Here is a 282,554-nt window from a genome sequence, read left to right on the forward strand (position 1 = left end):
GGAAGCTCTGCAGCGATGGACGAGGGAGATGGGGCTGTCCCTGAGTGAGACCGCCTACATGGGTGAGAGGAGGAGGGGCTTCTGAAGGGGAGGAGTCCTTGTGATGGGGGAAGGTGTATGAAGAGAGAGGAGCTGTTGTAAAGGGGGAGGGGCTTCTGCATTTAGGAGGGACGAGTTCTCATCATGGGGAGGGGCTTCCACACCTTTTCATTTCATATTATAGCTTTTCATCTGGTAAGGGACTACAACCCCCAGCATGCTCTGACAGTCACAGGTGAATTTTATCCAGAGATTCTCTGAATCTTGGTGACAAAAAAAAGATGAATCCAAAATGTCATTACTGTAACGCTCTTTTTGGGCTTGTTCAGTTCAGGCTGGGAGTTGTAGTGTGACAGGCAGAGAACTTTCCCCACAGTGACGCTCGCCCATTTCCCTCTTTCCCATGTCCCTTGCCCTACAGTGACGCTCGTTTCTCCCCCTCCCCCCGCGATGATGCTCGCCCGTTTCCCTCTCCCCACAGTGACGCTCGCTTCTTTCCCCCCCCCACAGTGACCCTCGCCCGTGTCCTTCGGTCCTTACTAACTGTCGCCCATATCCTTTCCTTGCCCCGTAGTAATGGTCACCCTTTTCCCCTTCCCCACAGTAACGCTCGCCCATGTCCCTTGCTCCGCAGTCACGCTTCCTTCTTTCCCCAACAGTGACCCTAACCCGTGTGTCCTTTGCGTCGTAGTAACACTCGCCTTTTTCCCTGTCCCCGCAGCCACGCCTGCCTCTTTCCCCACTCAAGGAGGCTCGTCAGCCTCTATCCCCCGCAGTGACGCTCACTGCCCTCTTTACCCCACAGTAAAGCTCTCCAGTTTCCCTCTCCCCGCAGTGACGCCTGCCTTCCCCCCCCCCCCCGCAGTGACTCTCGCCTGCCTCTTTACCCCCGCAGTAACGCTCTCCCGTTTCCCTCCCCCCGCAGTGACACCTGCTTCTCCCCCCCACACAGTGACCCTCGCCTGCCTCTTTACCCCGCAGTAACGCTCTCCCGTTTCCCTCCCCCCGCAGTGACGCCTGCTTCTCCCCCCCCCCCACAGTGACCCTCGCCTGCCTCTTTACCCCGCAGTAAAGCTCTCCCGTTTCCCTTTCCCCGCAGTGATGCTGCTTCTTCCTCCCCCCCTCGCAGTGATCCTCGCCTGCCTCTTTACCCCACAGTAAAGCTTTCCCGTTTCCCTCTCCCCACAGTGACGCCTGCTTCCCCCCCGCAGTGACCCTCGCCTGCCTCTTTACCCCGCAGTAACGCTCTCCCGTTTCCCTCCCCCCGCAGTGATGCCTGCTTCTCCCCCCCCCACAGTGATCCTCGCCTGCCTCTTTACCCCACAGTAAAGCTCTCCCTTTTACCTCTACCCGCAGTGACGCCTGCTTCTTCCCCCCCCCCCCCTCGCTGCTATCCTCGCCTGCCTCTTTACCCCGCAGTAAAGCTCTCCTGTTTACCTCTCCCCGCAGTGACGCCTGCTTCTCCCCCCCCCCCCCCCCCCGCAGTGACCCTCGCCTGCCTCTTTCCCTCTCCCCGCAGTGACGCCTGCTTCTCCCCCCCCCGGAGTGATCCTCGCCTGCCTCTTTACCCCTCAGTAAAGCTCTCCCGTTTCCCTCTCCCCGCAGTGACGCCTGCTTCTTTCCCCCCCGCAGTGACCCTCGCCTGCCTCTTTACCCCGCGGTAAAGCTCTCCCGTTTCCCTCTCCCCGCAGTGACGCCTGCTTCTTTCCCCCCCGCAGTGACCCTTGCCCGTGTCCCTCACCCCGTAGTAACACTCGTCCGTTTCTGTCCCCTGCAGGATGGAGTGACTCTGATGTGGAGTGCCTCACACTCGCCGGCACTAGTGCAGTCCCAGCAGACGCATCGACCGCTGCCAAGATGACGGACAGCTTCTCCTGCACACAGGGCGGGGGGTCCGGCGCAGTCCAGGAGTTTGCTGAACACATCCTCACCCTGATGGAGAGCGGGTGATGACGCTGACCCGCTCTGACGGGGAGACATCGAGGAAGCTCTCGTCTCTCCAGCCTGCCTTGTTTACATTTTAGTGCTGCCTACAATCATGGACGCTTTCCTTGTGGTGGGTGCAGCTGCGGACAGAGCGTGATGGCGTCCCGGCTCACGGGGTCTATTTTATGAATCAGAAAGATGACCCTCTTTTTTCTTCTATGTAAATTTTATCTGATAGGAATGAAGGATCCTGAGGGTTGTAGTCGCTGATCCTGCAGCTCAGCCAGGAGTTGCTTACAGCCCTCGGGGGGCTTATGTTAATTTACTCTTTATGGTGCATAATTAATTTATATTAAAAAATACTATGGTGACATTGTTCTGTGTTACCATATGTAATATGTATAAAAAAAAAGAATAAAAAATATGTAATATGTGCGGAGCCCTGACCGCTACCCTCAACCGTGCAACCCATGGGTTACAAACCTGTCTCGGATCCGTGGTTTGCTAGACTGTCTTGTTCTCCAGTCCGGGCTTGTTATTCCGGAGTTTTGTCTGCTACCTGTCTGCGGTCTTGTTGACTCCAGTCTGCCTGCGGTCTTCAGCGTCTCTACAATCTGCCTGCGGTCTTCAGCGTCTCTACAATCTGCCTGCGGTCTTCAGCGTCTCTACAATCTGCCTGCGGTCTTCAGCGTCTCTACAATCTGCCTGCGGTCTTCAGCATCTCTACAATCTGCCTGCGGTCTTCAGCATCTCTACAATCTGCCTGCGGTCTTCAGCGTCTCTACAATCTGCCTGCGGTCTTCAGCGTCTCTACAATCTGCCTGCGGTCTTCAGCGTCTCTACAATCTGCCTGCGGTCTTCAGCGTCTCTACAATCTGCCTGCGGTCTTCAGCGTCTCTACAATCTGCTGTCTTCAGCGTCTCTACAATCTGCTGTCTTCAGCGTCTCTACAATCTGCCTGCGGTCTTCAGCATCTCTACAATCTGCTGTCTTCAGCGTCTCTACGATCTGCCTGCGGTCTTCAGCGTCTCTACGATCTGCCTGCGGTCTTCAGCGTCTCTACGATCTGCCTGCGGTCTTCAGCGTCTCTACGATCTGCCTGCGGTCTTCAGCGTCTCTACGATCTGCCTGCGGTCTTCAGCGCTTCACCTGTCTGTCTGCGGCTTCCCGTACCTCTGTAATGAAGGCATTGTGAGCCGGCACTATTTAACACCAAGCAAGCCAGAATCTGATAATCCATCTCCGGACTATTGGGAGGGGTTGGCACTGGTGATGTCCGGACGGTTATAGCTGCGTCTCTAGTTTCTGTGGCGTATTTAGTACATAGGATGCCGGAGTTTCAGAATTTTCTCCTTCCATGACAGCACCACCTGAGAGAGGCAATCCACCAATCAAGGACAGGAAACCTACTGAATAAAAGGCAGGACCTCTCCTCCGCATCAGTTGGTTTCCTGTCCTTCCTTCAGGGAACCAAATGGAGAGAGCAGTACGCGGTCTTACCAGGAAGGTGTTCAGGACGGGATGCCTTCTCTGCGAGGATTAAGATTCACCGACCAGGAGGTTGATGCAGTGCCATGCAGGCAGGGACCTCTTCAGGAAATGTCCTTGGCCGACAGGAGGTCCCGGGTCTGTGCCCACCGGGGCTGCAGTAGCACCCCAGGCGGTGTGTGCAGCTGGAACTTCCAGCGTATCTTGCTGATGAGCATGCCGGAAAGCATGGCCGCCGGGTCTGCGCACGCGCAGGATGACTGTGGAGATATCTGGCGCATCTTGTCGCAGCGCGCCATGGATTGATGGCCATGTGGGACTGTGCAGGGCTGGCCGAGGTTCCCTGCACACAGCGCTTCGGATTTGAAAGGATAAAGTGCCCCGAGGGGCATTACCAGAGGAGGTGTGGATGGACCCTCGCTTCTTAAAGGAGAGTAACCAAGACGGTGGCAAGCTTGCAGCAGTGGATCCTCTGGAGACACCGCAGCAGCAGACACCACCACGACAACATCAGCGGCAGCAGTGGCACCGCCAGGGACGCAGCACTAGCAGTCGGGCAAGTGTAAGCAAGACCAGCCAGAGGACCAAGGCAGGTCATGAGTCCACCACCTCCAGAGGAGAACATTCATGTGAACCGACCCGGCCTTCATCTCCGGTACCCTAGACTTCAGTACTTCAGAGTGGTGAGTGATCTCTGTGAATGTTCAGCATATTGAGTAGGTCCTTTTCGCTATGCCTCCTTACTAGGGAAGGCCCATGAAGTGCAGCGCCAAGCATAATAACCCAGAATGTGCGCGGTGCAGGAATACCTTATCCAGCACATACACAACGCAGCTGTGCTCCCATTGCATTCAGAGGACGATCTCGGAGGAAATCCCCGGGTTTGCTTCAGATTTGAAATCCGTAATAAGATCTGAGGTCCAGGACACGTTGAAACAGCTGATGGGGCAGAATAAGGGGAAGAGGAGACACCAGGCGTCAGATGAATCAGTGATAATGGAGGATAAGAACGACTCTGAATTCTCTGCCGGCTCCTCTTCTTCCTCCTCGGACAGTGACATTGGAGGTAGACCATATTTCCGGCGGAAGACACTGATAGGCTGGTGAAGGCCATTTGATCAACCATGGGCATTGCAGACTCTAAGACCCCCTAGGACGGTTCAGGACATCATGTTCGGGGGTTTAGTACAGAGGAGGAGGCGCTCATTCCCAATCAATGAGAAAAGTAAAGCGCTCATTGACAAGGAATCGGAAAGACCAGATGGGAAGGGCCCATTACCATCAGCGTCAAAGAGTAGGCACCCCTTTGACGAGGATGCGGGATTGTGGGAGAAGACCCCTAATATTGATGTGGCTGTGGCAAGTCCTCCGAAAGATCCAGGGACCCTTAACCCCTTCCTGACATGCATTGTACTGCTCTGCGGGAACTGCTTTCACACAAATGGCAGTACTAGTACGGCGCGGCATCACGCTAAGCGCTGCTGCAATCGCGTGCGGGTGTCAGCTGTATGTGACAGCTGCCACCCTTCAGCAACGCCCGCGATCGGTGCTAGCACTGATCGCGGGCATTTAACCCCGCTGGTGCCGCTGTCAGTAGTGACAGCGACATAGAGGGGCATCCCGCAGAGAGGGGGCTCCCTGCACGCTTCCATCAGGACAACGCGATGCGTTCTTCTATGGTGACCCATGGCCGCGGGGTCCTGCAGGGAAGGTGGCGTGTCAGTGTCTTCTCAGAGCAGCATGCCTCCTTCCCTGCCTGTCAGATCCTGATGTGATACTCTGCAGTGCGATCTGATGCTATACAGGAATGTCCCATCCTGGGACAATGTAAAAAAAAAAAAAAGAGTAAAAAAATTTTTTTTGAAAAATCCCTAAAGAAGAAAATAGATTTTTTTTCATGTAAATAAAAAATAAGCAATAAATGTACACATATTTGGTATCTCCTCATCCATAACAATCCGCTCTATAAAACTATCCTACTAGTTAACCCCTTCAGTGAACACCGTAAAAAAGGCAAAAAAACAATGCTTTATCATCATATCGCCAAACAAAAATTGCAGTAACACGCGATCAAAAAGACGGATGTATATAAAAATGGTACCGCTGAAAACGTCATCGTGTCCCGCAACTAACAAGCCACCAAACAGAGTCATCAGCAGAAAAATAAAAAAGTTATAGCTCATAATGAAGTGATGCAAAAATAATTAACTACAGAATATAAATGAGTTGTAAATCCAAACTCCTCCTCGGTAAACTGTAACCTCCACTATCGATAATAAACCATAAATCCCAGCAATAAACCATTCAGAAGGGATAAAGAGGCAGGAACAGTGAGAATATACATAATTTATTGCTTTAATATTGATTATGAATAAAATAAGATTCAAACAAGGATATTTCACTAAATAAATAGCAAGGGGCAGAATAATGTGCGGCTGGGATTCTCAGCACCATGGTGGTGTCAAAGAACCTATAGGAAGGAATCATGGTGCATAAAGTGTTACAATACAGTCAAGAACTAAAAAGAGACCAACCCAGAACTCCTAGATTTCCCAAAGTCAAAAAATTGACTATAGATCAGAGTATTGCAATCAATAATATAGATGTAAGAATTGTTCTGGTGAAACAAGTGCAATAGACGCCACATTTCTCATAAATCAGCATAATGCTCCATATGTGATTATGAGAGGAATAGACACCATGAATCGCTTCCATCAGAGGTTACTCCGGCACGAAGGTGCCCTTGTGATGCCCCGACAGCAATGTTTCGCCCACCAGGCTTCAATTAATTGCTGAGTGCTTACACCGGGGTTTCCGTGTAAATCTTTGATTCAGACAGAACCCCAGGCGGATGATTCCCTATAACGAGGCAGATGGAGGCACTGCGGCACTTTCCTAGCGTATCCTTTCCCCACTATAAACGTTCCTTTCGTAGGAGAGGGTACAATAGGAACAAGTCTCACAGAGGAAGTGGGAAGATAGGAAGGCAAGGAGCTGAGGTTTCACGTTTGGAGGCCCTTCCTCTGAGGCTAGGAGGCCTTCCAAGTGATGGGCTTTCCCAGGTCGTTGTCTAGGTCTAGACTGCCTGGGAGAGACTCTCGTCCAATCAGGGCTACAATTTAGAGTTCGGGTCCATTCAGAATATCGTCCCCGAGAAGTCCTGGGGAGCAATTACCCCTGGAGACAGAAGTACTAGGCTTAATACAAAAGCAGGTGATGATGGAGGTGTCGGTACATCAGCGGGGGGAAGGGTTTTATTCTCCCCTATTTGTAATAAGGAAACCAGATGGGAGCTTCAGGACTGTAATCAACCTGAAGGGTCTGAACAAATTTCTGATATCCAGGGCCTTCAAGATGGAGCCCATTATATCGACCATCAAGTTGCTGCTGTTGTTATATGAGCGTCCTGGACTTGAAGGACGTTTACTACCACGTTCTGATCCGGGGAGAAGATCAGCAGTGCTGGAGAGTGGCCGTGTGCATAGACCGGCAGATCAGGCACTGTCAATACAAGGCGTTACCCTTCGGGCTTTCCATGGCTCTGAGGGTATTCACGAAGGTCATGTTAGAGGTTACAGCGCATCTTCAAGGATGGAATTTCCTAATTATTCCATACTTGAATTTCCTGGTGGTAGGCAGATCAAGAGAAGACTGCAGTCACCGACTTATGTAAGTGGAATCCAGTCTGACCCAACAGGGATGGATGCTGAATCTGGAGACATCAAAGCTGCCTCCACAGAGAATTCAGACCTTCTCGGGGCTTATTCTGGACTCCGGGAAACAGATTGGTCATCTTCTCCTCCGGCAGATGACATAAGTTATAACCCTGGTATTAGCAGCAGTGACCAGGCCGGTTATGACTCTGAGGAAGGCAATGCCTGTGCTGGGGGCGACTGGAGTGACTATCCGCTCCATGGCCCGGTGGCTGAAGTCAGAGAATCTATCACAGGGAACTCTGTGGTCCTATCAGATCTCGGATGTAATTACAACAGAGGCAAGCTCGGAAGGTTGGGGAGCACATCTTCAAGACTGCATGGTCCAAGGGTCTGGTCAGAGGCAGAAGGGCATCATTCATCAAACATGGAAGATCTGCTAGCAGTAAAGAATGCTGTGATAAGGCTCCTTCCCCAGCTGGAGGGACGTCATGTGGGACAATTGGACAACGGTCGCTTACATCAACCATTAGGCTATGTGCACGCGCTGCGGATTGGTCTGTGGATTTGTATCTACGGAACCGCAGGTAAAATGACCTGCGGATTGGCCTGCGGTTTTCCCTGCGGTTTATCACCTCTACAATGGAGGAGATGGTAAACCGCAGCAGAATCCGTAGAAAAGAAGTGACATGTCATTTCTTTCTGTGGATTCAAAACCGCAGCTTGTCCGCAGTTAAAAATCTGCAGCATGTGCACAGCAGAATGTAAATCCCATAGGATAACATGCTACTGTACATTGTCTGCAGATCCGCAGCGGCCAAAACCGCAGCGTGTGCACATAGCCTTAGGGGGGCACAAGATTCCGCTCCTTGGTGTTGGCCGCGAAGGGATCCTGCAGCTCACGGAGTACCATCACCTAGCACTAACAGCGCTGCACATGAGAGGGGAAGAGAATGATGGGGAAGACAGACTGCCTCAGTCAAAAGACACTAAAGCAGGGGGAATGGGAGCTGAATCCAGGAGTATTCCAGAAAATAGTGGATCAATGGGGACGGCCGGAGATACATTTGTTCGCCAACAAGAAAACGAAGATTCTGTTCTCTAGATCTGCATTTACTGGCATGGATTTTGATAGGTTGTTGTTAATCCAGAGAGGATTTTCCCCGGCCTTAGTCTCTACTCTGCTTCAGAGAAGAAAGCCAGTGACGACTAAAATGTATTGTAGGACTCGGGCAACATTTTTGACTAACTTGCGAGAGGAGGCTGTTCCAATTAAAAGCCATACTAGAGTTTCTTCAGAAGGTGCTGGAAATGGGCCTGGCACAAGCACTAGCACTCTTAAAGTGCAGGTGTCGGCTCTAGGCACCTTATATAATTGTAACCTAGCTGCAGATAGGTGGATAATTAGATCTATTAAGGCATGTGATCGATCAAGGCCAAGTCCGTCCCTGAGAATAATACCCCCTTTAGATCTAAATTTAGTCCTGGAGGCATTAATAAACCTCCCTTTGAACCTCTGAGAGAAGCACTGGTTAAGATAGGCACTCTGTTGGTGGCAAAACATTGGCCCGTAGAGTCAGTGATTTGCAGGCCCTGTCAATCTACCACCCGTTTACCCAGATTTTGGAAGCTAGGGTTATAATGAGAGCAGACCCGGCATATCTTCTGAAGGTGCCGTCTAAATTTAATAGAAACCAAGAAATTGTTCTTCCCTTCTTTAACAACCCTAAAAATGTGGAAGAGCACAGACTGCATACACCAGACGTCAAACGGGTTCTGGTTCAGTATTTGACTGTATCCAAAAATTGGAGTAAGTCCTTATTTGTGTCATTTCAGAGGGTTAGGAAGGGCCTAAGGGTGACAAGGGGTACCATAGCTAGATGGATCAGGATTAGCTTGGCCTACTCCGCCAGTAAGGTCCCAGTTCCAGAGAACTTCGGGGCTCATTCCACCCTGGCCGTGGTGACTTCCTGGGCTGAGAAGGCGGAGGTGTTGATAAGGCAGTGACATGGTCCTCTCCATCTACTTTCTATAAACATTACCAACTTAATCTGTCTTCCTCTGATAATTATAATCTGTCCTTTGGGAGAACGGTGTTACAAGTGGTGATCCCTCCCTAAAATGTTTCCGGTCTATATAAATCTCTCTTCTGGCATGGGAGAAGGGGAAACCTCTTGGTTACTTACCGGTAACAGGATTTTACAGAGCCCAGGACGGCACCCTTATATTCCTCCCATCTTATCACTAGTGGTGTGCACTATAAGGGTGAAAATGTTTATGGTGATGGTAGTTACTGACTGTCTGGAGGTCTCTCATGCCCTGAAACCCACCTGATGCAGAGGAGCGGTGCCACCTTTTATTCCGTAGGTTTCCTGTCCTTGATGGGTGGATTCCCTCTCGTGGTGCCGTCTTGGGCTCTATAAAATCCTGTTACCGGTAAGTAACTAAGATCTTCCTGTCTATAATATTCTGTGACCTCCGGATACAACAGATGGACGAGACCAAAAGTGAATGGAAAAGATTTATTTACAGGAGGTATATACAGGAAAGTGCGAGGGGTGACTCAGCCAGGGGTCACAGCCGGTACGTGCGAGGATGGACAGCGCACGGTGCGATGCTCTGCAGGGGTCTGACCTATGGTTCTCTCTGGTGTAAATGTCGCACTCATACCGCGCTCTCCTCCATGGAGAATCGCCTCCAGTATTGGGAGGTTGTACCCCTGAAAGTAATCACATAGTAAACAGACTTATTGGAGGCATGGGGACAGCGGCCCCTGTGGCCCTGGCTCTGTTCGGGGCCCTGATTCCCACTAAGTGGCCGTTGTTAGTGACTGCAGCATCCCCAGTTCTGCTCCTCGTTGACCCCGTCGGGCCCATATGGGGGTCGCAGAGGGAGCAGTCGGTGCGTCGGACCTCAGTTCTCATAGCGGATGTGTTGGGCTAGGCTGCTGGCGTCCATCTTTGCCCTGTACATCTCCTCGAATAGCCGGTTCTGCTTGTTGGTGAAGTAGTCCTTCCAGTCCCCAACCGTCCCTGCAGCGAGAAGGAAGACCACAGTGTCACGGTCACATCGAGACCGCCCAACCCCCCAGGAATAGGTGACAGGTCACGGGTCTACTGCCCCATAAGGTAGTCAGGGGTCTACTGCCCCATAAGGTAGTTGGGGGTTTACTGCCCCATAAGGTAGTCAGGGGTCTACTGCCCCATAACGTGGTCGGGTCAGGGGTCTACTGCCCCATAAGGTGGTCAAGTTGGGGGGTTCTACTGTCTACTTGTAAGGCGGTCGGGCGTCTACTGTCCTGTAAGGTGGTCAGGGGGTCTACTGTCCCGTAAGGTGGTCGGGGGTCACATGGGGTAATTGTGTTGGTGGGCCTCACCTTTGCGGAATATCAGTCTCTTGTTGGAGGTGAGGGCGCACACCGTGGGGCTCGGGTCACTGATCTCATTCTCCGCTCCGATCTTCATCTCTGAGAACGACGTTTTCTTGCAGATTTCATGGATTTCGTTATCATTAATGTTGATCCCTAAGAAACTGCTGATCTTCCTGACCGACTGGAAGGGATCCTGCAGGACGACATCATAGATAACTACTACTCCCAGCGTGCACTGTGCACCTCCAGGAGGACATGGATAACTACTACTCCCAGCGTGCACTGTGCACCTCCAGGAGGACATGGATAACTACTACTCCCAGCGTGCACTGAGCACATGATGACTGGATGGGGGTTTACATGGAGGATTATGAGCGCCCCCTGGTGGCTGACCGTGTTTCCAGGCTGCTGTTGACTCCTATGGGCTTTCTTTTCTCACCTTCTTCATGGCCTCGTAGTAGAGGAAGAGTGTCCCCATCTCGTTCCTGTGCTGCTCCCAGCTCCAGATGTGATCGAACCAGGAGCCGCAGACCACTGTAAGGTGCGGGGGACAGGTGATTACACGGTGGCTGGAGCCAATTCACACATTAGAAAGGCGCAGATTTACTCTAGAATGTGACATTTAGGCTCTGAAGATCCCTGCAGCTCCGGATACACAGTAACGAGCCCTTCAGCTGTGAGCAGCACCAGACCCAACCAACCAATGCTGCACTGGATACAAAAGTGACACAGGAGCGATCGGAGATGTGTCTGCACCGATACACTGTAACAAGTCTTCAGCTGGGGAAGTCCGAACAATGCCATATACTGGCTACAAGCAAAGATATTACGCATGGGAACTCAGTCTGGCCCCGTCCTCCCCGGAGCTGCCGATTGTACTGTCCCGTCCTCCCAGGAGCTGCCGATTGTACTGCCCTGTCCTCCCCGGAGCTGCCGATTTGTACTGCCCCGTCCTCCCCGGAGCTGCCGATTTGTACTGCCCCGTCCTCCCCGGAGCTGCCGATTGTAGCTGCCCCGTCCTCCCCGGAGCTGCCCATTGTATCTGCCCCGTCCTCCCTGGAGCTGCTGATAGTGACTGCCCCGTCCTCCCCGGAGCAGCCGATAGTGACTGCCCCGTCCTCCCCGGAGCAGCCGATTGTGACTGCCCCGTCCTCCCCGGAGCTGCCCATTGTATCTGCCCCGTCCTCCCTGGAGCTGCTGATAGTGACTGCCCCGTCCTCCCCGGAGCAGCCGATAGTGACTGCCCCGTCCTCCCCGGAGCAGCCGATTGTGACTGCCCCGTCCTCCCCGGAGCTGCCCATTGTATCTGCCCCGTCCTCCCCGGAGCTGCCGATTGTATCTGCCCCGCCCTCCCCGGAGCTGCCCATTGTGACTGCCCCGGCAATATAAGAGAACGAGAGTCGACCTGCAAAGCCGCAGCCATATTCATAATCCTTCCATAAACTGAATATAAAACCACTCAGACATCGCTAACACCAAAATCACTTATATATGACTCCTGTATACCGGCATTATATATATGCTCCCCGTATACCAGCATTATATATACACACCCCATACCGGCGATATATACACCTCCCGTGTACCGGTGTTATATATACAGCCCCCATATGCCGGGGTAATGATTGTTGCAATGTATCGGCTGCAGTGGTTCTGTAACTGCAGCTTCATCACAAGGTGCAGAGTCTGATCCCGACCTCTGTACCTGCGATCACGGCCCGGATAAGTCGGTTCTGTCCTCTGTGCCAGCGATCGCAGCCTGGAGCAGCCGGTTCTGTCCTCTGTGCCAGCGATCGTGGCCCGGATCAGTCGGTTCTGTCCTCTGTGCCAGTGATCACGGCCCGGAGCAGCCGGTTCTGTCCTCCGTGCCAGCGATCACGGCCCGGAGCAGCCGGTTCTGTCCTCCGTGCCAGCGATCACGGCCCGGAGCAGCCGGTTCTGTCCTCCGTGCCAGCGATCACGGCCCGGAGCAGCCGGTTCTGTCCTCCGTGACAGCGATCGCAGCCTGGAGCAGCCGGTTCTGTCCTCTGTACCAGCGATCACGGCCCGGATCAGTCGGTTCTGTCCTCTGTGCCAGTGATCGCGGCCTGGATCAGTCGGTTCTGTCCTCTGTGCCAGTGATCGCGGCCCGGATCAGTCGGTTCTGTCCTCTGTGCCAGTGATCGCGGCCCGGAGCAGCCGGTTCTGTCCTCTGTACCAGCGATCACGGCCCGGAGCAGCCGGTTCTGTCCTCTGTGCCAGCGATCGCGGCCTCGAGCAGCCGGTTCTGTCCTCCGTACCAGCGATCGTGGCCCGGAGCAGCCGGTTCTGTCCTCCGTGCCAGCGATCGCGGCCCAAAGCAGCCGGTTCTGTCCTCCGTGCCAGCGATCGCGGCCCGAAGCAGCCGGTTCTGTCCTCCGTGCCAGCGATCACGGCCCGGAGCAGCCGGTTCTGTCCTCCGTGCCAGCGATCATGGGCCGGAGCAGCCGGTTCTGTCCTCCGTGCCAGCGATCGCGGGCCGGAGCAGCCGGTTCTGTCCTCCGTGCCAGCGATCGCGGGCCGGAGCAGCCGGTTCTGTCCTCCGTGCCAGCGATCGCGGGCCGGAGCAGCCGGTTCTGTCCTCTGTACCAGCGATCGCGGCCCGGAGCAGCCGGTTCTGTCCTCCGTGCCAGCGATCACGGGCCGGAGCAGCCGGTTCTGTCCTCTGTACCAGCGATCGCGGCCCGGAGCAGCCGGTTCTGTCCTCCGTGCCAGCGATCGCGGCCCGAAGCAGCCGGTTCTGTCCTCCGTGCCAGCGATCGCGGCCCGAAGCAGCTGGTTCTGTCCTCCGTGCCAGCGATCGCGGCCCGGAGCAGCCGGTTCTGTCCTCCTTGCCAGCGATCACGGGCCGGAGCAGCCGGTTCTGTCCTCCGTACCAGCGATCGTGGCCCGGAGCAGCCGGTTCTGTCCTGTGCCAGCGATCGCGGCCCGGAGCAGCCGGTTCTGTCCTCCGTGCCAGCGATCGCGGCCCGGAGCAGCCGGTTCTGTCCTCTGTACCAGCGATCGCGGCCTGAAGCAGCTGGTTCTGTCCTCCGTGCCAGCGATCGCGGCCCGGAGCAGCCGGTTCTGTCCTCTGTACCAGCGATCGCGGCCCGGAGCAGCCGGTTCTGTCCTCCGTGCCAGCGATCGCGGCCCGGAGCAGCCGGTTCTGTCCTCCGTACCAGCGATCGCGGCCTGAAGCAGCTGGTTCTGTCCTCCGTACCAGCGATCGTGGCCCGGAGCAGCCGGTTCTGTCCTGTGCCAGCGATCGCGGCCCGGAGCAGCCGGTTCTGTCCTCTGTACCAGCGATCGCGGCCCGGAGCAGCCGGTTCTGTCCTGTGCCAGCGATCGCGGCCCGGAGCAGCCGGTTCTGTCCTCTGTACCAGCGATCGCGGCCTGAAGCAGCTGGTTCTGTCCTCCGTGCCAGCGATCACGGCCCGGAGCAGCCGGTTCTGTCCTCCTTGCCAGCGATTACGGCCCGGAGCAGCCGGTTCTGTCACAGGACTCTTATCTGGACACGTACAAGGCCCCATACAATCTATTACTCCCTGTTGTCAGCCATTCCTGGTCGCTGCGGCGTTTTGGCAGCCCCATGTCAGGAGGCTGCCGCTACAGTCACCCATGAAATCACCAGTCAGTATTCCCAAATGATGGGAGTTACCTTCCCCATGCAGGAACATATCCAGGTAGGTGCTCCAGGACTCGATGGTCGGCAGGTCGGGGTTATCTCTGTAGTAGTGAAATAGCGACACAGCCGTGTCCTTAGGATTGCGGATGATGTAGATCGCCTGCAGGAAAGGTGCGACGTGTTATAGGTGGTCTCCAGCCCCCGCACACTCCTGCCCCACCTCCAGATCTCATCTTCATCTGATACTTGTCACAGCTGAGGGTTTGTTATAGATGCACCAGCCCCTTATCACCTATAAGTGCTAAGTACCAGATCTGTGGGGGTCCGAGAGTCGGGACCCACACTGATCGGCAGAACAGAAGACCCCCCGGCCATGGTCCGCTGCAGCTGAACATCCGAGGACAGGAAGGGATTGAGTGGAGGTCGTGATTGTGGGGTCTGTGTTCTGGCGATCTGCGCTGGTCCCGGTGATTGGACCCCTCTGCTCTCTGTATAGCTGATTAATGCCGCTGCCTGGACGTCTCCTTTCACACTGCGTCTGTTTCTGAAAATTGCTAGAAAAGCCGTGAAAAGAACGGATCCATTAATTCCTAAAGAAACAACTTGTTAAGATGTTCAGGAAAAGGCGCCAAGTAGTGAAAAAAGAGCGTCCGGCGCCGATCAGGCGATTCCTCCGGGAGGACGCACGAGACTTTACAAGACGAGTCAGTGGCACGACCAGAAAGAAGCGCACGACATTCTAACACGTTTTCTCACATCTCCTATACAAAGTGGTCTCTATATTTTATGGATATAAAAAAGTCCAATAAACGACTAAAAAAAGAAGCAAAAAACACCTGCGGGAGAAGTCGCCAGAAACCCGCACAGGACACGATCAGTGCAAAAAAACTGACCCCGAGGAAAGACACAGTGTGAACACCGGGGGGAAAATGACATGAAGGTCATCACACCTGGTACTGTATATAAGGCCATGTCTGCACAGGGTCTCCCACCCCTGTGGACCCTCACCTTGCACTTCTTGACTTTATACTGTACTAGCTGAAGAGCCCGGCGCTGCCCGGGCATAGTAACTAACTGTGGTTAGTTATAGCAAATTATAATTATCCTCCATCCCATAGTCCCGTGCCCATATACCCATCATACATATCCTCCATCCCATAGTCCCGTGCCCATATACCCATCATACATATCCTCCATCCCATAGTCCCGTGCCCATATACCCATCATACATATCCTCCATCCCATAGTCCCGTGCCCATATACCCATCATACATATCCTCCATCCCATAGTCCCGTGCCCATATACCCATCATACATATCCTCCATCCCATAGTCCTGTGCCCATATACCCATCATACATATTCTCCATCCCATAGTCCTGTGCCCATATACCCATCATACATATCCTCCCATATACCCATCATACATATCCTCCATCCCATAGGCCAGTGCCCATATACCCATCATACATATCCTCCATCCCATAGTCCAGTGCCCATATACTCATCATACATATCCTCCATCCCATAGTCCAGTGCCCATATACCCATCGTACATAACCTCCACCCCATAGTCCAGTGCCCATATACCCATCGTACATAACCTCCACCCCATAGTGCAGAGACCATATACCCATCATACATATCCTCCATTCCATAGTCCAGTGCCCATATACCCATCGTACATATCCTCCATCCCATAGTCCAATGCCCATATACCCATCATACATATCCACCATCCCATAGTCCAGTGCCCATATACCCATCATACATATCCACCATCCCATAGTCCAGTGCCCATATACCCATCATACATATCCACCATCCCATAGTCCCGTGCCCATATACCCATCATACATATCCACCATCCCATAGTCCCGTGCCCATATACCCATCATATATATCCTCCATTCCATAGTCCAGTGCCCATATACCCATCATACATATCCACCATCCCATAGTCCCGTGCCCATATACCCATCATACATATCCACCATCCCATAGTCCCGTGCCCATATACCCATCATACATATCCTCCATTCCATAGTCCAGTGCCCATATACCCATCGTACATAACCTCCACCCCATAGTCCAATGCCCATATACCCATCATACATATCCTCCATCCCATAGTCCAGTGCCCATATACCCATCATACATATCCACCATCCCATAGTCCAATGCCCATATACCCATCATACATATCCTCCATCCCATAGTCCAGTGCCCATATACCCATCATACATATCCTCCATCCCATAGTCCAGTGCCCATATACTCATCATACATATCCTCCATCCCATAGTCCAGTGCCCATATACCCATCGTACATAACCTCCACCCCATAGTCCAATGCCCATATACCCATCATACATATCCTCCATCCCATAGTCCAGTGCCCATATACCCATCATACATATCCTCCATCCCATAGTCCAGTGCCCATATACTCATCATACATATCCTCCATCCCATAGTCCAGTGCCCATATACCCATCATACATATCCTCCATTCCATAGTCCAGTGCCCATATACCCATCGTACATAACCTCCACCCCATAGTCCAATGCCCATATACCCATCGTACATATCCTCCATCCCATAGTCCAGTGCCCATATACCCATCGTACATATCCTCCACCCCATAGTCCAGTGCCCATATACCCATCGTACATATCCTCCACCCCATAGTCCAGTGCCCATATACCCATCATACATATCCTCCATCCCATAGTCCCGTGCCCATATACCCATCATACATATCCTCCATCCCATAGTCCCGTGCCCATATACCCATCATACATATCCTCCATCCCATAGTCCCGTGCCCATATACCCATCATACATATCCTCCATCCCATAGTCCAGTGCCCATATACCCATCATACATATTCTCCATCCCATAGTCCTGTGCCCATATACCCATCATACATATCCTCCCATATACCCATCATACATATCCTCCATCCCATAGTCCAGTGCCCATATACCCATCGTACATATCCTCCACCCCATAGTCCAGTGCCCATATACCCATCATACATATCCTCCATCCCATAGTCCCGTGCCCATATACCCATCATACATATCCTCCATCCCATAGTCCCGTGCCCATATACCCATCATACATATCCTCCATCCCATAGTCCAGTGCCCATATACCCATCATACATATTCTCCATCCCATAGTCCTGTGCCCATATACCCATCATACATATCCTCCCATATACCCATCATACATATCCTCCATCCCATAGGCCAGTGCCCATATACCCATCATACATATCCTCCATCCCATAGTCCAGTGCCCATATACTCATCATACATATCCTCCATCCCATAGTCCAGTGCCCATATACCCATCGTACATAACCTCCATCCCATAGTCCAGTGCCCATATACCCATCGTACATAACCTCCACCCCATAGTCCAGAGCCCATATACCCATCATACATATCCTCCATTCCATAGTCCAGTGCCCATATACCCATCGTACATAACCTCCACCCCATAGTCCAATGCCCATATACCCATCATACATATCCTCCATCCCATAGTCCAGTGCCCATATACCCATCGTACATATCCTCCACCCCATAGTCCAGTGCCCATATACCCATCATACATATCCTCCATCCCATAGTCCAGTGCCCATATACCCATCGTACATATCCTCCACCCCATAGTCCAGTGCCCATATACCCATCGTACATAACCTCCACCCCATAGTCCAGAGCCCATATACCCATCATACATATCCTCCATTCCATAGTCCAGTGCCCATATACCCATCACATATCCACCATCCCATAGTCCAGTGCCCATATACCCATCATACATATCCACCATCCCATAGTCCAGTGCCCATATACCCATCATACATACCCTCCATCCCATAGTCCAGTGCCCATATACCCATCATACATATCCTCCATCCCATAGTCCCGTGCCCATATACCCATCATACATATCCTCCATCCCATAGTCCAGTGCCCATATACCCATCATACATATCCTCCATCCCATAGTCCAGTGCCCATATACCCATCATACATATTCTCCATCCCATAGTCACATGCCCATATACCCATCATACATATCCTCCATCCCATAGTCCCGTGCCCATATACCCATCACACATATCCTCCATCCCATAGTCCCGTGCCCATATACCCATCATACCTATCCTCCATCCCATAGTCCAATGCCCATATACCCATCGTACATATCCTCCATCCCATAGTCCAGTGCCCATATACCCATCGTACATATCCTCCACCCCATAGTCCAGTGCCCATATACCCATCATACATATCCTCCATCCCATAGTCCAGTGCCCATATACCCATCATACATATCCTCCACCCCATAGTCCAGTGCCCATATACCCATCGTACATATCCTCCACCCCATAGTCCAATGCCCATATACCCATCATACATATCCTCCATCCCATAGTCCCGTGCCCATATACCCATCGTACATATCCTCCACCCCATAGTCCAGTGCCCATATACCCATCATACATATCCTCCATCCCATAGTCCAGTGCCCATATACCCATCATACATATCCTCCATCCCATAGTCCAGTGCCCATATACCCATCATACATATCCTCCATCCCATAGTCCCGTGCCCATATACCCATCGTACATATCCTCCATCCCATAGTCCAGTGCCCATATACCCATCGTACATAACCTCCACCCCATAGTCCAATGCCCATATACCCATCATACATATCCTCCATCCCATAGTCCAGTGCCCATATACCCATCGTACATATCCTCCATCCCATAGTCCAGTGCCCATATACTCATCATACATATCCTCCATCCCATAGTCCAGTGCCCATATACCCATCATACATATCCTCCATCCCATAGTCCCGTGCCCATATACCCATCATACATATCCTCCATCCCATAGTCCAGTGCCCATATACTCATCATACATATCCTCCATCCCATAGTCCAGTGCCCATATACCCATCATACATATCCTCCATCCCATAGTCCCGTGCCCATATACCCATCATACATATCCTCCATCCCATAGTCCAGTGCCCATATACTCATCATACATATCCTCCATCCCATAGTCCAGTGCCCATATACCCATCATACATACCCTCCATCCCATAGTCCAGTGCCCATATACCCATCATACATATCCTCCATCCCATAGTCCAGTGCCCATATACTCATCATACATATCCTCCATCCCATAGTCCAGTGCCCATATACCCATCATACATATCCTCCATCCCATAGTCCAGTGCCCATATACCCATCATACATACCCTCCATCCCATAGTCCCGTGCCCATATACCCATCATACATATCCTCCATCCCATAGTCCAGTGCCCATATACCCATCATACATATCCTCCATCCCATAGTCCCGTGCCCATATACCCATCATACATATCCTCCATCCCATAGTCCAGTGCCCATATACTCATCATACATATCCTCCATCCCATAGTCCAGTGCCCATATACCCATCATACATACCCTCCATCCCATAGTCCAGTGCCCATATACTCATCATACATATCCTCCATCCCATAGTCCAGTGCCCATATACCCATCATACATACCCTCCATCCCATAGTCCAGTGCCCATATACCCATCATACATATTCTCCATCCCATAGTCACATGCCCATATACCCATCATACATATCCTCCATCCCATAGTCCAGTGCCCATATACTCATCATACATATCCTCCATCCCATAGTCCAGTGCCCATATACCCATCATACATACCCTCCATCCCATAGTCCAGTGCCCATATACCCATCATACATATTCTCCATCCCATAGTCACATGCCCATATACCCATCATACATATCCTCCATCCCATAGTCCAGTGCCCATATACCCATCATACATATCCTCCATCCCATAGTCCAGTGCCCATATACTCATCATACATATCCTCCATCCCATAGTCCAGTGCCCATATACCCATCATACATATCCTCCATCCCATAGTCCAGTGCCCATATACCCATCATACATACCCTCCATCCCATAGTCCCGTGCCCATATACCCATCATACATATCCTCCATCCCATAGTCCAGTGCCCATATACCCATCATACATATCCTCCATCCCATAGTCCAGTGCCCATATACCCATCATACATACCCTCCATCCCATAGTCCCGTGCCCATATACCCATCATACATATCCTCCATCCCATAGTCCAGTGCCCATATACTCATCATACATATCCTCCATCCCATAGTCTAGTGCCCATATACCCATCATACATATCCTCCATCCCATAGTCCAGTGCCCATATACCCATCATACATACCCTCCATCCCATAGTCCAGTGCCCATATACCCATCATACATATTCTCCATCCCATAGTCACATGCCCATATACCCATCATACATATCCTCCATCCCATAGTCCCGTGCCCATATACCCATCATACATACCCTCCATCCCATAGTCCAGTGCCCATATACCCATCATACATATCCTCCATCCCATAGTCCAGTGCCCATATACCCATCATACATATCCTCCATCCCATAGTCCAGTGCCCATATACCCATCATACATATCCTCCATCCCATAGTCCAGTGCCCATATACCCATCATACATACCCTCCATCCCATAGTCCAGTGCCCATATACCCATCATACATATCCTCCATCCCATAGTCCCATGCCCATATACCCCTCATACATATCCTCCATCCCATAGTCCAGTGCCCATATACCCATCATACATATCCTACATCCCATAGTCCCGTGCCCATATACCCATCATACATATTCTCCATCCCATAGTCCAGTGCCCATATACCCATCATACATACCCTCCATCCCATAGTCCCGTGCCCATATACCCATCATACTTAACCTCCGTCCCATAGTCCAGTGCCCATATACCCATCATACTTAACCTCCGTCCCATAGTCCAGTGCCCATATACTCATCATATATATCCTCCATCCCATAGTCCAGTGCCCATATACCCATCATATATACCCTCCATCCCATAGTCCAGTGCCCATATACCCATCATACATATTCTCCATCCCATAGTCCCGTGCCCATATACCCATCATACATACCCTCCATCCCATAGTCCAGTGCCCATATACCCATCATACATACCCTCCATCCCATAGTCCAGTGCCCATATACCCATCATACATATCCTCCATCCCATAGTCCAGTGCCCATATACCCATCATACATACCCTCCATCCCATAGTCCCATGCCCATATACCCCTCATACATATCCTCCATCCCATAGTCCAGTGCCCATATACCCATCATACATACCCTCCATCCCATAGTCCAGTGCCCATATACCCATCATACATATCCTCCATCCCATAGTCCAGTGCCCATATACCCATCATACATACCCTCCATCCCATAGTCCCATGCCCATATACCCATCATACATATCCTCCATCCCATAGTCCAGTGCCCATATACCCATCATACATACCCTCCATCCCATAGTCCCATGCCCATATACCCCTCATACATATCCTCCATCCCATAGTCCAGTGCCCATATACCCATCATACATACCCTCCATCCCATAGTCCAGTGCCCATATACCCATCATACATATCCTCCATCCCATAGTCCAGTGCCCATATACCCCTCATACATATCCTCCATCCCATAGTCCAGTGCCCATATACCCATCATACATACCCTCCATCCCATAGTCCCATGCCCATATACCCCTCATACATATCCTCCATCCCATAGTCCAGTGCCCATATACCCATCATACATATCCTACATCCCATAGTCCCGTGCCCATATACCCATCATACATATTCTCCATTCCATAGTCCAGTGCCCATATACCCATCATACTTAACCTCCGTCCCATAGTCCAGTGCCCATATACCCATCATACATATCCTCCATCCCACAGAAACAGAACACAGTATGACAAACGTGCATAAATACTCTGCTGTAAAACATATGTAACTGTAAGTAGCAAGTGCTAGTAAAAGATGTTAACAAAACCAGGGTATTTTGTTGATACGTTTTTTTGCAAAAAAATGTACACTAAGCCACTCCGCCGCGTCAAGGCATACCCTTCTCGGAGCAGTCCTATCTAATATATTTAAAAACCTGAACATGTGAATAATACCTTCATGAGCAGGGTTCAGAAAGGTGCTGCCCGGTATGGGCTCACTGGGCAAAATGGCTTTTTATGCATGTCCCAAAGGAGAGAGGCGGGGATCTCCCAAAGCTTGATAAGCAAGAAATCAATGGATTCAGAACACATGACACATGCACAAAAACTGAACGGGTCATAAGACCCTGTTCACACCACCCAAGAACTAAGACACAAAAACAGAACACAGTATGACAAACGTGCATAAATACTCTGCTGCAAAAAAACGTATCAACAAAATACCCTGGTTTTGTTAACATCTTTTACTAGCACTTGCTACTTACAGTTACATATGTTTTACAGCAGAGTATTTATGCACGTTTGTCATACTGTGTTCTGTTTTTGTGTCTTGGGTGGTGTGAACAGGGTCTTATGACCCGTTCAGTTTTTGTGCATGTGTCATGTGTTCTATACCCTCCTTCCCATAGTCCAGTGCCCATATACTCATCATGCATATCCTCCATCCCATAGTCCCATGCCCATATACCCCTCATACATATCCTCCATCCCATAGTCCAGTGCCCATATATACCCATCATACATATCCTCCATCCCATAGTCCAGTGCCCATATACCCATCATACATATCCTCCATCCCATAGTCCCGTGCCCATATACCCATCATACATATCCTCCATCCCATAGTCCCATGCCCATATACCCGTCACACATCCTCCATCCCATAGTCCAGTGCCCATATACCCATCATACATATCCTCCATCCCATAGTCCAGTGCCCATATACCCATCATACATATCCTCCATCCCATAGTCCCATGCCCATATATACCCATCATACATATCCTCCATCCCATAGTCCCGTGCCCATATACCCATCATACAGTATATATCCTCCATCCCATAGTCCTGTACCCATATACCCATCACACATCCTCCATCCCATAGTCCCGTGCCCATATACCCATCATATATATCCTCCATCCCACAGTCCAATGCCCATATACCCATCATACATATCCTCCATACCATAGTCCCGTGCCCATATACCCATCATACATATCCTCCATCCCATAGTCCCGTGCCCATATACCCGTCACACATCCTCCATCCCATAGTCCCGTGCCCATATACCCATCATACATATCCTCCATACCATAGTCCCGTGCCCATATACCCATCATACATATCCTCCATCCCATAGTCCCGTGCCCATATACCCGTCACACATCCTCCATCCCATAGTCCCGTGCCCATATACCCATCATACACATCCTCCATCCCATAGTCCCGTGCCCATATACCCGTCACACATCCTCCATCCCATAGTCCCGTGCCCATATACCCATCATACATATCCTCCATCCCATAGTCCCGTGCCCATATACCCGTCACACATCCTCCATCCCATAGTCCCGTGCCCATATACCCATCATACATATCCTCCATACCATAGTCCCGTGCCCATATACCCATCATACATATCCTCCATCCCATAGTCCCGTGCCCATATACCCGTCACACATCCTCCATCCCATAGTCCCGTGCCCATATACCCATCATACACATCCTCCATCCCATAGTCCCGTGCCCATATACCCGTCACACATCCTCCATCCCATAGTCCCGTGCCCATATACCCATCATACATATCCTCCATCCCATAGTCCCGTGCCCATATACCCGTCACACATCCTCCATCCCATAGTCCCGTGCCCATATACCCATCATACATATCCACCATCCCATAGTTCAGTGCCCATATACCCATCATACATATCCTCCATCCCACAGTCCAATGCCCATATACCCATCATACATATCCTCCATACCATAGTCCCATGCCCATATACCCATCATACATATCCTCCATCCCATAGTCCCGTGCCCATATACCCATCATACATATCCTCCATCCCATAGTCCCGTGCCCATATACCCATCATACATATCCTCCATACCATAGTCCCGTGCCCATATACCCATCATACATATCCTCCATCCCATAGTCCAGTGCCCATATACCCATCATACATATCCTCCATCCCATAGTCCCGTGCCCATATACCCATCATACATATCCTCCATACCATAGTCCCGTGCCCATATACCCATCATACATATCCTCCATCCCATAGTCCAGTGCCCATATACCCATCATACATATCCTCCATACCATAGTCCCGTGCCCATATACCCATCATACATATCCTCCATCCCATAGTCCCGTGCCCATATACCCATCATACATATCCTCCATCCCATAGTCCCGTGCCCATATACCCATCATACATATCCTCCATCCCATAGTCCCGTGCCCATATACCCATCATACATAACCTCCATCCCATAGTCCCGTGCCCATATACCCATCATACATATCCTCCATCCCATAGTCCCGTGCCCATATACCCATCATACATAACCTCCATCCCATAGTCCCGTGCCCATATACCCATCATACATAACCTCCGTCCCATAGTCCAGTGCCCATATACCCATCATACACATCCTCCATCCCATAGTCCCGTGCCCATATACCCATCATACACATCCTCCGTCCCATAGTCCCGTGCCCATATACCCATCATACATAACCTCCGTCCCATAGTCCCGTGCCCATATACCCATCATACATATCCTCCATCCCATAGTCCCGTGCCCATATACCCATCATACATAACCTCCGTCCCATAGTCCAGTGCCCATATACCCATCATACACATCCTCCATCCCATAGTCCAGTGCCCATATACCCATCATACACATCCTCCATCCCATAGTCCCGTGCCCATATACCCATCATACATAACCTCTGTCCCACAGTCCCGTGCCCATATACCCATCATACATATCCTCCCTCCCATAGTCCCGTGCCCATATACCCATCATACATAACCTCCATCCCATAGTCCCGTGCCCATATACCCATCATACATATCCTCCATCCCATAGTCCCATGCCCATATACCCATCATACACATCCTCCATCCCATAGTCCAGTGCCCATATACCCATCATACATATCCTCCATCCCATAGTCCAGTGCCCATATACCCATCATACACATCCTCCATCCCATAGTCCACTGCCCATATACCCATCATACATATCCTCCATCCCATAGTCCACTGCCCATATACCCATCATACATATCCTCCATCCCATAGTCCCGTGCCCATATACCCATCATACATAACCTCCATCCCATAGTCCCGTGCCCATATACCCATCATACATATCCTCCGTCCCATAGTCCACTGCCCATATACCCATCATACACATCCTCCATCCCATAGTCCAGTGCCCATATACCCATCATACATATCCTCCATCCCATAGTCCAGTGCCCATATACCCATCATACATATCCTCCATCCCATAGTCCCATGCCCATATACCCATCATACATATTCTCCATCTCATAGTCCAGTGCCCATATACCCATCATACATATCCTCCATCCCATAGTCCTGTGCCCATATACCCATCACACATCCTCCATCCCATAGTCCCGTGCCCATATACCCATCATACATATTCTCCATCCCATAGTCCCGTGCCCATATACCCATCATACACATCCTCCTTCCCATAGTCCCGTGCCCATATACCCATCATACATATCCTCCATCCCATAGTCCCGTGCCCATATACCCGTCATACATATCCTCCATCCCATAGTCCCGTGCCCATATACCCATCATACATATCCTCCATCCCATAGTCCCGTGCCCATATACCCATCATACATATCCGCCATCCCATAGTCCCGTGCCCATATACCCGTCATACATATCCTCCATCCCATAGTCCCGTGCCCATATACCCATCATACATATCCTCCATCCCATAGTCCAGTGCCCATATACCCATCATACATATCCTCCATCCCATAGTCCAGTGCCCATATACCCATCATACATATCCGCCATCCCATAGTCCCGTGCCCATATACCCATCATACATATCCTCCATCCCATAGTCCCGTGCCCATATACCCATCATACATATCCGCCATCCCATAGTCCCGTGCCCATATACCCGTCATACATATCCTCCATCCCATAGTCCCGTGCCCATATACCCATCATACATATCCTCCATCCCATAGTCCAGTGCCCATATACCCATCATACATATCCTCCATCCCATAGTCCAGTGCCCATATACCCATCATACATATCCGCCATCCCATAGTCCCGTGCCCATATACCCATCATACATATCCGCCATCCCATAGTCCTGTGCCCATATACCCATTATGACATCACTGTCAGCATTGTAACCTATTATGACATCATAATGAGGGGCATGGCTTGATGCACACACACATACTCTCGTTTTTATATATATAGATATGGGGTCTCCCAACCCTACAGACGTTCACACCCCTATGGTGCCTCACCTTGCACTTCTTGGCTTTGAAGTCTTTGGGGAGCATGTCGTAGTTCAGGTGGGTCGGGATGATCCTCTTCGTTGTCACGTTGCTCAGCTCCTCCAGTTTTGAGATGTCTCCAAACTCAATGGGGGACGTCAGTGCGACTTTAGAGGAGTAAAGATGCTTCATGATCTCGGCCAACCAGTGAGTTCCTGGAGGAAGCGACAAGTCAGCGAGCGAAGGGCCCCGACCATAGGGCCACAATGTGACCGCCATCACCCCTTTATGACTTGTCGCTGCACACTGTAAGATGGCTTTGCTAAAATTACTACCTATAGTCACCCCTGCTTCTCTCCTCTAGCTGTGGGGTCTTATTGTCTCCCCTGCTTCTCTCCTCTAGCTGTGGTGTCTTATTGTCTCCCCTGCTTCTCTCCTCTAGCTGCGGGGTCTTATTGTCTCCCCTGCTTCTCTCCTCTAGCTGTGGGGTCTTATTGTCTTCCCTGCTTCTCTCCTGTAGCTGTGGGGTCTTATTGTCTCCCCTGCTTCTCTCCTCTAGCTGCGGGGTCTTATTGTCTCCCCTGCTTCTCTCCTCTAGCTGTGGGGTCTTATTGTCTTCCCTGCTTCTCTCCTCTAGCTGTGGGGTCTTATTGTCTTCCCTGCTTCTCTCCTCTAGCTGCGGGGTCTTATTGTCTTCCCTGCTTCTCTCCTCTAGCTGCGGGGTCTTATTGTCTCCCCTGCTTCTCTCCTCTAGCTGTGGGGTCTTATTGTCTTCCCTGCTTCTCTCCTCTAGCTGTGGGGTCTTATTGTCTTCCCTGCTTCTCTCCTCTAGCTGTGGGGTCTTATTGTCTTCCCTGCTTCTCTCCTCTAGCTGTGGGGTCTTATTGTCTTCCCTGCTTCTCTCCTCTAGCTGTGGGGTCTTATTGTCTTCCCTGCTTCTCTCCTCTAGCTGTGGGGTCTTATTGTCTTCCCTGCTTCTCTCCTCTAGCTGCGGGGTCTTATTGTCTTCCCTGCTTCTCTCCTCAAGCTGCGGGGTCTTATTGTCTTCCCTGCTTCTCTCCTCTAGCTGCGGGGTCTTATTGTCTTCCCTGCTTCTCTCCTCTAGCTGTGGGGTCTTATTGTCTCCCCTGCTTCTCTCCTCTAGCTGTGGGGTCTTATTGTCTCCCCTGCTTCTCTCCTCTAGCTGTGGGGTCTTATTGTCTCCCCTGCTTCTCTCCCCTAGCTGTGGGGTCTTATTGTCTTCCCTGCGTCTCTCCTCTAACTGTGGGGTCTTATTGTCTCCCCTGCTTCTCTCCCCTATCTGTGGGGTCTTATTGTCTTCCCTGCTTCTCTCCTCTAGCTGTGGGGTCTTATTGTCTTCCCTGCTTCTCTCCTCTAGCTGTGGGGTCTTATTGTCTTCCCTGCTTCTCTCCTCTAGCTGTGGGGTCTTATTGTCTCCCCTGCTTCTCTCCTCTAGCTGTGGGGTCTTATTGTCTCCCCTGCTTCTCTCCTCTAGCTGTGGGGTCTTATTGTCTCCCCTGCTTCTCTCCTCTAGCTGTGCGGTCTTATTGTCTTCCCTGCTTCTCTCCTCTAGCTGTGGGGTCTTATTGTCTCCCCTGCTTCTCTCCTCTAGCTGTGGGGTCTTATTGTCTCCCCTGCTTCTCTCCTCTAGCTGTGGGGTCTTATTGTCTTCCCTGCTTCTCTCCTCTAGCTGTGGGGTCTTATTGTCTTCCCTGCTTCTCTCCTCTAGCTGTGGGGTCTTATTGTCTCCCCTGCTTCCCTCCTCTAGCTGTGGGGTCTTAATGTCTTCCCTGCTTCTCTCCTCTAGCTGTGGGGTCTTATTGTCTCCCCTGCTTCCCTCCTCTAGCTGTGGGGTCTTATTGTCTTCCCTGCTTCCCTCCTCTAGCTGTGGGGTCTTATTGTCTCCCCTGCTTCTCTCCCCTATCTGTGGGGTCTTATTGTCTCCCCTGCTTCTCTCCTCTAGCTGTGGGGTCTTATTGTCTCCCCTGCTTCCCTCCTCTAGCTGCGGGGTCTTATTGTCTTCCCTGCTTCTCTCCTCTAGCTGCGGGGTCTTATTGTCTTCCCTGCTTCTCTCCTCTAGCTGCGGGGTCTTATTGTCTTCCCTGCTTCTCTCCTCTAGCTGCGGGGTCTTATTGTCTTCCCTGCTTCTCTCCTCTAGCTGCGGGGTCTTATTGTCTTCCCTGCTTCTCTCCTCTAGCTGTGGGGTCTTATTGTCTCCCCTGCTTCTCTCCTCTAGCTGTGGGGTCTTATTGTCTCCCCTGCTTCTCTCCTCTAGCTGTGGGGTCTTATTGTCTCCCCTGCTTCTCTCCCCTATCTGTGGGGTCTTATTGTCTTCCCTGCTTCTCTCCTCTAACTGTGGGGTCTTATTGTCTCCCCTGCTTCTCTCCCCTATCTGTGGCGTCTTATTGTCTTCCCTGCTTCTCTCCTCTAGCTGTGGGGTCTTATTGTCTTCCCTGCTTCTCTCCTCTAGCTGTGGGGTCTTATTGTCTCCCCTGCTTCTCTCCTCTAGCTGTGGGGTCTTATTGTCTCCCCTGCTTCTCTCCTCTAGCTGCGGGGTCTTATTGTCTTCCCTGCTTCTCTCCTCTAGCTGCGGGGTCTTATTGTCTCCCCTGCTTCTCTCCTCTAGCTGAGGGGTCTTATTGTCTTCCCTGCTTCTCTCCTCTAGCTGAGGGGTCTTATTGTCTTCCCTGCTTCTCTCCTCTAGCTGTGGGGTCTTATTGTCTCCCCTGCTTCTCTCCTCTAGCTGTGGGGTCTTATTGTCTTCCCTGCTTCTCTCCTCTAGCTGCGGGGTCTTATTGTCTTCCCTGCTTCTCTCCTCTAGCTGCGGGGTCTTATTGTCTTCCCTGCTTCTCTCCTCTAGCTGCGGGGTCTTATTGTCTTCCCTGCTTCTCTCCTCTAGCTGTGGGGTCTTATTGTCTCCCCTGCTTCTCTCCTCTAGCTGTGGGGTCTTATTGTCTCCCCTGCTTCTCTCCTCTAGCTGTGGGGTCTTATTGTCTCCCCTGCTTCTCTCCCCTAGCTGTGGGGTCTTATTGTCTTCCCTGCGTCTCTCCTCTAACTGTGGGGTCTTATTGTCTCCCCTGCTTCTCTCCCCTATCTGTGGGGTCTTATTGTCTTCCCTGCTTCTCTCCTCTAGCTGTGGGGTCTTATTGTCTTCCCTGCTTCTCTCCTCTAGCTGTGGGGTCTTATTGTCTTCCCTGCTTCTCTCCTCTAGCTGTGGGGTCTTATTGTCTCCCCTGCTTCTCTCCTCTAGCTGTGGGGTCTTATTGTCTCCCCTGCTTCTCTCCTCTAGCTGTGGGGTCTTATTGTCTCCCCTGCTTCTCTCCTCTAGCTGTGCGGTCTTATTGTCTTCCCTGCTTCTCTCCTCTAGCTGTGGGGTCTTATTGTCTCCCCTGCTTCTCTCCTCTAGCTGTGGGGTCTTATTGTCTCCCCTGCTTCTCTCCTCTAGCTGTGGGGTCTTATTGTCTTCCCTGCTTCTCTCCTCTAGCTGTGGGGTCTTATTGTCTTCCCTGCTTCTCTCCTCTAGCTGTGGGGTCTTATTGTCTCCCCTGCTTCCCTCCTCTAGCTGTGGGGTCTTAATGTCTTCCCTGCTTCTCTCCTCTAGCTGTGGGGTCTTATTGTCTCCCCTGCTTCCCTCCTCTAGCTGTGGGGTCTTATTGTCTTCCCTGCTTCCCTCCTCTAGCTGTGGGGTCTTATTGTCTCCCCTGCTTCTCTCCCCTATCTGTGGGGTCTTATTGTCTCCCCTGCTTCTCTCCTCTAGCTGTGGGGTCTTATTGTCTCCCCTGCTTCCCTCCTCTAGCTGCGGGGTCTTATTGTCTTCCCTGCTTCTCTCCTCTAGCTGCGGGGTCTTATTGTCTTCCCTGCTTCTCTCCTCTAGCTGCGGGGTCTTATTGTCTTCCCTGCTTCTCTCCTCTAGCTGCGGGGTCTCATTGTCTTCCCTGCTTCTCTCCTCTAGCTGCGGGGTCTTATTGTCTTCCCTGCTTCTCTCCTCTAGCTGTGGGGTCTTATTGTCTCCCCTGCTTCTCTCCTCTAGCTGTGGGGTCTTATTGTCTCCCCTGCTTCTCTCCTCTAGCTGTGGGGTCTTATTGTCTCCCCTGCTTCTCTCCCCTATCTGTGGGGTCTTATTGTCTTCCCTGCTTCTCTCCTCTAACTGTGGGGTCTTATTGTCTCCCCTGCTTCTCTCCCCTATCTGTGGCGTCTTATTGTCTTCCCTGCTTCTCTCCTCTAGCTGTGGGGTCTTATTGTCTTCCCTGCTTCTCTCCTCTAGCTGTGGGGTCTTATTGTCTCCCCTGCTTCTCTCCTCTAGCTGTGGGGTCTTATTGTCTCCCCTGCTTCTCTCCTCTAGCTGCGGGGTCTTATTGTCTTCCCTGCTTCTCTCCTCTAGCTGCGGGGTCTTATTGTCTCCCCTGCTTCTCTCCTCTAGCTGAGGGGTCTTATTGTCTTCCCTGCTTCTCTCCTCTAGCTGAGGGGTCTTATTGTCTTCCCTGCTTCTCTCCTCTAGCTGTGGGGTCTTATTGTCTCCCCTGCTTCTCTCCTCTAGCTGAGGGGTCTTATTGTCTCCCCTGCTTCTCTCCTCTAGGTGAGGGGTCTTTTTGTCTTCCCTGCTTCTCTCCTCTAGCTGCGGGGTCTTATTGTCTTCCCTGCTTCTCTCCTCTAGCTGCGGGGTCTTATTGTCTCCCCTGCTTCTCTCGTCTAGCTGTGGGGTCTTATTGTCTCCCCTGCTTCTCTCCCCTATCTGTGGGGTCTTATTGTCTCCCCTGCTTCTCTCCTGTAGCTGTGGGGTCTTATTGTCTCCCCCGCTTCTCTCCCCTATCTGTGGGGTCTTATTGTCTCCCCTGCTTCTCTCCTCTAGCTGTGGGGTCTTATTGTCTTCCCTGCTTCTCTCCTCTAGCTGCGGGGTCTTATTGTCTTCCCTGCTTCTCTCCTCTAGCTGCGGGGTCTTATTGTCTCCCCTGCTTCTCTCCTCTAGCTGAGGGGTCTTATTGTCTTCCCTGCTTCTCTCCTCTAGCTGAGGGGTCTTATTGTCTTCCCTGCTTCTCTCCTCTAGCTGTGGGGTCTTATTGTCTCCCCTGCTTCTCTCCTCTAGCTGAGGGGTCTTATTGTCTCCCCTGCTTCTCTCCTCTAGGTGAGGGGTCTTTTTGTCTTCCCTGCTTCTCTCCTCTAGCTGCGGGGTCTTATTGTCTTCCCTGCTTCTCTCCTCTAGCTGCGGGGTCTTATTGTCTCCCCTGCTTCTCTCGTCTAGCTGTGGGGTCTTATTGTCTCCCCTGCTTCTCTCCCCTATCTGTGGGGTCTTATTGTCTCCCCTGCTTCTCTCCTGTAGCTGTGGGGTCTTATTGTCTCCCCCGCTTCTCTCCCCTATCTGTGGGGTCTTATTGTCTCCCCTGCTTCTCTCCTCTAGCTGTGGGGTCTTATTGTCTTCCCTGCTTCTCTCCTCTAGCTGCGGGGTCTTATTGTCTCCCCTGCTTCTCTCCTCTAGCTGTGGGGTCTTATTGTCTTCCCTGCTTCTCTCCTCTAGCTGCGGGGTCTTATTGTCTCCCCTGCTTCACTCCTCTAGCTGTGGGGTCTTATTGTCTCCCCTGCTTCTCTCCCCTATCTGTGGGGTCTTATTGTCTCCCCTGCTTCTCTCCCCTATCTGCGGGGTCTTATTGTCTCCCCTGCTTCTCTCCCCTATCTGTGGGGTCTTATTGTCTCCCCTGCTTCTCTCCCCTAGCTGTGGGGTCTTGGTCTTGTTGTTACCTCTGATTTTGATGGTAATATGCCAATGAAAGTTTAGAAATTCCACATTAAGCTTCCCGCCCTCCCTTTCACAGTAACAAGCAGCTGAGATAGGGGGCGCTATCTGTGGGGTCCTTACATGATGGCGCTTTCCTTTCTCTGCCTGTAGAAACCTGGCCACTGTCTTCTCCATACCACAGGCCGCACCAACCTGGCTATCGAGGCTTAATGGTGTGAGGACACAAGCAAACAGCAGCCCGTATCTCAGCACCCCGTATCTCAGCCGCCCGTATCTCATCACTCCGTACCTCAGCACCCCGTATCTCATCACTCCGTACCTCAGCACCCCGTTTCTCAGCACCCCGTATCTCAGCACTCCGTACCTCAGCACCCCGTATCTCAGCAGCCCGTATCTCATCACTCCGTACCTCAGCACCCCGTACCTCAGCACCTCGTACCTCAGCACTCCGTATCTCAGCACCCCGTACCTCAGCACCCCGCATCTCAGCACCCGTATCTCCGCACTCCATACCTCCGCACCCCGTACCTCAGCACCCCGTACCTCCGCACTCTGTACCTCCGCACCCCGTACCTCCACACCCTGTACCTCAGCACCCCGTATCTCATCACTCTGTACCTCAGCACCCCGTACCTCAGCACCCCGCATCTCATCACTCGGTACCTCAGCACCCCGTACCTCAGCACCCCGTATCTCATCACTCGGTACCTCAGCACCCCGTACCTCAGCACTCCATACCTCCGCACCCCGTACCTCAGCACCCCGTACCTCCGCACTCTGTACCTCTGCACCCCGTACCTCCGCACCCCGTACCTCAGCACCCCGTACCTCCGCACTCTGTACCTCAGCACCCCGTACCTCAGCACCCCGTATCTCATCACTCGGTACCTCAGCACCCCGTACCTCAGCACCCCGTATCTCATCACTCGGTACCTCAGCACCCCGTACCTCAGCACTACATACCTCCGCACCCCGTACCTCAGCACCCCGTACCTCCGCACTCTGTACCTCCGCACCCCGTACCTCAGCACCCCGTACCTCCGCACTCTGTACCTCAGCACCCCGTACCTCAGCACCCCGTATCTCATCACTCGGTACCTCAGCACCCCGTATCTCAGCACCCCGTACCTCAGCACTCCATACCTCCGCACCCCGTACCTCAGCACCCCGTACCTCCGCACTCTGAACCTCCGCACCCCGTACCTCAGCACCCCGTACCTCCGCACTCTGTACCTCAGCACCCCGTACCTCAGCACCCCGTATCTCATCACTCGGTACCTCAGCACCCCGTACCTCAGCACCCCGTATCTCAGCACCCCGTATCTCATCACTCGGTACCTCAGCACCCCGTATCTCAGCACCCCGTACCTCAGCACTCCATACCTCCGCACCCCGTACCTCAGCACCCCGTACCTCCGCACTCTGAACCTCCGCACCCCGTACCTCAGCACCCCGTACCTCCGCACTCTGTACCTCAGCACCCCGTACCTCAGCACCCCGTATCTCATCACTCGGTACCTCAGCACCCCGTACCTCAGCACCCCGTATCTCAGCACCCCGTATCTCAGCACCTCGTACCTCAGCACTCCGTACCTCAGCACCCCGTACCTCAGCACCCCATACCTCAGCACCCCGTATCTCAGCACCCCGTACCTCAGCACCTCGTACCTCAGCACTCCGTATCTCAGCACCCCGTACCTCAGCACCCCGCATCTCAGCACCCGTATCTCCGCACTCCATACCTCCGCACCCCGTACCTCAGCACCCCGTACCTCCGCACTCTGTACCTCCGCACCCCGTACCTCCACACCCTGTACCTCAGCACCCCGTACCTCCGCACTCTGTACCTCAGCACCCCGTACCTCAGCACCCCGTATCTCATCACTCGGTACCTCAGCACCCCGTACCTCAGCACCCCGTATCTCATCACTCGGTACCTCAGCACCCCGTACCTCAGCACTCCATACCTCCGCACCCCGTACCTCAGCACCCCGTACCTCCGCACTCTGTACCTCCGCACCCCGTACCTCCGCACCCCGTACCTCAGCACCCCGTACCTCCGCACTCTGTACCTCAGCACCCCGTACCTCAGCACCCCGTATCTCATCACTCGGTACCTCAGCACCCCGTACCTCAGCACCCCGTATCTCATCACTCGGTACCTCAGCACCCCGTACCTCAGCACTACATACCTCCGCACCCCGTACCTCAGCACCCCGTACCTCCGCACTCTGTACCTCCGCACCCCGTACCTCAGCACCCCGTACCTCCGCACTCTGTACCTCAGCACCCCGTACCTCAGCACCCCGTATCTCATCACTCGGTACCTCAGCACCCCGTATCTCAGCACCCCGTACCTCAGCACTCCATACCTCCGCACCCCGTACCTCAGCACCCCGTACCTCCGCACTCTGAACCTCCGCACCCCGTACCTCAGCACCCCGTACCTCCGCACTCTGTACCTCAGCACCCCGTACCTCAGCACCCCGTATCTCATCACTCGGTACCTCAGCACCCCGTACCTCAGCACCCCGTATCTCAGCACCCCGTATCTCATCACTCGGTACCTCAGCACCCTGTACCTCAGCACCCCGTATCTCAGCACCCCGTATCTCAGCACCCCGTATCTCATCACTCGGTACCTCAGCACCCTGTACCTCAGCACCCCGTACCTCAGCACCCCGTACCTCAGCACCCCGTATCTCATCACTCGGTACCTCAGCACCCTGTACCTCAGCACCCCGTATCTCAGCACCCCGTATCTCAGCACCCCGTATCTCAGTTCCTATGTGTTATCCACATAAACTTTATAATATAGATGTATGAACAGAAAACTTGTAATTACCAGATTTTGGGTAGGAGACGAGAAGAAGGTCGTCCTCCCGGGCCTGGAATCCATCCAAGGATCGGAGCAGGTCCGCTGACGAGCGGGTGGTGAAGGGGATGCCATTGAAGACGTGGATGAGATCTGCATGGAGAGACATGGTGGAGTCAGGGGCCCTGTGGGGACGCAGCAGTGGCCATGGCCCCGATGTCAGGGCTTATATACCGGGAGACGGGGCGGCTTCCCACCCATCACCTTGTAGCCTATTGATTACAAACAACAGAAGTTATCAGGAAGTTTATGGCTTGTAATGACTCAGCCGATACATTGTAACAGCTCGGATACATTCTTTATATATTTCTGATAGTTGGAATGAACCCGCTGACATCGCATCGGGCCCTTATCACACTCCGGACTGTAATGGCCCCCTTATCTTCATCCTGGTGGTGACAAAGACGGAAATCAATTCATTTATAAGAATAAGGAGCCAATAATCGGTTATAATGATCGTTTCGTGCTGTGTCACGCTGACTCCTGATCCAAAGAAAATAAGCAAATATCGAATCTTCAGATGCTGGGGAAATCCTTCATTTTATGCTATGGATTCACTGCTGGGGCTCTGAACATTGCGGTGCCATATTACCTGGAAGCCAAAGGCGAATCTAGGTTTTCCTGGGGCAAAAATTCAGTTTGGCGCCCCTACTATACACAGACTGATAGTTCTCATGTGGCTGCAATTTGCCGAAGAGCTGATCTTCCTCATTCTCTCAATATTCAGTGAAAAACTTCAGCCGCGGCTTCATTGATAGAAGCGGGAAAAGGAGCTCATCAGCACATGACCCTGAGTATGAAAATCACATATGGGTGGTGACCGCAACATCTCCGAGTACTGAGCTGATATCATACAGCCAGTGCCTGATACATCATGCTGCCCATGGATCCACTGTCAGGTTTACTTTAATGCTCCTAACTTGAATACAGATGAAGTAACCCATAACTTGTTACATGGCACAAAACTTTATTAATATAGTTATGTATAACATTATCTGGCTAGTTATGGATTGCTACATGTGTACAGGTTCAGAACCAGTAACTGTACAAGAATATGTCACTAGAACCACTTCATGAATACAGCACCAGAATCACAATCAATGCAGCAATACATCACCAGAGCCACCATCAGTACAAGAATACATAACCCGAACCACCATCAGTTCAGGAATATATCAGAAGAACCACTATCAGTACAAGAATACATCACCCGAACCACCATCAGTACAGGAATACGTCAGAAGAACCTCCATCAGTACATGAATGCAGCACCTGAACCTCTATCAGTACAAGAATACATCACCCTAACCACCAGCAGTACAAGAATACATCACCAAAACTACCAGCAGTACAAGAATACATCACCAAAATCACCATCAGTACAGGAATACGTCAGAATAACCTCCATCAGTACATGAATGCAGCACCAAAACCACCATCAGTACAAGAATATATCTCCCTAACCACCATCAGTACAGGAATACGTCAGAATAACCTCCATCAGAACATGAATGCAGCACCAAAATCACCATCAGTACAAGAATACATCACCAAAACCACCATCAGTACAAGAATACATCACCAAAACCACCATCAGTACAGGAATACGTCAGAATAACCTCCATCAGTACAGGAATACATCAGAATAACCTCCATCAGTACATGAATGCAGCACCAAAATCACCATCAGTACAAGAATACATCACCAAAACCACCATCAGTACAAGAATACATCACCAAAACCACCATCAGTACAGGAATACGTCAGAATAACCTCCATCAGTACATGAATGCAGCACCAAAATCACCATCAGTACATGAATGCAGCACCAAAACCACCATCAGTACATGAATGCAGCACCAAAACCACCATCAGTACATGAATGCAGCACCAAAACCACCCTCAGTACAAGAATACATCACCCTAACCACCATCAGTACAGGAATACGTCAGAAGAACCTCCATCAATATATGAATGCAGCACCAAAAGCACCATCAGTACATGAGCTTACTACAGTGATCAACTGTAATGTCAGATCAGCCCTAAATACTCCCAGTCTGTCATTAACAATGGTAAGGAGATGCTGGGAGTTATTACCAGTCATCATCAGACTGTGGGCCATACAGGAACCACAGAACTGATGAGCCGCAGGCAGGATCACAAATGGTGTCTTTTCTTCTCTATCTTGTCCGGACGCCATGATGACTTTTCACAACCACAGCCGTCTCTGCAGACTTCTCTGCTCTTCTGCAGCACATCCCGACATGGTGCTCTTAATAGTAACAGTGTTGTTATAATGTTCCTGAATAGAAATATCTGCCCTGTACTGAGCCCCCTGCATGTCATTTGCCCCCACACTGTGCTCCTTATGGAACATGCCCTCCACATTGTCCTCTCCAGCATGATATGGTCTCCACACTGTCCGCCCTTATTACCGGTCCCACCACGGTGCCACTCTGACTAGGTATAACGGCTACCCTGTCCACTTGTATTAGTTATAAAAGTCGCAGTGTCCATATGATAAATGTCCGCCATCACGCTGACCCCTTTCCATACCGAACTGGGCCCCCCTATTCTGCCCAGTCGTTATACCGTGCCCCCTCACAGCGGGCGCCGGTGCTATAAACGCTCTCCCTGCCGCCCACAGTTTCACAGCTGGCTCAATCCGAATCCCCCTACAGTGGGGCATCAAAATGCTCTCCACCGGGGGACACCTCGGCCCACCGCATGAGGATGCCAGCAGCACATGTCCCGCCTGCCCCCTAGTATTGTCCCTGCAGGAAGCACTCAAGCGATGGTGAATACTGCGTGACAAGAAGTATGATAGGAGTCAGAACTATGGGGGCAGGAGTCCCAGGTCATCCCCTCTACCACCCTGTCACCTGGAACAGCTGTGATGTGTCATGTCCTGTGTGCATTGTCCCATGTGCTACGTGTCCTGTGTGCAATGTCCTGTGTATGATGTCCTGCATGTGATGTCCCTGGTGCCACGTGTGATGTCCCTGGTGCCACGTGTGATTCCCTGGTGCCACGTGTGATGTCCCTGGTGCCACGTGTGATGTCCCTGGTGCCACGTGTGATGTCCCTGGTGCCACGTGTGATGTCCCTGGTGCCACGTGTGATGTCCCTGGTGCCACGTGTGATGTCCTGTGTGCCATGTCCTGCGTGCCATGAAACAAAGAACTTGAGGGCACGACAAGATATACAAGGGGGACTGTCGGCCAACACACCTGATTGCACAATGCATGAAAGTGAGAGAAAAAGAAGTGTGCAAAACCGGACGCGATCAACCCCAAAATAAGACAAATTAAATAAATGAGAATAATAATATGTATCGCATAATTATATGAAAAAATAAATTTTTATTAACAGCATACAAAAGGAAAACACACTAATGACAAGAGAAAAAATGACCTGAAAAACAATTAAAAAGGCCAAGACAAATTGGCCATGAATGACACTCCAAAGAAAGGGGTTTCTGTGAACACCCGATGTTTACCCCCTCCGGAAACATGCAGATGTGTATGCATACAAAAAGTAAGACCTATATAATTAAGTGTAATAGTGTGACAAAGCCACACATGGATAATAATACAGCAGACACGTAATTTGCATGTACATAACAAATGGAAATCAAGTGGGCCTAATTAACATATGACTATAGATGCATAGACCCACATGTTTAGACAATAATTTGCATGCCATGTGTCATGTCCTGTGTCCCATGTCTTGTGTGCAATGTGTGATGTCCTGTGTTCAATGTCTTGTGTGCAATGTGTGATGTCCTGTGTCCCATGTCTTGTGTGCCACGTGTGCTGTCCTGTGTCCCATGTCTTGTGTGCCATGTGCTGTCTTGTGTGCCCTGTGCCATGTCTTGTGCGCCATGTGTCATGTCCCTTGTGCCACGTGTGCCATGTCTTCTGTGCCGCGTGCCATGTGTCACGGCCTGTGTAATGTAAGATATGATTTTGCAGAACTTTATAGAATCTCCCATTGCTACTCACTGAGGAGACCAGCCTGTCATGTAGCTGCAACCCCCCTCTTCCCCCACAACACACACACAAGTGTCTTCCTGCATGCAGCTTAGTGAAATCTAAGATCACAATGAGGATTCTCTCTTCCCCCCTCCTTGCACAGCCAGGAAAGGAAGTCTTTTGTTCTCTAGACATGTGCTGGGGTCAATATGAGTAGTATTAAAACAAGTCATATCGCAAAAACCATACCCCACACAGATATAAAAGTTACATTTCTGCGAAAGGCACAAAACCAGCTTTTCTACCCCTAGTTTTCACGGTTCTAGCACCCCCAGAGACTGAGATATGGATTCCTTCTAAACGGTGTGTCAGAACTACTGCATATTTGATTCTGAATTATTGTAATCAATAAACTACAAAGAATGATACCATGTGCGTGTTTGTGCGAACTTCCTCCTAAGAGATACAGTTATATTAAGTTTTGTAGTTTGATTCTAAATCCAAGAGTAGGGGGCAGACCCTCTCCAGACTGCCCCTTTTGTGATGTCACAGACCCTGGGCTATAAGGTACCCCTCCCGTACAGTGCTTCAGTTGGAGCTGCAGAGTCCGTGCTGACAAGAACCCCAGATGAGTGGAGACGTGTGGCTCCGCCTTCTTTCCCCACATGGTCTGCCTGATACCACCTAAGCACATGTAAGTGTTACTTTCTGTTCTTTCATCCATGTTGTTTTCATATATTTGCATCATACATATTTAATGTCTTAACTTTATAGCAACTTTTATCTGTATAATCACTGCCCACATTTTTGGGAATAAATTATAAAAAAATTATCAGTCTGCCTTCATGCTCTAAGAAACGAACTATGCGCTTTTTTTAGATAATCGCTACTAATTTGGGGGTTTGCCACGGACCCTCTTTGATTAAGTAAAGCGTGGCTGGTGGCAGCGTGGTGTGTGCGGTTGGTTAGGCTAGCTGGCAGTCCGGAAGGGTCTTATATTGCTGAATAAGGGGGCTGCGGCCACAGCATTGATAATTCCCTTACTGCAGTAGTCTAATTGCCCGTGCACAACAAGCAGCCCATCCGGTGACTAATTATCCTAGGTGCAGTTCCCTGACTGACCTTGAGGGTATGGTGGGCGCCGGAGAGCTGCGAGTTCCAAAGTGGAACTGAGAAAGTGGGATATGCATAAATCCCCGCAGTTCTTGGAAGGTTGTTAGCAGTGGTGGGGCAACCAAAATACCCCCCTGCGGTAAATTGTTAGAGCGAGATTAGCTTGCTGTATATTTTGGTCACATGGTGCCAGTGGTGGGATAACTAAGATAAGCCCCCACTGTGCCTGTGATAGCCGTGTGCCGGCAGTGCGTCGCGTCCCTCTGTCCGCTGACATACCCGTGGCAGTGGTGGGATCGTGACATATTGGTGGCACAGGGCGTGCTTTGCGCTGCTTTCGTCACAGCCTGTGTGCCATGTCCTGTGTGCCATGTGTCACGGCCTGTGTGACATGTCCTGTGTGCCATGTCCTGTGTGCCATGTCCTGTGTGCCATGTGTCACGGCCTGTGTGACATGTCCTGTGTGCCATGTGTCACGGCCTGTGTGCCATGTCCTGTGTGCCATGTGTCATGTCCTGTGTGACATGTCCTGTGTGCCATGTCCTGTGTGCCATGTGTCACGGCCTGTGTGACATGTCCTGTGTGCCATGTGTCACGGCCTGTGTGACATGTCCTGTGTGCCATGTGTCACGGCCTGTGTGACATGTCCTGTGTGCAATGTCTTGTGTGCCATGTCCTGTGTGCCATGTGTCACGGCCTGTGTGACATGTCCTGTGTGCCATGTGTCACGGCCTGTGTGCCATGTCCTGTGTGCCATGTGTCATGTCCTGTGTGACATGTCCTGTGTGCCATGTGTCACGGCCTGTGTGACATGTCCTGTGTGCCATGTGTCACGGCCTGTGTGACATGTCCTGTGTGCCATGTGTCACGGCCTGTGTGACATGTCCTGTGTGCCATGTCTTGTGTGCCATGTCCTGTGTGCCATGTCTTGTGTGCCATGTCTTGTGTGCCATGTCCTGTGTGCCATGTGTCACGGCCTGTGTGACATGTCCTGTGTGCCATGTGTCACGGCCTGTGTGCCATGTCCTGTGTGCCATGTGTCACGGCCTGTGTGACATGTCCTGTGTGCCATGTCTTGTGTGCCATGTCCTGTGTGCCATGTCTTGTGTGCCATGTCTTGTGTGCCATGTCCTGTGTGCCATGTGTCACGGCCTGTGTGCCATGTCCTGTGTGCCATGTGTCACGGCCTGTGTGACATGTCCTGTGTGCCATGTCTTGTGTGCCATGTCCTGTGTGCCATGTCCTGTGTGCCATGTCTTGTGTGCCATGTCCTGTGTGCCATGTGTCACGGCCTGTGTGACATGTCCTGTGTGCCATGTGTCACGGCCTGTGTGCCATGTCCTGTGTGCCATGTGTCATGTCCTGTGTGCCATGTCCTGTGTGCCATGTGTCACGGCCTGTGTGACATGTCCTGTGTGCCATGTGTCACGGCCTGTGTGACATGTCCTGTGTGCCATGTGTCACGGCCTGTGTGACATGTCCTGTGTGCCATGTCTTGTGTGCCATGTCCTGTGTGCCATGTGTCACGACCTGTGTGACATGTCTTGTGTGCCATGTGTCACGGCCTGTGTGACATGTCCTGTGTGCCATGTGTCATGTCCTGCTTGTGATGTCCCATGTGCCACGTGTCCTGTGTTGTGTAACCTATATGATTTGGGAACTTTATAGGCTGGTGATCTGTCGGAGTCCCGTGGGTGCATTGCGGAAGAGGGGTGATTGCACCAGGCAGCAATTTCTATTAGAGAGTCTTCTTGCAGAGACTGGGCCCACCTATCACCAGCGTGCAAGATGAGTGACAGCTTTGACATCTCAGTCGGTGCCACATGTTCCTGTGCAGAGCACAGCAGTGAAGTGTTAGTGGTTACTGCGCTCTGCATAGCCAGTCATGTGCATGCAATCTGCTCTCCTGCCGCTCTCTACATCGCCTCAACTATTTAAGACAAAAGTCAAAATAAGCGCTATATATCTTAGGTAAATAGCGAAGCCGTTGCTTCAATCCAAAGACTAGGGCACAAATGCCAGTCATATAAAAAAGGGATGGCGAAGCTCCCACTAATGGAACATATGCAAAACATGAAGACAACATTGGTGCAAGAAGACGACCATCAAATATAAAAAGCAAACATAACCTTTATTAATCCACAAAATTGCAAAAATTACATGCCAACAATATGGGCCTATAGAGGGAAAAGGACATAAAACACTGCAGGTATATAAAGGGAGTACACAGAAAACCACTGAGACCAAGATCAATGATTATAAATATCTCACAAATAATACAAAATTGGAGGGCAAGCACTAGATGATAAATATAAGCAATAAAACGGGCGAGTAAGTAATATGCAGAAGCATATGAGCATCCAAATTAGCGTACCCAATTATAACAGTGAAAGTGCCGCTTACCCATGGTCACTGGTGTGTCTGTGTGCCTCCCTGCAGACCCCCTGACGCGCGTTTCATTTTTACACTTTTTCCGTCACTAATTAGTGTAAAGGAAAGATATATATCTTTGAACCGTGTTAGCCAGTAGATAGAAAAATATTCAGAATTGAGAGTCCTCAGTGGTTGATTCCTTTTAATGGCTAACTGAGAAGATGGTGACACATTGCAGCTTTCGAGACTACTCAGGTCTCTTCATCAGGCAAAGACTAATACAACATCTGAAGAATCACATATATATGCACAACACAGCACAGAAATAACGCAATAGATAAGACAAGTGACGTGAAGCAGAAATGATTATGGGAGAGGGAGAAACATAAATATTGGACCAGTTCATAGATAAGGAGTCCGGATGTTTTATTGTCCCCTGATTGGGGTCTCCTAATGCATTGTGATGCCCCCACAGGGTCTTAGGAGCAAATTCCTTAATTGATGTAAAAAGACATAAATCCATGCGACACATTCATTCCAGCATTGAGAGTGTCAAAGGTAGTCATAAATTTATACTCACAGACTCTTCTCTCTCTCTGAGATGTGAAGTTACCTTTCAATACCAGTGATTTCATATCCATGGTGTTGTGGTCCATCATACAAAAATGTTTGGCCACAGGTAGATCCATTCTTTTTTCTCTTATTGTGTGACGATGAGCATCCATCCTTGTTCTAAGCTTTTGCCCTGTCTCCCCCACATACAGACCCCCAGTTGGACATTTAGTACAAATAATTAAGTACACCCCATTCGATGTGATGCAGCTGAGAGTACCTGGGATCTTGTAGTTCTGATGTGAATTGGGGATCTTTATCGTGTACATGGCCATTATAAATGGACAGGTTTTACATTTTTTTTATTTATACTAAATGTCCAACTGGGGGTCTGTATGTGGGGGAGACAGGGCAAAAGCTTAGAACAAGGATGAATGCTCATCGTCACACAATAAGAGAAAAAAGAATGGATCTACCTGTGGCCAAACATTTTTGTATGATGGACCACAACACCATGGATATGAAATTACTGGTATTGAAAGGTAACTTCACATCTTAGAGAGAGAGAAGAGTCTGTGAGTATAAATTTATGACGACCTTTGACACTCTCAATACTGGAATGAATGTGTCGCATGGATTTATGTCTTTTTACATCAATTAAGGAATTTGCTCCTAAGACCCTGTGGGGGCATCACAACACATTAGGAGACCCCAATCAGAGGACAATAAAACATCTGGACTCCTTATCTATGAACTGGTCCAATATTTATGTTTCTCCCTCTCCCATAATCATTTCTGCTTCACGTCACTTGTCACATCTATTGCATTTTTTCTGTGCTGTGTTGTGCATAAATATGTGACTCTTCAGATTTTGTATTAGTCTATGCCTGATGAAGAGACCTGAGTAGTCTCGAAAGCTTGCAATGTGTTACCATCTTTTCAGTTAGCCAGTAAAAGGTATCAACCACTGAGGACTCTCAATTCTGAATATTTTTCTAATTAGGGTAAGGGATTAGGGTTATAACAAGGGTCAGGGTTTGGGTTATCACAAGGGTCAGGGTTTGAGTTATCACAAAGGTCAGGGTTTGGTGTTGTGAGCTCATTTTCGGGTTTGCCTCTGGCTTCTGGTGAGGGTTATGGAGCTGGCTGTGCTGACAGAGAAGTAGTGAGTTCTCTATCTGGACTCCCTCTGTTGGTGAAGGGAGGTAATGAAGCTGATCTAAATGGCAGAGACCAGCCACCTGAGGAAGAGGACTGCGATTGGACATCAGGAGTTTCTGATTGGATTTAAGGCAGCCAACTCCATAGTTTCTTGCTGGTGATTTTTCCTGACTGTGGCTCCTGGTTTCCAGTTTGGTTCCTGCCTTCCTAAAGCTAAGTTTTCTCTGCTATTGTTCATTTGAGTTTTGTCTGGTTTACTTAGTTTTTGTGTTCAGCCAGCCCTGGCTGGGACTGGGCTGAATCCCCATTTTGTCTCTGATCAGTTGATCTCTTTTGCTCTGTCTTCAGAATATACCTGAGTGCTGATATAGTGATTTGAAGTCTAGCGACTTCAGGACCTTTTTCTATCAGACGTGTTGGACATTATTTTTGGCAGGGTTTTTTGTGTGATTGCAGACAGCGGCTTTTCTTTCCTGTCCTTTCTAGTTAGTGAGGGCCCCATCGTTTGCTTAGCCTATCTTTCTATCTGTGTCTGTGTTTTCATCTTGTTTCACCGACAATACATGTTGGGGGCTGTCTATTGTTTTGGGGTCTGCTCTGGGGCAGTTTAGATTTTCCCTTTCTTTCTTTAGGCTTTTTTAGTTATCCGGCCGTGACGAGGCGTCTAGGACCACCGTAGGCACGCTCCACGGCTACTGCTAGTTGTTGTGGATAGGATCAGGGGTCTGCAATCTGCTAGTTACCGACCTCTCCGGTTTTCTGGGCTTAGCTTTCTTTTTGTTTTTTCCTCCTCGATGACTCATTCATAACAGTTTGGGTTATCACAAGGCTCAGGGTTAGAGTTATCACAAGGGTCAGGGATTGGGTTATCACAAGGGTCAGGGATTGATTTATCACAAGGGTCAGAGTTATCACAAGGGTTTGAGTTATCACCAGGGTCAGGGTTAGGGTTATCACCAGGGTTAAGATTATCACAAGGCTCAGGGATAGAGTTATCACAAGGGTCAGAGTTATCGTCAGGGTTAAGGTTAGAGTTATCACGAGAGTCAGGGTTTCGGTTATCACAAGGGTCAGGGATTGGGTTATCACAAGGGTTTGAGTTATCACCAGGGTCAGGGTTAGGGTTATCACCAGGGTTAAGATTATCACAAGGCTCAGGGATAGAGTTATCACAAGGGTCAGAGTTATCGTCAGGGTTAAGGTTAGAGTTATCACAAGGGTCAGGGTTTCGGTTATCACAAGGATTATGGTTATAGTTATCACAAGGGTCAGGGTCATGCAATAGTTACATTAATAAACAATGTAAATTCTAACGACGTGCAACTGATACTGGCCGTCTTAGAGCGAACAATAATGACTGAGCCTGTGCGATAAGGGGGTTCCCGACTGCAGAGAGGGGCGCAGGGAAGGCGACTGGTCCTCTGTTACTTGTTTTTTTTTTTTCACTTTTTAGTTGCTTTTTAATTGTAGAATGACAGCGGGATAAACTAGTGAGGAGCCCCGGGGTGTAACAGGGAATTCATCACTTCTGATAAATATCTGGTCAGCCTCATTATAAGCTATAACGTAACAATCCCGTGATGGAGGCTGCGGCCGGTGTCATAGCCGGAGCTGGATGAATATCCAGATTTCTTACCGACTTATACATGATGACATGGCAGAGTCCGGGGGACGAGGAACGAGCGGGAAGATTTCTTCAGAATGGAAGATTTCATGCAGGAAATATGACGGTTACTGATTAATCTCCAGACAATGATAAGGTCCCAAATACAAACAAATTCCGAGAAAGGCAAATATATCCACACCCAGGAGTCACCCCTGTCCCTGACCAGTCCGTGCAAGTGACCCAACTATGCCCCCAAATCACCCCAAACCCTGAGAGAAAGATGGAGAGATAAGGAAATCCACCAATAAAACGTGTGACATCACAACGATATTATCATCCACAACACGTGATCCCTCCATTACATCACATCTCACCCACTGTCACCTGTGCCCAGGGTCGGACTCACAATCAGCACACCAGCCAGGCTGCCACCCACCATCCCAAGACAGGAGTCTAATACAAGTGCGACCTGCTTGGAGGAAATCAGGATCTACCGCAAGATCAATATATAATATTAAGAATACTGACAGGACATCTCCAGCACTACACTAATGATAATGCTGCCATACTATAATGATAAACCACTGCCCTGAGGTCTCCACCATACAGTGACCATATAATGGTGAGATCAGGTCTACACCACCACACAGTGACCATATAATGGTGAGATCAGGTCTGCACCATCATACAGTAACCATATAATGGTGAGATCAGGTCTACACCACCATACAGTGACCATATAATGGTGAGATTAGGGCTACACCATCATACAGTGACCATATAATGGTAAGATAAGGTCTACACCATCATACAGTGACCATATAATGGTGAGATCAGGTCTACACCACCATACAGTGACCATATAATGGTAAGATAAGGTCTACACCATCATACAGTGACCATATAATGGTAAGATAAGGTCTACACCATCATACAGTGTCCATATAATGGTAAGATAAGGTCTACACCAACATACAGTGACCATATAATGGTAAGATAAGGTCTACACCATCATACAGTGTCCATATAATGGTAAGATAAGGTCTACACCATCATACAGTGACCATATAATGGTGAGATCAGGTCTACACCATCATACAGTGTCCATATAATGGTAAGATAAGGTCTACACCATCATACAGTGACCATATAATGGTAAGATAAGGTCTACACCATCATACAGTGTCCATATAATGGTAAGATAAGGTCTACACCATCATACAGTGACCATATAATGGTGAGATCAGGTCTACACCATCATACAGTGACCATATAATGGTGAGATCAGGTCTACGCCATCATACAGTGACCATATAATGGTAAGATAAGGTCTACACCATCATACAGTGTCCATATAATGGTGAGATCAGGTCTACACCAAAACACAGTGGAGTGGGAAAATTGTACCCAGAGTTGGACAGTGTGGTGGGCCGGTATGTCCCACAGTCAGTCGGCCAAATAGGAAAATGTTGTTTTCCCCCGGGGAGACAGCCTGTCCAGACGCTGTCACCCTCACCCCGAAAACGCAGGAAACTTCCTGTCTTCTGGCCGCTCATCATCAAGTGGGATAACAGGACCAGTGATGGACCCAAAACAGGTCCCAGAGAGTTCCTGTAAGTTTGAGGCCTTAAGCCCCCGTCACGCATAGCGATCTCGCTATTGAGATCGCTGCTGAGTCACAAGTTTTGTGACGCAGCAGCGATCTCTCCAGCGAGATCGCTCTGTGTGTGACACTTACCAGCGACCGGCCACCCTGCCGGGTATCGCTGATCGTCCTGGAATGGCCAGGACATTTTTTTGATCGCTGGTCTCCCGCTGGCCAGCACGCATCGCTGCATGTGACAGGCGGGAGACCAGCGATCAGCGAGCTGGAGCTGTTAACTAAGGTAAACAAAGGGTTTCTAAGTGCCGCGCGCCGCTTAGAATCCCGATGTGTTCCTTGGTTACCAGCTCCCTGAACCAGCGCGCTGGTAACTAAGGTACACAGTGGGTAACTAAGCGGCGTGCGTTGCTTGTTTCCCGCGTGTCGCTGGTGCTGATCGCTGGTGAAGATGCCTGCTTGGCAGCTCACCAGCGATCATGTAGCGACACACCAGCGATCCTGACAAGGCGATATCGTTGTCGGGATCGCTGGTGCGTCGCTATGTGTGACGGGGCCCTTAGCGTCACTTTTGGCTACCCCTAGCCAGGAGTCCCAGACCTGTTGGAAGACACTGAGTAACCCGCCGGGGCAATCTGTAAATCGGCCTCATGCTACCTCAAGAAGGGGGAGGAGTCATAGAAAATATTAAAAATCTTTGAGGCCCATCATGTTCCACCTCCCTTTTCTCTTTTCTCTATCATTTGTTATGAGAAGTCCGGAGCTAGCACTCCATGGCAGTGTGCAGAGATGTGAAGCCGATTAATTAAAAAGCAAGGATTCCTCTTTATGCCCAGGTGGCTGAGGAGGATGTGTATTGTCCACAGAGAGAAAGAGAGACAGGAAAGGGATATTAGGATCTGAGTGGATCAAAGAAGATCTCGCACCCTTTAGAAATAGCCATGGTCCCTGTATGGAGCAATATATGGTGCTCATTATACTGTATGGAGAATATATGGGACTCATTATACTGTATGGAGCAATATACGAGACCCATTATACTGTATGGAGCAATATATGGCACCCATTATACTTTATGGAGCAATATATGGGACTCATACTGTATGGAGCAATATATGGGACTCATTATACTGTATGGAGCAGTTTATGGCACCCATTATACTGTATGGAGCAATATATGGGACTCATACTGTATGGAGCAATATATGGGACTCATTATACTGTATGGAGCAGTTTATGGCACCCGTTATACTGTATGGAGCAATATATGGGACTCATACTGTATGGAGCAATATATGGGACTCATACTGTATGGAGCAGTATATGGCACCCATTATACTGTATGGAGCAATATATGGGACTCATTATACTGTATGGAGCATTATATGGGACTCATTATACTGTATGGAGCAGTATATGGCACCCATTATACTGTATGGAGCAATATATGGGACTCATTATACTGTATGGAGCATTATATGGGACTCATTATACTGTATGGAGCAATATACGGGTTCCATTATACTGTATGGAGCAATATACGGGACCCTGTTGTGAGTTCATTTTCCCCTTTACCACTGAGGCCCGATGAACTCCCTCTTCTAGTAAAGAAAGATAGTGAGCCTGATTATCAAGCATCTGGGTCTAATGATGATGATTGGCTGAGTGGAGTTTCTGACTGGATATAAGGCTGTCCACACCCTTCTGCTCTGCGGGTGATTTCTCTGTGGGATCCTTGGATACCAGTCTGAATTCCTGCTCTCCAAAAGCTAAGTTTTCTGCTCTGCCGTTTGCATTTGTTCGTTGTCTTTGTTTTGCTGGATTTCAGTCATTCCCTGCTGGGGTGAGCTGAATTCCTTTAGCTCTGCCTTCAGAAAATACCTGAGTGCTGATATAGTTTTTGAAGCCTAGCTGCTTCAGGGCTTTTTTCCATATCAGCCTGTTGGCTTATGTCTTTTTAGGGTTTTTGCAGATTGCAGACAGCAGCTTTCCTATCCTGTCCTATTTTTAGTGAGTTTGGGCCCCATCGTTTGCTCAGCCTATCTTTCTATCTGTGTGTGTGATTTTTCATCTTGCTTCACCGTCATTGTATGTTGGGGGCTGCCTTTTACTTTGGGGTCTGCTCTGGGGCAGTTTAGATTTCCTTTTCTGTCTTTAGGCTATTTAGTTTCTCCGGCTGTGATCGAGGGGTCTAGGGCACCGTAGGAAACCCCCCACGGCTACTGCTAGTTGTGTTGTTAGGTTCAGGGGTCTGCAATCTGATAGTTGCCAACTTCTCCGGTTTTCTGGACTTAGCTGCTATTTTAGTGTCTGCCTCCTACGGTGACTCATTCATAACAGAATCACCCGCCGAACCGCAGATCCCAGGGTACTCAATAGCAGGAAAGAATTTGTAAAAAAAAAAAAAAAAAAGTGTGTATATTTTTTCCTCTATATCTCTGAGGCCGTAGGGGGATTTTTTTTTCTCTCAATGGAGATAAAGCAATTGTCTGATCGTGTGGAGCAGCTCGCTGCGGAAGTGCGGGGAATTTCCGCCTACCTTGCTCATTCACATACTGCTGAACCAAAGATTCCCACACCTGATGTATTTTTTGGGGATCGGTCTAAATTTTTGAATTTCAAAAATAATTGTAAATTATTTTTTGCCTTGAAGCCTAACTCGTCAGGGAGCTCCGCGCAGCAGGTTAAAATTGTCATCTCTTTGCTGCGCGGCGATCCCCAGGATTGGGCGTTTTCTTTGAAACCTGATGATTAGAGTTGAGCGATACCGTCCGATACTTCAAAGTATCGTATCGGATGGTATCGGCCGATCTTTAAAAAAAGTATCGGTATCGCCGATTCCGATACCGTAAGTCCCATTCAAGTCTATGGGACTTCCGGTATCGGAATAAGAAAAACCCTTTCCTGCCCTTGTACAGCCTCTCTGGGGTCTGTACGGGCCTTTCGGGGGGCTGTGCCGGCCTGCCAGGGGGTCTGTGCAGGCCCCGGTGGTCTGTGCCGGCCTGCCGGGGGGCTGTGCCGGCCTGCCGGTGGTCTGTGCAGGCTCCGGGGGTCTGTGCAGGCATCGTCCGATGGGACTACAAGTCCCATCGGGCGATGCCTGCTACCATGACAGTGATTGACACATTAGCCAATGATGGGACAGTAATAGTCCTATCATCCGGCTAATGTGTTGAATGTAAAAAAAAATAAAAAAAAAATTACATGCTACATACATACAACATGCATACTACATACATGCTACATTCATACTACATACTACATACATGCTACATACATGCTACATTCATACTACATAAATACTACATGCTACATACATACTACATATATACTACATACATGCTACATTCATACTACATAAATACTACATGCAACATACATACTACATATATACTACATACATACTACATATATATACTACATGCATGCTACATACATACTGCATGCTACATACATACTACATGCTACATACATACTACATGCTACATACATACTACATGCTACATACATACTACATGCTACATACATACCACATATATACTACATACATACTACATACATACTACATGCATGCTACATGCATGCTACATACATACTACATGCTACATACATACCACATATATACTACATACATACAATACATTCATACAATACATACATAGACATACAGTACATATAACATAGAGTAACATACTTACCAATACTTGTCACATTGTTCCCCGAAGCCATTGTCTTTTCCGGAATAAATATTAACATAACAAACCACAAAAATACTCACCCACGATCCGAAGCAGTCCACGAGTGTGTCCCACGACGATCTTGGGTAGAGAACTGCAGCATCAGCTTTCCTATCCTGTCCTATTTTTAGTGAGTTTGGGCCCCATCGTTTGCTCAGCCTATCTTTCTATCTGTGTGTGTGATTTTTCATCTTGCTTCACCGTCATTGTATGTTGGGGGCTGCCTTTTACTTTGGGGTCTGCTCTGGGGCAGTTTAGATTTCCTTTTCTGTCTTTAGGCTATTTAGTTTCTCCGGCTGTGATCGAGGGGTCTAGGGCACCGTAGGAAACCCCCCACGGCTACTGCTAGTTGTGTTGTTAGGTTCAGGGGTCTGCAATCTGATAGTTGCCAACTTCTCCGGTTTTCTGGACTTAGCTGCTATTTTAGTGTCTGCCTCCTACGGTGACTCATTCATAACAGAATCACCCGCCGAACCGCAGATCCCAGGGTACTCAATAGCAGGAAAGAATTTGTAAAAAAAAAAAAAAAAAGTGTGTATATTTTTTCCTCTATATCTCTGAGGCCGTAGGGGGATTTTTTTTTTCTCTCAATGGAGATAAAGCAATTGTCTGATCGTGTGGAGCAGCTCGCTGCGGAAGTGCGGGGAATTTCCGCCTACCTTGCTCATTCACATACTGCTGAACCAAAGATTCCCACACCTGATGTATTTTTTGGGGATCGGTCTAAATTTTTGAATTTCAAAAATAATTGTAAATTATTTTTTGCCTTGAAGCCTAACTCGTCAGGGAGCTCCGCGCAGCAGGTTAAAATTGTCATCTCTTTGCTGCGCGGCGATCCCCAGGATTGGGCGTTTTCTTTGAAACCTGATGATTAGAGTTGAGCGATACCGTCCGATACTTCAAAGTATCGTATCGGATGGTATCGGCCGATCTTTAAAAAAAGTATCGGTATCGCCGATTCCGATACCGGAAGTCCCATTCAAGTCTATGGGACTTCCGGTATCGGAATAAGAAAAACCCTTTCCTGCCCTTGTACAGCCTCTCTGGGGTCTGTACGGGCCTTTCGGGGGGCTGTGCCGGCCTGCCAGGGGGTCTGTGCAGGCTCCGGTGGTCTGTGCCGGCCTGCCGGGGGGCTGTGCCGGCCTGCCGGTGGTCTGTGCAGGCTCCGGGGGTCTGTGCAGGCATCGTCCGATGGGACTACAAGTCCCATCGGGCGATGCCTGCTACCATGACAGTGATTGACACATTAGCCAATGATGGGACAGTAATAGTCCTATCATCCGGCTAATGTGTTGAATGTAAAAAAAAAAAAAAAAATTACATGCTACATACATACAACATGCATACTACATACATGCTACATTCATACTACATACTACATACATGCTACATACATGCTACATTCATACTACATAAATACTACATGCTACATACATACTACATATATACTACATACATGCTACATTCATACTACATACTACATACATGCTACATACATGCTACATTCATACTACATAAATACTACATGCAACATACATACTACATATATACTACATACATACTACATATATACTACATGCATGCTACATACATACTGCATGCTACATACATACTACATGCTACATACATACTACATGCTACATACATACTACATGCTACATACATACTACATGCTACATACATACCACATATATACTACATACATACTACATACATACTACATGCATGCTACATGCATGCTACATACATACTACATGCTACATACATACCACATACATACTACATACATACTACATGCTACATACATTCATACATATATACTACATGCATGCTACATACATACTACATATATACTACATGCATGCTACATACATACTGCATTCTACATGCATGCTACATACATACTACATACATACTACATGCTTCATACATACTACATATATACTACATACATACTACATACATACTACATATATACTACATGCATGCTACATACATACTACATGCTACATACATACTACATATATACTACATACATACTACATACATACTACATACCACATACATACTACATATATACTACATACATACTACATACATACTACATGCTTCATACATACTACATATATACTACATACATACTACATACATACTACATGCTTCATACATACTACATATATACTACATACATACTACATACATACTACATATATACCACATACATACTACATACATACTACATACATACTACATACCACATACATACTACATATATACTACATGCATGCTACATACATACTACATGCTACATACATACCACATACATACCACATACATGCTACATACATACTACATGCATACTACATACATACTACATGCTACATACATACTACATACATACTACATACATACTACATGCTACATACATACCACATACATACCACATACATGCTACATATATACTACATACATACTACATACATACTACATGCTACATACATACTACATACATACTACATACATACTACATACATACTACATGCTTCATACATACTACATATATACTACATACATACTACATACATACTACATATATACCACATACATACTACATACATACTACATACATACTACATACCACATACATACTACATATATACTACATGCATGCTACATACATACTACATGCTACATACATACCACATACATACCACATACATGCTACATACATACTACATGCATACTACATGCATACTACATACATTCTACATGCATGTATGTATGCGGTATGTAGTATGTATGTAGCATGTATGTAGTATGTATGTGGTATGTATGTAGCATGTAGTATGTATGTAGCATGCATGTAGTATGTATGTAGTATATATGTAGTATGTATGAAGCATGTAGTATGTATGTAGTATGTATGTAGCATGCATGTAGAATGCAGTATGTATGTAGCATGCATGTAGTATATATGTAGTATGTATGTAGCATGCATGTAGTATATATGTATGAATGTATGTAGCATGTAGTATGTAGTATGCATGTAGTATGCATGTAGTATGTATGTAGCATGTATGTGGTATGTATGTGGTATGTATGTAGCCAATCCAATGACGGAAGGTAGGTATCATTCCGCACTGTATTCCTCCGCCACTTAAAAAAAAAAAAGTCCCTAGTCTCACTTTATGCCATTGCTGTGTGGGAAATTCCCACACAGCAATGGCATAAAGTGAGACTAGGGACTTTTTTTTTTTAAGTGGCGGAGGAATACAGTGCGGAAGGATACCTACCTTCCGTCACTGGATTCCTGCAGCCCGTAGAGAACGGCAGCATCATCTGATGCTGCAGTTCTCTACCCAAGATCGTCGTGGGACACACTCGTGGACTGCTTCGGATCGTGGGTGAGTATTTTTGTGGTTTGTTATGTTAATATTTATTCCGGAAAAGACAATGGCTTCGGGGAACAATGTGACAAGTATTGGTAAGTATGTTACTCTATGTTATATGTACTGTATGTCTATGTATGTATTGTATGAATGTATTGTATGTATGTAGTATATATGTGGTATGTATGTAGCATGTAGTATGTATGTAGCATGCATGTAGCATGCAGTATGTATGTAGCATGCATGTAGTATATATGTAGTATGTATGTAGCATGCATGTAGTATATATGTAGTATGTATGTAGCATGTATGTAGTATGTATGTGGTATGTATGTAGCATGTAGTATGTATGTAGCATGCATGTAGTATATATGTAGTATGTATGTAGCATGTAGTATGTATGTAGTATGTATGTAGTATGTATGTGGTATGTATGTAGCATGTAGTATGTATGTAGCATGCATGTAGTATGTATGTAGTATGCATGTAGTATGCATGTAGTATGTATGTAGTATGTATGTAGTATGTATGTGGTATGTATGTAGCATGTAGTATGTATGTAGCATGCATGTAGTATGTATGTAGTATGTATGTAGTATATATGTAGTATGTATGTAGCATGTATGTGGTATGTATGTAGCATGTAGTATGTATGTAGCATGTAGTATGTATGTAGCATGCATGTAGTATATATGTAGTATGTAGTATGTATGTAGTATGTATGTGGTATGTATGTAGCATGTAGTATGTATGTAGCATGCATGTAGTATGTATGTAGCATGCATGTAGTATGTATGTAGTATGCATGTAGTATGCATGTAGTATGTATGTAGTATGTATGTAGTATATATGTAGTATGTATGTAGCATGTATGTGGTATGTATGTAGCATGTAGTATGTATGTAGCATGCATGTAGTATATATGTAGTATGTAGTATGTATGTAGTATGTATGTGGTATGTATGTAGCATGTAGTATGTATGTAGCATGCATGTAGTATGTATGTAGCATGCATGTAGTATGTATGTAGCATGCATGTAGTATGTATGTAGTATGTATGTAGTATGTATGTAGTATGTATGTAGCATGTAGTATGTATGTAATATGTATGTAGTATGTATGTAGCATGTAGTATGTATGTAGCATGCATGTAGTATGTATGTAGCATGCATGTAGTATGTATGTAGCATGCATGTAGCATGCATGTAGTATGTATGTAGTATGTATGTAGCATGCAGCATGTATGTAGCATGTATGTAGCATGTATGTAGCATGTATGTAGTATGTATGTAGCATGTAGTATGTATGTAGCATGTAGTATGTATGTAGTATTTTTTTTTTTAACATTTAACACATTAGCCGGATGATGGGACTACTACTGTCCCATCAGTGGTGGGATAACTAAGATAAGCCCCCACTGTGCCTGTGATAGCCGTGTGCCGGCAGTGCGTCGCGTCCCTCTGTCCGCTGACATACCCGTGGCAGTGGTGGGATCGTGACATATTGGTGGCACAGGGCGTGCTTTGCGCTGCTTTCGTCACAGCCTGTGTGACATGTCCTGTGTGCCATGTCCTGTGTGCCATGTCCTGTGTGCCATGTGTCACGGCCTGTGTGACATGTCCTGTGTGCCATGTGTCACGGCCTGTGTGCCATGTCCTGTGTGCCATGTGTCACGGCCTGTGTGACATGTCCTGTGTGCCATGTGTCACGGCCTGTGTGACATGTCCTGTGTGCCATGTCTTGTGTGCCATGTCCTGTGTGCCATGTGTCACGGCCTGTGTGACATGTCCTGTGTGCCATGTGTCACGGCCTGTGTGCCATGTCCTGTGTGCCATGTGTCATGTCCTGTGTGACATGTCCTGTGTGCCATGTCCTGTGTGCCATGTGTCACGGCCTGTGTGACATGTCCTGTGTGCCATGTGTCACGGCCTGTGTGACATGTCCTGTGTGCCATGTGTCACGGCCTGTGTGACATGTCCTGTGTGCCATGTCTTGTGTGCCATGTCCTGTGTGCCATGTGTCACGGCCTGTGTGACATGTCCTGTGTGCCATGTGTCACGGCCTGTGTGCCATGTCCTGTGTGCCATGTGTCATGTCCTGTGTGACATGTCCTGTGTGCCATGTCCTGTGTGCCATGTGTCACGGCCTGTGTGACATGTCCTGTGTGCCATGTGTCACGGCCTGTGTGACATGTCCTGTGTGCCATGTGTCACGGCCTGTGTGACATGTCCTGTGTGCCATGTCTTGTGTGCCATGTCCTGTGTGCCATGTGTCACGGCCTGTGTGACATGTCTTGTGTGCCATGTGTCACGGCCTGTGTGACATGTCTTGTGTGCCATGTCCTGTGTGCCATGTGTCATGTCCTGCTTGTGATGTCCCATGTGCCACGTGTCCTGTGTTGTGTAACCTATATGATTTGGGAACTTTATAGGCTGGTGATCTGTCGGAGTCCCGTGGGTGCATTGCGGAAGAGGGGTGATTGCACCAGGCAGCAATTTCTATTAGAGAGTCTTCTTGCAGAGACTGGGCCCACCTATCACCAGCGTGCAAGATGAGTGACAGCTTTGACATCTCAGTCGGTGCCACATGTTCCTGTGCAGAGCACAGCAGTGAAGTGTTAGTGGTTACTGCGCTCTGCATAGCCAGTCATGTGCATGCAATCTGCTCTCCTGCCGCTCTCTACATCGCCTCAACTATTTAAGACAAAAGTCAAAATAAGCGCTATATATCTTAGGTAAATAGCGAAGCCGTTGCTTCAATCCAAAGACTAGGGCACAAATGCCAGTCATATAAAAAAGGGATGGCGAAGCTCCCACTAATGGAACATATGCAAAACATGAAGACAACATTGGTGCAAGAAGACGACCATCAAATATAAAAAGCAAACATAACCTTTATTAATCCACAAAATTGCAAAAATTACATGCCAACAATATGGGCCTATAGAGGGAAAAGGACATAAAACACTGCAGGTATATAAAGGGAGTACACAGAAAACCACTGAGACCAAGATCAATGATTATAAATATCTCACAAATAATACAAAATTGGAGGGCAAGCACTAGATGATAAATATAAGCAATAAAACGGGCGAGTAAGTAATATGCAGAAGCATATGAGCATCCAAATTAGCGTACCCAATTATAACAGTGAAAGTGCCGCTTACCCATGGTCACTGGTGTGTCTGTGTGCCTCCCTGCAGACCCCCTGACGCGCGTTTCATTTTTACACTTTTTCCGTCACTAATTAGTGTAAAGGAAAGATATATATCTTTGAACCGTGTTAGCCAGTAGATAGAAAAATATTCAGAATTGAGAGTCCTCAGTGGTTGATTCCTTTTAATGGCTAACTGAGAAGATGGTGACACATTGCAGCTTTCGAGACTACTCAGGTCTCTTCATCAGGCAAAGACTAATACAACATCTGAAGAATCACATATATATGCACAACACAGCACAGAAATAACGCAATAGATAAGACAAGTGACGTGAAGCAGAAATGATTATGGGAGAGGGAGAAACATAAATATTGGACCAGTTCATAGATAAGGAGTCCGGATGTTTTATTGTCCCCTGATTGGGGTCTCCTAATGCATTGTGATGCCCCCACAGGGTCTTAGGAGCAAATTCCTTAATTGATGTAAAAAGACATAAATCCATGCGACACATTCATTCCAGCATTGAGAGTGTCAAAGGTAGTCATAAATTTATACTCACAGACTCTTCTCTCTCTCTGAGATGTGAAGTTACCTTTCAATACCAGTGATTTCATATCCATGGTGTTGTGGTCCATCATACAAAAATGTTTGGCCACAGGTAGATCCATTCTTTTTTCTCTTATTGTGTGACGATGAGCATCCATCCTTGTTCTAAGCTTTTGCCCTGTCTCCCCCACATACAGACCCCCAGTTGGACATTTAGTACAAATAATTAAGTACACCCCATTCGATGTGATGCAGCTGAGAGTACCTGGGATCTTGTAGTTCTGATGTGAATTGGGGATCTTTATCGTGTACATGGCCATTATAAATGGACAGGTTTTACATTTTTTTTATTTATACTAAATGTCCAACTGGGGGTCTGTATGTGGGGGAGACAGGGCAAAAGCTTAGAACAAGGATGAATGCTCATCGTCACACAATAAGAGAAAAAAGAATGGATCTACCTGTGGCCAAACATTTTTGTATGATGGACCACAACACCATGGATATGAAATTACTGGTATTGAAAGGTAACTTCACATCTTAGAGAGAGAGAAGAGTCTGTGAGTATAAATTTATGACGACCTTTGACACTCTCAATACTGGAATGAATGTGTCGCATGGATTTATGTCTTTTTACATCAATTAAGGAATTTGCTCCTAAGACCCTGTGGGGGCATCACAACACATTAGGAGACCCCAATCAGAGGACAATAAAACATCTGGACTCCTTATCTATGAACTGGTCCAATATTTATGTTTCTCCCTCTCCCATAATCATTTCTGCTTCACGTCACTTGTCACATCTATTGCATTTTTTCTGTGCTGTGTTGTGCATAAATATGTGACTCTTCAGATTTTGTATTAGTCTATGCCTGATGAAGAGACCTGAGTAGTCTCGAAAGCTTGCAATGTGTTACCATCTTTTCAGTTAGCCAGTAAAAGGTATCAACCACTGAGGACTCTCAATTCTGAATATTTTTCTAATTAGGGTAAGGGATTAGGGTTATAACAAGGGTCAGGGTTTGGGTTATCACAAGGGTCAGGGTTTGAGTTATCACAAAGGTCAGGGTTTGGTGTTGTGAGCTCATTTTCGGGTTTGCCTCTGGCTTCTGGTGAGGGTTATGGAGCTGGCTGTGCTGACAGAGAAGTAGTGAGTTCTCTATCTGGACTCCCTCTGTTGGTGAAGGGAGGTAATGAAGCTGATCTAAATGGCAGAGACCAGCCACCTGAGGAAGAGGACTGCGATTGGACATCAGGAGTTTCTGATTGGATTTAAGGCAGCCAACTCCATAGTTTCTTGCTGGTGATTTTTCCTGACTGTGGCTCCTGGTTTCCAGTTTGGTTCCTGCCTTCCTAAAGCTAAGTTTTCTCTGCTATTGTTCATTTGAGTTTTGTCTGGTTTACTTAGTTTTTGTGTTCAGCCAGCCCTGGCTGGGACTGGGCTGAATCCCCATTTTGTCTCTGATCAGTTGATCTCTTTTGCTCTGTCTTCAGAATATACCTGAGTGCTGATATAGTGATTTGAAGTCTAGCGACTTCAGGACCTTTTTCTATCAGACGTGTTGGACATTATTTTTGGCAGGGTTTTTTGTGTGATTGCAGACAGCGGCTTTTCTTTCCTGTCCTTTCTAGTTAGTGAGGGCCCCATCGTTTGCTTAGCCTATCTTTCTATCTGTGTCTGTGTTTTCATCTTGTTTCACCGACAATACATGTTGGGGGCTGTCTATTGTTTTGGGGTCTGCTCTGGGGCAGTTTAGATTTTCCCTTTCTTTCTTTAGGCTTTTTTAGTTATCCGGCCGTGACGAGGCGTCTAGGACCACCGTAGGCACGCTCCACGGCTACTGCTAGTTGTTGTGGATAGGATCAGGGGTCTGCAATCTGCTAGTTACCGACCTCTCCGGTTTTCTGGGCTTAGCTTTCTTTTTGTTTTTTCCTCCTCGATGACTCATTCATAACAGTTTGGGTTATCACAAGGCTCAGGGTTAGAGTTATCACAAGGGTCAGGGATTGGGTTATCACAAGGGTCAGGGATTGATTTATCACAAGGGTCAGAGTTATCACAAGGGTTTGAGTTATCACCAGGGTCAGGGTTAGGGTTATCACCAGGGTTAAGATTATCACAAGGCTCAGGGATAGAGTTATCACAAGGGTCAGAGTTATCGTCAGGGTTAAGGTTAGAGTTATCACGAGAGTCAGGGTTTCGGTTATCACAAGGGTCAGGGATTGGGTTATCACAAGGGTTTGAGTTATCACCAGGGTCAGGGTTAGGGTTATCACCAGGGTTAAGATTATCACAAGGCTCAGGGATAGAGTTATCACAAGGGTCAGAGTTATCGTCAGGGTTAAGGTTAGAGTTATCACAAGGGTCAGGGTTTCGGTTATCACAAGGATTATGGTTATAGTTATCACAAGGGTCAGGGTCATGCAATAGTTACATTAATAAACAATGTAAATTCTAACGACGTGCAACTGATACTGGCCGTCTTAGAGCGAACAATAATGACTGAGCCTGTGCGATAAGGGGGTTCCCGACTGCAGAGAGGGGCGCAGGGAAGGCGACTGGTCCTCTGTTACTTGTTTTTTTTTTTTCACTTTTTAGTTGCTTTTTAATTGTAGAATGACAGCGGGATAAACTAGTGAGGAGCCCCGGGGTGTAACAGGGAATTCATCACTTCTGATAAATATCTGGTCAGCCTCATTATAAGCTATAACGTAACAATCCCGTGATGGAGGCTGCGGCCGGTGTCATAGCCGGAGCTGGATGAATATCCAGATTTCTTACCGACTTATACATGATGACATGGCAGAGTCCGGGGGACGAGGAACGAGCGGGAAGATTTCTTCAGAATGGAAGATTTCATGCAGGAAATATGACGGTTACTGATTAATCTCCAGACAATGATAAGGTCCCAAATACAAACAAATTCCGAGAAAGGCAAATATATCCACACCCAGGAGTCACCCCTGTCCCTGACCAGTCCGTGCAAGTGACCCAACTATGCCCCCAAATCACCCCAAACCCTGAGAGAAAGATGGAGAGATAAGGAAATCCACCAATAAAACGTGTGACATCACAACGATATTATCATCCACAACACGTGATCCCTCCATTACATCACATCTCACCCACTGTCACCTGTGCCCAGGGTCGGACTCACAATCAGCACACCAGCCAGGCTGCCACCCACCATCCCAAGACAGGAGTCTAATACAAGTGCGACCTGCTTGGAGGAAATCAGGATCTACCGCAAGATCAATATATAATATTAAGAATACTGACAGGACATCTCCAGCACTACACTAATGATAATGCTGCCATACTATAATGATAAACCACTGCCCTGAGGTCTCCACCATACAGTGACCATATAATGGTGAGATCAGGTCTACACCACCACACAGTGACCATATAATGGTGAGATCAGGTCTGCACCATCATACAGTAACCATATAATGGTGAGATCAGGTCTACACCACCATACAGTGACCATATAATGGTGAGATTAGGGCTACACCATCATACAGTGACCATATAATGGTAAGATAAGGTCTACACCATCATACAGTGACCATATAATGGTGAGATCAGGTCTACACCACCATACAGTGACCATATAATGGTAAGATAAGGTCTACACCATCATACAGTGACCATATAATGGTAAGATAAGGTCTACACCATCATACAGTGTCCATATAATGGTAAGATAAGGTCTACACCAACATACAGTGACCATATAATGGTAAGATAAGGTCTACACCATCATACAGTGTCCATATAATGGTAAGATAAGGTCTACACCATCATACAGTGACCATATAATGGTGAGATCAGGTCTACACCATCATACAGTGTCCATATAATGGTAAGATAAGGTCTACACCATCATACAGTGACCATATAATGGTAAGATAAGGTCTACACCATCATACAGTGTCCATATAATGGTAAGATAAGGTCTACACCATCATACAGTGACCATATAATGGTGAGATCAGGTCTACACCATCATACAGTGACCATATAATGGTGAGATCAGGTCTACGCCATCATACAGTGACCATATAATGGTAAGATAAGGTCTACACCATCATACAGTGTCCATATAATGGTGAGATCAGGTCTACACCAAAACACAGTGGAGTGGGAAAATTGTACCCAGAGTTGGACAGTGTGGTGGGCCGGTATGTCCCACAGTCAGTCGGCCAAATAGGAAAATGTTGTTTTCCCCCGGGGAGACAGCCTGTCCAGACGCTGTCACCCTCACCCCGAAAACGCAGGAAACTTCCTGTCTTCTGGCCGCTCATCATCAAGTGGGATAACAGGACCAGTGATGGACCCAAAACAGGTCCCAGAGAGTTCCTGTAAGTTTGAGGCCTTAAGCCCCCGTCACGCATAGCGATCTCGCTATTGAGATCGCTGCTGAGTCACAAGTTTTGTGACGCAGCAGCGATCTCTCCAGCGAGATCGCTCTGTGTGTGACACTTACCAGCGACCGGCCACCCTGCCGGGTATCGCTGATCGTCCTGGAATGGCCAGGACATTTTTTTGATCGCTGGTCTCCCGCTGGCCAGCACGCATCGCTGCATGTGACAGGCGGGAGACCAGCGATCAGCGAGCTGGAGCTGTTAACTAAGGTAAACAAAGGGTTTCTAAGTGCCGCGCGCCGCTTAGAATCCCGATGTGTTCCTTGGTTACCAGCTCCCTGAACCAGCGCGCTGGTAACTAAGGTACACAGTGGGTAACTAAGCGGCGTGCGTTGCTTGTTTCCCGCGTGTCGCTGGTGCTGATCGCTGGTGAAGATGCCTGCTTGGCAGCTCACCAGCGATCATGTAGCGACACACCAGCGATCCTGACAAGGCGATATCGTTGTCGGGATCGCTGGTGCGTCGCTATGTGTGACGGGGCCCTTAGCGTCACTTTTGGCTACCCCTAGCCAGGAGTCCCAGACCTGTTGGAAGACACTGAGTAACCCGCCGGGGCAATCTGTAAATCGGCCTCATGCTACCTCAAGAAGGGGGAGGAGTCATAGAAAATATTAAAAATCTTTGAGGCCCATCATGTTCCACCTCCCTTTTCTCTTTTCTCTATCATTTGTTATGAGAAGTCCGGAGCTAGCACTCCATGGCAGTGTGCAGAGATGTGAAGCCGATTAATTAAAAAGCAAGGATTCCTCTTTATGCCCAGGTGGCTGAGGAGGATGTGTATTGTCCACAGAGAGAAAGAGAGACAGGAAAGGGATATTAGGATCTGAGTGGATCAAAGAAGATCTCGCACCCTTTAGAAATAGCCATGGTCCCTGTATGGAGCAATATATGGTGCTCATTATACTGTATGGAGAATATATGGGACTCATTATACTGTATGGAGCAATATACGAGACCCATTATACTGTATGGAGCAATATATGGCACCCATTATACTTTATGGAGCAATATATGGGACTCATACTGTATGGAGCAATATATGGGACTCATTATACTGTATGGAGCAGTTTATGGCACCCATTATACTGTATGGAGCAATATATGGGACTCATACTGTATGGAGCAATATATGGGACTCATTATACTGTATGGAGCAGTTTATGGCACCCGTTATACTGTATGGAGCAATATATGGGACTCATACTGTATGGAGCAATATATGGGACTCATACTGTATGGAGCAGTATATGGCACCCATTATACTGTATGGAGCAATATATGGGACTCATTATACTGTATGGAGCATTATATGGGACTCATTATACTGTATGGAGCAGTATATGGCACCCATTATACTGTATGGAGCAATATATGGGACTCATTATACTGTATGGAGCATTATATGGGACTCATTATACTGTATGGAGCAATATACGGGTTCCATTATACTGTATGGAGCAATATACGGGACCCTGTTGTGAGTTCATTTTCCCCTTTACCACTGAGGCCCGATGAACTCCCTCTTCTAGTAAAGAAAGATAGTGAGCCTGATTATCAAGCATCTGGGTCTAATGATGATGATTGGCTGAGTGGAGTTTCTGACTGGATATAAGGCTGTCCACACCCTTCTGCTCTGCGGGTGATTTCTCTGTGGGATCCTTGGATACCAGTCTGAATTCCTGCTCTCCAAAAGCTAAGTTTTCTGCTCTGCCGTTTGCATTTGTTCGTTGTCTTTGTTTTGCTGGATTTCAGTCATTCCCTGCTGGGGTGAGCTGAATTCCTTTAGCTCTGCCTTCAGAAAATACCTGAGTGCTGATATAGTTTTTGAAGCCTAGCTGCTTCAGGGCTTTTTTCCATATCAGCCTGTTGGCTTATGTCTTTTTAGGGTTTTTGCAGATTGCAGACAGCAGCTTTCCTATCCTGTCCTATTTTTAGTGAGTTTGGGCCCCATCGTTTGCTCAGCCTATCTTTCTATCTGTGTGTGTGATTTTTCATCTTGCTTCACCGTCATTGTATGTTGGGGGCTGCCTTTTACTTTGGGGTCTGCTCTGGGGCAGTTTAGATTTCCTTTTCTGTCTTTAGGCTATTTAGTTTCTCCGGCTGTGATCGAGGGGTCTAGGGCACCGTAGGAAACCCCCCACGGCTACTGCTAGTTGTGTTGTTAGGTTCAGGGGTCTGCAATCTGATAGTTGCCAACTTCTCCGGTTTTCTGGACTTAGCTGCTATTTTAGTGTCTGCCTCCTACGGTGACTCATTCATAACAGAATCACCCGCCGAACCGCAGATCCCAGGGTACTCAATAGCAGGAAAGAATTTGTAAAAAAAAAAAAAAAAAAGTGTGTATATTTTTTCCTCTATATCTCTGAGGCCGTAGGGGGATTTTTTTTTCTCTCAATGGAGATAAAGCAATTGTCTGATCGTGTGGAGCAGCTCGCTGCGGAAGTGCGGGGAATTTCCGCCTACCTTGCTCATTCACATACTGCTGAACCAAAGATTCCCACACCTGATGTATTTTTTGGGGATCGGTCTAAATTTTTGAATTTCAAAAATAATTGTAAATTATTTTTTGCCTTGAAGCCTAACTCGTCAGGGAGCTCCGCGCAGCAGGTTAAAATTGTCATCTCTTTGCTGCGCGGCGATCCCCAGGATTGGGCGTTTTCTTTGAAACCTGATGATTAGAGTTGAGCGATACCGTCCGATACTTCAAAGTATCGTATCGGATGGTATCGGCCGATCTTTAAAAAAAGTATCGGTATCGCCGATTCCGATACCGTAAGTCCCATTCAAGTCTATGGGACTTCCGGTATCGGAATAAGAAAAACCCTTTCCTGCCCTTGTACAGCCTCTCTGGGGTCTGTACGGGCCTTTCGGGGGGCTGTGCCGGCCTGCCAGGGGGTCTGTGCAGGCCCCGGTGGTCTGTGCCGGCCTGCCGGGGGGCTGTGCCGGCCTGCCGGTGGTCTGTGCAGGCTCCGGGGGTCTGTGCAGGCATCGTCCGATGGGACTACAAGTCCCATCGGGCGATGCCTGCTACCATGACAGTGATTGACACATTAGCCAATGATGGGACAGTAATAGTCCTATCATCCGGCTAATGTGTTGAATGTAAAAAAAAATAAAAAAAAAATTACATGCTACATACATACAACATGCATACTACATACATGCTACATTCATACTACATACTACATACATGCTACATACATGCTACATTCATACTACATAAATACTACATGCTACATACATACTACATATATACTACATACATGCTACATTCATACTACATAAATACTACATGCAACATACATACTACATATATACTACATACATACTACATATATATACTACATGCATGCTACATACATACTGCATGCTACATACATACTACATGCTACATACATACTACATGCTACATACATACTACATGCTACATACATACTACATGCTACATACATACCACATATATACTACATACATACTACATACATACTACATGCATGCTACATGCATGCTACATACATACTACATGCTACATACATACCACATATATACTACATACATACAATACATTCATACAATACATACATAGACATACAGTACATATAACATAGAGTAACATACTTACCAATACTTGTCACATTGTTCCCCGAAGCCATTGTCTTTTCCGGAATAAATATTAACATAACAAACCACAAAAATACTCACCCACGATCCGAAGCAGTCCACGAGTGTGTCCCACGACGATCTTGGGTAGAGAACTGCAGCATCAGCTTTCCTATCCTGTCCTATTTTTAGTGAGTTTGGGCCCCATCGTTTGCTCAGCCTATCTTTCTATCTGTGTGTGTGATTTTTCATCTTGCTTCACCGTCATTGTATGTTGGGGGCTGCCTTTTACTTTGGGGTCTGCTCTGGGGCAGTTTAGATTTCCTTTTCTGTCTTTAGGCTATTTAGTTTCTCCGGCTGTGATCGAGGGGTCTAGGGCACCGTAGGAAACCCCCCACGGCTACTGCTAGTTGTGTTGTTAGGTTCAGGGGTCTGCAATCTGATAGTTGCCAACTTCTCCGGTTTTCTGGACTTAGCTGCTATTTTAGTGTCTGCCTCCTACGGTGACTCATTCATAACAGAATCACCCGCCGAACCGCAGATCCCAGGGTACTCAATAGCAGGAAAGAATTTGTAAAAAAAAAAAAAAAAAGTGTGTATATTTTTTCCTCTATATCTCTGAGGCCGTAGGGGGATTTTTTTTTTCTCTCAATGGAGATAAAGCAATTGTCTGATCGTGTGGAGCAGCTCGCTGCGGAAGTGCGGGGAATTTCCGCCTACCTTGCTCATTCACATACTGCTGAACCAAAGATTCCCACACCTGATGTATTTTTTGGGGATCGGTCTAAATTTTTGAATTTCAAAAATAATTGTAAATTATTTTTTGCCTTGAAGCCTAACTCGTCAGGGAGCTCCGCGCAGCAGGTTAAAATTGTCATCTCTTTGCTGCGCGGCGATCCCCAGGATTGGGCGTTTTCTTTGAAACCTGATGATTAGAGTTGAGCGATACCGTCCGATACTTCAAAGTATCGTATCGGATGGTATCGGCCGATCTTTAAAAAAAGTATCGGTATCGCCGATTCCGATACCGGAAGTCCCATTCAAGTCTATGGGACTTCCGGTATCGGAATAAGAAAAACCCTTTCCTGCCCTTGTACAGCCTCTCTGGGGTCTGTACGGGCCTTTCGGGGGGCTGTGCCGGCCTGCCAGGGGGTCTGTGCAGGCTCCGGTGGTCTGTGCCGGCCTGCCGGGGGGCTGTGCCGGCCTGCCGGTGGTCTGTGCAGGCTCCGGGGGTCTGTGCAGGCATCGTCCGATGGGACTACAAGTCCCATCGGGCGATGCCTGCTACCATGACAGTGATTGACACATTAGCCAATGATGGGACAGTAATAGTCCTATCATCCGGCTAATGTGTTGAATGTAAAAAAAAAAAAAAAAATTACATGCTACATACATACAACATGCATACTACATACATGCTACATTCATACTACATACTACATACATGCTACATACATGCTACATTCATACTACATAAATACTACATGCTACATACATACTACATATATACTACATACATGCTACATTCATACTACATACTACATACATGCTACATACATGCTACATTCATACTACATAAATACTACATGCAACATACATACTACATATATACTACATACATACTACATATATACTACATGCATGCTACATACATACTGCATGCTACATACATACTACATGCTACATACATACTACATGCTACATACATACTACATGCTACATACATACTACATGCTACATACATACCACATATATACTACATACATACTACATACATACTACATGCATGCTACATGCATGCTACATACATACTACATGCTACATACATACCACATACATACTACATACATACTACATGCTACATACATTCATACATATATACTACATGCATGCTACATACATACTACATATATACTACATGCATGCTACATACATACTGCATTCTACATGCATGCTACATACATACTACATACATACTACATGCTTCATACATACTACATATATACTACATACATACTACATACATACTACATATATACTACATGCATGCTACATACATACTACATGCTACATACATACTACATATATACTACATACATACTACATACATACTACATACCACATACATACTACATATATACTACATACATACTACATACATACTACATGCTTCATACATACTACATATATACTACATACATACTACATACATACTACATGCTTCATACATACTACATATATACTACATACATACTACATACATACTACATATATACCACATACATACTACATACATACTACATACATACTACATACCACATACATACTACATATATACTACATGCATGCTACATACATACTACATGCTACATACATACCACATACATACCACATACATGCTACATACATACTACATGCATACTACATACATACTACATGCTACATACATACTACATACATACTACATACATACTACATGCTACATACATACCACATACATACCACATACATGCTACATATATACTACATACATACTACATACATACTACATGCTACATACATACTACATACATACTACATACATACTACATACATACTACATGCTTCATACATACTACATATATACTACATACATACTACATACATACTACATATATACCACATACATACTACATACATACTACATACATACTACATACCACATACATACTACATATATACTACATGCATGCTACATACATACTACATGCTACATACATACCACATACATACCACATACATGCTACATACATACTACATGCATACTACATGCATACTACATACATTCTACATGCATGTATGTATGCGGTATGTAGTATGTATGTAGCATGTATGTAGTATGTATGTGGTATGTATGTAGCATGTAGTATGTATGTAGCATGCATGTAGTATGTATGTAGTATATATGTAGTATGTATGAAGCATGTAGTATGTATGTAGTATGTATGTAGCATGCATGTAGAATGCAGTATGTATGTAGCATGCATGTAGTATATATGTAGTATGTATGTAGCATGCATGTAGTATATATGTATGAATGTATGTAGCATGTAGTATGTAGTATGCATGTAGTATGCATGTAGTATGTATGTAGCATGTATGTGGTATGTATGTGGTATGTATGTAGCCAATCCAATGACGGAAGGTAGGTATCATTCCGCACTGTATTCCTCCGCCACTTAAAAAAAAAAAAGTCCCTAGTCTCACTTTATGCCATTGCTGTGTGGGAAATTCCCACACAGCAATGGCATAAAGTGAGACTAGGGACTTTTTTTTTTTAAGTGGCGGAGGAATACAGTGCGGAAGGATACCTACCTTCCGTCACTGGATTCCTGCAGCCCGTAGAGAACGGCAGCATCATCTGATGCTGCAGTTCTCTACCCAAGATCGTCGTGGGACACACTCGTGGACTGCTTCGGATCGTGGGTGAGTATTTTTGTGGTTTGTTATGTTAATATTTATTCCGGAAAAGACAATGGCTTCGGGGAACAATGTGACAAGTATTGGTAAGTATGTTACTCTATGTTATATGTACTGTATGTCTATGTATGTATTGTATGAATGTATTGTATGTATGTAGTATATATGTGGTATGTATGTAGCATGTAGTATGTATGTAGCATGCATGTAGCATGCAGTATGTATGTAGCATGCATGTAGTATATATGTAGTATGTATGTAGCATGCATGTAGTATATATGTAGTATGTATGTAGCATGTATGTAGTATGTATGTGGTATGTATGTAGCATGTAGTATGTATGTAGCATGCATGTAGTATATATGTAGTATGTATGTAGCATGTAGTATGTATGTAGTATGTATGTAGTATGTATGTGGTATGTATGTAGCATGTAGTATGTATGTAGCATGCATGTAGTATGTATGTAGTATGCATGTAGTATGCATGTAGTATGTATGTAGTATGTATGTAGTATGTATGTGGTATGTATGTAGCATGTAGTATGTATGTAGCATGCATGTAGTATGTATGTAGTATGTATGTAGTATATATGTAGTATGTATGTAGCATGTATGTGGTATGTATGTAGCATGTAGTATGTATGTAGCATGTAGTATGTATGTAGCATGCATGTAGTATATATGTAGTATGTAGTATGTATGTAGTATGTATGTGGTATGTATGTAGCATGTAGTATGTATGTAGCATGCATGTAGTATGTATGTAGCATGCATGTAGTATGTATGTAGTATGCATGTAGTATGCATGTAGTATGTATGTAGTATGTATGTAGTATATATGTAGTATGTATGTAGCATGTATGTGGTATGTATGTAGCATGTAGTATGTATGTAGCATGCATGTAGTATATATGTAGTATGTAGTATGTATGTAGTATGTATGTGGTATGTATGTAGCATGTAGTATGTATGTAGCATGCATGTAGTATGTATGTAGCATGCATGTAGTATGTATGTAGCATGCATGTAGTATGTATGTAGTATGTATGTAGTATGTATGTAGTATGTATGTAGCATGTAGTATGTATGTAATATGTATGTAGTATGTATGTAGCATGTAGTATGTATGTAGCATGCATGTAGTATGTATGTAGCATGCATGTAGTATGTATGTAGCATGCATGTAGCATGCATGTAGTATGTATGTAGTATGTATGTAGCATGCAGCATGTATGTAGCATGTATGTAGCATGTATGTAGCATGTATGTAGTATGTATGTAGCATGTAGTATGTATGTAGCATGTAGTATGTATGTAGTATTTTTTTTTTTAACATTTAACACATTAGCCGGATGATGGGACTACTACTGTCCCATCAGTGGTGGGATAACTAAGATAAGCCCCCACTGTGCCTGTGATAGCCGTGTGCCGGCAGTGCGTCGCGTCCCTCTGTCCGCTGACATACCCGTGGCAGTGGTGGGATCGTGACATATTGGTGGCACAGGGCGTGCTTTGCGCTGCTTTCGTCACAGCCTGTGTGACATGTCCTGTGTGCCATGTCCTGTGTGCCATGTCCTGTGTGCCATGTGTCACGGCCTGTGTGACATGTCCTGTGTGCCATGTGTCACGGCCTGTGTGCCATGTCCTGTGTGCCATGTGTCACGGCCTGTGTGACATGTCCTGTGTGCCATGTGTCACGGCCTGTGTGACATGTCCTGTGTGCCATGTCTTGTGTGCCATGTCCTGTGTGCCATGTGTCACGGCCTGTGTGACATGTCCTGTGTGCCATGTGTCACGGCCTGTGTGCCATGTCCTGTGTGCCATGTGTCATGTCCTGTGTGACATGTCCTGTGTGCCATGTCCTGTGTGCCATGTGTCACGGCCTGTGTGACATGTCCTGTGTGCCATGTGTCACGGCCTGTGTGACATGTCCTGTGTGCCATGTGTCACGGCCTGTGTGACATGTCCTGTGTGCCATGTCTTGTGTGCCATGTCCTGTGTGCCATGTGTCACGGCCTGTGTGACATGTCCTGTGTGCCATGTGTCACGGCCTGTGTGCCATGTCCTGTGTGCCATGTGTCATGTCCTGTGTGACATGTCCTGTGTGCCATGTCCTGTGTGCCATGTGTCACGGCCTGTGTGACATGTCCTGTGTGCCATGTGTCACGGCCTGTGTGACATGTCCTGTGTGCCATGTGTCACGGCCTGTGTGACATGTCCTGTGTGCCATGTCTTGTGTGCCATGTCCTGTGTGCCATGTGTCACGGCCTGTGTGACATGTCTTGTGTGCCATGTGTCACGGCCTGTGTGACATGTCTTGTGTGCCATGTCCTGTGTGCCATGTGTCATGTCCTGCTTGTGATGTCCCATGTGCCACGTGTCCTGTGTTGTGTAACCTATATGATTTGGGAACTTTATAGGCTGGTGATCTGTCGGAGTCCCGTGGGTGCATTGCGGAAGAGGGGTGATTGCACCAGGCAGCAATTTCTATTAGAGAGTCTTCTTGCAGAGACTGGGCCCACCTATCACCAGCGTGCAAGATGAGTGACAGCTTTGACATCTCAGTCGGTGCCACATGTTCCTGTGCAGAGCACAGCAGTGAAGTGTTAGTGGTTACTGCGCTCTGCATAGCCAGTCATGTGCATGCAATCTGCTCTCCTGCCGCTCTCTACATCGCCTCAACTATTTAAGACAAAAGTCAAAATAAGCGCTATATATCTTAGGTAAATAGCGAAGCCGTTGCTTCAATCCAAAGACTAGGGCACAAATGCCAGTCATATAAAAAAGGGATGGCGAAGCTCCCACTAATGGAACATATGCAAAACATGAAGACAACATTGGTGCAAGAAGACGACCATCAAATATAAAAAGCAAACATAACCTTTATTAATCCACAAAATTGCAAAAATTACATGCCAACAATATGGGCCTATAGAGGGAAAAGGACATAAAACACTGCAGGTATATAAAGGGAGTACACAGAAAACCACTGAGACCAAGATCAATGATTATAAATATCTCACAAATAATACAAAATTGGAGGGCAAGCACTAGATGATAAATATAAGCAATAAAACGGGCGAGTAAGTAATATGCAGAAGCATATGAGCATCCAAATTAGCGTACCCAATTATAACAGTGAAAGTGCCGCTTACCCATGGTCACTGGTGTGTCTGTGTGCCTCCCTGCAGACCCCCTGACGCGCGTTTCATTTTTACACTTTTTCCGTCACTAATTAGTGTAAAGGAAAGATATATATCTTTGAACCGTGTTAGCCAGTAGATAGAAAAATATTCAGAATTGAGAGTCCTCAGTGGTTGATTCCTTTTAATGGCTAACTGAGAAGATGGTGACACATTGCAGCTTTCGAGACTACTCAGGTCTCTTCATCAGGCAAAGACTAATACAACATCTGAAGAATCACATATATATGCACAACACAGCACAGAAATAACGCAATAGATAAGACAAGTGACGTGAAGCAGAAATGATTATGGGAGAGGGAGAAACATAAATATTGGACCAGTTCATAGATAAGGAGTCCGGATGTTTTATTGTCCCCTGATTGGGGTCTCCTAATGCATTGTGATGCCCCCACAGGGTCTTAGGAGCAAATTCCTTAATTGATGTAAAAAGACATAAATCCATGCGACACATTCATTCCAGCATTGAGAGTGTCAAAGGTCGTCATAAATTTATACTCACAGACTCTTCTCTCTCTCTGAGATGTGAAGTTACCTTTCAATACCAGTGATTTCATATCCATGGTGTTGTGGTCCATCATACAAAAATGTTTGGCCACAGGTAGATCCATTCTTTTTTCTCTTATTGTGTGACGATGAGCATCCATCCTTGTTCTAAGCTTTTGCCCTGTCTCCCCCACATACAGACCCCCAGTTGGACATTTAGTACAAATAATTAAGTACACCCCATTCGATGTGATGCAGCTGAGAGTACCTGGGATCTTGTAGTTCTGATGTGAATTGGGGATCTTTATCGTGTACATGGCCATTATAAATGGACAGGTTTTACATTTTTTTTATTTATACTAAATGTCCAACTGGGGGTCTGTATGTGGGGGAGACAGGGCAAAAGCTTAGAACAAGGATGAATGCTCATCGTCACACAATAAGAGAAAAAAGAATGGATCTACCTGTGGCCAAACATTTTTGTATGATGGACCACAACACCATGGATATGAAATTACTGGTATTGAAAGGTAACTTCACATCTTAGAGAGAGAGAAGAGTCTGTGAGTATAAATTTATGACGACCTTTGACACTCTCAATACTGGAATGAATGTGTCGCATGGATTTATGTCTTTTTACATCAATTAAGGAATTTGCTCCTAAGACCCTGTGGGGGCATCACAACACATTAGGAGACCCCAATCAGAGGACAATAAAACATCTGGACTCCTTATCTATGAACTGGTCCAATATTTATGTTTCTCCCTCTCCCATAATCATTTCTGCTTCACGTCACTTGTCACATCTATTGCATTTTTTCTGTGCTGTGTTGTGCATAAATATGTGACTCTTCAGATTTTGTATTAGTCTATGCCTGATGAAGAGACCTGAGTAGTCTCGAAAGCTTGCAATGTGTTACCATCTTTTCAGTTAGCCAGTAAAAGGTATCAACCACTGAGGACTCTCAATTCTGAATATTTTTCTAATTAGGGTAAGGGATTAGGGTTATAACAAGGGTCAGGGTTTGGGTTATCACAAGGGTCAGGGTTTGAGTTATCACAAAGGTCAGGGTTTGGTGTTGTGAGCTCATTTTCGGGTTTGCCTCTGGCTTCTGGTGAGGGTTATGGAGCTGGCTGTGCTGACAGAGGAGTAGTGAGTTCTCTATCTGGACTCCCTCTGTTGGTGAAGGGAGGTAATGAAGCTGATCTAAATGGCAGAGACCAGCCACCTGAGGAAGAGGACTGCGATTGGACATCAGGAGTTTCTGATTGGATTTAAGGCAGCCAACTCCATAGTTTCTTGCTGGTGATTTTTCCTGACTGTGGCTCCTGGTTTCCAGTTTGGTTCCTGCCTTCCTAAAGCTAAGTTTTCTCTGCTATTGTTCATTTGAGTTTTGTCTGGTTTACTTAGTTTTTGTGTTCAGCCAGCCCTGGCTGGGACTGGGCTGAATCCCCATTTTGTCTCTGATCAGTTGATCTCTTTTGCTCTGTCTTCAGAATATACCTGAGTGCTGATATAGTGATTTGAAGTCTAGCGACTTCAGGACCTTTTTCTATCAGACGTGTTGGACATTATTTTTGGCAGGGTTTTTTGTGTGATTGCAGACAGCGGCTTTTCTTTCCTGTCCTTTCTAGTTAGTGAGGGCCCCATCGTTTGCTTAGCCTATCTTTCTATCTGTGTCTGTGTTTTCATCTTGTTTCACCGACAATACATGTTGGGGGCTGTCTATTGTTTTGGGGTCTGCTCTGGGGCAGTTTAGATTTTCCCTTTCTTTCTTTAGGCTTTTTTAGTTATCCGGCCATGACGAGGCGTCTAGGACCACCGTAGGCACGCTCCACGGCTACTGCTAGTTGTTGTGGATAGGATCAGGGGTCTGCAATCTGCTAGTTACCGACCTCTCCGGTTTTCTGGGCTTAGCTTTCTTTTTGTTTTTTCCTCCTCGATGACTCATTCATAACAGTTTGGGTTATCACAAGGCTCAGGGTTAGAGTTATCACAAGGGTCAGGGATTGGGTTATCACAAGGGTCAGGGATTGATTTATCACAAGGGTCAGAGTTATCACAAGGGTTTGAGTTATCACCAGGGTCAGGGTTAGGGTTATCACCAGGGTTAAGATTATCACAAGGCTCAGGGATAGAGTTATCACAAGGGTCAGAGTTATCGTCAGGGTTAAGGTTAGAGTTATCACGAGGGTCAGGGTTTCGGTTATCACAAGGGTCAGGGATTGGGTTATCACAAGGGTTTGAGTTATCACCAGGGTCAGGGTTAGGGTTATCACCAGGGTTAAGATTATCACAAGGCTCAGGGATAGAGTTATCACAAGGGTCAGAGTTATCGTCAGGGTTAAGGTTAGAGTTATCACAAGGGTCAGGGTTTCGGTTATCACAAGGATTATGGTTATAGTTATCACAAGGGTCAGGGTCATGCAATAGTTACATTAATAAACAATGTAAATTCTAACGACGTGCAACTGATACTGGCCGTCTTAGAGCGAACAATAATGACTGAGCCTGTGCGATAAGGGGGTTCCCGACTGCAGAGAGGGGCGCAGGGAAGGCGACTGGTCCTCTGTTACTTGTTTTTTTTTTTTCACTTTTTAGTTGCTTTTTAATTGTAGAATGACAGCGGGATAAACTAGTGAGGAGCCCCGGGGTGTAACAGGGAATTCATCACTTCTGATAAATATCTGGTCAGCCTCATTATAAGCTATAACGTAACAATCCCGTGATGGAGGCTGCGGCCGGTGTCATAGCCGGAGCTGGATGAATATCCAGATTTCTTACCGACTTATACATGATGACATGGCAGAGTCCGGGGGACGAGGAACGAGCGGGAAGATTTCTTCAGAATGGAAGATTTCATGCAGGAAATATGACGGTTACTGATTAATCTCCAGACAATGATAAGGTCCCAAATACAAACAAATTCCGAGAAAGGCAAATATATCCACACCCAGGAGTCACCCCTGTCCCTGACCAGTCCGTGCAAGTGACCCAACTATGCCCCCAAATCACCCCAAACCCTGAGAGAAAGATGGAGAGATAAGGAAATCCACCAATAAAACGTGTGACATCACAACGATATTATCATCCACAACACGTGATCCCTCCATTACATCACATCTCACCCACTGTCACCTGTGCCCAGGGTCGGACTCACAATCAGCACACCAGCCAGGCTGCCACCCACCATCCCAAGACAGGAGTCTAATACAAGTGCGACCTGCTTGGAGGAAATCAGGATCTACCGCAAGATCAATATATAATATTAAGAATACTGACAGGACATCTCCAGCACTACACTAATGATAATGCTGCCATACTATAATGATAAACCACTGCCCTGAGGTCTCCACCATACAGTGACCATATAATGGTGAGATCAGGTCTATACCACCACACAGTGACCATATAATGGTGAGATCAGGTCTGCACCATCATACAGTAACCATATAATGATGAGATCAGGTCTACACCACCATACAGTGACCATATAATGGTGAGATTAGGGCTACACCATCATACAGTGACCATATAATGGTAAGATAAGGTCTACACCATCATACAGTGACCATATAATGGTGAGATCAGGTCTACACCACCATACAGTGACCATATAATGGTAAGATAAGGTCTACACCATCATACAGTGACCATATAATGGTAAGATAAGGTGTACACCATCATACAGTGTCCATATAATGGTAAGATAAGGTCTACACCATCATACAGTGACCATATAATGGTAAGATAAGGTCTACACCACCATACAGTGTCCATATAATGGTAAGATAAGGTCTACACCATCATACAGTGACCATATAATGGTGAGATCAGGTCTACACCATCATACAGTGTCCATATAATGGTAAGATAAGGTCTACACCATCATACAGTGACCATATAATGGTAAGATAAGGTCTACACCATCATACAGTGTCCATATAATGGTGAGATCAGGTCTACACCACCATACAGTGACCATATAATGGTAAGATAAGGTCTACACCATCATACAGTGACCATATAATGGTAAGATAAGGTCTACACCATCATACAGTGTCCATATAATGGTAAGATAAGGTCTACACCATCATACAGTGACCATATAATGGTAAGATAAGGTCTACACCATCATACAGTGTCCATATAATGGTAAGATAAGGTCTACACCATCATACAGTGACCATATAATGGTGAGATCAGGTCTACACCACCATACAGTGTCCATATAATGGTAAGATAAGGTCTACACCATCATACAGTGACCATATAATGGTAAGATAAGGTCTACACCATCATACAGTGTCCATATAATGGTAAGATAAGGTCTACACCATCATACAGTGACCATATAATGGTGAGATCAGGTCTACACCATCATACAGTGACCATATAATGGTGAGATCAGGTCTACGCCATCATACAGTGACCATATAATGGTAAGATAAGGTCTACACCATCATACAGTGTCCATATAATGGTGAGATCAGGTCTACACCAAAACACAGTGGAGTGGGAAAATTGTACCCAGAGTTGGACAGTGTGGTGGGCCGGTATGTCCCACAGTCAGTCGGCCAAATAGGAAAATGTTGTTTTCCCCCGGGGAGACAGCCTGTCCAGACGCTGTCACCCTCACCCCGAAAACGCAGGAAACTTCCTGTCTTCTGGCCGCTCATCATCAAGTGGGATAACAGGACCAGTGATGGACCCAAAACAGGTCCCAGAGAGTTCCTGTAAGTTTGAGGCCTTAAGCCCCCGTCACGCATAGCGATCTCGCTATTGAGATCGCTGCTGAGTCACAAGTTTTGTGACACAGCAGCGATCTCTCCAGCGAGATCGCTCTGTGTGTGACACTTACCAGCGACCGGCCACCCTGCCGGGTATCGCTGATCGTCCTGGAATGGCCTGGACATTTTTTTGATCGCTGGTCTCCCGCTGGCCAGCACGCATCGCTGCATGTGACAGGCGGGAGACCAGCGATCAGCGAGCTGGAGCTGTTAACTAAGGTAAACAAAGGGTTTCTAAGTGCCGCGCGCCGCTTAGAATCCCGATGTGTTCCTTGGTTACCAGCTCCCTGAACCAGCGCGCTGGTAACTAAGGTACACAGTGGGTAACTAAGCGGCGTGCGTTGCTTGTTTCCCGCGTGTCGCTGGTGCTGATCGCTGGTGAAGATGCCTGCTTGGCAGCTCACCAGCGATCATGTAGCGACACACCAGCGATCCTGACAAGGCGATATCGTTGTCGGGATCGCTGGTGCGTCGCTATGTGTGACGGGGCCCTTAGCGTCACTTTTGGCTACCCCTAGCCAGGAGTCCCAGACCTGTTGGAAGACACTGAGTAACCCGCCGGGGCAATCTGTAAATCGGCCTCATGCTACCTCAAGAAGGGGGAGGTGTCATAGAAAATATTAAAAATCTTTGAGGCCCATCATGTTCCACCTCCCTTTTCTCTTTTCTCTATCATTTGTTATGAGAAGTCCGGAGCTAGCACTCCATGGCAGTGTACAGAGATGTGAAGCCGATTAATTAAAAAGCAAGGATTCCTCTTTATGCCCAGGTGGCTGAGGAGGATGTGTATTGTCCACAGAGAGAAAGAGAGACAGGAAAGGGATATTAGGATCTGAGTGGATCAAAGAAGATCTCGCACCCTTTAGAAATAGCCATGGTCCCTGTATGGAGCAATATATGGTGCACATTATACTGTATGGAGAATATATGGGACTCATTATACTGTATGGAGCAATATACGAGACCCATTATACTGTATGGAGCAATATATGGCACCCATTATACTTTATGGAGCAATATATGGGACTCATACTGTATGGAGCAATATATGGGACTCATTATACTGTATGGAGCAGTTTATGGCACCCATTATACTGTATGGAGCAATATATGGGACTCATACTGTATGGAGCAATATATGGGACTCATTATACTGTATGGAGCAGTTTATGGCACCCGTTATACTGTATGGAGCAATATATGGGACTCATTATACTGTATGGAGCATTATATGGGACTCATTATTCTGTATGGAGCAATATATGGGACTCATTATACTGTATGGAGCAGTTTATGGCACCCATTATACTGTATGGAGCAATATATGGGACTCATACTGTATGGAGCAATATATGGGACTCATTATACTGTATGGAGCATTATATGGGACTCATTATACTGTATGGAGCAATATACGGGTTCCATTATACTGTATGGAGCAATATATGGGACCCTGTTGTGAGTTCATTTTCCCCTTTACCACTGAGGCCCGATGAACTCCCTCTTCTAGTAAAGAAAGATAGTGAGCCTGATTATCAAGCATCTGGGTCTAATGATGATGATTGGCTGAGTGGAGTTTCTGACTGGATATAAGGCTGTCCACACCCTTCTGTTCTGCGGGTGATTTCTCTGTGGGATCCTTGGATACCAGTCTGAATTCCTGCTCTCCAAAAGCTAAGTTTTCTGCTCTGCCGTTTGCATTTGTTCGTTGTCTTTGTTTTGCTGGATTTCTGTCAATCCCTGCTGGGGTGAGCTGAATTCCTTTAGCTCTGCCTTCAGAAAATACCTGAGTGCTGATATAGTTTTTGAAGCCTAGCTGCTTCAGGGCTTTTTTCCATATCAGCCTGTTGGCTTATGTCTTTTTAGGGTTTTTGCAGATTGCAGACAGCAGCTTTCCTATCCTGTCCTATTTTTAGTTAGCTTGGGCCCCATTGTTTGCTCAGCCTGTCTTTCTATCTGTGTGTGTTTTTTCATCTTGCTTCTCCGTCATTGTATGTTGGGGGCTGCCTTTTACTTTGGGGTCTGCTCTGGGGCAGTTTAGATTTCCTTTTCTGTCTTTAGGCTATTTAGTTTCTCCGGCTGTGATCGAGGGGTCTAGGGCACCGTAGGAACCCCCCACGGCTACTGCTAGTTGTGTTGTTAGGTTCAGGGGTCTGCAATCTGATAGTTGCCAACTTCTCCGGTTTTCTGGACTTAGCTGCTATTTTAGTGTCTGCCTCCTACGGTGACTCATTCATAACAGAATCACCCGCCGAACCGCAGATCCCAGGGTACTCAATAGCAGGAAAGAATTTGTAAAAAAAAAAGTGTGTATATTTTTTCCTCTATATCTCTGAGGCCGTAGGGGGATTTTTTTTTCTCTCAATGGAGATAAAGCAATTGTCTGATCGTGTGGAGCAGCTCGCTGCGGAAGTGCGGGGAATTTCCGCCTACCTTGCTCATTCACATACTGCTGAACCAAAGATTCCCACACCTGATGTATTTTTTGGGGATCGGTCTAAATTTTTGAATTTCAAAAATAATTGTAAATTATTTTTTGCCTTGAAGCCTAACTTGTCAGGGAGCTCCGCGCAGCAGGTTAAAATTGTCATCTCTTTGCTGCGTGGCGATCCCCAGGATTGGGCGTTTTCTTTGAAACCTGATGATTAGAGTTGAGCGATACCGTCCGATACTTCAAAGTATCGTATCGGATGGTATCGGCCGATCTTTAAAAAAAGTATCGGTATCGCCGATTCCGATACCGGAAGTCCCATTCAAGTCTATGGGACTTCCGGTATCGGAATAAGAAAAACCCTTTCCTGCCCTTGTACAGCCTCTCTGGGGTCTGTACGGGCCTTTCGGGGGGCTGTGCCGGCCTGCCAGGGGGTCTGTGCAGGCTCCGGTGGTCTGTGCCGGCCTGCCGGGGGGCTGTGCCGGCCTGCCGGTGGTCTGTGCAGGCTCCGGGGGTCTGTGCAGGCATCGTCCGATGGGACTACAAGTCCCATCGGGCGATGCCTGCTACCATGACAGTGATTGACACATTAGCCAATGATGGGACAGTAATAGTCCTATCATCCGGCTAATGTGTTGAATGTAAAAAAAAAAAAAAAAAAAATTACATGCTACATACATACAACATGCATACTACATACATGCTACATTCATACTACATACTACATACATGCTACATACATGCTACATTCATACTACATAAATACTACATGCTACATACATACTACATACATGCAACATACATACTACATATATACTACATACATACTACATATATACTACATGCATGCTACATACATACTGCATGCTACATACATACTACATGCTACATACATACTACATGCTACATACATACTACATGCTACATACATACTACATGCTACATACATACCACATATATACTACATACATACTACATACATACTACATGCATGCTACATGCATGCTACATACATACTACATGCTACATACATACCACATACATACTACATACATACTACATGCTACATACATTCATACATATATACTACATGCATGCTACATACATACTACATATATACTACATGCATGCTACATACATACTGCATTCTACATGCATGCTACATACATACTACATACATACTACATGCTTCATACATACTACATATATACTACATACATACTACATACATACTACATGCATGCTACATACATACTACATGCTACATACATACCACATACATACTACATACATACTACATACATACTACATACCACATACATACTACATATATACTACATGCATGCTACATACATACTACATGCTACATACATACCACATACATACCACATACATGCTACATACATACTACATGCATACTACATACATTCTACATGCATGTATGTATGTGGTATGTAGTATGTATGTAGTATGTATGTAGTATGTATGTGGTATGTATGTAGCATGTAGTATGTATGTAGCATGCATGTAGTATGTATGTAGTATATATGTAGTATGTATGAAGCATGTAGTATGTATGTAGTATGTATGTAGCATGCATGTAGAATGCAGTATGTATGTAGCATGCATGTAGTATATATGTAGTATGTATGTAGCATGCATGTAGTATATATGTATGAATGTATGTAGCATGTAGTATGTATGTATGTAGTATGCATGTAGTATGCATGTAGTATGTATGTAGCATGTATGTGGTATGTATGTGGTATGTATGTAGCCAATCCAATGACGGAAGGTAGGTATCCTTCCGCACTGTATTCCTCCGCCACTTAAAAAAAAAAAAGTCCCTAGTCTCACTTTATGCCATTGCTGTGTGGGAAATTCCCACACAGCAATGGCATAAAGTGAGACTAGGGACTTTTTTTTTTTTAAGTGGCGGAGGAATACAGTGCGGAAGGATACCTACCTTCCGTCATTGGATTCCTGCAGCCCGTAGAGAACGGCAGCATCATCTGATGCTGCAGTTCTCTACCCAAGATCGTCGTGGGACACACTCGTGGACTGCTTCGGATCGTGGGTGAGTATTTTTGTGGTTTGTTATGTTAATATTTATTCCGGAAAAGACAATGGCTTCGGGGAACAATGTGACAAGTATTGGTAAGTATGTTACTCTATGTTATATGTACTGTATGTCTATGTATGTATTGTATGAATGTATTGTATGTATGTAGTATATATGTAGTATATATGTAGTATGTATGTAGCATGTAGTATGTATGTAGCATGCATGTAGCATGCAGTATGTATGTAGCATGCATGTAGTATATATGTAGTATGTATGTAGCATGCATGTAGTATATATGTAGTATGTATGTAGCATGTATGTAGTATGTATGTGGTATGTATGTAGCATGTAGTATGTATGTAGCATGCATGTAGTATATATGTAGTATGTATGTAGCATGTAGTATGTATGTAGTATGTATGTGGTATGTATGTAGCATGTAGTATGTATGTAGTATGTATGTAGTATGTATGTGGTATGTATGTGGTATGTATGTAGCATGTAGTATGTATGTAGCATGCATGTAGTATATATGTAGTATGTATGTAGCATGTAGTATGTATGTAGTATGTATGTAGTATGTATGTGGTATGTATGTAGCATGTAGTATGTATGTAGCATGCATGTAGTATGTATGTAGTATGCATGTAGTATGCATGTAGTATGTATGTAGTATGTATGTAGTATGTATGTGGTATGTATGTAGCATGTAGTATGTATGTAGCATGCATGTAGTATGTATGTAGTATGTATGTAGTTTATATGTAGTATGTATGTAGCATGTATGTGGTATGTATGTAGCATGTAGTATGTATGTAGCATGTAGTATGTATGTAGCATGCATGTAGTATATATGTAGTATGTAGTATGTATGTAGTATGTATGTGGTATGTATGTAGCATGTAGTATGTATGTAGCATGCATGTAGTATGTATGTAGCATGCATGTAGTATGTATGTAGTATGCATGTAGTATGCATGTAGTATGTATGTAGTATATATGTAGTATGTATGTAGCATGTATGTGGTATGTATGTAGCATGTAGTATGTATGTAGCATGCATGTAGTATATATGTAGTATGTAGTATGTATGTAGTATGTATGTGGTATGTATGTAGCATGTAGTATGTATGTAGCATGCATGTAGTATGTATGTAGCATGCATGTAGTATGTATGTAGTATGTATGTAGTATGTATGTAGTATGTATGTAGCATGTAGTATGTATGTAGTATGTATGTAGTATGTATGTAGCATGTAGTATGTATGTAGCATGCATGTAGTATGTATGTAGCATGCATGTAGTATGTATGTAGCATGCATGTAGCATGCATGTAGTATGTATGTAGTATGTATGTAGTATGTATGTAGCATGCAGCATGTATGTAGCATGTATGTAGCATGTATGTAGCATGTATGTAGTATGTATGTAGCATGTAGTATGTATGTAGCATGTAGTATGTATGTAGTATTTTTTTTTTTAACATTTAACACATTAGCCGGATGATGGGACTACTACTGTCCCATCATTGGCTAATGTGTCAATCACTGTCATGGTAGCAGGCATCGCCAGATGGGACTTGTAGTCCCATCGGACGATGCTTGCACAGACCCCCGGACATCAGCACAGCCCCCCGGCAGGTCGGCACAGCCCCCCGGCAGGCCGGTACAGACCCCCACAGGGTGCACAGACCACCGGCAGGCCGGCACAGCCCCCCGGCAGGCCGGTACAGACCCCCACAGGGTGCACAGACCACCGGCAGGCCGGCACAGCCCCCCGGCAGGCCGGCACAGACCCCCACAGGGTGCACAGACCACCGGCAGGCCGGCACAGACCCCCACAGGGTGCACAGACCACCGGCAGGCCGGCACAGCCCCCCAGCAGGCCGGTACAGACCCCGGGCAGTCCACACAGCCCCCCGGCAGGCCGGCACACCCCCCCGGCAGGCCGGCAGAGACCCCCGGAAGGCCCGAAATGACGCACACACCGCGCATCATTATGACGTCAGGCTGTCAATCAACTGAACTTCCGATTCCGATGCCAAATTCCGATATTGAAAAAATATCGGAAGTCGGTATCGGAATTCCGATACAGCAAGTATCGGCCGATACCCGATACTTGCGGTATCGGAATGCTCAACACTACTGATGATCCTATTCTGACTAATGTGAACGCATTTTTTCAAGCCTTGGGGTTGTTGTATGACGAACCTAATGCTCTTGATCAGGCTGAAAAGACCCTGCTGGCATTAAACCAGGGTCAACATTCTGCAGAATCGTACTGTCAAAAATTCCGAAAGTGGGCGGTACTTACTACCTGGAATGATAGTGCCTTGGCTGCTCTCTTTCAGAAGGGTTTGTCAGAAGCCGTAAAAGATACTATGGTGGGATTTCCTGTTCCCTCTCGTCTTGACGATTCTATGTCATTAGCCATTCAGATTGATCGGCGTTTGCGCGAACGCAAAACTGTACGAGTAGTGTTGCCACTTGTTGAACAAATGTCTGAACTTATGCAATGTGATAGAGTTTTGTCCAGAGAGCAGCGTCAGGAGTTCAGAAGGCGTAATAAGTTGTGTTTTTTCTGTGGAGATGCCTCGCATATTATTTCTGTCTGTCCTAAACGAGAGAAACGCTTTGCACACACGTTTTCTGTTGGTGGTGTTCAACCTAAGTTTCTTCTGGCTATTACTCTGATCTGCTCCCTGTCCACATTTTCCGCCAAGGCTTTTGTGGATTCGGGAGCAGCTCTAAACCTAATGGACTTGGATTTTGCTAAACGTTGTGGATTTCCGATGACACCTCTGCAGACGCCTATTCCTTTGAGGGGGATTGATGCTACTCCTTTGGCAAAAAATAAACCTCAGTTTTGGACCCAGGTGGTAATGCGGGTCGCCCCAGACCATCAAGAAAATTGCAGATTTTTGGTGTTGCATAATCTGCATGATACCATTGTTCTGGGGTTTCCCTGGTTGCAAATTCATAATCCAGTTTTGGATTGGAAATCTGTGTCTGTGGTGAGTTGGGGTTGTCGGTGTGCCTTTAGTGAGGCTCCGGTGTTTTCCACCTCTCCTCAGTCGCATGATGTTCCTGATTATTTGGCGGACTTTTATGATGTATTTAGTGAGAATGAGTCTGCGTCTCTGCCTCCTCATAGGAGTTATGACTGTGCTATTGAGCTGAACCCGGGGTGTAAATTCCCCAAGGGTCGTCTCTTCAATTTATCTGTACCCGAGCACGAGGCTATGCGATCCTATATTAAGGAGGCGTTGGAGAAGGGTCATATTAGACCATCCTCCTCACCCTTAGGTGCCGTTTTTTTTTTTGTAGCCAAAAAAGATGGATCATTAAGACCTTGTATTGATTATCGTGCCCTCAACAAAATTACTGTTAAATATCAGTATCCGTTACTCCTGATTTCGGATCTATTCTCTAGAGTTAAAGGTGCTTGTTGGTTTACCAAGCTTGACCTCAGGGGGGCGTATAATCTTATCCGCATTAAGCATGGGGATGAATGGAAGACGGCGTTTAATACTCCGGAGGGACATTATGAGTACCTGGTGATGCCTTTTGGGCTCACTAAAGCCCCTTCTGTCTTCCAGTGCTTCATGAACGATATTTTCGGAGATTTTGTGGATAAATTTTTGATTATCTATCTGGATGATATTTTGATCTTCTCCAAGGATTGGGATTCTCATGTTGAACATATTCGGACTGTGTTCCGGATCTTGAGGGAGAATTCCCTGTTTGTCAAAGGATCTAAATGCCTTTTTGGAGTACAGAGGATTTCTTTTTTGGGATTTATTTTGTCTCCGTCAACTATTGAAATGGACCCGGCCAAGGTACAGGCCATTCACGATTGCAGCCCACTTCTTTGAAGGCCCTTCAGAAGTTTTTGGGTTTTGCTAACTTTTATCAGAAATTTATAGCAAAATGTTCTAGTATTGCCAAGCCATTGACTGATCTGACTAAGAAGGGTGCTGATGTGTTAAATTGGTCTCCAGAGGCTGTTTCTTCCTTTCAGGAGCTGAAGCGAAGATTCACCTCCGCCCCGGTTTTGCGGCAACCTGATGTCTCACTTCCGTTCCAGGTAGAGGTGGATGCTTCTGAGATTGGTGCAGGAGCTGTTTTGTCCCAAAAGGATCCTGTAACATCTAAAATGAATCCCTGTGCTTTCTTTTCCCGAAAGTTCTCTCCATCTGAACGTAACTATGATGTGGGGAATCGGGAACTGTTGGCCATGAAATGGGCATTTGAGGAGTGGAGACATTGGTTAGAGGGAGCTAAGCATCAAGTCGTGGTCCTCACTGACCACAAGAATTTGATTTACCTAGAGTCGGCTAAGCGCTTGAACCCTAGACAGGCTAGGTGGGCCTTGTTTTTTACACGTTTTGATTTTGTGGTTTCTTTTCTTCCTGGAACTAAGAATGTCAAGGCAGACGCCCTCTCTAGGAGCTTCTTTGCTGATTCTCCTGTGGTGACCAAACCTGCTACCATCTTAGGCGAAGGGGTAGTTCTTTCTGCCATCTCGCCCGATTTGAGACGTGCTCTGGAAGAGTTCCAGGAGGACAAACCTGAGCGTTGTCCCAGTGGGAAGTTGTATGTTCCTGACCAGTGGAAGAGGAGAGTGATGTCTGAAGTTCATTGCTCTGCATTGGCTGGTCATCCAGGTATTTTTGGTACTAGAGATTTGGTGAGTCAGTCTTTTTGGTGGCCCTCCTTGTCTCGTGATGTCAGGAATTTTGTGCAGTCCTGTGTGACTTGCTCCCGGTCTAAATCGTGTTCTCGCTCTAGTGGGTTGTTGATGCCTTTGCCTGTCCCCAAGAGGCCATGGACCCATATTTCAATGGATTTTATCTCTGATATGCCTGTCTCTCAGAGAATGACTGTTATTTGGGTGATTTGTGATAGATTCTCTAAGATGGTCCATCTTGTACCACTCCCTAAGTTGCCGTCTTCCTCTGAATTGGTGCCCCTGTTTTTGCAATAGGTGGTTCGCTTGCACGGGATTCCTGAGAACATTGTATCTGACAGAGGAGTCCAGTTTGTGTCTAGATTTTGGAGAACTTTCTGTTCCAAGCTGGGAATTCAGTTGTCCTTCTCCTCTGCTTTTCACCCTCAGACCAATGGGCAGACAGAGAGAACAAACCAGACCTTGGAGTCATATTTGAGATGTTTTATTTCCGCTGATCAGGATGATTGGGTTTCATTTTTGCCCTTGGCCGAATTTTCTTTAAATAATAGAGCTAGTTCTGCCACTTTGATGTCACCTTTCTTTTGTAACTTTGGGTTTCATCCTCGATTTTCTTCAGGGCAGGTGGAGCCCTCTGCCTGCCCAGGTGTTGACACTGTGGTGGAGAGAATGCACCAGATCTGGGACCAAGTGGTGGATAAGTTATCTCTCTCCCAGGAAAGGGCCCAGCGGTTTTCCAACCGACATAGGACCATTGGTGCCCAGTTTAAGGTTGGTGATATGGTGTGGTTATCATCAAAAAATATTGTTATGAGGGTGGCTTCCCCTAAGTTTAAGCCTAGATTTATTGGACCTTACAAGATTTTGGAGATTATTAATCCGGTCTCTTTTCGTTTGGTTCTTCCTGTCACATTTAAAATCCATAATGTGTTCCATAAGTCTTTGTTGAAGAGGTTTGTTGAACCTGTTGTTCCTGGGGAGACACCTCCAGACCCTGTATTGGTTGAAGGTAACATGGAATATGAGGTAGAGAAAGTACTGGATTCTCGTCTGGCTAGACGGAGACTCCAGTATTTGGTTAAGTGGAAGGGTTATGGTCAGGAGGATAATTCCTGGGTCTCTGCCTCTGATATTCATGCCAAAAGATTGGTGCGTGCCTTTCATCGGGCTCACCCTGATCGCCCTGGTGGCATGGTTGAGGGTTTGGTGACCCCTCCTCAAGGGGGAGGTACTGTTGTGAGTTCATTTTCCCCTTTACCACTGAGGCCCGATGAACTCCCTCTTCTAGTAAAGAAAGATAGTGAGCCTGATTATCAAGCATCTGGGTCTAATGATGATGATTGGCTGAGTGGAGTTTCTGACTGGATATAAGGCTGTCCACACCCTTCTGCTCTGCGGGTGATTTCTCTGTGGGATCCTTGGATACCAGTCTGAATTCCTGCTCTCCAAAAGCTAAGTTTTCTGCTCTGCCGTTTGCATTTGTTCGTTGTCTTTGTTTTGCTGGATTTCAGTCATTCCCTGCTGGGGTGAGCTGAATTCCTTTTGCTCTGTCTTCAGAAAATACCTGAGTGCTGATATAGTTTTTGAAGCCTAGCTGCTTCAGGGCTTTTTTCCATATCAGCCTGTTGGCTTATGTCTTTTTAGGGTTTTTGCAGATTGCAGACAGCAGCTGTCCTATCCTGTCCTATTTTTAGTGAGCTTGGGCCCCATTGTTTGCTCAGCCTATCTTTCTATCTGTGTGTGTGTTTTTTCATCTTGCTTCACCGTCATTATATGTTGGGGGCTGCCTTTTACTTTGGGGTCTGCTCTGGGGCAGATTTCCTTTTCTGTCTTTAGGCTATTTAGTTTCTCCGGCTGTGATCGAGGGGTCTAGGGCACCGTAGGAACCCCCCACGGCTACTGCTAGTTGTGTTGTTAGGTTCAGGGGTCTGCAATCTGATAGTTGCCAACTTCTCCGGTTTTCTGGACTTAGCTGCTATTTTTGTGTCTGCCTCCTATGGTGACTCATAGAATCATAGAATCGTAGAGTTGGAAGGGACCTCCTGGGCCATCTGGTCCAACCCCCTGCTCAAAGCTCATTCATAACAGGACCCATTATACTGTATGGAGCAATATATGGGACTCATTATACTGTATGGAGCAGTATATGGCACCCATTATACTGTATGGAGCAATATATGGGACTCATTATACTGTATGGAGCAATATATGGGACTCATTATACTGTATGGAGCAATATATGGGACTCATTATACTATATGGAGTAATATATGGGACTCATTATTCTGTATGGAGCAATATATGGGACTCATTATTCTGTATGGAGCAATATATGGGACTCATTATTCTGTATGGAGCAATATATGGTACTCATTATTCTGTATGGAGCATTGTATGGGGCTCATTATACTGTTTTGAGCAATATACTATATATAGTATCCGTTATGCTGTATATGGGACCCGTTATACAGTATTGTCAGGAATTTAATTTGTCAGGACTTTCTTAATCCCACAAATCCCTGATATCACAGGCCGGGAGGTTCACAAGTGCCATCTGCTGTGTTCTTTTGAGCGAACTGCTCTCTGCTGCCCCCTATTGTCTGAACAATTACACGATTGACTGATGATCAACGGAGAAGGCCGCATCCTGTTTGCACCACTAGGCCGGCTATTGGAAAATTACTCGTGAACGTACGGCATATACACCTCCGTATTCCAACACATGTACACACCCCTGTACAGTCACAGCTTGCTCTATGACACCCCCAGACTACTCACGGCCACCACCAATCTGTCTCGGGTGATTGTACACCATTCAGTCACTTGTGCCTTCGAGGCGTAGTTTACAGAACAAAAGGAACAGAACTAATAGATTTTATATTTAAACCAAAGGGAGGCAGTGTGTATGAAAAATATACAAAAGATTTTACAAGGAGACAAAACAATACAGAATAAACAGTTGCATAAAATAAAAGGGATTATCAGGAGAACTGACTACACCGATCACAGAAATGATTCAGTTTAGCCGAAGGAGTGCGCTCCGATTGGAGCCGTCAGTAAACGGAAATTTATGCATACAGGATATGTAACTCTCTACACGAACACAGATAATTACTGAGTAATCTCAGTCCTTCAGGATTTTAGGAAATCACAATATGTGAAATAATTCCTCATAAGACTACAGCAGAAGTTTGTGACTGATGTCGCCTTTTGCACTGGGATTTTATCTACGCTTGGAGACCAAACATGGCCCAGCTGCTGGTGGTTATATGATGTCCCCACAGCTCCCTATATACAGTATAATGGCCCCACAGCTCCCTATATACAGTATGATGTCCCCACAGCTCCCTATATACAGTATGATGTCCCCACAGCTCCCTATATACAGTATGATGTCCCCACAGCTCCCTATATACAGTATGATGTCCCCACAGCTCCCTATATACAGTGTGATGTCCCCACAGCTCCCTATACACAGTGTGATGTCCCCACAGCTCCCTATATACAGTATGATGGCCCCACAGCTCCCTATATACAGTATGATGTCCCCACAGCTCCCTATATACAGTATGATGGCTCCACAGCTCCCTATATACAGACTGTTGTGACTCAGGGCTAAACAACCCCAATAACGTTTCCTCTCCCCCACCCAACCAAAATCAAACTCGGAAACCAAGTGATGGGTGAAGGTCGGTCACAGCTTTATTGAATGTTTTCTCAAACAAACATTTTATAGGCACTTAGCTTCTCTTTAACCCGCGCTCGCTGCCAAATGCCCTGTTCTGTATTCACAGGCAAGTCGGCCAGCAAGCCGTAGCTTTGTGCCATTCCTTCTTTCACCGCCACGGAGGATCCTGTTCCTAAACAGGACTCCGACCCCCACCCATCAATAGTAAAGCTTGCTCCACTCCATCCTGCAGACCAGATAGAAAGATATCAAGCCCGATCTCGTTCAAATGTACCCCATCAGGCCTTAGCAGGGCACTGTTATTTCCTTCCAGTTGTCTGTGACGAACGACAACACCGAACCTCTCACGCACGAACCTAGAGATACGGGCATTGATAGACCTCCTCGAACGTTCGACTGCCATACCATCACGAGCCCCTTGCCACACCGCCCTCGGAACAATCTCCGACCAAACCAACACTAGTTCCTGGAAAAAACCATGAAAGCGTTCCATATCAGCCCGCATCATAGTTAGCAGCTCCGCCACCTTGTACGAGCACAGATCGTTTCCCCCCGCATGTAACACCAGAATGCTCGGCCCCCGAGCTCCTCTTGCGATCGCGACCACCTCCGGTAAAACTTGTGGCCACTGCAGGCCCCTAACGCCTCTCCACATGAAAGCCACATCCCGAAATCCAAGGTGCCGTCCACCTGGGCGACACTCCACACGCTGCGCAGCCCAGAAAATGTAGGAATGTCCCAGCAACCACACAGTTGGCCTGACGGAATCTGCAGAGAAAGAAATCGTTAATATAACAAATCTGGACGAATGTAACGAGCAAAGCAAGCTGATTTCCACCTCCCAATCCTCTGAACTTCAGCATCAGGAAGACCCTCCTTAGCTGCCTCCGTAGCTGCTCCAATGCGAAACGAATGGGTCCCATACTCACCAGCTGGAACTCCTAACCCCTTCAAACATTTATTGAACACAGCCTGAAATTGATACCTAGTTAAAGGTAAATGATCAGCATGCGCAAAGAAAAAACTACCTCCCGTCCTCATAGACACATATTCCTTAAGCAAAGCGACCGGGCACAGTGAGAATCTGGCCGCCCGTAGCAAAACCCAGGAACCCCTACCTAAAGGATCAGTCTTCGATTTACGTATTCTCACGCGCACCGACTCATCCAAGAAAACTACATCCACAAACCGCAAACCACACCCCAAATCCAGCTTCGAACGAGGAACCAGTTCGCCAACCCTTAATGCCCCAAAAAATGCCAAGCCAAAAGCGGCAGACACAAGGGCTGCCTCAAAAGCAGAATTGCACACTTTAACGGTAATACCTATGAGTTGGCCAAGAAGGGCAAGGGACACCGGACGCCTACACTCATTACTAGGCTGAACCCTCCTCCAACCCTTCATAGCCTGTCGAACAATGAAACATTTGGTAACATCGGACCAACCCAATAACTGAAAGTGGAAAGCAACACCGGACAAGCGCTGCTGCGCTGACGTACCCGAGAGACCCGTACTATGCAAATGACACACGTACTCCACCGTAACTTGCAATCTCGAGGACTCGCACATCTGAACAGGTCTATTGCCCGCCAACTGACACCATTCCATCCATGCCTTACCATATGCTCGCCAAGTCGACTGGGACACAGAGGAACGAACCAGGGACATCAACTGTTCCTGACCACGTCCCATAGAATCTGCGGGCAACTGAAAACTTCCCGACGGGAATTGGGACCAGGATCCTTGGCAACCTGCAAGTCAGAAAAATCAGCATCGTTAAGCAGCAAAACATCGGGGTCTTGTACCAGTTGAGCCCGAAGCCAAATGTTGAATTTCAAACAACGCAAAGCCAGTCTACGAAGAAGACACAAAACCGGCGGAAACCTGGACGAGAAATGATTGAGGCAACGAGCCACACCTGGATCAACCGTCCTCCAATGAATTTCCTGATTGCACAGCAGATCACTCCACAACTCAATCAAAACCATGATCGGAAAAATCGCACACATGGTCCTGTCATTACAAAAACCCAACCTGACCCAAAACTCCGGCCAATTCTCCTGACACAAGCGATTTCCAAATCCTGACGTAAAACCAGAGCCACCCTCCCCAGACGTAAACAAATTCAAATCCTGTGCCGTCCGGCACGGTAACATAAAGCAAGTGTGACCATTGTATGTGTGCAAAAAGGAAAGCCACACCTCCAAATCTGCCTTCATGGCCCTCGTAACCCGCACCCTGAGGTGTGGGCTGGAGACCCCTTTCGTAGCCAACGACAGCCGTCGTGAAAAAACCCTACCAACCGGCATTACTCTACTCGCAAATACTAACAACCCCAACAGAGATTGCATCTGCAAGAGAGTAACCTTCCGAACCGCCATGAAACCCTCAATCAACGAAACCAGTTTCTGAACCTTGTCACCCGGCAACCGGTATTCCATTGCTACCGTATCAATTTCGATGCCTAAAAAGGTCAAAGTATGAACCGGACCGACGGTCTTCTCTGGTGACAAAGGCACACCAATCGTCCGCGCGATTGACGTAAATGTGGAAAGTAAATTACTGCATAACTCAGAGTCGTTCAGGCCGACAAACAGAAAATCATCCAGGTAGTGAGTGACGGACCTACTGCCCGATTCCCATCTCACAACCCACTCCAGAAAAGAACTAAAAAGTTCAAAATAGTAACACGAAATAGAACATCCCATGGGAAGACACATATCAAAATAAAACTCTCCTTCTACCTGACAACCCAAAAGATGAAAACAATCCGGATGAACCGGCAACAAACGAAATGCCGAATCGATATCAGCCTTTGCCAACCAGGCTCCTTCTCCCGCGATCCTGATCAAAGCCACAGCCCTGTCGAAGGATGCATAAGATACCGACGCATCATCAGGGGAAATACCATCATTCACCGAAGACCCCTTTGGATGAGACAAATGGTGAATCAACCGAAAGGAACCAGGGTCTTTTTTTGGCACCACTCCCAGAGGCGATACTCTAAAATCCGAAAAAGGCGGGAATACGAACGGACCGGCCATTCTACCCAGGGCTACCTCCTTCTGAACTTTTGCCACCAAAACATCCGGATGTTCGCGAGCAGACTTCAAATTTGCCGCCATACCGGGGGACCTTTGCAATTTAAACGGGATGAAAAAACCTTCCGAAAAACCAAAACGCAGCATACCAGCAGCCTCCTTGTTAGGATAACGGTCTAACCAAGGTGCCATCGCGACTACGCTCACCGGCGTCTTTCCTCTCAGCTTGCTGTGGCTTGACAGGCAGCTTTCCCGTGGGGCGGGAACACTTAGCCGCCGGGTGCGAACCTCCACATGCTGAACACTCATGTCGGAATTTGCAGAGGCCGTAAAACCGACAGTGTCCCTCATTAAACAACCAACAGGTACCGGGTCTCCGCACGACCACTGAACTGGAACCTGTTGATCCTTGTCCAGCAGCCGCTGACGGAAAGGGATACTGCTTCTGAGTCATCATAAGGCGCAACCAAACCTCAGTCGCCTTCACCCCCCATCCGATTTCCGGGTGAAGGGCTAACCGCCTCCTAAATTCCTCATCGTATCTCCACCAAGCTGAACCCCCATGAGCCTTATATGAGTTGTAGATCATATCCTGGTAGATAAACAACTCTGAACAGTGGCTCGGGTGCTCCTGTCCCATAATGCAACCCAGTACGGCGAAAGCTTGCAACCAGTTATTCATAGTTTTAGCCACCTTTGGACGCACTCTCTCCGAAAACCTCTCGACTCTCTTTTCTTTGTCCACGGTGTGTTGGTCCACCGAAACCAACGACCAAATATCTATATAATCGTTACGCCAAATCTTCCTTTTAGTATCATCATCAATGTGCGACCCTAGCGCACTAACCCCACAGAACATGGTATCCTTATACACCCCCGCCAGCGGGGCAACCCCTTTCTGACACTCCTTCGCCGTACTATCTTTGGGGGGCAATTGCCCGATCAACGCTTGCAACACGGATAACACAGCAGTGGTATCGACACTCGGAGAACCCAACAAGGAACACTCACCCGGATTCACCGTTGAAGGAGGGACTCCCATGGCTGGAGGAACTCCGGCTCCCGGATGACCCGGCGGAATGATGACGCCGCGACTTGTAGCCTCGGGAGTTGTTCTCGCCTCGACCAGGCTGTAAGTCCTTGATCGGGCCCTCGACTCCCGGTGCACGGAAGGAGGGCCACGGACTCGCTCAGGACTCACAGACGCGCTGGACACCTCTGACACTGAAGATGGAGAGCCACGTCTCGAGGACCGGGGACGGTGACGACCACTAGAGGCCGCTCTGCGGCCAGAGTGCCTAGCTCTTTTATGGCGACGCTGTGATGCATGGTACCCGTGACGGCGCGACTGTGGGGATGATGAATAAGAGGAAGAGAAGGATGAGGATCCCCGGCGTCTACGCCTGCTTCGCCTCCTCCTCGTGGGGGAACCGACCACTGCCGCAACGACTGACGCCTCCCGACTACCCCCAGCTACAGCTGAAGCGGGAGCCTGGCACTGACCCCCAACCCCTTGCGTACCACCGCACTGCGGTGCCGCCGCAGGCACTATAGTACCCGGCGCAATCACTTCTGCAGGGGATGATGTAGGGACCGCCCCCCACAACAAGAGCCGGTGACAGGCTGCCCCTCCCCTGGGCCCCCACCCCCGGCTGATCAGTGCCCTGCTCCTCTGCTGAGCCGGAAGAGGTTGCACTATTCCTCCCTCCCATATTGGCACCGGATATCCCACTGCACGTACTCCCTCTAGCTTCCCTGCCCGGCTCCCTCCCAACCACTCCCACTCCGCTGAGTGTGGAAACAGGCCCCTTAGATCCCCTAACCCCCCGCGATTGCCTACCGCAGGACCGGCTCCCCCTATTCACGCGTGTCGGCGCGGCTGCGCGCTCAGCTTCTCCAGACCGGAAGTCTGGGGGCGGCGACTTCCGCCTACCCGCGCGCCGCCTGGAAACTTCAGCCAGCGCAGGCGAGGCGTCGCACAGGCGAACAGGAGGGCGGGATCGCCGCACGGACCGCCTGCCTCCCACCTCCCCCACCGCCGCCGGCTGTTGTGACACCGCGGCAGCGGCCAGACCTGACCGCGGTGAAACCGCTCCAGGACCGGGCACCCCTGGAGAAGCTGCAGCCCGCGGGGACGCCAGGTGAGTGAGGAAATCCTGTAGCCACGACTCTCCCTCCTGCAGGACACACAAACGCAGGGCCTCCAAAAGAGGGTCTGCCATGGTACCGACGGACAGTGCTCGACAAGCACTTCCAGAATCAGCTGCCAGGAGGAAAGAGGGAGGGCGGCCTCGGATCTGGTCCAATATAAGTACAGGAAGGGGCTGTACTAACCCCCTCCTTATCCCCATTGGCCCTATAACATTAAGTACCCACCCAGGACCATGACGTGGGTGGGCCAGCTCGATTAACCCCTAAGGAAGGGGGAAGGGAGGAAAGGCACCCCAGTCAGGGGCACTTTCCTTAAACAGTACAGTGCCCACCAGTATGATTGCCCCCACAGCTCCCTATATACAGTATGATGTCCCCACAGCTCCCTAGGTACAGTATGATGGCTCCACAGCTCCCTATATACAGTATGATGGCCCCACAGCTCCCTATATACAGTATGATGTCCTCACAGTTCCCTATATACAGTATGATGGCCTCACAGCTCCCTATATACAGTATGATTGCCCCCACAGCTCCCTATATACAGTATGATGTCCTCACAGCTCCCTATATACAGTATGATGGCCCCACAGCTCCCTATATACAGTATGATGGCCCCACAGCTCCCTATATACAGTGTGATGTCCCCACAGCTCCCTATATACAGTGTGATGTCCCCACAGCTCCCTATATACAGTATGATGTCCCCACAGCTCCCTATATACAGTATGATGTCCCCACAGCTCCCTATATACAGTATGATGGCCTCACAGCTCCCTATATACAGTATGATGGCTCCACAGCTCCCTATATACAGTGTGATGTCCCCACAGCTCCCTATATACAGTATGATGGCCCCACAGCTCCCTATATACAGTATGATGTCCTCACAGTTCCCTATATACAGTATGATGGCCTCACAGCTCCCTATATACAGTATGATTGCCCCCACAGCTCCCTATATACAGTATGATGTCCCCACAGCTCCCTATATACAGTATGATGTCCCCACAGCTCCCTATATACAGTATGATGTCCCCACAGCTCCCTATATACAGTATGATGTCCCCACAGCTCCCTATATACAGTATGATGTCCCCACAGCTCCCTATATACAGTATGATGTCCCCACAGCTCCCTATATACAGTATGATGTCACCACAGCTCCCTATATACAGTATGATGTCCCCACAGCTACCTATATACAGTATGATGTCCCCACAGCTCCCTATATACAGTATGATGTCCCCACAGCTCCCTATATACAGTATGATGTCCCCACAGCTCCCTATATACAGTATGATGTCCCCACAGCTCCCTATATACAGTATGATGGCCCCACAGCTCCCTATATACAGTATGATGGCCCCACAGCTCCCTATATACAGTATGATGGCCCCACAGCTCCCTATATACAGTATGATGGCCCCACAGCTCCCTATATACAGTGTGATGTCCCCACAGCTCCCTATATACAGTGTGATGTCCCCACAGCTCCCTATATACAGTATGATGTCCCCACAGCTCCCTATATATAGTATGATGTCCCCACAGCTCCCTATATACAGTATGATGGCCTCACAGCTCCCTATATACAGTATGATGGCTCCACAGCTCCCTATATACAGTATGATGGCTCCACAGCTCCCTATATACAGTATGATGTCCTCACAGTTCCCTATATACAGTATGATGGCCTCACAGCTCCCTATATACAGTATGATTGCCCCCACAGCTCCCTATATACAGTATGATGTCCTCACAGTTCCCTATATACAGTATGATGGCCTCACAGCTCCCTATATACAGTATGATGGCCCCACAGCTCCCTATATACAGTATGATGTCCTCACAGTTCCCTATATACAGTATGATGGCCTCACAGCTCCCTATATACAGTATGATTGCCCCCACAGCTCCCTATATACAGTATGATGTCCCCACAGCTCCCTATATACAGTATGATGTCCCCACAGCTCCCTATATACAGTATGATGTCCCCACAGCTCCCTATATACAGTATGATGTCCCCACAGCTCCCTATATACAGTATGATGTCCCCACAGCTCCCTATATACAGTATGATGTCCTCACAGTTCCCTATATACAGTATGATGTCCTCACAGCTCCCTATATACAGTATGATGTCCCCACAGCTCCCTATATACAGTATGATGTCCCCACAGCTCCCTATATACAGTATGATGTCCCCACAGCTCCCTATATACAGTATGATGTCCCCACAGCTCCCTATATACAGTATGATGTCCCCACAGCTCCCTATATACAGTATGATGTCCTCACAGTTCCCTATATACAGTATGATGTCCTCACAGCTCCCTATATACAGTATGATGGCTCCACAGCTCCCTATATACAGTGTGATGTCCCCACAGCTCCCTATATACAGTATGATGGCCCCACAGCTCCCTATATACAGTGTGATGGCCCCACAGCTCCCTATATACAGTATGATGTCCTCACAGTTCCCTATATACAGTATGATTGCCCCCACAGCTCCCTATATACAGTATGATGTCCCCACAGCTCCCTATATACAGTATGATGTCCCCACAGCTCCCTATATACAGTATGATGTCCTCACAGCTCCCTATGTACAGTATGATGGCTCCACAGCTCCCTATATACAGTGTGATGTCCCCACAGCTCCCTATATACAGTATGATGGCCCCACAGCTCCCTATATACAGTATGATGTCCTCACAGTTCCCTATATACAGTATGATGGCCTCACAGCTCCCTATATACAGTATGATTGCCCCCACAGCTCCCTATATACAGTATGATGTCCCCACAGCTCCCTATATACAGTATGATGTCCTCACAGTTCCCTATATACAGTATGATTGCCCCCACAGCTCCCTATATACAGTATGATGTCCCCACAGCTCCCTATATACAGTATGATGTCCCCACAGCTCCCTATATACAGTATGATGTCCCCACAGCTCCCTATATACAGTATGATGTCCCCACAGCTCCCTATATACAGTATGATGTCCCCACAGCTCCCTATATACAGTATGATGTCCTCACAGCTCCCTATGTACAGTATGATGGCCCCACAGCTCCCTATATACAGTATGATGTCCCCACAGCTCCCTATATACAGTATGATGTCCCCACAGCTCCCTATATACAGTATGATGGCCCCACAGCTCCCTATATACAGTATGATGGCCCCACAGCTCCCTATATACAGTGTGATGTCCCCACAGCTCCCTATATACAGTGTGATGTCCCCACAGCTCCCTATATACAGTATGATGGCCCCACAGCTCCCTATATACAGTATGATGCCCCCACAGCTCCCTATATACAGTATGATGTCCCCACAGCTCCCTATATACAGTGTGATGTCCCCACAGCTCCCTATATACAGTGTGATGTCCCCACAGCTTCCTATTTACAGTATGATGTCCCCACAGCTCCCTATATACAGTATGATGTCCCCACAGCTCCCTATATACAGTATGATGTCCTCACAGTTCCCTATATACAGTATGATGGCCCCACAGCTCCCTATATACAGTATGATTGCCCCCACAGCTCCCTATATACAGTATGATGTCCCCACAGCTCCCTAAATACAGTATGATGTCCCCACAGCTCCCTATATACAGTATGATGTCCTCACAGCTCCCTATGTACAGTATGATGGCCCCACAGCTCCCTATATACAGTATGATTGCCCCCACAGCTCCCTATATACAGTATGATGTCCCCACAGCTCCCTATATACAGTGTGATGTCCCCACAGCTCCCTATATACAGTGTGATGTCCCCACAGCTCCCTATATACAGTATGATGGCCCCACAGCTCCCTATATACAGTATGATGTCCCCACAGCTCCCTATATACAGTGTGATGTCCCCACAGCTCCCTATATACAGTATGATGGCCCCACAGCTCCCTATATACAGTATGATGGCCCCACAGCTCCCTATATACAGTATGAAGTCCCCACAGCTCCCTATATACAGTATGATGTCCCCACAGCTCCCTATATACAGTATGATGTCCTCACAGCTCCCTATATACAGTATGAAGTCCCCACAGCTCCCTATATACAGTATGATGGCCCCACAGCTCCCTATATACAGTATGATGTCCCCACAGCTCCCTATGTACAGTATGATGTCCCCACAGCTCCCTATATACAGTGTGATGGCCCCACAGCTCCCTATATACAGTATGATGTCCCCACAGCTCCCTATATACAGTATGATGGCCCCACAGCTCCCTATATACAGTATGATGTCCCCACAGCTCCCTAGGTACAGTATGATGTCCCCACAGCTCCCTATATACAGTATGATGTCCTCACAGCTCCCTATATACAGTATGAAGTCCCCACAGCTCCCTATATACAGTATGATGGCCCCACAGCTCCCTATATACAATATGATGTCCTCACAGCTCCCTATATACAGTATGAAGTCCCCACAGCTCCCTATATACAGTATGATGGCCCCACAGCTCCCTATATACAGTATGATGTCCCCACAGCTCCCTATGTACAGTATGATGTCCCCACAGCTCCCTATATACAGTATGAAGTCCCCACAGCTCCCTATATACAGTGTGATGGCCCCACAGCTCCCTATATACAGTTTGATGTCCCCACAGCTCCCTATGTACAGTATGATGTCCCCACAGCTCCCTATATACAGTGTGATGGCCCCACAGCTCCCTATACTCAGTATGATGTCCCCACAGCTCCCTATATACAGTATGATGTCCCCACAGCTCCCTATATACAGTGTGATGGCCCCACAGCTCCCTATATACAGTGTGATGTCCGCACAGCTCCCTATATACAGTATGATGTCCCCACAGCTCCCTATATACAGTATGATGGCCCCACAGCTCCCTATATACAGTATGATGGCCCCACAGCTCCCTATATACAGTATGATGGCCCCACAGCTCCCTATATACAGTGTGATGTCCCCACAGCTCCCTATATACAGTGTGATGTCCCCACAGCTCCCTATATACAGTATGATGGCCCCACAGCTCCCTATATACAGTATGATGCCCCCACAGCTCCCTATATACAGTATGATGTCCCCACAGCTCCCTATATACAGTGTGATGTCCCCACAGCTCCCTATATACAGTGTGATGTCCCCACAGCTTCCTATTTACAGTATGATGTCCCCACAGCTCCCTATATACAGTATGATGTCCCCACAGCTCCCTATATACAGTATGATGTCCTCACAGTTCCCTATATACAGTATGATGGCCCCACAGCTCCCTATATACAGTATGATGTCCCCACAGCTCCCTATATACAGTATGATGTCCCCACAGCTCCCTAAATACAGTATGATGTCCCCACAGCTCCCTATATACAGTATGATGTCCTCACAGCTCCCTATGTACAGTATGATGGCCCCACAGCTCCCTATATACAGTATGATTGCCCCCACAGCTCCCTATATACAGTATGATGTCCCCACAGCTCCCTATATACAGTGTGATGTCCCCACAGCTCCCTATATACAGTGTGATGTCCCCACAGCTCCCTATATACAGTATGATGGCCCCACAGCTCCCTATATACAGTATGATGTCCCCACAGCTCCCTATATACAGTGTGATGTCCCCACAGCTCCCTATATACAGTATGATGGCCCCACAGCTCCCTATATACAGTATGATGGCCCCACAGCTCCCTATATACAGTATGAAGTCCCCACAGCTCCCTATATACAGTGTGATGTCCCCACAGCTCCCTATATACAGTATGATGTCCTCACAGCTCCCTATATACAGTATGAAGTCCCCACAGCTCCCTATATACAGTATGATGGCCCCACAGCTCCCTATATACAGTATGATGTCCCCACAGCTCCCTATGTACAGTATGATGTCCCCACAGCTCCCTATATACAGTGTGATGGCCCCACAGCTCCCTATATACAGTATGATGTCCCCACAGCTCCCTATATACAGTATGATGGCCCCACAGCTCCCTATATACAGTATGATGTCCCCACAGCTCCCTAGGTACAGTATGATGTCCCCACAGCTCCCTATATACAGTATGATGTCCTCACAGCTCCCTATATACAGTATGAAGTCCCCACAGCTCCCTATATACAGTATGATGGCCCCACAGCTCCCTATATACAATATGATGTCCTCACAGCTCCCTATATACAGTATGAAGTCCCCACAGCTCCCTATATACAGTATGATGGCCCCACAGCTCCCTATATACAGTATGATGTCCCCACAGCTCCCTATGTACAGTATGATGTCCCCACAGCTCCCTATATACAGTGTGATGGCCCCACAGCTCCCTATATACAGTATGATGTCCCCACATCTCCCTATGTACAGTATGATGTCCCCACAGCTCCCTATATACAGTGTGATGGCCCCACAGCTCCCTATACTCAGTATGATGTCCCCACAGCTCCCTATATACAGTATGATGTCCCCACAGCTCCCTATATACAGTGTGATGGCCCCACAGCTCCCTATATACAGTGTGATGTCCCCACAGCTCCCTATATACAGTATGATGTCCCCACAGCTCCCTATATACAGTATGATGTCCCCACAGCTCCCTATATACAGTATGATGTCCCCACAGCTCCCTATATACAGTATGATGTCCTCACAGTTCCCTATATACAGTATGATGTCCTCACAGCTCCCTATATACAGTATGATGTCCCCACAGCTCCCTATATACAGTATGATGTCCCCACAGCTCCCTATATACAGTATGCATGGGTCCTGGTGGTCCTTGTCCTTTCCCCCCGCGGTCTGCACAGATGATGATGTGCCGTCATATCGTGCACAGATTAGTGACCATCCTCTATTCTCAGATCCCGATGAGGAAACATTAACTTCCTTTCTGTGCCCTTTGAGCTCCACATTGAGTCTTCCGATACTTTGTATCTCCGGCTCCACTAATTATCAGGACCCTGTGTGCAGATGTTGGGACCCTGGTGACCGCGGCGCAGTGGGACGCAGCCGATCCGTGTCTGTGCCCCTTCCTCCACCGGACCACCAGGGGTGTTGTATGTAATGCAGGGGTTCTCACGTGTCCGGTCTGGAGGGTCTCTGTGGCTGCAGGCCCCTTTACCACTGACCCATCAGGGATATTCTGTATTAACCCTCTAGGATCACAGAGTGCAGATGTGATGTGTGACTGGATCTCTACAATGCATTGTATTGACCCACTAGAACCCACTGGCGACCGGGGCGGCATCCAGATCCCTGCTGGTCAGGGTTAGTGAGGGGGAATTCTGAACATGTCCGGGCCCGTGGGGACATCAAAGGGTGAAAGGGCCTGGAAGAGAGGAAAAGGAGTCTGGAGGGAGGAGGACAGAGAAGCCTGGAGGGAGGAGGACAGAGGAGTCCGGAGGGAGGAGGACAGTGGAGTCCGGAGGGAGGAGGACAGAGAAGCCTGGAGGGAGGACGACAGAGGAGTCCTAAGGGAGGAGGACAGAGGAGCCTGGAGGGAGGAGGACAGTGGAGTCCGGAGGGAGGAGGAAAGTGGAGTCCGGAGTTAGGAGGACAGTGGAGTCCGGAGGGAGGAGGACAATGGAGTCCATAGGGAGGAGGAAAGACGAGTCCAGAGGGAGGAGGACAGTGGTGTCCGGAGGGAGGAGGACAGTATAGTAGAGTCCGAAGGGAGAACAGAGGAGCCTGGAGGGAGGAGGACAGAGGAGTCCTAAGGGAGGAGGACAGAGGAGCCTGGAGGGAGGAGGACAGTGGAGTCCGGAGGGAGGAGGACAGTGGAGTCCGGAGGGAGGAGGCCAGAGGAGTCCTAAGGGAGGAGGACAGTAGAGTCCGGAGGGAGGAGGTTAGTAGAGTCCGGAGGCAGGAGGACAGTGGAGGCTGGAGGGAGGAGGACAGTAGAGTCCGGAGGGAGGAGGACAGAGTAGCCTGGAGGGAGGAGGACAGAGGAGTCCTAAGGGAGGAGGACAGAGGAGCCTGGAGGGAGGAGGACAGTGGAGTCCGGAGGGAGGAGGACAGTAGAGTCCGGAGGGAGGAGGACAGTGGAGGCTGGAGGGAGGAGGACACGGAGGGAGGAGGACAGAGAAGCCTGGAGGGAGGAGGACAGAGGAGTCCTAAGGGAGGAGGACAGAGGAGCCTGGAGGGAGGAAGACAGTGGAGTCCGGAGGGAGGAGGACAGTAGAGTCCTGAGGGAGGAGGACAGAGAAGCCTGCAGGGAGGAGGACAGAGGAGTCCTAAGGGAGGAGGACAGAGGAGCCCGGAGGGAGGAAGACAGTGGAGTCCGGAGGGAGGAGGACACTGGAGTCCGGAGGGAGGAGGACAGAGAAGCCTGGAGGGAGGAGGACAGAGGAGTCCAGAGGGAGAAGGACAGTGGAGTCCAGAGGGCAGAGGACAGAGGAGCCTGGAGGGAGGAGGACAGTGGAGTCCGGAGGACAGTGGAGGCCGGAGGGAGGAGGACAGTGAAGTCCGGAGGGAGGAGGACAGTGGAGTCCGGTGAAAGGAGGACAGTGGAGTCTGGAGGGAGGACGACAGTGGAGGCTGGAGGGAGAAGGACAGTGAAGTCTGGTGAGAGGAGGACAGTGGAGGCCGGAGGGAGGAGGACAGTGGAGTCCGAAGGGAGGAGGACAGTGGAATCCGAAGGGAGGAGGACAGTGGAATCCGAAGGGAGGAGGACAGTGGAGTCCGGTGAGAGGAGGACAGTGGAGTCTGGAGGGAGGAGGACAGTGGAGTCCGGTGAGAGGAGGACAGTGGAGTCTGGAGGGAGGAGGACAGTGGTGTCTGGTGAGAGAACGACAGTGGAGGCCAGAGGGAGGAGGACAGTGGAGTCCGGCAGAGGGGAAGGAGTCTGGAGGGAAGAGGACAGTGGAGTCCGGAGGGATGAGGACAGTGGAGTCCGGAGGGAGGAGGACAGTGGAGTCTGGTGAGAGGACAACAGTGGAGGCCAGAGGGAGGAGGACAGTGGAGTCCAGAGGGGAAGGAGTCAGGAGGGAGGAGGACAGTGGAGTCTGGAGGGAGGAGGACAGTGGAGTCCGGACGGGAAGGAGTCTGGAGGGAGGGGGTAAGGTAATGTTGAGAAGAGAGGACAGAGGGAGTCCAGAGAGAGAAGAGGACTGGGGAGTTCAGAGACAGAGGAGGAGGACAGAGGAGCCTGGAGGGGAAGACAAATGAGTTTAGAGGGAGGAGGACAGACCAGTCTGAGGAGGGAGCACAGAGGACAGAGGGGTGTGATGGAGTCATGGGAATCTGTGGGAGAGGACAGAGAAAGTTGGAGGTGAGGACAACAGAAGAGTCTGGAGGGAAGAGGACAGAGGGGTCTGGAGGGAGAAAGAAAGAGGCTTCTGGAAGAGAGGACAAGAGCGGAGTCTAGAAGAAAGGATGGAGAAGGACAGAGGGGTTTGGTAGGGATCGAGGAGTCTGAAGAGGAGGGTGACAGAGGAGTCTGGAGGAGAGGTCTGATAGGGACAGAGCAGTGTGGTAGAGACATGGGAGTCTGAAGGAGAAGACAGAGGAGTCTGGAGGAGTTTGGAGGGAGGAGGACAGAAGGGTCTGGTGGGAGGAGAGCAGCTTTCTTCTCTTTTCCAGGAGGATCCCATGCTCCCCTGGTCTACCAATCCTGCATTCACATGGGGGGTGGAGGAGTACCTGACAGCGGTATAAAGTGTCGGGGCCTCCTAAATCCTGAATGACAACGTTCTTCACTATAACCCTGCAGATTATTGATTCCCCGACCCACCAGGGACATTCCGATATCTCATCACATCAGGACTTTCTACCTACTGACCCTCTAGGCCACCAGGGCTGTCACTCATTAACCCCCCAGACTCTGGGGATGTTATGTAACAAGCAGAGACTTATTATTAGTCACCAGCTGATCAGACGCGGCGACAGTGATTGACAGCTGCACGCACATTATCGGCTCGGTGACTTTATATTCTCAGAACTGGTTTATGGCTATAGATTATTGGTATCTCGGCTCTGCCGATCAATGAGCTAATCTCAGGACAAGCAATGAATTCTGTCATCTGTCGCATAGCAGCGCGGGATCGTCAGCTTCACTTTCACTCCTGCGCAGAACATCGCGCAACAAATGGAAAAGTCTACAACGGCACAAAAAGCGGAAAAAGAGCCGGGACCCTGCAGGAGGCGAGGAATAGCAACAATGTATCACAGGGTATCACAATATATCACAATATATCACAACGTATCACAGTGTATCACAATATACAGTTAGGTCCATATATATTTGGACAGAGAACATTTTTCTCATTTTGGTTCTAGACATTATCACAATGAATTTTAAACAAAACAATTCAGCTGCAGTTGAAGTTCAGACTTTCAGCTTTCATCTGAGGGTGTCCACATTAACATTGGATGAAGGGTTTAGGAGTTTCAGCTCCTTAACATGGGCCACCCTGTTTTTAAAGGGACCAAAAGTAATTGGACAATTGACTCCAAGGCTATTTCATGGTTAGTAATTTTGGTCAGGGCTGTCTCAGTGGAGTGACGGGGGCAGAAACCAGATTGTAGATTGTCAAAGCGCAAGTTAGATGAGAGGTGGGAGGAAAGTTCAGCGTGGACATGGTGTTTCAGGAGTTTAGAAGTGAATGGGAGCAGCGATATTGGGCGATAGCTGGACATAGCGGTTGGGTCGAGGGTTGGCTTTTTAAGGATAGGTGTGATTGTGGCATGCTTGAAAGCAGAAGGGAAGGTACCGGACGTTAGTGATAGGTTGAAGAGGTGGGTTAGGGATGGGATAAGTGTGGTGGTGAGGTTGGGGAGGAGGTGGGATGAGATGGGGTCGAGTGCACAGGTGGTGAGGTGTGATTTGGAGAAGAGGCGATTAAGCTCCCCTTCAGTGATGTTGGAGAGTGAGGTTATGGGGTTTGGGCATTGGTCTGGTATACAAAGGGGTTGTGGTGGTTGAGTGATGAGTGCTTGCCTTGTTTGGTTGATCTTATTTTTGAAGTGTGTGGAGTGAGGTTATGGATGCCAGTGGTAGAATAGAGTCAGAGAGCGCGTGGGTGTCTAGGTGTGCGAGGTTTCTGTGGGGGTGTGCGTGTTGCTGGACATGGATGCCAGGAGAGGAGGACAGGGATGAGAAAGTGAGTAGATGATGGTCAGATAGAGGGAGAGGGAAGGTGGTGAAGTTAGAAAGAGAGCAGAGGGTGAAGACCAGGTCTAATGTATGTCCATCTGTGTGGGTGGCTGATGATATTGGGGATGTCAGTGTAAAGAAAGTGAAGGAGCCAGGTAGAGAACTGGTCAATGAAGGCAGTGGTCGGGCCTGGAGGTCGGTATATGATGGCCACTTGGAGGTTGGAGGGAGAGTAGATGCGGACAGAGTGGACTTCAAAAGAGGGGAGGATAAGGGAGGGAAGAGGTGGGATTGGATTGAAGGTGCAGTTGGAAGAAAGGAGAAGGCCCACTCCTCCACCGTGTCTGCTGCCAGGGCGAGGAGTGTGGGTGAAGTGGAGGCCTCCGTAACACATCGCGGCAGGGGAGGCAGTGTCAGAGGGTGTCAGCCAGGTTTCTGCGGGGGTGTGCGTGTTGCTGGACATGGGTGCCAGGTGAGGAGGACAGGGATGAGAAAGTGAGTAGATGATGGTCAGATAGAGGGAGAGGGAAGGTGGTGAAGTTAGAAAGAGAGCAGAGACGGGTGAAGACCAGGTCTAATGTGTGTCCATCTGTGTGGGTGGCTGAGGAGGACCACTGAGTAAGTCCAAAGGATGAAGTAAGGGGCAGGAGTTTGGAGGCAGCTGACTGAAGGGTATCAGTGGGGATGTTGAAGTCACCCATGATTATATTGGGGATGTCAGTGTAAAGAAAGTGAAGGAGTCAGGTAGAGAACTGGTCAATGAAGGCAGTGGTCGGGCCTGGAGGTCGGTATATGATGCCCACTTGGAGGTTGGAGGGAGAGTAGATGTGGACAGAGTGGACTTCAAAAGAGGGGAGGATAAGGGAGGGAAGAGGTGGGATTGGATTGAAGGTGCAGTTGGAAGAAAGGAGAAGACCCACTCCTCCACCATGTCTGCTGCCAGGGCGAGGAGTGTGGTTGAAGTGGAGGCCTCTGTAACACAGCGCGGCAGGGGAGGCGGTGTCAGAGGGTGTCAGCCATGTTTCAGTGAGGCCTAGGAAGGCAAGATTGTGAGAGAGAAAGAAGTCATGAATCACATGGAGCTTATTGCAGATGGAGCAGGCATTCCATAGTGATCCAGAGAGAGGTAGCAGGGGGTTGGGTGTCAATGGCACGGGTTTTAAGTTGGAAAGATTGCGGTAGTTTTTATTAGATAGGGAGCGGTAGGAAGGGGTAGTAATGGGGTTATGAGCTGTGGGTGTCCAGGATTGGGAGATATGTCGCCAGCAGTGAGGAGAAGCAGAGAAAGGGAGAGCAGATGGGAGAAGGAGAGTGGGCAGCTTGTTTTAGGTTTCATTCGGACAGCTTTGAGGTTGAGGAGCAGTTCAGCAGAGAAGGTCAGGTGGGGAGGAAAGAGGGAAAGGGAGATGATTATTTGGGTAGAGGGTGCTGGGGTTTGGGGATAGTGAAGGAGAGTGAGGATTAAAGGAGCAAACACTGTGAGGCCATATGTAAACATGGTGAAGGAGTAGGAGGGTGAATAGAAAAGCAAGATACAAGTAATAAGAAGTGCTTACTCAGCAGACATACCCCAAAGAGACAGGTACATAGTGTGGGGTCCTGACTCCTGCCGAGACTAACTGCCGTTGGAATAACTGCATCTTCATGATACTTTTGCTGCAGTGATACTTATGGTGCAGGGAGACACTTGCCTGACCCGCACACATGTATCACAGTGTATCACAACATATCACAGGGTATCACATGTATCAGAGTATTACTAGGTATCATAATGTATCACATGTAGAGAGAAAAGGGGGATGGAGGGCACCATCACATATCAATGAACTATGTGATACCAACCTGGAGTATGTCAAACAATAGTTATGTGTGAACAAGAATAAGAGACATACTATACACGAGGGATCACAAAAATATACAAATAGTATCAGAAGATTCTTTATTCAGATTGTCATAGAAAAAACCACACACACCAACAAATAGTTAAAAACAATTAAAAGCAGGACAAAAAGCCCCCATAAGATGTTATAGTCCCCCTGAACGCAAACCGGTCAATCACAAGGGACAGAGCAGTGTGGCAGAGACATGGGAGTCTGGAGGAGAAGACAGAGGAGTCTGGAAGAGTTTGGAGGGAGGAGGACAGAGGAGTCTGGAGGAGGAGAGCAGCTTTCTTCTCTCTTCCAGGAGGATCCCATGCTCCCCTGGTCTACCAATCCTGCATTCACATGGGGGGTGGAGGAGTCCCCGACAGCGGTATAAAGTGTCGGGGCCTCCTAAATCCTGAATGACAACGTTGTTCACAATGGAAGTACAGAAAACTGTGCACTCACAGCATCAACAAATGTGAAAAAGGCTTTTATTGAACATACGTGGCGCCCCTGAGGCTCAGTCGCCACAGAGGTACTGCACCTTCTCCTAAGGTGTAGTACCCCACCATCCAGGTAAGGTGGGAGCTCCTTTCCACACTCCAACACCTGCATCCCACACACAGGATAGATCTGCACAACCACATTGCGGCTCAGTGCTTAAAGACTAGCAGAGCACCTCTGGTGTTTCCCTGCATGGAACACTGGATGTGCTGGGAGGTGGGTGGAGTTGAGATCCATATAAAAGGTTTGGAAGGTTTAGAATTACAGGTCAGTCTGACGGGAGGTCAGGCGGGAGAAGGACAGTCAGTCAGGAGAGTCTGAGGACGGGTCCGAGAGAAGAAGGAGTGCTGCAGCTGCCTCAGTGATCTGAGCCAGCTGGCACGGGAAAGGAACAGAAGGAGAAAGACGTAGAACTGCAACCTAAGCTTCCATAAGAGAGAGAAAGAACAGTGCGAAACGAAGGAGTAAGAGAACAGAGAGGACGTGGGTTGGAAGAGGAACCCTGCCTATAGGTTCTCAGCGCAAGGCCGGGGCCCGGTCCCCGAGGTTGTATGGACACTTATGGTTCTGCAGCAGACACCGGTGGAGTAGTTGGCTGTAAATGCACTACTCCCACCTAAGACTTGGGGCACAACAGCAACTGAATAGAGAGCCGGGACTCCGGAGAAGGGAGTCCCCGAGAGAGGGTACAGCTGTCTGCCATACGAGTAGAGTTGTTAGGAACATCTGACAGGAGGAACTTCACAGTACGACAGTACTGGAGCTCTTCCCATCTTAAGGCGCAATAGAGGAGTCGTTCAGGAAAGGTACATGTTGGCGGAGTGTTGGAGAGGAGAATCCTGACTTGCCCGGGAGGTTGATTGAGTTTCTGCCCCGGAGGACACGGCACGGAGGCAGGCACCAGTGTGTACCACGGACTGTGAGTAAAGCTTTGGAACTGCAAGCCCTGGTGTCCTCCATTCATTGTGCGCCAACACCATCAGCACCGCTACATCTGGGTACCAGCATTCCTCACACCGCCTGCGCCTATCCTCATCTATTGCAATTACACTGCCCTGGGGCTACAGCTTCACCTGTGGGGAGCTACACCATCTATGCTGCAAAACACCATCAGTCCCAGTGGATCTGCACGCAGCATTGGCTTAACATCTTGCTTGCCAAACACCACAGGTGGCGTCACGAACTGTTCACATAAACTATATCACAAACCACCATTGATTTGGGCGCCCAGGGCCACGGACCGGGTCACCGCTGCTGTGACACATTCCCCCTGACACTGGCCCGGTACCGAGTACCCCACAGCCCTGGGAGGGCGACCCAATTTTGGCGTCACGAACAGGATGACGAGACCCGATACTATCGGGTTTTGTGCGACTGAAATTTGTGAGACTTTAAACTTTTGAAAATGTGCAGAAGACCTGAATTGATAGACTGTAAAATGGACATTAGAAATGGCCGCTGTCACGGAGAAGAAGGGCGTGAAGAGATGGGAGATCCTAAGAAAAGACCGCAAAGAGTATTGGGCCTTCCCTGCCTGAATTACTATGTGACAGCAACATGGCCCACTCCCCGAGGGGTTCGTATACTGGGTTGGTATGGAGGCGCTGGAAGAAAACGCCGCCCCTGGAAGAAGGGGCAGAAGAAGCCAGTGGCGGGAAAGGGGCCGAGGCAGGAAGAAGAACGCCAGAACGCCATGATGAAAGAAGACGAGAAGTCAGAAGAACAGGGGGAGGAGAGGTCACTCGCCCCTAGGCCACCCATGCGGAGGCTGCGACCACTGATACATCCTCAGCAGCAGCCGCCACCACCTCAGACCCGATACTGCCATTGGATGAGTCCCGTTCGGAGAAGATACATGAGGGCTCTGGAGCAGAATGGAGGGCCAGGACCGAGCCCCCGCCTGGACCGGGCGCGGCTGTACCGACCTCCATCGACGACCCCGGCTGAGACTGGCCTGGACCCAGCACGGATCCAACTGCGGTCCATCCCACCAGTCGCCCCGGGAGTTGCGACTGCTGCTATCTATCACCCGGTACCGGAGCCGGAACCGCGGCTGGAAACGCCAGGTACGAATCCTGCCTCGGGGTTGACCCTAGCTTTGGGAATGGAACCTACGCATAGGAATGGCCCGATTGACCTCCACCGACAACCCCAGACTGCAATGCCATTAGCTGAGGTCCCAATGGACACTGAAGAATCGGATTCCAAGGAATCAGGGGCAGCAGTGGCTGAGTCCCCAACAGCCGCAGAAGCGCCATCGGAGGTAGCGGATATGCCGTCCCCGCAGGCAGTAGACATATCTATGGCCCTTTCAATTACCCCGACCAGTCCCTATCTCGCCCTGTGGGAAGCAGAGTACATGCGGATAGCAAGAAACCAGAATCAGGATGGTGACAGTCCCAGTTCGGCTTCCAGAACCCCAGGAGGGGACCACAATTAGAAAATTTACAGTAAATCTCGTTACCCAGGAGGGTTTGTTTGCACCGTTGTGCCTGTTTCTATTTTTTTTTGTTGCTATCATGTTTTTCTGGTAGCACTTTTGTTGCCTAATTTTTGCAGTGGCAGCGTTCTTCAATTTTGAACTACAGTGATCATGAACTTGGAGTGTATCACAAACTCTCTTGTAAATAGTTTGCGCCTCTTTAGGTGCCCTCTCTTGGTTTTACATAAAGACACTTTTCGAAGATGGTGTCTACCTCTAAGGGACACTGCAAGAAATCCCGGCTGGGAGCGGTGTCCAGCACTTACAAGAATAATTGTTGAATGTTTTACTGTGAAGTATTTGATAATGTGTTTTATAAGAGTATTAGTAACTGAGAAATGGCTTTTACAGAGAATTGCGAATGTTTTGATACAGAATTAAGAATAAAGAATTGAAAGTAGACAGGTGACGGGCCAGGTACTTGCGGTCAGCGTCTTGCGTCTAGAAGAGACAGTGAAAGTAGAAAAATAATAAAGAAAATGTGTACTAGAGAAGGAAAAGCTGAATAATACTGATGAAAAATTGCACTTTTTGACTTAAAATTTAGATCGTTAAATAAGAATTGTTTGTAACGTTCAAGAATAAGTACCTCCTATACTAAGAAGATTAGTATAAGAAAAGTTTGTTCTGCATTACAAAATTTTTGTATGTTTCTTTGCTGTCATCTTTGTTGTCTTGCAGCCCGCGGACATGCTGTGTTTAATGGGGGGTATGTGGCGCCCCTAAGGCTCAGTCGCCACAAAGGTACTGCACCTTCTAAGGTGTAGTGCTCCACCACCTAGGTAAGTTGGGAACTCCTTTCCACACTACAACAATCGCACCCCACACAACAGGGTAGTTCTGCACAACCACATTGCGGCTCAGTGCTTAGAGACTAGCAGAGCCCCTCTGGTGGTTCCCTGCATGGAACACTGGATGTGCTGGGAGGTGGGTGGAGTTGAGATCCATATAAAAGGTTGGGAAGGTTTAGAATTACAGATCTGTCTGGGGTCAGTCTGACGGGAGGTCCGGCGAGAGAAGGACAGTCAGTCAGGAGAGCCTGAGGACGGGTCCGAGAGAAGAAGGAGTGCTGCAGCTGCCTCAGTGATCTGAGCCAGCTGGCACGGGAAAGGAACAGAAGGAGAAAGACGTAGAACTGCAACCTAAGCTTCCATAAGAGAGAGAAAGAACAGTGCGGAACGAAGGAGTAGGAGAACAGAGAGGACGTGGGTTGGAAGAGGAACCCTGCCTATAGGTTCTCAGCGCAAGGCCGGGCCCGGTCCCTGAGGTTGTATGGACACTTATGGTTCTGCAGCAGACACCGGTGGAGTAGTTGGCTGTAAATGCATTACTTCCATCTAGGACTTGGGGCACAACAGCAACTGAATAGAGAGGCAGCACTCCGGAGAAGGGAGTCCCCGAGAGAGGCTACAGCTGTTTGCCATACAAGTAGAGTTGTTAGGAACATCTGACAGGAGGAACTTCAGAGTACCATGGTACTGGAGCTCTTCACACTACAAGGCGCAATAGAGGAGTCGTTCAGGAGAGGTACATGTTGGCGGAGTGTTGGAGAGGAGAATCCTGACTTGCCCGGGAGGTTGATTGAGTCTCTGCCCCGGAGGACACGGCACGGAGGCAGGCACCAGTGTGTACCACGGACTGTGAGTAAAGCTTTGGAACTGCAGCCCTGGTGTCCTCCAGTCATTGTGCGCCAACACCACCAGCACCGCTACATCTGGGTACCAGCATTCCTCACACCGCCTGCGCCTATCCTCATCTATTGCCATTACACTGCCCTGGGACTACAGCTTCACCTGTGGGGAGCTACACCATCTATGCTGTACACACCATCAGCCCCAGAGGATCTGCCTGCAGCGTTGGCTTAACATCTTGCTTGCCAAACAGCACAGGTGGCGTCACGAACTGTTCACATAAACTATATCACAAACCACCATTGATTTGGGCGCCCAGGGCCACGGACCGGGTCACCGCTGCTGTGACTCATTTCCCCATGACGCCAGCCCGGTACCGAGTACCCCACAGCCCTGGGAGGGCGACCCATATACAAGTGCCAGACCGACAAGGTGCAAGATGCAAAACCATTAAAACCAAGAAAGAGACTGTGGACAAGTGTATCTATTCCCATAGGTGAATGGACAGTCACAGATCATCCGACCGCCACGTGTGTGCAGATCTTGTGTCTTCCCAATGAACCAAGGGGAATTCAATATGAAATAGAAAAACTGAAAACTTGCAGGAGAGGAAACAATGAGCCTGATGAGAGGCTATTATAGATGTAAGGGGCATGTATGGCTACGTCCCCTGACCAAGCTGCAGACAGCAGCGACACGCCTTGTGGGCAGGGTGACTCTTCTTTGTGGGTAATTATAATGTGATTTCTCATTGCTGTCTTCTCCTCATTTTAGCTTGCCTGAGGGTCACATTTTCTATTCAGGCGCTGAGGAGTCACCATATACAGTATATGTGCCATGAACTATAAAGGCCGCACCCAGCGCTGGGGATAGCAGCCTTTATAATAGCTTCTCATCAGGCTCATTGTTTCCTCTCCTGCAAGTTTTCAGTTTTTCTATTTCATATTGAATTCCCCTTGGTTCATTGGGAAGACACAAGATCTGCACACACGTGGCGGTCGGATGATCTGTGACTGTCCATTCACCTATGGGAAGAGATCCTCTTGCCCACACTCTCTTTCTTGGGTTTAATGGTTTTGTATCTTGCACCTTGTCGGTCTGGCACTTGTATGTTCAATAAAAGCCTTTTTCACATTTATTGATGCTGTGAGTGCACAGTTCTCTGTACTTCTGTTTTCCGTCTCCATTTCAGCTCTTTTAGCACAGAGTTGCACCCGGCAGTATTATATTACCTATGTTACATTTTGTGGTGCCCACCTATCTTTATACATAAACGTTCTTCACTATAACCCTGCAGATTATTGATTCCCCGACCCACCAGGGACATTCTGATATCTCATCACATCAGGACTTTCTACCTACTGACCCTCTAGGCCACCAGGGCTGTCACTCAGTAACCCCCCAGACTCTGGGGATGTTATGTAACAAGCAGAGACTTATTATTAGTCACCAGCTGATCAGACGCGGCGACAGTGATTGACAGCTGCACGCACATTATCGGCTCGGTGACTTTATATTCTCAGAACTGGTTTATGGCTATAGATTATTGGTATCTCGGCTCTGCCGATCAATGAGCTAATCTCAGGACAAGCAATGAATTCTGTCATCTGTCGCATAGCAGCGCGGGATCGTCAGCTTCACTTTCGCTCCTGCGCAGAACATCGCGCAAGAAATGGAAAAGTCTACAACGGCACAAAAAGCGGAAAAAGAGCCGAGACCCTGCAGGAGGCGAGGAATAGCAACAATGTATCACAGGGTATCACAATATATCACAATATATCACAACGTATCACAACGTATCACAGTGTATCACAAGGTATCACAATATATCACAACGTATCACAATAAATCACAGATTATAATAATGTATCACAATATATCACAGTATATCACAATATATCACAAGGTATCACATGTATAACAATGTATCACAGATTATCACAGTGTATCACAATAAATCACAGATTATAATGATGTATCACAATGTATCACAATCTTTAATGAAGGTTGAGTCAGCCTTCTAACAAAGGTTGAGCTAGTCTCAACACAAGGGCCAAGCCAGCACCCTAATGAAGGCCAAGAAATCCTCCTAACAAAGGCCAAACCAGCCTGCTAACAAAGGCCGAGTCAGCTTCCCAATGAGAACTGAGCCAGCCTCCTCTCGAAGGTCAAGATAGCCTCCTGACGAAAGTCGAGCCAGCCTCCTAGCAAAGGTCGAGCCAGTCCCCTAACGAAAGCCGAGCCAGCCTCCTAACGAAGACCAAGCTATCTTCCTAATGAAGGTCAAGAAATCCTCCTAGCGAAGGCCGAGCGAGCCTCCTAACGAAGGCCAAGAAATCCTTCTAACAAAGGCTTTCTGTCTGATTTTGTGACTGTGTTGTCAGAAAAGGGGAACTGAATCACCTCCATGTATGATTGCCCCAAAAACCTGCCCCATGGAGCGAAACTACCCAACACCAGATTATCCAACATGTCTGACTCTCAGAGACCAGCCATGGAGGATCACGTCTCTGAGAGACTGGCCATGAAGGATGACATCTCTGAGAGACCGGCCATGGAGGATCACGTCTCTGAGAGACTGGTCATAAAGGATGACATCTCTGAGAGACCGGCCATGAAGAATGACATCTCTGAGAGACTGGCCATGAAGGATCACGTCTCTGAGAGACTGGCCATGAAGAATGACATCTCTGAGAGACTGGCCATGAAGGATGACATCTCTGAGAGACTGGCCATGAAGAATGACATCTCTGAGAGACCGGCCATGAAGGATGACATCTCTGAGAGACCGGCCATGAAGAATGACATCTCTGAGAGACTGGCCATGAAGGATGACATCTCTGAGAGACCGGCCATGAAGGATGACATCTCTGAGAGACTGGCCATGGAGGATCATGTCTCTGAGAGACTGGCCATGAAGAATGACATCTCTGAGAGACTGGCCATGGAGGATCACGTCTCTGAGAGACTGGCCATGAAGAATGACATCTCTGAGAGACTGGCCATGAAGGATGACATCTCTGAGAGACTGGCCATGAAGAATGACATCTCTGAGAGACCGGCCATGAAGGATGACATCTCTGAGAGACCGGCCATGAAGAATGACATCTCTGAGAGACTGGCCATGAAGGATGACATCTCTGAGAGACCGGCCGTGAAGGATGACATCTCTGAGAGACCGGCCATGGAGGATGACGTCTCTGAGAGACCAGCCATGAAGGATGACATCTCTGAGAGACCATCCATGAAGGATGACATCTCTGAGAGACCGGCCATGAAGGATGACATCTCTGAGAGACCGGCCATAGAGGATGACGTCTCTGAGAGACCAGCCATGAAGGATGACATCTCTGAGAGACCATCCATGAAGGATGACATCTCTGAGAGACCGGCCATGAAGGATGACATCTGTGAGAGACCGGCCATGAAGGATGATATCTCTGAGAGACCGGCCATGAAGAATGACATCTCTGAGAGACCGGCCATGAAGGATGATATCTCTGAGAGACCAGCCATGAAAAATGACATCTCTGAGAGACCGGCCATGAAGGATGATATCTCTGAGAGACCGGCCATGAAGAATGACATCTGTGAGAGACCGGCCATGAAGAATAACATCTCTGAGAGACCGGCCATGAAGGATGACATCTCCGAGAGACCATCCATGAAGGATGACATCTCTGAGAGACCGGCCATGAAGGATGACATCTCTGAGAGACCGGCCATGAAGGATGACATCTGTGAGAGACCGGCCATGAAGGATGACATCTCTGAGAGAAAGGCCATGAAGAATGACATCTCTGAGAGACTGGCCATGAAGGATGACATCTCTGAGAGACCGGCCATGAAGGATGACATCTCTGAGAGACCGGCCATGGAGGATCACGTCTCTGAGAGACTGGCCATGAAGGATGACATCTCTGAGAGACTGGCCATGAAGGATGACATCTCTGAGAGACCGGCCATGAAGAATGACATCTCTGAGAGACCGGTCATGAAGGATGACATCTCTGAGAGACCGGCCATGGAGGATGACGTCTCTGAGAGACCGGCCATGAAGAATGACATCTCTGAGAGACCGGCCATGAAGGATGACATCTCTGAGAGACCGGCCATGGAGGATGACGTCTCTGAGAGACCGGCCATGAAGAATGACATCTCTGAGAGACTGGCCATGAAGAATAACATCTGTGAGAGACCGACCATGAAGGATGACATCTCTGAGAGACCGGCCATGAAGAATGACATCTCTGAGAGACCGGCCATGAAGAATGACATCTCTGAGAGACCGGCCATGAAGAATGACATCTCTGAGAGACCGGCCATGAAGAATGACATCTCTGAGAGACCGGTCATGAAGGATGATATCTCTGAGAGACTGGCCATGAAGGATGAGTCTTGCTACGGGACGTATCATACCATCCTCTTTGCCCGTAGCGGCGGGGTTCTTCTTTGTTACAAGGAATGTTGGGGCCTGCGTCACTGATTAGATTTTCATGAGTTAAATCGGATTACTATCCGAGTCCTGTATCACCTCCCTCTTGTTCCCGACTTATCTAATCAGATTGTTGGGTCATAATGGTTCTCTAAGCTGGAGCACAGGGGAGCTTATAGCCTGATTAGGATCTAGGAAGGGGATGAGTGGCAGGCAGCCTTTAACACTCCTGAAGGGGATTATGAAAACCTTGTCCTGCCCTTCGGTTTGACCGATGCCCCCGCCGTTTTCCACCATTTTGCTGACATTATTTGTCACCTTGTGGGTAGGTTTGTCGTGGTGCATCTTGACGATATTTTTATCTACTCACCTTATCTCAAGTCACATCAGGTTCACGTGCGGCAGGAAAATAAGCTGTACGCTAAATTAGAATAATGTGTACTCGCCACACAATAGGGTCAGTTCCTGGGTCTCCTAGCATCTGCGGCAGTTTCCGGATGGACCCTGATAAGGTCTGCGCAGTTCTGGAATGGGATCTGCCAGAAAATCTGAAGGCGTTACAATGCTTTTTGGGGTTTGCTAAGTACTATCGAAAGTTTATAAAAAACTTCTCGTCAATTGTCAAACCCCGCACTGACATGATAGAGAGCGGTGCGGACTTGTCGAGGAGGTCCGACTGCAAAGAGACACTTTCCCACTGCTCCTGCGCTCATTTCTCAGCCATTTATTGTTGAGGTTGATGCCTCTGAGGTGGAGTCGGGGTTGTATTGTCTCTCTTCCCCTGGTAAGTGGCGTCCATGTGCCGCCTTCTTCTCTAAAAAATTATTGTTGTCCGGAAGGAATTCTATTGCAGGCAATAGAGAACTTATGGCCATCAAGTTGGCTTTTGAAGAGTGGCGTCACTTTCTGGAGGGGTCGGTCCACCCTGTCACTGTCATTACTGATAATAAACATCTGTTGTACCTCGAATCCGCTAAACGTGTTAACCCCAGACAAGATCGATGGTCTTTGTGTTCTACCAGGTTTCATTTTATCATCACTTTCCGTCCTGGGATCAAAATGACCTGTCAACAGGATTGTGCTCAGTGACTACAGACAGTGTCAGGTCGGCATCGTTATACTGATTACACTGACACTTGGTGATGAAATCCGTCTTGTGGTTCTTGTGGAATCTGGATTTGTAGTTTTCAGTTACTGAGATTCTGGTGCTCTGGGGTGGGGCTGTGGGCGGTGCTGTGGGTGGGACTGTGGTGACCTGTGAGCGGGTCTGTGGGCGGTGCTGTGGTGACCTGTGAGCGGGTCTGTGGGCGGTGCTGTGGTGACCTGTGAGTGGGGCTGTGGACGGGACTGTGGGTGGTGCTGTGAGTGGACTATGGGCGGTACTGTGGGTGGCCTGTGGGCGTGGCTTTATGTGGTGTCTGCTTACCTATTAATCTGTAGGGCTTATGACAGGTCACTGACCCCTCACTGCTCTGCCTCCTATTTTAAATACTGAATATAATTTTGAAAAAAAAAATTCACATTCAGCCGGCAGCAGTTCTGCAGCATGATCGCATCTGTAATGTCCATGTAATTATTTTATTTGGTGATATACATATATTCAGTAAAAAAAAAAATTATTAATCAAAATGGCGCCGGCTGCGCCAGCACAGAAGCTTCCATTATGTTCTGAATTATGCTGCTGTGCATATACGGCCATTTTGATTATTTAAAGAAATTTTTTTTTCATGAAATTTACAATATTAAATAAAATTAATATATGGATGTTATAGATGTGATCACGTTGCAGCGCAGGAGCAGCCGCCATTAGGAATGTCATTTTGTTTTTACAAACAATAAGATAATCAGTATGTAAAATAGAGGGCGGGTCACTGAGAGATCACTGACCTATCATAAGCCATACAGATGAATATGTAAGCAGAGAACCACATAAAGACCCCGCCCACAGGCCATCCACAGCCACGCCCACAAGCTGCCCATCTGGCCCACAGACTGCCCATCTAGCCCACAGCCCCACCCACAGGCTGCCCATCCGGCCTATATCTCCACCCACAGGCTGCCCATCTTGCTCACAGACCCGCCCACAGGCTGCCCATCTGGCCCATAGTCCCGTGCACAGGCTGCCCCCCCGGCCCACAGTCCCGCCCACAGGATGCCCATCTGGCCCACAGTCCCACTGACAGGCTGCCCAACTGGCCCACAGTTCCACCCACAGGCTGACCATCCAGCCCTCAGGCCGCCCCGGAGCACGAGAATCTCAATAACTGAAAATTACATATCCAAATTCCACAACAACCACAAGACAGATTTCATCACCAGGTATCAGTGTAATCAGTACAACGGCACTAGGTTTTACCACCGAGATTGTGGAGCTTCACAGGGTCCCTTCGATGTGGTGTCAGATCAGGGGGCCCAGTTTGAAGCCATTCTGTTCTCGTCTATGGAGGCTTCTTTCCTTTCCTCTGAACGTCTAAACCACAGTCTGGAGAGGAACCTCAGGTGTTTCATGTCAGATAACCCAGGGGGTCTCGGTCTCTTCTACCATTAGCAGAGTTTGCCTTAAACAATGGTCGCAGAGTCCACTGGTAAGTTGCCTTTTTTTGGGGCATATGGCTTCCATCATCGGTCCTGTACCTTCAGTAAGGAGAAGCCTTCAGGGGTTCCTGGGGAGGAACGATTCTCTACTTCACTCTCATCTGTGCGCCAAGGGGTTCACAACAACCTAGAGATCAGGGGGACAGATACAAACACAAGACTGATAAATGATTGTCAGGTCTGGACCTGGGGGTGAATGAGTTAGTATGGCGGTCCACTAGAAATATCAAACTGAAGAGTTTCCCTTGGAAATTAGGTCCTCGGTTCACCGGTCCTTACAGGGTGGTCACCGTAACTAACCCTGTGGCCTTTCATCTTGAGCTTCTAACTCTTAAAATCCATAACAGTTTCCACAAGTCATTGTTCAAGAAATGTGTATCACCCCTGTGGTGCCGTCGCCCTCGCCGATTATTGTTGGTGGTAATTTGGAGCTTCAGGTGGCAATAATATGGATTCTTGTATGGTTCACTGCCCTGTACAGTGTCTGGTACATGGGAAGGGGAATGGTCCGAGGAGAGAATGTGAGTATCTGAAGTTAATGCCAGTAAACTAATTCAGTCCTTCTATGCGGCCCATCCGGATAAACCCAGTCCCGAGGGTCAGAGGCCCCTTAAAAAAGGGGGGTACAGTCAGGAGGGTGTAATGTCCCCCTGGAAGACCTGGAGTCAGACGGTTGTAGGGTCGTGGGCCGGGCTGGGGGGGGGTGGTCCCTCTCTTACCGCGCAGAGACGTAACAGAGACACGATGGAGGCAAGTGTCGGGTACAACAGGTCCAAGTTTATTCTCTTGCCGTCTGCCTGACGGCCTCCGAAGTACACCACACTTCAATTCACTTCACTTCACTTATCGGCCCTCCGTTTCCAGGGCCGCTTCACGCACACCATACTTTACACCGGGGACGTATATATACGCACCGTCCCCTCTTCACTCTTCGACTCTCCTGTCAGATCCGTCACTGTGGCCGCCTTAGGCACGTAACCAACAGCACTTTTACTCGTCTATACTGCTGTACTTTTATGTCAGGACCACCCCCCTGACTTTCTCTCTCCTCAGTCCCCCTGGTTTAGTTTTCCTCACAGTGCACAAACTGTCGTAGTCCTCCTTTCACTGGAGCTCCCCCAGGGGACTGGAACTTTCTGGAACCCTCCTGTCAAATTTATATCATTCCCGGTTCCCTGTAACTCCACCCCCCATGACCAATGGTTTCCTAAGCCCTAGGCTGTTGTCAAGTCCTTTGCTCACACTCCTCCCTGCCCTCTAATGGTCAACCCAAGGTACTGCACATCCACTACACTTTCTCAGCTGTTTCCCCACTGTAGTAACTGACACCTGTCTAAACTGTGCAAACCTTCCTTTTTCTATTCTGACAAGTCTGTCCGTCTGTCAGGTCACCTTCCCTACACTCTCCCTTCCTTTGTCTATTGTCATCCTCGACAATCGTAATCCCTGCCTTCGTCATTCTGAAGCTTCACCTACACTCTGTTGTCGGACCAGTTGTTGGGCCAAACCCACTACCCGAGGGGGCTGAACCATACTGGGAGCACCATGTCCCGAGCAGCCTACTGCTACTCAGCAGCGCGCACGCCACATGACAACGTCTTTCAAATTGGACTAGGTACACCCATATTCTCTCTATGGCGTGTACCTTCCCCTAATCTCCCCTTCTGTCACCTTCCACTGTCCGGTACGCCATGATCGAGGCCTCACACCTACCAGATCATTGCCGGCGTCCACCTTCCTCCTTCAGGCGTGTCCGTGGTGTCAGGGACCTGACCTAGGACGGCTGTCCTTCTCACGTCTTCTATCTCTTTTACCTTTCTTTCAGTTACATGTCATGGTCGGCGTCTCGGTCTCCCAGACTGTAAGAGAATGGTCAGCCATAATATACTGAGCGGCCATGATGAGTAAGGTAGCCATCTTGTCGAAAGTTAGAGAAGATTCAACTTTTACAAAAGAGCTAATAAAATGTACTAAATGGAGGATGGAAAATGAGATCATTTCTCCTACCAACCTCAGTAGATGTGCATAGAGGAAGATTGGATCACTAGGGGAATAGGGTCACCAAATATATGGTCAATGTGTCTTTATGTGATATTGTTGGTAGAGAGAGAAGAATCATTAAAATGTCAAATGCATGAATTTATGGATCATGTCTGAAAGCAGTGATAAAATCTTAGGACAGTAGCCATAGATACCAATGACTTATGGGTTTTAGTGTTGCTTGGAGAAACGTTAATTAATGTCTTCGCGTTATGTCATATTCTCTGTTCTAAACCACATTTCTCTAGAATTATCATGAAAACGTCTTAGAATTATTTTTTTTTTTTCAGTAAATATATTTATTAGAATTTTATACAGTAAGAGCAGTAAAAAGAAACATTACAGTGTCCAAAGCTATACATTACACCTCTGTAAAAGCAGCACACATGTAACCAAACAAGGACTCTAACATATGAGGGATATATGCTTGCTTTCTTGAGGATCCCATCCGGGCATGGACCTTACATACATGGTAAATAACCTATAAAAGGCAATTATAGAGATAGAAGAAAAAGGAAAGAAGGAGAGAAAGAGAAAAGAAAAGGAGGGAAGAGGGGGAAATAGGGAAAAGGGAAGTAAGGAGGGAGAGGGGGGAGAGTTAACGGAGACCCAGCAGTGAAAATGCCCGAATATAGAGGATTATGAATATGTACGCAGCCAAGTCAGGAACCCCGCGCTCTCCTTGAAGGATTGCCAGAGGAACCAGGTGCGTCCCTGTTCATACGTAGCATCACTGCCACCCGCCGCCAGTGACTCCAGGCGCTGCAGTCTCTCCATCTCAGCTATCCATTCCTCTGTGGAGGGGACCTTAGTGGACCTCCAATGCTGGGGAATAACCGCTCTGGCAGCCGTTAGACAAAATCTTAGAATCCCCTTTTTAACGGAAGCTATCGAACGGGGTATCAGGGACAGTAGGGCAATTTGGGGGGAGGGCTCGTGGCGGACCCCAGTCATCAGGTGGAAGGCATCAAAAACTGAATTCCAGAAGGGTTGCAGGGGACCACAGGACCACCAAACATGGAGCATAGAGCCCGCGGCGGATCCACATCTCCAGCAGGCGTCCGGGGTCTCCGGGTTAATCCTGTGGAGAAGTGTGGGACACCTATAACAGCGCGTCAGCAATTTATAATTCCTCTCCTGCGCCTGACTGGACATTGTCATCTTTTGTGCAAGAGTGAAAATTTTTAAACTATCCGCCTCAGAAAAGGTGATCCCCAGGTCCCTCTCCCAAGCCTCCATAAATCCAAGCGTAATGGGGGGAAGAGAATTCAAGACCAGGTCATAGAGCACCGAAGCCACGTGGGAGGGACCCTCGGTAGGGAGCATCAGGGACTCAAATGGTGTCAGCGCCCCCAACGGCGTACTGAGAAAGAAGCTCCGCAATTGCAGGACCTCCAGCCAGGACAGCGGCGTTGCACAATCAGAACTTGGCAACCCCCGCACGTCGGAGAGCCCCGCAAGCTTATCCCTCACCTGACCCAGTCCCACCTCGTCAAGTCGTGACCAGCACAGATACGTAGATCTATTCATTGCTGGGGGAGAGGCCGGATTGTCAAAAAGGGGACTCAGTCTGCTCAGTCGGGAGGTCAGGCGAAATTTCACGTAGGATCTGTCCCAGAACCTCAGAACAATCTGTGTGAGTGGAGCATAGCTCGACACAGGCGGGCGTCCGATCCCCCCCAGCCAAGGTAGCCAGTACAAAGAAGAGGGCGATAAAAGTTTCTCCAAGAACACCCACTGTTTATGAGCATCGGCAAACCTCCAATCGACAATCCTAGAGAGCAAGACTGCCTGATAATAACGTTTAAAATCAGGGAGGCCTACCCCCCCTTTAGTCTTAGGTCTCACTAGTACCGAGAACCGAGTCCACGGTTTCCTAGTTCCCCAAATAAAGCTATTGATAGCCGAGTGCAGGCGCCTGAAAAAGCAATCCGGGACCTGCCCTTGAGCCGTCTGGAAAAGATAAAGGAATCGGGGCAAGACCTCCATCTTTATCACTCCCCCCTGTCCAAACCAAGATAGCTGAGGCCTGCTATAGCGTTTAAGGTCCGAGATAGTTCTCTGCAGGAGCGGGATATGTTACGTCAATGTCAGCAGGTATTAAGACTCCTAAATATTTCAAGGCGGTAGTTTTCCATTTAAAAGAAAAGGACACCTGGAGCTGAGAAACCAGATCATCAGACAGGAAGATGCTAAGCGCCTCCGTCTTGGAGTAGTTGACTTTAAAGTTTGAGACCTCCCCGAACCTACGGAACTCTCGGAGGAGTAAAGGAAAGGACACAGTCGGGTTGGTAATGTATCGCAGTAGGTCATCCGCATACAGGGATATCTTAAACTCATGTTGGCCAATCCGCAGACCCTCAATATCAGGTGTCTTCCGTAGTGCTACTGCCAGATGTTCCATCGCAAGAATATAAAGTAAGGGGGAAAGGGGGCAACCCTGACGGGTCCCGTTCCTTATGTCAATGGGCGAGGAGAGGGTGCCATTCACTCTGAGACGGGCCGTAGGTCTATGATACAAAGCAAAAATCCTCTCCAACATGTTAGGACCCACTCCCAGTTGCTTCAGGGAAGCACGTAGAAAGGGCCAGTCTAGGCGATCGAACGCCTTCTCAGCGTCAATAGATAATAAGCATGCTGGTACCTTTCCTGTGCGCATGTACGAAGTCAGAAGCAACGTCTTCGCCGTGTTATCCCTGGCCTCCCTATATGGCACAAAGCCCGCCTGATCATAATGGATGGATCCAGGGAGAACAGGGTTCAGCCTACCAGCCAACACTTTCGTGAACACCTTCACATCCACATTAATAAGGGATATGGGCCTATAACTTGCACATAATAGGGGGTCTTTCCCTGGTTTAGGAATCACGGTGATTGTAGCCATCAGCGTTTGGGGGGGCGAAGGGACAGCTGGCCGAGATAGAGTTAAACAATTTGGTCATGAAGGGGACCAGGGAATTCGCATGCAACTTGTAAAAGGCGGCGGAAAATCCATCCAGGCCAGGGCTTTTACCATTAGCTAAGGATTTTATTGTGTCTAAATCCTCCTGTTCTGAAAGAGAACTCTCCGGGGCCTCTGACTCCTCCACCGACATAGGTGGGAGCTCAGTGTCCCGGATGTAATCATCCACCCGTGCTTGAAACTCGGGAGGGGACATATCAGACAGCGGGCTGTTTAAATTATAAAGAGAGTCATAATATGCTCTGAATGAGTCCACAATCTCCTGAGGAAAATGGACCAGATCGCCTGCGGCAGACCTCATGGTAGGAATATAAGTGGTGGGGGCACGGGGATGCAGAAACCTCGCCAGAGATCTCCCAGGTTTATCAGAATACTTGTACAGAAATGTATGAAAACGGTCCCTCTGTCACGCTAACGTCGCGTCCAACAAGATACTCAGCTCAGAGCGTGCCCTAAGGAGATCAATCAACACCCCGACGTCTCTAGTGCGTTTGTGATCTAACTCCAAAGCTTGGACACGAGTCAACAAGCCCACTATGTTAGCTTCCCGCTCTCTTTTCAGTCCGGCCCCCTGTTGTATAAATACTCCCCGTATAACTCCCTTCAAAGCTTCCCATTGATACGGGATAGCCGTGGAGTCATGTTTGTGAAAATCTAGAAAGTCCGAGATTGCTGTCCGCACAGCCGCCTGAGACGTTAGATCTCCGAGGAGACCAGGGTTTAAGGACCAAGTCCATTCTCTTGGAGCGAGACTAGGCAGCTGCAAGGGGAGCAAGACCGGGCATGGTCCGACCACAACATTGTGTCGATGTCAGACTTTGGGTGAAAAGACAGGAGTCCGTGGCTAATCAAAAAATAATCCAATCTACTGTAAGAGTGATGTACTGTGGAGAAGTAGGTATAATCCCGGGCAGTCGGGTGCAGTAACCTCCAGACATCCACCAACCTTGAGTCTGTCAGGGCCCGACGTAGGCTCTCCAACTGTGAGGGGGACACCGCTGACCTGCCTGAAGAAGAATCCACAGCGCGGTCCAACACCATATTGAAGTCCCCTCCCATGATCACGTAGCCCTCCGCAAAGGCCGAGAGGTCCCGCAGGTACTTTCTGCACGCTCGGACCTGGTCTTGATTGGGGAGATAAATGTTAGCTATGGTGAACAAATCGTGGGCAATTTTAAGCTTCAGAAACACATATCGACCATCAGACTCCGTCTTAGAGGCGACCACCTGAGCCTGTAGAGACTTATGTAATGCAATGCTGACTCCTTTAGACTCCTTTAGCCAGAATGACTTCCATGGAACCACTGTGTGTAGTATTTATGGCTAAGCGTAGGAATTCTGTCTGATCGGAAATGCGTCTCCTGTAGCAAAAGTACGTCAACCCGTTGCTTAGGCATACCGTATAAAACCTTTGATCGCTTTTCGGGGACGTTAAACCCCCTAACGTTAAGTGAGCAGAGCTGCAGGGATGCCATACGAACTATCAGGCCTACAGGTGGTATAAACGGGTCAGAAAGGAGTAGGGGGGGTGAAGAGTAGGAAGAGACAGAAACAGAGAAAGAGAAGCAGCAAGGAGAGAGAGTAGTTCAGCCGGGAGACAGGGTCCCGACCAAGAAGAAAGGAAGAAACCAAAAGGCCACTAGGCCTCCGGTGTAGAGAACAGTATCAGAGAGACTTTGGAAAGTAGTGTCAAAGACACACCCTAGTGGGGATGTGATTGGCAAAGAGCAAGCAGCCAAACCCCCGCAGCAGAAAAAGAGAGAAAAAAAGGGAAGTCCAAACTCCACCCTATAGGTCCGTGAACCTGTTAACGTAAACATTATTAACAAACAGGACGGGCCATGGGCCAGATATATTTGTAAAGGTGAGCACAGTCGGAATGAGCCCCCGAAGGGGCATCCCCGGGAGCTTAATTTAGGAGCGAGAGTAGCGTTAGTCGACCAAGGATAACATTGGCGAAGTCATGCAGTAATACAACAGTTGAGCACAGCGCAGAGAGCGCCCATCGGAGCGGGAAGGCGTGCATAAACAGTGCAAAATAGACTAGGCTAAAAGCTCCCCTCAAGGGTCTCAGATAAAGTCAGGTAGGAGTGACATACCAGACATGCGTCCCAAGTCCCCCTACAATAATCAAATTTCAGCAAGTTACGACCTGACAGCGAAACAGAGAGAAGGAGCAGTGGAAACCATATGGTCTGGGGTGAATGATCAAGTGTCAACAGCCTCAGTGACGGAGCCACGTCCGCGGCGGGAGCCCCGTTTTCTCTTTCCCATAGACCCGGCAGGAGGTCCCCCATCGCGGTGTAGTCCCCATAAGTCAGACGCAGTGAGGCGAGGCCAGTCACCCAGTGTGACCATGGGTAGGCTCAGTGCAGCAGTGAAGTTCTGGAGGTCCGACGGGATCTCAAAATTGTCAATCCCTTGTCACTGCGCACTTGCAGTTGAAATGGGTAGCCCCAGCTGTAGGGGATCCTACTATTGTCCCGCAACATCTCCAGAAGGGGACGTAGAGCCCTCCGTTTAGCCAGGGTAAAGCGTGAGAGATCAGCCAGGAGGAGGATGTCAGATCCATTAAAGTCTATGGCATCGTGGTCCCTCGCCTTACGCATGATATCATCCTTAGTTTGGAAGTAGTGAACCCTGCAAATGACGTCCCTCGGCTTAGATGTGTCGGGGTTCCTTGGACCTAGCGAGCGATGAGCTCTATCAATTTCAATGTGTTCAGTGGATGATCTCCCTAAGAGCGAATTGAAAATGCCGTGAAGGGCCGAGGGGAGGTCACGTGGGGCCACAGACTCAGGGATCCCTCGAAGCCTGATGTTATTCCTCCGGTTCCTGTTCTCAGAGTCCTCCAGCATATCTAGGACCACATTGAAAGATTCCGAGTGTAGATCCAAAAGTTGTTGCTGGCTCTGTAATTGTGAGGAAAGCGACTCCACCCTAGCCTACAATGCAGAGACGTTGGTAGTAAGGTGGGACACGTCCTCCTTAAGGGACCCTATTTCACCCCTACACACCGCCTCCAGACGCTGTATATAGCCCTCCATATCAGCCTTGGTGGGGATGGCACTCAGCTGTGCTCTCAGCTCTGAGGCATTTATAGGGTCATCAGGGCCCGCAGATCTAAAGGGAGCCTGTGCAGGGGGACCACGAGACCAGGCAGGAAGAAGCCCCTCTCTCCTGTCTCCCTGATGGTTGTGGGAGGTCCACTCCTGTCCCCTGGGTCTGGTAGGGGTGTAGTACAGGGGGAGACATGTCCCGCTCAGCCTGCGATATGGTTTGACCGGGGGGTGAGGGGCAGGGTGCAGCTCTCACCTCTCCCGCGCTCTGTGCTTGGCTCCCTCCTGTCGGCTTCCCAGGTGAGCGGTCGGGCGCTGGTGCAGTAGACTTCTGTTTCCCACTCAGTGCCTTCTCCGCTGTGGCCCCATTCCCTGTGCGCCCATGGTCCCAGGCGATGAGCGCCTGTGTGTGTGCGGCTGCACGGAGGCACCTCCCCCCTCCACCATTGCTGAGGATGCCGCTCTCCTTCCCGCGCTGCCAGGGGCCGACACATACCCGGCGATTCCAGCGCCCCCGGGACCCGCGGTAAGCTCTCTGGACGTCTGGGAGCGGAGCCCGACCTTGTCCTTCATACCAGAGGGTGAGTGGAGCTGGAGGTAGCTGTTTATTCGCTGCAGGGGTCTCAGGCACGCCGGAGCTCAGAAGAGATGCGGCTTCACGGCTCCATGTCCAAGCCACGCCCCACGCCTTAGAATTAGAATGTAAAACGCCCTCGCGGCCAAATGCAGCTTTCTTTGTTCTCATAATGTATAAGAAGCCCCTGTTACTGTCGCTCGGGGCCATTCCACCGCCATCATGCCGCTGTGCCTCACCCTGGCCAGGGCACAGAGCCTTATCACCGCCAGACTTCCTAGCGAATCTCTGCCCGTCTGAATTCCTGCTTTTGCCCGCATATTCCAACTTCTCTGATTGTCCGTTCTGTTCTGCCGTGTATCTTCTGAAGAAACTTCAACCTCAGCTCCACGAGAAGATTGTCTCCAGTTTTGTTCGGCTCTTTCAGCGCTCTCAGTAAGAACTTCTCCACACATAGACCCCTGTCAGATCTCACACTTCCCTTTGGTCCCTCAGACCTTCTCTTACCCGGACCTGTCGCATTTACTTGTGCAGATTATACAACAACACAACTTTACAATATCACAAGTTCCCCATTTTTTATTTTTTTTTTCATTTTCCTTTGCTTTTAAAACCAACATATAACAGCATAACATTGCATGTCTTCTTTTCTTTTCCCCCCTCCCTTGGACATGGACACTCCCTCTCTTCTTCATGTCCCCGCTCTGTCAGGCAAACATATTTACGAATACTCTCCTTTAAAAGGAACACAGACGAAAGAAAGAAAGAAAAAGGAAATAGAAACAACAAAAAAAAACATTTTTTTTTAACCATTACTGTCCATATGACCTGCACAACGGTGCATCGAACTTCCGACAGTCTAACCCACTTTTATTGGTCAGAAGTGAGGGGCCCCACAGCCGTGGCGCTCCTGGGATACCAAGGGTGTCCACACAAGTCCTCTTTACGGGGGTTTACATCCTTCGGGCTCTGCCAGTACGGCCGCCGCATAATAACCGCGGGGACAGAACTCTTTGTAGTACGACACTAAGTCTCCTTCTTTCAAAGCCCGACCGTGACGAATGGAAGTCACATTTATATAAACTTTCTGGCCGGTCTCATCCCGAATAAAGCCGTATCCTTTGGCGATATTGGTATACACCAGCCGTCCCATAGATCTCTTAGCCGCCATACCTGCCTCTCCCTTTTCATGGAGCAGGTTCCATATCTCCTGCTCCCGGGCCTTCTTTTTCATAATAACCTCCGTGACCCAGACGGAGGGTACAGCGCAGGCTCGGGAGTCCAGTGGGTGGGGCTCCGCTGAAGAAGAGAGCGGGGCAGAGGCGGCCGATGATGTCAGCGGCCCAGCAGCCGCTGGGGCCGGGTGGAGGGTGGGAGCGGCCATGTTCTTAGGAGATTGGGCCATAGGGTTTGTTGAACAGGCCGCAGCCGGTTCCAGCACCGGCATAGCCGCGGCCGCAGGGTAGGCCGCACCTGACGTTTCAGCTGGAGCCAGTATAACAGAAGTAACGGCTGGCTTTGGGGAAGATGTCACTTCTGGCAGGGGAGACGCAACAGCGTCTTCAGGCGGCGGGTTCCACACCGGCGACACCGGGCGGGGTGACTCGGGATTAGGCGCAGAGGGCCCGCTCAGCTCCGTGTAGACAGTAGGACCGCCTTCCCTGATCAGGCTCTCAGGGACACAGGATGCCGCGGGCTGCGGCTGAATGGTGGGGGCCGCTTGCAGAGCCACTAATGGGATCGGGGGAACTCTCACCTTCCCCGGCACCGTGGCCTCCGTCTCGTTATCACGCGGCTCCTCCCGCAGTTTCCGCTCTTCACCCCTCCATCCGGCGGGACTAGCCTCCAGGCTCAGGGGCTCCACTGACAGGCTCTCTGCTGGTAACTTCGGTGGCTGTTCTCGCTGGTTCCGCACACGCTCCGCTCCTTCTTTCAACAACCAGCTGCCTGCCCGTGGCTCTGAGGGGGACGCTTTCTGGCGAAGCTCGACCTCCCGCAGCCATCGCCACTCCAGGCGCCCGATGCCTCGACACCCGCAGCGTCTCATACTGTCCGTTGGGCAGCAGTCGAATGGCGCCAAGCAGCCACAGCCAAGCTTTTCCTCTGTGCCACTCCCTCTGCTGGGTGGGGCGATGGCAGGCCTCTCCACCCATCTGCCAGGGTCCAGTATATGGGAGCGTCGGCCTCCGGGTACATACCGCTTCCCCCTGGGGTACGTTGGAGGGGGTCCCAGTCCATTCAGAACGACTGCAAACACCCGGACCTCTCCTCTGCGCTGAAGAAACACGGCCATACTGCACAGCACCTGGTACCGCCCCGGATCCTCTGCTGGCCACACAGATCCGCCATAGCGTTCCCAATTTGTACTCCACAGGTGTTTGTAATCCAAGCAGTGTAGTCCAAGTCTTTCTCCATTCTTCAGGGCAGGCCTGCCGCAGAAGATGACGTATTAGCGGCGGCGATCCTGCCGACTACGTCAAGTGTAGGGTCGGTGGGCGGGCTGGGGGGGGTGGTCCCTCTCTTACCGCGCAGAGACGTAACAGAGACACGATGGAGGCAAGTGTCGGGTACAACAGGTCCAAGTTTATTCTCTTGCTGTCCGCCTGACGGCCTCCGGAGTACACCGCACTTCACTTCACTTATCGGCCCTCCGTTTCCAGGGCCGCTTCACGCACACCGTACTTTACACCGGGGACGTATATATACGCACCGTCCCCTCTTCACTCTTCAACGCTCCTGTCAGATCCGTCACTGTGGCCGCCTTAGGCCCGTAAACCAACAGCACTTTCACTGATCAGTCGTCTCTCCCTCAATACGGTATGCTTTACCTCGGTGCCTCGTCTATACTGCGGTACTCTGGTGTCAGGACCACCCCCCTGACGTTCTCTCTCCTCAGTCCCCCTGGTTTAGTTTTCCTCACAGTGCACAAACTGTCGGAGTCCTCCTGTCACTGGAGCTCCCCCTGGGGACTGGAACCTTCTGGAACCCTCCCTCAGTATTTATAGCACTCCTGGTCCCCTGTCACTGTAACCCCGCCCCCCATGACCAACGGTTTCTAAAGCCCTAAGCTGATGTCAAGTCCTTTGCTCACACTCCTCCCTGCCATCTAATGGTCAAACCAAGGTACTGCACGTCCACTACACTTTCTCAGCTGTTTCCCCACTGTAGTAACTGACACCTGTCTAAACTGTGCAAACCTTACTTTCTCTTTTCTGACAAGTCTGTCCGTCCGTCAGGTCACCTTCCCTACACGGTCACGTCAGGTAATGGATCGCAGGTCTTCATTACAGATGGTGTGATTGGTGTCTCATATTAAATAGATTTAGTTTCCTCTGGTGCTGAAGTGGTTAATGACATTCTATGCTGGTCAGAAACTTGCAGCTCCATTTCAGCTGCTTCTGATCCGGTCATAACTTTTTCCTATATAAACTTGTCAGACCTTCTTGTCCCTGCTGGTGAAAGATTTGTCTTCCTGTGCTGCGGCTAAAGCTAAGTGGTTGGAGTGGAGTTATTGTAGTGATCTGTGGTTTGCTGTAGTGCATGTGCTTATCTCCTGGTTCTTGTTCCATGTCTCGGATTCTTGGGTTATAGATTATTAATTACAGATGAGGTCTCAGTGATTAGTGACAGCAGATACTGCAGACAGTCTCCTCATTACACAGATACAGTGCACAGATGAACAGATCAGAAATGTAAGTCTGGAGACTCGCAGTCCACCAGGGAGTACAGAAGTGCCGGATCGAGCCGACCAGGAGCCGAGAAGTTACTGAACCTCTGATCTTACAGTGGGGAAAAAAAGTCTTTAGTCACCACCAATTGTGCAAGTTCTCCCCCTTATAAAGATGAGAGCGGCCTGTAACTGACATCATAGGTAGAGACCACAACTATGAGAGCCACAATGAGGAAACAAATCCAGAAAATCCCCTTGTCTGATTTGGGAAGATTTATTTTGCTAATTATGGTGGAAAATAAGTATTTGATCATTAACAAAAGTTCATCTCAATATTTTGTTATTTATCCTTTGTTGGCAGTGACAGAGGTCAAACGTTTTCTGTCTTCACAATGTTGGCACACACTGTTGGTGTATGTTGGCGCATTCCTCCATGCAGATCTCCTCTAGAGCAGTGATGTTTTGGGCCTGTCGCTGGGCAACACGGACTTTCAACTCCCTCCAAAGGTTTTCTATGGGGTTGAGATCTGGAGACTGGCTAGGCCACTCCAGGACCTTCATATGCTTCTTACGAAGCCATTCCTTCCTTGTCCTGGCGGTGTGCTTGGGATCATTATGCTGAAAGACCCATCCACATTTCATTTCAATGCCCTTGCTGATGGAAGGAGGTTTGTACTCAAAATCTCACGATACATGGCCCCATTCATTCTTTCATGTACACGGATCAGTCGTCCTGGTCCATTTGCAGAGAAACAGCCCCAAAGCATGATGTTGCTACCCCCATGCTTCACAGTTGGTATGGTGTTCTTTGGATGCAACTCAGCATTTTGTCTCCTCCAAACACGATGAGTTATAGTTCTACCAAACAGATCTACTTTGGTTTCATCAGATGATATGACATTCTCCTAATACTCTTCCGGATAATCCAAATGCTCTCTAGGAAACTTCAGATGGGCCCGGACATGTACTGGCTTAAACAGGGGGACATGTCTGGCACTGCAGGATCTGAGTCCCTGGCGGCATAGTGTGTTACTGATGGTAGCTTTTGTTATGGAGGAAGGGGGGAAGAGGGGGAGGAAGAGGGGGGGAGAGGAGGAGAAGAGGAGGAAAAAAAGAGGAAGAGGAGGAGAAGAGAGGAAGAGGAGGAAAAGAGAGGAAGAGGAGGAGAAGAGGAGGAAAAGAAAGGAAGATGAGAAGAGAGGAAGAGGAGGAAAAGAGGGGAAAAGGAAGAGAAGAGGGGAAGAGAAGAAGAGAAGAGGAAGAAAAGAGAAGAGGAAAAAAGAGGGGAAGACGGAAAGAGGAGGAGGAGAGAAGAAGAGGAGAAGTTCTGCAGTCGGCAGAGAGTGTCTTAGCTAGACAGAGGTAGCTCTTACTATTGCGCTGATTGTTTTACACTTTATTTTATTGTCTTTATTAAATATGCATAATTCAAAATAAATTTTTATGAAAGAACCCAGGATTGTGCTTGGTAACTACAGACAGTGTCAGGTTGGGCCGTTATACTGATTACACTGATACCTGGTGATGAAATCCGTCTTGTGGTTGTTGTGGGTGTGACCGTCCTGTGGGTGGATCAGTGGGGGAACCTGTGAGCAGCCTGTAGGCGGGGCTGTGGGGAGTCTTTTTGTGGTGCTCTGAATAGCTATTCATCAGTATGGCTTCTTACAGGTCACTTATCCCTCATTGACCCAACGGACCAGACAGCACGCATGGACCAGGCTGCACGCATGGACCAAGGCTGCACGCATGGACCAGACAGCACGCATGGACCAGACAGCACGCATGGATCATACAGCAAACATGGACCAGACAGCTGGCATGGACTAGACAGCAACCATGGACCAGACAGCACGCATCGACCAGACAGCATGCATGGACCAAGGCTGCACGCATGGACCAGACAGCACGCATGGACCAAGGCTGAACGCATGGACCAAGGCTGCACGCATGGACCAGACAGCACGTATGGACCAGACAGCAAACAGGGACCAGACAGCAAACATGGACCAAGGCCACAAACATGGACCAAGGCCACAAATATGGACCAGACTGCACGCATGGGCCAGACTGCAAACATGGACCAGACAGCACGTATGGACCAGACAGCACGCATGGACCCAAGGCTGCACGCATGGACCAGACAGCACGTATGGACCAGAAAGCAAACAGGGACCAGACAGCAAACATGGACCAAGGCCACAAACATGGACCAAGGCCACAAATATGGACCAGACTGCACGCATGGGCCAGACTGCAAACATGGACCAGACAGCACGCATGGACCAGACAGCACGCATGGACCCAAGGCTGCACGCATAAACCAGAGTGCAAACATGGACCAGACAGCACGCATGGACCGAGGCTGCACGCATGGACCAGACAGCAAACATGGATCAGACAGCTGGCATGGACTAGACAGCAACCATGGACCAGACAGCACGCATGGACCAGACAGCACGCATGGACCAAGGCTGCACGCATGGACTAGACAGCATGCATGGACCAGACAGCACGCATGGACCAAGGCTGCACACATGGACCAGACTGCAAACATGGACCAGACTGCAAACATGGACCAGACAGCAAACATGGACCCGAGGCTGCACGCATGAACCAGAGTGCAAACATGGACCAGACAGGACGCATGGACCGAGGCTGCACACATGGACTGAGGCTGCAAACATGGACCAGACAGCAAACATGGACCAGACAGCACGCATGGACCAGACAGCACGCATGGACCAGACAGCACGCATGGACCAGACAGCACGCACGGACCAAGGCTGCACGCGTGGACCAGACAGCACGCACGGACCAGACAGCACACATGGACCAAGGCTGCACGCATGGACCAGACAGCAAACATGGACCAAGGCCACAAACATGGACCAGACAGCACGCATGGACCGAGGCTGCAAACATGGACCAGACAGCACGCATGGACCAGACAGCACGCATGGACCAGACAGCACGCATGGACCAAGGCTGCACGCATGGACCAGACTACAAACATGGACCGAGGCCACAAACATGGACCAGACTGCAAACATGGCCCAGACAGCAAACATGGACCCGAGGCTGCACCCATGAACCAGAGTGCAAACATGGACCAGACAGCACGCATGGACCGAGGCTGCACACATGGACTGAGGCTGCAAACATGGACCAGACAGCAAACATGGACCAGACAGCACGCATGGACAGAGGCTGCAAACATGGACCAGACAGCAAACATGGACAAGACAGCAAACATGGACCAGACAGCACGCACGGACCAGACAGCACGCACGGACCAGACAGCAAACATGGACCAGACTGCACACATGGACCAAGGCTGCACGCATGGACCAGACAGCAAACATGGACCGAGGCCACAAACATGGACCAGACAGCACGCATGGACCGAGGCTGCAAACATGGACCAGACAGCACACATGCACCAGACAGCACGCATGGACCAGACTACAAACATGGACCGAGGCCACAAACATGGACCAGACTGCAAACATGGCCCAGACAGCAAACATGGACCCGAGGCTGCACCCATGAACCAGAGTGCAAACATGGACCAGACAGCACGCATGGACCGAGGCTGCACACATGGACTGAGGCTGCAAACATGGACCAGACAGCAAACATGGACCAGACAGCACGCATGGACCAGACAGCACGCATGGACCAGACAGCACGCATGGACCAGACAGCACGCACGGACCAGACAGCACGCACGGACCAGACAGCACGCATGGACCAGACTGGACACATGGACCAGACTGCAAACATGGACCAGACAGCACGCACGGACCAGACAGCATGCACGGACCAGACAGCATGCACGGACCAGACTGCACACATGGACCAAGGCTGCACGCATGGACCAGACAGCAAACATGGACCGAGGCCACAAACATGGACCAGACTGCAAACATGGCCCAGACAGCAAACATGGACCGAGGCCACAAACATGAACCAGAGTGCAAACATGGACCAGACAGCACGCATGGACCGAGGCTGCACACATGGACTGAGGCTGCAAACATGGACCAGACTGCAAACATGGACCAGACAGCACGCATGGACCAGACAGCACGCATGGACCAGACAGCACGCATGGACCAGACAGCACGCAAGGACCAGACAGCACGCACGGACCAGACAGCACGCACGGACCAGACAGCACGCATGGACCAGACTGGACACATGGACCAGACTGCAAACATGGACCAGACAGCACGCATGGACCAGACAGCACGCACGGACCAGACAGCAAACATGGACCAGACTGCACGCATGGACCAGACTGCACGCATGGACCAGACAGCACGCATGGACCGAGGCTGCAAACATGGACCAGACAGCACGCATGGACCAGACAGCATGCATGGGCCAGACTGCAAACATGGACCAGACTGCAAACATGGACCAGACAGCACGCATGGACCAGACAGCAAACATGGACCCAAGGTTGCACGCATAAACCAGAGTGCAAACATGGATCAGACAGCACGCATGGACCCGAGGCTGCACGCATGGACCAGACTGCAAACATGGATCAGACAGCAAACATGGACCAGACAGCTGGCATGGACTAGACAGCAACCATGGACCAGACAGCACGCATCGACCAGACAGCACGCAACGACCAGACAGCACGCATCGACCAGACAGCACGCATGGACCAGACAGCACGCATGGACCAAGGCTGCACGTATGGACTAGACAGCACGCATGGACCAGACAGCACGCATGGACCCGAGGCTGCACGCATGAACCAGAGTGCAAACATGGAACAGACAGCACGCATGGACCCAAGGCTGCACGCATGAACCAGAGTGCAAACATGGACCAGACAGCAAACATGGACCCGAGGCTGCACGCATGAACCAGAGTGCAAACATGGACCAGACAGCACGCATGGACCGAGGCTGCACGCATGAACCAGAGTGCAAACATGGACCGAGGCTGCAAACATGGACCAGACAGCAAACATGGACCAGACAGCACGCATGGACCAGACAGCACGCATGGACCAGACAGCACGCATGGACCAAGGCTGCAAACATGGACCAGACAGCACGCATGGACCAGACAGCACACATGGACCAGACAGCAAACATGGACCAGACTACAAACATGGACCGAGGCTGCAAACATGGACCAGACAGCACACATTGACCAGACTGCACACATTGACCAGACTGCACGCATCGAACAGACAGCACGCATGGACCAAGGCTGCACGTATGGACTAGACAGCATGCATGGACCAGACAGCACGCATGGACCCGAGGCTGCACGCATAAACCAGAGTGCAAACATGGACCAGACAGCACGCATGGACCCAAGGCTGCATGCATGAACCAGAGTGCAAACATGGACCAGACAGCACGCATGGAACGAGGCTGCACGCATGAACCAGAGTGCAAACATGGACCGAGGCTGCAAACATGGACCAGACAGCACGCATGGACCAGACAGCACGCATGGACCAGACAGCACGCATGGACCAGACCGCACGCATGGACCAGACCGCACGCATGGACCAGACAGCACGCATGGACCAGACAGCACGTATGGACCAGACAGCACGTATGGATCAAGGCTGCACGCATGGACCAGACAGCACGCATGGACTAGACAGCACGCATGGACCAGACAGCACGCATGCACCAAGGCTGAACGCATGCACCAGACAGCACGCATGGAATAGACAGCACGCATGGACCAGACAGCACGCATGGACCAAGGCTGCACGCATGGACCAGACAGTACGCATGGACCAGACAGCACGCATGGACCAAGGCTGCACGCATGGACTAGACAGCACGCATTGACCAGACAGCACGCATGGACCAAGGCTGCACGCATGGACCAGACAGCACGCATGGAGTGACGCTGCACGCATGGACCAGACAGCACGCAGGAAGTGACGCTGCACGCATGGACCAGACAGCACGCATGGACCAGACTGCAACTATGGACCAGACAGCACGCATGGACCAGACAGCACGCATGGACAAGACAGCACGCATGGACAAGACAGCACGCATGGAGTGACGCTGCACGCATGGACCAGACAGCACGCATGGACCAGACAGCACACATGGACCAGACAGCATGCACGGACCAGACAGCATGCACGGACCAGACTGCACACATGGACCAAGGCTGCACGCATGGACCAGACAGCAAACATGGACCGAGGCCACAAACATGGACCAGACAGCACGCATGGACCGAGGCTGCAAACATGGACCAGACAGCACACATGCACCAGACAGCACGCATGGACCAGACTACAAACATGGACCGAGGCCACAAACATGGACCAAACTGCAAACATGGCCCAGACAGCAAACATGGACCGAGGCCACAAACATGAACCAGAGTGCAAACATGGACCAGACAGCACGCATGGACCGAGGCTGCACACATGGACTGAGGCTGCAAACATGGACCAGACAGCAAACATGGACCGAGGCTGCAAACATGGACCAGACTGCAAACATGGACCAGACAGCACGCATGGACCAGACAGCACGCATGGACCAGACAGCACGCATGGACCAGACAGCACGCATGGACCAGACAGCACGCAAGGACCAGACAGCACGCACGGACCAGACAGCACGCACGGACCAGACAGCACGCATGGACCAGACTGGACACATGGACCAGACTGCAAACATGGACCAGACAGCACGCATGGACCAGACAGCACGCACGGACCAGACAGCATGCACGGACCAGACTGCACGCATGGACCAGACTGCACACATGGACCAGACTGCACGCATGGACCAGACTGCACACATGGACCAGACTGCAAACATGGACAAGACAGCACGCATGGACCGAGGCTGCAAACATGGACCAGACAGCACGCATGGACCAGACAGCATGCATGGGCCAGACTGCAAACATGGACCAGACTGCAAACATGGACCAGACAGCACGCATGGACCAGACAGCAAACATGGACCCAAGGTTGCACGCATAAACCAGAGTGCAAACATGGATCAGACAGCACGCATGGACCAGACTGCAAACATGGATCAGACAGCAAACATGGACCAGACAGCTGGCATGGACTAGACAGCAACCATGGACCAGACAGCACGCATCGACCAGACAGCACGCAACGACCAGACAGCACGCATCGACCAGACAGCACGCATGGACCAGACAGCACGCATGGACCAAGGCTGCACGTATGGACTAGACAGCATGCATGGACCAGACAGCACGCATGGACCAAGGCTGCACGCATGAACCAGAGTGCAAACATGGACCAGACAGCACGCATGGACCCGAGGCTGCACGCATGAACCAGAGTGCAAACATGGACCAGACAGCAAACATGGACCCGAGGCTGCACGCATGAACCAGAGTGCAAACATGGACCAGACAGCACGCATGGACCGAGGCTGCACGCATGAACCAGAGTGCAAACATGGACCGAGGCTGCAAACATGGACCAGAGAGCAAACATGGACCAGACAGCACGCATGGACCAGACAGCACGCATGGACCAGACAGCACGCATGGACCAAGGCTGCAAACATGGACCAGACAGCACGCATGGACCAGACAGCACGCATGGACCAGACAGCACGCATGGACCAGACAGCAAACATGGACCAGACAGCAAACATGGACCAGACTACAAACATGGACCGAGGCTGCAAACATGGACCAGACAGCACACATTGACCAGACTGCACGCATCGAACAGACAGCACGCATGGACCAAGGCTGCACGTATGGACTAGACAGCATGCATGGACCAGACAGCACGCATGGACCCGAGGCTGCACGCATAAACCAGAGTGCAAACATGGACCAGACAGCACGCATGGACCAGACAGCACGCATGGACCCGAGGCTGCATGCATGAACCAGAGTGCAAACATGGACCAGACAGCACGCATGGAACGAGGCTGCATGCATGAACCAGAGTGCAAACATGGACCGAGGCTGCAAACATGGACCAGACAGCACGCATGGACCAGACAGCACGCATGGACCAGACAGCACGCATGGACCAGACCGCACGCATGGACCAGACCGCACGCATGGACCAGACCGCACGCATGGACCAGACAGCACGTATGGACCAGACAGCACGTATGGACCAAGGCTGCACGCATGGACCAGACAGCACGCATGGACTAGACAGCACGCATGGACCAGACAGCACGCATGCACCAAGGCTGAACGCATGCACCAGACAGCACGCATGGAATAGACAGCACGCATGGACCAGACAGCACGCATGGACCAAGGCTGCACGCATGGACCAGACAGTACGCATGGACCAGACAGCACGCATGGACCAAGGCTGCACGCATGGACTAGACAGCACGCATTGACCAGACAGCACGCATGGACCAAGGCTGCACGCATGGACTAGACAGCACGCATTGACCAGACAGCACGCATGGACCAAGGCTGCACGCATGGACCAGACAGCACGCATGGAGTGACGCTGCATGCATGGACCAGACAGCACGCAGGAAGTGACGCTGCACGCATGGACCAGACAGCACGCATGGACCAGACTGCAACTATGGACCAGACAGCACGCATGGACCAGACAGCACGCATGGACAAGACAGCACGCATGGACAAGACAGCACGCATGGAGTGACGCTGCACGCATGGACCAGACAGCACGCATGGACCAGACAGCACACATGGACCAGACAGCACACATGGACCAGACTGCAAACATGGGCCAGACTGCAAACATGGACCAGACTGCAAACATGGACTAGACTGCAAACATGGACTAGACAGCAACCATGGACCAGACAGCACGCATCGACCAGACAGCACGCATCGACCAGACAGCACGCATCGACCAGACAGCACGCATCGACCAGACAGCACGCATCGACCAGACAGCACACATGGACCAGACAGCACACATGAACCAGACTGCAAACATGGACCAGACAGCACGCATGGACCAGACAGCACGCATGGACCAGACAGCACACATGGACCAAGGCTGCACGCGTGGACCAGACAGCACGCATGGACCAGACAGCACGCATGGACCAGACAGCACGCATGGACCAAGGCTGCACGCATGGTCCAGACAGCACGCATGGACCAGACAGCACGCATGGACCAGACAGCACGCATGGACCAGACTGCAAACATGGACCAGACAGCACGCATGGACCAGACAGCACGCATGGACCAGACAGCACGCATGGACCAGACAGCACGCATGGACCAGACAGCACACATGGACCAAGGCTGCATGCGTGGACCAGACAGCACGCATGGACCAGACAGCACGCATGGACCAGACAGCACGCATGGACCAGACAGCACGCATGGACCAGACAGCACGCATAGAAAAGACAGCACGCATAGATAAGACAGCACGCATAGACCAGACAGCACGCATAGACCAGACAGCACGCATAGACCAGACAGCACACATAGACCAGACTGCAAACATGGACCAGACAGCACGCATGGACCAGACAGCACGCATGGACCAGACAGCACACATGGACCAAGGCTGCACGCGTGGACCAAGGCTGCACGTGTGGACCAGACAGCACGCATGGACCAGACAGCACGCATGGACCAAGGCTGCACGCATGGACCAGACAGCACGCATGGACCAGACAGCACGCATGGACCAGACAGCACGCATGGACCAGACAGCACACATGGACCAGACAGCACGCATGGAGTGACGCTGCACGCATGGACCAGACAGCACACATGGACCAGACTGCAAACATGGACCTGACTGCAAACATGGACTAGACAGCAACCATGGACCAGACAGCAAACAGGGACCAGACAGCACGCATCGACCAGACAGCACGCATCGACCAGACAGCACGCATCGACCAGACAGCACGCATCGACCAGACAGCACGCATCAACCAGACAGCACGCATAGACCAGACAGCACACATGGACCAGACTGCAAACATGGACCAGACAGTACGCATGGACCAGACAGCACGCATGGACCAGACAGCACACATGGACCAAGGCTGCACGCGTGGACCAGACAGCACGCATGGACCAGACAGCACGCATGGACCAAGGCTGCACGCATGGACCAGACAGCACGCATGGACCAGACAGCAAACATGGACCTGACAGCAAACATGGACCTGACAGCACGCATGGACCAGACCGCACGCATCGACCAGACCGCACGCATCGACCAGACAGCACGCATAGACCAGACAGCACGCATAGACCAGACAGCACACATGGACCAGACTGCAAACATGGACCAGACAGCACGCATGGACCAGACAGCACGCATGGACCAGACAGCACGCATGGACCAAGGCTGCACACATGGACCAGACAGCACGCATGGACCAGACAGCACGCATGGACCAGACAGCACACATGGACCAAGGCTGCACGCATGGACCAGACAGCACGCGTGGACCAGACAGCACGCATGGACCAGACTGCAACTATGGACCAGACTGCAACTATGGACCAGACAGCAAACATGGACCAGACAGCAAACATGGACAAGACAGCACGCACTGACCGAGGCTGCGCGCGTGGCCACTTACCCTTTAAGGTGATTTTGTTTGGACTCTTCCGTTTCTACCTTTTTAATTGTTTTTAGTAAATGTGTACAATAAAATGTATCGCTTCTTGTAGAATTGTCACTGACGACCGCACCGGACACAATTTCTTCCTCTTGTGGACGTTCTGTGTCTCCGGCCGCCTACGTGGGTTGTGTAGCAGCACGCGTCATATAAGATCAGTCTCTAGCGCCATCTCTGGTCATAGCTGCTTCCTGCAGATCTCGTCTGCACCAGATAATCGGCTCCGCAGATAAAGATTCGAGGGCGATCGCTGCCGAATTATCATTATTAGGGCTCGTACCCATCACCATAAAAACAAACACAGAACGGTCCTATATCGGTGCAGAAAGGTGGGCCAGTGTCTGCGATCATCATGCGAGTGCAATGTGATTTTTATCACCGATCACCCGGAGGACGTCAGATTTACGTGTGAATATGATCCGACTGCAGCGCGATATTTTACATAGAATTACTAAGTCATTTACACATCGATTCCAAAGGAAATAATCTACAGATATGAGCGAGAAAAGAGATCAAATATCAGTGACAGAATCTGTGATGTACACACAGTGGGGACAAAGTCTTTAGTCGCCACCAATTGTGCAAGTTCTCCCCCTTATATAGAGGAGAGCGGCCTGTAACTGACATCATAGGTCGACCACAACTATGAGAGCCACAATGAGGAAACAAATCCAGGAAATCACCTTGTCTGATTTGGGAAGATTTATTTTGCTAATTATGGTGGAAAATAAGTATTTGGTCACCTTAAAACCTGCAGGATTCCTGTCTCTCACAGACCTGTAACTTCTTCTGTAAGAGGCTCCTCTGTCCTCCACTCATTACCTGTAGTAATGGCGCCTGTTTATAAAAGACACCTGTCCACAACCTCACAGTCACACTCCAAACTCCACTATGGTGAAGACCAAAGAGCTGTCGGAGGACACCAGAAACAAAACTGTAGCCCTGCTCCAGGCTGGGAAGACTGAATCTGCAGTAGGCAGCAGCTTGGTGTGATGGAATCTACTGTGGGAGCAATAATAAGAAAATGGGAGACTTACATATCTTTCCTCCATCTCACGTATCTTCCCTACCCGATCAATTATGGTAAACGGCATCACGCTCTCTCCCGCACCTGAAATCCGCTGCCTCGGAGTAACTCTCGACTCTGTCCTGTCCTTCAAACCACATGTCCAAACTCTCTTCACCTCCTGTCGCCTCCAACTCAAAAATATTTCCAGAATCCGTCCCTTCCTCAGTCCTCAAACTACTAAAACTGGTGTACATGCCCTCATCATCTCCCGCCTTGACTACTGCAACACCCTAGTCTGTGGCCTCCCTGCTAACTCTCTTGCACCACTCCAGTCTGTCCTCAAATCTTCTGCCCGACTATTCCACCTCTCTACTCGCTACTCCCCTGCCTCTCTCCTCTGCAAGTCCCTCCTCCTGTGTGACGCGTGTTGTTGATGTGGGTTGCCATGGTGGCGGCCTCTCTCTGCGCGCCACGCTCGAGGCCGCATGTGATGTCATACGGGGAGCGCGTTCTGCTTGGACATGCGCAGCTAATTAAGTCTGTGATTTGATCAGCTGGGGGGGATATATATATATGGGAGTACACACACATGACTACAGCCCCCTGAGGAAGCCCACGCGAAACGCGCGTTAGGGCTGCTATACCTGACGGCACAGTGAACTTATAGTGATATGACCCCTTTATTCTTTTACTCCTTGGCGTTTTAAGTTGGTTTATACTTGTTGACCGCTTGACTGTATATCTTTTACACCATTTAATAGCACTAGCGTGTATGATAGTTTACATAAGTGCACTGGTTACCAGACGTAATAGATATACCGCTGCAACCAATGTTTTTCTTGGCTGGGAGATATACTAATATAAGTGGGTGTCTGTTACCAGGTCCATATATAGAGTTCCGTTGCCTTGTACTGTCCGTAATTCTTTAACAATTTTATCTTTGTCCATGTGATGAATTTTTATCTCATAAGATTGAATAACAATAAAAAAAAATTTTTATATTATTTATTTTGGTATCATTGCTCCTTTTTTTCTTGGTGTTTGAAAATACACGCATGGACCAACAGCACACATGGAGTGACGCTGCACGCATGGACCAGATAGCACGCATGGAGTGACGCTGCACGCATGGACCAGACAGCACGCATGGAGTGACACTGCACGCATGGACCAGATAGCACACATGGAGTGACGCTGCACGCATGGACCAGATAGCACACATGGACCAGACAGCACGCATGGACCAGGAGTGACGCTGCATGCATGGACCAGACAGCACGCATGGACCAGGAGTGACGCTGCACGCATGGACCAGACAGCACGCATGGAGTGACGCTGCACGCATGGACCAGACAGCACGCATGGACCAGTTAGCACGCATGGAGTGACGCTGAACGCATGGACCAGACAGCACGCATGGAGTGATGCTGCACGCACGGACCAGACAGCACGCATGGACCAGACAGCACGCATGGACCAGACAGCACGCATGGAGTGAAGCTGCACGCATGGACCAGACAGCACGCATGGACCAGACAGCACGCATGGACCAGACAGCACGCATGGACCAGACAGCATGCATGGAGTGACACTGCATGCATGGACCAGATGGCATGCATGGAGTGACGCTGCACGCATGGACCAGATAGCACGCATGGAGTGACGCTGCACGCATGGAACAGACAGCTCGCACTGACCGAGGCTGCGCGCGTGGCCACTTACCCTTTAAGATGATTTTGTTTGGACTCTTCCGTTTCTACCTTTTTAATTGTTTTTAGTAAATGTGTATAATAAAATGTATCGCTTCTTGTAGAATTGTCACTGACGACCGCACCGGACACAATTTCTTCCTCTTGTGGACGTTCTGTGTCTCCGGCCGCCTACGTGGGTTGTGTAGCAGCACGCGTCATATAAGATCAGTCTCTAGCGCCATCTCTGGTCATAGCTGCTTCCTGCAGATCTCGTCTGCACCAGATAATCGGCTCCGCAGATAAAGATTTGAGGGCGATCGCTGCCGAATTATCATTATTAGGGCTCGTACCCATCACCATAAAAACAAACACAGAACGGTCCTATATCGGTGCAGAAAGGTGGGCCAGTGTCTGCGATCATCATGCGAGTGCAATGTGATTTTTATCACCGATCACCCGGAGGACGTCAGATTTACGTGTGAATATGATCCGACTGCAGCGCGATATTTTACATAATAAATGTTATTTCTATAGCGCCGACATATTCCGCAGCACTTTATATTTCGGAGGGGACTTGTACAGACGATAGACATTACAGCATAACAATAATCACATAGATCATAACAGATACCAAGAGGAGTGAGGGCCCTGCTCACAAGCTTACAGTCTATGAGGAAAGAGGAAGACACGAGAGGTGGGTGGTAACAGTTGCCCTGATTGTATGGACCAGCCATAATGTTAAGTGTGTATCAGTACAGACACAGAGGGCTAATGGATGCATAAAGCATGTGGGAACATGATGCTGGGAACCTGGTTATGGTAAAACTTTTGGCTGTGCCACACAGGGATAGATTAGGTTAATGTGTTGAGGCGATAGGCCAGTCTGAATAAATACGTTTTCAGGGCACGCTTAAAATTGTGGGGATTGGGGACTAATCGTATTGACCTGGGAAGTGCATTCCAAAGAATTGGCGCGGCACGTGTAAAGTCTTGGAGACGGGAGTGGGAGGTTCTGACTATTGAGGATACTAACCTCAGGTCATCAGCAGAACGGAGGGCGCGGGTAGGGTGGTATACTGAAACAAGGGAGGAGATGTAGGGTGGTGCTGAGCCATGGAGTGCTTTGTGGGTGAGGGTAATAAGTTTATACTGAATTCTGGAGTGGATGGGTAGCCAGTGTAATGACTGGCACAAGGTAGAGGCATCGGTGTAACGATTGGTGAGGAATATGATCCTGGCTGCAGCATTCAAGACAGATTGGAGAGAGGAGAGTTTGGTAAGAGGGAGACCGATTAGAAGAGAGTTACAATAGTCGAGACGAGAAGGAATAAGAGAAACAGTAAGAGTTTTTGCGGAGTCAAAAGTAAGAAAAGGTCGAATTCTAGAAATGTTTTTGAGGTGCAGATGGCAAGAGCGAGCCAGTGATCGAATGTGGGGGGCAAAGGAAAGCTCAGAGTCAAGTATGACCCCAAGACAGCGGGCATGTTGCTGGGGAGCAATAGTGGAACCACACACGGAAATGGCAATGTCGGGTATAGGTACATTAGTAGAGGGAGGAAACACCAGGAGTTCAGTCTTTGACAGGTTCAGTTTCAGATATAGTGCGGACATGATGTTAGACACAGCGTTTAGACAATCGCCGGTGTTTTCTAGAAAGGCTGTCGTGATGTCAGGAGAAGAAGCGTATAATTGGGTGTCATCAGCATAGAGATGGTACTGGAAACCAAATCTACTGATTGTTTGACCAATAGGGGCAGTGTACAAGGAGAAGAGGAGGGGGCCTAGAACCGATCCTTGAGGAACCCCAACAGTAAGGGGAAGGTGAGAGGAGGAGGAACCGGCAAAAGATACAGTAAAGGAGCGGTCGGAGAGATAGGAGGAGAACCAGGAGAGAACGGTGTCCTTGAGGCCAATGGAACGGAGCATAGTGAGGAGGAGCTGATGATCCACAGTGTCGAATGCTGCAGAGAGATCCAAGAGAATTAGCATGGAGTAATGACCATTAGATTTAGCTGTTAGTAGATCATTAGAGACTTTAGTGAGGGCAGTTTCAGTGGAGTGTAAAGAGCGGAAACCGGATTGGAGAGGGTCGAGAACAGAGTTATCAGAGAGATCAGACGGGAGTGGACCAGGCGTTCCAGGAGTTTAGAGATGAAGGGAAGATTAGAAACAGGTCTATAGTTAGCGGCACAGTTTTGGTGGAGGGATGGTTTTTTAAGTAGTGGATGTATGATGGCATGCTTAAATGAGGAGGGAAAGATACCAGAAGAGAGAGAGAGGTTAAATATTTTAGTTAGGTGAGGGGTGACAGCAGGGGAAAGGGACTGGAGGAGATGTGACGGAAATGGGTCACTGGTGCAAGTGGTTGGGCGAGAAGATGCAAGGAGCCAATATGTCAGGAATGCAAGCAGGAGGCACACCGGACCGCTGCCACCAAATTGTGACGGACAGCGGACCCTGTGCCACCACTAGGTCACGATCCCACCACCGACACGGGTTTGTCAGCGGACGGAGGGACGCGACGCACTGCTGGCACACGGCTATCACAGGCACAGTGGCGCTTATCTTAGTTATCCCACCACTGGTACCATGTGACAAAAACACAGCAAGCTAATCTTGCTCTAACAATTTACCGCAGGGGGGTTATTTTGGATGCCCCACCACTGCTAACAACCTTCCAAGAACTGCGGGGATTTATGTATATCCCACTTTCTCAGTTCCACTTTGGAACTGAGAATTACTAAGTCATTTACACATCGATTCCAAAGGAAATAATCTACAGATATGAGCGAGAAAAGAGATCAAATATTAGTGACAGAATCTGTGATGTACACACAGTGGGGAAAAAGTCTTTAGTCGCCACCAATTGTGCAAGTTCTCCCCCTTATATAGAGGAGAGCGGCCTGTAAGTGACATCATAGGTCGACCACAACTATGAGAGCCACAATGAGGAAACAAATCCAGGAAATCACCTTGTCTGATTTGGGAAGATTTATTTTGCTAATTATGGTGGAAAATAAGTATTTGGTCGCCTAAAAACCTGCAGGATTCCTGTCTCTCACAGACCTGTAACTTCTTCTGTAAGAGGCTCCTCTGTCCTCCACTCATTACCTGTAGTAATGGCGCCTGTTTATAAAAGACACCTGTCCACAACCTCACACAGTCACACTCCAAACTCCACTATGGTGAAGACCAAAGAGCTGTCGGAGGACACCAGAAACAAAACTGTAGCCCTGCCCCAGGCTGGGAAGACTGAATCTGCAGTAGGCAGCAGCTTGGTGTGATGGAATCTACTGTGGGAGCAATAATAAGAAAATGGGAGAAATACAAGACCACTGATCATCTCCCTCCATCTGGGGCTCCAGACAAGATCTCACCCCGTGGGATCAAAGTGATCACAAGAACGGTGAGCAAAAATCCCAGAACCGCACGGGGGACCTAGTGAATGACCTGCACAGAGCCGGGACCACCGTAACAAAGGCTACCATCAGTAACTCACTACGCCGGCAGCGACTCAGATCCTGCAGTGCCAGATGTGTCCCCCTGCTTAAGACAGTACATGTCCGGGCCTGACTGAAATTTTCTAGACAGCATTTGGATTATCCAGAAGAGCATTGGGAGAATGTCATATGGTCTGATGAAACCAAAGTAGTACTGTTAGGTAGAAACAAAACTCGTTGTGTTTGGAGGAGACAGAATGCTGAGTTGTATCCAAAGAATACCATACCTACTGTGAAGCATGGAGGTGGCAACATCATGCTTTGGGGATGTTTCTCTGCAAAGGGACCAGGACGACTGATCCGTGTATATGAAAGAATGAATGCGGCCATGTATCGTGAGATTTTAAGTGAAAACTTACTTCCATCAGCAAGGGCATTGATGAAGAAACATGGATGGGTTTTTCAGCAAGATAATGATCCCAAGCACACCCCCAGGGCAACAAAGGAGAGGCTTCGTAAGATGCATATGAAGGTCCTGGAGTGGCCTAGCCAGTCTCCAAATCTCAACCCCATAGAAAACCTTTGGAGGGAGATGAAAGTCCGTGATGCCCAGCGACAGGCCCAAAACATCACTGCTCTAGAGGAGATCTGCATGGAGGAATGCGCCAACATACCAACAACAGTGTGTGCCAACCGTGTGAAGACAGAAAACGTTTCACCTCTGTCATTGTCAACAAAGGATATATAACAAAATACTGAGATGAACTTTGTTAGTGACCAAATACTTATTTTCCACCATAATTAGCAAAATAAATCTTCCCAAATCAGACAAGGTGATATTCTGGATTTGTTTCCTCATTGTGACTCATATAGTTGTGGTCTCTACCTATGATGTCACTTACAGGCCGCTCTCATCTTTATAAGGGGGAGAACTTATTGGTGGCGACTAAATACTTTTTTTCCCACTGTATCATTTATTACTAAATAAATTATTTTCTGATAATAAAGTCGTGGGATCCCCTGAAATGTTACTAACCAGCTGAGGGAAAGCCGATGGCGGGGAGCCGATGTTTATAGCTTGGGAAGGGGGTAATACACATGGAGCTTCCAAGGCTATTAATATCAGCTCACAGCTGAATACTTAGCCTTTACTGGCTATAAAAATGGGGGACCCCCCAAAAACAAAGACGTAGCGTCCCCTTACTAGTAACCAGGAGAGACTACAGTAGGCAGACAGGTGCAGGCTGACATTAATAGCTTAGGAAGAGGTCATGGATATTGGCCCCCTCTCAGACTAAAAAGATCAGCTCTAAGCCGCCTCAGAAATGGCGCATGCATAAAATGTGCCAAGTGTGGCACTTGGCTTTGCTCTTCCCACTTGCCCTGAAGCGGTGGCAAGTGGTGTGATGGTATTAGGGCTATTGTGACCTTTATATTGTCAGATGGCAATCATCCCAGAGATTAGGAATGGCGAGGCGTCTGTAAGACGTCCCCCATTACTAACCCCACACTCAAATTGTCAAAAAAATAACACAAAGTAAAGTCCTTTATTTGAACAAATGATGCAGACTCCTTTATGGACTTTAAATTAACCAAAAACACATGTACTCACGCCCAATCCACTGAAGCCAATGACCCCTGTAAAAGAATTAAAATAATAAACAATCATATTCCTCACCTGTCCGACATGAAGATAATAATCCATTTGTCCCGCGTTGCGTCTAGCTCTGCTACATCTAGATGACAGACTGCATTGTTGCATGATGCGACTGGACAGCCTGCCATCCAGCAGAGACACTTTGGCAGTCATTCGATTTAAGAGCCAATGAACTCAGAACTTTCTGATGGCACAAGAATGAGAACTTTCTCATGCTCATGGTAATGTCAGTGAGGTCATAGGAGTTCATCAAATATGAACTCCGCTCAACTTTAGAACGTCACTGCGAGGCACTGAGCTGAGCAAACAGGCGCAGCTCAGTTTCTCTGCTGGATGGCAGGCTGTATAGTCGCATCATGCAACAATGCAGCCTGCCATCTAGAGGTAGCAGATTATTATCTTCACATCGGACAGGTGAGGAATATGGTTGCTTATTATTTTAATTATTTTACAGAGGACATTGGCTTCAGTGGATTGGGCGTAAGTGAGTGCACGTTGTTGGTTAATTTAGAGTCAATAAAGGAGTCTGTGTCATTTGTTCAAATAAAGAACTTAAACACCCAGAATATTATTCTTGACAATTTCACTATGGGATTAGTAATGGGGGGGGGTATCTTATAGACGCCTCTCTATTATTAACCCCTGAGCTTCATGTCATCTGACAATACAAAGGTAACATCAACCCAATACCATTACCCCACTTGCCACGATGCTCGCATGGTCCATATTTTTTTTAATATTTTTAAAGGCTATGTGACCACGTTGCGTGTTAAAACGCACACAGAAAACCGGACTCCTTCCCAGAAATCGCGCGTTTTTTTTCCATGATTATGTTTGCGATTTTGCTGCGATTTTCGCGTGCGATATTCAAGCACTTCCCAAGCGATTTGAAGCATCGCTTGGAAAGTGATTGACAGGTTGGTCACACTCGTCAAACATAGTGTTTAACAAGTGTGACCAGGTTTTTACTATTGAGGCCGCCTATGAGGCATCAATAGTAAAAGATAGAATGTAAAAAAAAATAAAAAAATCGGGGTGTATTTACCTTCCGGCGTCCCGCGCTGCCATCCCGGCCTCAGCGTTCCCAGTAATGCCTTGCGAGACCTGTGATGATGTAGTCTCGCGTTGCTATAGCGATCTCGCGAGACCACGTCATCACAGGACCTTGCCGCAAGGCATTACTGGGAACGCTGAGGCCGGGAAGGCAGCACGGGACGCCGGAAGGTAAATACACCCCGATTTTTTATTTTTTATTCTTTTTTTACAGGGGTATGGTACCCAGGGCCTGGAGGACAGTCTCCTCTCCTCCACACCGTGGGTACCAACCGCACATGAGACGCTTCACTTCCCGCATGGTGGGCATAGCCACATGGGGGAAGTGATTCTCATGCAATCCTATGGGTGCGGAATCACAGCAATTCTTTGCGATTCCGCACAAAAGAATGAGCATGCTGCGATGCGATTCTGCCGCGGAAAAAAGCGCAGCATTAGCACAGCATGTGCGGAATGCCATAGGAATGCATGGGGGGCGTTCTGTACACGATTTTTAAACGTTATCGCGGCAAAAACGCTTAAAAATCGCTACGTGGGCACACAGCCTAAAACACAACTATTGACTCGCATATCCAAGATATGAGAAAAAATTGCAGCTCAATCTGAAAACAAAAATGGCAGAAAAGCAGAGAATAACATTGGACCGAGCATGAAGGATAAGCCCGAACCATGTAATACCACAGAACTGACACACGAGGGCGATGAGACAACAAGAAATATAAGGAGTAAGAAAGAGAAAACAGAATGTCAGAGGTTGTTTCAGGCGTTGCAGATTATTACACCACTGACCTCTCTGCAGAGCATCGCTCCTCCACCTCCTGACAGATACATAGTGATATATCCTGCAGATTATTACACCACTGATCTCTCTGCAGAGCATCACTCCTCCACCTCCTGACAGATACATAGTGATATATCCTGCAGATTATTACACCACTGACCTCTCTGCAGAGCATCGCTCCTCCACCTCCTGACAGATACACAGTGATATATCCTGCAGATTACTACACCACTGAACTCTGCAGAGCATCACTCCTCCACCTCCTGACAGATACATAGTGATATATCCTGCAGATTATTACACCACTGACCTCTCTGCAGAGCATCACTCCTCCACCTCCTGACAGATACATAGTGATATATCCTGCAGATTATTACACCACTGACCTCTCTGCAGAGCATCGCTCCTCCACCTCCTGACAGATACATAGTGATATATCCTGCAGATTATTACACCACTGACCTCTCTGCAGAGCATCGCTCCTCCACCTCCTGACAGATACATAGTGATATATCCTGCAGATTATTACACCACTGACCTCTCTGCAGAGCATCACTCATCCACCTCCTGACAGATACACAGTGATATATCCTGCAGATTATTACACCACTGACCTCTCTGCAGAGCATCGCTCCTCCACCTCCTGACAGATACATAGTGATATATCCTGCAGATTATTACACCACTGACCTCTCTGCAGAGCATTGCTCCTCCACCTCCTGACAGATACATAGTGATATATCCTGCAGATTATTACACCACTGACCTCTCTGCAGAGCATCACTCCTCCACCTCCTGACAGATACATAGTGATATATCCTGCAGATTATTACACCACTGACCTCTCTGCAGAGCATCGCTCCTCCACCTCCTGACAGATACATAGTGATATATCCTGCAGATTATTACACCACTGACCTCTCTGCAGAGCATCACTCATCCACCTCCTGACAGATACACAGTGATATATCCTGCAGATTATTACACCACTGACCTCTCTGCAGAGCATCGCTCCTCCACCTCCTGACAGATACATAGTGATATATCCTGCAGATTATTACACCACTGACCTCTCTGCAGAACATCGCTCCTCCACCTCCTGACAGATACACAGTAATATATCCTGCAGATTATTACACCACTGACCTCTCTGCAGAGCATCGCTCCTCCACCTCCTGACAGATACATAGTGATATATCCTGCAGATTATTACACCACTGACCTCTCTGCAGAGCATCGCTCCTCCACCTCCTGACAGATACATAGTGATATATCCTGCAGATTATTACACCACTGACCTCTCTGCAGAGCATCGCTCCTCCACCTCCTGACAGATACATAGTGATAGATCCTGCAGATTATTACACCACTGACCTCTCTGCAGAGCATCGCTCCTCCACCTCCTGACAGATACATAGTGATAGATCCTGCAGATTATTACACCACTGACCTCTCTGCAGAGCATCGCTCCTCCACCTCCTGACAGATACATAGTGATATATCCTGCAGATTATTACACCACTGACCTCTCTGCAGAACATCGCTCCTCCACCTCCTGACAGATACATAGTGATATATCCTGCAGATTATTACACCACTGACCTCTCTGCAGAGCATCGCTCCTTCACCTCCTGACAGATACATAGTGATAGATCCTGCAGATTATTACACCACTGACCTCTCTGCAGAGCATCGCTCCTCCACCTCCTGACAGATACATAGTGATAGATCCTGCAGATTATTACACCACTGACCTCTCTGCAGAGCATCGCTCCTCCACCTCCTGACAGATACATAGTGATAGATCCTGCAGATTATTACACCACTGACCTCTCTGCAGAGCATCACTCCTCCACCTCCTGACAGATACATAGTGATAGATCCTGCAGATTATTACACCACTGACCTCTCTGCAGAGCATCGCTCCTCCACCTCCTGACAGATACATAGTGATATATCCTGCAGATTATTACACCACTGACCTCTCTGCAGAACATCGCTCCTCCACCTCCTGACAGATACATAGTGATATATCCTGCAGATTATTACACCACTGACCTCTCTGCAGAGCATCGCTCCTCCACCTCCTGACAGATACACAGTGATATATCCTGCAGATTATTACACCACTGACCTCTCTGCAGAGCATCGCTCCTCCACCTCCTGACAGATACATAGTGATATATCCTGCAGATTATTACACCACTGACCTCTCTGCAGATCATCGCTCCTCCACCTCCTGACAGATACATAGTGATATATCCTGCAGATTATTACACCACTGACCTCTCTGCAGAACATCGCTCCTCCACCTCCTGACAGATACATAGTGATATATCCTGCAGATTATTACAACACTGACCTCTCTGCAGAGCATCACTCCTCCACCTCCTGACAGATACATAGTGATATATCCTGCAGATTATTACACCACTGACCTCTCTGCAGAACATCGCTCCTCCACCTCCTGACAGATACATAGTGATATATCCTGCAGATTATTACAACACTGACCTCTCTGCAGAGCATCGCTCCTCCACCTCCTGACATATACACAGTGATATATCCTGCAGATTATTACACCACTGACCTCTCTGCAGAGCATCGCTCCTCCACCTCCTGACAGATACACAGTGATATATCCTGCAGATTATTACACCACTGACCTCCCTGCAGAGCATCGCTCCTCCACCTCCTGACAGATACATAGTGATATATCCTGCAGATTATTACACCACTGATCTCTCTGCAGAGCATCGCTCCTCCACCTCCTGACAGATACATAGTGATATATCCTGCAGATTATTACACCACTGACCTCTCTGCAGAGCATCGCTCCTCCACCTCCTCACAGACACATAGTGATATATCCTGCAGATTATTACACCACTGATCTCTCTGCAGAACATCGCTCCTCCACCTCCTGACAGATAGTGATATATCCTGCAGATTATTACACCACTGACCTCTCTGCAGAGCATCGCTCCTCCACCTCCTGACAGATACATAGTGATATATCCTGCAGATTATTACACCACTGACCTCTCTGCAGAGCATCGCTCCTCCACCTCCTGACAGATACACAGTGATATATCCTGCAGATTATTACAACACTGACCTCTCTGCAGAGCATCACTCCTCCACCTCCTGACAGATACATAGTGATATATCCTGCAGATTATTACACCACTGACCTCTCTGCAGAACATCGCTCCTCCACCTCCTGACAGATACATAGTGATATATCCTGCAGATTATTACAACACTGACCTCTCTGCAGAGCATCGCTCCTCCACCTCCTGACATATACACAGTGATATATCCTGCAGATTATTACACCACTGACCTCTCTGCAGAGCATCGCTCCTCCACCTCCTGACAGATACACAGTGATATATCCTGCAGATTATTACACCACTGACCTCCCTGCAGAGCATCGCTCCTCCACCTCCTGACAGATACATAGTGATATATCCTGCAGATTATTACACCACTGATCTCTCTGCAGAGCATCGCTCCTCCACCTCCTGACAGATACATAGTGATATATCCTGCAGATTATTACACCACTGATCTCTCTGCAGAGCATCGCTCCTCCACCTCCTGACAGATACACAGTGATATATCCTGCAGATTATTACAACACTGACCTCTCTGCAGAGCATCACTCCTCCACCTCCTGACAGATACATAGTGATATATCCTGCAGATTATTACACCACTGACCTCTCTGCAGAGCATCGCTCCTCCACCTCCTCACAGACACATAGTGATATATCCTGCAGATTATTACACCACTGATCTCTCTGCAGAACATCGCTCCTCCACCTCCTGACAGATAGTGATATATCCTGCAGATTATTACACCACTGACCTCTCTGCAGAGCATCGCTCCTCCACCTCCTGACAGATACATAGTGATATATCCTGCAGATTATTACACCACTGACCTCTCTGCAGAGCATCGCTCCTCCACCTCCTGACAGATACACAGTGATATATCCTGCAGATTATTACACCACTGATCTCTCTGCAGAACATCGCTCCTCCACCTCCTGACAGATAGTGATATATCCTGCAGATTATTACACCACTGACCTCTCTGCAGAGCATCGCTCCTCCACCTCCTGACAGATACATAGTGATATATCCTGCAGATTATTACACCACTGACCTCTCTGCAGAGCATCACTCCTCCACCTCCTGACAGATACATAGTGATATATCCTGCAGATTATTACCCCACTGACCTCTCTGCAGAGCATCACTCATCCACCTCCTGACAGATACACAGTGATATATCCTGCAGATTATTACACCACTGACCTCTCTGCAGAGCATCACTCCTCCACTTCCTGACAGATACATAGTGATATATCCTGCAGATTATTACACCACTGACCTCTCTGCAGAGCATCGCTCCTCCACCTCCTGACAGATACACAGTGATATATCCTGCAGATTATTACACCACTGACCTCTCTGCAGAGCATCACTCCTCCACCTCCTGACAGATACATAGTGATATATCCTGCAGATTATTACACCACTGACCTCTCTGCAGAGCATCGCTCCTCCACCTCCTGACAGATACACAGTGATATATCCTGCAGATTATTACACCACTGATCTCTCTGCAGAACATCGCTCCTCCACCTCCTGACAGATAGTGATATATCCTGCAGATTATTACACCACTGACCTCTCTGCAGAGCATCGCTCCTCCACCTCCTGACAGATACATAGTGATATATCCTGCAGATTATTACAACACTGATCTCTCTGCAGAGCATCGCTCCTCCATCTCCTGACAGATAGTGATATATCCTGCAGATTATTACAACACTGACCTCTCTGCAGAGCATCGCTGCTCCACCTCCTGACAGATATATAGTGATATATCCTGCAGATTATTACACCACTGACCTCTCTGCAGAGCATCGCTCCTCCACCTCCTGACAGATAGTGATATATCCTGCAGATTATTACAACACTGATCTCTCTGCAGAGCATCGCTCCTCCCCCTCCTGACAGATACACAGTGATATATCCTGCAGATTATTACACCACTGACCTCTCTGCAGAGCATCGCTCCTCCACCTCCTGACAGATAGTGATATATCCTGCAGATTATTACACCACTGACCTCTCTGCAGAGCATCGCTCCTCCACCTCCTGACAGATACATAGTGAAATATCCTGCAGATTATTACACCACTGATCTCTCTGCAGAACATCGCTCCTCCACCTCCTGACAGATAGTGATATATCCTGCAGATTATTACAACACTGACCTCTCTGCAGAGCATCGCTGCTCCACCTCCTGACAGATATATAGTGATATATCCTGCAGATTATTACACCACTGACCTCTCTGCAGAGCATCGCTCCTCCACCTCCTGACAGATAGTGATATATCCTGCAGATTATTACAACACTGATCTCTCTGCAGAGCATCGCTCCTCCCCCTCCTGACAGATACACAGTGATATATCCTGCAGATTATTACACCACTGACCTCTCTGCAGAGCATCGCTCCTCCACCTCCTGACAGATAGTGATATATCCTGCAGATTATTACAACACTGATCTCTCTGCAGAGCATCGCTCCTCCACCTCCTGACAGATACACAGTGATATATCCTGCAGATTATTACAACACTGACCTCTCTGCAGAGCATCGCTCCTCCACCTCCTGACAGATACACAGTGATATATCCTGCAGATTATTACAACACTGACCTCTCTGCAGAGCATCGCTCCTCCACCTCCTGACAGATAGTGATATATCCTGCAGATTATTACAACACTGATCTCTCTGCAGAGCATCGCTCCTCCACCTCCTGACAGATACACAGTGATATATCCTGCAGATTATTACAACACTGACCTCTCTGCAGAGCATCGCTCCTCCACCTCCTGACAGATACACAGTGATATATCCTGCAGATTATTACAACACTGACCTCTCTGCAGAGCATCGCTCCTCCACCTCCTGACAGATACATAGTGATATATCCTGCAGATTATTACACCACTGACCTCTCTGCAGAGCATCGCTCCTCCACCTCCTCACAGACACATAGTGATATATCCTGCAGATTATTACACCACTGATCTCTCTGCAGAACATCGCTCCTCCACCTCCTGACAGATAGTGATATATCCTGCAGATTATTACACCACTGACCTCTCTGCAGAGCATCGCTCCTCCACCTCCTGACAGATACATAGTGATATATCCTGCAGATTATTACACCACTGACCTCTCTGCAGAGCATCGCTCCTCCACCTCCTGACAGATACACAGTGATATATCCTGCAGATTATTACAACACTGACCTCTCTGCAGAGCATCACTCCTCCACCTCCTGACAGATACATAGTGATATATCCTGCAGATTATTACACCACTGACCTCTCTGCAGAACATCGCTCCTCCACCTCCTGACAGATACATAGTGATATATCCTGCAGATTATTACAACACTGACCTCTCTGCAGAGCATCGCTCCTCCACCTCCTGACATATACACAGTGATATATCCTGCAGATTATTACACCACTGACCTCTCTGCAGAGCATCGCTCCTCCACCTCCTGACAGATACACAGTGATATATCCTGCAGATTATTACACCACTGACCTCCCTGCAGAGCATCGCTCCTCCACCTCCTGACAGATACATAGTGATATATCCTGCAGATTATTACACCACTGATCTCTCTGCAGAGCATCGCTCCTCCACCTCCTGACAGATACATAGTGATATATCCTGCAGATTATTACACCACTGATCTCTCTGCAGAGCATCGCTCCTCCACCTCCTGACAGATACACAGTGATATATCCTGCAGATTATTACAACACTGACCTCTCTGCAGAGCATCACTCCTCCACCTCCTGACAGATACATAGTGATATATCCTGCAGATTATTACACCACTGACCTCTCTGCAGAGCATCGCTCCTCCACCTCCTCACAGACACATAGTGATATATCCTGCAGATTATTACACCACTGATCTCTCTGCAGAACATCGCTCCTCCACCTCCTGACAGATAGTGATATATCCTGCAGATTATTACACCACTGACCTCTCTGCAGAGCATCGCTCCTCCACCTCCTGACAGATACATAGTGATATATCCTGCAGATTATTACACCACTGACCTCTCTGCAGAGCATCGCTCCTCCACCTCCTGACAGATACACAGTGATATATCCTGCAGATTATTACACCACTGATCTCTCTGCAGAACATCGCTCCTCCACCTCCTGACAGATAGTGATATATCCTGCAGATTATTACACCACTGACCTCTCTGCAGAGCATCGCTCCTCCACCTCCTGACAGATACATAGTGATATATCCTGCAGATTATTACACCACTGACCTCTCTGCAGAGCATCACTCCTCCACCTCCTGACAGATACATAGTGATATATCCTGCAGATTATTACCCCACTGACCTCTCTGCAGAGCATCACTCATCCACCTCCTGACAGATACACAGTGATATATCCTGCAGATTATTACACCACTGACCTCTCTGCAGAGCATCACTCCTCCACTTCCTGACAGATACATAGTGATATATCCTGCAGATTATTACACCACTGACCTCTCTGCAGAGCATCGCTCCTCCACCTCCTGACAGATACACAGTGATATATCCTGCAGATTATTACACCACTGACCTCTCTGCAGAGCATCACTCCTCCACCTCCTGACAGATACATAGTGATATATCCTGCAGATTATTACACCACTGACCTCTCTGCAGAGCATCGCTCCTCCACCTCCTGACAGATACACAGTGATATATCCTGCAGATTATTACACCACTGATCTCTCTGCAGAACATCGCTCCTCCACCTCCTGACAGATAGTGATATATCCTGCAGATTATTACACCACTGACCTCTCTGCAGAGCATCGCTCCTCCACCTCCTGACAGATACATAGTGATATATCCTGCAGATTATTACAACACTGATCTCTCTGCAGAGCATCGCTCCTCCATCTCCTGACAGATAGTGATATATCCTGCAGATTATTACAACACTGACCTCTCTGCAGAGCATCGCTGCTCCACCTCCTGACAGATATATAGTGATATATCCTGCAGATTATTACACCACTGACCTCTCTGCAGAGCATCGCTCCTCCACCTCCTGACAGATAGTGATATATCCTGCAGATTATTACAACACTGATCTCTCTGCAGAGCATCGCTCCTCCCCCTCCTGACAGATACACAGTGATATATCCTGCAGATTATTACACCACTGACCTCTCTGCAGAGCATCGCTCCTCCACCTCCTGACAGATAGTGATATATCCTGCAGATTATTACACCACTGACCTCTCTGCAGAGCATCGCTCCTCCACCTCCTGACAGATACATAGTGATATATCCTGCAGATTATTACACCACTGATCTCTCTGCAGAACATCGCTCCTCCACCTCCTGACAGATAGTGATATATCCTGCAGATTATTACAACACTGACCTCTCTGCAGAGCATCGCTGCTCCACCTCCTGACAGATATATAGTGATATATCCTGCAGATTATTACACCACTGACCTCTCTGCAGAGCATCGCTCCTCCACCTCCTGACAGATAGTGATATATTCTGCAGATTATTACAACACTGATCTCTCTGCAGAGCATCGCTCCTCCCCCTCCTGACAGATACACAGTGATATATCCTGCAGATTATTACACCACTGACCTCTCTGCAGAGCATCGCTCCTCCACCTCCTGACAGATAGTGATATATCCTGCAGATTATTACAACACTGATCTCTCTGCAGAGCATCGCTCCTCCACCTCCTGACAGATACACAGTGATATATCCTGCAGATTATTACAACACTGATCTCTCTGCAGAGCATCGCTCCTCCCCCTCCTGACAGATACACAGTGATATATCCTGCAGATTATTACAACACTGATCTCTCTGCAGAGCATCGCTCCTCCACCTCCTGACAGATACACAGTGATATATCCTGCAGATTATTACACCACTGATCTCTCTGCAGAACATCGCTCCTCCACCTCCTGACAGATACACAGTGATATATCCTGCAGATTATTACAACACTGAACTCTGCAGAGCATCGCTCCTCCCCCTCCTGACAGATACACAGTGATATATCCTGCAGGTTATTACAACACTGATCTCTCTGCAGAGCATCGCTCCTCCCCCTCCTGACAGATACACAGTGATATATCCTGCAGATTATTACAACACTGATCTCTCTGCAGAGCATCGCTCCTCCCCCTCCTGACAGATACATAGTGATATATCCTGCAGATTATTACAACACTGACCTCTCTGCAGAGCATCGCTCCTCCACCTCCTGACAGATACACAGTGATATATCCTGCAGATTATTACACCACTGACCTCTCTGCAGAGCATCGCTCCTCCACCTCCTAACAGATACATAGTGATATATCCTGCAGATTATTACACCACTGACCTCTCTGCAGAGCATCGCTCCTCCACCTCCTGACAGATACATAGTGATAGATCCTGCAGATTATTACACCACTGACCTCTCTGCAGAGCATCACTCCTCCACCTCCTGACAGATACATAGTGATAGATCCTGCAGATTATTACACCACTGACCTCTCTGCAGAGCATCGCTCCTCCACCTCCTGACAGATACATAGTGATAGATCCTGCAGATTATTACACCACTAACCTCTCTGCAGAGCATCACTCCTCCACCTCCTGACAGATACATAGTGATAGATCCTGCAGATTATTACACCACTGACCTCTCTGCAGAGCATCGCTCCTCCACCTCCTGACAGATACATAGTGATATATCCTACAGATTATTACACCACTGACCTCTCTGCAGAACATCGCTCCTCCACCTCCTGACAGATACATAGTGATATATCCTGCAGATTATTACACCACTGACCTCTCTGCAGAGCATCGCTCCTCTACCTCCTGACAGATACACAGTGATATATCCTGCAGATTATTACACCACTGACCTCTCTGCAGAGCATCGCTCCTCCACCTCCTGACAGATACATAGTGATATATCCTGCAGATTATTACACCACTGACCTCTCTGCAGAGCATCGCTCCTCCACCTCCTGACAGATACATAGTGATATATCCTGCAGATTATTACACCACTGACCTCTCTGCAGAACATCGCTCCTCCACCTCCTGACAGATACATAGTGATATATCCTGCAGATTATTACAACACTGACCTCTCTGCAGAGCATCACTCCTCCACCTCCTGACAGATACATAGTGATATATCCTGCAGGTTATTACACCACTGACCTCTCTGCAGAGCATCGCTCCTCCACCTCCTGACAGATACACAGTGATATATCCTGCAGATTATTACACCACTGACCTCCCTGCAGAGCATCGCTCCTCCACCTCCTGACAGATACATAGTGATATATCCTGCAGATTATTACACCACTGATCTCTCTGCAGAGCATCGCTCCTCCACCTCCTGACAGATACATAGTGATATATCCTGCAGATTATTACACCACTGACCTCTCTGCAGAGCATCGCTCCTCCACCTCCTCACAGATACATAGTGATATATCCTGCAGATTATTACACCACTGATCTCTCTGCAGAACATCGCTCCTCCACCTCCTGACAGATAGTGATATATCCTGCAGATTATTACACCACTGACCTCTCTGCAGAGCATCGCTCCTCCACCTCCTGACAGATACATAGTGATATATCCTGCAGATTATTACACCACTGACCTCTCTGCAGAGCATCGCTCCTCCACCTCCTGACAGATACACAGTGATATATCCTGCAGATTATTACACCACTGATCTCTCTGCAGAACATCGCTCCTCCACCTCCTGACAGATAGTGATATATCCTGCAGATTATTACACCACTGACCTCTCTGCAGAGCATCGCTCCTCCACCTCCTGACAGATACATAGTGATATATCCTGCAGATTATTACACCACTGACCTCTCTGCAGAGCATCACTCCTCCACCTCCTGACAGATACATAGTGATATATCCTGCAGATTATTACACCACTGACCTCTCTGCAGAGCATCACTCATCCACCTCCTGACAGATACACAGTGATATATCCTGCAGATTATTACACCACTGACCTCTCTGCAGAGCATCACTCCTCCACTTCCTGACAGATACATAGTGATATATCCTGCAGATTATTACACCACTGACCTCTCTGCAGAGCATCGCTCCTCCACCTCCTGACAGATACAGAGTGATATATCCTGCAGATTATTACACCACTGACCTCTCTGCAGAGCATCACTCCTCCACCTCCTGACAGATACATAGTGATATATCCTGCAGATTATTACACCACTGACCTCTCTGCAGAGCATCGCTCCTCCACCTCCTGACAGATACATAGTGATATATCCTGCAGATTATTACACCACTGACCTCTCTGCAGAGCATCGCTCCTCCACCTCCTGACAGATACACAGTGATATATCCTGCAGATTATTACACCACTGATCTCTCTGCAGAACATCGCTCCTCCACCTCCTGACAGATAGTGATATATCCTGCAGATTATTACACCACTGACCTCTCTGCAGAGCATCGCTCCTCCACCTCCTGACAGATACATAGTGATATATCCTGCAGATTATTACAACACTGATCTCTCTGCAGAGCATCGCTCCTCCACCTCCTGACAGATAGTGATATATCCTGCAGATTATTACACCACTGACCTCTCTGCAGAGCATCGCTCCTCCACCTCCTGACAGATACATAGTGATATATCCTGCAGATTATTACACCACTGATCTCTCTGCAGAACATCGCTCCTCCACCTCCTGACAGATACATAGTGATATATCCTGCAGATTATTACACCACTGACCTCTCTGCAGAGCATCGCTCCTCCACCTCCTGACAGATAGTGATATATCCTGCAGATTATTACAACACTGATCTCTCTGCAGAGCATCGCTCCTCCACCTCCTGACAGATACACTGATATATCCTGCAGATTATTACAACACTGATCTCTCTGCAGAGCATCGCTCCTCCCCCTCCTGACAGATACACAGTGATATATCCTGCAGATTATTACAACACTGATCTCTCTGCAGAGCATCGCTCCTCCACCTCCTGACAGATACACAGTGATATATCCTGCAGATTATTACACCACTGACCTCTCTGCAGAGCATCGCTCCTCCCCCTCCTGACAGATACACAGTGATATATCCTGCAGATTATTACAACACTGATCTCTCTGCAGAGCATCGCTCCTCCCCCTCCTGACAGATACACAGTGATATATCCTGCAGATTATTACAACACTGATCTCTCTGCAGAACATCGCTCCTCCCCCTCCTGACAGATACACAGTGATATATCCTGCAGATTAATACACCACTGATCTCTCTGCAGAACATCGCTCCTCCACCTCCTGACAGATACACAGTGATATATCCTGCAGATTATTACAACACTGATCTCTCTGCAGAGCATCGCTCCTCCCCCTCCTGACAGATACACAGTGATATATCCTGCAGATTATTACAACACTGATCTCTCTGCAGAGCATCGCTCCTCCCCCTCCTGACAGATACACAGTGATATATCCTGCAGATTATTACAACACTGATCTCTCTGCAGAGCATCGCTGCTCCACCTCCTGACAGATACACAGTGATAAATCCTGCAGATTATTACAACACTGATCTCTCTGCAGAGCATTGCTCCTCCCCCTCCTGACAGATACACAGTGATATATCCTGCAGATTATTACACCACTGACCTCTCTGCAGAGCATCGCTCCTCCACCTCCTGACAGATACATAGTGATATATCCTGCAGATTATTACACCACTGACCTCTCTGCAGAGCATCGCTCCTCCACCTCCTGACAGATACATAGTGATATATCCTGCAGATTATTACACCACTGATCTCTCTGCAGAGCATCGCTGCTCCACCTCCTGACAGATACACAGTGATAAATCCTGCAGATTATTACAACACTGATCTCTCTGCAGAGCATTGCTCCTCCCCCTCCTGACAGATACACAGTGATATATCCTGCAGATTATTACACCACTGACCTCTCTGCAGAGCATCGCTCCTCCACCTCCTGACAGATACATAGTGATATATCCTGCAGATTATTACACCACTGACATCTCTGCAGAGCATCGCTCCTCCACCTCCTGACAGATAGTGATATATCCTGCAGATTATTACAACACTGACCTCTCTGCAGAGCATCGCTCCTCCACCTCCTGACAGATACATAGTGATATATCCTGCAAGTTATTACACCACTGACCTCTCTGCAGAGCATCGCTCCACCACCTCCTGACAGATAGTGATATATCCTGCAGATTATTACACCACTGACCTCTCTGCAGAGAATCGCTCCTCCACCTCCTGACAGATAGTGATATATCCTGCAGATTATTACACCACTGACCTCTCTGCAGAGCATCGCTCCTCCACCTCCTGACAGATAGTGATATATCCTGCAGATTATTACAACACTGACCTCTCTGCAGAGCATCGCTCCTCCACCTCCTGACAGATACACAGTGATATATGCGGCAGATTATTACACCACTGACCTCTCTGCAGAGCATCGCTCCTCCACCTCCTGACAGATACATAGTGATATATCCTGCAGATTATTACACCACTGACCTCTCTGCAGAGCATCGCTCCTCCACCTCCTGACAGATACATAGTGATATATCCTGCAGATTATTACACCACTGACCTCTCTGCAGAGCATCGCTCCTCCACCTCCTGACAGATACATAGTGATATATCCTGCAGATTATTACACCACTGACCTCTCTGCAGAGCATCGCTCCTCCACCTCCTGACAGATACATAGTGATATATCCTGCAGATTATTACACCACTGACCTCTCTGCAGAGCATCGCTCCTCCACCTCCTGACAGATACATAGTGATATATCCTGCAGATTATTACACCACTGACCTCTCTGCAGAGCATCACTCCTCCACCTCCTGACAGATACATAGTGATATATCCTGCAGATTATTACACCACTGACCTCTCTGCAGAGCATCGCTCCTCCACCTCCTGACAGATACACAGTGATATATCCTGCAGATTATTACACCACTGACCTCTCTGCAGAGCATCGCTCCTCCACCTCCTGACAGATACACAGTGATATATGCGGCAGATTATTACACCACTGACCTCTCTGCAGAGCATCGCTCCTCCACCTCCTGACAGATACATAGTGATATATCCTGCAGATTATTACACCACTGACCTCTCTGCAGAGCATCTCTCCTCCACCTCCTGACAGATACATAGTGATATATCCTGCAGATTATTACACCACTGATCTCTCTGCAGAGCATCGCTCCTCCCCCTCCTGACAGATACACAGTGATATATCCTGCAGATTATTACAACACTGATCTCTCTGCAGAGCATCGCTCCTCCCCCTCCTGACAGATACACAGTGATATATCCTGCAGATTATTACAACACTGATCTCTCTGCAGAGCATCGCTCCTCCCCCTCCTGACAGATACACAGTGATATATCCTGCAGATTATTACACCACTGACCTCTCTGCAGAGCATCGCTCCTCCACCTCCTGACAGATACACAGTGATATATCCTGCAGATTACACCACTGACCTCTCTGCAGAGCATCGCTCCTCCACCTCCTGACAGATACACAGTGATATATCCTGCAGATTACACCACTGACCTCTCTGCAGAGCATCACTCCTCCACCTCCTGACAGATACACAGTGATATATCCTGCAGATTATTACAACACTGATCTCTCTGCAGAGCATCGCTCCTCCCCCTCCTGACAGATACACAGTGATATATCCTGCAGATTACACCACTGACCTCTCTGCAGAGCATCGCTCCTCCACCTCCTGACAGATACACAGTGATATATCCTGCAGATTATTACACCACTGACCTCTCTGCAGAGCATCGCTCCTCCACCTCCTGACAGATACACAGTGATATATCCTGCAGATTATTACACCACTGACCTCTCTGCAGAGCATCGCTCCTCCACCTCCTGACAGATACACAGTGATATATCCTGCAGATTACACCACTGACCTCTCTGCAGAGCATCACTCCTCCACCTCCTGACAGATACACAGTGATATATCCTGCAGATTATTACAACACTGATCTCTCTGCAGAGCATCGCTCCTCCCCCTCCTGACAGATACACAGTGATATATTCTGCAGATTATTACAACACTGATCTCTCTGCAGAGCATCGCTCCTCCCCCTCCTGACAGATACACAGTGATATATCCTGCAGATTACACCACTGACCTCTCTGCAGAGCATCGCTCCTCCACCTCCTGACAGATACACAGTGATATATCCTGCAGATTATTACACCACTGACCTCTCTGCAGAGCATCGCTCCTCCACCTCCTGACAGATACACAGTGATATATCCTGCAGATTATTACACCACTGTCCTCTCTGCAGAGCATCGCTCATCCACCTCCTGACAGATACACAGTGATATATCCTGCAGATTATTACAACACTGACCTCTCTGCAGAGCATCGCTCCTCCACCTCCTGACAGATACATAGTGATAGATCCTGCAGATTATTACACCACTGTCCTCTCTGCAGAGCATCGCTCCTCCACCTCCTGACAGATACACAGTGATATATCCTGCAGATTATTACAACACTGACCTCTCTGCAGAGCATCGCTCCTCCACCTCCTGACAGATACATAGTGATAGATCCTGCAGATTATTACAACACTGACCTCTCTGCAGAGCATCGCTCCTCCACCTCCTGACAGATACATAGTGATAGATCCTGCAGATTATTACACCACTGACCTCTCTGCAGAGCATCGCTCCTCCACCTCCTGACAGATACATAGTGATAGATCCTGCAGATTATTACACCACTGACCTCTCTGCAGAGCATCGCTCCTCCACCTCCTGACAGATACACAGTGATATATCCTGCAGATTATTACAACACTGACCTCTCTGCAGAGCATCGCTCCTCCACCTCCTGAAAGATACATAGTGATAGATCCTGCAGATTATTACACCACTGTCCTCTCTGCAGAGCATCGCTCATCCACCTCCTGACAGATAGTGATATATCCTGCAGATTATTACAACACTGACATCTCTGCAGAGCATCGCTGCTCCACCTCCTGACAGATATATAGTGATATATCCTGCAGATTATTACAACACTGATCTCTCTGCAGAGCATCGCTCCTCCACCTCCTGACAGATACACAGTGATATATCCTGCAGATTATTACACCACTGACCTCTCTGCAGAGCATCGCTGCTCCACCTCCTGAAAGATACAGTGATATATCCTGCAGATTATTACACCACTGACTTCTCTGCAGAGCATCGCTCCTCCACCTCCTGACAGATACATAGTGATATATCCTGCAGATTATTACACCTCTGACCTCTCTGCAGAGCATCGCTCCTCCACCTCCTGACAGATACATAGTGATATATCTTGCAGATTATTACACCTCTGACCTCTCTGCAAAGCATCGCTCCTCCACCTCCTGACAGATACATAGTGATATATGCGGCAGATTATTACACCACTGACCTCTCTGCAGAGCATCGCTCCTCCACCTCCTGACAGATACACAGTGATATATGCGGCAGATTATTACACCACTGACCTCTCTGCAGAGCATCGCTCCTCCACCTCCTGACAGATACATAGTGATATATCCTGCAGATTATTACACCACTGACCTCTCTGCAGAGCATCGCTCCTCCACCTCCTGACAGATACATAGTGATATATCCTGCAGATTATTACACCACTGACCTCTCTGCAGAGCATCGCTCCTCCACCTCCTGACAGATACATAGTGATATATCCTGCAGATTATTACACCACTGACCTCTCTGCAGAGCATCGCTCCTCCACCTCCTGACAGATACATAGTGATATATCCTGCAGATTATTACACCACTGACCTCTCTGCAGAGCATCGCTCCTCCACCTCCTGACAGATACATAGTGATATATCCTGCAGATTATTACACCACTGACCTCTCTGCAGAGCATCGCTCCTCCACCTCCTGACAGATACATAGTGATATATCCTGCAGATTATTACACCACTGACCTCTCTGCAGAGCATCACTCCTCCACCTCCTGACAGATACACAGTGATATATCCTGCAGATTATTACACCACTGACCTCTCTGCAGAGCATCGCTCCTCCACCTCCTGACAGATACACAGTGATATATGCGGCAGATTATTACACCACTGACCTCTCTGCAGAGCATCTCTCCTCCACCTCCTGACAGATACACAGTGATATATCCTGCAGATTATTACAACACTGATCTCTCTGCAGAGCATCGCTCCTCCCCCTCCTGACAGATACACAGTGATATATCCTGCAGATTATTACAACACTGATCTCTCTGCAGAGCATCGCTCCTCCCCCTCCTGACAGATACACAGTGATATATCCTGCAGATTGCACCACTGACCTCTCTGCAGAGCATCGCTCCTCCACCTCCTGACAGATACACAGTGATATATGCTGCAGATTACACCACTGACCTCTCTGCAGAGCATCGCTCCTCCACCTCCTGACAGATACATAGTGATATATCCTGCAGATTGCACCACTGACCTCTCTGCAGAGCATCGCTCCTCCACCTCCTGACAGATACACAGTGATATATGCTGCAGATTATTACACCACTGATCTCTCTGCAGAGCATCGCTCCTCCCCCTCCTGACAGATACACAGTGATATATCCTGCAGATTATTACACCACTGACCTCTCTGCAGAGCATCGCTCCTCCACCTCCTGACAGATACACAGTGATATATGCTGCAGATTATTACACCACTGACCTCTCTGCAGAGCATCGCTCCTCCACCTCCTGACAGATACACAGTGATATATCCTGCAGATTATTACACCACTGACCTCTCTGCAGAGCATCGCTCCTCCACCTCCTGACAGATACACAGTGATATATCCTGCAGATTACTACAACACTGACCTCTCTGCAGAGCATCGCTCCTCCACCTCCTGACAGATACAGTGATAGATCATGCAGATTATTACACCACTGTCCTCTCTGCAGAGCATCGCTCCTCCACCTCCTGACAGATAGTGATATATCCTGCAGATTATTACAACACTGACCTCTCTGCAGAGCATCGCTGCTCCACCTCCTGACAGATATATAGTGATATATCCTGCAGATTATTACAACACTGATCTCTCTGCAGAGCATCGCTCCTCCACCTCCTGACAGATACATAGTGATATATCCTGCATGTTATTACACTACTGACCTCTCTGCAGAGCATCGCTCCTCCACCTCCTGACAGATACATAGTGATATATCCTGCAGATTATTACACCACTGACCTCTCTGCAGATCATCGCTCCTCCCCCTCCTGACAGATACATAGTGATATATCCTGCAGATTATTACACCACTGTCCTCTCTGCAGATCATCGCTCCTCCCCCTCCTGACAGATACACAGTGATATATCCTGCAGATTATTACACCACTGACCTCTCTGCAGATCATCGCTCCTCCCCCTCCTGACAGATACATAGTGATATATCCTGCAGATTTTTACACCACTGACCTCTCTGCAGAGCATCGCTCCTCCACTTCCTGATACAGTGATATATCCTGCAGATTATTACACCACTGACTTCTCTGCAGAGCATCGCTCCTCCACCTCCTGACAGATACACAGTGATATATCCTGCAGATTATTACACCACTGACCTCTCTGCAGATCATCGCTCCTCCCCCTCCTGACAGATACATAGTGATATATCCTGCAGATTATTACACCACTGACCTCTCTGCAGAGCATCGCTCCTCCACTTCCTGATACAGTGATATATCCTGCAGATTATTACACCACTGACTTCTCTGCAGAGCATCGCTCCTCCACCTCCTGACAGATACATAGTGATATATCCTGCAGATTATTACACCACTGACCTCTCTGCAGAGCATCGCTGCTCCACCTCCTGATACAGTGATATATCCTGCAGATTATTACACCACTGACTTCTCTGCAGAGCATCGCTCCTCCTCCTCCTGACAGATACATAGTGATATATCCTGCAGATTATTACACCACTGACCTCTCTGCAGAGCATCACTCCTCCACCTCCTGACAGATACATAGTGATATATCCTGCAGATTATTACCCCACTGACCTCTCTGCAGAGCATCACTCATCCACCTCCTGACAGATACACAGTGATATATCCTGCAGATTATTACACCACTGACCTCTCTGCAGAGCATCACTCCTCCACTTCCTGACAGATACATAGTGATATATCCTGCAGATTATTACACCACTGACCTCTCTGCAGAGCATCGCTCCTCCACCTCCTGACAGATACACAGTGATATATCCTGCAGATTATTACACCACTGACCTCTCTGCAGAGCATCACTCCTCCACCTCCTGACAGATACATAGTGATATATCCTGCAGATTATTACACCACTGACCTCTCTGCAGAGCATCGCTCCTCCACCTCCTGACAGATACACAGTGATATATCCTGCAGATTATTACACCACTGATCTCTCTGCAGAACATCGCTCCTCCACCTCCTGACAGATAGTGATATATCCTGCAGATTATTACACCACTGACCTCTCTGCAGAGCATCGCTCCTCCACCTCCTGACAGATACATAGTGATATATCCTGCAGATTATTACAACACTGATCTCTCTGCAGAGCATCGCTCCTCCATCTCCTGACAGATAGTGATATATCCTGCAGATTATTACAACACTGACCTCTCTGCAGAGCATCGCTGCTCCACCTCCTGACAGATATATAGTGATATATCCTGCAGATTATTACACCACTGACCTCTCTGCAGAGCATCGCTCCTCCACCTCCTGACAGATAGTGATATATCCTGCAGATTATTACAACACTGATCTCTCTGCAGAGCATCGCTCCTCCCCCTCCTGACAGATACACAGTGATATATCCTGCAGATTATTACACCACTGACCTCTCTGCAGAGCATCGCTCCTCCACCTCCTGACAGATAGTGATATATCCTGCAGATTATTACACCACTGACCTCTCTGCAGAGCATCGCTCCTCCACCTCCTGACAGATACATAGTGATATATCCTGCAGATTATTACACCACTGATCTCTCTGCAGAACATCGCTCCTCCACCTCCTGACAGATAGTGATATATCCTGCAGATTATTACAACACTGACCTCTCTGCAGAGCATCGCTGCTCCACCTCCTGACAGATATATAGTGATATATCCTGCAGATTATTACACCACTGACCTCTCTGCAGAGCATCGCTCCTCCACCTCCTGACAGATAGTGATATATCCTGCAGATTATTACAACACTGATCTCTCTGCAGAGCATCGCTCCTCCCCCTCCTGACAGATACACAGTGATATATCCTGCAGATTATTACACCACTGACCTCTCTGCAGAGCATCGCTCCTCCACCTCCTGACAGATAGTGATATATCCTGCAGATTATTACAACACTGATCTCTCTGCAGAGCATCGCTCCTCCACCTCCTGACAGATACACAGTGATATATCCTGCAGATTATTACAACACTGACCTCTCTGCAGAGCATCGCTCCTCCACCTCCTGACAGATACACAGTGATATATCCTGCAGATTATTACAACACTGACCTCTCTGCAGAGCATCGCTCCTCCACCTCCTGACAGATAGTGATATATCCTGCAGATTATTACAACACTGATCTCTCTGCAGAGCATCGCTCCTCCACCTCCTGACAGATACACAGTGATATATCCTGCAGATTATTACAACACTGACCTCTCTGCAGAGCATCGCTCCTCCACCTCCTGACAGATACACAGTGATATATCCTGCAGATTATTACAACACTGACCTCTCTGCAGAGCATCGCTCCTCCACCTCCTGACAGATACATAGTGATATATCCTGCAGATTATTACACCACTGACCTCTCTGCAGAGCATCGCTCCTCCACCTCCTCACAGACACATAGTGATATATCCTGCAGATTATTACACCACTGATCTCTCTGCAGAACATCGCTCCTCCACCTCCTGACAGATAGTGATATATCCTGCAGATTATTACACCACTGACCTCTCTGCAGAGCATCGCTCCTCCACCTCCTGACAGATACATAGTGATATATCCTGCAGATTATTACACCACTGACCTCTCTGCAGAGCATCGCTCCTCCACCTCCTGACAGATACACAGTGATATATCCTGCAGATTATTACAACACTGACCTCTCTGCAGAGCATCACTCCTCCACCTCCTGACAGATACATAGTGATATATCCTGCAGATTATTACACCACTGACCTCTCTGCAGAACATCGCTCCTCCACCTCCTGACAGATACATAGTGATATATCCTGCAGATTATTACAACACTGACCTCTCTGCAGAGCATCGCTCCTCCACCTCCTGACATATACACAGTGATATATCCTGCAGATTATTACACCACTGACCTCTCTGCAGAGCATCGCTCCTCCACCTCCTGACAGATACACAGTGATATATCCTGCAGATTATTACACCACTGACCTCCCTGCAGAGCATCGCTCCTCCACCTCCTGACAGATACATAGTGATATATCCTGCAGATTATTACACCACTGATCTCTCTGCAGAGCATCGCTCCTCCACCTCCTGACAGATACATAGTGATATATCCTGCAGATTATTACACCACTGATCTCTCTGCAGAGCATCGCTCCTCCACCTCCTGACAGATACACAGTGATATATCCTGCAGATTATTACAACACTGACCTCTCTGCAGAGCATCACTCCTCCACCTCCTGACAGATACATAGTGATATATCCTGCAGATTATTACACCACTGACCTCTCTGCAGAGCATCGCTCCTCCACCTCCTCACAGACACATAGTGATATATCCTGCAGATTATTACACCACTGATCTCTCTGCAGAACATCGCTCCTCCACCTCCTGACAGATAGTGATATATCCTGCAGATTATTACACCACTGACCTCTCTGCAGAGCATCGCTCCTCCACCTCCTGACAGATACATAGTGATATATCCTGCAGATTATTACACCACTGACCTCTCTGCAGAGCATCGCTCCTCCACCTCCTGACAGATACACAGTGATATATCCTGCAGATTATTACACCACTGATCTCTCTGCAGAACATCGCTCCTCCACCTCCTGACAGATAGTGATATATCCTGCAGATTATTACACCACTGACCTCTCTGCAGAGCATCGCTCCTCCACCTCCTGACAGATACATAGTGATATATCCTGCAGATTATTACACCACTGACCTCTCTGCAGAGCATCACTCCTCCACCTCCTGACAGATACATAGTGATATATCCTGCAGATTATTACCCCACTGACCTCTCTGCAGAGCATCACTCATCCACCTCCTGACAGATACACAGTGATATATCCTGCAGATTATTACACCACTGACCTCTCTGCAGAGCATCACTCCTCCACTTCCTGACAGATACATAGTGATATATCCTGCAGATTATTACACCACTGACCTCTCTGCAGAGCATCGCTCCTCCACCTCCTGACAGATACACAGTGATATATCCTGCAGATTATTACACCACTGACCTCTCTGCAGAGCATCACTCCTCCACCTCCTGACAGATACATAGTGATATATCCTGCAGATTATTACACCACTGACCTCTCTGCAGAGCATCGCTCCTCCACCTCCTGACAGATACACAGTGATATATCCTGCAGATTATTACACCACTGATCTCTCTGCAGAACATCGCTCCTCCACCTCCTGACAGATAGTGATATATCCTGCAGATTATTACACCACTGACCTCTCTGCAGAGCATCGCTCCTCCACCTCCTGACAGATACATAGTGATATATCCTGCAGATTATTACAACACTGATCTCTCTGCAGAGCATCGCTCCTCCATCTCCTGACAGATAGTGATATATCCTGCAGATTATTACAACACTGACCTCTCTGCAGAGCATCGCTGCTCCACCTCCTGACAGATATATAGTGATATATCCTGCAGATTATTACACCACTGACCTCTCTGCAGAGCATCGCTCCTCCACCTCCTGACAGATAGTGATATATCCTGCAGATTATTACAACACTGATCTCTCTGCAGAGCATCGCTCCTCCCCCTCCTGACAGATACACAGTGATATATCCTGCAGATTATTACACCACTGACCTCTCTGCAGAGCATCGCTCCTCCACCTCCTGACAGATAGTGATATATCCTGCAGATTATTACACCACTGACCTCTCTGCAGAGCATCGCTCCTCCACCTCCTGACAGATACATAGTGATATATCCTGCAGATTATTACACCACTGATCTCTCTGCAGAACATCGCTCCTCCACCTCCTGACAGATAGTGATATATCCTGCAGATTATTACAACACTGACCTCTCTGCAGAGCATCGCTGCTCCACCTCCTGACAGATATATAGTGATATATCCTGCAGATTATTACACCACTGACCTCTCTGCAGAGCATCGCTCCTCCACCTCCTGACAGATAGTGATATATTCTGCAGATTATTACAACACTGATCTCTCTGCAGAGCATCGCTCCTCCCCCTCCTGACAGATACACAGTGATATATCCTGCAGATTATTACACCACTGACCTCTCTGCAGAGCATCGCTCCTCCACCTCCTGACAGATAGTGATATATCCTGCAGATTATTACAACACTGATCTCTCTGCAGAGCATCGCTCCTCCACCTCCTGACAGATACACAGTGATATATCCTGCAGATTATTACAACACTGATCTCTCTGCAGAGCATCGCTCCTCCCCCTCCTGACAGATACACAGTGATATATCCTGCAGATTATTACAACACTGATCTCTCTGCAGAGCATCGCTCCTCCACCTCCTGACAGATACACAGTGATATATCCTGCAGATTATTACACCACTGATCTCTCTGCAGAACATCGCTCCTCCACCTCCTGACAGATACACAGTGATATATCCTGCAGATTATTACAACACTGAACTCTGCAGAGCATCGCTCCTCCCCCTCCTGACAGATACACAGTGATATATCCTGCAGGTTATTACAACACTGATCTCTCTGCAGAGCATCGCTCCTCCCCCTCCTGACAGATACACAGTGATATATCCTGCAGATTATTACAACACTGATCTCTCTGCAGAGCATCGCTCCTCCCCCTCCTGACAGATACATAGTGATATATCCTGCAGATTATTACAACACTGACCTCTCTGCAGAGCATCGCTCCTCCACCTCCTGACAGATACACAGTGATATATCCTGCAGATTATTACACCACTGACCTCTCTGCAGAGCATCGCTCCTCCACCTCCTAACAGATACATAGTGATATATCCTGCAGATTATTACACCACTGACCTCTCTGCAGAGCATCGCTCCTCCACCTCCTGACAGATACATAGTGATAGATCCTGCAGATTATTACACCACTGACCTCTCTGCAGAGCATCACTCCTCCACCTCCTGACAGATACATAGTGATAGATCCTGCAGATTATTACACCACTGACCTCTCTGCAGAGCATCGCTCCTCCACCTCCTGACAGATACATAGTGATAGATCCTGCAGATTATTACACCACTAACCTCTCTGCAGAGCATCACTCCTCCACCTCCTGACAGATACATAGTGATAGATCCTGCAGATTATTACACCACTGACCTCTCTGCAGAGCATCGCTCCTCCACCTCCTGACAGATACATAGTGATATATCCTACAGATTATTACACCACTGACCTCTCTGCAGAACATCGCTCCTCCACCTCCTGACAGATACATAGTGATATATCCTGCAGATTATTACACCACTGACCTCTCTGCAGAGCATCGCTCCTCTACCTCCTGACAGATACACAGTGATATATCCTGCAGATTATTACACCACTGACCTCTCTGCAGAGCATCGCTCCTCCACCTCCTGACAGATACATAGTGATATATCCTGCAGATTATTACACCACTGACCTCTCTGCAGAGCATCGCTCCTCCACCTCCTGACAGATACATAGTGATATATCCTGCAGATTATTACACCACTGACCTCTCTGCAGAACATCGCTCCTCCACCTCCTGACAGATACATAGTGATATATCCTGCAGATTATTACAACACTGACCTCTCTGCAGAGCATCACTCCTCCACCTCCTGACAGATACATAGTGATATATCCTGCAGGTTATTACACCACTGACCTCTCTGCAGAGCATCGCTCCTCCACCTCCTGACAGATACACAGTGATATATCCTGCAGATTATTACACCACTGACCTCCCTGCAGAGCATCGCTCCTCCACCTCCTGACAGATACATAGTGATATATCCTGCAGATTATTACACCACTGATCTCTCTGCAGAGCATCGCTCCTCCACCTCCTGACAGATACATAGTGATATATCCTGCAGATTATTACACCACTGACCTCTCTGCAGAGCATCGCTCCTCCACCTCCTCACAGATACATAGTGATATATCCTGCAGATTATTACACCACTGATCTCTCTGCAGAACATCGCTCCTCCACCTCCTGACAGATAGTGATATATCCTGCAGATTATTACACCACTGACCTCTCTGCAGAGCATCGCTCCTCCACCTCCTGACAGATACATAGTGATATATCCTGCAGATTATTACACCACTGACCTCTCTGCAGAGCATCGCTCCTCCACCTCCTGACAGATACACAGTGATATATCCTGCAGATTATTACACCACTGATCTCTCTGCAGAACATCGCTCCTCCACCTCCTGACAGATAGTGATATATCCTGCAGATTATTACACCACTGACCTCTCTGCAGAGCATCGCTCCTCCACCTCCTGACAGATACATAGTGATATATCCTGCAGATTATTACACCACTGACCTCTCTGCAGAGCATCACTCCTCCACCTCCTGACAGATACATAGTGATATATCCTGCAGATTATTACACCACTGACCTCTCTGCAGAGCATCACTCATCCACCTCCTGACAGATACACAGTGATATATCCTGCAGATTATTACACCACTGACCTCTCTGCAGAGCATCACTCCTCCACTTCCTGACAGATACATAGTGATATATCCTGCAGATTATTACACCACTGACCTCTCTGCAGAGCATCGCTCCTCCACCTCCTGACAGATACAGAGTGATATATCCTGCAGATTATTACACCACTGACCTCTCTGCAGAGCATCACTCCTCCACCTCCTGACAGATACATAGTGATATATCCTGCAGATTATTACACCACTGACCTCTCTGCAGAGCATCGCTCCTCCACCTCCTGACAGATACATAGTGATATATCCTGCAGATTATTACACCACTGACCTCTCTGCAGAGCATCGCTCCTCCACCTCCTGACAGATACACAGTGATATATCCTGCAGATTATTACACCACTGATCTCTCTGCAGAACATCGCTCCTCCACCTCCTGACAGATAGTGATATATCCTGCAGATTATTACACCACTGACCTCTCTGCAGAGCATCGCTCCTCCACCTCCTGACAGATACATAGTGATATATCCTGCAGATTATTACAACACTGATCTCTCTGCAGAGCATCGCTCCTCCACCTCCTGACAGATAGTGATATATCCTGCAGATTATTACACCACTGACCTCTCTGCAGAGCATCGCTCCTCCACCTCCTGACAGATACATAGTGATATATCCTGCAGATTATTACACCACTGATCTCTCTGCAGAACATCGCTCCTCCACCTCCTGACAGATACATAGTGATATATCCTGCAGATTATTACACCACTGACCTCTCTGCAGAGCATCGCTCCTCCACCTCCTGACAGATAGTGATATATCCTGCAGATTATTACAACACTGATCTCTCTGCAGAGCATCGCTCCTCCACCTCCTGACAGATACACTGATATATCCTGCAGATTATTACAACACTGATCTCTCTGCAGAGCATCGCTCCTCCCCCTCCTGACAGATACACAGTGATATATCCTGCAGATTATTACAACACTGATCTCTCTGCAGAGCATCGCTCCTCCACCTCCTGACAGATACACAGTGATATATCCTGCAGATTATTACACCACTGACCTCTCTGCAGAGCATCGCTCCTCCCCCTCCTGACAGATACACAGTGATATATCCTGCAGATTATTACAACACTGATCTCTCTGCAGAGCATCGCTCCTCCCCCTCCTGACAGATACACAGTGATATATCCTGCAGATTATTACAACACTGATCTCTCTGCAGAACATCGCTCCTCCCCCTCCTGACAGATACACAGTGATATATCCTGCAGATTAATACACCACTGATCTCTCTGCAGAACATCGCTCCTCCACCTCCTGACAGATACACAGTGATATATCCTGCAGATTATTACAACACTGATCTCTCTGCAGAGCATCGCTCCTCCCCCTCCTGACAGATACACAGTGATATATCCTGCAGATTATTACAACACTGATCTCTCTGCAGAGCATCGCTCCTCCCCCTCCTGACAGATACACAGTGATATATCCTGCAGATTATTACAACACTGATCTCTCTGCAGAGCATCGCTGCTCCACCTCCTGACAGATACACAGTGATAAATCCTGCAGATTATTACAACACTGATCTCTCTGCAGAGCATTGCTCCTCCCCCTCCTGACAGATACACAGTGATATATCCTGCAGATTATTACACCACTGACCTCTCTGCAGAGCATCGCTCCTCCACCTCCTGACAGATACATAGTGATATATCCTGCAGATTATTACACCACTGACCTCTCTGCAGAGCATCGCTCCTCCACCTCCTGACAGATACATAGTGATATATCCTGCAGATTATTACACCACTGATCTCTCTGCAGAGCATCGCTGCTCCACCTCCTGACAGATACACAGTGATAAATCCTGCAGATTATTACAACACTGATCTCTCTGCAGAGCATTGCTCCTCCCCCTCCTGACAGATACACAGTGATATATCCTGCAGATTATTACACCACTGACCTCTCTGCAGAGCATCGCTCCTCCACCTCCTGACAGATACATAGTGATATATCCTGCAGATTATTACACCACTGACATCTCTGCAGAGCATCGCTCCTCCACCTCCTGACAGATAGTGATATATCCTGCAGATTATTACAACACTGACCTCTCTGCAGAGCATCGCTCCTCCACCTCCTGACAGATACATAGTGATATATCCTGCAAGTTATTACACCACTGACCTCTCTGCAGAGCATCGCTCCACCACCTCCTGACAGATAGTGATATATCCTGCAGATTATTACACCACTGACCTCTCTGCAGAGAATCGCTCCTCCACCTCCTGACAGATAGTGATATATCCTGCAGATTATTACACCACTGACCTCTCTGCAGAGCATCGCTCCTCCACCTCCTGACAGATAGTGATATATCCTGCAGATTATTACAACACTGACCTCTCTGCAGAGCATCGCTCCTCCACCTCCTGACAGATACACAGTGATATATGCGGCAGATTATTACACCACTGACCTCTCTGCAGAGCATCGCTCCTCCACCTCCTGACAGATACATAGTGATATATCCTGCAGATTATTACACCACTGACCTCTCTGCAGAGCATCGCTCCTCCACCTCCTGACAGATACATAGTGATATATCCTGCAGATTATTACACCACTGACCTCTCTGCAGAGCATCGCTCCTCCACCTCCTGACAGATACATAGTGATATATCCTGCAGATTATTACACCACTGACCTCTCTGCAGAGCATCGCTCCTCCACCTCCTGACAGATACATAGTGATATATCCTGCAGATTATTACACCACTGACCTCTCTGCAGAGCATCGCTCCTCCACCTCCTGACAGATACATAGTGATATATCCTGCAGATTATTACACCACTGACCTCTCTGCAGAGCATCACTCCTCCACCTCCTGACAGATACATAGTGATATATCCTGCAGATTATTACACCACTGACCTCTCTGCAGAGCATCGCTCCTCCACCTCCTGACAGATACACAGTGATATATCCTGCAGATTATTACACCACTGACCTCTCTGCAGAGCATCGCTCCTCCACCTCCTGACAGATACACAGTGATATATGCGGCAGATTATTACACCACTGACCTCTCTGCAGAGCATCGCTCCTCCACCTCCTGACAGATACATAGTGATATATCCTGCAGATTATTACACCACTGACCTCTCTGCAGAGCATCTCTCCTCCACCTCCTGACAGATACATAGTGATATATCCTGCAGATTATTACACCACTGATCTCTCTGCAGAGCATCGCTCCTCCCCCTCCTGACAGATACACAGTGATATATCCTGCAGATTATTACAACACTGATCTCTCTGCAGAGCATCGCTCCTCCCCCTCCTGACAGATACACAGTGATATATCCTGCAGATTATTACAACACTGATCTCTCTGCAGAGCATCGCTCCTCCCCCTCCTGACAGATACACAGTGATATATCCTGCAGATTATTACACCACTGACCTCTCTGCAGAGCATCGCTCCTCCACCTCCTGACAGATACACAGTGATATATCCTGCAGATTACACCACTGACCTCTCTGCAGAGCATCGCTCCTCCACCTCCTGACAGATACACAGTGATATATCCTGCAGATTACACCACTGACCTCTCTGCAGAGCATCACTCCTCCACCTCCTGACAGATACACAGTGATATATCCTGCAGATTATTACAACACTGATCTCTCTGCAGAGCATCGCTCCTCCCCCTCCTGACAGATACACAGTGATATATCCTGCAGATTACACCACTGACCTCTCTGCAGAGCATCGCTCCTCCACCTCCTGACAGATACACAGTGATATATCCTGCAGATTATTACACCACTGACCTCTCTGCAGAGCATCGCTCCTCCACCTCCTGACAGATACACAGTGATATATCCTGCAGATTATTACACCACTGACCTCTCTGCAGAGCATCGCTCCTCCACCTCCTGACAGATACACAGTGATATATCCTGCAGATTACACCACTGACCTCTCTGCAGAGCATCACTCCTCCACCTCCTGACAGATACACAGTGATATATCCTGCAGATTATTACAACACTGATCTCTCTGCAGAGCATCGCTCCTCCCCCTCCTGACAGATACACAGTGATATATTCTGCAGATTATTACAACACTGATCTCTCTGCAGAGCATCGCTCCTCCCCCTCCTGACAGATACACAGTGATATATCCTGCAGATTACACCACTGACCTCTCTGCAGAGCATCGCTCCTCCACCTCCTGACAGATACACAGTGATATATCCTGCAGATTATTACACCACTGACCTCTCTGCAGAGCATCGCTCCTCCACCTCCTGACAGATACACAGTGATATATCCTGCAGATTATTACACCACTGTCCTCTCTGCAGAGCATCGCTCATCCACCTCCTGACAGATACACAGTGATATATCCTGCAGATTATTACAACACTGACCTCTCTGCAGAGCATCGCTCCTCCACCTCCTGACAGATACATAGTGATAGATCCTGCAGATTATTACACCACTGTCCTCTCTGCAGAGCATCGCTCCTCCACCTCCTGACAGATACACAGTGATATATCCTGCAGATTATTACAACACTGACCTCTCTGCAGAGCATCGCTCCTCCACCTCCTGACAGATACATAGTGATAGATCCTGCAGATTATTACAACACTGACCTCTCTGCAGAGCATCGCTCCTCCACCTCCTGACAGATACATAGTGATAGATCCTGCAGATTATTACACCACTGACCTCTCTGCAGAGCATCGCTCCTCCACCTCCTGACAGATACATAGTGATAGATCCTGCAGATTATTACACCACTGACCTCTCTGCAGAGCATCGCTCCTCCACCTCCTGACAGATACACAGTGATATATCCTGCAGATTATTACAACACTGACCTCTCTGCAGAGCATCGCTCCTCCACCTCCTGAAAGATACATAGTGATAGATCCTGCAGATTATTACACCACTGTCCTCTCTGCAGAGCATCGCTCATCCACCTCCTGACAGATAGTGATATATCCTGCAGATTATTACAACACTGACATCTCTGCAGAGCATCGCTGCTCCACCTCCTGACAGATATATAGTGATATATCCTGCAGATTATTACAACACTGATCTCTCTGCAGAGCATCGCTCCTCCACCTCCTGACAGATACACAGTGATATATCCTGCAGATTATTACACCACTGACCTCTCTGCAGAGCATCGCTGCTCCACCTCCTGAAAGATACAGTGATATATCCTGCAGATTATTACACCACTGACTTCTCTGCAGAGCATCGCTCCTCCACCTCCTGACAGATACATAGTGATATATCCTGCAGATTATTACACCTCTGACCTCTCTGCAGAGCATCGCTCCTCCACCTCCTGACAGATACATAGTGATATATCTTGCAGATTATTACACCTCTGACCTCTCTGCAAAGCATCGCTCCTCCACCTCCTGACAGATACATAGTGATATATGCGGCAGATTATTACACCACTGACCTCTCTGCAGAGCATCGCTCCTCCACCTCCTGACAGATACACAGTGATATATGCGGCAGATTATTACACCACTGACCTCTCTGCAGAGCATCGCTCCTCCACCTCCTGACAGATACATAGTGATATATCCTGCAGATTATTACACCACTGACCTCTCTGCAGAGCATCGCTCCTCCACCTCCTGACAGATACATAGTGATATATCCTGCAGATTATTACACCACTGACCTCTCTGCAGAGCATCGCTCCTCCACCTCCTGACAGATACATAGTGATATATCCTGCAGATTATTACACCACTGACCTCTCTGCAGAGCATCGCTCCTCCACCTCCTGACAGATACATAGTGATATATCCTGCAGATTATTACACCACTGACCTCTCTGCAGAGCATCGCTCCTCCACCTCCTGACAGATACATAGTGATATATCCTGCAGATTATTACACCACTGACCTCTCTGCAGAGCATCGCTCCTCCACCTCCTGACAGATACATAGTGATATATCCTGCAGATTATTACACCACTGACCTCTCTGCAGAGCATCACTCCTCCACCTCCTGACAGATACACAGTGATATATCCTGCAGATTATTACACCACTGACCTCTCTGCAGAGCATCGCTCCTCCACCTCCTGACAGATACACAGTGATATATGCGGCAGATTATTACACCACTGACCTCTCTGCAGAGCATCTCTCCTCCACCTCCTGACAGATACACAGTGATATATCCTGCAGATTATTACAACACTGATCTCTCTGCAGAGCATCGCTCCTCCCCCTCCTGACAGATACACAGTGATATATCCTGCAGATTATTACAACACTGATCTCTCTGCAGAGCATCGCTCCTCCCCCTCCTGACAGATACACAGTGATATATCCTGCAGATTGCACCACTGACCTCTCTGCAGAGCATCGCTCCTCCACCTCCTGACAGATACACAGTGATATATGCTGCAGATTACACCACTGACCTCTCTGCAGAGCATCGCTCCTCCACCTCCTGACAGATACATAGTGATATATCCTGCAGATTGCACCACTGACCTCTCTGCAGAGCATCGCTCCTCCACCTCCTGACAGATACACAGTGATATATGCTGCAGATTATTACACCACTGATCTCTCTGCAGAGCATCGCTCCTCCCCCTCCTGACAGATACACAGTGATATATCCTGCAGATTGCACCACTGACCTCTCTGCAGAGCATCGCTCCTCCACCTCCTGACAGATACACAGTGATATATCCTGCAGATTATTACACCACTGACCTCTCTGCAGAGCATCGCTCCTCCACCTCCTGACAGATACACAGTGATATATCCTGCAGATTACTACAACACTGACCTCTCTGCAGAGCATCGCTCCTCCACCTCCTGACAGATACAGTGATAGATCATGCAGATTATTACACCACTGTCCTCTCTGCAGAGCATCGCTCCTCCACCTCCTGACAGATAGTGATATATCCTGCAGATTATTACAACACTGACCTCTCTGCAGAGCATCGCTGCTCCACCTCCTGACAGATATATAGTGATATATCCTGCAGATTATTACAACACTGATCTCTCTGCAGAGCATCGCTCCTCCACCTCCTGACAGATACATAGTGATATATCCTGCATGTTATTACACTACTGACCTCTCTGCAGAGCATCGCTCCTCCACCTCCTGACAGATACATAGTGATATATCCTGCAGATTATTACACCACTGACCTCTCTGCAGATCATCGCTCCTCCCCCTCCTGACAGATACATAGTGATATATCCTGCAGATTATTACACCACTGTCCTCTCTGCAGATCATCGCTCCTCCCCCTCCTGACAGATACACAGTGATATATCCTGCAGATTATTACACCACTGACCTCTCTGCAGATCATCGCTCCTCCCCCTCCTGACAGATACATAGTGATATATCCTGCAGATTTTTACACCACTGACCTCTCTGCAGAGCATCGCTCCTCCACTTCCTGATACAGTGATATATCCTGCAGATTATTACACCACTGACTTCTCTGCAGAGCATCGCTCCTCCACCTCCTGACAGATACACAGTGATATATCCTGCAGATTATTACACCACTGACCTCTCTGCAGATCATCGCTCCTCCCCCTCCTGACAGATACATAGTGATATATCCTGCAGATTATTACACCACTGACCTCTCTGCAGAGCATCGCTCCTCCACTTCCTGATACAGTGATATATCCTGCAGATTATTACACCACTGACTTCTCTGCAGAGCATCGCTCCTCCACCTCCTGACAGATACATAGTGATATATCCTGCAGATTATTACACCACTGACCTCTCTGCAGAGCATCGCTGCTCCACCTCCTGATACAGTGATATATCCTGCAGATTATTACACCACTGACTTCTCTGCAGAGCATCGCTCCTCCTCCTCCTGACAGATACATAGTGATATATCCTGCAGATTATTACACCTCTGACCTCTCTGCAGAGCATCGCTCCTCCACCTCCTGACAGATACATAGTGATATATCCTGCAGATTATTACACCTCTGACCTCTCTGCAGAGCATCGCCCCTCCACCTCCTGACAGATACATAGTGATATATCCTGCAGATTATTACACATCTGACCTCTCTGCAGAGCATCGCTCCTCCACCTCCTGACAGATACAGTGATATATCCTGCAGATTATTACACCACTGCCCTCTCTGCAGAGCATCGCTCCTCCATCTCCTGACAGATACATAGTGATATATGCGGCAGATTATTACACCAATGACCTCTCTGCAGAGCATCGCTCCTCCATCTCCTGACAGATACATAGTGATATATGCGGCAGATTATTACACCACTGACCTCTCTGCAGAACATCGCTCCTCCACCTCCTGACAGATACAGTGATATATCCTGCAGATTATTACACCACTGACCTCTCTGCAAAGCATCGCTCCTCCATCTCCTGACAGATACATAGTGATATATGCGGCAGATTATTACACCACTGACCTCTCTGCAGAGCATCGCTCCTCCACCTCCTGACAGATACAGTGATATATCCTGCAGATTATTACACCACTGACCTCTCTGCAAAGCATCGCTCCTCCACCTCCTGACAGATACACAGTGATATATCCTGCAGATTATTACACCACTATCCTCTCTGCAGAGCATCGCTCCTCCATCTCCTGACAGATACATAGTGATATATGCGGCAGATTATTACACCACTGACCTCTCTGCAGAGCATCGCTCCTCCACCTCCTGACAGATACAGTGATATATCCTGCAGATTATTACACCACTGACCTCTCTGCAGAGCATCGCTCCTCCACCTCCTGACAGATACATAGTGATATATCCTGCAGATTATTACACCACTGACCTCTCTGCAAAGCATCGCTCCTCCACCTCCTGACAGATACAGTGATATATCCTGCAGATTATTACACCACTGACCTCTCTGCAAAGCATCGCTCCTCCATCTCCTGACAGATACATAGTGATATATCCTGCAGATTATTACACCACTGACCTCTCTGCAAAGCATCGCTCCTCCATCTCCTGACAGATACATAGTGATATATCCTGCAGATTATTACACCAATGACCTCTCTGCAGAGCATCGCTCCTCCACCTCCTGACAGATACACAGTGATATATGCGGCAGATTATTACACCACTGACCTCTCTGCAGAGCATCGCTCCTCCACCTCCTGACAGATACACAGTGATATATCCTGCAGATTATTACACCACTGACCTCTCTGCAGAGCATCGCTCCTCCACCTCCTGACAGATACATAGTGATATATCCTGCAGATTATTACACCACTGACCTCTCTGCAGAGCATCGCTCCTCCACCTCCTGACAGATACATAGTGATATATCCTGCAGATTATTACACCACTGACCTCTCTGCAGAGCATCGCTCCTCCACCTCCTGACAGATACATAGTGATATATCCTGCAGATTATTACACCACTGACCTCCCTGCAGAGCATCACTCCTCCACCTCCTGACAGATACATAGTGATATATCCTGCAGATTATTACACCACTGACCTCTCTGCAGAGCATCGCTCCTCCACCTCCTGACAGATACACAGTGATATATGCGGCAGATTATTACACCACTGACCTCTCTGCAGAGCATCGCTCCTCCACCTCCTGACAGATACATAGTGATATATCCTGCAGATTATTACACCACTGACCTCTCTGCAGAGCATCGCTCCTCCACCTCCTGACAGATACACAGTGATATATGCGGCAGATTATTACACCACTGACCTCTCTGCAGAGCATCTCTCCTCCACCTCCTGACAGATACACAGTGATATATCCTGCAGATTATTACACCACTGACCTCTCTGCAGAGCATCGCTCCTCCACCTCCTGACAGATACATAGTGATATATCCTGCAGATTATTACACCACTGACCTCTCTGCAGAGCATCGCTCCTCCACCTCCTGACAGATACATAGTGATATATCCCGCAGATTATTACACCACTGACCTCTCTGCAGAGCATCGCTCCTCCACCTCCTGACAGATACATAGTGATATATCCTGCAGATTATTACACCACTGACCTCTCTGCAGAGCATCGCTCCTCCACCTCCTGACAGATACATAGTGATATATCCTGCAGATTATTACACCACTGACCTCTCTGCAGAGCATCGCTCCTCCACCTCCTGACAGATACACAGTGATATATGGGGCAGATTATTACACCACTGACCTCTCTGCAGAGCATCGCTCCTCCACCTCTGGACAGATACATAGTGATATATCCTGCAGATTATTACACCACTGACCTCTCTGCAGAGCATCGCTCCTCCACCTCCTGACAGATACACAGTGATATATGCGGCAGATTATTACACCACTGACATCTCTGCAGAGCATCGCTCCTCCACCTCCTGACAGATACACAGTGATATATCCTGCAGATTATTACACCACTGACCTCTCTGCAGAGCATCGCTCCTCCACCTCCTGACAGACACACAGTGATATATCCCGCAGATTATTACACCACTGACCTCTCTGCAGAGCATCGCTCCTCCACCTCCTGACAGATACATAGTGATATATCCTGCAGATTATTACACCACTGCCCTCTCTGCAGAGCATCGCTCCTCCACCTCCTGACAGATACATAGTGATATATCCTGCAGATTATTATACCACTGACCTCTCTGCAGAGCATCGCTCCTCCACCTCCTGACAGATACAGTGATATATGCGGCAGATTATTACACTACTGACCTCTCTGCAGAGCATCGCTCCTCCACCTCCTGACAGATACATAGTGATATATCCTGCAGATTATTACACCAGTGACCTCTCTGCAGAGCATCGCTCTTCCACCTCCTGACAGATACATAATGATATATCCTGCAGATTATTACACCAGTGACCTCTCTGCAGAGCATCGCTCCTCCACCTCCTGACAGATACATAGTGATAGATGCTGCAGATTATTACACCAGTGACCTCTCTGCAGAGCATCGCTCTTCCACCTCCTGACAGATACATAATGATATATCCTGCAGATTATTACACCAGTGACCTCTCTGCAGAGCATCGCTCCTCCACCTCCTGACAGATACATAGTGATATATCCTGCAGATTATTACACCAGTGACCTCTCTGCAGAGCATCGCTCTTCCACCTCCTGACAGATACATAATGATATATCCTGCAGATTATTACACCAGTGACCTCTCTGCAGAGCATCGCTCCTCCACCTCCTGACAGATACATAGTGATATATGCGGCAGATTATTACACCACTAATATTTCGCTTCTTCTGTGTATCCAGTGGTTGTGGAATACTTTGTTTTGATACCTGGGGGTCAGTAGAAATCTTTGCGGCTGAGATTTTGCCCTCGCTGCAGACGCCTATAGAGGAAGCGCAGAGCGAAAAGTGAAAGTCTGGAGTTTGTAAACGTAAGATGAAAATAGAAATCTCTCACTCTGCGCTTCCGTTTGCTACATGAACAACACCCAGCTCTCCGGGAGCCCAGAACAGCGGAGCGAAAACATCCTGCCCACTGCTATTAATGACCAGGTGCGGATTTCAACCCCCTCTAGTCACATCCAAAGCTGCAATTAGATTGGGTCCACTTTAACACACTGCTATTAAACGTATTGGGCTGTTCAGCCTTTCACTGCAAGCGCAGCTCTGGGGTATAATACAGGATGTAACTCAGGATCAGTAATGTAATGTATGTACACAGTGACTGCACCAGCAGAATAGTGAGTGCAGCTCTGGGGTATAATACAGGATGTAACTCAGGATCAGTAATGTAATGTATGTACACAGTGACTGCACCAGCAGAATAGTGAGTGCAGCTCTGGGGTATAATACAGGGTGTAACTCAGGATCAGTAATGTAATGTATGTACACAGTGACTGCACCAGCAGAATAGTGAGTGCAGCTCTGGGGTATAATACAGGATGTAACTCAGGATCAGTAATGTAATGTATGTACACAGTGACTGCACCAGCAGAATAGTGAGTGCAGCTCTGGGGTATAATACAGGATGTAACTCAGGATCAGTAATGTAATGTATGTACACAGTGACTGCACCAGCAGAATAGTGAGTGCAGCTCTGGGGTATAATACAGGATGTAACTCAGGATCAGTAATGTAATGTATGTACACAGTGACTGCACCAGCAGAATAGTGAGTGCAGCTCTGGAGTATAATACAGGCAGTAACTCCAGATCAGTAATGTAATGTATGTACACAGTGACTGCACCAGCAGAATAGTGAGTGCAGCTCTGGAGTATTATACAGGATGTAACTCAGGATCAGTAATGTAATGTATGTACACAGTGACTTCACCAGCAGAATAGTGAGTGCAGCTCTGGGGTATAATACAGGAGGTAACTCAGGATCAGTAATGTATGTACACAGTGACTGCACCAGCAGAATAGTGAGTGCAGCTCTGGGGTATAATACAGGAGGTAACTCAGGATCAGTAATGTATGTACACAGTGACTGCACCAGCAGAATAGTGAGTGCAGCTCTGGAGTATTATACAGGATGTAACTCAGGATCAGTAATGTAATGTATGTACACAGTGACTGCACCAGCAGAATAGTGAGTGCAGCTCTGGGGTATAATACAGGATGTAACTCAGGATCAGTAATGTATGTACACAGTGACTGCACCAGCAGAATAGTGAGTGCAGCTCTGGGGTATAATACAGGAGGTAACTCAGGATCAGTAATGTATGTACACAGTGACTGCACCAGCAGAATAGTGAGTGCAGCTCTGGGGTATAATACAGGAGGTAACTCAGGATCAGTAATGTATGTACACAGTGACTGCACCAGCAGAATAGTGAGTGCAGCTCTGGAGTATTATACAGGATGTAACTCAGGATCAGTAATGTAATGTATGTACACAGTGACTGCACCAGCAGAATAGTGAGTGCAGCTCTGGGGTATAATACAGGATGTAACTCAGGATCAGTAATGTATGTACACAGTGACTGCACCAGCAGAATAGTGAGTGCAGCTCTGGGGTATAATACAGGATGTAACTCAGGATCAGTAATGTATGTACACAGTGACTGCACCAGCAGAATAGTGAGTGCAGCTCTGGGGTATAATACAGGATGTAACTCAGGATCAGTAATGTAATGTATGTACACAGTGACTGCACCAGCAGAATAGTGAGTTCAGCTCTGGAGTATTATACAGGATGTAACTCAGGATCAGTAATGTAATGTATGTACACAGTGACTGCACTAGCAGAATAGTGAGTGCAGCTCTGGGGTATAATACAGGATGTAACTCAGGATCAGTAATGTATGTACACAGTGACTGCACCAGCAGAATAGTGAGTGCAGCTCTGGGGTATAATACAGGAGGTAACTCAGGATCAGTAATGTATGTACACAGTGACTGCACCAGCAGAATAGTGAGTGCAGCTCTGGAGTATTATACAGGATGTAACTCAGGATCAGTAATGTAATGTATGTACACAGTGACTGCACCAGCAGAATAGTGAGTGCAGCTCTGGGGTATAATACAGGATGTAACTCAGGATCAGTAATGTATGTACACAGTGACTGCACCAGCAGAATAGTGAGTGCAGCTCTGGGGTATAATACAGGATGTAACTCAGGATCAGTAATGTATGTACACAGTGACTGCACCAGCAGAATAGTGAGTGCAGCTCTGGGGTATAATACAGGATGTAACTCAGGATCAGTAATGTAATGTATGTACACAGTGACTGCACCAGCAGAATAGTGAGTTCAGCTCTGGAGTATTATACAGGATGTAACTCAGGATCAGTAATGTAATGTATGTACACAGTGACTGCACCAGCAGAATAGTGAGTGCAGCTCTGGGGTATAATACAGGATGTAACTCAGGATCAGTAATGTATGTACACAGTGACTGCACCAGCAGAATAGTGAGTGCAGCTCTGGGGTATAATACAGGAGGTAACTCAGGATCAGTAATGTAATGTATGTACACAGTGACTGCACCAGCAGAATAGTGAGTGCAGCTCTGGAGTATAATACAGGAGGTAACTCAGGATCAGTAATGTATGTACACATTGACTGCACCAGCAGAATAGTGAGTGCAGCTCTGGAGTATAATACAGGATGTAACTCAGGATCAGTAATGTAATGTATGTACACAGTGACTGCACCAGCAGAATAGTGAGTGCAGCTCTGGAGTATAATACAGGATGTAACTCAGGATCAGTAATGTAATGTATGTACACAGTGACTGCACCAGCAGAATAGTGAGTGCAGCTCTGGGGTAAAATCACAGATAACACATTCAGGGTGGACAATGGTTTCACATTTTATTCGTCACAATGCCGCAGGCCGTGGTTTCGCCTCGTCCAGTGAACAGTTCTGTGGTTATTGCAGGATGGACGCGAGCTTCTACGTCTGGTAAGAATAGCGCTGGATTATATCGTCATGCTGCGCATTATACAAATCTCGTGCAGTAATCAAGACCTACGAGCTCCTTCTGCATCTGGGGGAAACTGAGCCTGAAGGGAGACCCCCGATCAGTCCGCGTTACGCCACAGACCTGGCGGCTGTCAGTCCGTATTAGCGCCGGCGGACCGTGCACCACTCTGATTGCTAAGATAGCGCTGGCCGGAACAAAGGTTAGGAAGTCCATTCCACCGCAGAGGAAATGTTACAATGTATCAGTGCATCGAAAGAAACCAACGTAGCGGTCACCACAAGCCGCTGTGTGGCACAAGGAAAGTAGAAAACAATCGTAACAGGAGCGCGCCGGCGCCGATCTACCCGGCCGCAACGTAATAAATCCCTGAAATCCTTCACATTTTTTCCCCATTCACAACCGCCACACACATAGAACACGCATGCGGAGAACACAGATGCAGACGTGCAGTGACCCGTCCTGAAGACGGTGAGCACAGACTGCCACTGGACGACAGCGAGAGCGCCGATGGCATCATGCAGCGCCGCGCTCTCCCTCACCCGCCCCGCACCCTACGTACGCAAAAAGCATACAAACGGTCTGACGCCAAATCAAGGCAGATCAAAGTCCTGGCATCTGTGAAATGAAAAAGCTGGTGCCGAACGCTCGCCAGTGCAGGACGGTCGACAGTGCCGAACGCTCGCCAGTGCAGGACGGTCGACAGTGCCGAACGCTCGCCAGTGCAGGACGGCCGCCGATGCCGAACGCTCGCCAGTGCAGGACGGCCGCCGATGCCGAACGCTCGCCGGTGCAGGACGGCCGCCGATGCCGAACGCTCGCCAGTGCAGGACGGCCGCCGATGCCGAACGCTCGCCGGTGCAGGACGGCCGCCGATGCCGAACGCTCGCCAGTGCAGGACGGCCGCCGATGCCGAACGCTCGCCAGTGCAGGACGGCCGCCGATGCCGAACGCTCGCCAGTGCAGGACGGCCGCCGATGCCGAACGCTCCCAGTGCAGGACGGCCGCCGATGCCGAACGCTCGCCAGTGCAGGACGGCCGCCGATGCCGAACGCTCGCCAGTGCAGGACGGCCGCCGATGCCGAACGCTCGCCAGTGCAGGACGGCCGCCGATGCCGAACGCTCGCCAGTGCAGGACGGTCGACAGTGCCAAACGCTCGCCGGTGCAGGACGGCCGCCGATGCCGAACGCTCGCCAGTGCAGGACGGCCGCCGATGCCGAACGCTCGCCAGTGCAGGACGGCCGCCGATGCCGAACGCTCGCCAGTGCAGGACGGCCGCCGATGCCGAACGCTCGCCAGTGCAGGACGGCCGCCGATGCCGAACGCTCGCCAGTGCAGGACGGCCGCCGATGCCGAACGCTCGCCAGTGCAGGACGGCCGCCGATGCCGAACGCTCGCCAGTGCAGGACGGTCGCCGGTGCAGGACAGTCGCCAGTGCAGGACGGTCACCGGAGAAGGACGGTCGACAGTGCAAGACGGTTGCCGGTGCCAAACGCTCGCCGGAGCCAGACACTCGCCAGTGCAGGAGGCTCGTCAGAGCAGGATGCTCACCGGTGCCTAACACTCACCGAAGCAGGACGGTCGCCGGAGAAGGACGGTCGACAGTGCAGGATGGGCGCCGATGCAGGACGATCGCCGGTGCAGAACGGTCGCTGGTGCCGGACGCTCGCCAGTGCAGTACGGCCGCCGATGCCAGACGCTCGCCGATGCGGGACGGTCGACAGTGCTGAACGCTTGCCGGTGCAGGACGGTCGCCGGTGCCAGACGCTCACCGGTGCAGGACAGTCGCTGGTGCCGAATGCTCGCCGGAGCCAGACACTCGCCAGTGCAGGACGCTCGTCAGAGCAGGACGCTCGCCGGTGCCTAACGCTCACCGAAGCAGGACGCTCGCCGGTGCAGGACACTCACCGCAGACGGACCCTCGCCGATGCAGGACGGTCGCCGGAGCCTGCTGTTGCTGGGTGCTTTGCTGGTGCTGGACGCCTACTGTTGCTGGGCGCTTGCTGGTGCCGGACGCTCGCGTCTTAATTTTTATTTTTTGTAATTGTACATTCATTTCTAAAAAATAAAAAAAAACTAAAATCAGCAGCCAAAACAAAAGATACAAAATTCAGAGGTTTGCCTGGAGCTCCACACCCACTCAGGGGCACGGGGATTTGGCACTTTAGTCGTTATATCCAGTGCAGACCATGGCAGGGTGCGGACCACCACGGGGTGCAGATCCAGGGGTGTCCTCGCAGCGCCCCATAGTGGTCACTTTCATTGAGGCTCCTCCGAGTTACAATGTCCAAGCTGCACCCGCAGGACCCCCGACTTGTGCAGTATCCAGAGCTGCAGGAACTCCTCAGGCATGGAGTGGAAGCCCCTGAGCGGCGGGACATCATCATAGTAGTGGTGCCGGATTGGACTCCCCTTCAGGTCTATCTGGAAGGGCCAGAAGCCGTAGACGGTGACCTCCTCACACAGGCTCAGCGCGGCGCTGACCATGAAGAGGCCGGTGGACAGGCGCTTGGAGTGGACGCCCTTGTTCTTCCAGAATTTGCCAACGTTGCGCAGGAAGTTGGGGTTGGCGAACAGCACGGACTGGTTGGCGCTGAAGTCGGAGAGGGTGTAGTACACTCTCAAGGACGGCTCGGTGCCATGGCGCATGGAGAACGCCGGCATGTAGACAAAACTGGACTTGTAGATCTTCAGAGTCTCCACAAAGGACCTCCGGGACCACAGTAAGTTCTGGAACCTGGAGGAAAAGGGGACACTGGTCAGAATGGGCGACTGCAGGGTAAAGGTCCAGAACATGGAGGCGAGTGAGCCTCTACCTAACGGGGCTGAGATTAGGGGCCACAACCTGCAGCACCCCCAAGAGGAGGGGGGAAGTCTTACTATGTGACACACGGGGAAAAAGGTGGAGATCTAACAATGTCATTTACCTATCTCCCATGTTATATCGGGACACTGCCGCTCCCCAGGACCCCTCTGCAGGATGCTACATGTCCTATGTTATATCGGGGCACTGCCGCTCTGCAGGATGCTACATGTCCTATGTTATATCGGGGCACTGCCGCTCTCCAGGACCCCTCTGCAGGATGCTACATGTCCTATGTTATATCGGGGCACTGCCGCTCTCCAGGACCCCTCTGCAGGATGCTACATGTCCTATGTTATATCGGGGCACTGCCGCTCTGCAGGATGCTACATGTCCTATGTTATATCGGGGCACTGCCGCTCTCCAGGACCCCTCTGCAGGATGCTACATGTCCTATGTTATATCGGGGCACTGCCGCTCTCCAGGACCCCTCTGCAGGATGCTACATGTCCTATGTTATATCGGGGCACTGCCGCTCTCCAGGACCCCTCTGCAGGATGCTACATGTCCTATGTTATATCGGGGCACTGCCGCTCTCCAGGACCCCTCTGCAGGATGCTACATGTCCTATGTTATATCGGGGCACTGCCACTCTCCAGGACCCCTCTGCAGGATGCTACATGTCCTATGTTATATCGGGGCACTGCCGCTCCCCAGGACCCCTCTGCAGGATGCTACATGTCCTATGTTATATCGGGGCACTGCCACTCTCCAGGACCCCTCTGCAGGATGCTACATGTCCTATATTATATCGGGGCACTGCCGCTCTCCAGGACCCCTCTGCAGGATGCTACATGTCCTATGTTATATCGGGGCACTGCCGCTCCCCAGGACCCCTCTGCAGGATGCTACATGTCCTATGTTATATCGGGGCACTGCCACTCTCCAGGACCCCTCTGCAGGATGCTACATGTCCTATATTATATCGGGGCACTGCCGCTCCCCAGGACCCCTCTGCAGGATGCTACATGTCCTATGTTATATCGGGGCACTGCCACTCTCCAGGACCCCTCTGCAGGATGCTACATGTCCTATGTTATATCGGGGCACTGCCGCTCTCCAGGACCCCTCTGCAGGATGCTACATGTCCTATATTATATCGGGGCACTGCCACTCTCCAGGACCCCTCTGCAGGATGCTACATGTCCTATGTTATATCGGGGCACTGCCGCTCCCCAGGACCCCTCTACAGGATGCTACATGTCCTATGTTATATCGGGGCACTGCCACTCTCCAGGACCCCTCTGCAGGATGCTACATGTCCTATATTATATCGGGGCACTGCCGCTCCCCAGGACCCCTCTGCAGGATGCTACATGTCCTATGTTATATCGGGGCACTGCCGCTCCCCAGGACCCCTCTGCAGGATGCTACATGTCCTATGTTATATCGGGGCACTGCCACTCTCCAGGACCCCTCTGCAGGATGCTGCATGTCCTATATTATATCGGGGCACTGCCGCTCCCCAGGACACCTCTGCAGGATGCTACATGTCCTATATTATATCGGGGCACTGCCGCTCTCCAGGACCCCTCTGCAGGATGCTACATGTCCTATGTTATATCGGGGCACTGCCGCTCCCCAGGACCCCTCTGCAGGATGCTACATGTCCTATGTTATATCGGGGCACTGCCGCTCCCCAGGACCCCTCTGCAGGATGCTACATGTCCTATGTTATATCGGGGCACTGCCACTCCCCAGGACCCCTCTGCAGGATGCTACATGTCCTATGTTATATCGGGGCACTGCCGCTCCCCAGGACCCCTCTGCAGGATGCTACATGTCCTATATTATATCGGGGCACTGCCGCTCCCCAGGACTCCTCTACAGGATGCTACATGTCCTATGTTATATCGGGGCACTGCCGCTCCCCAGGACCCCTCTGCAGGATGCTACATGTCCTATGTTATATCGGAGCACTGCCGCTCCCCAGGACCCCTCTGCAGGATGCTACATGTCCTATGTTATATCGGGGCACTGCCGCTCTCCAGGACCCCTCTGCAGGATGCTACATGTCCTATGTTATATCGGGGCACTGCCGCTCCCCAGGACCCCTCTGCAGGATGCTACATGTCCTATATTATATCGGGGCACTGCCGCTCCCCAGGACCCCTCTGCAGGATGCTACATGTCCTATGTTATATCGGGGCACTGCCGCTCCCCAGGACCCCTCTGCAGGATGCTACATGTCCTATGTTATATCGGAGCACTGCCGCTCCCCAGGACCCCTCTGCAGGATGCTACATGTCCTATGTTATATCGGAGCACTGCCGCTCCCCAGGACCCCTCTGCAGGATGCTACATGTCCTATGTTATATCGGAGCACTGCCGCTCCCCAGGACCCCTCTGCAGGATGCTACATGTCCTATGTTATATCGGAGCACTGCCGCTCCCCAGGACCCCTCTGCAGGATGCTACATGTCCTATATTATATCGGGGCACTGCCGCTCCCCAGGACCCCTCTGCAGGATGCTACATGTCCTATGTTATATCGGGGCACTGCCGCTCCCCAGGACCCCTCTGCAGGATGCTACATGTCCTATGTTATATCGGAGCACTGCCGCTCCCCAGGACCCCTCTGCAGGATGCTACATGTCCTATGTTATATCGGAGCACTGCCGCTCCCCAGGACCCCTCTGCAGGATGCTACATGTCCTATGTTATATCGGGGCACTGCCGCTCCCCAGGACCCCTCTGCAGGATGCTACATGTCCTATGTTATATCGGGGCACTGCCGCTCCCCAGGACCCCTCTGCAGGATGCTACATGTCCTATATTATATCGGGGCACTGCCGCTCCCCAGGACCCCTCTGCAGGATGCTACATGTCCTATATTATATCGGGGCACTGCCGCTCCCCAGGACCCCTCTGCAGGATGCTACATGTCCTATGTTATATCGGGGCACTGCCGCTCCCCAGGACCCCTCTACAGGATGCTACATGTCCTATGTTATATCGGGGCACTGCCGCTCCCCAGGACCCCTCTGCAGGATGCTACATGTCCTATGTTATATCGGGGCACTGCCACTCTCCAGGACCCCTCTGCAGGATGCTACATGTCCTATGTTATATCGGGGCACTGCCGCTCCCCAGGACCCCTCTACAGGATGCTACATGTCCTATGTTATATCGGGGCACTGCCGCTCCCCAGGACCCCTCTGCAGGATGCTACATGTCCTATGTTATATCGGGGCACTGCCACTCCCCAGGACCCCTCTGCAGGATGCTACATGTCCTATGTTATATCGGGGCACTGCCGCTCCCCAGGACCCCTCTACAGGATGCTACATGTCCTATGTTATATCGGGGCACTGCCGCTCCCCAGGACCCCTCTGCAGGATGCTACATGTCCTATGTTATATCGGGGCACTGCCACTCCCCAGGACCCCTCTGCAGGATGCTACATGTCCTATATTATATCGGGGCACTGCCGCTCCCCAGGACCCCTCTGCAGGATGCTGCATGTCCTATATTATATCGGGGCACTGCCGCTCTCCAGGACCCCTCTGCAGGATGCTGCATGTCCTATATTATATCGGGGCACTGCCGCTCCCCAGGACCCCTCTGCAGGATGCTGCATGTCCTATATTATATCGGGGCACTGCCGCTCCCCAGGACCCCTCTACAGGATGCTACATGTCCTATGTTATATCGGGGCACTGCCGCTCCCCAGGACCCCTCTGCAGGATGCTACATGTCCTATGTTATATCGGGGCACTGCCACTCCCCAGGACCCCTCTGCAGGATGCTACATGTCCTATATTATATCGGGGCACTGCCGCTCCCCAGGACCCCTCTGCAGGATGCTGCATGTCCTTTGTTATATCGGGGCACTGCCGCTCCCCAGGACCCCTCTGCAGGATGCTACATGTCCTATGTTATATCGGGGCACTGCCGCTCTCCAGGACCCCTCTGCAGGATGCTGCATGTCCTTTGTTATATCGGGGCACTGCCGCTCCCCAGGACCCCTCTGCAGGATGCTACATGTCCTATGTTATATCGGGGCACTGCCACTCCCCAGGACCCCTCTGCAGGATGCTACATGTCCTATATTATATCGGGGCACTGCCGCTCCCCAGGACCCCTCTGCAGGATGCTGCATGTCCTATATTATATCGGGGCACTGCCGCTCCCCAGGACCCCTCTGCAGGATGCTACATGTCCTATGTTATATCGGGGCACTGCCGCTCTCCAGGACCCCTCTGCAGGATGCTGCATGTCCTTTGTTATATCGGGGCACTGCCGCTCCCCAGGACCCCTCTGCAGGATGCTACATGTCCTATGTTATATCGGGGCACTGCCGCTCTCCAGGACCCCTCTGCAGGATGCTGCATGTCCTTTGTTATATCGGGGCACTGCCGCTCTGCAGGATGCTACATGTCCTATGTTATATCGGGGCACTGCCACTCCGCAGGACCCCTCTGCAGGATGCTACATATCCTATGTTATATAGGGGGACTGCCGCTTTCCAGGACCCCTCTGCAGGATGCTACATGTCCTATGTTATATTGAAGCACTGCCTGTTATGATGAGTCACCGAAAGAGGAAAAAACAAAATACCAGCTAAGTCCAGAAAAACCAGAGAGGTTGGCAGCTATCGGATTGCAGACCCCTGAACCTATCCACAACAACTAGCAGTAGCCGTGGGGGGTTCCTACGGTGCCCTAGACCCCTCGATCACAGCCGGAGAGCTACATAGCCTAAAGACAGAAAGGGAAATCTAAACTGCCCCAGAGCAGACCCCAAAGCAATAGGCCGCCCCCAACATATAATGATGGTGAAGCAAGATGAAATCACTAACACAGATAGAAAGATAGGTTAAGCAAATGATGGGGCCCAAGCTAACTACATAGGACAGGATAGGAAAGCTGCTGTCTGCCATCCGCAAAAACCCTATCAAAATGAGCCAACCGACTGATAGGAAAAACAGGCCCTGAAGTCGCTAGGCTTCAAAAGACTATATCAGCACTCAGGTATATTCTGAAGACAGAGCAAAAGATCAACAGATCAGAGACAAAAATGGAATTCAGCTCACCCCCGGCCGGGGATGGCAGAACTCCCAAAAAACAAGGCAAAACAAAAACAAAACTGAAGAGTACAAAGCAGAGCAGAAAAACTTAGCTTTGAGATGCAGGAATCAGACTGGTCTCCAAGAATCCAGCAGGAAAATCACCAGCCAGGAAGAAGGGCGTCGGCAGCCTTATATCCAGTCCTCAATTCCAGCCACCCAGTCATCATCTAGCTGCCCAGGTGTTTGGTAATCAGTCTCACTACCTTCCTTCGCCAGAGGAGGGAGTTCATCACCCTTCCACTTAACCAAATACTGAAGTCTCCGTCTAGCCAGATGGGAATCCAGTATCTTCTCTACCTCATATTCCATGTTACCTTCAACCAATATAGGGTCAGGAGGTGCCACCACAGGAACTACTGGTTCAACAAACCTCTTCAACAAGGACTTATGAAACACATTATGAATTTTAAATGTGACAGGAAGAGCCAAACGAAAAGAGACCGGATTAATAATCTCCAAAATCTTGTAAGGTCCAATAAATCTAGGCTTAAACTTAGGAGAAGCCACCTTCATAGCGATATTTTTTGATGACAACCAAACCATATCACCCACCTTAAACTGGGGACCAACGGTCCTACGCCGGTTGGAAAACCGCTGGGCCTTTTCCTGGGAGAGAGATAACTTATCCACCACTTGGTCCCAGATCTGGTGCATTCTCTCCACCACAGTGTCAACACCTGGGCAGGCAGAAGGCTCCACCTGCCCTGAAGAAAATCGAGGGTGAAAACCAAAGTTACAAAAAAAGGTGACATCAAAGTGGCAGAACTAGCTCTATTATTTAAAGCAAATTCGGCCAAGGGCAAAAATGAAACCCAATCATCCTGATCAGCGGAAATAAAACATCTCAAATACGACTCCAAGGTCTGGTTTGTTCTCTCTGTCTGCCCATTGGTCTGAGGGTGAAACGCAGAGGAGAAGGACAACTGAATTCCCATCTTGGAACAGAAAGTCCTCCAAAATCTAGACACAAACTGAACTCCTCTGTCAGATACAATGTTCTCAGGAATCCCGTGCAAGCGAACCACCTGTTGCAAAAACAGGGGCACCAACTCAGAGGAAGACGGCAACTTAGGGAGTGGTACAAGATGGACCATCTTAGAGAACCTATCACAAAAAAAACACAGCTTATTATGCCTTCTGAACTCCTGACGTTGCGCCCTAGACAAAACCCCATCACATTGCATAGGTTCAGACATTTGTTCAACAGGTGGCAAGATCTCTCGTGCAGTCCTGCACTAACGTAAACGCCGATCCACCTGAATGGCTAATGACATAGAATCGTCAAGACCAGAGGGAACAGGAAATCCCACCATAGTATCTTTTACAGTTTCTGACAAACCCTTCCGAAAGAGAGCTGCCAATGCACTATCATTCCAGGTAGTAAGGACCGCCCACTTTCGGAATTTTTGACAGTACAACTCTGCCGAATCCCGACCCTGGCTTAATGCCAACAGGGTCTTTTTAGCCTGATCAATAGCATTAGGTTCATCATACAACAACCCTAAGGCTTGAAAAAATGTGTTCACATTATTCAGAATAGGATCATCAGGTTTCAAAGAAAACGCCCAATCCTGGGGATCGCCGCGCAGCAAAGAGATGACAATTTTAACCTGCTGCGCGGAGTTCCCCGACGAGTTAGGCTTCAAGGCAAAAAATAATTTACAATTATTCTTGAAATTCAAGAATTTAGACCGATCCCCAAAAAACACATCAGGAGTAGGAATCTTTGGTTCAGCAGCATGTGAATGAGCAAGATAGGCGGAAATTCCCCGCACTTCAGCAGCGAGCTGCTCCACACGATCAGACAATTGCTTCATCTCCATTGAGAGAAAAATTCCCCCTACGGCCTCAGAGATATAGAGGAAAAAATATGCACACAAAAAAAAAAAAATTCTGACACTTTTTTTTTTTACAATTCTCTCCTGCTATTGAGTACCCTAGGATCTGCGGTATGGCCGGTGATTCTGTTATGATGAGTCACCGAAGGAGGAAAAAACAAAATGCCAGCTAAGTCCAGAAAAACCAGAGAGGTTGGCAGCTATCGGATTGCAGACCCCTGAACCTATCCACAACAACTAGCAGTAGCTGTGGGGGGTTCCTACGATGCCCTAGACCCCTCGATCACAGCCGGAGAACTACATAGCCTAAAGACAGAAAGGGGAAAAACTAAACTGCCCCAGAGCAGACCCCAAAGCAATAGGCAGCCCCCAACATATAATGACGGTGAAGCAAGATGAAAACACGAACACAGATAGAAAGATAGGTTGAGCAAATGATGGGGCCCAAGCTAACTACATAGGACAGGATAGGAAAGCTGCTGTCTGCCATCCGCAAAAACCCTATCAAAATGAGCCAACCGACTGATAGGAAAAACAGGCCCTGAAGTCGCTAGGCTTCAAAAGACTATATCAGCACTCAGGTATATTCTGAAGACAGAGCAAAAGATCAACAGATCAGAGACAAAAATGGAATTCAGCTCACCCCCGGCCGGGGATGGCAGAACTCCCAAAAAACAAGGCAAAACAAAAACAAAACTGAAGAGTACAAAGCAGAGCAGAAAAACTTAGCTTTGAGACACAGGAATCAGACTGGTCTCCAAGAATCCAGCAGGAAAATCACCAGCCAGGAAGAAGGGCGTCGGCAGCCTTATATCCAGTCCTCAATTCCAGCCACCCAGTTATCATCTAGCTGCCCAGGTGTTTGGTAATCAGTCTCACTACCTTCCTTCACCAGAGGAGGGAGTTCATCAAAACTCAATGGTGAAGGGAAAAATGAACTCAAAACAACTGACGCTCTCCAGGACTCCTCTGCAGGATGATACATGTCCTATGTTATATCGGGGCACAGCCGCTCTCCAGGACCCCTCTGAAGGATGCTACATGTCCTATGTTATATAAGGGCACTGCCACTCTCCAGGACCCATCTGCAGGATGCTACATGTCCTATGTTATATCGGGGCACTGCCGCTCTCCAGGACTCCTTTGCAGGGTGCTCACACCGTTTTCTGTACACAGCTCCGTCAGGTGGATCCTTCATCTTGCTCCATGATCAGAGTGAGCAGCACAGCGGGGCTGTGACCCCCGATCGTTCGGAAACCCTGCACCGCGGGTCTGGTGTCACCTTCCTGCTCACTCCGATCACCGCCCAATAGCCGGAGCCGCGGACGGAAAACTTCACTAGAAATGTAATTAATGAATCGTTTGCAGAAGAGGCCGCAGGCGAGAGGAACAAATGTTCCTGTCGGGATCTGCAGACCCCCAATACTACACTGTGTGTTCTCAGCACTGCAGAGTACATGCAAGAGGCAGGGGTCCACGATGGGGAGAAGATGGAGGAAGGGGGAGACAGAAGACGCTCAGTGGGGGGTATCAGGAGGACAGACAGGAGGTATACAGCGGGGGGGGTATCAGGAGGACAGACAGGAGGTATACAGCGGGGGGGTATCAGGAGAACAGACGGAAGGTATACAGCGGGGGATATCAGGAGGACAGACGGAAGGTATACAGCGGGGGCTATCACGAGGACAGACGGAAGATATACAGCGGGGGGATATCAGGAGGACAAACAGAAGGCATACAGCGGGGGGTATCAGGAGAACAGACGGAAGGTATACAGCGGGGGATATCAGGAGGACAGATGGAAGGTATACAGCGGGGGATATCAGGACAGACGGAAGGTATACAGCGGGGGGTATCGCGAGGACAGGTGGAAGGTATACAGCAGGGGGATATCAGGAGGACAGACGGAAGGTATACAGTGGGGGTATCAGGAGGACAAACAGAAGAAAAACAGTGGGGGGTATCAGGAGGACAGACAGAAGTCATACAGCCGGGGGATATCAGGAGGACAGACGGAAGATATACAGCGGTGGTATCAAGAGGACAGATGGAAAATATACAGCGAGGGGATATCAGGAGGACAGACGGAAGGCATACAGTGGGGGGGTATCAGGAGAACAGACAGAAAGTATACAGTGGGGGATATCAGGAGGATAGACAGAAGGCATACGGGGGGGTATCAGGAGGACAAACATAAGTCATACTGTGGGGAATATCAAGAGGACAGACAGAAGTCATACAGCAGGGGGGTATCATGAGGACAGGCAGAAGTCATACTGTGGAGAATATCAAGAGGACAGACAGAAGTCATACAGCAGGGGGGTATCATGAGGACAGACAGAAGTCATACAGCAGGTGGGTATCAGGAGGACAGACAGAAGTCATACAGTGGGGAGTATCAAGAGGACAGACAGAAGATATACAGCGGGGGGATATCAGGAGGACAAACAGAAGGCATACAGCGGGGGGGTATCAGGAGAACAGCCGGAAGGTATACAGCGGGGGATATCAGGAGGACAGACGGAAGGTATACAGCGGGGGATATCAGGAGGACAGACAGAAGGTATACAGCGGGGGGGTATCGCGAGGACAGATGGAAGGTATACAGCAGGGGGATATCAGGTGGACAGACGGAAGGTATACAGTGGGGGGTATCAGGAGGACAAACAGAAGAAAAACAGTGGGGGGTATCAGGAGGACAGACAGAAATCATACAGCCGGGGGATATCAGGAGGACAGACGGAAGATATACAGCGGGGGTATCAAGAGGACAGATGGAAAATATACAGCGGGGGGATATCAGGAGGACAGACGGAAGGCATACAGTGGGGGGGTATCAGGAGAACAGACGGAAAGTATACAGTGGGGGATATCAGGAGGATAGACAGAAGGCATACGGGGGGGTATCAGGAGGACAGACAGAAGTCATACTGTGGGGAATATCAAGAGGACAGACAGAAGTCATACAGCAGGGGGGTATCATGAGGACAGACAGAAGTCATACAGCAGATGGGTATCAGGAGGACAGACAGAAGTCATACAGTGGGGAGTATCAAGAGGACAGACAGAAGTCATACAGCAGGGGGGGATATCAGGAGGACAGACAGAAGGCATTCAGCGGGTGGGCATCAGGAGGACAGACAGAAGGTATACAGTGGGGGATATCAGGAAGACAAACAGAAGGCATACAGCGGGGGGGTATCAGGAGAACAGACGGAAGGTATACAGCGGGGGATATCAGGAGGACAGACGGAAGGTATACAGCGGGGGATATCAGGAGGACAGACGGAAGGTATACAGCGGGGGGTATCGCGAGGACAGATGGAAGGTATACAGCAGGGGGATATCAGGCGGACAGACGGAAGGTATACAGTGGGGGGTATCAGGAGGACAAACAGAAGAAAAACAGTGGGGGGTATCAGGAGGACAGACAGAAGTCATACAGCCGGGGGATATCAGGAGGACAGACGGAAGATATACAGCGGGGGTATCAAGAGGACAGACGGAAAATATACAGCGGGGGGATATCAGGAGGACAGACGGAAGGCATACAGCGGGGGGGGTATCAGGAGGACAGACAGAAGTCATACTGTGGAGAATATCAAGAGGATAGACAGAAGTCATACAGCAGGGGGGTATCATGAGGACAGACAGAAGTCATACAGCAGGTGGGTATCAGGAGGACAGACAGAAGTCATACAGTGGGGAGTATCAAGAGGACAGACAGAAGTCATACAGCGGGGGGGGATATCAGGAGGACAGACAGAAGGCATACAGCGGGGGCCATCAGGAGGACAGACAGAAGGCATAAAGTGGGGGAGATATCAGGAGGACAGACAGAAGGGATACAGCGGGGGGGTATCAGGAGGACTGACAGAAGTCATACAGCAGGTGGGTATCAGGAGGACAGACAGAAGTCATACAGCGGGGAGTATCAAGAGGACAGACAGAAGTCATACAGCGGGGGGGATATCAGGAGGACAGACAGAAGGCATTCAGCGGGGGGGCATCAGGAGGACAGACAGAAGGTATAAAGCGGGGGGCATCAGGAGGACAGACAGAAGGCATACAGCGGGGGCCATCAGAAGGACAGACAGAAGGCATAAAGTGGGGGAGATATCAGGAGGACAAAAGGCATACAGCGGGGGGTATCAGGAGAACAGACAGAAGGCATACAGCGGGGGGCATCAGGAGGACAGACAGAAGGCATACAGCGGGGGGCATCAGGAGGACAAACAGAAGGCATACAGCGGGGGGCATCAGGAGGACAAACAGAAGGCATACAGTGGGGGAGATATCAGGAGGACAGACAGAAGGCATTCAGCGGGGGGGCATCAGGAGGACAGACAGAAGGCATACAGCGGGGGGGTATCAGGAGAACAGACAGAAGGCATACAGTGGGGGGGGGATATCAGGAGAACAGACAGAGGGCATACAGCGGGGGAGAGGAAGGAGATATAATAGATGTAACGGGGTTCAGTGTATACATTGCATGTGCCATGATGGGAGTCACACGTGGAGGGTGGGATTAGTCCTGAGACCCCCGGTCCCCCCCTCTCTGGTCTCATCTCCATCTGTGACCACTTTCTGACCCCTGGAAGTTTCCATCCTCCCTGTGACCTCCGCTCCCACCCTGCAGACTCTTCCTGTGCATCTGTGGCTGCAGAGACCCCGGAGGATGTGGACACTTCATACCAGACCCCTCTGATCTCCTTCTGGATTTCTAATGTCAGGAAAAACCCAAACAGGTCTGAACCCCAAAAACCACAGGAAACCCCCAGAGTCACCGAGCTCTGTCCAGTATGATGGCAGCAGGGGAGGGGTAACAACCAATACCTTTTATCTATAATGGAGGGGTTCACAGTCACCAGCTGCGTCTTCAGTCCGACATCCAGACTGTAGTCACTGCCCAGAGGAGGCAGATTACACCTGCGAGAGAGCGGCACGGGACGAGGATTATTACCCAGGTTATACCGGCTGTACATATATAATTATATACAGGAGATGCCCAGGTTATACCGGCTGTACATATATAATTATATACAGGAGATACCCAGGTTATACCAGCTGTACATATATAATTATATACAGGAAATGCCCAGGTTATACAGGATGTACATATATAATTATATACAGGAGATGCCCAGGTTATACCAGCTGTACATATATAATTATATACAGGAGATGCCCAGGTTATACCGGCTGTACATATATAATTATACACAGGAGATGCCCAGGTTATACCAGCTGTACATACATAATTATATACAGGAGATGGCCGGGTTATACCGGCTGTACATATAACCTGGGCATCTCCTGTATATAATTATATATGTACAGCCGGTATAACCCGGCCATCTCCTGTATATAATTATATATCAGCTGTACATATATAATTATATACAGGACATGCCCAGGTTATACCAGCTGTACATATATAATTATATACAGGAGATACCCAGGTTATACCGGCTGTACATATATAATTATATACAGGAGATGCCCAGGTTATACCAGCTGTACATATATAATTATACACAGGAGATGCCCAGGTTATACCAGCTGTACATATAATTATATACAGGAGATGGCCAGGTTATATCAGCTGTACATATATAATTATATACAGGACATGCCCAGTTTATACCAGCTGTACATATATAATTATATACAGGAGATGCCCAGGTTATACCAGCTGTACATATATAATTATATACAGGAGATGCCCAGGTTATACCAGCTGTACATATATAATTATATACAGGAGATGCCCAGGTTATACCGGCTGTACATATATAATTATATACAGGAGATGCCCAGGTTATACCGGCTGTACATATATAATTATATACAGGAGATGCCCAGGTTATACAGGATGTACATATATAATTATATACAGGAGATACCCAGGTTATACCAGCTGTACATATATAATTATATACAGGAGATGCCCAGGTTATACCGGCTGTACATATATAATTATATACAGGAGATGCCCAGGTTATACCGGCTGTACATATATAATTATATACAGGAGATACCCAGGTTATACTGGCTGTACATGTATCATTATATACAGGAGATGCCCAGGTTATACCAGCTGTACATATATAATTATATACAGGAGATGCCCAGGTTATACCAGCTGTACATATATAATTATATACAGGAGATGCCCAGGTTATACCAGCTGTACATATATAATTATATACAGGAGATGCCCAGGTTATACCGGCTGTACATATATAATTATATACAGGAGATGCCCAGGTTATACCGGCTGTACATATATAATTATATACAGGAGATGCCCAGGTTATACCGGCTGTACATGTATCATTATATACAGGAGATGCCCAGGTTATACCAGCTGTACATATATAATTATATACAGGAGATGCCCAGGTTATACCGGCTGTACATATATAATTATATACAGGAGATGCCCAGGTTATACAGGATGTACATATATAATTATATACAGGAGATACCCAGGTTATACCAGCTGTACATATATAATTATATACAGGAGATGCCCAGGTTATACCGGCTGTACATATATAATTATATACAGGAGATGCCCAGGTTATACCGGCTGTACATATATAATTATATACAGGAGATGCCCAGGTTATACAGGATGTACATATATAATTATATACAGGAGATACCCAGGTTATACCAGCTGTACATATATAATTATATACAGGAGATGCCCAGGTTATACCGGCTGTACATATATAATTATATACAGGAGATGCCCAGGTTATACCGGCTGTACATATATAATTATATACAAGAGATGTCCAGGTTATACCGGCTGTACATATATAATTATATACAGGAGATACCCAGGTTATACCAGCTGTACATATATAATTATATACAGGAGATGCCCAGGTTATACCGGCTGTACATATATAATTATATACAGGAGATGCCCAGGTTATACCGGCTGTACATATATAATTATATACAAGAGATGTCCAGGTTATACCGGCTGTACATATATATATATATACACAGTCATATGTTAAAGTTTGGACACCCCTATTAATGTTAACCTTTTTTCTTTATAACAATTTTGGTTTTTGCAACAGCTATTTCAGTTTCATATATCTAATAACTGATGGACTCCGTTATATTTCTGGATTCAAATGAGGTTTATTGTACTAACAGAAAATGTGCAATCTGCATTTAAATAAAATTGGACCGGTGCAAAAGTATGGGCACCCTTATCATTTTCTTGATTTGAACACTCCTAACTGCTCTTTACTGACTTCCTGAAGCACTAAATTGGTTTTGTAACCTCATTGAGCTTTGAACTTCATAGCCAGGTGTATCAAATCATGAGGAAAGGTATTTAAAGTGGCCACTTGCAAGTAGTTCTCCTATTTGCTTCTCCTATGAAGAGTGGCATCAATGGCTCCTCAAAACAACTCTCAAATGATCTGAAAACAAAGATTATTCAGCATAGCTTTTCAGGGGAAGGACACAAAAAGTTGTCTCAGAGATTTAACCTGTCAGTTTCCACTGTGAGGAGCATAGTAAGGAAATGGAAGAACACAGGTACAGTTCTTGTTAAGCCCAGAAGTGGCAGGCCAAGAAAAATATCAGAAAGGCAGAGAAGAAGAATGGTGAGAACAGTCAAGGACAATCCACAGACCACCTCCAAAGACCGGCAGCATCATCTTGCTGCAGATGGTGTCACTGTGCATCGGTCAACAATACAGCGCACTTTGCACAAGGAGAAGCTGTATGGGAGAGTGATGTGAAAGAAGCCGTTTCTGCAAGCACGCCACAAACAGAGTCGCCTGAGGTATGCTAAAGCACATTTGGACAAGCCAGTTACATTTTGGAAGAAGGTCCTGTGGACTGATGAAACAAAGATTGAGTTGTTTGGTCATACAAAAAGGCGTTATGCATGGAGGCTAAAAAACACAGCATTCCAAGAAAAGCACTGGCTACCCACAGTAAAATTTGGTGGAGGTTCCATCATGCTTTGGGGCTGTGTGGCCAATACCGGCACCAGGAATCTTGTTAAAGTTGAGGGTCGCATGGATTCAACTCAGTATCAGCAGATTCTTGACAATAATGTGCAAGAATCAGTGACGAAGTTGAAGTTACGCAGGGGATGGATATTTCAGCAAGACACTGATCCAAAACACCGCTCCAAATCTACTCAGGCATTCATGCAGAGGAACAATTACAATGTTCTGGAATGGCCATCCCAGTCCCCAGACCTGAATATCATTGAACATCTGTGGGATGATTTGAAGCGGGCTGTCCATGCTCGGCGACCATCAAACTTAACTGAACTGGAATTGTTTTGTAAGCAGGAATGGTCACAAATACCTTCATCCAGGATCCAGGAACTCATTAATAGCTACAGGAAGCGACTAGAGGCTGTTATTTTTGCAAAAGGAGGATCTGCGAAATATTAATGTCACTTTTATGTTGAGGTGCCCATACTTTTGCACCGGTCAAATTTTGTTTAAATGCAGATTGCACATTTTCTGTTAGTACAATAAACCTCATTTGAATCCAGAAATATAACTGAGTCCATCAGTTATTAGATATATGAAACTGAAACAGCTGTTGCAAAAACCAAAATTGTTATAGAGAAAAAAAGGTTAACATTAATAGGGGTGCCCAAACTTTAACATATGACTGTATATAATTATATACAGGAGATACCCAGGTTATACCAGCTGTACATATATAATTATATACAGGAGATGCCCAGGTTATAGCAACTGTACACATATACAGAGCCTTGAAAAAGTCTTGACACCCCGTTTCCACATTTTTTCACGTTACAGCCACAAACTTCCATGTTTGTTATTGGAATTTTCTGTGACACAAAGTAACAAGTATTTGTGATGGGTAAAGGAAATGATAAAGGGTGTACTAATTATTGTGCAAATATAAATCTGAACATTATGACATTGTGCATTTGTATTCAGCCTAAGTCAGTACTTTGTAGAACCACCTCTTGCTCTAGTTACTGCTGCAGTCTTTTGGGTTCTGTTTCTCCCACCTTTCTCGGCAGTCTTTTGGGGTCTGTCTCACCTTTCTCTGCTGTGAATCTATGCCCAAGTCTCACATCTTCTGCAGCTTGTTACAGGTTTTTCTCCAGGATTGCCCTGTATTTAGCTCCATCTATCTTTCTATCACCTCTGACCAGCTTCCCTGCCCCTGCTGAAGAAAAGCAGCAGGATGCCACCATGTTTGACGGTGAGGATGGTGTTTTAGGGGTGATGTGCAGTATTAGTTTTCTGTCACACAATGCTTTCTATTTATCCCAAAAGTTTTTCTATGGTCTCCTCTGACCAGAGCCCCTTCCTCCACATACAGTGGGTACGGAAAGTATTCAGACCCCTTTACATTTGACACTCTTAGTTTTATTGCAGCCATTTGGAAAATTCTATAAAGTTCATTTTTCCTCATTAATGTGCACTCTGCACCCCATCTTGACTTAAAAAAACAGAAATGTAGAGTTTTGCAAATTTATAAGAAAAAGAAAAACTGAAATCTCCCATGGTCATAAGTATTCACACCCTTTGCTCAGTATTGAGGAGACGCACCTTCTGAGCTAGTACAGCCATGAGTCTTCTTGGGAATGATGCCACAAGTTTTTCACCCCTGGATTTGGGGATCCTCGGCCATTCTTCCTTGCAGATCCTCTCCAGTTCCGTCAGGTTGGATGGTGAACGTTGGTGGACAGCCATTTTCAGGTCTCTCCAGAGATGCTCCATTGGGTTTAGGTCAGGGCTCTGGCTGGGCCAGTCAGGAATGGTCACAGAGTTGTTCTGAAGCCACTCCTTTGTTATGTTAGCTGTGTGATTAGGGCCATTGTCTTGTTGGAAGGTGAACCTTCAGCCAAGTCTGAGGTCCAGAGCACTCTGGAAAAGGTTTTCATCCAGGATATCTCTGTACTTGGCCGCACTCATGTTTCCTTCGATGGCCACCAGTCGTCCTGTCCCTGCAGCTGAAAAACACCCCCATAGCATGATGCTGCCACCACCATGTTTCACTGTTGGGATTGTATTGGGCAGGTGATGAGCAGTGCCTGGTTTTCTCCACACATACCGCTTAGAATTATCACCAAAAAGTTCTATCTTCGTCTCGTCAGACCAGAGAATCTTATTTCTCATAGTCTGGGAGTCCTTCATGTGTTTTTTAGCAAACTCTATGCGGGCTTTCATATGTCTTGCACTGAGGAGAGGCTTCCGTCGGGCCACCCTGCCATAAAGGCCCGACTGGTGGAGGGCTGCAGTGATTGCTGACTTTGTGGAACTTTCACCCATCTCCCTACTGTATCTGTGGAGCTCAGCCACAGTGATCTTGGGGTTCTTCTTTACCTCTCTCACCAAGGCTCTTCTCCCACGATTGCTCAGTTTGGCTGGACGGCCAGGTCTAGGAAGACTTCTGGGGGTCCCAAACTTCTTCCATTTAAGGATTATGGAGGCCACTGTGCTCTTAGGAACCTTGAGTGCTGCAGATATTCTTCTGTAACCTTGGCCAGATCTGTGCCTTGGCCCAATTCTGTCTCTGAGCTCCTTGGCCAGTTCCTTTGGCCTCATGATTCTCATTTGGTCTGACATGCACTGTGAGCTGTGAGGTCTTATATAGACAGGTGTGCGCCTTTACACATCGAGTCCTATCAGTGTAATTACACACAGCTGGACTCCAATGAAGGAGTAGAACCATCTCCAGGAGAATCACAAGGAAATGGACAGCATGGGAACTTACATATGAGTGTCTGAGCAAAGGGGCTGAATACTTATGACCATGGGATATTTCAGTTTTTCTTTTTTTAATAAATTTGCAAAAATTTCTACATTTCTGTTTTTTTCAGTGAAGATGGGGAGCAGAGTGCACATTAATGAGGAAAAAATGATTTTTTCTGAATTTACCAAATGGCTGCAATGAAACAAAGAGAGAAAAATGTAAAGGGGTCTGAAGACTTTCCGCACCCACGGTACTCGCTGTGTCCCCTACATGGGTGCTCCTGTTCCACAAAAGGTAGAATTGTGGCGCACACGATGAGGAATGGCTCAGTATTTATTCAGGATTTGACGCAGGTGAAATCTACACCAAATCTTCATCGTTACAGCATAGTGGATGGGATTTCAGGATTTCAAGAAATCCCATCTCCACTATGTGCCACCGATGCTCACGGCTCACCCGCAGAGTCGGACATGCGACGAGTCTTTCCAGACCGCAACATGTCTATTTATGTAGCACTGACGCTCTGTCTCCGCCGTGTAAATTACACATTCACTATCATTAGATGCGGTAAAACCACATTATCTTCCTAGTCACATGTGTATTAAGTGCGGGGAATGCAGCTCACTACACTGTGTACTAATTTAATGGTGAATGTTGTGACACAGCCGGAAGTACAAGACACAGGAAGTGGAGGAAAGCACAGAGAGAGGGCCCCTTCTTTTTAATAAATAATTTATAAAAGAAATAGCGTGGGGTCCTCCTATGTTTGTTAACCAGCCAGAGTAAAGCAGACAGCTGGGGCTGGTATTTCAGGCTGGTAAGGATCCAATATCCAAGAATCTTACCAGCTTGATAATTCCAGGCCGAAGCAGTCTGCTTACCTTGGATGGTTAGCAAAAATAGTGGGATCAACTCAAAAAAAAAAAAAAAAATAGCGTGGGGGTCCCCCTAATTTTGTTACCCAGTCAGAGTAAAGCAGACTACTAGGACTGGTATTCTCAGGCTGGCGAGGCCCATGGATTTTAGCCCTCACCGGCCTTAAAATAGTGGCCCGCAGCCGCCCCCAATTGGCACATTAACCCGGCTCTTCCCACTTGTCCTGTAGCAATGGCAAGTGGGGTTCATATTTGTGGGGTTGATATCACCTTTGTATTGTCAGGTGACATCAAGTCCACGGCTTAGTAATGGAGAAGCATCTATAAGACACCTAACCATTACTAATCCTATAGTTACATGGTAAATAAAGACACACCCAGAATAAAGTCATTTAGTTGAAATAATGACACAGACTCCTTTAATAGATCTTAACTAAACCATACTTACTGCATCGTCTTTTCCACTGAAGCCCTAGTCTCCTGGAAGAGAAATAAAATTAAAAAGCAACAGTATACCATACCTGTACGCTGAGAAGATATACATCCTGTCCCGAGACAATCCTGCTCTGCTACATCTGGATACCTTTGGCTGAATGGTGGCATTATGCCACCATCCAGCCTGACATCCAGACACAGCGGAGCTTGAAGATGATCACCGGAGATAGCTTGGTCCCTGGCGGTCACTGCAGTTCTCGCGATCAGCTCAGATCATCATGAGAACTGCAGTGTAGGTGAACTTCCAGGTGAAACAAGGGAAGACATTAATTAAATTAGTACACATGTGTAGTAAGCAGCGTTCCCGCACTTAATGTGCATGTGACTATAAAGATAATGCGGGTTTACCGCATCTATTGAAAGTCTATGGGAAAGTTATGCAGCGGAGACTGCGCGTCTCCACTTCATAAATTGACATGCTGCGGTCTGGAAAGATGCGCCGCATGTGCGTCTCCACAGGGATGCCGGAGGCGTCTCAGGACACACAGTAGAGATTGGATTTCATGAAATCCATCCATTGTGCTGTAACATCTGGACGCTGTGGGTTTGACGCTGCAGTTGTACAGAGCCCAACCCGCAGCATTTACTGACCGTGGGAATATACCCTAATAGTTGTCCTGTGGACAGATTCCCCCCCGAGCTGTGGATCTCTGCAGCTCCTCCAGTGACCATGGGCCTCTCGGTGGCTTCTCTCCTTAGTGCTCTCCTTGCTTGGGAGGTCAGGTTAGGTGGACGACCATGTCTTGGGAGGTTTGCTGTTGGGCCATGCTCCCTCCATGTTTTGATGATGGTTTGATGTTCAGAGCTTGGGCTATTTTCTATAACCTAACCCTGCATTCCTCCTCTCCACCACTTTATCCCTGACCTGTCTGGTGAGCTCCTTGGTTTTCATGATGTTGTTTGATCCTTAATGTTCTTACACAAACCTCTGAGGCCTTCACAGAACAGGTGTCCTTATGCTGAGGAGAAATCCCCCCGGGGGACGCAGTGTACTAATGATGTGACTTCTGGGGGTGATCGGTCACTCAGGATGTTATTTAGGGGCATCAGACTACAGGGGGGCTGAATACTAATGCACAATCACCAGATTTATACTTGTAGAATAATTAGTACACCCCTTACCATTTCCTTTACACGTCACTAATGCTTATTACTTTGTGTCATAGAAAATATCAGTAACAAACATGGAAGTTTGTGGATGTAAAGAAAAAAATGTGGAAAAGTTCACGGGGTGTGAAGACTTTTTCAAGGCGCTGTATATACAGCCAGAAGGTTCCCAGGTTATACTAGAGCAGTATATTCAGCGACTTATGGATGTTTCTGGAATTTTCACTCTAAAATCTCACATACCGGATAACAAAATCGGCCTCATCGATCTGTTTGCCGCACCTGCTCCCCTTCAGTATCCCACCATTCCCCACCACGGAGCAGCGCTTCAGGGGGAGTCGGAATGGAGTATCCTAGCAACAGAGAGGAGAGCGCTATTGTCAGTGACACAATGTGGTAGCAGGGGACGGCGTCGGAGAGCAGGGAAACCGGCCAGAGAGAAGCGGCGCCACGGAAGTCGGCTCATCAGTGGAGAAGAGTCTGCCCACACCAGCAACACCGAGAAGCCCAGAGACACAATGGATGCATGGATAATAGATAAATAGATAACGGATAGATAATACATAGATAGATAACAGATAGATAACACACTTTGCTTTCGGCACAGAATCCTCCTTTGCAGCAGTTCCAGCATTGCAGACCTTTGGCATTCTAGCAGGTAATTTGCGGAGGTAATCTGGAGAAATTTCACCCCATGCTTCCAGAAGCCCCTCCCACATGTCGGTTTGGCTTGATGGGCACTTTTTGCGCACCATACAGTCCAGCTGTTCCCACAACAGCTCAATGGGGTTGAGATCTGGTGACTGCGCTGGCCGCTCCATTACAGACAGAATACCAGCTGCCGGCTTCTTCCCTAAATAGTTCTGGCATAATTTGGAGGCGTGCTTTGGGTCATTGTCCTGTTGTAGGATGAAATTGGCTCCAATCAACCGCTGTCCACAGGGTATGGCATGGAGGTGCAAAATGGACTGATAGCCTTCCTTATTCAAAATCCCTTTTACCTTGTACAAATCTCCCACTTTACCAGCACCAAAGCAACCCCAGTCCATCACATTTCCTCCACCATGCTTGACAGATGGCGTCAGGCACTCTTCCTGCATCTTTTCAGTTGTTCTGCATCTCACAAATGTTCTTCTGTGTGATCCAAACACCTCAAACTTGGATTCGTCTGTCCATAACACTTTTTTCCAATCTTCCTCTGTCCAATGTCTGTGTTCTTTTGCCCATATTAATCTTTTCCTTTTATTAGCCAGTCTCAGATATGGCTTTTTCTTTGCCACTCTGCCCTGAAGGTCAGCATCCCGGAGTCACCTCTTCACTGTGGACGTTGACGCTGGCGTTTTGCATGTACTATTTAATGAAGCTGCCAGTTGAGGACCTGTGAGGCGTCGAGTTCTCAAACTACAGACTCTAATGTCCTTGTCTTGTTGCTCAGTTGTGCAGCGCGGCCCCCACTTCTCTTTCTACTCTGGTTAGAGCCTGTTTGTGCTCTCCTCTGAAGGGAGTAGTACACACCGTTGTAGGAAATCTTCAGTTTCTTGGCAATTTCTCGCATGGAATAGCCTTCATTTCTAAGAACAAGAATAGACTGTCGAGTTTCACATGAAAGTTCTTTTTTTCTGGCCATTTTGAGAGTTTAATGGAACCAACAAATGTAATGCTGCAGATTCTCAACTAGCTCAAAGGAAGGTCAGGTTTATAGCTTCTCTAATCAGCCAAACTGTTTTCAGCTGTGCTAACATACTTGCACAAGGGTTTTCAAGGGTATTCTAACCATCCATTAGCCTTCTTACACAGCAAACACAAAGTACCTTAAGAACACTGGAGTGATGGTTGTTGGAAATGGGCCTCTATACACCTATGAAGATATTGCAATACAAACCAGAGGTTTGCAGCTAGAATAGTCATTTACCACATTCACAATGTATAGAGTGTATCTCTGAATCATTTAATGTTAGCTTCATTGGATATAACTGTGCTTTTCTTTCAAAAATAAGGAAATTTCTAAGTGCCCCTAAACTTTTGAACAGTAGTGTAGATAGATAGATAGATGGATAGATAGATAGATTTGGCGTTTAAACTTGGTGAAGATCTCCTGGGATCGTCTGACCTCGGTAATTACGTTCCGTTTTTCTAGTTTATTCCATGTAATCCTCCCTTCTGATGTCACAATCCTACAGTTCTCCGGATTTTATCTCAGATTCTACGTTATCTACGGTGAGATTACCGATCTCTGTGCAGGGGAAACTACAAATCATCAGCGGATCAGACACTTATTGCCCCCACTGTGGATATTCCCGCGCCCCCTCGTGGCTTGGGCGCAGGTGGAGCAGACTGCAGCACCTCCTATCTATGAATCTCGTGATATCCGGACATCGGGGATAATCACAGTCCTTTCATCCGCAGCTCCTGGGAAAGCTGGGTGACCACGGCCCCACCAGCGATATCTCCAGGGGGACGTGCGCGGCGGCGGGGGGGGACACACTCACCTGCGGGAAGAGGCTGTACGTGGTGTTATCGATGATCAGCGAGTACAGGAACTCCCCATCAAACCACAGGTTCTCACCCACCGGGGTGTTCACTTTAGTCATGGAGAAGAGGTGACCCGGGTCACAGCAGGAGTCCAACTGCGTCCTGCCAGACACAAAGACAAGCAAGGCCAAAGAACGGTCACCTCCAGAGCTGCGCTCAATATTCAGCTGCCACACTAAACATGGTAGTCACAAAATTTATCAGATGGTCAATGAGCTGTAACAATGGAACTACAGCTCTGGAGGGGACTGAAGGATAAGACATGACGTAGCAGCAGAATAGTGAGTGCCGCTCTGGAGGTGACTGAAGGATAAAACACGATGTAACAGCAGAATAGTGAATGCAGCTCTGGAGGGGACTGGAGGATAAGGCATAGTATAACAGCGGAATAGTGAGTGCAGCTCTGGAGGTGACTGGAGGATAAGACATGATGTAACAGCAGCATAGTGAGTGCAGCTCTGGAGGTGACTGGAGGATAAGGCACGATGTAACAGCAGAATAGTGAGTGCAGGTCTGGGGGTGACTGGAGGATAAGACACGATGTAACAGCAGAATAGTGAGTGCAGTTCTGGAGGTGACTGGAGGATAAGACATAATGTAACAGCAGAATAGTGAGTGCAGGTCTGGGGGTGACTGGAGGATAAGACACGATGTAACAGCAGAATAGTGAGTGCAGCTCTGGAGGTGACTGGAGGATAAGGCACGATGTAACAGCAGAATAGTGAGTGCAGCTCTGGAGGTGACTGGAGGATAAGACACGATGTAACAGCAGAATAGTGAGTGCAGCTCTGGAGGTGACTGGAGGATAAGGCACGATGTAACAGCAGAATAGTGAGTGCAGGTCTGGGGGTGACTGGAGGATAAGACACGATGTAACAGCAGAATAGTGAGTGCAGTTCTGGAGGTGACTGGAGGATAAGACATAATGTAACAGCAGAATAGTGAGTGCAGCTCTGGAGAATAAGACATGATGTAACAGCAGAATAGTGACTGCAGCTCTGGAGGTGACTGGAGGATAAGACACGATGTAACAGCAGAATAGTGAGTGCAGCTCTGGAGGTAACTGGATTACAAGACACGATGTAACAGCAGAATAGTGAGTGCAGCTCTGGAGGTGAATGGAGGATAAGACATAATGTAACAGCAGAAAGGTGAGTGCAGCTCTCGAGGCTAAGACAGGATGTAACAGCAGAATAGTGACTGCAGCTCTGGAGGTGACTGGAGGATAGAGCACGCCCAGGAAGAGGAGGAGCATCTGTGCTGAGCATCTGCAGGCTAGGGCCTTGCTAAGCTCCTGGGAAGGGAGGTTTTTTCCTGCAAGGACTTTCCATCTGCCCCCTTCCCAGGAAAGAGGACTTTCCCTGGGACTGAGCGCCGGGGCTGTGCCCCTGGCTCCCACCCTCCGGCAAGCCAGCTGGGGGTGGGGGGCCTCAGCACCATCCGGAGGCCAGGGTGCAGCCAGCCAGTCCCAGGGAGATGGGGAAGAGACGGAGCCAGGAGAGAGGGGGTCGCAGGACCCAGGAGCCCCGGGACACCGGGCCCCCCGAAGCTGGTACCGTGGCGGCTCCTCCTCCCGGAGGAGTGGCGGCCCAGAGCAGAGGTGCAGTGGCAGAGCCCCCCAACATCTGGGGCTCCAGAGCTGAGGGAGAGCCATCCACCATCTACGCCTCCCGCATCCATGCGCACCTCTGCGAATATGAGGAGGCCGCCAAACAGCTGAGAAAACTCCGGGAGGAGTTAAGGGGAGCACGAGCGGTGGCTAAGAACCGGCTCCCCGCCTCGAGACGAGCTGAGGTCTCCGCCACGGTGGAGAGGCTGAAGGGGGCTATCAGGGCCTTGGAGGAGATACGGGCGGCTATCCTGAGTGGGAGCGGCCCCTTTGCAGAGAAACTGAAAAACGATGACCGGTTTAGAGCCATGACCGGTGGGTCTCCTGGGGGGTCGGGAGGCCCCTGCCAGGTGGAGGGCCAAGAGGAGGAGGAGGATGGCGGAACATCTACGCCTGCCCCACCTGAAGGCCTGGTGAGCAACAACACCCAGGTAACATGCAGCGGGGTGGCCCCTGAGCAAGTGGCTCTCCCACCGGACTCCAGTTACTCGGAGGAAAGTGGGGGCGAGGGGGAGGCTGGTGGGAGTGGGGACAGTAGTAGTGAGGGGGGCTGCCTCGTCCTACAACAGGTGAGGCAGATCGAGTCCCCAGAGCGGTTTGGCACACTGCTCTTTGGGGATGAGGTCTGCCCTGAGGACGAGGCAACCGGAAAGAGGAAAAAGAAAAAAAACAAGCGCAAGCCAAAAAACACCGTGGCTGACAAACTTATGTTTGTCCCTCTTTCCGGGGTCCCTCTGTCCCGCTGTATGGAACCCGCTGCCCACCCCGGCTCGGGCCCTGTGGTGGGTCCGCAGCGGGGGCGCGGGCAGAGTGATGTGTGCCTGGACCTTACCGTCACATCTGGTGGTGGCGGTGAGGGTTCAGGCAGCGACATGGAGGTCGGTGCTGGTGCCAGTGGTGTAACAGCCGCTGGCGGTATTGGCAGTAGTGGTGTCCGGGCTCAGTCCCCGGTGGCAGGGGGGGCTGGCCTGGCGCTCAGCACGGGTACAGCCAGGACCGCACCTCCGGCGGTGAGTGCTGGGGTCTCTGGATCCCCCACACACGGGTCCGTTAAGTCTGGTCCACTTATGGGGGTCCAGAGACCTAGAAAGGGCGTGGAGGCTGCTGTGAAGCAGCAGCTAAAAAAATGCAAGGGGCTGGTAGCTCCTCTGAGGGCGCCCGTGGCAAGAGCGGGGTCCCCGGCGCGTAGACCCAAAAAGGGGTCCGTGCTGGGGGCACCGCCGCCGCTGGGCGACGAGGGGGAGTGGCCAGCCCTGCCAACATCAAGTGGTGGGTTCAGGGGCGCAGTGACAGTCCGTGAGGGGGGCGTGGCCTCCCCGAGTGTTGCCCAGCCTGCAAAGGCTGCGGCATGCGGGGGGGGCGTGTCCTCCTCGGCCGCTGTCCCGCCCGCTGTGCCCGCGTCACCTGGGGGGGCGTGGCCTCGCAAGGGCTCACTGCTCTGCCCGGGGTGGCTGCGGCCGGCGGGGGGGGCGTGGCCTTGGCGGGCCCACTGCCTCCTGTCCCGCCTACCCCCTCAAGCAGCATAGTGCCCCCAAAAGTCGGTAGGGAGTTGTCGGGGTCCCCAGCCCGCTTACCTCCATCTGGTGGTGCGGGGGCTCTGGCGCTCCTTGGGAAGCCGGCGGGGGCGAACAGCAGAGGGCAGGGTGCGGTGGCAGTGGCCGTCCCTGTCCTCAGTGCAAAGACACCGCAAAAAGAAAAAAAAGTGGAGCCAGAGAACCCAGGAGCTGCTGCTGCTCCCAGGCTCGGGCAGGGCGTACTGAGTGCGCTCTGCTCGGAGGTATTTAAAGGGGCAGCGGCACTCTTGGACAAGAGTTGGAGCAGTGCCAGCAGCTCCAAGGAGCAGAGCACTGGCCAGTCAGGGCCCCCAGCAGGCAGGCAGGGGTACTGCAACACCAAGTCTGCTAATGTAAATAGTGGTCTATCTGGAAGTGAGAGTGGGAGTGAGATAGGAGATATTTTTGAAGAGCTGTTTGAGGACATAAATGGTGATGTGAGCGATATGGATGAGGGAGTGAGTGCGAGTGTGAATGTGGCAGTAAATGCTGGAGTGAGTGCCGGAGCGAGTGGAAATAATACAAGAGTGAACGGGAGAGTGAATGAGGGTGCTGGCACAAGTGGTGGTAGTGGTGGGAGGGCTGGCCCGTCTGCCCCCCCAGCCGCGAGGCCCCAACGTAATTATGCGGGGGTCGCGGCTGGGGGTCGGGGTGGTTCCGGGGGGGTCTCCTCGCCTCCGGGCTCCGGGGACGGCGGTTTGCACCGCCGTTTCCTGGAGGCCCTCCAAAGGGGAGAAAGATCGATCATGGTAGAGGGGAGGACAGTGGACCTGTCTTTCTGGATAGAGAGACATGGCCTAGCAGCCTTCCAAAATCAAAGGGAGGGAGGGACTGTTTGGTCTCTCCCCACAGCCGGGCAGGGGCCGCCAAGAAGGAATGTGGTCCGTCTTAGGTGGGGGGGCAGTGAAGCTTGTCCACCTAGGAGCAAGGTGGTGGAGCTCCTCCTTAAGATGGGCTTCGGGGCGAATGACATCTTTGCCCTGATACACCCTTCGGCGTCCCGCTTCTTCGACGTCAGCTTCGTGCGGCCAGAGGGGCTTGAGCTCTTCTGGTCAAACTACGAGCTGGTGCGAGAAGAGCCCGGATGGCGAGACTTCGTGGCTCAAGCGGTGTCTCGCCAAAATTCCGTCAAGCGAGTGACCGTGGTTACATGTAACGAGTCACTCGCAGGCGTGGACATCATGACGTGGCTTTCCCGTTACGGGGAGGTCACCGAGGTCCCAAAAAAGAACAGGGACGAGTTTGGCATCTGGTCGGGGGGCTGGACCTTCATGGTCAAATTGAAGGTTTCCGGCGGCACGGTCACCCACATCCCTTCCTCGGCGTTCCTGGGAAGGGACAGGATCCTGGTCTTCTACCAGGGGCAACCGAAGGTCTGCCACAAGTGCGGCGACCCCACTCACTTCAGCGCCAACTGCAAGGTGCAGAAGTGCGCGTTGTGTGGTGGGGTAGGTCACCTGGCTGCCTTGTGCAAAGACATTCGGTGCCACCTGTGTGGTGACCTGGGTCACCCTCTCAGCCGCTGCCCTCGCTCTTTCTCTAATGCCGCCACAGGCCCGGTGGGGGGAGACCGCGGGGGGGCAACCCCCGGTGGCGCTGCTTCTGCTGTGGCAGGTGGTGGCGAAGGGGGAAGGGCTGAGGGGCCAGTGAGGAAGGGCAATGCTGCAAGGGGCCCCGCGTACCAGTGGAGGCAGGAAAAGCGCCAGGGAGGTAAGGGACAGGTGGAGCCTCGGGCAACCGGGGTGATGCCTGCTCCTCCCTCCAGGCCCGTGGCCAAAGCCTCTGAGGCCCTGGGGGAGAGTGCGGTGAGTGAGGAGATCAGGAGGATGGAGAGAGAGGAGAAAGCGGCTGACTCGGACAATTCCTCTCAGTATGAAAGTGTTGATGAGGATGTCCAAGAGCAGCCTACAGCACCAGGTGGCAAAACCAGGCGTGCCAAGCGCAAAGCGGTGGGGAGGAAGGCTGACAATCCTTCAAAGTCCCCCCCGCCCCCGACCACAAGGGTGCATACGGAAGGGCCCGCTGACCCCCCTCTGATCAGACTCTCCAACTGGTTCAGCGCCCTCGGAGGTTCAGATGATGAACCGCAAGACGAGGGTACTGCGCCGGGGGCAACACCGGAGGGTCCTTCAGGGGATGGCGGAGTCCGTCCCTCAGGGGGCATTGCTCCTCCTGAGGGGGGGACAGACCTGGAACCCGGTGGCGAGGACACCGGGGGGGGTGGGATGGACACGTCGGGAGCTTCCCTAAAAAGGAAGGTGTCTGACCCCTCCCCAGGAGGAGGTAATAGCGGGGTAGGGAAGAAATTGGCCATCCAACTCGATCACCCATGATGGCTGAACTCGCCCCGTTGACGCTGGCATCTATTAATGTCGCCAGCATTAAGTCAGATGCGGCTCGCTTCACGGCCTTTGATTTTTTCTCCCGGATTGAGGCAGAAATTTTATTCTTGCAAGAGACCAGACTAACAGACATGGGGGCCATCTATAAAGCACGGAGGGAGTGGAGGTGCGGGCCCTCATACTGGTCTCTTGCGGCCGAGCCGTATAGCGGGGTGGCAGTCCTTTTTAAGACTGCAGCAGTTGAATGCCGACGGGTTACTGAGTTGGAAATGGGGAGGTGCCTGATCCTAGATGTCTTCATGAGGGGACAAGAGCTCCGGCTCATCAACATCTACGGCCCGCAGTCCAAGTGGGACCGCAAATGTCTCTTCCTGAGGTCAAGCCCTTTCTTTTTACGAGCCGACAGGTGGTCTTCGGTGGGGACTTCAACACCATTACGAGGTCCCGTGACCGGGGGGGTCCCGGAGATCGCCTGGCTTATGATAGCGTCGCGTTGAATAGCATAGCCAGTGAAGCTCGCCTGGTGGATGCCCACATCCGGCACACCCCAGGTCACGGAGGTTTCACCTACCATAGGGGTAGCTGTAGGTCTAGAATAGACAGGTTTTTTTTGAAGGAGGACGCCATCTTTTCTGCTGTGTCCGCCGTTGAGGTGGAGTTCTCCGATCACTGTCTAATTTTCTTTTCTCTGAATGTTGCAGAGACTCCTCAGATGGGAAGAGGGCTGTGGAAGCTCAATTCGTCCCTGCTGGAAGAAGCGGAGGTGAGACAATCCTTCGAGGATTTTCTGCAGAGCCAGGTACCGCTGTTGGATCTCTGTAGTAGTAAGTCAGAGTGGTGGGAGATCTTCAAAAAGCGGGTGGCGGGGTTCTTCCGTCAGCTCTCGAGCCTCAGGAGTCTGAACAGGCACCGCTTGTACCAGGCTCTGGGGAGGAAACTCGAGCAGCTTGTCTCGACTGGAGGTGACCGAGAGGAAATCTCCAGAGTGAAATCTTTGCTCAAGAGGTGTCAGTATGATAGGCACACATCCTTGGTTTTTGAGAGGGACTTCGGGAAGTACCGCTCGCCCGACCCTTACAGAAACTGTAAGATGTCAGTGCATTGTAAGATGGTGACAGGACTGATCGACAGTACGGGGTCCCTGAACAGATCCAAATCAGGGATCCTGGAGGTAGTCAGATCCTTCTACTCACACCTCTTGGAAAAGAAGGATCTGGATCGGGACAGGATGTCGGCTTTCCTGGCTGAAGCCGTCCCTGAGCCAGGGGGTGACCCCTCTCTTGGTGTTTTGGCAGAAGAAATCAGGGAAGAGGAAGTGAGACTGGCCATTGATGGGCTTCGGCTCAAGAAATCGCCAGGTCCGGAGGGCTTAACATCTGAGTTCTATAAGACTTTTAGGGACTCCTTGGTCCCCCTCTTGACAGGGGTCTTTAATGAGTGTCTCTCCTCGGGCACTCTTCCCGGCTCAATGAGGAAGTCAGCCCTCATTATTCTGTCAAAGGGTAAGGATCCGTCCCGAATCGAGAACTGGCGTCCCATAGCGCTTCTCGATACGGACCGGAAGGTTCTGGCCAAGGTGCTGTTTAATCGGCTGTTGAAGTTTGCACCCCGGCTCCTTTCAGGGGCCCAGCATTGCTCTGTTCCAGGCCGCAGTACTTTTAGTGCTGTGCTCGGTGTCCGAGAGGCAGTGGAGCAGGGTAGGGCAGGTCACTGGAAGGGGTACTTGCTGTCATTAGATCAAGCGAAAGCCTTTGACCGGGTCCGTCCTTTTGAGGTATGGTCTGCCTGGGAGGTTTGTAAAATGGTTAGAGATCTTGTACCAAGGGGTTGAGACTTTTCCGCTGGTTAACGGTTGGTCAGGTCGTCCTTTTGGGGTGGGTTCTGGGGTCCGTCAGGGCTGTCCGCTGAGCCCGCTTTTATACGTGTTCGCGATCGATCCCTTCTTAAGGAGGGTAGATCGTGGACCGTTGGCGGGAGTCGGGATGGACCAGGCGGGCTCTGGCTCCTCTCTGAGGGTGGTGGCGTACGCCGATGATGTTTCCCTGTTCGTATCCTCGAGAGGGGAGGCGGACTGGGTCATGTCGGAGGTAGTGCGCTACTCGGAGGCATCCGGGTCCATGATCAACCGGGATAAGTGTGAAAGTCTCTGGCTGGGAGGGGGAGATCCTAGTTTTGATCTCCCGGACACCCTTCCAGGGCCCCAAGCCACCGCCAAAATTCTAGGCATCGAATTTGGCCCCGGGGACTACCCCCAGCAAAATTGGGAGGGCAGACTTAAGATCGCCGCCCAAAAGGTGGACCAATGGAAGGGTTGGTCTTTAACCCTGAGGGAAAGGGTTGCCCTGGCTAAAGGCTATCTGCTACCTTTATTGATATACCTGGGCAGTGTGTGCATCTTGCCGGAACCTCTCTGGACGCGGGTCTATAGCCTGTTCTTCCAATTGTTATGGGGGAATAGGCTTAACCTAATCAAGAGGGAGGTTACATACCGTACGAGGAGACTAGGCGGGTTGGGTATGGTGAACCTGGTGGTGTTTCTAGTAAACACCTTTCTTAAGACTAACATCTCCAACCTCTAGCTAGAGAGGGCTCCTCCGTGGGTAGTCTCCTGCAAGGGTTGGCTTTGGCCTTTCTTCCAGGAATGGGAGACAGGAGGGCGGGTGAAGGACCTACGCACACCTCATGGGCATCTCCCGGTTTATGCTACCCCGGTTCTGAAGGTGATCCGCCGGTGGGGTCTGGGAATGTGGGAAATCAGGACCATGTCGAGGCAGTGCCTTGACAGGAGGGTCCTGTTGACCAATTTCCAGAAGCCCCTGGCCCTTAAGGATTGCCCAGGCCGGGATCTGGAGGTCGGGTTGGGGCTTTTAAATTCTAAGCGGATCCCCATGAAGTTTTGGGACTTGACCTGGCGTTGCTTCCACGGGAGGCTGTATGTAAGGGACAACTTGAAGTGCAGGAACTCCGATGACCGGGGTTGCCCTCGTGAGGAGTGTGGCGACGTGCTGGAAAGCATGGAGCACTTCCTGCTTCATTGTCCCTTTAATGCAGAGGTTTACAACAGGGTGGGTGCTTCCATACGTTGGCCGCGGCTGGCGTCCCTCTCCTACGCTGAATGGGCCTATGGAGCGTTCAGATCCCTGGGTGGCCGGGACCCGTGCACTTTATTCCTAGTCAGTGCAGCGGTTAGGTTCCACACTTGGAATGCACGGTGCCTAGTTTCGACGCGGAAAAAAACCCTCCCAAGGGATGAGGTGGTAGGAAACATCTTGGGTGACCTGGTGAAGGTCCGTTCTTTGGAGTTCGAAAGGTTGGGTGTGAGGAAGGCCTCTTGGCTTTGGAGAGGCCTCTCCTTTTAAAAACGCACTCAAGGGAGAGCTAGCTCCGTGTGAATGAGGGTAGGGATAGCATAAGTTTCACTGGGTGTGTTAGGGACAGAAGTAGGGGCAGATAGGGACAGGGAGGGACAGGCACTGAGGGACAGATAGAGAGTTAGTTATGATAAGTTAGGTAGAGTAGGGGCAGGTAGGGATAGATAGGGACAGGTTTCTTTTTTAGAGACAGAAGTAGGGACAGTCTTAGTTCCTGAGGGATAGGATGAATGTGTTAGTGAGGGATGGAGCCTCTAGAACCCCGTTTTCCTGGTGGTGGGCTGGTGCATGCCACCTTAGCTTTTTGTTTTAAAAACAGGACATATAATGGATATTGGGCTTACAGGTGCCAAACTTGGGCCTTGGGTATGTAAATGCTGTGTTTAGTTTGTATATTAATGCGTAAGTAGATGGGATGGTATTGAGAGTTTTGGAAAATGTCTTTTGGTTGTGCTTTGGTAAAAGGAAAAACATATAACACACGTTTTTTTTGTCTTTTTAGTTAGAATGTGTGGATGGGGTGTAGTCAGGTTGGGAGGGGGGTGCATGGGGGGTGGTGGATGGATGACCGGATGCCAAGAGCAACATGAAGGAGCAAAGGAGCAAAGGAGCAGGAGAAGTAGACTCTGCGGACCCTGGAAATAGTTTTCGTGTGGAATCAAAAGGCCATAAACTTTCGTGGACCAGATTTTGCAGTGACAAGGCTACAAACTTGTAGGATCTGCGGTGCAAGGTGGTGGGAAAAAAGGCTGCGAACTTGTTGCCATGTGTGGGAGAGGGAAAAAAAAAAAAAAAAAAAAAAATCTTTGCTGTGTAATAGGAGGTAAGGTTTGTCGGCCAAAGTGGCAGAGTTCTTGTTTTTTTCAAGGCGGAGGGCCAGGAAAGGGTTATTTTCGTTTGGTTTTTGTAAATAGTAAAATTGTAAATAGTAAACTAGTAAAATCGGTGAGGTGTGAATGGGGGTGAATGGAGTGAGAGTGGGGAGAGGGGTTTATGTTTCTTTGTATTCTCTTTTAAGTGGATTCCTGCTGGGGGACCCTAAGCTGCCGAGCTCAGTGGAGGACAAGGAAAGGATTTGGACTTTCAGTTGTTTGCGCATGTTTTGCACATTTTATGTCTGTCTATGTTGGTTTTCTTTAGTTTATGTATTGTGGTTTGTTTCTGAGTGTAATTTTGATAATTTTGTAAAATAAAAGAGTTGGAGGATAAGACATGGTGTAACAGCAGAATAGTGAGGGCAGCTCTGGAGGTGACTGGAGGATAAGACATGATGTAACAGCAGAATAGTGAGGGCAGCTCTGGAGGTGACTGGAGGATAAGACACGATGTGCAGCTCTGGCGGTGATCTGACAGATGGAGGAGATGGGTCATACAGCTGCAGTGCTTTCTATGAGTTGTTAATCTGTGGTTCCATCTGGTTACATTGTATCAGTGCTGTTTCCTGTTGCGGGGGTGGCGCACAGTTCCCCCTCCCGGTCTCACCCGCGCTGTTGCCTTAGATTTTGGTGTTCTCCATTGTGATAGTAGGTGCAGGGCCATGGTGGGTGGGACACACGGGGGGCCGCATGTATCAGATATGGATCAGTGACGGGAGGAGTCTTCTGCGCTGACGGACGAGCTGCCGACCTCACACCCCAGGTCTCCGCATATATCAGCTCATCTGCCGCCGTCATGTGATCCATCTTATAGGCCCACTCACCTGAACCCCATCCCACCCCCTCCTCATTACCTTATTACTGCTGGCCACACCCATTATTCCTACCCCTCCTCATTACCATATTACTCCAGGCCACACCCACTATTCCTAACCCTCCTCATTACCATACTGCTCCTGGCCACACCCAATATTACCACCCCTCCTCATTACCATATGGCTCCTGGCCACACCCACTATGACATCACAGGAGTGGCATCTCTCCACAGGGATTCTGAGATGGACGCCCCCTGGCTCTGCAGGGTCCGGGGTCGGGCGAGGTGACCCCATATAATAAGGAAACACGGAGAGCCGCGCGATGAATGCGAAGCATTGTGTCCAGACGACGCTTCACTGATCATCGAGGATGAAGGCGACCAGAGAGCGCTAACGAGATTGGACTGAGAGGGGAGCAGGACTGATAGATAGAGGGGGACAGGACTGATAGATAGAGGGGGCAGGACTGATAGATAGAGGGGGACAGGACTGATAGATAGAGGGGGCAGGACTGATATATAGAGGGGGCAGGACTGATATATAGAGGGGGCAGGACTGATAGATAGAGGGGGACAGGACTGATATATAGAGGGGGCAGGACTGATAGAGGGGGGCAGGACTGATATATAGAGGGGGACAGGACTGATATATAGAGGGGGCAGGACTGATATATAGAGGGGGCAGGACTGATAGAGGGGGACAGGACTGATAGATAGAGGGGGCAGGACTGATAGATAGAGGGGGACAGGACTGATAGATAGAGGGGGACAGGACTGATAGATAGAGGGGGCAGGACTGATAGATAGAGGGGGCAGGACTGATAGATAGAGGGGGCAGGACTGATAGATAGAGGGGGCAGGACTGATAGATAGAGGGGGCAGGACTGATAGATAGAGGGGGCAGGACTGATAGATAGAGGGGGCAGGACTGATAGATAGAGGGGGCAGGACTGATAGATAGAGGGGGCAGGACTGATAGATAGAGGGGGTAGGACTGATATATAGAGGGGGCAGGACTGATAGATAGAGGGGGACAGGACTGATATATAGAGGGGGCAGGACTGATAGAGGGGGGCAGGACTGATAGATAGAGGGGGCAGGACTGATAGATAGAGGGGGCAGGACTGATAGATAGAGGGGGACAGGACTGATAGATAGAGGGGGACAGGACTGATAGATAGAGGGGGCAGGACTGATAGATAGAGGGGGCAGGACTGATAGATAGAGGGGGCAGGACTGATAGATAGAGGGGGCAGGACTGATAGATAGAGGGGGCAGGACTGATAGATAGAGGGGGCAGGACTGATAGATAGAGGGGGCAGGACTGATAGATAGAGGGGGTAGGACTGATATATAGAGGGGGCAGGACTGATAGATAGAGGGGGACAGGACTGATATATAGAGGGGGCAGGACTGATAGAGGGGGGCAGGACTGATAGATAGAGGGGGGCAGGACTGATAGATAGAGGGGGCAGGACTGATAGATAGAGGGGGACAGGACTGATAGATAGAGGGGGACAGGACTGATAGATAGAGGGGGACAGGACTGATAGATAGAGGGGGCAGGACTGATAGATAGAGGGGGCAGGACTGATAGATAGAGGGGGCAGGACTGATAGATAGAGGGGGCAGGACTGATAGATAGAGGGGGCAGGACTGATAGATAGAGGGGGCAGGACTGATAGATAGAGGGGGCAGGACTGATAGATAGAGGGGGCAGGACTGATAGATAGAGGGGGTAGGACTGATATATAGAGGGGGCAGGACTGATAGATAGAGGGGGACAGGACTGATATATAGAGGGGGCAGGACTGATAGAGGGGGGCAGGACTGATAGATAGAGGGGGACAGGACTGATATATAGAGGGGGCAGGACTGATATATAGAGGGGGACAGGACTGATATATAGAGGGGGCAGGACTGATAGAGGGGGGCAGGACTGATAGATAGAGGGGAGCAGGACTGATATATAGAGGGGGCAGGACTGATAGAGGGGGGCAGGACTGATAGATAGAGGGGGACAGGACTGATATATAGAGGGGGCAGGACTGATAGATAGAGGGGGGCAGGACTGATAGATAAAGGGGAGCAGGACTGATAGATAGAGGGGGGCAGGACTGATAGAGGGGGGCAGGACTGATATATAGAGGGGGCAGGACTGATAGAGGGGGGCAGGACTGATAGAGGGGGGCAGGACTGATATATAGAGGGGGCAGGACTGATATATAGAGGGGGCAGGACTGATAGATAGAGGGGGCAGGACTGATAGTGGGGGACAGGACTGATATATAGAGGGGGCAGGACTGATAGATAGAGGGGGCAGGACTGATAGAGGGGGGCAGGACTGATAGAGGGGGGCAGGACTGATAGAGGGGGGCAGGACTGATAGAGGGGGGCAGGACTGATAGATAGAGGGGAGCAGGACTGATAGAGGGGGGCAGGACTGATAGATAGAGGGGGGCAGGACTGATAGATAGAGGGGGGCAGGACTGATAGATAAAGGGGGGCAGGACTGATAGATAGAGGGGGGCAGGACTGATAGACAGAGGGGGGCAGGACTGACATATAGAGGGGGAGCAGGAATAGATAGAGGGGGGCAGGACTGATAGATAGAGGGGGGACAGGATTGATAGAGGGGGGCAGGACTGATAGATAGAGAGGGGCAGGACTGATAGAGGGGGCAGGACTGATAGATAGAGGGGAGCAGGACTGATAGAAGGGGGCAGGACTGATAGAAGGGGGCAGGACTGATAGAGAGGGGCAGGACTGATAGAGGGGGGCAGGACTGATAGATAGAGGGGGCAGGACTGATAGATAGAGGGGGGCAGGACTGATAGATAGAGGGGGGCAGGACTGATAGAAAGGGGCAGGACTGATAGAGAGGGGCAGGACTGATAGATAGAGGGGGGACAGGATTGATAGAGGGGGGCAGGACTGATAGATAGAGGGGGCAGGACTGATAGATAGAGGGGAGCAGGACTGATAGATAGAGGGGGGCAGGACTGATAGATAGAGGGGGGCAGGACTGATAGATAGAGGGGGGACAGGATTGATAGAGGGGGGCAGGACTGATAGATAGAGAGGGGCAGGACTGATAGAGGGGGGCAGGACTGATAGATAGAGGGGAGCAGGACTGATAGATAGAGGGGGGCAGGACTGATAGAAGGGGGCAGGACTGATAGAAGGGGGCAGGACTGATAGATAGAGAGGGGCAGGACTGATAGAGGGGGGCAGGACTGATAGATAGAGGGGGCAGGACTGATAGATAGAGGGGGGCAGGACTGATAGAGAGGGGCAGGACTGATAGAGAGGGGCAGGACTGATAGATAGAGGGGGGACAGGATTGATAGAGGGGGGCAGGACTGATAGAGGGGGGCAGGACTGATAGAGGGGGGCAGGACTGATAGAGGGGGGCAGGACTGATAGATAGAGGGGAGCAGGACTGATAGATAGAGGGGGGCAGGACTGATAGATAGAGGGGGGCAGGACTGATAGATAGAGGGGGGACAGGATTGATAGAGGGGGGCAGGACTGATAGATAGAGAGGGGCAGGACTGATAGAGGGGGGCAGGACTGATAGATAGAGGGGAGCAGGACTGATAGATAGAGGGGGGCAGGACTGATAGAGGGGGGCAGGACTGATAGAAGGGGGCAGGACTGATAGATAGAGAGGGGCAGGACTGAGAGGGGGGCAGGACTGATAGATAGAGGGGGCAGGACTGATAGATAGAGGGGGGCAGGACTGATAGATAGAGGGGGGCAGGACTGATAGAGGGGGGCAGGACTGATAGAGAGGGGCAGGACTGATAGATAGAGGGGGGCAGGACTGATAGAGGGGGGCAGGACTGATAGAGGGGGGCAGGACTGAGACAGCGGAGGGACAGGATGGATAGAGGGGGACAGGACTCAGAGCATTTCTCGCCGGAGCTCACTTCCATATTATCACTTGTTACAATGTATCCATTATCACAAATTCCAAGCTCCACCACCAATCATATCTCACCGATATAATGACACGAGACCACACCTGTGCGCAGTCTCTTGACTCTCGGGGTCAGTCTTGTACAGCAGTCACTGTGCGCAGTCTCTTGCCCCTCGGGGGCAGTCTTTTCCTCTTGTACAGCAGTCAATGTGCACAGTCTCTTGCCCCTCGGGGGCAGTCTTTTCCTCTTGTACAGCAGTCCCGGTGCACAGTCTCTTGCCCCTCAGGGGCAGTCTTTTCCTCTTGTACAGCAATCACTGTGCGCAGTCTCTTGCCCCTCGGGGGCAGTCTTTTCCTCTTGTACAGCAGTCACTGTGCAGAGTCACTTGCCCCTCGGGGGCAGTCTTTTCCTCTTGTACAGCAGTCCCGATGCACAGTCTCTTGCCCCTCAGGGGCAGTCTTTTCCTCTTGTACAGCAATCACTGTGCGCAGTCTCTTGCCCCTGGGGGCAGTCTTTTCCTCTTGTACAGCAGTCACTGTGCGCAGTCTCTTTTCCTCTTGTACAGCAGTCCCGATGCACAGTCTCTTGCCCCTCGGGGGCAGTCACCCCTTACTCTGCTGTCACTGGATTATGGGGTGTGTTTATCAGGATGAGACAATGAACAATACAGGACGGATTATGGGGGGCCGCAGCTGTGCCTAATTTTTCACAGTTACACATCAGGAGACCCCGCAGGTCATGTGACCCCGGATACAATGTATCTGATTGACATTTCCAGATCCCGGATTCCACCAAAGAGATGAAACAAAGACAATAGACATGAAGGGTCAACAGGGGGCCGTGACATCATCTCCGCCATTGCTGGCCTCTGTCCAAGGGTCTGACAATGAGGGGAAGGGGCAGAGGCTTTGTGTGCAGAGACCAGTGATTGGGGTTAGGGGTGGAAAGCTGCAGAGTGGACCACCGGGGGTTAATGAGGGAGACAACATCGAAAGTGTAGAAGAGTACAGGGCGGAGTTGGGTTGTAGAGGAGTACAGGGGGGGGAGTGAGGGTGTAGAGGAGTACAGGGGGAGTGAGAGTGTAGAGGAGTACAGGGGGAGTGAGGGTGTAGAGGAGTACAGGGGGAGTGAGGGTGTAGAGGAGTACAGGGGGGGAGTGGGGGTGTAGAGGAGTACAGGGGGGGAGTGGGGGTGTAGAGGAGTACAGGGGGGGAGTGGGGGTGTAGAGGAGTACAGAGGGGGGAGTGGGGGTGTAGAGGAGTACAGGGGGGGAGTGGGGGTGTAGAGGAGTACAGAGGGGGGAGTGGGGGTGTAGAGGAGTACAGGGGGGGAGTGGGGGTGTAGCGGAGTACAGGGGGGGAGTGGGGGTGTAGCGGAGTACAGGGGGGGAGTGGGGGTGTAGAGAAGTACAGGGGGGAGTGGGGGTGTAGAGGAGTACAGGGGGGGAGTAGGGGTGTAGCGGAGTACAGGGGTGACAGTGGGGAGTATAGAGTTATACGGGGTGAGAGAAAAGGGTGTAGAGGAATACAAGAATGAGTGCGAGGAGGGTAGGAGAGTATGGGGTAAGAGTGGGGGTGCAGAGGTGTACTGGAGTGATAGCAGGGGAGACAGTGGGGCTTCAGAGGATTACGATGGGTGACAGACGGGGGTGTAGAGGAATACGAGAACATGGGGTGTAGAGGAGTAACAGGGGGGACAGCAGAGGGTGTAGAGGAATACGAGGGGTGACAGGAGTGTAGAGGAGTTTGGAGGTGAAAATCAGGGGGGTGTAAAGTAGTATGAGGGGGGAGAGCGGAGGGTGACCACTACACATGAATTGGTTGTTGTTGATCTCTATGGGGTCACGTACATATATTGGGGCACAGGGGCCCACAGCTACCTCCAAAGCAGGTGCAATTTTGCATTTGTAGCAGCTCCTGGGCCCAGATACTGCGCTTCCACAGGGGCCACATGTCTGTGCCGCCAGTATTGGGGTCAGATGTATACATATTGGGGGGGTCACACACATATTGGGGGGGTCACACACATATTGGGGGGGTCACACACATATTGGGGGGGTCACACACATATTGGGGGGGTCACACACATATTGGGGGGGGTCACATACATATTGGGGGGGGTCACACACATATTGGGGGGGGTCACACACATATTGGGGGGGTCACACACATATTGGGGGGGGTCACACACATATTGGGGGGGGTCACACACATATTGGGGGGGTCACACACATATTGGGGGGGTCACACACATATTGGGGGGGTCACATACATATTGGGGGGGTCACACACATATTGGGGGGGTCACATACATATTGGGGGGGTCACACACATATTGGGGGGGTCACACACATATTGGGGGGGTCACACACATATTGGGGGGGTCACATACATATTGGGGGGGTCACACACATATTGGGGGGTCACACACATATTGGGGGGTCACACACATATTGGGGGGTCACACACATATTGGGGGGTCACACACATATTGGGGGGGTCACACACATATTGGGGGGGTCACATACATATTGGGGGGGGTCACACATATTGGGGGGTCACACACATATTGGGGGGTCACACACATATTGGGGGGTCACACACATATTGGGGGGGTCACACACATATTGGGGGGTCACACACATATTGGGGGGTCACACGTGCACACCGGCTGCCGTACCTGAACGCCCGCACCGCGCTGAGGTTCCTCGCCCAGGCCCGGCCGCGCCGCACCACCTCCCGCACCAGCTCCTTCTCGTCCGGCCGCCGCTCCACCGGGAAGATGTAGAGCCAGCACAGCACGGTCACCGCCAGGGCTCCGGCGCCCACCGGGAACCGGGTGCGGGGGCATTTCCACCACATCTTCAGCGGGGGGCACCGTGCACCATGCCGGGGAGGAGCCGGGGGCCCCGGGGCCCTAGCCGTCCTGTCCTGCCGAGCAGCCTCCGGGAGAAGAAAGCTGCAGCATCCCCATCCCCGAGCGTGCAGAGCAGATCCTCCTCCCCCTGCGCCCGATCCGCCTCCTCCCAGCGCCCAAATCTGCAGCCCCGCTATTGTCCTGCGAGTCCAGGACCCCGAGACAATGGAGACCCCCAGAGCCGGGGGCCACAGCCCAAACCGGGGGCCACGGAAGGCGGAGGTCTCCCTAATCAGATACATTGTATCCAATATTACACCGATCAGACGCGCTGTATCCAATATTACGCCGATCAGACGCGCTGTATCCAATATTACACCGATCAGATACTTTGTATATTACACCGATCAGACGCGCTGTATCCAATATTACGCCGATCAGACGCGCTGTATCCAATATTACACCGATCAGATACTTTGTATATTACACCGATCAGACGCCCTGTATCCAATATTACACCGATCAGACGCCCTGTATCCAATATTACACCGATCAGATACTTTGTATATTACACCGATCAGACGCCCTGTATCCAATATTACACCGATCAGACGCCCTGTATCCAATATTACACCGATCAGACGCGCTGTATCCAATATTACACCGATCAGACGCGCTGTATCCAATATTACACCGATCAGACGCGCTGTATCCAATATTACACCGATCAGACGCGCTGTATCCAATATTACACCGATCAGACGCGCTGTATCCAATATTACACCGATCGGTGTAATATACAAAGTATCTGATCGGTGTAATATTGGATACAGCGCGTCTGATCGGTGTAATATTGGATACAGGGCGTCTGATCGGTGTAATATACAAAGTATCTGATCAGACGCCCTGTATCCAATATTACACCGATCAGACGCGCTGTATCCAATATTACACCGATCAGATACTTTGTATATTACACCGATCAGATACATTGCATATTACACCGATCAGATACATTGCATATTACACCGATCAGATACATTGCATATTACACCGATCAGATACATTGCTTATTACACCGATCAGATACTTTGCATATTACACCGATCAGATACATTGCATATTACACCGATCAGATACTTTGCATATTACACCGATCAGATACATTGCATATTACACCGATCAGATACATTGCATATTACACCGATCAGATACTTTGCATATTACACCGATCAGATACATTGCATATTACACCGATCAGATACATTGCTTATTACACCGATCAGATACTTTGCATATTACACCGATCAGATACTTTGCATATTACACCGATCAGATACATTGCATATTACACCGATCAGATACTTTGCATATTACACCGATCAGATACATTGCATATTACACCGATCAGATACATTGCATATTACACCGATCAGATACATTGCATATTACACCGATCAGATACTTTGCATATTACACCGATCAGATACTTTGCATATTACACCGATCAGATACTTTGCATATTACACCGATCAGACGCCCTGTATCCAATATTACACCGATCAGATACTTTGTATATTACACCAATCAGATACATTGTATATTACACCGATCAGATACATTGTATATCACATAGAGATGAGCAAGCACTAACATGCTCGGGTGCTCGTTGCTCGAACTGAGCAATTCCTAATACTCTGATGATCGTTTCATGTAAGGAGTATAATGGGATTTCATGGAGAAGCTATTTTGCTGCAGACCCTACAAAGAGAGTGAAAATGTTCAAATGGATGGAAAATTGGTGACTGGAAGGAGAACAGGATGGGGAGACCCCTGGAGCATCTCTGACCCCAGATCGCTGCTGAGAACAATGGGGTCACACTGTAACTCCACATTAAGTCGTGACAATAAAACCTCCCAAACCCACGAGAAATTAGAGTTTACAGGAGAGAATGTAACGAAATATTCCGCCCTGTATGATGACTTCTATATAAGGCAAAGTTTGAAAAGGATTTAAAAAATATTATTTAAATAATTGAAAAGTGTTTTTTTATTTAAAAATAAAAGGGAATTTCAGTTTCAATTATAAACTAAGAAAAACTGAAAAAAGGGATCCAGATACATCCTGTGTTAGACGTAATGGAGGGATCAGATATAGTGGGTGCGGAAAGTCTTCACACCCCTTTACATTTTTCTATTTCATTGTAGAAATTTGGTAATTTCAGAAAAGTTCATTTTTCCTCATTAATGTGCACTCTGCACCCCATCTAGACTGAAAGAAACAGAAATGGAGACATTTTTGCAAATTTATTAAAAAAGAAAAACTGAACTATCCCATGGTCATAAGTATTCAGCCCCTTTGCTCAGACACTCATATGTAAGTCACATGCTGTCCATTTCCTTGTGATCCTCCTTGAGATGGTTCTACTCCTTCATTGGAGTCCAGCTGTGTGTAATTAAACTGATAGGACCTGATGTGTAAAGGCGCACACCTGTCTATATAAGACCTCACAGCTCACAGTGCATGTCACACCAAGTGAGAATCATGAGGCCAAAGGAACCGGCCAAGGAGCTCAGAGACAGAATTGTGGCAAGGCACAGATCTGGCCAAGGTTACAAAAGAATTTCTGCAGTACTCAAGGCTCCTAAGAGCACAGTGGCCTCCATCATCCTTAAATGGAAGAAGTTTGGGACCCCCAGAAGTCTTCGTAGACCTGGCCGTCCAGCCAGACTGAGCAATCGTGGGAGAAGAGCCTTGGTGAGAGAGGTAAAGAAGAACCCCAAGATCACTGTGGCCGAGCTCCACAGATGCAGTAGGGAGAGTTTTTTATGCATTTTTTTTCCATTTACAGCACTTTATAGTCACAGCAGCATTTGCACAATGTTATGAAATATATATTTTATATTATTTTTTTAATTTTTCACATTCGATAGATTTAGTTATTGCGCTGTCTTTATTGAAGTTGTCCTGTTTGTACAGTTGAGTGGCATGTGCTATATTTCTAATATTTATTATATATGTGGTATCTAATGACTGGCTTTATGTGTTAGCATGGTAGTTTGATATATTTATTACTTTATAACTTATTGGGTTTCTGAACCATATATGCTCTTATTTCAGCTGTTTATGTATTAAAAAATATATGCATTTTAACCCCTTCACCCCCAAGGGTGGTTTGCACGTTCATGACCGGGCCAATTTTTACAATTCTGACCACTGTCCCTTTATGAGGTCATAACTCTGGAGCTTCCATGGATCCCGGTGATTCTGACATTGTTTTCTCGTGACATATTGTACTTCATGTTAGTGGTAAAATTTCATTCATATAACTTGCGTTTATTTGTGAGAAAAACGGAAATTTGGCGAAAATTTTGAAAATTTCGCAATTTTCCAACTTTGAATTTTTATGCCCTTAAATCACAGCGATACGGCACACAAAAAACCTAATAAGTAACATTTCCCACATGTTTACTTTACATCAGCACAATTTTGGAACCAACATTTTTTTTTTGTTAGGAAGTTATAAGGGTTAAAAGTTGACCAGCGATTTCTCATTTTTGCAACACCATTTTATTTTTAGGACCACATCACATCTGAAGCCACTTTGAGGGGTCTATATGATAGAAAATACCCAAAACTGACACCATTCTAAAAACTGCACCCCTCAAGGTGCTCAAAACCACATTCAAGAAGTTTATTAACCCTTTAGGTGCGTCACAGGAATTTTTTTGAATATTTAAAAAAAAATGAACATCTAACTTTTTTTTCACAAAAAAAATACTTCAGGTTCAATTTTTTTTATTTTACCAAGGGTAACAGGAGAAATTGGACTGCAAAAGTTATTGTGCAATTTGTCCTGAGTACGCTGATACCTGATATGTGGGGCGGAACGACTTTCGGCGCATGGCAGAGCTCAGAATGGAAGGAGCGCCGTTTGACTTTTTCAATGCAAAATTGGCTGGAATTCAGATTGGACGCCATGTCACGTTTGGAGAGTCCCTGATGTGTCTAAACAGTGGAAACCCCCTACAAGTGACCCCATTTTGGAAACTAGACCCCCAAGGAACTTATCTAGATATGTGGTGAGAACTTTGAACCCACAAGGGCTTTACAGAAGTTTATAACGTACAGCGGTACAATTAAAAAATCATATCTATTACACAAAAATTATCTTTTCACCCCAATTTTTATTTTCCCAAGGGTAACAGGACCCTAAAAGTTATTGTGCAATTTGTCCTGAGTACACTGATACCCCACATGTGGGGGTAAACCACTATTTGGGTGCATGGCAGAGCTCGGAAGGGAAGCAGCGCCATTTGACGTTTTTGGCTGGAATTGAGATCGGACATCATGTCGCGATTGGAAAACCCCTGATGTACCAAAACAGTGGAAACCCCCCACAAATGACCCCATTTTGAAAACTAGACCCCCTAAGGAACTTATCTAGATGTGAGGTGAGCACTTTGAACCCCCAAAGGCTTCACAGAAGTTTATAACGCCCGGGCGTGAAAATAAAAAATTCGTATTTTTTCCACAAACATGATCTTTTAGTCACCATTTTTTTATTTTCCCAAGGGTACCAGGAGAAATTGGACCCCAAAAGTTGTTGTCCAATTTGTCCTGAGCATGCTGACGCCCCATATGTGGGAGAAAACTACTGTATGGGCACACGTCGGGGCTCGGAAGGGAAGTAGTGACGTTTTGGAATGCAGACTTTGATGGAATGGTCTGCGGGTGTCATGTTGCCTTTGGAGAGCCCCTAATGTACCTAAACAGTGGGAACCCCCACAAATGACCCCATTTTGGAAACGAGACCCCCTAAGGAACCTATCTAGATGTGTGGTGAACACTTTGAACCCCCAAGGGCTTCACAGAAGTTTATAATGCCCGGGCATGAAAATAAAAAAATCGTATTTTTTCCACAAACATGATCAATTAGTCCCCAATTTTTTATTTTCCCAAGGGTAACAGGAGAAATTGAACCCCAAAAGTTGTTGTCCAATTTGTCCTGAGCATGCTGACACCCCATATGTGGGAGAAAACTACTGTATGGGCACACGTCGGGGCTCGGAAGGGAAGTAGTGACGTTTTGGAATGCAGACTTTGATGGAATGGTCTGCGGGTGTCATGTTGCCTTTGGAGAGCCCCTAATGTACCTAAACAGTGGGAACCCCCACAAATGACCACATTTTGGAAACGAGACCCCCTAAGGAACCTATCTAGATGTGTGGTGAACACTTTGAACCCCCAAGGGCTTCACAGAAGTTTATAATGCCCGGGCATGAAAATAAAAAAATCGTATTTTTTCCACAAACATGATCTTTTAGTCACCATTTTTTTATTTTCCCAAGGGTAACAGGAGAAATTGAACCCCAAAAGTTGTTGTCCAATTTGTCATGAGTACGCTGACACCCCATATGTGGGAGAAAACTACTGTATGGACACACGTCGGGGCTCGGAAGGGAAGCAGTGACATTTTGGAATGCAGACTTTGATGGAATGGTCTGCAGGTGTCATGTGCGTTTGGAGAGCCCCTGATGTACCTAAACTATTGAAACTCCCCACAAGTGACCCCATTTTCGACACTAGACCCCCCACGGAACTTATCTAGATGTGTGGTGAGCAATTTGAACTCCCAAGTGCTTCACAGAAGTTTATAACACTCGGACGTGAAAATAAAAAAATCATTTTTTTCCACAAAAATGGTATTTTTGCCCCCAATTTTTTATTTTCCTAAGGGTAACAGGAGAAAGTGGACCCCAAAAATTGTTTTGCAATTTGTCCTGAGTAGGCTGATACCCTACAAGTGGGGGTAAAACACTGTTTGGGCGCATGGCAGAGCTTGGAAGGGAAGGAGCACCATTTGACTTTTTCAACTCAGAATTGGCTGGAATTGAGATCAGACGCCATGTTGCATTCGGAGACCCCCTGATGTGCCCAAACAGTGGAAACCCCCAATTCTAACTCCAACCCGAACCCCAACACACCCCTAACCCTAATCTCAGCCCTAACCCAAGCCCTAACCCTAACCCTAGCCCTAACCCTAGCCCTAACCCTAGCCCTAACCCTAGCCCTAACCCTAACCCTAACCCTAATGGAAAAATGGAAATAAATATATTTTTTTTATTTTATTATTTTCCCTAACTAAGGGGGTGATAACGGGGGGTTTGATTTACTATTTATGGCGGGTTTTCTGTTTGGCAGCTGTCGCACGCTAAAAGACACTTTTTATTGTAAAAATAGTTTTTGCATCACCACATATTGAGAGCTCTAATTTTTCCGTATTTTGACCCACCAAGTCATGTGAGGTCTTATTCTTTGCGGGACGAGTTGACGTTTTTATTGGTACCATTTTCGGGCACGTGACATTTTTTGATCGCTTTTTATTCCGATTTTTGGGACGCAGAATGAACAAAAACCAGCGTTTCATGAATTTCTTTTGGGGGGGTGCGTTTACACCGTTCCGCATGCGATAAAATTGATAAAGCGGTTTTATTCTTCGGGTCAGTACGGTTACAGTGATACCTCATTTAGGTTTTTTTTATGTTTTGTCGGTTTTATGCAATGAAAACTATTTTATATAAAAAATAATTATTTTTGCATCGCTTTATTCTGCGAGCTATAACTTTTTTATTTTTTCGCTGATGATGCTGTGTGGTGGCTCGTTTTTTGTGGGACAAGATGACGTTTTCAGCGGTGCCATGGATATTTATATGCATCTTTTTGATCGCGCGTTATTACACTTTTTGTCTGGCGGTATGATAATAAATCATTTTTTGCTTCGTTTTTTATTTTTATTTTTTAAGGGGTTCGCTAAAGGGGTTAACTAATGGGACAGTTTTATAGGGCGGGTCGTTACGGACGCGGCGATTCCTAATATGTGTACTTTTATTGTTTTTTTTTTTTTTTATTTCTAAAAAATGGATTTATTTGGGGGAATATTTTTTTTTTTTCTCATTTATTTGGCGATTTTTTTTAATTTATTTTAACTTTTTTAATTTTTTTTTTACTTTATTACATAGTCCCAGGTGGGACATCACTGTCCTGTGACAGATCGCTGATCTGTCACATCACAGATCACTGTGACAGATCAGCAATCTGACACAGGCAGTGCAGAAGGCTTCCTCTTGCCTGCGCTTTGAAGGCACTGAGGAAGCCAGCTTCCTGCAGGCCCCCGAAGGCCCCCGTCGCCATCTTGGATTCGGGGGCCTGCAGGGAAAGAGCCCCCCGTAGCAGCACTGCACATTGCGCTGCTGTGGGGGGCTCAGGGAAGCACGGAGGGAGCCCCCTCCCTGCCGATGCTTCCCTTTAACTCCCGGTACACTGCGATCGTGTTTGATCGCGGTGTACAAGGGGTTAACGTGTCGGGGGCGGTCCGTGACCGCCCCTGACACATAGTGCCGGGTGTCAGCTGTGATAATCAGCTGACACCCGGACGCGATCAGCGGCGCTCACCACGTGGGCGCCGCTGTTCGCGGTAGACGTACTATCCCGTCCATGGGCATAGGGGCCCGGGTACCGTGGACGGGATAGTACGTCGGATGTCAGGAAGGGGTTAATATTTATTAATATGATTTTTTTCTAATAAATAAAAATTATTTATATTATTTTAGGCTTTTATGGCACTTATTTTATGGAGGATTTGTTGTGGATTTTGTGCGAGATTTCTTTTGTGTATACAATTGGTTTTCCTCTGATTTTTGCGTGATGTGTTGCCTGACCTTGGACTTCATTCTGACCATCCGCCTGTTTAACCCCTTCAGCTCTGAGCCGTCATCCTCCCGGTACTCTGACCTCGGAATGCTACCTGACTACGCTTTTGTCTCCTCCTTCTGTTTATGACGTACCCTCCTGGCTTGTGACCTTGGACTCCTTGACCACCCTGACTCACGGCTTGGCTGTGAGAAGTGACTAGCGTCACATTACGTCTGGCCGATACGTTTTTCTTTTTCGCCAGTATGGATCCTGTTCACACGCTTTGTCACCAGGTGACGAATTTGGTGCAGATGACTCAGGATCTCAGGATCTGTTGAAGGATTGCCATAGTCTGGAGTCTTCGCAATATTAGTTGCAGGGTCAGATAAATAACTTGATGAAGACCCCCATAGCCCCCCACTGCCGGCAGTGGCTGTGACATCACTACCCTCTGATGCACAGTTGATCTCTCCCGAACCTGTCATATCCCTCCCTGATAAATTTTGGGGAGAAAAGACCAGTTTAGGGTATGCAGGGAGAGCTGTAAGCTATTTTTAAGCCTGCGCCCCCGGTCATGAGGGGAGGAGTTCCCGCGGGTGGGAATAATCATGTCCCTACTGCGAGGGGGTCCTCAGACCTGGGCATTTTCTTTATACCCACCAGCCCCATAACAGTTTTCTGTAGACGCCTTTATTTGACAGTTTAGTACTGATATATGACGAACCCGACAGAACCCAGGTCGCTGAGGCTAAAATCATGAACCTGGCACAGGGGGGGGGGTCGCACAGCTGAGGACTACTGTACTGAGTTCCGGCAGTGGTCCACCAAAGTTCTATGGAACGATGCTGCTCTCAGGTGCCAGTTCCAAAAGAGGCCTTTCCGAGACACTGAAGGATGCTCTGGTGCTCCATGACGCCCCTTGTTCTCTGATGGAGGCCATGACTCAGGCCATAAGAATGTACCACAGAATCCGTGAGAGACATGGTGAACAGCAGGCCGCCTGTTATACGTCTCCGGAGCAGGTCCATTTACCCGAGGTTAGAGTTGCCAGATAACTCGACTGAAGGCTCTGTGCAGGAAGGAAATAGTGTCAGTTCATAAACACGGTATGTGCCAGGCAAGGATGATTGATAGTTGTGTGTCCCTTTAGCAGTGAGTAAGAGGCTTATAGATTTCGGTGGTGGGTAGTGGCCACCACCGGTGTTAAATTGTGAGCAGCGATTGTTTAAGTAGGCACAGAGGCGGGATCATTATGCTGACTATTGGCATCATCGCCGCTCACCATCTTTGTGGAGTTCACAAAGTCTTGGAGAACCGTACAAATGTCAGACATCCATGCCCACTCTTCAGTTGCTATGTGCGAAGGCTGATCAGAATACTGGCGGGCGCGTTGGAGCTGGTACTTAACAACTGGCCTCTGCTGCTCACAAGCCCTTGCCAGCATGTGCAGTGTGGAGTTCCAGCGCGTGGTAACCTCGGACACCAGTCGGTGAACTGGCACATGCATGCACTGCTGTAGCAATGCCAGAGTGGCAGCAGCTGTAGCAGATTTGTGGAAATGGACGCTGACGCAGCGTACTTGACCAGAATCTCTGGTAAATCTGGGTATGTTTTCAGAAACTGCTGAACTACCAAGTTTGGCACGAGTGCCAAGCATGGTACATGTGTGAGCTTGCCAAGCTTCACAGCTGCGACCAGGTTGCACTCAATATCACACACAACCAAGCCTGTTTGGAAGTTCAGCAGCAAAAGCCACAGATCTGTTTGGTCTGTTATTCCTTTGAGTAACTCTGCTACAGTGTGCGGTTTGTCTCTTAGAAATATTAGCTTCAGCAGAGCCTGTTGCCGCTTCGCTGAGGCAGTGTTGCAGAGCTTCCGGCTGATGTGGACAACGTTCTCTAAGATAACACATTGGAGATGGAGGATGAGGAGGAGCAGGAGGGGTGCAGGAACTGCTGTAGTAGAAGGAGGAAACCCTGATAGAAGTAGGGTCAGCAATCCTCGCCATCGGTAGCATATGTGCCGTGCCAGGGTGTGACTTGACTCCAGCCTCCACAATGTTCAGCCAGTATGCCATAAGGGAAATGTAGTGTCCCTGGCCACAAGTGCTTGTCCACATGTCGGTCGTTAAGTGGACATTTCCAGTAAGTGTGTAGGTAAAGGCACGGTTGATGTTCCCAGACATGGGCTGGTTAAAATGCGGGGACACCACACCAGGAGAAAAAGTGGCGTCTGCGGACTGGATACCAAGAGACGGCTGATGCCATGAGTTGGCGGAAACCCTCCATGTCTATCCTATCAGCCTAAATGGCAGCATTTCCGCAGCAAGCAGCCTGAAAATGTGCCCATTTAGCATTTGGGCTGGGGTTAGGGTTGTTCGTTCCAAGACCTGGGGTAGGAACAGCTGAATGCTGTGCTGGGACAAGGATTTGAAAGTGCCTGATGATGGTAAGTCACAATGTGCAAGGACAGGTGTGCAGGGCGAGAGGCATCTACATCAGTGTCATGGACAGGGAATTGGGAACCATCTAGCATTGGGGAGGAAGCAGTGGTGTCACCGATGGCCCCAATTATGGACCCAGGGGTTCGGCCCACCGAGTCAGGTGCTTAGATGACATGTGCTTGATCATGCTGGTGGTGGTTAGGTTCTTAGTGGTCAGGCCCCTGCTGATCTTGGCATGACATGGGTTGCAAATACCCATTTTGTTAGTCTCAGAACTCCCTTTAAAAATAGTCCCAAACTGGGGAACACCCAACGCTTTGACGTAGAAATGTACAAATGCACATACACGGAACAGTTTCCCGCCTTGCCCCTCTGACCATTACCCTGCGTCTTCCAGTCTGTTTCGGTGCAGCAGATCTCTACCCCTCAGCGTTGCTGGCCTCGCTCGGCATGCCAACTTCCCTGTTTCGTCATCCACCACCTTGTCTTCCACCACTGCACCCTGGTCCTCCTGACTTCATGACTTAATAACAACAAGACTTTGCAGCAACTGTGTCTCATCATCATCTTACTCCTTATCCCAAATTTGCCGTTCCCCACCGTCATGTTCTTGTGGCTGCTCTAAGTTTTGTGCATCAGTAAACAGCATGTCCTCCTGTCCTTCTTGGAGGATGCAGCTTGAGAGCCCACAATCAAGAACGGCTGTTGTAAAGAGCTCCTCGGAGTGTCCTAGTGTGGGATCACTGGTCTCCTGGGACTCAACATGGTGAGAGGAAGGAGAATCAGGGTGAGGATTAAGTGATCCAGACTGTAGGCTGCTGAGACTGAACCGAGTGGAAGACTATGTGGTGCTGCCAAGCCTGCTGAAAGAATTATCTGCTATCCAACTGACCTGTTTGCTCTGGCTTCAGAAGTGGCGTACCGTGTCTCCCTGCAAAGCGGGACAGGAACCGATGTGTCGTGGAAGGGCGTGTTTCTTGTGCTCCAGTAACATGCGCTGTCACACCTGCCCCACGTCCTCAGCATCTGTGTGCACCATCTCCAGCACTTTCACTTCCCTGTCCTTAATGCACGCCTTATGCATTTTGTAATTGCTAGGTCTCTGGAAACCAAGTTTGTTTTAATAAAATAAAAAAAATTGGTCACCTGCAGCAATCAAAGCGTTTTTCATGAGTTTACTCTACCGTAATGTAACAAAGAATGCAAAAGTGTATGGATGACAATCAAATTCAATCCAGAAAAATGTTTCAATGCTTTTTCTCAGTTTTAAATATCACAGAAATATACTCCACACTATGGAATAGTGTATAGTTAAGAAATGTAACCCAGGAAAATCTCTCAATGATTTTTGGGTGTGTTATATAACACAAAAAAGGACCTCAAAGCAAGTAATATGTGATGAATCAAAATATATTACATTTTTTCAGCCCCAACAAAAAAATGTTGCAGCTATATATTTGCCAATGGATTGCACAGCCCTATTCCCCGTCTACAGACTGCACAGCCCTAATCACCGTCTACAGGCTGCACAGCCCTAATCCCCGTCTACAGACTGCTCAGCCCTAATCCCCGTCTACAGACTGCTCAGCCCTAATCCCCGTCTACAGACTGCACAGCCCCAATCCCCGTCTACAGACTGCACAGCCCCTATCCCTGTCTACAGATTGAACAGCCCTAATCCCCGTCTACAGGCTGCACAGCCCTAATCCCCTTCTACAGGCTGCACAGCATTAATCCCCGTCTACACACTACACAGCCCTAATCCCCGTCTACAGACTGCACAGCCCTAATCCCCGTCTACAGACTGCACAGCCCTAATCCCCATCTACAGACTGCACAGCCCTAATCCCCGTCTACAGACTGCACAGCCCTAATCCCCGTCTACAGACTGCACAGCCCTAATCCCCATCTACAGACTGCACAGCCCTAATCCCCGTCTACAGACTGCACAGCCCTAATCCCTGTCTACAGACTGTATTCTGTCACTCTCCCTGCCCCTGCAACTCTTCCTCGGCTAAATGCAGCTTGTACGTGATACAGCCGATTAACCCTTAGAAGGGCTGTTACTATAATGGCTTAGCATCAGCACCAGTGTCTACACTACAGGCCTCTGATTCATTATACTGAGTAAACACCGGCCTTCACAAGAACTCTCTTCCTTCAATACGAAGTGTCACACAGCTGTGCAATGACGTGAGTGTGCCGAGCCGAGCGCCGCCTGTCCTTTTATAATCCCTGATGATGTCACACAGCCAGCTAATCATAGCAATACCACAACCAAGATGCCTACAGCATTACAGTGACACGCAGGATATCCCCGCATGCTTATTGGCTGCGTAACAGGAGTCAAAGATGCGGAGCGGGAATTTGAGTTTTACATAAACCACTGCTCATTGCTCACCGAGTAACAAGCACATCGGAGCACCGTGATACTGGTGTGATAGCCGAGCACATTTGCTCATCCCCAATAGGGACCCAACTCTGAGGAAGGCATTCAATAATGTAATGTCATACACAGTATAGTGCAAGAGCCGGGGGATGACAAATGGTCCCTTATTTTTTGTTAAGTGAGGACTTATTGTACTTGTTACTAAGGTGAGAGAGAAGACAGTGGAACAATTGTTGGTACCTGGACCCTATAGACGGAGGGTGGCCCATTCACATTTCTTGGGAAACCATCTGGGGTGGAAAAAACTCAAGAATGAGTCATGTGGAGGTTCTATTTGCCTGATTTGACTGGGAAATCTTAAAGCATTGCAGGTCCTGTCCCACCTGCCACATAATCGCCCCACCTCCCATCTTCGCAGTCCTTTAGTGCCATTACCCATCATAGAAGTGCCATTGGAGAGAATAGCCATGGACTTTGTTGGTCTCCTGGTTAAATCTGCTCGGGGGCATCAATAAATATTGGTCATCCTTGACTATGCTATGCGGCACCCTAAAGTGGTTCCCCTGAGAAATTCCTTTGCAAATATTATAGCCCGCGAGTTGGTCCACGTTCTAGCCCGGACAGGGTTATCGAAGGAGATCCTGACTGACCAAAGAACACCCTTCATGATTAAGGTGGTGAAGGAACTTTGTAAGGCCCTGAAAATTACACAACTGAAGAGGTCAATTTACCCTTCCCGAACGGACGGCCTTGTGGAAAGGTTCAATAAAACATTGAAGAGTATGTTTGAGAAGGTCGCAGAAAAGGATGGTCGAGACTGGGGCTGTCTCCTACTGTATCTGCTGTTTTCTATCCAAGAGGTTCCACAGCAGACACTGACAAAGACGCAGTGTCAGGAATTGCTGCAGCAGAACAGGGACCTGTTTTCAGATTTTCCGGGGTGTTCCAAGGTCATAGAACACGAGGTTCTAACAGAACCCATTGTATGGGTGAACTTGAAGTCCTTTCAAATTCCTGTTGCCTGGCGACAGATGATCTCCAAAGAAGTAAGGCATATGTTATATCTCTGAGTCATTGAGGAAACCAAGAGCGGGAGGTCTAGGTCGATTGTACTGGTTCCAAAACCAGGGGAATGGAGGCTCTGTAACCACTATAGGAAGCTGAATCAAGTATCCAATTTCAACGCATATCCAATGCTGTGTGTCGATGATCCAGCAAGGTACATAACCACCTTGGATTTAATGAAGGGATATAGGCAGATCCCCATATCACAAGAAGCCAACAAGACTTTTTTCTACGCCCGACAGAAGCTTCCAATATGTCAAGATGCCGTTCAGACTTCACAGAGCTCCTGCCACCTCACAGAGGGCCATGGAAGGATCCTCGCATTCCATAAGAATTATGCCGTAGCATAATTGCTGAGAGGGGTTAATCGGCCATATTTAGTGTAGGGTTTTTGTGAACATCTGAAGAGTGGGTGTGAGGCTGTTCACTGTATCTTCTCTCCAAGTTGTGGTCCAGAAGATAAATGTGAAGTCTTTGGACTTATTGAGTGTTCGGTGTGTTTGGAGACGAGATCTCCAATTTGAGTGTTCGGTGTGTCTGGAGACGAGATCTCCAACTTATTCAGTGTTCGGTGTGTGCCTGGAGATAAGATCTCCAACTTATTCAGTGTTCAGTGTGTCTGGAGACGAGATCTCCAACTTATTCAGTGTTCGGTGAGTCTGGAGATGAGATCTCCAACTTATTCAGTGTTCGGTGTGTCTGGAGACGAGATCTCCAACTTATTCAGTGTTTGGTGAGTCTGGAGATGAGATCTCCAACTTATTCAGTGTTCGGTGTGTCTGGAGACGATATCTCCAACTTATTCAGTGTTCGGTGTGTCTGGAGACGAGATCTCCAACTTATTCAGTGTTCGGTGTGTGCCTGGAGATAAGATCTCCAACTTATTCAGTGTTCAGTGTGTCTGGAGACGAGATCTCCAACTTATTCAGTGTTCGGTGTGTCTGGAGACGATATCCCCAACTTATTCAGTGTGTGTCTGGAGACAAGATCTTCAGAGCTGTGCTCATGTTAGAGAACTGAACCGTGTTTTTTATCCCTGAGCGGGTGGATCCCCACAGCTACATGGACTGTACAGCATGCTATTTTGTTTTTACCGTTATGCCAGAAGGGCATATGTTTATCTACTTAACATTGCACTGGTTTATGCAGTACCTTTTAAAAAGCCATATAAAAACTCAATTCTTACCTCTTTGAGCAGCTGAGTGAGCCAATTTACCACAATTTATATATATAAAACTGAATATATATGGAAGCCCAATCTAAAATGTGGGCCTCTGTGTAAAATGTCTAGAATACAAGAATGCGATGATGTCCTTATATTGCATCACACAGAACAGAGAAGAGATCAGACGTTGAACTTTGGACATTTTAACCTTTAACTTGAAACATTATCTCATAGAAACTGATTTCAGCAAATTATAAAGAGAAAACACAGAAATCACTTTCTTCTGATTACATCTAATATATTCTCATATTCTTCATTTCCATGAAATCATTGTGCATGGGCTGTGTCCACCATAATACCGGGCCATGTCCACCATAATACCGGGCCGTGTCCACCATAATACCGGGCCGTGTCCACCATAATACCCGGCCGTGTCCACCATAATACCGGGCCGTGTCCACCATAATACCGGGCCGTGTCCACCATAATACCGGGCCGTGTCCACCACAATACCGGGCCGTGTCCACCACAATACCGGGCCGTGTCCACCACAATACCGGGCCGTGTCCACCACAATACCAGGCCGTGTCCACCAAAATACCAGGCCATGTCCACCATTGTGCATGGGCTGTGTCCACCAAAATACCGGGCCGTGTCCATCATAATACCGGGCCGTATCCACCAAAATACCGGGCCGTGTCCACCATACCACCGGGCCGTGTCCACCAAAATACCGGGCCGTGTCCACCATTGTGCATGGGCCGTGTCCACCATTGTGCATGGGCCGTGTCCACCATTGTGCATGGGCCGTGTCCACCATGTTACCGGGCCGTGTCCACCATGTTACCAGGCCGTGTCCACCATAATACCGGGCCGTGTCCACCATAATACCGGGCCGTGTCCACCATTGTGCATGGGCCGTGTCCACCATTGTGCATGGGCCGTGTCCACCATAATACCGGGCCGTGTCCACCATAATACCGGGCCGTGTCCACCATAATACCGGGCCGTGTCCACCATTGTGTATGGGCCGTGTCCCCCAAAATACTGGGCTGTGTCCACCATTGTGCCTGTGTTGCGTCCACCATTATTCTGGGACGTGTCCACCATAATACCGGGCCGTGTCCATCATAATACCGGGCCGTATCCACCAAAATACCGGGCCATTTCCACCATAATACCGGGCCGTGTCCACCATAATACCGGGCCGTGTCCACCATAATACCGGGCCATGTCCACCATAATACCGGGCCGTGTTCCCCATAATACCGGGCCGTGTCCACCAAAATACCGGGCCGTGTCCACCAAAATACCAGGCCATGTCCACCATTGTGCATGGCTTGTGTCCACCAAAATACCGGGCCGTGTCCACCATACCACCGGGCCGTGTCCACCAAAATACCGGGCCGTGTCCACCATTGTGCATGGGCCGTGTCCACCATACCGGGCCATGTCCACCATTGTGCATGGGCCGTGTCCACCAAAATACCGGGCCGTGTCCACCAAAATACCGGGCCGTGTCCACCAAAATACCGGGCCGTGTCCACCATTGTGCATGGGCCGTGTCCACCAAAATACCGGGACGTGTCCACCATAATACCGGGCCATGTCCACCATTGTGCATGGGCCATGTCCACCATAATACCAGGCCGTGTCCACCAAAATACCAGGCCATGTCCACCATTGTGCATGGGTTGTGTCCACCAAAATACCGGGCCGTGTCCACCATACCACCGGGCCGTGTCCACCAAAATACCGGGCCGTGTCCACCATTGTGCATGGGCCGTGTCCACCATACCGGGCCATGTCCACCATTGTGCATGGGCCGTGTCCACCAAAATACCGGGCCGTGTCCACCAAAATACCGGGCCGTGTCCACCAAAATACCGGGCTGTGTCCACCATTGTGCATGGGCCGTGTCCACCAAAATACCGGGACGTGTCCACCATAATACCGGGCCATGTCCACCATTGTGCATGGGCCATGTCCACCATAATACCAGGCCGTGTCCACCAAAATACCAGGCCATGTCCACCATTGTGCATGGGTTGTGTCCACCAAAATACCGGGCCGTGTCCACCATACCACCGGGCCGTGTCCACCAAAATACCGGGCCATGTCCACCATTGTGCATGGGCCGTGTCCACCATGTTACCGGGCCGTGTCCACCATACCGGGCCATGTCCACCATTGTGCATGGGCCGTGTCCACCAAAATACCGGGCCGTGTCCACCAAAATACCGGGCCGTGTCCACCAAAATACCGGGCCGTGTCCACCATTGTGCATGGGCCGTGTCCACCAAAATACCGGGCCATGTCCACCATTGTGCATGGGCCATGTCCACCATAATACCAGGCCGTGTCCACCATAATACCGGGCCATGTCCACCATTGTGCATGGGCCGTGTCCACCAAAATACTGGGCTGTGTCCACCATTGTGCCTGTGTTGCGTCCACCATTATTCTGGGACGTGTCCACCATAATACTGGGCCGTGTTCACCATTGTGCCCATGTTGCGTCCACCATTATTCTGGGACGTGTCCACCATAATACCGGGCCATGTCCACCATTGTGCATGGGCCGTGTCCACCATTGTGCCCGTGTTGCGTCCACCATTATTCTGGGCTGTGTCCACCATAATACCGGGCCGTGTCCACCATAATACCGGGCCATGTCCACCATTGTGCATGGGCCGTGTCCACCAATATACCGGGCCATGTCCACCATTGTGCATGGGCCGTGTCCACCATAATACCGGGCCATGTCCACCATTGTGCATGGGCCGTGTCCACCATGATACCGGGCCATGTCCACCATTGTGCCCGTGTTGCGTCCACCATTATTCTGGGACGTGTCCACCATAATACTGGGCCATGTCCACCATTGTGCCCGTGTTGCGTCCACCATTATTCTGGGACGTGTCCACCATAATACCGGGCCATGTCCACCATTGTGCATGGGCTGTGTCCACCATAATACCGGGCCATGTCCACCATTGTGCCCGTGTTGCGTCCACCATTATTCTGGGACGTGTCCACCATAATACTGGGCCATGTCCACCATTGTGCCCGTGTTGCGTCCACCATTATTCTGGGACGTGTCCACCATAATACCGGGCCATGTCCACCATTGTGCCCGTGTTGCGTCCACCATTATTCTGGGACGTGTCCACCATTGTTTTAAACAAAAATACTACTTGAAAAATAATAAGAAAAGATCATGCAATATAATAAGTTTCATTTTATTGACTAGAGACACCAAAAAGGAAAAGAATATTTAAAAAAACATAATTGACAGGACATGGTAAAAAGAGAAACACATAAAACCAGGCGGAGCCGGTCAGCACGCACCGCTATAGTGGTAAGTAATGTATGTAAGTATGAGTACCAAAAGTTTAAATCCTACAGCACGAGGCACCAAGGAACGCAGAGAAGCAAAGCCAACATAACATAAATTAGCATAAAGTTCAATGTCATTATATATATATATATATATATATATATATATAGTTTTTTAATGATCATTTGGATTTTGCCATCACAGAGACCCACACCATAGGTACGGTCAATGATCATCAGAAACATTGCCGGTAATAAAGGTGCATAGGGCAATTTGATAATAAAGATATGTCTGCCTATAAGTGGCCGAAAAGAAGTAGTACTCACCGGAGTCCATACTACACGTGCTGCACCGCCACCCCACACTCCATCGCGCGTTTCACACGTTGCTTCGTCAGGGAGTGATGGGATGGGAGGCCATAAGTTAGTTTATATACAGGCTGCAGCTAAACCTGGGCCAAGAGTGAGGCACTTACCAGGAGCAACCTATGAGGCACATCGCTCCCCCATCACAGCAACGTAACCAGAAGGTGCAGTCGTGCCGTCCATGACGTCACAAGTGAGGCTCGCGACCAGGCACGTGCACACAGTGGAAGCAAGCTCACTGCACCAATGCGGCTGTAAGGGAGAGGCAGGTCCCCTCAGTGCGCCCTCCTCTACTCTTCTGTGATCCCCTGCGCACTTTATCATATACTGTATGTGTTTTGGTATTTGATCCTTGTGGTTCCCACTGCTCCCAGTACAGATCCCTGTGGTCCCCCGCTGCTCCCAGTACAGATCCCTGCAGTCCCCACTGCTCCCAGTACAGATCCCTGCGGTCCCCACTGCTCCCAGTACAGATCCCTGCGGTCCCCACTGCTTCCAGTACAGATCCCTGCGGTCCCCACTGCTTCCAGTACAGATCCCTGCGGTCCCCACTGCTCCCAGTACAGATCCCTGCGGTCCCCACTGCTCCCAGTACAGATCCCTGCGGTCCCCACTGCTCCCAGTACAGGCCTTGGCCGTCTCACACTGTTCCCAGTACAGACCTTGGCCGTCTCACACTGCTCCCAGTACAGACCTTGGCCGTCTCACACTGCTCCCAGTACAGACCTTGGCCGTCTCACACTGCTCCCAGTACAGACCTTGGCCGTCTCCCACTGCTCCCAGTACAGACCTTGGCGCCCAGTTCAGGTCCCTGTGGTCCCCACTGCTCCTAGTAGAGATCCTTTTGGTCCCCACTGCTCCCAGTACAGACCTTGGCCGTCTCCCACTGCTCCCAGTGTAGTGAAGTGGACTGACCTATGGACTTGTCTGAAGAGGAACAGTAAATGTAAGATGTGCATTAGGTATACTTGACGTGAACTGGTGTATACGTATGGGGAAACAGCTGGAGTTGGGAAGAGATGGTGCAGGACCGGGTTTTGGCCACTAGGGGGAGACAAAGAAAAGCAGGAGAAGGAGACGGTGCAGTACTGAGGTTTGGCCACCAGAGGGAGACAGAAGAAAGCAGATAAAGGACTTAACAGCAGCTAATGCTTAAGAAACTGCATAGTCATGGTGGGCGGAGTTACAGGGGCTAGAGAGGGGAATTCCCAGGCAGGGGAATAAAAAGGGAGAGAGAGAGCTCCGGGGAAGCCAGTCCAGTAGGAGGAGTTCACCGTAGGAAGAGACGGAAGAAGGACGAGCTCCGGAAGGGACTGGAAGGAGAGACAGTCAGGGGGTGGCACTAACAGGATAGCCGCAGGACAGAGGACGCCTGGGGGTACCAGGCAGACGGACTCGGTCAGGGGAAGCGCTGTGGTGGTGGGCTTAAGGCAGCCACAGTGAAAGAACCGTGAGGGATGTCGCTTTCAGTGAAAGCAGGAGGTGAAAGGCACCCAGGCCTGTGAGAGAGCTGTCGTGTTGCTGTGGTCGTCGAGAGCACGGCCAATAAAGAGGAACCTGTTTGAACGTACGTCGGCACCCGTACTACACCAGTACAGACCTGGGCCGTCTCCCGCCGCTCCCAGTACAGACCTGGGCCGTCTCCCGCCGCTCCCAGTACAGACCTGGGCCGTCTCCCGCCGCTCCCAGTACAGACCTGGGCCGTCTCCCGCCGCTCCCAGTACAGACCTGGGCCGTCTCCCGCCGCTCCCAGTACAGACCTGGGCCGTCTCCCGCCGCTCCCAGTACAGACCTGGGCCGTCTCCCGCCGCTCCCAGTACAGACCTGGGCCGTCTCCCGCCGCTCCCAGTACAGACCTGGGCCGTCTCCCGCCGCTCCCAGTACAGACCTGGGCCGTCTCCCGCCGCTCCCAGTACAGACCTGGGCCGTCTCCCGCCGCTCCCAGTACAGACCTGGGCCGTCTCCCGCCGCTCCCAGTACAGACCTGGGCCGTCTCCCGCCGCTCCCAGTACAGACCTGGGCCGTCTCCCGCCGCTCCCAGTACAGACCTGGGCCGTCTCCCGCCGCTCCCAGTACAGACCTGGGCCGTCTCCCGCCGCTCCCAGTACAGACCTGGGCCGTCTCCCGCCGCTCCCAGTAGACCTGGGCCGTCTCCCGCCGCTCCCAGTACAGACCTGGGCCGTCTCCCGCCGCTCCCAGTACAGACCTGGGCCGTCTCCCGCCGCTCCCAGTACAGACCTGGGCCGTCTCCCAGTACAGACCTTGGCCGTCTCCCGCCGCTCCCAGTACAGACCTTGGCCGTCTCCCGCCGCTCCCAGTACAGACCTTGGCCGTCTCCCGCCGCTCCCAGTACAGACCTTGGCCGTCTCCCGCCGCTCCCAGTACAGACCTTGGCCGTCTCCCGCCGCTCCCAGTACAGACCTTGGCCGTCTCCCGCCGCTCCCAGTACAGACCTTGGCCGTCTCCCGCCGCTCCCAGTACGGACCTTGGCCGTCTCCCACTGTTGACTTCAGCATTTAGACTGTCTGCTGTCTCTTACAGTTCTTAGCCGTGTGCCTGTAGTGTCTCAGCTTCTTAAGTGCTGACATCTTGTGTTGCGTCCCCTGCCTCTAAGGACATCAGCTCCCTGCAGTTCTCACATCCTTTCCTGGGGTCATTTTGTACAATATCATCAGTTTTTGTATCCCCAGACCTCAGCTTTGGTAGATGAGCCCTGACTTGCTTGTTTATGGCCCCGGACGGTGAGGGCTGTGTAGACTTTTGCACAGTGCAGGCGGCGGTGCAGTCACAGGTCGTGGACATTTGTGATGCCTACAAATACCTGCTCGTTATCGGTCAGATCTCACCTTTGGTTTATGAGCCTTCGATCGCTGAAGCAGATTAGTGCCGTAGATGTTTTTCTCTGACATTTCCGTATTGGAGCCGTATACGTTAGTGCACGTCCTTATAGAACTAAGGAATTTACAGACTGTTCTCCCTGAAGATCATGAGGAGCGAGAGAGCGGTCCAAGGTCAGAGAGGGAGATTGTTCCTCTAGGGAGGTGTACTGTTATACTCTGACACTTTTTTTTTTCCCCCTGGATTTACAAGCAATTCCAGGGAGTGAAATACAAAGCTGCACAATGAACATGTCATGGCTCACCTGGAGTTATGTGGAAGCGACAACCATCAAGAATCCTCGACCCCACAGATCCATGACCAGAGGAGGAGACATCTAGAACCTTCCATGTCTTCGGTATGAATGGTAACTGCATCTTATATAATGCCTTTCACATCAGCTGGTACCAATCACCGGAGAAGCTCTATGCAGACACTGAACAAGCAGAAGATGCTCCAGAATTGCGAGTGCAGCTCTGGAGTATCATATTTTGCTCAGCATTCGGCAGTCACATTTATTAGCCTGAACATGAAAACGCTGATCTGGATTACTCTGATAAAATGTACACCTCTTATGAGATAATGTGTGAGTTCTGCTCCATCTTGAATCATGCACATCATGGAGATGCTCGTGAGCCGCCCCAGCATTGCTCGGTAGCCTGATACTGAGATTAGTGGATTGCCAGGGTGCATTCTGCCTCCTGTTGTCTCCTCCAGGTTACATTGACATTGCTCATCTGAGCGGACATTACTGGCACCGTCCTCAGTGACTAAACTCCTCTAGATCTAAGGCACAATGTGCACAGGCCTCGAGAATATCATGCTCAAAACTCGGCAGTACAGGAAGACTAATGCCCGGTGCCGATATATAGACGACATGAGTGATGCCGGACTAACCCTGAGTGCCAGAGAGAAGAGACACTGGATGCTGGACTAACCTCTGATGCCAGTATATAGACATGAGTGATGCCGGACTAACCCTCAGTGCCAGAGAGAAGACACACTGGATGCCGGACTAACCTCTGATGCCAGTATATAGACGACATGAGTGATGCCGGACTAACCCTCAGAGCTGGAGAGAAGACACATTGGATGCCGGACTAACCTCCAATGCCAGTATATAGACGACATGAGTGATGCCGGACTAACCCTCAGTGCCGGAGAGAAGACACATGGGATGCCGGACTAACCTCTGATGCCAGTATATAGACGACATGAGTGATGCCGGACTAACCCTCAGAGCTGGAGAGAAGACACATTGGATGCCGGACTAACCTCCAATGCCAGTATATAGACGACATGAGTGATGCCGGACTAACCCTCAGTGCCGGAGAGAAGACACATGGGATGCCGGACTAACCTCCGATGCCAGGATATAGATGACATGAGTGATGCTGGACTAACCCTCAGTGCCGGAGAAGACACATTGGATGCTGGACTAACCTCTGATGCCAGTACATAGAAGACACGAGTGATGCCGGACTAACCCTCAGTGCCAGAGAGAAGACACATGGGATGCCGGACTAACCTCCGATGCCAGTATATAGACGACATGAGTGATGCCGGACTAACCCTCAGTGCCGGAGAGAAGACACATGGGATGCCGGACTAACCTCCGATGCCAGTATATAGACGACATGAGTGATGCCGGACTAACCCTCAGTGCCAGAGAGAAGACACATTGGATGCCGGACTAACCCTCAGTGCCAGAGAGAAGACACATGGGATGCCGGACTAACCTCTGATGCCAGTATATAGACGACATGAGTGATGCCGGACTAACCCTCAGAGCTGGAGAGAAGACACATTGGATGCCGGACTAACCTCCAATGCCAGTATATAGACGACATGAGTGATGCCGGACTAACCCTCAGTGCCGGAGAGAAGACACATGGGATGCCGGACTAACCTCCGATGCCAGGATATAGATGACATGAGTGATGCTGGACTAACCCTCAGTGCCGGAGAAGACACATTGGATGCTGGACTAACCTCTGATGCCAGTACATAGAAGACACGAGTGATGCCGGACTAACCCTCAGTGCCAGAGAGAAGACACATGGGATGCCGGACTAACCTCCGATGCCAGTATATAGACGACATGAGTGATGCCGGACTAACCCTCAGTGCCGGAGAGAAGACACATGGGATGCCGGACTAACCTCCGATGCCAGTATATAGACGACATGAGTGATGCCGGACTAACCCTCAGTGCCAGAGAGAAGACACATTGGATGCCGGACTAACCTCTGATGCCAGTATATAGACGACATGAGTGATGCCGGACTAACCCTCAGTGCTGGAGAGAAGACACATGGGATGCCGGACTAACCCTCAGTGCCAGAGAGAAGACACATTGGATGCCGGACTAACCTCTGATGCCAGTATATAGACGACATGAGTGATGCCGGACTAACCCTCAGTGCCAGAGAGAAGACACATTGGATGCCGGACTAACCTCTGATGCCAGTATATAGACGACATGAGTGATGCCGGACTAACCCTCAGTGCCGGAGAGAAGACACATGGGATGCCGGACTAACCTCCGATGCCAGGATATAGATGACATGAGTGATGCTGGACTAACCCTCAGTGCCGGAGAGAAGACACATGGGATGCCGGACTAACCTCCAATGCCAGTATATAGACGACATGAGTGATGCCGGACTAACCCTCAGTGCCGGAGAGAAGACACATGGGATGCCGGACTAACCTCCGATGCCAGGATATAGATGACATGAGTGATGCTGGACTAACCCTCAGTGCCGGAGAAGACACATTGGATGCTGGACTAACCTCTGATGCCAGTACATAGAAGACACGAGTGATGCCGGACTAACCCTCAGTGCCAGAGAGAAGACACATGGGATGCCGGACTAACCTCCGATGCCAGTATATAGACGACATGAGTGATGCCGGACTAACCCTCAGTGCCGGAGAGAAGACACATGGGATGCCGGACTAACCTCCGATGCCAGTATATAGACGACATGAGTGATGCCGGACTAACCCTCAGTGCCAGAGAGAAGACACATTGGATGCCGGACTAACCTCTGATGCCAGTATATAGACGACATGAGTGATGCCGGACTAACCCTCAGTGCTGGAGAGAAGACACATGGGATGCCGGACTAACCCTCAGTGCCAGAGAGAAGACACATTGGATGCCGGACTAACCTCTGATGCCAGTATATAGACGACATGAGTGATGCCGGACTAACCCTCAGTGCCAGAGAGAAGACACATTGGATGCCGGACTAACCTCTGATGCCAGTATATAGACGACATGAGTGATGCCGGACTAACCCTCAGAGCTGGAGAGAAGACACATGGGATGCCGGACTAACCCTCAGTGCCAGAGAGAAGACACATGGGATGCCGGACTAACCTCTGATGCCAGTATATAGACGACATGAGTGATGCCGGACTAACCCTCAGTGCCAGAGAGAAGACACATTGGATGCCAGACTAATCCTCAGTGCTGGAGAGAAGACACATTGGATGCCGGGCTAACCTCTGATGCCAGTATATAGACGACATGAGTGATGACGGACTAACCCTCAGTGCCGGAGAGAAGACAAATGTGATGCCGGACTAACCTCCTATGCCGGTATATAGACGACATGAGTGATGCTGGACTAGCCCTCAGTGCCGGAGAGAAGACAAATGTGATGACGGACTAACCTCCGATGTCGGTACATAGACTACATGAGTGATGCCGGACTAACACTCAGTACCGGAGAGAAGGCACATGGGATGTTGGATTAATCCCCGGTGACAGTATATAGAAGACATGAGTGATACCGGACTAACTCTCAGTGCCGGAGAAAAGACACATGGAATGCCGAATTGATCCCCGGTGACTTTATATAAATGACATGAGTGATGCCGGACTAACCCTCAGTGCTAGAGAGAAGACACATGGGATGCTGAATCCCCGGTGACTTTATATAAATGACATGAGTGATGCCGGACTAACCCTTAGTGCAGGAGAGTAGACATATGGGATGCCGGACTAACCTCTGACGTCCGTACATAGAAGACACGAGTGATGCCGGACTAATCCTCAGTGCCGGAGAGAAGACACATGGGATGCCGGACTGACCTCCGATGCCAGTATATAGAAGACATGAGTGATGCCGGACTAACCCTCAGTGCTGGAGAGAAGACACATGGGATGCCGGACTGACCTCTGACGCCAGTATATAGATGACATGAGTGATGCCGGACTAACCCTCAGTGCCGGAGAAAAGACACATGAGATGCCGGATTAACCCCCAGTTACGGTATATAGACGACATGAGAGATGCCGGGCTAACCTTCAGTGCTGTAGAGAAGACTTGGGATGCCGGATTAAACCCCATGACAGTATATATACACGACATAAATGATGCCGGGCTAACCCTCAGAGCCGGCGAAAAGACACATGAGATGCCGGATTAACCCCCGGTGACAGTATATAGATGACATGAGTGATGCCGGATTAACCTCCGATGCCAGGTAAATAGACGACATGTGTTGCCGGACTTACCCTCAGTACAGGAGAGAAGAAACATGGGATGCCGGATCAATCTCCGGTGACTTTATATAAATGACATGAGTGAGGTCGGATTAACTCCCAGTGATGGTATGTATATAAACGACATAAAAATAGAATTAGACTTACCGGTAATTCGGTTTCTAGGAACCTTCCACGACAGCCACCTTGGAGGTTGTCTCCCCGCCCTAATAAGGGACGGGAACACAAAGAGGTTAAATAACCCTCCCCTTCCTGCTACCTCAGTGTTTTTTCTGACATACTAGCATGAATAGTTACCGCCAGTAGAGCAGGAATCAACAGGCAAACATATCATATAGGGAGGGAAATTAGTGCTGTCGTGGAAGGTTCCTAGAAACCGAATTACCGGTAAGTCTTATTCTATTTTCTCTAGTCACCTTCTTTACAGCCACCTTGAGTCGTGCCAACGTTAATTTTTCTAGGGAGGGACTACGGCTTGCAAGACGCGTCTGCCGAACGTCAGATCCCTATTGAAATCCAGTCTATAGTGTCTAGTAAAGGTGTGCACAGAGGACCAGGTGGCAGCTCTGCATATCTGCTCCGAAGACGTATTTCCCCCGCTGCCCAGGACGTAGCGACTGATCGAGTGGAGTGGGCTGTTAACGACTCAGGAGGAGAGAGATGTCTAGAAGAATATGCCAGGGAGATGGACTGCTTGATCCAGCCCGCTATCGTGTTCTTTGCCGCTTTCTTCCCTTTGTTTCTTCCTGAATACTGGAGGAACAGGTTCTAATCGATTCTCCAATCCCTGGTTGACTCGAGGTAGCGGAGAACTACCCTGCGAACATCCAGGGTATGAAACCTTCCCTCCTTCGGATTAGAAGGATTTGGGCAAAATGAGGGCAACACGATATCCTGGCTTCTATGAAAGTCTGACACCACCTTGGGCAAAAAGAAGGGGTCTAGATGTAGTACTATACTGTCTGAATTGAGTAGGAGGTAAGGTTCCTGTACTGATAGGGCCTGTAGCTCCCCCACCCGTCTAGCCAATGTGATTGCCACCAGAAACACTGTTTTGAGTGTAAGAATCTTTAATGAGATTTCTGACAGGGGCTCAAACGGGACCTATGTCAGGCTGTTGAGTACTAAATTAAGATCCCAGGGGGAACCTGATTAGGGAGTGAAGGACGAATCCTGCCTGCCGCTACCATGAATCGCTTGACCCAGCGGTGTCTGGCTAGGTCTTGGTCAAAAAAAGAACTAAGCGCAGATACCTGTACTTTCAACGTACTTGGGAGTAAGGCCTAGATCTAACCCTTTCTGAAGGAAGTCTAGTATTTGGGCAATATTTGGATGGGAGGGGTCAGGGGCCCCAGGGAGGCACCAGGAGCAAAATTTCTCCCATATTTTGCCAAAAATTGCATTCGTCACCGGCTTTCTACTTTTTTGAAGGGTCCGAATAACCTCATCCGACAACCCTTTAGCCTTCAGAATATTGGCTTCAATAACCAAGCTGCTAGACGTAGCCTGGTCGGGTTCGGGTGTAGTAAGGGACCCTGAAACAGGTCGGTCGGTCCTTTGGGGTAGAAGCAAGGGACCTTCTTGGACCATGTCCAACAGAGCGCTGTACCAGCTCCGCCCTGGCCACATGGGAGCCACTAGGATCGTTGTGATTCCGTCTGCTCTTATCTTTTGTAACGTTCTTCCCAGCATCGGGATTGGGGGAAATGCGTAGGTCAGTCTGAAGACCCATGGATGGGCAAATGCATCCGTCCCCTGGGCTCCGTACGTGGGACTGAGGGAGAAACAAGTCGCTGCTTTTGCATTCTGCGCATTCGCTAACAGGTCAACTTCTGGGTCTCCCCATCTTGAGGCTAGGTTCTGGAAGACCTCCTGGTTCAGACACCATTCTCCTGGATGGACGTCCTTCCTGCTCAAGAAGTCTGCTTTGATGTTTTCCGACCCCTTCGGGTGTACTGCGGAAATGGATAACAGATGCTTCTCTGCCCAGAGGAAGATTCTTGTTGCTACCTTCTTTAGACTGGCGTACTTTGTGCCCCCTTGGTGTCTGAGATATGCCACTGTGGTGACGTTGTCGGAGTATATCCGAACATGATGGTTCTTGACCAGGGCTGATGCGGCTTTCAGTGACTCTTCCACCGCCGTCAACTCCCTTGAAGATCCGGATCTTATGTTCTGGGGCCACTGCCCCTGAAAGTATGAATCCTCAACCACAGACCCCCAGCCCCTCAGGCTGGCATCGGTACATAGTACTTTTAGAGGAAGTTGATCCCAACTTACTCCTCGTCTCAGGTTTCGGTAACTCAGCCACCACCAAAGAGCCGCTTTTACATGTCCTGGAAGCAGAACCTTTTTTGATAGGTTGTTCGGATACTTCCTCACATTCATCAGGACATATGATTGGAGAACTCGTGTATGAGCTTGTGCCCAGGATACCGCCTGAATGCACGCCATCAGGGAACCCAGGATGGACATGGCGTCCCTAAACGTTGGCGCCCTTTGGTCTCTGAACCTGATTATTTTTTGCCAAAGGTCTTTTTGCCGATCTTCGGGGAGAAAGGAGGTTCTTTTCTCCGAATCCAAGAGGATCCCCAGGAATTTCCTCCTCGGGGAAGGATAGAGGGCCGACTTCTGGAGATTCGGTATCCACCCTAGGCCTTCGAGTATCTGTAGGGTTCTTAATACGTCCTGGTTCAGCCGGGTTACCGATGGTGCGACGATCAGCAGATCGTCTAGATACGGCACAATGCATATCCCCTGAAGCCGGATAGAGATGACTGCTTCCCTCATGATCTTCGTGAATACCCTTGGGGCTGGGGATACCCCAAACGGCAGGGCATTGAACTGCAGGTGGCTGATTCCTTGGTCGTGAGAGACCGCGAACCTCAGAAACTTCCGGTGATCTGGATGAATGGAACGTGATAATACCCGTCCCTTAGATCTATCGTAGCCATTTGCCAGTTTTGCCCAATGAGCGGGATCGCTGACTTCACCGATTCCATCTTGAACCTTTGGTACTTGATGAAGTGGTTCAGGGGCTTTAGGTTTATTATGAGCCTGTGTTTCCATGAGGGTTTTTTTTTATAAGGAACAGGCGAGAATAATGTCCCCTGCCCTCCTCTTGCGGAGGTACATATGAGACCACTTCTTCCCGTAGGAGTTCTTCTATCTGATGTAACAATATATTCTGCAGACTTGGGGACTGTGCCGGGGTAATTCTTAGGGCGTTTGGGGGGGGGGTGCTCGAACTCCAGCTTCAGCCCATATTGTATAGTGTGCAGGACCCACTGGTTCGAGTTCGTGGCCTGCCACTGGGCGAGAAACTATGTGAGTCGACCCCCTACCCGGGAGTCACTGCTTCTCCGGGGGCTGCTGCTGTTGGGGCACAAGGATGTTTCTTCCTTTACCCCCTTTCGGGTAGCTCCATCGACCTGTCTTGCCTTTTCCCCTGAATGGCCTCTGGGAGGTCTGCTCTCTTGAGGGACGAAAAAACCGCCTTTTGGTGGATTTCTTTTCTGGCAGTGATTTATTCTTGTCTGAGGCCTTCTCCAGGATATCATCTAGGACCGGCCCAAACACGTGGTGTCCCTGGAAGGGGATAGCACACAGTTTCGTCTTGGAGGTGATATCACACCCCCATGACTTCAGCCACAAGGCTCTCCTGGCTGAGTTTGAAAGGACAAGGGACCTTGCTGCTACCCGTACCGTTTTTCCTGAGGCATCAGCCAAATACCCTGTTGCCTTCTGGAGGATTGATAGGGAGTCTAGGATTTCCTTTCTTGGAGTGCCCCCCGATAGGTGGTCTTCCAACGTGCGTAGCCAGAAAAACAAAGATCTGGCCACGCAGGTGGATGCAATATTTGGTTTCAGCAGGTTCGTAGAGGCCTCCCAGGACTTTTTAAGATGGCTCTCTATTTTGCGATCCATTGGATCCTTCAATTGGGAGGCATCCTCAAAGGGTAAGGACGTCTTCTTAGTGACCCTAGATACTTGGACGTCTATTTTAGGGATCTCCCAAACAGATCTATCACCCTCTAGGGGAAACCAGTTTTTTAGCTCAGAGGGCTCAGTAAGTGCCTTCTCGGGGGAGGACCACTCCTGAGCTATTAAATCCTTTATAACCTCATGAACCGGGAAACCCTTTTTACCTCTGGGTTTCAACCCTCCAAACATCTCATCCTGGACTGAGAGCTTGATCTCCTCCTCCTCTAATCCCATGGTATTTTTCACCATAGATACTAACTCCTCCATATGCTCCGAGGAGAAATAATATTTTTTCGCATCATGACTGGACGCGGAGCCCTCATTTTCCCAATTATCCCCCGATCCGGAGGAACGGACCTCTCCCGAGTCTGAGTCAGCCTCCACGGGTGCCCTTTTCCTATTTTTTGAGGCAGGGCCCTGGGCCTCGGGGGTCTGGGCTGCTATGGAGGTCTGAACCTCCTGCCTAATGAGAGTCTTTATGCTGTCAAACAGGGAGGGTTGCAGGATATTTTGCGTACAGGGTTGGCATAACTTCTTTCTGTAGTCAGAAGGAAACCTGGCACCACAAATACCACACTTGCGGGGGTTTTTAGGGGCAGAGGCCTTGTCTTCCTGCAAGAAGAAGAGAAGGCTTACTCAGACCTGTGCCACCGTATTTTGACAGACAAGGGACCTGGCCCTGCTACTCACTGTAGGAGGGGGAACGCTGGGCTCCGCAGATGCTGCAGCTGAGGGCTTCTCACCATCCATGTCCGTACACACCACAGACACACTGCGCTTACCTGGAGCTGCTGCACCCTTTTTAAGGGTGTTGCTGGCGTTCGTTCTCTGGTGCTCCTCCCTCCTCCTCTGTCCCTGGGGAGGACGCTGGTCGATCCCTGACGCTGTTGGAGCCATTTCCCGGATCCCCTGGGCGCCGGCGCGCGTTTCCCCATTGCAGGACGCCGGAGGCAGCAAACCGGAAGTGCGCGTCATCGCTACTTCCGGTCTACTGCCCGCCCCCTCTGGCGCGCGCGGCTTCCCCATGCAGCGCTGGAAGGAGGAAGGACGCCGGGGAGCTGTGCAGGACCCTGGCAGGCACCATACCACCCCGCTTTACCCCGGAGGGCGCGGGAGGGGCGGTCATGTCCCGAGTCACACCGGTGGTGGAGACGGGAGCAGCGCATGGAGGAGAGGAGAACCCCCCGACCTCGGCTGCCCAGCTTCTGGTAAGTATCTAGGGCTCTGCTCGCTGGCCACGGCAGCCCCTTGTGACCTCTTCATGCCCCGATAGGGGACAGGAAAAAACACTGAGATAGCAGGAAGGGGAGGGTTATTTAACCTCTTTGTGTTCCTGTCCCCTATTAGGGCGGGGAGACAACCTCCAAGTGGCTGTCGTGGAAGGCGACTAGAGAAAACTTGGATTATTAAGACAGTGGTCTTTATTCTACGCATTTCAGAGTGTCACAGAATTCCTTCCTCAGGAAACACCCGACGTTCACAAATGGGGGTTGTGCTCACAGCCCAACACCGTGCGGCCCTCTAAATAAATGCCACACCACACCATTACTGACCCACTGCCAAACTGGTCATGCTGAAGGATGTTGCAGGCAGATCGCCCTCCACGGCAGACTCGTGCTCAGTGTGAACCTGCTTTCATCTGTGAAGAGCACAGGGCGCCAGTGGCGAATTTGCCAATCCTGGTGTTCTGTGGCAAATGCCAAGCGTTCTGCACGGTGTTGGGTTGTGAGCACAACCCCCATCTGTGGACGTTGGACCCTCAGACCATCCTCATGGAGTCGGTTTCTAACTGTGCAGACACATGCACATTTGTGGCCTGCTGGAGGTCATTTTGCAGGGCTCTGGCAGTGCTCCTCCTGTTCCTCCTTGCACAAAGGCTGAGGTAGTGGTCCTGCTGCTGGGTTGTTGCCCTCCTACGGTCCCCTCCACATCTCCTGGTGTACTGGCCTGTCTCCTCGTTGCACCTCCTGCCTCTGGACACTACGCTGACAGACACAACAAACCTTCTTGCCACAGCTCACATTGATGTGCCATCCTGGATGAGCTGCACTACCTGAGCCACTTGTGTGGGTACGACTGCTGTGCCCCTGGAAGATGACCTGGAGAAAGAGCAAGCAGCTGTTATAACTGAAGAAGAAATTGTGCAAGAAACATTGGATTTGCCTAACACCAATTTTGTGACAACACCGAAGTTGACTACTGAATTGCATTTGACCAATAGGGAAAGAAAATCGAATGTCTACTGTGACCAAGATGGCGGCGAGAATGGTGGGAGGTGAAGGAAACAATGAAGACCGCATCCTTCGTGGGCCTTGCCGTTACCTCTTTGCGCCAAAACCTGCCTGTCAATATGCCCTGGTCAGCCGCTGGTGGGTGCGGATGAAGAGAAGGCCTCGCCCCCTGCCACTGACCAACCATGGAGAGGAGGAGCAGTTGGAGGCGGTCTCACATGGTAGTGGGAGGAAACTAGAGGAGCAAGTCGTGTTTGGCCACATCCCTCGGGATTGGCTGGAAAAGGCTGACGTGATGGAGGAGTGGGAGTAGTTCGGCCTTTGGCGACGCTGAAGATAAAGAGTTGTCTGCGTCAATGTTTTGGTATGTGATTTTGGCCTAGAAGACTGCAAGCTAGGCAGAATATATGGAGCCTATGGACTCTTTTTTGTTTTCTTTTGTTGCGCCTGCTGCACCCATACTGCTGGAAAAAAGAGACTGTCTTCCTAACCGGAAACCCCTGGAATGACTGTACTCCTAACAAGGGAAGGGGGAGCGCCTCTCCTGGAGCTGATTCCTCACTTGAGGAAGATGCAGATAAGAACTGGAAATCCTGGAGGACTGGGAACCAGGAATGTTGCCTGTGCGTCATGAACTGTGGTGCATACCGGATGCGGCTTACATTAAGCCAAATGACTTGGTTTTTTTTACGGTTAAAAAAAAAAGTTTTTATTATTGGTCTTTGTATCATGCCTTTGTCAAGGATGACCAAGTTCACGGAAAGGGGGAGTGTAAGGGTGTGAGATGTGGCGACTCATCACCTGGGCAGACGCCTTTAGGGCAGGAGTCGGCTGAACAGATGAAGTGAAGGAAGCTGCGACTTCGACGAGATTGGTACAGATGGGTCGGAGGCTTTACCAGAGGCAACCAAACCTGGTGATCGATGATTTTGAGTCTGGGGCAAAACAGGCAGAAGGAATTGTCATCGCGGCAAGGTCAGGCTGGGAAGGAACTGGGGAGCAGTCTAGGACAGTCCGGTCCAGGCGTGTACTGCACAGAAGTGACAGCCAGAAAGGGAAAGATGAGGAAACAAGTAAATGTCACGATGTATCAAATGTGGATGTAACGTGTGAAGTACTCAGTAAAGGGACGAGGAAGCCATGCATACCAGGGTAGGGACGAGGGAGCCATGCATACCAGGAGGGGGCTGAGGGAGCCATGCATACCAGGATAGGGACAAGGGAGCCATGCATACCAGGGTAGGGACGAGGGAGCCATGCATACCAGGGTAGGGACGAGGGGGCCATGCATACCAGGATAGGGACGAGGGAGCCATGCATACCAGGATAGGGACGAGGGAGCCATGCATACCAGGGTAGGGACGAGGGAGCCATGCATACCAGGGTAGGGACGAGGGAGCCATGCATACCAGGGTAGGGACGAGGGGGCCATGCATACCAGGGTAGGGACGAGGGGGCCATGCATGCCAGGAGGGGGCTGAGGGAGCCATGCACACCAGGATAGGGACGAGGGAGCCATGCATACTAGGGTAGGGACGAGGGGGCCATGCATACAAGGGGGGGATGAGGGTGCCACCAACAAGAGGCACAAATCCCCATCATGGGAAATTCAATATGAGCTAGCTTCTTTCACATATAATACGCCAATGCAGCATCTGGATAATTGCCATATATATATATACTTGTAAGTTACAATAACAGTACAAGTTCAGCTATAGTGTCCATGTTTCAGATTTCACTCATACATAAACATGTAAAAACATGGCACATATATATATATATATGCTCGTGCTTAACCAGTGCTCAAGAATGTTTTGGTGTCGCCTCTCCGTAGGATTCTGCCAGTAGCAGGATCTCCTATAAACAGGAGCAATGATATGTGTATAGAGGGGGATTTCCTACTCCCTGTCGGGCCCCTGCATTGCTCCTGTCCTTACAAGGACAGTACCCAAATATGAACTGCTACTGGTCGCCCACCACGTTTGTATAAATGGTCATTGTGCCGACACGTTTCCTCCCCAATGCATGGGATTCATCAGGGGAGCAGGAATAGAAGGTTGCTTAGTGGGTGTAGATGGACCCTGCAGTGAAAGGAGCCCACCTTCCTAGGGTCAGTGGTGTCATCACCCATTTAAGGGAAAAGGTATCAATGAGTCCTGTATCCCAGCTCCGTTATACAGCTCTGAGACCACCACATCAAATCCCTGCCATGGCCGCCCAATCTCCAGACCTGAACCCCACTGAGAACCTCTGGAATGTAATCAGGATGATGGAGAGTCACAAGCCATCAGACACAGAAGAACTGCTGACATGTGTGTACCAGGAGTGGCATAAGGTCACCCAAAAGCCGTGTGAGAGACTGGAGGAAAGCAGCCGAGACGCAGGAAAGCTGGGATCAACAATCATGGGGATTCCACAGAATATTGATCTCTGAACTCTTCCTGAGGTAAAACATTAGGATTGTTGTGTAAATGATTATGACCTTGCTTCCTTAGCATTATTTGAGGTCTACAAGCACTCCGCATTTTTTGTTCTTTTCACCATTTCTCATTTTCTGAAAATAAATACAAAATTTATTGCTTGGACATTCGGAGACATGATGTCAGAAGTTTATAGAATAAAAGAGCATTTTACATTTTACTCAGAAATATAAAGAGAAAAATCAGACAAAGTGAAAACTGTGCAGCGGGCTCTTAATTTTTGCCAGAGCTGTATATACCATGATGGGATATTAGTACAGAAATTACCACATTTTTACGTCAATTTTTTCTATTTTCCTCCTCTAAAGCCTAGGTGAGTCTTATGGTCCAAAAAATACAGTATATATCAGCGAGTATGTGGTGGCCATAATACTGTAGGACTGCATTATATTCTATAAAGGCGCTGCATTATACTATATGAGGGCTGCATTATATTCTATGAGGGGGATACATTATATTCTATGGGGGCTGCATTATACTATATGGGGGCTACATTATATTTTATGAGGGCTACATTATATTTTATGAGGGAGGCTACCCCAACCCCTGCTATATCATTAAGACGTGTACTTCCTTATATTATACCCTGATACTAGCGTGTTTTTACCGCACAATTGGTGGTCTTGTATTTATTTCTATGTAGCTACATAGTGGGCCCCAAGAATGATTTTTTTCTGGTGGTCCCAAAGTGCTCCAGTCTGACCATGAAAGTACTGCATGTCATGCATGAAGGCATCTATAAGCCAGAGAGCCACGTCAGACAGCATGGAGGACCTGATTAAACATCTGGTGTAAGCCCAGCAGGAGCAGGCACATCAGGAAACAAGTAAGCAGCTTATGCAAAAAATTCAGCCGCAACAGCATGAACAGAACAGCAACAGTACCGACAACAGCAGCAGACTGACTTACACAGAGGTGGTTCATGGCACTGCCGCCACTCCAAATCCAAGGTCAGATGATGATTTTTCTATCTAGAAAGCAGTGAGGAGAGCCTTGCAGATAATGATCCCAGGGAACAACAGAGGCCTATTTAAACATTTTTGAAAGGGTAGCTGATATGGAGAAACTCCCGCCAGAGCAGGGTGTGGAAGTTCTGGCGCCATACTTAACAGGGGGGGAGACAAAAGGCCTTCTATGATGTGGCCTTACAGGATGCCAAATAATATGTGAAAATAGGTATTAGACCTACCGGTAATGATGTTTCCAGGAGTCCATCCTGACAGCACCATGGAGGACGTCCCCCTCCTCCTTACAGGGACAGGAAAAGCACACGAGAGGTTAAAAGGTCATGTCCCACCCCCTCTCCCTCAGTGATTTAACAAGTACCACAACGTGGATGATGCAAGTTACACTTTAATGAAACAATCATATTACAGCATATGACAAGAAATAATCATAAGATAGCATAAATAGGGAGGAAACTACCCGTGCTGTCAGGATGGACACCTGGAAACATCATTACCGGTAGGTCTAATACCTATTTTCCAGGACGTCCACCTGACAGCACAATGGAGAGTACCAAAGCACCTCCTCAGGGTGGGATTACCGCCTGGAGAACTTTTCTCCCAAATGCGTTCTGTTGACCAGATAACACATCAAGCTTATAGTGCTTACAGAATGTATTAAGATTGGCCCAGGTTGCTGCTCTACAGATTTGATCGACCGAGGCCCCCGCCCATTCGGCCCATGAGGCCGATACTGCCCTCGTAGAGTGAGCCTTTACGGAATTTGGCGGACTGGTGCCTTCGGCTTGGTAGGCGTCAGAGATTACTGAGGTAATCCATCGTGCGATGGACGCCTTAGAGGCTTTTATCCCCTTATTTTTACCCCCGAAAAGGATGAACAGATTTGGGTCAATGCGCCAACTATTGGTGGCCTTAAGATAGTCTAGGACTGCGGGCCTCACATCCAGTGAGTGAAGACGCTGTTCCTTTTTATTACGGGGATTATCGCAGAAAGATGGTAACACTATCTCCTGGTTTATAATTTTAGAAGAGGCTACCTTTGGGATAAATGCCGGGTCCAATCTTAAGATTATACAGTCGTCTCTTATCTGGAGATATGGGTCCTTAGTGGACAGGGCCTGGATCTCCCCTATTCTTTTGGCCGTAGTAATGGCTACCAGGAAGGCCGTCTTACGAGTAAGAGAAGAGATTGTTATTTTCTCGCTGGGGGCGTAGGGGTCTGTACAGAGAAACCTGAGTACCAGGCCCAGGTCCCAAGGCGGGGTGAGCTGCCTAATCATGGGGCACAGGCGCTCCTTGGCTCTTATGAATCTTATTACCCAGGGATGGGAAGCTAACTGGTAATCGAAGAAGACACTCAAGGCCGAAATCAGGACTTTTAGAGTGCTGGGCTTAAGTCCTTTATTAAACCCTGACTGCAAAAAGTTTAGTATGCTAGGGAGGTCAGGGGTGCCTGCCACGAGATTGGACCTGCTACCCTCCAGACAGAATCTTTTCCATATCTTTCGATAGATTGCGGATGTCACCGGCTTCCTACTGGCCTGTAGGGTGGATATGACCTGATCCAACAACCCCTTTGCCTTCAGGATGTCCCTCTCAGGATCCAAGCCGATAGGTGGAGTCTTGCTGGGTTTGGGTGGTGGATCGGGCCCTGGTGAATGATGTCCTTCCACAGGGGTAGTTCGACTGGATTTTCTACAGCCATGGCTCCTAGCAGGGAAAACCAGCTTCTCCTCGGCCAGTATGGGACGATCAACAGCACTCTTGCGTGGTCCTCGCGTATCTTCCTGAGCACTGCCAGTATGAGAGCCAGTGGTGGGAACGCATAAGAGAGGGGTTCACCCAAGTCTGGCTCAGGGAGTCTACGGCCTCCGGATGGTCCGCCCGATTCAAGGAGTAGAATCTGGGAACCTTTGCGTTCTTTCGGCGTGCGAATAGATCTATACTGGGGGTCCCCCAACGCTGACAGAGATGGTTGAAGATTTCCCCGTTCAGTTCCCACTCTGTCGGGTGGATCTGTTGTCTGCTCAAGTAGTCTGCTACTTTGTTCTGGGAACCTTCTAAGTGCACTGCGGTTACTGATCGGACTGTTCGTTCTGCCCAAGCGAATATTCTTCCCGCCAGGGCCTGCAGTGGTTGATGTCTGGGCCCTCCCTGGTGCTTCAGGAATGCCACTGCCGTTACATTGTCTGATAATATGCGAACGTGACGATTCCTTAGTACCGCCTGGTTTCGCCGCAGCAATTCCCAGACCGCGTAGAGCTCTCTGAAATTGGAGGGTCTGGTCCTGATGTCTACTGGCCATCTTCCCTGGAAGATCTTCCCTTCTATGTGGCCTTGATCTCTCAGGTAGGCTACCATCTCCACCACCAGCTTTGTAAAGATTCTGGGAGCTGAAGATAACCCAAATGGAAGGCACTGAAACCGGAAGTGGCAGGTCCGGGCTGGTAAACTGACCGCAAACCTTAGTAGCCTCTGGGATGAGGGATGGATAGGGATCTGATAGTATACCTTCTTTAGGTCTAGGGTGCACATAACTGCGTCCCTGTCTATTAGGAGTATTGCGGATCAGATAGATTCCATCCGGAATCTCTTGTACCTGACCCAGGTATTTAGTGGTTTCAGGTTTATGATGGTACGGGCCTCGCCGGATGGTTTTGCGATCGAGAACAGGGAAGAGTAATGCCCTCTTCCTCTTTCCGTCGGGTGAACTGGTACTATAACTTTTGAGTTGACCATGTCCTGAAGATCCGTCCACATTGCGGAGTCTGCCAGGACAACGGTGGGGGCAACATATCTGTCGGGGGGAGGAGAGTAGAGCTCTATACTGTAGCCCTCCGCGATGGTTCAGAGGACCCACTGATTGTGGGTAATTCGAGATCAGTTTGCTGCGAAGTGGCGCAGTCTCCCCTCAATACCTATGGTGTCATTGCCTCTTAGATCTGGATGTTGATGTGAACAGGGAACCCTTGTTCCTCCCACCTGGGTGGTGGATCGGGCCCTGGTGAATGATGTCCTTCCACAGGGGTAGTTCGACTGGATTTTCTACAGCCATGGCTCCTAGCAGGGAAAACCAGCTTCTCCTCGGCCAGTATGGGACGATCAACAGCACTCTTGCGTGGTCCTTGCGTATCTTCCTGAGCACTGCCAGTATGAGAGCCAGTGGTGGGAACGCATAAGAGAGGGGTTCACCCAAGTCTGGCTCAGGGAGTCTACGGCCTCCGGATGGTCCGCCGGATTCAAGGAGTAGAATCTGGGAACCTTTGCGTTCTTTCGGCGTGCGAATAGATCTATACTGGGGGTCCCCCAACGCTGACAGAGATGGTTGAAGATTTCCCCGTTCAGTTCCCACTCTGTCGGGTGGATCTGTTGTCTGCTCAAGTAGTCTGCTACTTTGTTCTGGGAACCTTCTAAGTGCACTGCGGTTACTGATCGGACTGTTCGTTCTGCCCAAGCGAATATTCTTCCCGCCAGGGCCTGCAGTGGTTGATGTCTGGGCCCTCCCTGGTGCTTCAGGAATGCCACTGCAGTTACATTGTCTGATAATATGCGAACGTGACGATTCCTTAGTACCGCCTGGTTTCGCCGCAGCAATTCCCAGACCGCGTAGAGCTCTCTGAAATTGGAGGGTCTGGTCCTGATGTCTACTGGCCATCTTCCCTGGAAGATCTTCCCTTCTATGTGGGCTCCCCATCCCCACGTACTGGCGTCTGTGGTGACTATCACGTATGGGGAGGTTATCCATAGTACGCCCACCTGAAGGTTTCTGGGCTGTGTCCACCACCGTAAGGACTCTTTCACCCGTTCTGGCAGCCATAGGGTTTTGTCGAGCGACGTCTGCCTTCTGTCCCACTTTGCGAGGATCTCCCTCTGCAATGATCTCGAGTGGAACTGCGCCCATCGGACATATGGGATGCAGGCCGTCATGAGGCCCAAAACTTCCATTGCCTCTCTTATGGAGCCTTGCGCTCCAACAGGTCTCCGACACTGGCCTGAATAGTCTTCTGCTTCCTCTTGGGTAGCCAGAATATTCTGCTGGCCGAGTCTAGAAGGACTCCGGGGAATATTTTCTTTGTCTCTGGCCTGAGGTCCGACTTCGTCCAATTGATCACCCAGCCAAGGGACTCCATTACGGTCGTTGCTCTGTTTCTGTCTCGAATGAGCGCTTCTTCTGACCTTGCCACCAGTAGGAAGTCGTCTAGATATGGAATGATCACGATACCTTGATCCCTCAGGTAGGCTACCATCTCCACCACCAGCTTTGTAAAGATTCTGGGAGCTGAAGATAACCCAAATGGAAGGCACTGAAACCGGAAGTGGCAGGTCCGGGCTGGTAAACTGACCGCAAACCTTAGTAGCCTCTGGGATGAGGGATGGATAGGGATCTGATAGTATGCCTTCTTTAGGTCTAGGGTGCACATAACTGCGTCCCTGTCTATTAGGAGTATTGCGGATCGGATAGATTCCATCCGGAATCTCTTGTACCTGACCCAGGTATTTAGTGGTTTCAGGTTTATGATGGTACGGGCCTCGCCGGATGGTTTTGCGATCGAGAACAGGGAAGAGTAATGCCCTCTTCCTCTTTCCGTCGGGTGAACTGGTACTATAACTTTTGAGTTGACCATGTCCTGAAGATCCGTCCACATTGCGGAGTCTGCCAGGACAACGGTGGGGGCAACATATCTGTCGGGGGGAGGAGAGTAGAGCTCTATACTGTAGCCCTCCGCGATGGTTCCGAGGACCCACTGATTGTGGGTAATTCGAGATCAGTTTGCTGCGAAGTGGCGCAGTCTCCCCTCAATACCAATGGTGTCATTGCCTCTTAGATCTGGATGTTGATGTGAACAGGGAATCCTTGTTCCTCCCACCTTGGCTGTAGGATCTCCTATAGGAGCCTCTATTGGACCTAGCCTGACCCCTGAAGTTCGTCTGTCTCCTAGAGAAGGAGCCTCTCCGAAAGGACTGGGGCCGCTTGGGTTTTTCCTCTGAGAACCCTTTATTTTTATCGGACACTTGCTCTAGAATGTTATCTAGGGCTGGACCAAATACCCTCAGGCCCGAGAAGGGGATAGCGCATAGCTTTGTTTTAGAGGCGTTATCTCCCGACCAGGATTTAAGCCAGACTGCTCTTCGGGCTGCATTAGAGAGGGAGCCGTTTCTGGCTGCAAACCTCACTGACTCCGCCGACGTATCCGATAGGAACGCCGTGGCCGATTTCATAAGGGGAAGTGATGCTAGGATCTCTGATCTAGGGGTCTTGTTGGTTAGGTGCTCCTCCAACTGCCCCATTCACAAAAACATAGACCTGGCCACCGAGGTGGCTGCTATGTTGGCCCTAATAAGAGCCGCCACCGTCTCCCATGTTCTTTTTAACAAGACGTCCGCCTTCCTATCCATCGGATCTCGGAGACTTGACGAATCCTCAAATGGGATGGCCGTCTTCTTGGTAACCTTGGCTACTGGAGTGTCTATTTTAGGGACTTCGTCCCATGCCTGTGTTTCCTCGGGATCAAAAGGCAGTCTATTCTTAAAGTCTCGGGAGAGTATCAACCGACGTTCTGCCTCTTTCCACTCCTCCTGGGCCATCGTCTTGATGTGCTCGCTTACGGGGAACACGACCTGTCTCCGAGCCACCAGTCCTCCAAACATTAAGTCCTGTCTGGACTGCGGTTTAGGGATTTCCTCCATTTGCATAGTATTTCTGACTGCTTGGACCAATTCGTCCGTGACCTCCAGTCTGAACAGGTACTTCCTGCCCTGGTCCTATCCCCCGGGATCTCGCCTTCTTCCTCCTGATCTGAAACACGGAAGTCGGACTCCTCGCTAGGGCTTGCTTCCGAAACTGGATCTGCTTCCCACCTTGGGCGCTTGCGGCTTGGCCCTGGGCTGGGGGACTGACGTCGTGCGAGGCTGGCTCTAGAGGCCTGAACTTCCTCACTTGTCAATGATCTCATCTCGGAAAGGAGGGATGGTTGTTCCTCGCCTATGACCCTAGAGGTACAGGGCCCACATAGGGTCTTGTTATAGGTGTCTAGCCGCTTTACCCTGCATACGGGGCATCGGACCGACTTGGAGGTGGCTTTAGCTGGGGCCTTCGCCCCAGAGGGGGATTCTGCTGGGGCTCCCTTATCCTAATAATACAAGATGGGGTAACCGTCTCAGTCCCGGGCTACGGAAATGGGTGTGGGGAGGGTGGTCTGCGCCAGGCACACTTACCCCTCCACCTGCCGGAGCGTTTCCTTCCATCCTGCGCGATCTGTGCTTCCAGAGCGATGTGGGCCTCTGGAGCGCGCGCTGGAATTCAAACCCTGCGTGCGACGTCACCGAACATGACGCGGAACTCTCGCGAAAGGCCGCATCCTCCACTTCCTGCCCGGGCTGCGCCTGCGCCCGACCGCGCTGATCTGCCACCGGTGCCCGCTCGGCCAGCCGCCTGCGGGGAGCCGACCTGGAGCCGCAGCCTGCGCCGACCGCGCTGTTTCTCTGTCGGTTCCCACCCGGCCAGCCGCCTATGGGGAGCCGACCTTCGCCTGCTATGGCAGTGTATCCTGGAGCCGAGAGCTGCTCATGGCCTTTGGAGCAGAGGGACTCCCGCTCGGGGAGTTTCGGCCCCGGGACCTCTTGACAGGGGAAGGATTGGACTGGCCGCACGATCCCCTGAGCCCCTCCGGTAAGTTCACAGCTCTCGTGTGTACCTCCGGCAGGGACAGGAAAAACACTGAGGGAGAGGGGTGGGACATGACCTTTTAACCTCTCGTGTGCTTTTCCTGTCCCTGTAAGGAGGAGGGGGACGTCCTCCATGATGCTGTCAGGTGGACGTCCTGGAAAATGAAAATGGAAATTTTGGCGCGCTTGGGTATGACAATGTCTGCCAGGGCACAACGGGTCTAGCCCTTGTCATAACACCGTGACAAACCGTTTCGCTCCCAAATGTTTGATCTGCTGCACCCTGTCCAAAAGTGTTTGCAGCCGGAGTCCTCTATGCCAGAACAGATGCTGCATCGAGTCGTAATGGACCGGTTCATGCACTCCCATCCGAGCCTAATGCAGACTTGGGTTGCCTATGGAGATCCCCGGAATGCCGATGACTTTGTCGGACTGGTCGAAAGGTATCAGGGGGTCGACTTTCTTGGGAAGGCAACCCACTCCATACAGGGGGGTGGGGGTTCAGGACGGAGATCAAAAAGGAGATAAGGCATCCATAGTCCAAGGGTCTCGCTGGGGGATATAATTTGCTGGAGATGTCACGGCCCAGCTCATATATTGTCATATTGTCCTGTGAAAGAGAATGGTCTGCAAATGACTGGACTACCAGACTCGGGGAGTTTGGTGACCCTTATGATGGTCACACTCCCTCTCCAATTGATCCCTGGAAAGAAGGTGGGCATCTGTTGCATTCATGTGGATGCTAAAAACTATCTGGTGGCCAAAGTGGACATTGAGACAGCCCGAGGTACTGAGTCCCATGAGGTCGACGTGGTCCAAAGATTTATTCTACTTAATTATCATAGATCAGGACTTTGTGTTGTTTTGGGACTTGGGGAGAGGGGTGGAGACTTCAAATTACACGGGTAATAGACTGGGTGGCCCTAAAGAAGTCTCACCAATCCCAGAGTATCAAGGGTAAATTAATTTGTCAGGACTTTCTTGATCCTACAAATTCACAATACCACAGGCCGGAAAGGTCACGAGTATCACCCGCTGTAATCCTTGGAGTGAACCTCTCTCCGCTGGCCGGTTATCCGAACAATTACACGATTGTCCGACAATCAACGGAGAAGGCTGCAGCCTGTTCGCACCACTAGGCCGGCTATTGGAAAACTAAAGGCGAGTGCATGGCATATACACCTCCGGATCCCAACACATGGAATATGTGTACACACCCCGTTTAGCCACCGATAACTCTACGAAAACTACTCATGGCCACCACCAATCCGTTTCGATCGATTGGACACCGTTCAGTAGCGTAGTTTACAGAACAGAAGGAACATAACTATTAGATTTTAATTTAATCCAAATATACAAAAGATTTTACAAGGGAACAAAACAATACAGCATAAACCTTTACAGAAAATAAAAGGGATTATCAGGAGAACTGACTACACCGATCACAGAGACGATTCAGTTTAGCTGAAGGAGAGCGCTCCGATTGGGGCAGTCAATAAACGGGAATTCATACATACAGGATATGTAACTCTCTACAGGAACACAGATAATTATTGAGCATGATCTGTTATCAGACCCCGAGTCCCACGCACACCCCCCCTGAGACGACCTCACATGGGCCTGATTGTGGGCTGGTCTCAGTCCTTCATGATTTTAGGAAATCCCAACTTATGAAATAACTCCTCATAAGACAGCTGCAGAAGTTTGAGACTGAGGTCATCTTTTGTATCGGGATTTTATCTATGCTTAGACCAAACATGGCTGAGCCGCTGGTGGCTATATGGCCCCTATGGATTTGGCGCATTTTGGTGGGGGTTATAATTATGGGAAAATATATGTTTCCTTGGTTAACCCCGGTGCCCACAATGTACGTCTCATTAATATTGGATGTATAGAAATTCCAATATTCCATATTTTCTCCCGGATACACACTGTCTCAGCTGCAGGGACCATGGCTATGTGTGCAGGGTGTGAGATCTCCCTTTAATCTACTCAGATCATAAGTCTTTTCCGGTCTCTCTGACTGTGCACAATACACATCCTCTTCAGTCACCTGAGCATAAAGAGGACTCCTTGCATTTTAATTAAGATGGCTCACATCCCTTTGTACACTGCATTTCACATAAAGGCAGCTTTGAGCGCTAGCTCTTGTCTCCTTATGCAAAGGGGAGAGGGAAAAAGGGAGGGGGATATGAGTGACCTCAGGGAATTTCAATATTTTCTATGACACCTCCCATTTTTGAGGTGGCATGAGAACCCAATTTACAGATCGTTTCCCAAGCCCACCTCCTCGGCATCCCCCCGGCGGGACCACCCATCCGCGTTGCCGTGTTCACTACCCTTCTTGTGCTGAATGGTAAAATCGTACTGCTGTCCAGCCAAGTTCCATCGCAGTAGTTTACCATCGTCACCGGTCACCCGATGCAGCCAGCTCAGGGAGCTGTGCTCAGTCACTAGGAAGAGGAAATAAAAAGAGTAACGAGGAATCCTTGCATTTCAATTAAGATGATTCACATCCCTCCGTACATTGCATTCTACATAAAGGCAGCGTGGAGTGCTAGCTCCTGTCTCCTTATGGCAAATGGTAGAGGAAAGAAAAAAAAGGGAAGGAGGGAGGATATGAGGAACCTCAGATTTTTACTATTTTCTATGACACAGGATGACGCACCAGTCCCCGATGCAGGTATATAGACGATCCAAGATGACGCACTAACCCCTGATGCAGGTACATGGACGATCCAGGATGAATACAGAACTAATCCCCGATGCAGGTACATGGATGATCGAGGATGACGCCGGACTAACCCCCGATGCAGAAACATAGATGATCCGGGGTGACGCCACACTAACCCCCGATGCAGGTACATGGATGATCCGGGGTGACGCCACACTAACCCCCGATGCAGGAACATAGATGATCCAGGGTGACGCCACACTAACCCCCGATGCAGGAACATAGATGATCCGGGGTGACGCCACACTAACCCCTAGTGCAGGTACATAGATGATCCGGGGTGACGCCACACTAACCCCCGATGCAGGAACATAGATGATCCAGGGTGACACCACACTAACCCCCGATGCAGGAACATAGATGATCCGGGGTGACGCCACACTAACCCCTAGTGCAGGTACATAGATGATCCGGGGTGACGCCACACTAACCCCCGATGCAGGTACATAGATGATCCGGGGATGATGCCACACTAACCCCCGATGCAGGTA

At 49.1% G+C, this 282,554-nt stretch overlaps 2 protein-coding genes and 1 long non-coding RNA gene across 3 annotated transcripts; 1 reads left to right on the forward strand and 2 right to left on the reverse strand.

The window, feature by feature from the left end:
• On the forward strand, positions 1-2,396 carry LOC141078359 (uncharacterized). Its single transcript, XR_012227821.1, has 2 exons — positions 1-62; positions 1,817-2,396. It is a non-coding gene; the product is annotated as an uncharacterized lncRNA (long non-coding RNA).
• A 7,218-nt stretch (positions 2,397-9,614) lies between these two features.
• On the reverse strand, positions 9,615-196,342 carry LOC141078358 (sulfotransferase 6B1-like). Its single transcript, XM_073565102.1, has 7 exons — positions 196,195-196,342; positions 35,205-35,327; positions 26,659-26,843; positions 14,135-14,261; positions 10,916-11,010; positions 10,483-10,669; positions 9,615-10,138 (listed from the first exon to the last, which is right to left on the reverse strand). Exons 1-7 carry the CDS (start codon positions 196,340-196,342, stop codon positions 10,020-10,022), a joined length of 984 nt encoding a protein of 327 aa, XP_073421203.1. The 3' UTR covers positions 9,615-10,019.
• On the reverse strand, positions 196,287-237,357 carry ST8SIA1 (ST8 alpha-N-acetyl-neuraminide alpha-2,8-sialyltransferase 1). Its single transcript, XM_073565101.1, has 5 exons — positions 236,968-237,357; positions 219,759-219,903; positions 217,513-217,622; positions 208,895-208,987; positions 196,287-197,023 (listed from the first exon to the last, which is right to left on the reverse strand). Exons 1-5 carry the CDS (start codon positions 237,147-237,149, stop codon positions 196,546-196,548), a joined length of 1,008 nt encoding a protein of 335 aa, XP_073421202.1. The 5' UTR covers positions 237,150-237,357; the 3' UTR covers positions 196,287-196,545.
• Positions 237,358-282,554: the final 45,197 nt, after the last annotated feature.

Source organism: Dendrobates tinctorius, unplaced genomic scaffold, assembly GCF_039654945.1.
Source record: "Dendrobates tinctorius isolate UK_male_01 unplaced genomic scaffold, ASM3965494v1 ptg000540l, whole genome shotgun sequence".
Classification (NCBI taxonomy): Eukaryota; Metazoa; Chordata; class Amphibia; order Anura; family Dendrobatidae; genus Dendrobates; species Dendrobates tinctorius.

What these genes read in the sequence shown, in the direction of transcription:
- ST8SIA1 (XM_073565101.1), bottom strand. Translation starts at nt 237,149, where the DNA reads ATGTGGTGGAAATGCCCCCGCACCCGGTTCCCGGTGGGCGCCGGAGCC. An exon ending in AGCGCGGTGCGGGCGTTCAG is followed by an intron (nt 219,904 to 236,967) that starts GTACGGCAGCCG and finishes TGTGTCTGGCAG; the next exon opens with GACGCAGTTGGACTCCTGCT. An exon ending in CGTACAGCCTCTTCCCGCAG is followed by an intron (nt 217,623 to 219,758) that starts GTGAGTGTGTCC and finishes CTCTGTTGCTAG; the next exon opens with GATACTCCATTCCGACTCCC.
- LOC141078358 (XM_073565102.1), bottom strand. Translation starts at nt 196,342, where the DNA reads ATGAATGTACAATTACAAAAAATAAAAATTAAGACGCGAGCGTCCGGC. An exon ending in TCGGCGAGGGTCCGTCTGCG is followed by an intron (nt 35,328 to 196,194) that starts GTGAGTGTCCTG and finishes CTCTCCATGCAG; the next exon opens with ATCTCATCCACGTCTTCAAT. An exon ending in CGTCTCCTACCCAAAATCTG is followed by an intron (nt 26,844 to 35,204) that starts GTAATTACAAGT and finishes CGCTTCCTCCAG; the next exon opens with GAACTCACTGGTTGGCCGAG.